This window comes from Muscardinus avellanarius (assembly GCF_963383645.1).
Source record: "Muscardinus avellanarius genome assembly, chromosome: 14".
Taxonomy (NCBI): Eukaryota; Metazoa; Chordata; class Mammalia; order Rodentia; family Gliridae; genus Muscardinus; species Muscardinus avellanarius.
In genome coordinates this window covers 28014495-28302852 of record NC_137800.1, presented here as the reverse complement: position 1 = coordinate 28302852, position 288358 = coordinate 28014495, and the positions used below count along the sequence as shown (strand labels likewise).

Sequence of the window (288358 nt, the reverse complement as noted above, 5' to 3'; positions counted from 1 at the left end):
TCTTACTCCCCGCTTTTCTCGGTCGCCATCTTCCCGGAAGTCTTACTCTGAGTTAAATAGAAACACTAAATATTGTTAAGTTTGAGGATGAACCAAGAATATAATATGTTTATTTTTTATTTTTTATTGGTGCATTATATTCAAACATCATATTGGGGTAAAAAATTTGTGTGTACAATATGTATACATCGCTGATTTAACCCCACCCAATTCCCACCCCATTTCCTCCCTGTCCCTCCTTCCCTTGTTTGTCTTAGTGATTGACTTCGATATGTTTAAGTACATTGTGTGTTTTAGAGATTTTCCTCTTCCCCCCTCCTTTCTCCTCCTTTATGTTGTCTTGTTTGCTCCTCTATAGGATTTCTCCCTTCAAGAGTTCCTCCTGTGACCCATTTCTCCCTAACTCTCACATATTAGGGAAAGCATCTGATTTCTTATTTTTTGTGACTGACTAATCTCACTTAGCATAATGTCCTCCAGTTCCATCCATTTCCCTGAAAATGATGTAATTGAGTTTTTTTTTTTTTTTTTGATGGCTGAGTAAAATTCCATTGTGTACATATACCACAGTTTTGTAATCCATTCATCTGTTGATGGACATCTTGGCTGGTTCCATAGTTTGGCTATGGTGAATTGGGCAGCTATGAACATAGATACACATGCATTAGTTTGGTAGTTTGGTTTCATATCTTTTGGGTAGATACCCAGAAGTGGTATTGCTGGATCAAACGGTAGATTTGTTCCCATTCTTCTGAGGATTCTCCATACTGTTTTCCAAAGTGGTTGCACTAATTTGCAATCCCACCAACAATGTCTTAGAGTTCTTAAAATAAAACTCTGTGCTACTTTTACTGCCACTAGGATTTTTTTTAACATATATTAAATTTTTCAAGATTGTGGCTTTGCACTTCTTATATCTATTTATGTTTAAGTTTTTCTCTTTCTTTTCTTCTCAGACTATACCTTGTCTCCTTTCCATCAGATCCATTGTAGAAATGTGTTTTCCTTACAGTTTTGTCTTGCCTAATCCTCTTATGTGCCTTTGAAACTTATTTTCTGTGGGCCAGGAAGTCAACTAAAGGAGTCCATTAGAATTGGATATAAAGTAACATCCATTTGGCCTCTGTCAAGTATGCTTTTATCCAGGCCATTGTCCAATAGGTTTTCTGAGAGGAGGAATACAAAGACAAATGAGTATCTCATCTGCAGAAAGAATTTTGTTCTTTCTTTTTTACCCTCTTTTTTTTTTTTTTTTCTAACATCTGTTTTTGGCATTGTTCTAGATATGCCACTTGGCTCACTAAAAGGATCTAGGTGTTATCATTTCTATTTTCAATATTTGACTCAAAATTAAGTGCACATTAATTATTTCTACAGCTGCTACAAAATGGCAAAAGAAATCATAGCAACAAAATATCTGAAATAGAGTATATTGAATCAAGAGTGAAAATAGTTCATCTGCGAAATCATTTATCTCTGATTTCAAATCAGTAAAGGACATTCAGAATAAAGACCTACAAAGCTCGTCATTACTTTTAATTTCAAAACACTAGTCAGGAGGCTGGTCTCTTTTTCACATATTTATATTTTATAATTAAAATGATATTTATATTACAAAATTAACGTTACATTACATAACACTGAGGTCCTCTTAAAAAGTCTAATTTGTTTTCTCATCTTGATATTTGTAGTCAAAGTTAAGATACAATTTAGTGTATTGACTATTTTTGTACTTTAAATACTTTGGGTTTCTTTGAAATCTTTTTTGTTTTTTTGTCCAAATATCTATGACTCATAAAAGTCAATGAAACATTAAAATTTTTATAAATTTATGAGGTTTTGAGTTTAAAAACCTTAGAGTCAATAAGAAATGGACAAAGAGATGTTATTATTTTTTCTTTTGTTGGTGTTGCTGAAGATTGAACTCAAAGATTTGTGCATTACAGTTAAATATTCTACCATTGAGCTACACCTCAGCCAATGAAATATTAAATTTTAATTGAAGTTATCTTAATCAACTTTTTAAAATTTGAGAGAACTCTCAAAAATTAACTCAGATTTATTGCTTGAAAAAAAGTTGGGTGTTAATGTGGTTAATTGAACAAAACAGAATAAAATAAAAAATAATTGACATACAGTAGATTCCCACAGACAGTATTTATTTATTTATTTTTATAATTTAATTGGTGCGTAATAGTCTCGCATCATGATGCAGCTCACAGGGATAATGACATACTTGCAAATCGCACTTGTTGAACATTTTCAGTTTCCCTCCCCATTCTCCCTCTTACCCATACGGAATATTGAGATTGGCATTGGTCTTCACACTTATGTATATAATGTCAATGGAAGTGAGTTCTTCACTGATCCTCCTTCTTCTTCCTACCCCCAACCTACCTCATTTTCTGCTAGAATTTCTCCTCTGTTATCTCAAATCCTTCTGGTATCCTGGTTACTCCTATCTTTCACATATGACAGAAAACATATAACTCTTCACTTTCTGTGATTAACTAATCCCACTTAACATAAAGTTCTCCAGGTTCATTCATTTTCTTGAAAATTACATAATTTTCCAGGCATGGTGGTGCACACTTGTAATCCCCGCGCTTGGGAGGTGGAGACAGGAGGATCGCGCAGGTTCGAAGCCAGCCGCGCTGGCTTAAGAGACCCTGTTTCCAAATAAAAAATATAAAAATAGGCCAGGGAGTGTAGCCAAGAGGTAGAAGGGCTTCCAGGAACCCCAGTACCACCAAAAAAAAGAAAGAAAGAAAGAAAGAAAGAAAGAAAGAAAGAAAGAAAGAAAGAAAGAAAGAAAGAGAAAGAGAGAGAGAGGGAGGGAGGGAGGGAGGGAGGGAGGAGAGAGAGAGAGAGAGAGAGAGAGAGAGAGAGAGAGAAAGAAAGAAAGAAAGAAAGAAAGAAAGAAAGAAAGAAAGAAAGAAGAAAGAAAATGACATAATTTTCATTGGGGAGTATAATTCCATTTTGTACTCCTTTCATCTGTTGATGGGCACCTAGGATGATTCCATTCTTTGGCTATTGTGAATTGCGCTACTATAAATGTGAATATGCATACATTTCTGTAGTATTCTGATTTTAGTTCCTTTGGAAAGATACCCAGGAATGGTATAGCTGGATCATATGGTGGATTCATTTCCAATTATCTGAGGAACCTCCACACTGAACTCCATAGCAGCTATACTAATTTGCAATCCCACCAGCAGTGTAGACTTGTTTCTATTTCCCCACATCCTCTCCAGCATTTATTGTTGTTTGACTTCTTGATGATTACCATTTTGATTGGGATTAGATGGAATCTCAGTGTAGTTTGATTTATATTTTTCTAATGGATAATGATGTTGAACATTTGTTCATATATCTATTGGCCACTTTTATTTCTTCTTTTGTTAAGTGTCTATTTAATACAATTGCCCATTTTTTGATTGGATTATTTGTCCTTAATGTTAAGTCTTTTAAGTTCTTTGTATATTCTAGACATTAGTCCTCTATCAGAGGAATAGCTGGCAAAGATCTTCTACCATCTGTAGTCTCTCTCTTTAAGCTCTTGATAGTTTCCTAGAGTGAACAGAAACTTTTTAGTTTAATGCCCTCTCTTTATTGTTTCTTGTTTTAATTTTCAGAGTTTTGGGAAAATTGAGCTTATTGAGAAAGTTTCTACCTGTGCCGTTATGTTGGAGTGTGGGACCTATGCCCTTCTCTAGTAACTTCTAAAAATCTCTGGTCTTTGATTCATCTCAAGTTGATTCTTGTGTAGGGTAAAAGGTAGGTATTTAATTTTTTTTAAAATATGTAACCAGTTTTCTCAAAAATGTTTGTTGTAAAGGCTTTCTTTTCTTCAAAGTAGTTATTTGACAACTTTGTTGAAAATCAATTGGCTATAAGTGTGTGCATTTGTTTCTCTAGATTTTGTTTTGTTCCATTGTTCTATGTCTGTTTTTGAGCCAATATCATACTGTTTTTTATGACTAAAGCTCTGTAGTTTAATTTGAAGTCTGGAAATGTGATGCCTCCTGCATGGTTCTTATTGCTGAGAATTGCTTTAGCTATTCTGGGTCTTTTGTTTTTTCATATGAAATTTAGAATTGACTTTTCTTGGTCTGTGAAGAATGATGTTGGTATTACATGGACTATGTAAATCACTTTGGGTGGAATGGCCATTTTAATAACATTTAAACATTTCTGCTTATCCAAAAGCACAAACTATCTTTCCATCTTTTATGATCTTCAATTTCTCTCTTTAGCATGTTATAGTTTTTACTATTGAAGTGTTTTTTTCCTCCTTGTTATATTCATTACTAGGTTAGTGAGGCAGTTTGGATATTGTTTTGAAATCTGTTTAACAGCAAGCTCAGGAGCTACTCCATGTTGCTTTGACTAACATTAGTTTCAGTACTGTAGTCACTGAATTAGAAGGAATATTTGTGAAAGTGGGATATAAATTGACATATCTTTCAAAAGAACAGCATGATGTTAAGTAAGAACTTAACTTTGAAAACTATTTGAAATATTACTGTTAATTCTAAAACCATTGAAAACAAGCTGTAAATATATCTGCCAATAGAATACTCCCTTGAGTGCAAAACACAAAACAAACTCTTAATGCAGGCTGAACTAAATGTGCAGTGACTCAGGCATTACATTTTTGTTTTTGATTTGTTGTTAGTATTCATTTTTTGATCATTTTTGAAAGACAAACTCCCTTTTCTCGTCCAAGCTTTCACTCCAGTGTATACATCCTCACAGGCAACATTTCTCAGACTTTGAAATATTCTGTAAAGCTTACAACATTTTAAAAATAGATTCTCATATTCTACCATATTTTCTGGGGATGTTCCCAGAGAAACTGAATATCATTTCAAAGAAAAAAAATTGAACTGGAGTGCTAACACACAGAATACTGAAAGTTGACAGTGTGCCTAGCTCCTTAAGAAATTCAACTACTTACTTTAGCACCAAGTCTAAGCCTGCTTCTTTCATATGTACCTATTGAAATTCAGTAACAAACTTATTTCATATTCCTTTTTCTCCTCTATCATCATTGTCTTATGAAATAAGTAATATACATTTGACTTTTTAAAGTTACCAAGAGGCCTGTATTTGGGAGATACATGGAATTTATTTTAAAGCTGTTTGTTTGAAGTGGCTTATGCTGTTTAAGGGCTTATGGTTTTTTTTTTTTGAAGAATGTGAAGAAAGCAATGTAGCCATTCTGTCCTGAAAAAAAAAAAGAAGCTCTACCTGTAAACTATTGCATTCAACTTCAATGGATTTATTGACACAACACTTAGAGATATATTCCCAGTGCTAATATATTTCATATCAAATATCTCATGATTAGTGTTTTTCTCAACAACATATGCCAACATATGTTGCTAATAGTTTATAATTTTTGCCTGTTGTGGAATATATGAGTTAAAAACTTGGCTATAAATTACTCAATGGGAACCTATTTTCTTCACACTATTTTTTCCCAATATGAAAGGTTTAGAGTTTTTATCTTTGGCTTATTTAAATGATTTAATCAACTGTGTGTTTATTTTTAATTTTATCAATAATATTTAAAGGTATTTAAAAATTATGTCAATCAGAAATTGATAATAAATAAATCACTAAACACAGTTAAGGTGACTCATTTTGATTATTAATCATATAATTAAAGAAATAGGCAAATCAAACCAGACCCAAACATTTACCACCCAGAGAAGTAGCAAATAAGAGATAGTAATAAATTAAGAGAGATATGAAAATAATTGTCTATACAGGTTACCCTTATCTTTCTAACATTTAAATACTGGAATGCCCCATAATTTATTTCTTAGAGCTCTTTTCAGTATTTAGATCCTAATTAATTTTAACTCAGATTTAGATATTAAGAACTTTTAATTGAGGCTTGATTTTATTTATTTTAAAATTTTATTGGTGCTTATTAATTATACCAAATGGCAGATTACATTGTAGTGTATTTGTATATGCACATAACATTATATTTAATCATTTGTACTTGTCAATAGCTCCCCTTCACCCTCCCCATGTTTCCTTCCTTTTACTCTATTGGTTGCTCTTCACTTTTTCCATCACATTTTATCCCATTTTTCATCCCATTTTCCCACTGAATCCATTGTGTGTGTATGTGTAAAATTACATTCTCTTTATCAATTCATCTGTTGCTAGACACCTAGATTGAATGCATAACTTGTGAATTATGCTGTAATAAACATGGATATGCATATATCCTTAAGCATATACTCCCAAAGTCAGTGATGCAACGCCAAGGAGGAGAGCAGTGCTGGAATGACCTAGGGAAGTGTTAGTGGCAGTGGCTGGGAGTACAAATTGAGGACATTAAGTAAAGAATAAGAGGAATTTGGGGGCATTAAGTAAAGTTAAGGGCTTTAAGTAAAGAATATTTAAGAACAGTTTAAGTGAATAAGTGCAATTTGAGGGCATGAAGTAAAGAACAAGGGGACAGTGGAAGTGGCTGGCAGAGGACTAAGATTTTTTTTTCTGAAAAGGAGGTGGTGAGCCAATAAGTTTGGGAATCTATGAATTTTAATTATTTTAAATAAACACCAAGGAATAGTAGTGCTTGATTCTATAGTAGTTCTATTTTTAGTTCTTGAGGAACTTCCATACTGATTTTCATAGTAACCAACCATATATATGAGTTCCCTTATGCATTAAATATTCAGAGTAGCTATTATTAAGTCATGAGGACTGTAATCTTATCAGTAGATAAATCCTTTTGTAATGGATTTATTGAGTGGTAACCTAGGCTAATGAGGTGTTGCTATAGAAGATGTTTCCCTGGGGGTCTGGCTTTAGAGACTGTGCTTTTGTTATTGAATCCCCTTGCTTGCTTGCTTCTAGCCTTCATGATGTAAGAATAGCCTGCTCTCTCTCTCTCTCTCTCTCTCTCTCTCTCTCTCTCTCTCTCTCTCTCTCTCTCTCTCTCTTCTCTCCTTCCTAGAACCCAGCTTCACATGGACTGAAGCACAGAATTAAAAAAAAAAATTGTGAGCATATAAACCTTTCATTCTCTAAGTTGTTGTATGGTCAGTTGTTTTGGATTATAATAGTGAGAATGTTGACTGAGCCATACACCTAGGCTGATTCTATAATTTTAATTGTACTATTATAACCATGTGTATGCATATATCTTTAAACATAAATTCCCAAAGTCAGTAATGCCACCACTGAGGGGAGGAGGATTCAGGGGAGTGGTAATGGCCTTGAGTGCAATGGGAGATATTAAATAAAAATAAAAGGGTAGTGAAAGTGTCTAGGGTAAGAGAGGGGTGTGAATGCTGAGAATTATTATTTTTCTAAAAAGAAGATAATGAATACATAAATTTGGGGATCTATGCAGTTTAATTATTCTGGGTAAACACCAAGAAATAGTCTTATTGGCTTCTATCATAGTCCTATTTTTAGTTTTTTGAGGAAACTCAATACTTGTTTCCATAGTAATTTTACTAATATACACTTCTACCAACAGTGTATAGGAGTTCCCATTTCTCTGCATCTTTATTTGTATTCTTGATTTATTTTATGACTGGTGTGAGATGGAATCTTCATATAGTTTTTATTTGCATTTTTCTCATGGCTAAAGATGTTAAAAATGTTTCATATAATTCTTGGCAGTTTGTTTTCTTCTTTTAACAAGTGTAAGTTCAGTTTATCTGCCAATTTATAGAATGTATTATAGTTCTTTTGGTGTTGAATTTTTGAGTTCTTAAATATTCCAGCTATTAATTCACTGTAGAGAAGTAGCTGGCAAAGGTTTTCTCCTATTCTGTAGAATATCTCTCCACTGTGGTTTTCTTTGCTCTGCAGAAGCTTTATAAATTAGATGCTATCACATTTATTGATTTTTGCTTATATTTCCTTTTCGATAGGAGTTCTGTCTGAAGTCATTGTCTGTGCATTCATGTTGAAGTGGTTTTTTTTTCTTATTTTTTCTCCTAATAGTCAAAATTTCTTGTCTTAATTTTAGGTCATTGATTTATTTTGAGTTGATTTTTACACAGGGTAAAAGTTAGGGGCCTAGTTTCACTCTTCTGCATATGAATATTCAGTTTTCCAGGAATCATTGGTTTAAAGAAGCTATCTTTTCTTTGAGATATGTGTTGGCACAGTTGTCAAGAATCAGATGATTTGCATTTATTTCTGTTTAATTCTGTTGGTCTATGTGTCTGTTTTTTCTGTCAGAATTGTTCTGTTTTTGTTGCTATTGCTCTGTGTTTTATTTTTAATTGAGTATTGTTATTTCTCCAGCATTGCTAATTTTGCTCAGGATTGCTTTGGCTATTCTGGGTCTCTTTTTTTCTTCCCTGTGAATCACTTTTAGGATTTTTTTTAGTTCTGTGAAAAATATCATTGATATTTTGATATAGATTGCTTTTAATAATATGGCTATTTTAACAATATTAGTTCTGTCATTGAACATGGGGGGTCTTTTTTTATTCTAGTGTCTTCTTCCATTTCTCGCTTCAGTGTTTTATAATATTCATTGCAAAAGTCTTTCAATTCCTTGGTTAGGTTTACTCCTGGGTTTTGTTTCTTGCTTTTTGTTTTGTTTTGCTTTGTTTCTAGGTTACTGTGAAAGAAATTGTCTTTCTGATTTTTTCATCAGATTAATTGTTGCTGTATAGAAAAGCAATTGATTTTTTATATATTGATTTTGCATCCTGCTACTTTGTTAAATTTGTTTATATGTTCTAGAATTCTTCTCATAGAACCTTTAGGATCTTGTAAGTACAGAATCATACCATATGCAATTAGGGAGAATTTGCCTTCTTCCTTTACTATTTTGATATCTTTTATTTCTTTCTCTTGTATAATTATTCTGGCTACAATTTTAAGTACTATACTGATTAGGAGTAATAAGAGTGGACAACCTTAACTTGTTGCTGAATTTAGAGGAAATGCTTTCAGATTTCTTCATTTGGTATGATATTGGCTTTAAGTTTGTCATGCATATCCCATATTATTTTGAAATACATTCCTTCTGTTCCTGTTTTCTTCTGTGTTTTTATCATGGAGTGATATTAAATTTTGTCAAAAATTTTACCTTCATATTATAAGATGATGATGTGATTTTTTTGGCCTTGTTTCTATTTATGTGATATATTTATGTGGTGTATTAAATGTATTGATTAGTAAATGCTAAACTCTTTGCATTCCTGATGTCAAACAAGCTTGCTTAGTATATATAATCTTTTAAAGGTAATGCTGAGTTTGATTTGCATTTATTTTATTAAGGGTTCTTTTATTTCTTTTTTAAATTTTTTTTTATTTTTTTATTGGTGCACTGTATTCATACATCATAATGGGATAAAAAAAAAAAAACTTTTGTAGACATACATGCACACATCGCCCAGTTAGCCGCTACCCGATCCCCACTCCATTCCCTCCCCATCCCTCCTTCCCATGCTTGGCTTAATGGTTGACATCTAGTAATATAGCAATTTATCGAAAATTAACAATGATAATCTCACTTAACAGTTTAATTTGTCTGCTACCAAGCTTTTGATGACTTAAAGATAATATTTCCATATTTCTTTTTGCTTTCTTTCTTACCAGAGAATATCTTTTTCTTTTTTTTTTAGGTGAAACTATCATACATTTATTTATTTTTCAGAAAAAAATCTATCCTAATATGGAATATGAACACTAGATACCCAAAATGATCTTGAAAAAGAACAAAGCTAGAGGATGTATATTTTCTGATTTCAAACCATATAAAGCTACAATAATTGAAACAGTGTAGTACTGTTATAAAGGCAGATATATAAACCATTGGAGTTAAATAAAAGCCTAGAGCTAAATTCTTCCATATATTGTCAAGTTATTTTTGACAAGATTTCCACGAACATTTGGTGAAGTAAATAATAATCTCTTAACTAAATGTTGTTGAAAAATAATAATTACATGAAAAAGAATAAAACTGGACTCTTACTTAACACCATATACAAATATTAACTCAAATAAAAGACATAAATATAATATTGAATTTGGCAGTGATTTCTTGGATATGATTTCAATGGCACAGGCAACAAAAGGGTAAACAAACTCCCTAAAAAATAAAAAAATATATTGTATATCCAAAGACAATGTAAACAGAGTTAAGTTACTGATAGAATGGGATAAAATATTTCCAAATGCTATATCCGAAGGTATATTAATATTCCAACTAGAAATCCTAAAAATTAGCATCAATAAAAGCAAATAATACAATTTAGAAATAGGTAAAAGACTAACATAAATAATGAATCTCCACAGATAACTAATCTTAATTGTCTGTTGGATGGAAAATCTTGTTTCTCTGGTTCTGGTGTGTGTTACCTATTTCTTCTTTGTAGTTAATCTCTTTGAGTATTTTCTCTAGCGCTGGTTTTGAAGACATAAATTCCTTCAGTTTCTGTTTGTCATGGAAGCTTCTTATTTCTCCATCTAATTTGATAGAAAGTTTTGCTGGGTAGGAAATTTTTGGCTGGAAGTTGTTTTCTTTCAGAGTTTGGAATATGTTACTCCAAGTCCTTCTGGCTCTCATGACTTGGTTTGGGAAGTCTGGAGTGATTCTGATTGGTTTGCCTCTAAATGTCACTTGGCCCTTTGTTTTTGTTGCCTTTAAGATTCTCTGCTTGGCTTCCACATTGGTCATTTTGACAATTATGTGGCATAGGGATCCTCTTCTCCGATCCTGTCTAAAGGGAGTTCTATAAATTTCCTGGACCTGTGTATTGACCTCTTGCTCTATGTTTGGAAAACTTTCTGCTATTACTTCCTTGAAGAGATTGTTGATCCCTTTGGTTTCACCTTCTTTTCCCTCCTCTATTCCAATTATTCTTAGGTTAGCTCTCTTAAAATGGGCCCATATTTCTTCAATGTCAGATTCCTGCTGTCGGATATTTTTTTCTAAATTAGAAACTATGCGTTCAGTTTTGGAGTGATCATCTTCTAGGAGCAAGATTCTATTCTCCATATGGTCTAATTGGTTGTTTATACTTTGAATTGAAGCCTTTATTTCATTAATTACATCCTTTATCTCTTTTTGGCTCTCTCTGAATTCTTTTTGTAACACCTCTATTATGTCTACACTTATTTTCCTGATTTGATCTTCTAGAAATCTCTGAATTTCTGTTTTATCAGGTCTGAAGTTGTGGGATTGTAGTCATTAATTGCTCCATTGTTATTCCTCTTTCCCATGATTTCGGAGGTTTGTGCCTTCTCTGGGTTCTTCTCTGGGTCACTACGACTTCACTTAAGGTGCTCTGGATCTTGAGTCTGTGGTATTTCAGTCATCAGTACTCCTTTACTGGGTTGTATCGCAAAGTCTCAGACCCAGGGAGTCAATTGAGGCTGCTTTAGACCATGGGAGGTGCCAGGTTGGGTGTTCTCCAGCAGGGAGTTGTGACTATGGTATGATATCTCTGCCACCGCCACTGCCCCACTGGGTCAAGTCCCTGGGAGTGCAGTACTGTGATTTCTCCTCTAGGGGCCGCAATTTGACTCACGGTTGTTGAGTGTGCTGATGGAGCTGTAGTGGACTCGGTGAATTCGCTGCTGTTGCCGCCGGTGGCAATATGGCACCACTGTCACGCCCTCAGCCATGAGGCTGGTGTATTTCTTCTCTGGTTTTGAGCTCCGCTCTGAGTCCCTGCAGGGTGTGCTGAGCCCAGCCCCTGGGAGCTTTAGATGCTCCCTGCGCCGAAAAATCTGCCGAATTACCCCGGCTTATCCGCAGCCTCTCACCTCGGCTCGCTGTTCACCGCTCCTCTCTGGAGCTTGGTGGGCTGTTGAGTGCGTTGGTCTGGTGCCCTCCGGTGAACTCACTGCTGCCGCCGGCAGTAAGGTGCTGCTGCCGCGTCCTCGGGTGTGAGGCTGACATATCTCCTCTGTGGCTCTGAGCTCCGTTCTGAGTCCCCCTCCTCTCTGGGGCCTGGTGCTACAAGGAAAGATGGTGCCTGTGCCGCTCTGCGCCGCAGCTTCGGCCACAGCACTGTGGTCTGGTTTCTTTCTGGTGTCTTGTTTTTCCAGGCCTCTCTTTTTCTGTCCCTTGTATTTAATTTTTTTGTTTCTCTGCAGATGTTGTTTTCTGGCTATGAAGGCACTGATTTTATGGTAATAGAGATTGGTTGTTAGCAGGGCTCATAAGCACCGCTTTTCTCCATTGCCATCTTCCCGGAAGTCCCCAAGGTTTTTTTTTTTTTATATGATTTCATCAAGGACATTGATGTATAGTTTTTCTTTGACATGTCCTTATCTGTGCTTAGAATTAAGATGGTATTGCCTTTATAGAATGAGTTTGGAAGCTTTATTTCTTTTTTTATTCCATGGAATAATTTAAGAAGCATTGAAGTTCTTTAAAAGTCTGGTTAAATTTAACTGTGAATTTATTTTGTCCTAGAATTTTTTTTTTTTTGAAGGGAGAATAAGACTCTTTTGTTTCTTTAATCACAATGCTTATTCTTCATAGGTTTAAGTTTTCTATGTTTCATTGGTTAAGATTTGGTTGGTCCAATGTGCCTAAAAATTTACCATTTTTCCAGATTTTACAACTTATTGGAATAGAGATTTTCAAATAGTCTCTATTGATTCTTTGAATTTCAGTGATTATATATTTTATTATACTCTAATTCATCTCTGATTTTTATCAACGAGTGTTTTTTTAGTTTTGGTTAGTTCAGCTAGTGGTTTATCCATCTTGTTTATCTTGTCAAAGAGCCAACTCTTTGTTTCGTTGATCCTTTGTATTGATCCTTTGTGTTTTTTTATCCTGTGTTTCATTATTGTCAGTTCTGATCTTTAATTTTTTATTGTTTCAGGGATTGATTTATTATTGCTTTTCTATGTCTTTAAGATACATCAATCAGGCTTACTTTAGATATTTCTGATTTTTTTTTAATTTAGGCATTCATTGCTATAAATATTTATAATTGTTAGTTTTTTTTTTTTTGTGGTACTGGGGTTCCTGGAAACCCTTCTACCTCCGGGCTACACTGCCAGACATATTTTATATTTTTATTTGGAAACAGGGTCCCTTAAGCCAGCGAGACTGGCTTCGACCCGCGTGATCCTCCTGTCTCTGCCTCCCGAGAGTGGGGATTACAAGCATGTGCCACCATGCCCGGCTAACTGTTAGATTTTCTGATTGGATTGTTCACTTTATTCATTGCAGCCTTTGGAGTTTCTGAAGAGAAATCTGCTGTTATTTTGATGGTTTTGCTCATACAAGTGACTTGATACTTGTCTCTTACAGCTTTTAAGAGTCTTTGTTCTGGATTTGGGGTATTTTAAATATAATATGTCATGAAAACATTATTTTCTGGTTGTATTTGGAGTTCTAAATGATTCCAGTACTTACATGTCCATCTCATTCCCAAGATTAGAAAATTTTTTGCTATTATTTTGTTTAATGTTCTGTTTATACCATTAGTATGTATCTTTTTCTCTGAAAACTAATGAGTCATAGTTTGGCCTTTTAATATTTTAGGGCTTGATATATTTTATAGCCCTTTCCACCTGTATTTTTGTTTTAAACCAGCCACCCTGTCTTAGAGTTCTGATATTCTTTCTTCTGCTTGGCCTGGTCTGTTGGTGAGACTTACTGGATTTTTATTTGATTTATTGAATTTTTCATTTCCAAGATTTGGTTCTTTTTCAGAATCTCTTTATTAAAATGCTATTCCATATATTTTAGGTTTTTTTCTTAGTTTTTTTCAATAGTTCTTTTAATTCATTGACCATTTTAATGGTCACCTTTTTAAATTTCATTGTCTAGCATTTCATCTACTTCTTTATCTGTAGATTAGGTAGTTGGGAGTTATGAACTTTTGGAAGCATCTTCCTGGCATGTTTTCTCATGTTTCCTATGACTCTGTGTTGTTGATTATACATCTGTTGTGATAGTTTTTCCTTTCTCTATTCTATGAGAGTCTTTTTAGTGAACACTTATTTCTTTACAATATGCCCTGGGCTGGGGGTGTATCTCAGTGTTAAAGCACTCGAACCTATCATGATGAATGCACCGCACCACTTGGAGAAAAGGGAATAACCACTAGTGATAGCAGTAACTTAAGAGAAACCCGTATATCAACATAAACCTAAAACTTCAACAATTGAGAAAAGTGGGTTTTAAATAACAAAATGGGATGGAAAATAAGTATAAAAATACACTCAATTCTAAATTGTATAAGAAGAAATAAGCAGATTGTGGAGGAAGGAAGAAAGACAGAAAGAAAGTGAGAATAAGAGAGAAAAAAGGAAGGGAATAGAGATAGAAGTATTGAGAAAAATCTGATTAATTGTAAACATACATAAAATTAAAAGTATAAACATAACAATGGAAGACAAAACAAATAACTTACAAAAAGCAATGCAGTTGTAAATGTATAGATTAAAATTTCTCTTTGTTGAGGTTAAAGTGGGTGAGGAAAGAGAGACAGATGGAGAAATGAAGATAAAAAGACAAGAGAGGGGAATAAAATAAAATGAGGAAAAAGTAACAAGAAAATCTCAATTACTTTAAATTACTTAAAATCATAGCTATAAAAACAGAATGAGGACAACACAACAGAACAACTTTTTTAAAAAGCAACTGCACATTAAAATAATTGTGATTGTTGTTGTTAAGTGTTTAAGATGTAGTGTAGCCATTTCTTTCCTGGGTTTCAATTTCAGAACCCAACAGCTCTGGAGAAGTGTGTGGGACACAATTGCTGTGTAGTTTGTTTTCAGCTCTGACTCAAGCAGGTCAAACATGTTGGGGGAATTTGTATTGTTGAGCTCTGTCTCTCCCTGCCCAGAAGCAAGCATAGAAGAAACATTGTCCACAACGGGACAAATTTTATCTTTAATAGTCCTGGTTTTTGTATCTGTGTTTGGGTGTAGCTATAGGAGAAACCCAAGGCCAACCTTTTCATCCACATTGCCCCCGTAAACCGATCTGGATTGCCCCATGCCCCACACCCTGCGAGCTTCAGTTCCTGTGCTGATGTGTGTGTGTGTGTGTGTGTGTGTGTGTGTGTGTGCCTGTGCATATCTGTTGGGGATATGGGAGATAAATGTCCAAATGGAAGCAGGAAGTCTTCTACTGTCTGAGTGAGAAGGATAAGGTCAGATTGCAGGGTTTTTGCTGAGATCAGGTGCTACTGATAACAAGCTTTTGCCAAACCCGCCACATCTCTCCCATATTGGATCCTGTCCCATACCCACAGACAGCGTCCTTTGATATGTGTCACAAAGCTTAGATCACCAGTTACAAAGGGGAAAACACACTCTCCCTTTCTCCTCTCAGAGCTCTCAATAGCTCTGTGAGGCCAGCCTGAGACTCAGGGCAGTGGCCCACTAACCCAGTGAGAGGAAAGGAAAACTAGCCCGGTGTATATTAGTGTCACCAATTTAAAAACAAAAAACCAAAGAGGAGTTTCTCATCTTCTGCAGAAAACATCTGGATAGTAAAGCCTCTTTAAGATATCTCCCCTTCCCAGTTCTCACTGATAACCCTGAGAGAGGCAGCTAATCTCTTTTCACCCTGTAAGAAAGGAAAGTAATCTGTTCTATGGAAGTTACAAGATCGCTTAAACTAGCAGGCTTCCATTTCCTAACTGTAGTTTAGGTGTCCATTTTGTAACTTTTGTATGTGTCTCTGTATGTTCCACTCACTCAGTTTCATGTTTCTACTTTTGTAAAATCTACTCGGTGAACACTCAGCAAGGGGATTAGATTGTGAATGCCATATTCCAGCCAGTGGGGAATAGCCTTTGAGTCAGAAAATAAATGGCGGACAGTTGCCAGTGTGCTGGCACCCTTGTGGGCAATAAGTAAAGTGTCTTGCTGAGTTCTTTTGATTTCATGAGTTTTTATTTGTAGCTCCCCTAGAATCTAATTCTAATGCCCACCAGCTTTCAGTGTAGGACACCAATCTCTTTTCTGCTCACGCTGCATGTGTCTGCTTGACAGTGAAGTTTGCATTTCTTGAAATGACCCAGTTTTACTCCCTCAATTCACCAGAGGGGAGCTTCCTTTCTGGATCTCACCTGGTTGCAGACTGCCTGCTGCATTTCCCAGGTTTCCCCATGGCTCCCCCACCTCAATAAACAGCCACCCACTGTGGACCTGTGTCAGTCTCAGGGAGCAGTCAATATCCCCTCCGACAGACCATTCTTCTACCTTCAGTTTTTATTTTAAAGTCACTGATACATAAAATTTTAAACAGTCACCCCCTTTAACAGCACTAGCAGCCTGCCATAACCTCTCACAGTGATTATGATGTTGAAAACTACTCAGCTGGCCTGCCTTGTCCTCTGTCTTACAGAATGGCGGGGATAATGCCTTTAAATCTTAAAAAGTTTGTTTTACAGCTCAAAACTCTCTGTTGGTTTAATGTAAAATCAAAATGTAGTACAATGGCTTGCAAGGGCCTATATTAATGTGATCTACCTACCAGTAATTCACTGACTCCATCCTCTACTACTTCAACTACTGTGCAGCCCTGTTCATCCCGTGCCAGCCACAGAAGCTTCGTCCATGTCCCCTGGACACGCCAAGCTAATCTGCCCTGAGGCCAAGGCTCTTAATGCAGATTCTACCTGCAGGAGTCTTTCCCCATATAGATAAGTTATTCTTCCTTCTCTCAGGATGTGCACAAAATATAATCTTATCGGTAAATCCATGTTTACATCTCTATATAAAATAAGTTTCCTCCTTATACTACACATTTTATTTTTCTAGCTTAGATTATGTTTTAGTCACGGTATGAAATACTATGGATCTACATATATCTGCATAGATAGATATTTGCTGTTTGAGTCTCCTCTCCCCCCAAAAAAAATTATAAATGGAAACAGAGATAGGGGGTTGAGTTTCTCTTTTAAGCTGCTTTCTTTCCAGTGCTTATGGAAATGCCGAACATCTGGTGAAATTTTTTTTTTTTTTTTTTTTTGTGGTGGTACTAGGGTTCCTGGAAACCCTTCTACCTCTGGGCTACACTCCAAGACCTATTTTTATACTTTTTTATTTGGAAACAGGGTCTCTTAAGCTAGTGCGACTGGCTTCAAACCTGCGCGATCCTCCTGTCTCTGCCTCCCAAGCGCGGGGATTACAAGCGTGGGCAACCATGCCCAGCAATCTGGTGGATTTTCAATAAACAGTTGGGTGGTGATGGAGTGACTTTGTCTTTCGTGTGGAGGATGTAGTTTAGGTTATAAAGCTGTTGTGGTAATATAAGTGATAGATAATGATAGCTCAGATCACCACGGCAGCAAGGAAGATGCATGGCTGGCCATGTTTACCATCAGTCCAAAGTACAGCCATTAGCATTTGCTGGTAGATTGAATTTAGAAGAATGAAGAAGAAAAAACAATATCAGATAATTTACAGATTTATGAAGAGAGTATTTAGATAATGATGCTATAAATCAACATGGGTAATGATAGAGGAAGAAGAGATTGTCAGGAGTTGGGTAAGTCAAATTTTTCATTCTGAGTAGTTTATATGTCTATGAAATATCAAACAGAAATACCAAATAGGCACTTTGATATCTACATTTGGGATAAATGAAGTGGTAAAGGCTTAAGATATCATTGAGTATAATCCACATAGGTGGACTTTATTTTATTTTATTATTTATTTATTTTTACTTTGAAACGGGGTCTCATTAGGTTAATGAGAGTCTCACTACTTTTTGAGGCTGTCCTCTAACCTGCAATTCTCTTGTCTCAGACTTCCAAGTACTGGGATTACAAGTGTGCATCACCACACTCGGCACAACATATGTGGATTTTAAAGCCATGGGACTAAATAAAAATTTCCAAGAAATGAGGGTATCCAGATAAAGATAACATGGAATGGACTGTAAGAAAGCAACCTATTTGTAAATAAGGTAGTAGAGAGAGACACAGGAAAAAAGACAATGAAAAAATGTCCAGTAAGGTAAGAAGTGATTTCACAAAGATAAAAGGAAAAATAAGTTGTGTTTCAAGAACATAAAATATGTCCAAATGATAGAATTAGTTTCTCTGTCTTCTCAGAGTTGAATGTACATGCAGGAAAGTTGGTCAGTGGATATGTCTTAATAATTCATTTTACCTTTCTGAGCCTCATTTTCCATATCTCTAAAAGATAAGGATTTAAGACTGATCAAATACAGTAGAAGCAAAGTTTTCATGCATGCAGTCAACATTTGTCAAAGACCATCTAAATAAATCATTTTCATTAATTAAAAATCAGTGTTTCTATATAGGAGACAAACTACAAATTTGCTTAATTTTTGGAAATCTGGAAAGTAATTTCAACAAATGCAATTCAACAGTCGAAAGTCTTTTAAAGTAAGAATAGCAAGAAAAGAAATATGACTATTGCAATACATTTTTAAGCATCTCCTATATGCTAAGCTCTCTGTAAATAAAAAGTTGTAAGAAATGGAATTACTACAGGCAAATATTTCTACCTAAAAATAGAGTGTGATAACTGTAACTTTGCTTAAAAGTTTTTGTTATAGAAAACATAAGCATTCTACTCATCTGTAATATACAACACCCAACATTTTTATATAAAAATGAAAAAGTCTATCAAAAACTTTTTTTTTGTGGTACTGGGGATGGAACCTTTCTACCTCTGTGCTACACTCCCAGACCTATTTTATATTTTTATTTGGAAACAGGGTCTCTTAAGCCAGCACGTCTGGCTTCGAACCTGTGCTATCCTCCTGTCTCTGCCTCCCAAGCGCGGAGATTACAAGCGTGTACCACCACACCTGGCCAAAAATTATTTTGTCTTCATGAAATGAACAAATTCATCAGAGTGATTTAATAAGATTGGCCAGTTGGTTGGAAACGTGAAAACAGAGCCTTGTCTAGACCTTAAAATAATTTGCCAAGTCAATCAACACAGTACAAACAAAGTGAAAATAAACTATTAAAAATTTCCAAATGCATAGGTAGAATTCCCCATTCTTCCATCTGTTGTTTTGGAACCACAGTTACAGGTAAACTTTATTCTTTTCATTAAGAAATGCTTTAAACAGGAAGATAAGTTTTATAGTTTTATAAAAATTTTGAATGCACTAAACAGAGATAAAACATTACAAAAGACATAAAGATTGTACAAACATTATAAAAAGAAAAGGGGACTGATGGAAACAACCTACTTTTTCTATAATGTTTGTCTAGGTGAGATCCCTTGGGAACAAAAGAAGGAAACCAAGAGAATAAAAGTATATTGAATATAAAAGAAATTCTAGATAGGAGATTCTGTAGCTAACTGTTCAGGATTGATAGTGATCACAGCAGTGTCTCAGGGTAGTGAAGTAGTCAGATGTTTTAATGACAATTCAGTCTACTAGAGAGCAGTGGATAAAATAAGCCTAATTTGTACTTGAAAGTTGTTTTATTGTCTCTTACTTTATTACCTAGAAAGTGTTACTTCTATGGTTACAGTTGTTGCTGATTCTTTTTTACACCTTTATTAAAAACCTTACAAGAAAAAATAGAAGTTTGGTTAAAATGGATTTGTTGTAGTTTAAGATCCAATTATTTAAATGGAAAATTAAAGGTAGAGACAGTGAAAGCACATAAGCAAAACAGAACCTGAACTGATAATCAGTAGTTCTAGGAAAAAAAAAAAAATCCTCCCAACTGGAGACTAAACAGTAGAGATTAAAAGAAATTAGATCTCCCTGTGAAAAAGTCTTTCTTTCTTAGCTAATAAAAACAGTCTTTAAAATGACCTTATTTAAAACTTGAGCTTCCAGGGTAGAGTGGTTAGCCTTTGCATCATCTAACGTTCATTAACTTTATGAAATCTGGGGGAAGGCAAGCCAAAGAAACAATGAGTTTACGCCTCACTACACGGAAAGTGGCTGAGCTGCCGAAAGCTTTGTCACTGAAAGCTGAGTCTGGACTCAAGTTGTTTGCAATTGTTTGGTTATCCCTAATCAACTTTTATTTTTTAATAGAAAAACCATAAAAAGTAGAACTTATTATCTTAAAACTGCAGGCTTGACATGTCTATTGAAGAAACTGAATTTGCCTCCCTATTAAAAGTAACAGTAAGAAATGATTTCCCTGCCTCAGGGAATTAGGATCTTCCTGGCACCCACCTAATGGAGCTACCCAGGAGGATTAATATGCAAGCCAATTTCACTCTACTTTTTGCCTCAGACAGGTTGCCACCAATTCTTCTCTAACTGCAAAGCTCTGATTTTAAACTAGAAATCTGTTATTGACAAATGTTGAGATTTATCAAAAAGGACCTGGCATGGCATCTTCATGTGGCACCCCCCCTTTGGAACTGCACCTGTGAAAACAAGTGTGTGTGATTCCTTAATCAAGAGGTTCCCTGGATTTAAAACAAAGTAAGAGCCTGGGCTGCTACAGCCAGTAGTTGTTAACTGGCAAGTTAAAAGTGACCTATTCTCTGCTGAATGGTCCAGGCTCGTTTTTTGCCCCCCCACCCTCTCTTTTATTTTTCTGAGTTTATCTTAGCTACTCACTAAATTCATCAACAATTCCACCTTACCTCTCTTCCAGAAGTCTTGTGTTGTACCCCAAATCTGCTTCAGTTGTCCCTCCTTTTGATTCTCATATGGACTCTAAATTTACGAGTTCTAAGTCAGGGTTTCAGAGTTGTAGAACTTTTTAAACAGCATGAATTACAAAATATGTTCATGTTACATTGAAGATAATATTCAAGATTATTTGACATCAAAGAAAGTCATGATTAGAAAAATAGGACTTCATTCTAAATCTGTAACTTTGTAATGATTTCAAAAACAAATGGTGAAACTTTTTCTATGCATACATCTATCATTTTAAAATAATTACTTCAGTAGCAATTTTGAGTTACTATAATGGTAAAACTCATTGCCACATTAAATATCGTGCACAGCATAAAAGATCCAGCATTAAAATTAAAGCATTGAAAGAAAAAGAGGGAAAAGGAAATACATGTACAAAACTAAAGGTAATATATTTAGGTTCCACCGCTAACTCCAGACTCCCCAATCCTGTCCCCCAGTAAATATCACTGAAAGCAAGATTATATATCAGAGGGCCTGATTCTTTAGCTCTGGCATTTTATGTCTTTGAGTGAGGGAAGGGAGGAGGTTAAGAAATGAGAGATAAGGTGACATTTATCAAGAAGAGCAACTTCAGTCACTTTCAAAATGAGAAATTTCTAACTGAGCTCGAGTGGGATAAAATGATACAAGATCATTTAAGTCCGGAGGTTTGAAGCCTTGAAGACAACGCTGTAATGTATTCAGCTGCATTCTATTATCTCCTGCTAGAGGCTCAGAACTATGGACTTCTCTATTACACTCTTCATTAAAATCTATTGCTAAGACCTTGAAAAGGAGTACCTCACCATGCTTCTAAGTGAATACATTACACATGCTCAATGACCCAAGGAAAGTGTTCAAGAATGTCTGGAATAGAATGAAGTGAATTTTTCACTTATATAGCACTAACAATTCTTCAAAGTATTAGTACCTTTCAGTAGTTGCTGATCCATCGTGTGTGGCTTCATAATACTAAATAAGCCAAGAACACATTGATGTATGTACGCTCAGCACTGTTTGGCACAGTGAGATCTTCAGTGGAAACCCACAGGATAGTTTCTGCCGAGAGGGCAGGATAAGGCCCCCGCATGACACCCCTGGAGAATGAGCTCAGGCCACTTATATTTAAGTGCTAAATGCCTGAAGCATACATACAGCTTTCCTTCAAGTCCAGAAAAGGATGAAGCTGCTTTAATTAAATTCAGAATCAGAACATTTTAGGACTTTGAGGTAATCGAGTTTGACTTCATTATTTTACAGAAAAGTAAAATGAGGCCTAGAGAGGCATGAGGAAAAGGAAGAAAAGAAATAGTATTTTTCTACAGCCATAGTCTCTGTATATTTTATTTACTTAATTCTGGTAACACTTTGATGAGTTTGATGTGATTATCCCATTTTTATAGGACATTCATGAGGCTGAGAGATTAAGTTTTTAGTGTGTAAGATCTCAGAATATAGGAATTTTCTCCCAGGGTTAGTAGATTCTAAATCCTCTTTTTTGTAATGTAAAAAAATTGTATTGGCATATATTATGTATATGGTACATTATTGTCTTTTATCCTAATTAGTTTTAAGAGAAAAGAATATCTGTCACCTGTAATTTAGAACTTCTACTACCCCTCTGCTCTGACTTCTGGGTGGAATTATGCAAATTACAGTTAAAACATACTAATTAGCCACATGTAATTATACCAGCAAATAATTTATTAGTATCAAATTCTAGTTGGTTTATGCATAATCTTTTATTTAACGTACCACAATAATGCTACAAAATAAGTATTATAATATGCCACTAAAGGTGTCGGGCTCTGTTGTGAGAGACTATTTAGCTCTGTGAGTTTACAGCAGTCCCCCGTGGTCCACAGGGGATATGTTTCCCGATGCCCAGTGGATGCCTCAAGCTGCGGGTACTGCTGAAATCTGTATGCACTATGTTTATTCCTATATATACATACCAGTAATAAAGTTCAGTTTACAAATAAAGTACAGTAAGGAATTAATAAATAAATACATAATTAATTAATTAATAGCACTAAAGGGTTACAATAATACACTGTAATAAAACTTATGTAAATGTGTTCTCTCTCTTTCTCAAAACATATTATTGTATCATACTCACCCTTGTTATTGGGACAATGTGAGATGATCCAGTGCCAGAGATGAGATGAAACAAAATAAATGACACAGGCATTAGGATATAACCTATTTGTAACCATTTTTTAAATGATTTGTAGCCTATTTTTACCATTATGTAACCCTACTTTGTAAGGGTTAGAAGAATGGAAATCCTGGGATACCTCTACAGTCCATCTGCTAACTAGGTTACAAAGTGGCCAGTAGGCAGATGGCACAGCACAGTGTGGATTCTCTGAAGTCAGATGTGCCACTCATGTTCCACAGTCTCCCAGTGTGGACATTCCGAATAAAGAGATGACTCACATCTCAGGCTGGGCAGAGCAGGAAGGCAGGAGATTTCATCACACTACTTAGAATGTGCACTATTAAAATCTTATAAGTTATTTATTTGTGAATTTTGCTACTTAGTATTTTCAGATCATGTTTGGTTATGGGTAACTTAAGCCACAGAAAGTAAAATTATGGATAGGGAGGATATCTTAGTCCATTTTGTATTGCTATAACATAATACCTAAGGCAAGGTGAATTTTAACCAAAAAAAGTGTTATTTAGCTCACAATTTGGGAGGAGGGAAGTCCAAGATTGGGCAGCCCCATCTACTTGACCTCTGGTGATGTCTTTTTGGCTACCTTACATGAGAGATGGCCTCATAGCATGAGAACATGTGAGAGGGAGAGAGGTCAGTCATTAAGTGTCAGAATACAAGAGTAGGGAGGGTCTGTCTCACTCATTGGCTAGCAACCTATTTTTTAATTGGTGCATTGTAATCATACATTAGAATGTATTTCAGGGTGATATAGACATCTGTGCACACGGGACTTGGCGAGCTTCCCCTCAGCTCCCATCCCACTCCTTCCCTTCACCAGTGCACATTATTGAGGCTGTGTGCAAAGTGCGGATTGAGTAGTTCCCTTCCTGAGCTCTCCCTCCTCCCACACACCTCCCTCCCTGAGTATTCCTCCATCACTCCACTGGGATTTCTCCTCTTTTGCCTGGAGTCTCTTTGGTATCCCAATTTCTCCTTGGATCAGTCGGTAATTAAAATGAAGGGTAACAATCTATTCTTGAAAGAACTAATCTTCTACCAGATCTGGCACATTTCTGAGAGAAAGAACTAATTCATTCAGAAGTGTGGGGCACCCATGGATTAATTACCTTCACGAGGCCTCAGCTTTTAAAGGTCTCACCTCCTCAATTCCACTACACTGGAGACCAAGCTCCTACACCTTGGGGTATTAACCACATCCAAACCATAGCGTACACTATATTTAATTCTTATCCTAACACTATGAGACAAGTTGCATTACCATCCCTGTTGTGCAGAAACTGAGGCATGGGATAGTTAAAAAATTGTGCTCAAGACCACATAGAATTTACCTTGGGTAAATCTATCTCTTGTGCTCACATACAGAACCACGGCAAACTGCTGCCATAGAATAAAGAGAAATCTCTGGTCTCACTCTTGGGGACACAAGCTGTACTCTGTATGGATGATTCTGTCTCTTATGGGGGCAGCTTTGCTTAGCCTATTAGGCTATTTTGGTCTTTGACATTTATGAAGAGAGCAACCATAAGCACTCTTGCCCACCCACAATTGACACCTATCAGACACTCTGTGTAGTCAGAATGCTTCCGGTGATGTGCACTGAATGGAGAACCAAACACAGTCAAGGCCACCCATGGGATATTTTTTTCCATTGCTAATATGTATGTGAACATGCATGTGCTGGCCTCACTCAGGCTAAAGGAGGGATGCATGTTCTGAGGAATCCTATAAAAGAACATTACCTGCAATTCTAACTTTCTCTTCCAGATATTTTGACATTCAATGCTACAACCATTGAAGCAATATTCTGCCTTTCTAGGAACTTAGAAAAAGGAAAAATATTCTTCTACTGCATTTGGGTTTCTTGTCTAACTTGATGTGGTAAGAAAGGCAGCCAAGAGAAACTTATCAACATGTTGGTAAGAAGTCTCCAAACCAAGTACAGTGGCACACACCTGTAATCCCAGTACTTAAAAGGCAAAAACAAGAGAATTACAGTTTTGAAGCTGGCATAAGTAATTTAGTGAAATCCTGTTTCAAAAAATAAATTAAAGGGTTAGGAATGTAGTTCAGAGATAGAATGCCCTTGGATTCAGTACAGAGAGGGAAACCATGTCTCCTCCATAAAGAATAAAGGTTGTCCCCCAAGCTTCCTACGACCCCACGACAAAAGTAAATTAATTTTCATATGTTAAAATATATTTGTCATATTGCTATCCATTTCTCCATGATGGTTGGTAACAGGGAATCTTATGTTGTAGATTCCCAAAGAAGCATAAAAGTTTTTCCAGGGGAGATGTGTACCAAGGAGGAAATGTTCAGCCTCTATTACTGCCTTCAATGAAATAGGAAAGTTTTACTATTAAGTACAGGAATTGTGTGTGTGTGTGTGTGTGTGTGTGTGTGTGTTGTGCACGCATGTGCAGGGGTCACTCGGGGATTTGTAAACTATTCTACAGAAAGAGTTTTACCTTCATGTGCTAAAGAAGAAAAGGGATAAGCATAGAGATTTGTAAAAAATTGAAGGGTAGAGAGTCATTGGAATTTTGACTGAGTGGATTTTGAGAACAATAACAAATGGTACTTAATAATGTTGTGATCTTTGAAACAAGGAATTGAAAGTATGTTTGGCCCAACAGAGAGTTATTATTTCAAAACATCTACATGCTGGCCTAAGGTTTTAAAATAAGAAACTGAATAATGTGGAGCAGGCCTACATCTCTGTGCTGATGGGCTAAGTGCAAAGGGAGCATCACTTACTGAAACAATGTCATCTGTCTCTGTTCACCTTACTCTTTTCATAGTGGAGTTGCAGAAAGTAAGCCAGTAACTTTCCAAAAGCCATGAATCTGCAAGTCCGGAGTAAATTTCTTGGAAGTATTTTTATAAAAATGCTGTTTCCCTTCTTTTCTACAAGAATACTAAGGTAGACTTATTTCTGTTCTAATTCTGGAAGTTTTAGATTGTTGAGTTGATCATAATCATGCAATTTCTTTGTAGTAATACCAAAACTCAAGCCTTCTGCCTTGTTGGAGGAAATGCTCTTTAAGTATTTTCAGAAGCAAACTTAAAAATATTGCCTCACTTAAGATTGTTCTTTATCTTACTATCTTCTAGAATTTACTATCTTGTATAGTCACTTGAGAAGAAATTGATAATAAATCTTGGATATAGCAATGTTCCAAAGGGGTGATTAAATAAGATTTCATGATAACAAAAACTGAATTTCTATCTACATTTCTTTTCAGTATATACTTCCAATTAACTGGAAGTGCTTTTGCTATTTGTCTACTCAAAAGCTCTCAATAACTTACTTTGTGCATAAAATGAACAGCTTTCATAATTAACACTAATGATTGTAGATTTTGCTTTTACAATATTTATATATATATTTCACTGAACTGATAAAATTCCAATGTATGAAACAGATTCCAAGTCACATGTACCTAAATTTGAAAGGGATACTTATGCAACCAACCCTAGGTGTCCATTAACAGATGAACAAAATTATGGGAAATATATGCAATGGAATTCTAATCAGCAATAAAGAAAAATAAAATTACATCATTTGCAAGAAAATGGATGGACCTGGAGAACATTATGTTAAGTGAGATTAGCCAGTCACAGAGAGTAAAGGGCCATATGTTTTCTTTAATATGTGCAGGATAGTGAGTAATTGGGATACAAGAGAGACTCCAAATGATGAGGAGAAAGCTCAGGGGAGCCAGGGAGGAGATATAAGGGTAGGGGAGGAGGAAGACTATGTGTACATATGTAAATACATGCCAGTGTCAATCTGGGTGCTCTGTATTGGGAGGGAGGGAAATGGGGAGGGGGCCCCAAGAGTGTGTGTATGTCATTGTCAACCTGATTTACATTATGATGTGAAACTATAATGGACCACTAAAACACAAACAATAAAAAAAATTAAGATATACAAATAAAATTAAATACTAAAATTTAAGAAATAAAAATAAATTTGAAAGGGAGTAGTCAGATACTAAAAATAAATCTGCATGGGATACCTTGTTCTTGTCTCTGAGATTCAGTTTGAAGAAAACCAATGGATCTAACAGTTGTTCATCATATAAAATAAGTTCAGATAGGTTGAAAAAATCAAAAAGCAAATAGGCACTTGGCTTATGAGTTCAGAAAACTCAGACAAAACTAAAGATAAATAGAAAGTTGTCACTAAGATAAATCTTGGTATTAGTCAAATTATTGTAATTGCATTCTGTCTTTAAATGGCAGAGTTCAAGAATCAATTTAGAACAGAGGAAAATATAAAACTGAGGGGTTGAAGCAAAAGGCTTTGCTTTTTTTTATAAAGCACTTTTGTAGTCAGTATTGAAATAAACTAAGCTGGACAAAGCTAAGTATAATTTTGAAGTATGTACATGCCCATTAGACCATTATCAAAACCAAGAAAAAATGTCGCTCCCAACAGCTTCTTTGTGCCTCTTATTAATTCCTACCTCCTGTCCCACCCTATCATATCTTCTCCTTCCTGTCTCCAGACTTACTGTTCTGTTTTTAATTCTTATATTTTACCTTGTATTTCCTAGAATTTTATATTAGTAGAATTATGTACTTTTTAGATGCCTGGGTCTTTGACTCAGGAAAATTATTATTATTATTATTATTATTATTATTATTATTATTAATTTTTGTAGTACTGGGAATTGAACCCAGAGGCATTCTACCTCTGAGCTATATCCCCAGCCCAATTTTATTTTTATTTTTTATTATTTATATCTTTATTTATTGCGGTACTGAGGATGGAACCCAGGGGCATTCTACCTCCAAGCTCCATCCCCAGCCCTATTTTTTAGTCTTTATTTTAAAACAGGGTCTCACTGAGTTGTAAAGAGCCTCTCCAAGTAGCTAAGGCTGTCCTTGAACCACAGTCTTCCTGTCTAAGCCTCTCAAATGCTGGGATTACAAGTGCCATCATGCCTGGTTTATTCTTTTATTTTGAAACAGGGTCTCACTAAGTTGAGGAGGGCCTCACTAAATTGCTGAGGCTGGCCACAAACTGACAATTCTCCTTTCTCAGCCTCCCAAGTACTGGGATTACAAGCAGGTGCCACCATGCCTGGTTGATTTTTATAAATAAATCTTGGTTTTATAAATAAATTTTTGGTTTTAGGGGTTGAACCCAGAAGCATTCTACCTCTGACCTACACTCCCAGCCCTTTTAATTTTTTATTTTGAAGCAGGGTCTCATTAAGTTGTTGAGGTTCCTGCTAAATTGCTGACGCTGGTCTTGAATCTGCAATCCTTCTGTCTCAGCCTCCCAAATACTAGGATTACAGGTGGCCACTGAAACATTGAAAATGGAGCTAGGAGTTCACAAAGGAGGTAAAACACCACCCAGGTTATAAAAAGCTGCTGCTCTATTCAGACCCGGCACCCTTGGGGAGTCAGCAGGCTGTGAAGAAAGGGACCAATGAGCCACGCATTTGGAGAGTCACGTGTAGTCCCAATCAGCAGGCAGAGTCATGTGACAGAGTGGAAGCACCCATGTCTTATAGGCATGCCAATTCTCTCCAGACATCTGTAGTCTCGCGACCTCTGGAGTCTGTCTCATGATGTTTGGAGTCTCATGACATCTGGAGTCTCGCGATATCTCTGCTTCTAGCTTCCGAGGTCTGCCTCCTGTCCCTGCTGAGGGGTCACATGTGGGGAGGGAAGGGGCAACCCGACCTATCAGTCACCATCACACCCAGAAATAACTACTTTGAGATTACTTTATATTTTAGTGTGTACTGATAGTTAATTCCTTTTTATGCTTAATAATTCTTCTATCATATGGAGATAGAGTTAAGTTTTAGACATTCACATAGTGATGGACATTTGAATTATATGCAGTTTTGGATTATTACAATTTATGCAGAGTTCATTATAGGAACATATGATTTTCTTTCTTGAAGAAAGAGAAGTAAAATGGTTGATAGCTGCAGTTATCATTATCAAGCTGTTTTACAAATGTGTTGTGCTATTTTACATTCTCATTGCAGCATGTAAGAGGTTACCAGATGGTGTTTGAAAAATTTAGTTCTTTGCAGCTGGAGGTCTGAGGTCATGTTTTCTTGCTGGTTTTCAGAGAAACATCTTAGATCCTAGAGAATGCCACTAGTTCCTCACCACATGACCTTCTCTGAAGGACCCTCAGGCCAGACCTTCAAGGTCATCAGCAAAGTCCTCACACTTTGAATCCCTGATTTATCACTAGGCATAGTGCCTTTCAAGAGCTCATTTGATTAGGTTGAACCCAAACACGGTAATCTCCCTTATAATTAATTAATATCACCCAATTTCATATAGTAACAACATCAATAAAACAAAATTCCTGGCCATATAGTGAATTGTCCCCAGAAAATAGGAAATTTTTAGAACTAAAAGTTGGTCCTTAGAGAAGATTAATGAAATTGATAAAATACGCTTATTAGACTAATAAGTGGGAAAAGGGGCAAATATACAAAATTACAATATTAAAGATGAAGGAAAGATGTCATCGTAGTAAACATATAATTTTGTTTAAGTTTAGTAAGGTGGTATTAAGAATAATAGATCTAAGTTTTTAATCCAATCTGGTAAACTGTGACTTTGATGGTATTTATACCCACAATATTTATTGTGGTTACTAAGATTAGGCTTAAACATATCATCTTCATACTTGTTTATTATTTTCTGTCTGGTCTTTATTTCTTTAAACCACTTATCCTATATTTTGGGGTTAGGTAAATACATTTTATGATGACATATTATCTTTTTTTTTTTTTTTTTGCAGTACTTGGGGATAGGATCCAGGGTCATTCTACCTCTGAGCTACACTCCCAGCCCTAATTTTTATTATTCTTTATTTTGAAACAAGGTCTCACTAAGTTGCAATGGACCTCACTAAATAGTAGCTGAGGCTGTCCATGAACCGCAATCCTCTTGTCTCAGCCACCTGAATGCTGGGATTACAAGCATGCGTCACTATGCCCTGCTCCATATTATCTTTTTGGCCAAATTTATAGGCTTGACTACATTTTACCTTAAATGCTAAACTTTAGAGTTATTTCATATGCCTAGACATTAATCTCTAAATGTCATTAATTTCTAAATTTCTTCCACTTCTATGAATTTGTTCTCTAAGTTAAATTTCATGAAAGGTTAATCTTAGGGCCCTACTAAAATATTCAGTGGGCTAAATTTAGGAAACTTTTGTTATTAGGGAACTCCAATCAGATGTTATACCCATTTAAACTTAACTTACTATTGATTAATTTATTCTGATATATTAAGATTTAAACTCTATCTTTACTTAAAGAGTGAAATGATGTGTTCCTTATTTAAAGAGTCTCAAACACTTTGATTTAATAATGGAAATAAAGGCTGCAGGCTAGAACATGAACATAGCATTTAAGCAACATTGTCAAAAACCCAGGGGTGCAGCACTTATGCTATGATTTCAAACGTTAGTAAGTCCTCTGAAACTAGTGATATTTGTGTAACATCTTAGGGGGATAGGAGAATATAATATATCTTACATGTCCCAAGAAATTATCATTTATGAAAGAGTACTTCCTTTATATAAATAATGTTCCTACCCATATATTTAGATGATTTATATATTATATAAATAAGTTCCTGCCTATATATTTAGATGGTTGCCAAATTTATTAGATTACTAGAATATGATTTTTATTTGTATGTATAGAAAATTACAGTCATAATAATTTTGTTTGGAAATCTTCAACTATCACTTTAGACACTAAAGTATATGCTAGAGAATCAGTTTTTTCTTTAATTTCTCTGATCTTTAGACATATTGCAACTTACAGTTTTCTTTTCTGCTCACATGAAAGAAACTTAATTATTTTCAATATCCCTCAAGAGAATTGAATTGTGTACACTATTTGTTGTTTTAAACACCTCTATTTGTCTATAATAACTAAATTATTCTCTTTCTGTTATGTTAATTCTGGTATCTTTGCAATGTTTCTGGTATAATCCAGTAACCCAGTTCTTCTTTAATTTTCTTGGATTTTAAACAAAATAAACCTTACCCCTGAATTTCAGATTTTTTTGATCTATAGGTAACAGAGTATTTGCTTCTGGAAACTCTATCGTTTCTTTTGAACGCTGAATCTTTTCAGGACTATTTTTAACCTATTTGTTTAATTGTCTCATCAATGAAATTGTGATGTAATTTCTTCATGAAAGCTTATGAAATGTTTCCCTGACGCAAGCTAAGTGGAAGAAGATTCCTGAGACCTTGAACATAGCTGGTTTTTCTCTCCACCCAGAAATGCTACTAACTCAAGGCATACTTTCTCCAGATTATTTTTCTACCTATTGATACTTCACCTAAGTAAAAGTCTTCTCTTTTTACTCAATGCTACTTAAACAAATCAAAACAAAAAATTCTGATATTTGTATTTAGCATCAACAATTCAACCATTTTAAAAGACAAACAACACTAGTTCCTATTCAATGAAACAAAAGTAGAAGACTTTAATATCAGCTTTATGATTTTATCATTAGAATATGATTTTATCATTAGGATGATAATGGTGATTTTATCATTAGGAATCTTGCATTATCTAAATTTTAATAAAAACACACTCAAAAGGAATAGTAAAAAAATCATTAAAATATTTTGGATTATGTTTTTGTATTGTGATTTAAGCAGCACATTAGCTGTAAGATTACAAGCATGATTTGAACTGGTGAATTGGGTTTTCCTGAGAAACTTCATTCCAATTTAACACACCCACAATTGTAGCATTGTAATGCCAGTGGGTCCTGTAAAACTTCTGTTGTTTATGGAGGCTCCAAGATAAGTAATTTTCTGGGAAAAGCTATGATTATGTGGAGGCCGGAGGCCTAGATAGTACTCAACTTAGAAAAAAATAAATGTTTTCTTTCTTTTTGTTTAAAGGACAGATAAAAGAGATATAAAACACATATAAAAGGACATATAAATGTGACAGCTTTAGTGAATTTTAATAATCATATATCTATTGTAGCTATAATACTATGATTTATTTGACCTTAGTGTTTTTTCTTTTGAAAAGGACCATCTTTGATGTATCCTCTATTAATTTTCTAACATTAAGTAAGATTATTTTTGGCTTAAGATTTGGAATACTCTCCTCAAAAAGAACTTACCTAATATTGGCTAGGGTAAATAGGATATGAGGAATAGGTGAGTGGAAATACCTCATTCTAATTAGGATTAAATTTACAAAAAATAAATGAATGCTATGAATCTATGCAAGGGGAAAAATTAGCAGGGAATGTTGCAATTTCATAAATCTTTGGGATCTTGCATGTCTAAAATTAAATAAATTACTGATTAGTATTATTTTATCCATACTAAGCAAAATTTTCACTATTGGGATTTGTTTTAGAAAGAAAGGGGACACTGCTATTACTTAAGGACTATCAATGTCTATTATATCAGCTGTTAGAAATTTTTTTATTTTTCATTTTAGTGGCCTTTTCTTTAATAAAATGCTTTTACTGGTACAATGCAGTCTCACAGCATAATATAGTTCATTGTGATAGTGACATACAAGTACACACACTTGGTGAGTTTCACCCATGCTCAGATACATCCCTACTCTCCCTCTTCCTCATAGTAGGTATCAATATTGGTTGGTGTTTTCACATATGGGCATGTCAATGGAAATTTTTTTTTTCATTAATCCTCCCTCCGCTAGACAACTTCCATTGCTCCTTGCTCCACTGGAGTTTCTCTTCCATTACCTGAATTTCCTCTGGTATCCCAATTACTCCCTACTTTTCACATATTAGAGAAAAAACAAATGACTTCCCACTTTAAGTGACTGGTTAATCTCTTTTAACATAATGCTCTTCATGTCTACCCATTTTTCTACAAATGACATAATTGATTGTTGAGTAGAATTCTGTTGTGTGTATATCCCATAATTTTGTAATCCATTCAGCTGTTGATGAACACCTAGGTTGGTTTCATAATTGAGCTATTGTGAATTGTGCTACTATAAACATGGATATGCATTACTATGATATTCTAATCTCAGTCCCTTTGGAAAGATATTCAGGACTAGTATCATAATGTATTTGGTGCAGATTCATGTACACACAGTTTTTAACCCTTGTGTATTAAAACATCTTTGAACACATCATAGATGATCATGCACCAGTTGCACTGAATGTGTTCTCATGAGAATACACATGGGATGATTTTCAGCCCATGTAGATTTTATTTAAAATTTTAATGATATAAGGTTTTTTATAGTGAAATACAAGGCAAGGATACACTTTAACTTCTGAGTTTTAATGTGATTAATTAAAAAGGAATGCTTTCTATCTTGAAATGCATTTTAGCTGCATTGCATCAAGAATACAATAACAAACTAATAAAACAAAACATGGGTCAGGAAAAAAATCCAATCAAGATAACTTCAAGCTCAGAGGCCAAAGCCTGTTACAGGGATCAAAAGTAGAACAGATTACAAATCTGTAGCACAGCAAATTCACATGCAGAAAAATTAAATTCAAGTAATAGTATGCCAAAAGGTGAAAAGACAAGAGAACCATGATACTTTTGTGTTTGACTCAGACACAGGATAGACTTGTTGGGCTCCTGTGACTAGTAGGAGCCTTGCTTCTAATAGTCTTATAAACAGATACTGTAGAACTAGCAAGATATAACAATTAGAATCAGAAAACTAGAGTGAAAGCTATTGTTACCAGGTGCCTATTACATATGATCTCCTTTCTCACAGCCATGCCTTGAGGTAGGTGTCATTATCTGCATTTTCTGGAGAAGGTAACTGAACCCGAAAGTGGCTACTTAATTCACTCTGGTTTACCAGATGATTAGAGTTCAGCCTCAGGTCTGTTTAGTTTCAAAACTTCCTTTTCTGTTTTTATACAAAGTGATGCCAAGAAAGGATGCTTGCATGCTGTTTCAAGATTTGTTTTACATTCTAAAGAACTGTAAAATATGATGATTTTGAAAACCAATGGACTCTGTTTTTAAAACTGTAAGCCAGTTTAGCAGTGTTTATATTGTCTATATTGTTTGGTTCCTGAACCACTGCAATGCTATATACTTGCATTGAGTGTTTTATTTCTTGTTGATGTTTGATATTACATACTGGTAGTAAGAAACTTGATTTTCCAATTTTTTCATATTTAAAAACAAAATATTGAGTGTGATTGAAGAAATTTTCTGACATTTCTAAGGAAAAGTTTTAATTGATTAAGTCTTTGATACTCTTTTTCAGTGATAAATCTAAATGACCAACATACATACTTTTAAAAATATCGATCCCTGTCTTAGCACAAATATAAAATATTTATCTATAATTATAAAAAGACTGAAAATGGTTTTATTACCAGATATTTGAAAACTTCTGGGATTTGTATTTATTTTTCATACAAATAAACTATAATGAAGTGATTCATAGTGATTTTACCAGTCAGAGTTATCCTGAAAAACAGAATAGGGAATTCAATCATAAGATTGTGGAACTGGATTAATATTTTGTACAGCAGATGCAATAGTAGAAAGATCAAATATACATGTTAGTCTCTGCTCCTAGTCCCTGGCACAGAGCTCTTAAAACCTTAGCAATTCCCAAGTGAAAGGAGCCCTAAAAGATTCTTTTGTTCTAATATTTGGTCTTTGACCCCTGTTCCTTCCACAGAGTTTCTAAATCCCTTGGAATTTCCTGGGTGATAGGAGTGCTTTAGTTTTAATGAGGTGACTCTTGGTGGACTCCTGGATAGGCGTGGTTACTAGAAATACCAAGCCTGCCTTGATTATGGGCCTGGAGATTTCAGCCCCATCCCCTTCTCTCCAGAGAGGATAAAAGGGTGAGGAATGGAGTTAATAATTGATCATGTCTATGACATGATGCCTCCATAAAAGAGATTAATTATGGTGTTTGGAGAGCCTCTCGATTGCGAACACATCAACGTTCTGGGAGGGTGGCACACCCCAACTCTGGTGGAACAGAGGTTCTTGTGTTCAAGACCTTCCACACCTCTTCCTATGCGTCTTTCATGCAGTTCCTCTGTGTCCTTTAACACAACTCCAGTATTTTTCTGTCTTCTGTGAGACACTCCATTAAATTAACCTATTCCAAGGAGGAGTTAGTAAAAGCCCCTATTTATAGCCATCCAGCCCGAAACATCAGTATCCTACTACATAAATGTGGGGGGAGGAGTCTTGTGGGATGGAATGCTAAACCTGTGAGACATGATGCTATCTCCAGATGGTTAGTGCCAGGACTGAACTGAATCACAGGACACAGGATACACAGCTCTTGTTCCTTGGAGAATTGCCTGGTGTGTGAGGAAACATTCCCATATATCTGGGGCTAAAAGTATATGGAGTCATTCATGAATAAATGGGGGAAATCGTTTTCTTTTTCCTTTTAGAGCAGGATAGCGGGCAAGAAACTCGCTTAAGACTTGATCTTATGGTTTGAGACAGAATTTATTCCCTGGGAAATCTAAGTTTTGACTCTTAAGGCTTCAACCAATGAAACTAGACCCACCCAAATTATCTAAAATAATCTCCTTTAATTAAAATCAGTTGTAGATGTCATCCACACTGACAAAATACAGTCATTCCTTAGTATCTGAGGGAAATTGTTTCCATTATCACTCTTGGATACCAAAATTCACAGATGTGTGAGTCTCTCATATAAAATGATGTAGTATTTGCCTTTAACCTATTCAAATCCTCCTGTACAGTTTACTTTTAAGTCATCTCTAGATTACTTATAAAACATAATCCAACATAAAACACTACCTAAATTGTTGTTATAGTGTACTGTTTAGAGAATAAAGACAAGAAAAAAATTTGTTCATGTTCAGTATAGTCATAATTTCTTTTCTTATTTTTTACAACTTATTTTCAAATATTTTCCATCTGTGGCTAGTTGAAACCACCAGTACAGAAGTACAGAGGGCCCACTGCCCCTTCACAGCAACATCTAGGTTCCTGTTCAGTTAAATCACTGGGTAATTGAGCCTGGCAAAAAGTGACCCATAAAAGTAACCATGACACTGATATAGCACTTTTTTTTTTTTTTTTTGGCAGTACCAGGGATTGAATCCAGGGGCTTTCTACCTCTGAGCTATACCCCTAGCCCTATTTCTTATTCTTTATTTTGAAACAGGGTCTCATTGAGGAAAGCCTCACTAAGTAGCTGAGGCTGGATATGAATCTGTGATCCTCCTGTCTCAGCTTCCTAAGTGCTGGGATTACAAGCATCTGTCAACATACCCGGCTGATATAGCACATTTCTAAATGTTTATGTAAGATAGTCCTACCAGTACCTAAGGAAACTTTTAAGGGGTTTATGAGTCACCAGATCAAATAACTGACGCTGCCTTTCAAAAACAACTGGGTTTTAGGTAAAATCTTGTTGTGGTTTGGATGTGAAATGTCCTCCAAAGCTCATGTGTTCCTGTGCAACCAAATTCAGAGTCAGGGCTTTTAGGCAATGATGGGATCATGGAGGTTTTGATTGTGAATATTTGTTTCATAATCAAATGGAGGACTGAGAAGTGCAACCCAGTTGGAGGAAGAGGCTCACTGGGGGCATGTCCTGGAAAAGTTTATCTTCTCCCTGATGCAATGCATTCTCTGCTCTCTCTCTCTCTCTCTCTCTCTCTCTCTCTCTCTCTCTCTCTCTCTTTCTCTCTCTCTCTCTTCCCTTCCTGGCTGGCAGGAGCTGAGCAGCTTTCCATTGCCATTCCTTCCTGCGGTGATGTCTGTTCTTTGGAGCTTGCTGACCATGGACTAGACCCCTGAAACCTCGAACCTTTCCTCCTTTAAATTGTTCTTGTCTGGGATTTTGAATAAAAATTGCCTGACAAACTGGGCACAGTAACAAACATTGCAAAATACTACTACTACTACTACTACTATTATTATTATTATTATTATTTATTATTATTATTATTATTATTATTATTATTATTAGTTATTGCTTTTTTTGGTGGTACTGGGGCTCCTGCAAACCCTTCTACCTCTGGGCTACACTCCCAGACATATTTTATATTTGGAAACAGGGTCTCTTAAGCCAGCAAGGCTGGCTTCAAGCCAGTACGATCCTCCTGTCTCCGCCTCCCAAGCACGGGGATTACAAGCATGCGCCACCACGCCCAGCTACTATTTTTATTTTATTATGTGTCTTTAGACAACTGGTTTGGATTGTGTGAGCAGTGTTTGCAACCTCCTAAGTATATGGTGATAGCCTAAATACACTTAGAAAATTGTGTGTCTTGAAAGCAAAATGATGAATTGGTCCTGTCATTATTTTGAATTAGGAGACAAGAATAGCATGTTTTAAGGTTATTCACTAGAGCATTATGTTATATAGTTCTATAAGATACTTGATTTAGATATTTTCTGAAAACATATCCTTAAGTCCTCTTAATTTTTTAAGTCCGTTTCTGTAGTTAAACACACAGCTGAAATGGCTTTACTCCTGAATCATTTTCTCTATATTATAGCTGTCTACTACTGATTTTGGAGATTTTCTGCAGTTATTCCTAGTATTTCAGGAACCAACAGGTCTTCCAGTATATGTTGTTCATAATATACTACAAATCTTTTGAATACCTTGTGGGGGAAGGCAATTAGAAATTTTTCCTGGAGTAGAAAAATAATAAAATAATAATAATAATAGGCAATAATAAAATAATCATCATTATAATACAATAATAACACAGCTTACAATCTTGAGGAAGAATAATTCTAAAATTGGTGATGGCAGTTTGTTTATTATATCATATGGCACAAACTGGAATTTTTAAAATAATGTCATCATGCTAATTTGAGGATTATATAAAGAAGAAAGCAAATCAGGTAATATGAATATAATTTTATAGAGAATATTTCCATGTGAAGGAAAAGGAACAAATATATTTTTTGAAAACCTGTGTTGTGCTAAGCATCATTAACAAATATTTATTATTTTCAAGCTGTGCATATCAACCCTTAGTGTTGAATTACAGGCCCATAATCCCTTATATGACATCCTTGAAATTAAATATTTAGCAGAATTTAGAAATCTTCAGGTTTTAGGATCTGAAATTTCTCCCTCTGATCAACATTAATACTTTCTCAATGAAACATATGGATTTTTACATAGCAGTAAATAAGCAAAGTCTCAAAATAGGTTCATTTGAGTCAGTTTTACAGACAGTGTGATCAGGTCATATCAGCTTTTCTTGTGGACTAAGAAAAAAAGCTGTTAGCACCTGTATTTACCAAGCTTTAGAAGGAGGAACTTGGCATGGAGAGTGATTAAGACAAACTGAAGACACAACATTTAAACCCAGACCTGTCTTCATTCAGAGATTATGTTGTCGTTGCTGAAAACTGGGATTTGTGGGGATGTATTCATTAAGAATAATTACAAAATTGGGTTCTCCAAGGGGCACTAAAAATAAAAGCTTTCCAAGGTTATCCATCATTGAATAATTTTTTTCATACTATTGAACAGTTTTCCAATATTATCACCAATCACAGAATCATGGTAAAAGTTATTTTTCTGCTTTAGAAGTGAATTTATATTTAATAAAAGGAAAGCTTGTGTGCTGAAGTCAAGTGGCTGTCAGGAGATTGCCTTGACACTGAAAGTTTGGTGCTGTACCTCACAAACACCTCACCCTTTCCAGCCTACAGGAGTGTGTAGGTTATTCACAGGTACTAACTGGACACCCCTGGCATGGTGACAATGCAGTTTTCCTGGGCAAAAAACAAAAGAAAAGCTGGCAAATGTACTGCAAATACTCTGAGATGCTATTCTGCCAGAACTTTGACTTGGGTTTTTAGAAAAACATGATGTTATCCTGAATACCAGATGCTGCGTGCTAAAACTTTGGACCAAGTAATCCTTTATTGGAAAGCCAAATATAGTCCTCATGTGTTGCAATAAGCCAGAGTTTTCTACACTTACCACTCTACCCTTAGGTGAACTTCCCATGACTATACCACAAGAAAACAGAGAGAAATTATAGTGGAATGCTTTAAACTGGAAATAAGTGATGTCTAATGAAAACTTAGGTGCAAGTCATGCCTTAAGTTTAAAAAAATGAGCTCCTAAGAATCACTAAAGTTTTTACACACTTTTGTTGTTCTCCATAGTTAGTGAGAAACTGTATTAAAAGCTTGCCCATTATAACAACCTTTGACAATTTAGTCAAAGATTTGGAAAATAAATTTCTTTTCCATTCATAAATTTGATAGAATAACTGTGTAGAGTAATAATTATAAAAGCAATTTTTTAATTTAGTTGATCATATATAGGTCTTAGCTAACAAATTTTGTTTGCTCAAGAAACAAATTTTTACAAGTGGCCAATATTGTGAAAAAATATCAACTGTATCATGTGTATTTTTCTTTTTATAGAAAGTTACATTTTAGAACTATGCAAACTATAGTTGAATTTACTTGAAAGAACTGCCAAAATAAAAAAATCAGTCAATAATTTAAATTATACTTTTATCTCTTTTAGAGTCATTTAACGAGTTTACATTTTGGCTTAAAATATAAACACAATAATGTATTATCATAAAAAATCCCACAAAAGGATCAAAATTAAAATAAGCAATTCTCTACTATATTGATGGCTCACATTTTTAAAATGATTATTATCCCTGGGATGCAGTGGAATATTTTTCTTTAATGTGATGGCAAAAAAACACTTTGGTCACATCTCATTGAATACATTTGCTCATAAACAATGTAATGTTATCTATACTACATTTAGCATATTTGAACTCTTTTTCTAATAACCAGAAAAACTTAAATCTCTAGGGTCTCCAAATATTCAATAATATGTTGTGCAATATGCCTAACATGATATTTTCATGACCATACTGAGATACTTATTAATAGTGTTTTAGAAACTTTTCTCACTAAGGAGTTAGTAACTCCATTTATGATATCACAAAATTTATATTCATAAGGAAACTTTTTTAGTGACTTTAGATATGTATGTCCTTTATGCTTCTCATATTTAGAGCTGGATAGAAAATACATAAATATGCAACCCATTATAATATTCAAGAATAGAAAATAAGGCCGGGCGTGGTGGTGCACGCTTGTAATCCCCGCGCTTGGGAGGCAGAGACAGAAGGATCACACAAGTTCGATGTGAGCCGTGCTGGCTTAAGAGACCCTGTTTCCAAATAAAAGATATAAAAAAGGTCTGTGAGCCGGGCGTGGTGGCGCACGCTTGTAATCCCAGCACTTGGGAGGCTGAGACAGGAGGATCGCTCAGGTTCAAAGCCAGCCTCAGCTACTTAGTGAGGCTCTCAGCAACTTAGTGAGACCCTGTTTCCAAATAAAAATTATATAAAAAAGGTCTGGGAGTATAGCCCATAGGTAGAAAGCCTCTGGGTTCCACCCCCAGTACCACCCACAAAATAAATAATAAATAAATAAATAAATTAATTAATTAAATAAATAAAATAAAATAGGTCCGGGAGTGTAGCACAGACGTAGAAAGGCTTCCAGGAATCCCAGTACCACCAAAAAAAAAAAAAAAAAAAAAAAGAATAGAAAATAAATCGTAAGTTGCCCATGAGCATTTATGGGGTGGGGTTTAATTCCATGACCCTGTTGATATCTAAATTGGAAGATGTTCAGTCCCTTATCTGAAATGGAATAGCACTTATACACATCTTTCTGTGTACCTCAAATCATCTCTATATTATTTAAACCTAGTACAATGTAAAATTACGTAAATAGTCATTTTACTATATTATTTTGGGAATAATGACAATGATAAAATCAGTACATGTGCAGTACAGATATACTTTAAAACATTTTTCATCTGTAGTTGGCTGAATCTGCAGATACACAACTCACAAATATGGAATGTCAACTGTAAAATGAGAAAAGACATACAAATACACAAAAAGGAAGTGGAAAATAAAAACTTATTGTTTTTCTGGCTGAAGATAAAAAGAGGACAAATCAGATTAACACAGATCAACAATACTAACATTTTATTTCCTTACAATTTAGTCATGGCATATAACTGGAGAGCCAAGGAAGGGCACAAAGATGGACATTTATTTTCAAAGTAGGTTGGATAAAAATTTGGGGGTGTTTCTTATTCAACTGTATCCTAACTACAGTAACGCATTAACGTGCTAAGGAAATTTATAGGGGATTGTGTGTGAGAGAGAAGGAAGGGTCTTCCAGGTGTTCCCCCAGTGACCTAACTTCCTCCCACTGAGCACCACCTCTTGAAAGTTTCACTCCTCCCAGTAGTTCCTTCAACACATAGGCCTTTGGGGGACAGATATCCAAACCATAGAGAGGTCATGTGAAACTTAGAATTGAGGAGCATCTAGCTCCTCATTAATATGAAACCATTAACTTTTTATATAAATTCCTACTTTCCCCTCTATTTTTCTGATTTAGGATTTATTTGAAAAGAAATGTCTAAAACTCAAATGTCAAAACAATAAATGCAAACTGTAGAGCAGATAAGCACCAAGTACAACATTAGTAAAAATAAATGTAGTTGGAAATTTTTCTGCTTGGAAGACTCATTGTTTATTATAAGAGAAGATGACTGAAGGGATTCCAGCATCAACTTCGAGGGTATTTTTGTCTAAATAGCTAACAAGGAGCCAGTATCTAATCCTTGGATTTGAAGATTGTGAACTTGAATATTGGAGTTACTTTGGTGATTAGGCACTAGAAAACTCATCTCAACTATTAAAATAGTCACACTTAATAGATATAGAAGACAAAGGAAATTGATTAATTTTCCAAAGGAGAGTTGCAAAAATTAGGAAAAGCTCTAGTTGGTCAATTGCATATAAGAATATACTATTTTCTCCCAAATCACTGATTTTCTGTAGTTATCAATTAAATTATTCAATTTCTCTATCATCAACCTAAGGTAAAACCAGTACATTTCTACTTCTTTATCAATGTTTGAGACTCCTTGAAATGAATTATTTTGTTCAAAAGATTCACTGAACCCAAATTACTTGTTTAAGCTTGATTGACTTCATTGCCTGGGGTATATGCTTATTGAGTAAGATGTCTGACACAATAGTCTCTGTTTAATTTAAATGATATCTACCTTGGGCTTTCCATGGCAATTTAATTCAAATAAATTAAATATATGTTTGCTGCAACTCTGCTATGCAGAACAAATGAATATAATATGCTATGTCATTTTTAAATGTGATAGAGTGGAAAGAGCAATGAGCTTTGAATCTGAAATACTACATTTCTAGGTTGTTTCTGCTTTTGGGTGTCTGTTAGATACTGGGCAATTTACTGACCTTCTAAGTATATTTTTTCAGCTCTGAATCGGAAGGTGCTATACAATACTTCTTACAGATTTGTTTTAAGGATCAAATTATATAATTGTATAAAATGTCTCTTAAAATATAATTTCTGTGATGATAAAAGATGTTATAATAAAAACATACAGAGAAAGCTTTATCTGAACACCTACTTAAGGACCTGGTGACCATCTCCCAGAGACAACTTTTTCTGAATATCCTTAGCCACCTCCTAAAATCAGTAACAAAAGTTTGAGATCTGCTAATCAGACAATATTAGCACAGCTGCATTCCTTGATGGGCACATACCTCATTACATTGAGACCAAGAAATTGGAAGTTCCTCCCTAATAAAAATATAGAAAAAATAAAACTACTAAGAAATAATTTCAGTTCCTTAGGAGATAAATTCTGAGGACTGCATTATCTTGTTAGATCTGCAATAATAAACTCCAGACGATCCCTGACTTATGATGGATCCGTTTATGATCTTTTGACTTTACATTTGTGTGAAAGTGATATGCATGCAGTAAAAACCATATTTAATTAAATATTTTCCCAGCCTATCAGTTAATGATATGATACTATCCCAAGATGCTTGGCAGTGGGCTACAGCTCCCAGTCACATGATCACGAGAGTAGACAACCAGCCCTCCACAGTATACTGTGTTCTGATAGGCTAACTGTATTAAAATCATTTTCAACTTAGAATATTTTTAATTTATAGTAGATTTATCTGGAAATATGCTTATCGTAAGTTGAGGAGTGTCTGTACCACAGACTTAGTGGCTTAAAGAACAGAAATTTATTTTCTCATAGTTTTGGGTATTGAGAGTCCAATATCAAGGTGTCAGCATATTGGTTTCTCCTCAAGTCTCTCTCCTATGCTTGTGGATAGTCACCTTCTCACTGTGACCTCTCATGGCCTTTTCTCTATATGTGTGTGCATCCCTGGGGTTTCTTGTTCTAATAAATGCACGTGTTCTACTGAACTCGGGCCCCACCCTTATGATTTACTATTCTATGTTTATTTCTGTGGTATAGGGACATCACAGTAAATTGTTACGTGTAAATCCCAAAAGATCCCAATCACATTGGGGATTACATCTTCGATACAACAATTTTGGAAAGACACAGTTCAGTCCATAATTAAGACTTAGAAAAATACAGTGTTAATAATGAGAAAAAGGAGAAATGAAATTTGATATTTTTGAGACAGAACCAACTGAATGTGGGAAAAGTTAACAGCCTGAGAAAGGAGTTAAAAAGCCTTTCTTGGATATTTAATGTACACCAGACAGTTGCTATGTACTGGAGAGGCAAACGTGAACATATGGGGCACAGCCCCTACACACAGAGAACAAATGCTACTTTGAAATAGAAATTCATATAGTATAGAATGATCTAAGGTATGTGACTTCATACTTGAACCTCAAAAACATACAAATTTGATGACTTTATTTTGAAAGAATATAATGTAGGCATTGGGATTTGTCAGGCTTGATTTTGAATCATGAATTCATCAACCTAGTCATAGGGGAACAGTTAGTTTCTTCATCTACAACCTACAATGTACTGTCTACCTTACATGGCTGATTAAAGAATTGGTGCATGTAAGGTGGACAGCATATTTCCATGTCTGTAATACACATTCAATAAATATTGTTAATCAAGATTCATGTAGCTTCAAGTAGATAAAAATCATGGTTACTTTTGTTGTTGTTTATTTTTTTTCTGACAGGAGAGGGAAGATAGAAAGATTAGGAGTGGGAGAATGAGAGTTGAGACTAAATGTTGTAAAGTGATGAGTGACAATACAAAAAAAGTTTTATTATTATAACAGTTCACTTTAATCATAGGTATGACCTGTCTCTTCCTTCTCCTCAGCTTTATTTCTGGCCTGAATCCCCATCATGATTTAATACAGTGGTTCCCAACGTTTTTCTGGTACCAAGATTCCTTTTAAAATTAAAAACTCTCTAAGCACATAGTACTAATTGTTCTTTAGTAATACGTGCCATATATACATATGTATATTCATATACACATATATGAATAAATTAATTTTAAATCCATTAACATTTAAAAATAAATGTATAATTTATCATTGAAAAACTCACAAAAGTATCATTGTGGTACTGATTTAGTTTATGTGTGTGCATGTGTGAGTACATGTATGTGTATGTGTGTGTGTGTACACACACGTGTATGAGCATCTTTGAAGTAAGTCTAATGGAACTCAGAAGGTCAGTGCCCATAAATCTGGACCCGCTGGTCATTTGCAGATCATAAATGTAAAAATTAGTAGACTTCTGCTACTAAAGTAGTGAACTTTATCAAATAATTTATTTAAGCTCCAGGGTCTATATTGAAATATCTTTGATAATGTCTGCTGCACCTTTACACACACATAAAGTACAAATGGAATAAAGATCAGAATGTTATCACAAAAGAGATTTTATCCTTTTTGGACATCATATGGGAGCAATAGAAGCTATAGAAAGAAAGTTATAGAAAGAAGAAACATTCTGAAAAGAAGACTTTGTGGTGGTAGTAGTAATATTCCTCCCAGGAAATGACCAAGTTACATTCTATACCTCAGTTCCTTTTAAATATTATAATCCTACTCATAATATGAGATACCTCCAAAATTTATATATTCTTTAACTATCAAATGGAAAAAGAATCCTAAACTGGTAAAGATTTTCTATCATACCAATGACGTTTTTTTTTAACTATATGAAATAACAAAGAATGAATGAAGTTCAAAATAAACTTTCCTACCTTTTCATGAAAAAATAAAACCCACAAATGTTTCTAGAAGGAGGGTTATATGATAATAAGGAGCACCGATAGTACTGATCTACTGTTAGTATCAGGAAAACAACTAAAGATTTCATGGTGAGTAATGATGGACAAGAATGGACGATGGAGACAAACTGGGACTAGCTCTAAAATGAGTAAGGTTATATACTCGACTTGAGAGTCTTACTTTTATTTACAAAAAAGTTCGGGCCCAAATAAGTAATCCATGTCCTTTGAAAAACATAGAGAAGACAGATTTAGAATTTGATAAGCCTTAGAAAAGCAAATAAGCCTTGGCATTTGCTTACTATTAGGCATCCTTTATACTTTAATTGAACACATTAAATAATTTAAATTTGGGGTAAAAGTATTCTCCAAGGACCAAAATCAATGCTCAGGAACACATGGCCTTAGAAAACTTTTCAATAATGAAGAGTATGCTTCAAAAGTGAGTGGCTTTTAAATTAAGGGATCTAAATAAAATTAAGGGATTTCAAATAGCTGCAGAAGCTATTTGAAACTGTCTACAGGAAGAGCCCTAAGATTAAAAGGCTATAAACTATTAGACACCTTATAACTGAAGAAAAAAAGAAGAGACATCCTGGCTGATCCCAAAGAGAGATAACAAGACCAGCAAAGTGTTCACAGCAGGAGAGCAAAATTAGGGCTGGGAGTGGGAAGAGGCAATAATACAATTGCCTGGAAGGGGGAAAGGGAAGAAAGCTAAAAACACTGTGAAAATCCCAACGTTTTACTTGCTATTTATGAAGCCTAAGTTGATATAGCCAAGAAAGTTTTATATCTAGTTTGCCGTCTTTTGAGCTTGATATTCTAGTTTTGCTTACAACGTGTGTTACCAAATGCTATCTTTCCAATCAATCTGGAGAGCTTTATTTTCTAAAAAATTTGCTCAGCATTTTCCTCTGAGACACATTTCCAGACAGCCTGTTTCTCGTTAGCTGGAGTAAACAGGAGTGTTTACAGCATAGCGCCAGACTTAAAAGAATATCCTTTCCTAGGGAAGCCGGTCAGGGAATTAACAGTGTTGAAGCTTAAAGGAGTGAAATTCAGTGCCAGCTGTGACATAAGACAGAGTCTTGGTTCATTAATATAGACCCTAAAAGGCACAATGTATAACTCTTTGTGACACAAAGATAGAGATTTGTTTGAACACAGTTTCAAGCAGTTCTAACATATGAAAGTCTATATTAAACAGATGTATTACATAATAATTATAAAGTGTATAACTTCCGTTTAGCAAATATTGACGACCTTACTGTGGACATTACAAAGAATAAAATAAATGTGTAAAATGTTCTTAAATAGCTTTCAGTCTAGTGACTATTCCAAGTTATTGCAAAAATAAAGGCCAAAGAGATCATTCTTTAATATTATAGGAGTGCTTAGAAAATAATATCAGTTAATTCAATCACAAATGTATAGGGATTTATCAGTGGAGGTCAATAACATGGTCAAAGAAAGTAATTGGGAATAGTTAGAAACTTTGATATAAAATAATATTCATATTTTAAATAGTTGTATTGAAAAAACATGTCTCAAATATTTTGTCTAGCAACATTGATGAGCAAATCCAAAAGAAAATTCACTTACATTTATGCAAATGTATTATCTGACTTACATTACCTTCAAAAGGTTTATTTCACTCTAAGGATAAACCCAATCTACCAAAGGCCATAAAATACCATAAGAATGAGAAATTCAGAAAAAAAGACAATGTGATGATTTAAGGGTAAATAATTGGAAGTGTTGTATTTAATAAAGGACTGATGGAATATTATTTGCTATAGTATGTATAGCTCTTGCTCTCTCTGAGCTTAAATTATTTGCTATAGTAGTCCCAAAATCACAGAATTAAGTATAAAATATTAGAACTAAGGATGCAATGAAGTTTAAGTATGCACTGACATATTTAATATTAAGCAACATTCTGGCCCCTAGACATTTTTAGCAGTATTTTAGGATTCCTCTGCTTCAAGTACTAAAAAATGGTATTGAGCCGGGCGTGGTGGCACACGCTTGTCATCCCAGCATTTGGTTGGCTGAGACTAGAGGATCGCAGTTAGCGGACATCCTCAGATACTTAGGCCCTCTGCAACTTAGTGAGACCCTGTTTCAAAATAAAGAATAAAAAAATAGGGCAGGGTGATGTGTGCATTTTTCTCTCCACAAGTTTTTTTTTTTTTATCCTATTGAGATGTATGACTACAATGCACCAATAAAAATTTATTGAAAAAAATAGGGCAGGGAGTGTAGCTCAGAGGTCAAATGCCCCTGGGTTCCATCCCCAGATACACACACACACACACACACACACACACACACACACACACACAAAATAAAATAAATCAAAATAAAATAAAGGATGGCATTAATTAGCCAGGCTTTGTGGTATATTCCTCTAATTCTAGTACTTGGGTGGTGGAGAAAAGAGGATCATAGGTTCTCTAAGTTCGAGGTACATCCCAACTTTACATGGGGAAGTGCTTAAGTGAGTGATATGTGCATATATGCTACTATCACCTTGTACTCAGTTAAGATGTATGACTATAATGCACCAACAAAAAAGAAAATAAATCAATTAAGTACAATAATAAAATAAAATTGAGGTGGTAGTGTAGCTAAGAAGCAGTGCCTGAGAACACCTCTGATATCTATCTCTATTATCTAAAAAAAGCAGAAGAGGAGGAGGAAGAAGAGAAAGAGGAGAAGGAGGAGGAGGAGAAGGAGAAATTAGTATTGAGCTAGTTCTAAGAGTATTCAGCCTTAAAAATTATCAGTTTTCAAAAGAGTCCATTAATCACTCAAGAGTATGTGTTAACCAGGTGTGATTGCATGCAGGCCTGCAACTCCAGTACTTTGGAGACTGAGACAGTAGGACAGAAGGTTTGGCAATAGCCTCAGTAATTTAGAGAGACTCTTAGCAACCTAGCAAGACCATATTTCAAAATTAAACATGAAGCCAGTCATGGTGGCACGCACTTGTAATCCAAGAATTTGGGATGATGAGACAGGGTGATCGTGGTTCATGGAGAGCCTCAGGTACTCAGTGAGGGCCTTTGCAACTCAGTGAGATTCTGCTTTGAAATAAAGAATAAAAAATAGGGTTGGGGATATAGCTCAGAGATAGAATGCTCCTGGGTTCCATCCCCAGTTCCACAAAAAAAGAAGAAAAGAGAAAAAGAAAAAGGGTTTTATGTGTACCTTAGAGGTATAATGCTTCTGGCTTCAATCCCCAGTACCACAAAAATAAATAAATATATAAAAATTAAAAGCATGAGTATGCTATTTCTGCATGCTCATATGATGATATTTATATTGCTATAAGTTAATTTTAAATCAAAGTAGGCTATTTACATCTTTATAAAAGAACTTTAAAAAATATATAAATTTATACTTTTTTCTTGGTTGGAATCAGCAACAAAAGTTAGTCGAAGTTCAGAATTTTGTCAAATATAAGCTGTTTCTTGATGTCTCAATCTATTTCTTTATGGAATCCAAACTACACATGCTTTTTGAAAAGGCTGCATGTGGGATAAAATAACTAGTGTGGCTATTAGTTATAAAAAGAAAAGGCTTTAATATTATATGTAGGATGGCTGAACTGCTTTACACTAATCATTATTATTTTTTCTAAGTATTGAGAAAAATATAATAATATAACTCCACTTCATGTTAACAGTTGTGGCTCAAGGAAAAAAAATATTCCACAAAATATTTTGGCTTATGAAAGGGTACACAGAGAATAAAGAAATAAAAGAGAAAAAAGAAAGACCAACAACAGATTAACTCATTTTATGAGAACAGAGCTGTGATGGTCATCTCACGAACCTCAGATGTGGCCATCTGGAAGTGGTCCAGCACACACTGCTCACAGCATCGCATGGATGCTGCAGGGCAGGGTCTACTGGCTGCAGCTCAAGTGGCCATCTATTTGGAATGCAGCTTTTGAGGACAACCACTAGAGGATGACAAGATCTCACTGACATTCCAGAGAGGAAGGTGTTTTGGAGAAGGCACAGGCGCGCTCATACTTTGACTGTTAAGTGGTGTGGAGTGCTTTGATCCGAAAATGGGGGGAAAAAATCTTTCACCAGAAGAAAGAAACCTTAAGAAATTTACAGTATGTAAATAGCTAGTCTGGCAACCTTCACAAAGAACAGCTTAAAAGCACTCAAATGTAATAGTTCATTATTTTTCCTCACACTTAACTGTTAACAACGAAGTCATTCTTTTATACTAAATTACTCGGAATTATTCATATTTAGTTAGTCTTTATATATATCTTCAGTTTATTCAAAGCAAAACACATTTTCATAATTTTTAACAGAGCGTGGTAAAAAAAAATTCATTTAACTTCTCCAAAGTTATTACTAGAAAAATGTGAAATGTTGGCTTGGGATGGTGGCACACACCTGTTATACTAGTGCCTGGGAGGCTGAGACAGGAGGATCAAGGCCAGCGAAGACCTGCAGCAACTTAGCAAGACCCTTATAAAATTAAAAAAAAAATGTAAAATGTTAAATAGAAAAGATGGTGGAGGTCTTGAATTGAGGAGGCAGATGGACTATCTGAAGCAAAGGTCTTCTTCTAAACAGAATTTTGTTTTTAATTGAGATAAAAATCACATAAACTAGAAATTCACCATTTTAACCATTAACATACATAATTTTGGTGGTTAATAATATATACAAAATGTACCACTGTCTAATTCCATATGACTTCTATCACTGTGAAAACAAACCGCATATCCATCAAGTTATCATTCTCCATTTCCCTTTCCTCTCAGGTCATAACTACTTTAGAGTTGTCTGTACTTTGCATTTACATATCCCTGGATTTGTCTCTTTGGGATATATCCTATAAACAGTATCATACATTATGTGACCTTTGGTGTCTGTTTTCTTTCACTTAGCATAAGCAAAATTTTCATTCTTCATCCATATGATATCATGTATAAGTACTTCATTCTTTTTTATACCTAAGTTACTTCCCACTGCATAGATATACGACACATTTTAAAATCCATTCATCACTTGATGAATATTTGTATTGTTCAACTTTCAGATATTGTAAATAGTGCTGCTTTGACCATTTATATATGTTGTTTCAATGCCCATTTCCAATTCTCTTGGATATATACTTCAGAGTAAAATTGCTCGGTTATATGGTAACTCTATGCCTAATCTTTTAAAGAACTGTCAAATGGCCTGAGCCATTTTACATTACATTCCCACCAGCAATGTATGAGCGTTTCAACTTTCCACACCTTCAACAACATGTATAGTTTTTTGTTATTTGATTATAGCCAACCAATTGAGTGTGAAGTAGTAGCTCATTATAGTTTTGATTTGCATTTCTCTAATTACTAATGATATTGCATGTGATTATTGGCAATTTGTAGGACTTCTTCGGGGAAATATTTGTTCAAGTCCTTTTCTTATTTTTTAAATTGCATTGTATTATATAGAAGTAGAGGTAGTTTAACTTCTTTTCTGCCGATTTGGAAGCCTTTTATTTCTTTTGCTTACAAGTATTATCCCAGCTAAAAGTTTTAGTAGAATTTTGAATAAAAATGACAAGTATGAACTTTCTTGTTATATGCCTAATTGTAAAAATAGGTATTATGTCTCAATATTAAGTATATTGTTCATTGTGGACTTTTCATAGCTGTTCTTTATTTGGTTAAAGAATATTTCTCTATTACAAGTTTGTCAAATGTTTTCAGTATAAAAGGTTATTGAATTTTATGAATTCTTGTATGTCTATTGAGATGATTATATTTTTTGTTTTATTAATATGGTGTAGTACATTGATTGATCTTCTTATGCTGAAATATTATGCTTGAAAACACTTATTTTTAAGAAATAAATTTCTTTTGGTAATCATGCAAATGATTCTTTTAATGGTAGATTCAGTTTGCTAGCATTTTGTTGAAAACTTTTCGCAACTATATTTATATGGGATATTGGTTTTGGGATATTGGTTTTTCATTTTCTGTGATGTCTTTTTTGACTTTGGTATCTTTTCTGGCTTTAGTAACTTGCTTCTTTATTTTCTTCATGAATATAGCTAAAAGTGTATCTGTTCTGTTGATCTTCCAAAGAATTAACTTTTGGGTTTCTTAGTTTTTCTCTATTATTTTTCTATTCTCTGTTTCACTTATCTTCACTGTTACCTTTTTTGTTTCCTTCCTTCTGTTTACTTTGGCTTTAGTTTGCTCTTTTTCTAGTTTTTTTTTAAATGAAGACTAAATTATTGATTTAATTTTTTAATTCTATTTAAATGTAAGAGCATATAGCTATATATTTTCTTTTGAACCTAGTATTATGGTGTGAATATGATTCCTGCCCATCCAAACTCATGTTGAGGCTGAGTACCAAAGAAAGAAAGTCCAGAGATGGTGGAGCCTTTAGAAGGGGATTTGGGGATCATAAAATCTACCCTCATAAAGGGATTAATGTAGTTCTTCCTTGACTAAGTTATCACGAATGTTGGTTGTCAGAAAGTGAGTCATACTGATCTGTGTAGTGAAGTGCAATGAGTAGTAAGAACAACAGAGAAAGAATTTCTTGTGTACATCATGAAATTGCTCACTATCCCAGTCTTGGACTGTCTAACTGCAACTTTTCTATATGAAAAAATAAGCCCTATGTATTAAACAACTAGTTGTTGTTGTTGTTAGTTGTTATTGCCATTAGCTTTGTTTTTGCTTTTTGATATAAACAGACAAATCTGATCCTAACTGGCCCAGGGATAGTAACAATACCTATCTCAAAGGGCCTCCGTGATGATTTCACTGGTAGACATGAGTAAAGTATATAGAATTATACCATTATGTAGTGTTTATGTGTCTGCCATTCTCTTTGTATGGTTCTGGTTTATTTTTTTTTAATAAAAGTATGATCGTAAACACAGTACTATCCTACGTTTTGGTGAGTCATTCAAGCAAATCATACTGAAGGGATAGTGGGAACTCCCAAAGTTGTAGCCAGCTGGTCAGAGGAGGTGAACACTGAACTGCAGCTCTTGGTTCCAGTGGGGGCTCTCTTGCAGAGGAGGGTGTCCTTAACCTGTGAAGTCTGGTCCAGTTCCAGGGGGCTGGTGTCAGATGTCACTGCAAAGACAAAAGGAATGTAGCTGTTTCTCTCTTCATTCCTTCCATGACATCAGCTGTGGGAGACAGGGATTTTGTTCTGGGCTTGGATTCTTCCTGTATCTAACCCAAATGGCCTGGTCATGCCCACAACATGATCATCTCTCCATCTATCTGGCACCATGGAGTGAAACTGAAAAGAACTTGGGATTTTATAACTAAGGAGGAAATGGAGCAGCAGCTAATTTGATTGTGGGATTATGTTAAGTAGTTCTATAGTAGATGAAAACAACAAACTATTTTAAAGAACAAAAATGTAAAATATCAGTGTGCATAATCTGACGAAAGGTCTTAATTTCAGAATATAAATGGTGACAGTTTTAAAATAGTTTTATATTTTGGTCAATGTAATTTTTTTTCTTATTTGGTACTAGGGATTGAACCCAAGGGTGTTCTCTCTCTCCACTATACTCTTAGCTCTTTTAGTTTTTTATTTTTGAGATAGGGTCTGGCTAAGTTTTTGAGCCTGGCCTCAAACTTGTGATTCTCCTGTCTCAGCCTCCCACATACTGGAATTAAAGGTGTGTGCCACTCTGCCCAGCTTGGCCAACATAATTTACTTATTTTTTATTTTTATTTTTTTGGTGGTACTGGGGTTCCTGGAAGCCCTTCTACCTCTGGGCTACACTCCCAGACTTATTTTTATACTTTTTTATTTGGAAACAGGGTCTCTTAAGCCAGCGCGGCTGACTTTGAACCTGCGCGATCCTCCTGTCTCCGTCTCCCAAGCGCAGGGATTACAAGTGTGCGCCACCACACCTGGCTGGCCAACATAATTTAAAACAGTGAATTTAAAATAAAATGCTGGTAGCCAGGTATGGTGATATAAGCCTATAATCCCAAAAATAGGGAGGCTGAGACCTGAGATTCTCAGGTTCATGGCCAGCCTCAGCAACTTAGTGAGGCCCTCCATCACTTAGTGAGGCCCTATTTCAAAATAAAAGAAAAAAATTTTGCTAGGGATATAGCTCTGAAGTAGAATGCATGGATTCTATCTTCAGAATAAATAAATAAATAAATAAATAAATAAATGTTATTTTATGCTGAATTCTAATTTATAACTATATTACTAGAGAATAAAATTTTTATAAAGAAGTAAGGCTGGTATTTGTGGAGTAAATACAGCTCTGACTTGCTAAACCAGCTCAATTATTTTTGTGAGCAATTTTCTAATTAATTATATTTTATCATTTTTCCTATTGCAAATTCCCCTGAGTACTTTCTGTGACCCTTAGAAAATCCATGTTTTATATAGTAACTAAGCAAATATTTATGAAACATATTGCCAAAATTATTTGCCAGTGAGTTTTCCAGCATATAAGCATAGTCATGGTCTCTTCCAGGTATTGCTCCCCAAAGCACTCCTATTATATTTCCAAGTATTTTCAAACATAATTAGTATAAAATTCATTGTTCTGACAAAATTCTGGCAAAACAATATGATTATTTATTGACACAATCCCTGAAGTGGAGTTTTCATTAGTGTTGGGGAACAGGCAAGGGCCTAGTTTCTAATTCAAGGAACCTGGGGATTCTCCTCACATTTTATCCTGTACCATGGGTCCTTGCCAGGAACACTTGATAGTGAGAGTGATGTCTGATTCGTAGGCCAGGGGGTCCTTTAAATCTAAGTAGGTGATGCAGGGAGTGAAGAGCTAGGTTGTAATGTCTAAGCTGCCTGACTAAGGCCAAGGCAGTTTCAAGAATCCAATCATAGCAAGAACTACAGGAGTACAAAGGCATTCTGCCTGTTTCCAGGCACAAAGATCAGGTCAGTGGAAGCCATGCTCTTACAGTCCCCAAGCCTACCTCATGAACCTCTTACATGCTGCCTATACTTAGATTTAAATGCTGTTGCTTGGTGTTTTATCTTTGTTCTAAATTTCTCACTGATCAGCTCATAAATCCTACATTGCTGACCCATCACTTAGAGCTGTGGGTTGACCCACTCCAAACACGATTCTGATGATGACCACATCACTTTAGTCAGTTAGAACTAAACCGGAATCAGTAAGATTCAAGTAGCTGGGTGATTTTCTAGACCTCTTAAAGAATTCTTAAATTTTTTATATAACACAGAACTGTGTGTTAGGCAGTGTTAAAATTGTCTGTAATACCAATTCATAACAGATGACTGTTTAGTTTATGACAATTATTTCTAATTTATTGATGAGACACCAACTGATTCCCACAGAGGTTAAGTAACATGTCCATTGTCTATCAACTGGCAGACAGCAGAGCTGGAATTCAAATACTAGTAACCAAAGCCCAGATTTTTTAATTGCTTTGCTTTGCTTTGTGATCATCCTGGACTTTGATAGATTCACCTTTTCAAAGGCATTGTGCTCTATTACTTACATTAGTAGAAATAATTCAGCTTTTCTATCACTTAATAATTTTCAGAATGCTGGTAAAAGCATCATTATGCCAAGTAAAGCAATGTTTCATTTGACATAACATTCATTATTTCTATGTTAGTAATATCTATGAAAGAACATTACCATCACACTTAACAGATTTTGGAGTCTGGGCTTATCTTTAAAGGAATATATCTTTTCTTATGGAATTCATTTTGTAGGCACTCATGCAACCAATCTTAAGTTAGTTCTTAAAACTATATCTTTCTTATATTTCATATGTTCCTATGTATATAGTCAAGAGGAATATAACCTATGTAAAATGCATCACTATTTTTTCAACTTGTCTTACATTTTTTGGTATCTAAATTTCACATTCAATTGTCACTTCAAGGATACAAACACGCTTAAAACTTAGTTCAAATCTGGCCTCATGAATTTTTTTTTACTACTTCTAATTATGTCTTTCAGTAACATTATGTTCTGCTCATTTATTTTAATTTCAAAGCATTTTGAAACTCTGATTTAAATTGACATTTAAATTTGTACATATGTGTTCTTATTGTTGATTCACTCACTATATAATTGGTCTCAAATGTGTTAAGGTTTGATTCATATTTTTTTAAGTTTATGATAGTTCAAAAGTGATATAGTCAGTACAAATCTTACTTCAGATTTTGAATTTTCATCTTTCCCCTGGCTAGCAAGCAGGATAAATAGCATGATCTATATATGGTCTGAAGTGGTGGAAAAGAGGATGAGAAAATGTGTATGATCACCAATGGGGAGAGAGGTAGTGAGGAGTTTAGAAGACATGGGACTAAGATCCCAGGGGGTCATAGGGAACAGGAAAGTGGTAAGACCTCTTTCTCAGTATTTGTAAGTATGGTAGAAACTCATTTGTATTTTAAGTAAGTCAACGACAAACTCGTTTTCAATTAAAAAAAATACTAAGTTTTAAAAGGCTAAGTCTGAAGAAATTTTATAGGTGGTCATTTAGACTGGAATCAAAGTTGGACTGACCCCCACGTTCTAAAGAGAAGAAACAAATAACACCCCTAGTTGCCTTAAATCAGTCAGAGGCAGATCTGTTTCATGTTCAGCTATGTTTAATTCAAAGCCTCTGATCTTTGATAAAAGAGGCCTTAATACTTAAATTAATTGCTTATCCTATTGATATCATTCAATTTTAAGGTGAAGATGACATTATGTTTTATAATAACATTGACAATTCACTTTACCCATATTGTGTAGAAAGAGGCACAATTCAGAGGGAAAAAAACTGCTCTATTATCTGCTCAATGAAGTAAAAATTTCAGATTGGTTTGCTGACCTTTGACCACATCTCTGCAGCACAGGACCAAGGCCATTAATTTAGTATCTAAAATCCTACCAGTTGGTAACCAAATGTCTATCCAGTGATAGACACACTACTACTGTTAAGAAATATTAAGAAAACACAATGTTTTCTATTTTTATTCAGAATACATTTTTTCACATTTGCATTTATTATTATTGTCTAATAATATTTCCTGTAGCTATATAGTAATGGATTTGCCAAGAGAACAGGGTAGCTTCTAGGTGTTAATGCCTTGTGGTCAAAAGACATTCAGCTTTGTGGTACTCAAGTTTTCTTAACTTCTGAATATAATTTTACTGTGACAAAATGGTAAAAAGAGAAAGAAAGTTACCAGTCTAGAAAATCAGATTATCCCTCTACACTTGAGCTTTAGTAAATGGAATTGAGCTGAGATGTTTCAGGGATGACAGTTTCTTGGCCTTTATATACTCTAGGAGCAAATGTGACAGGAATTTCAGCCCTTTCCTTGGGTTATCATCCCATTGTATTGCTACCCTGTGGGAAGTGACCTAACATAAATGTAGCTGGTGGATACAGTACCCCTAATATAACTTTATCATGTCTCAGCAGAAAATGCCCTAGATTCCTTTCTAGAGCCATTATATAAGTTATATTCTTATGATTAACGGAAGGTAACTTTTTCCACATATAGAAATGTGAAAAGTAAAATATGATAGTTATTTAAAAGGCAGACACATCACATTCACATATTTTGCTATCAGGATTATGACACAGCATGAGTACTTATAGCAGGTACATGGTGTTTCCAGTTACAAGGACTTTTAGGGGTCAATATTAAAACTTTCTGCTCTAGCAATCTCTAGTGGATGCTCTTAGTGACAAAATATAGTCAATGCTGTGGTTTAAATTTTATTTGCCTTAAGATAAGACCATATATCTTATTTTAGAATATTTTTAATAAATAAACAAAAATCAATGTAAAATACAAGACTTAATCTTTTTGAATTGAAAAGCCATGTCTGTTTATGGACTATATAATATATCCTGCCAGTAGAAACCAATTTTCAAGCACAGAATGAAAAAGTTTTAATCAATTGTATATAAAAAACAGTGATAGGTAAATTAATTTTCAGAATTCTTTATGTCACTTTCTTGTCATAAATAAATTTATTCTTAACTGAATATAGATTTTATTATTAATTATATTTCCCAACTCAAGTTTTCAGATAGATTTACTTTATTCAGATAATTAAGAAAGTACATTTGGTGTATTTCTTTAGCATGTTCTATTGAGTCAAGCATGTTTTCACTTCTTGTGTAAATCTATAATAAAGAGCATAGTCACACATGATAAAAAAAAAATCTTATGCAACAATGTATAAAGCTCTTATGTCTTGCTTCACCAGTTTGGGAGACCAAAAAGATGACATATCTTTTACTAGTGAAATTAATATAGCCCTACATGTCCTGGGATAATCTAATTTACTTGGTATTGTTAGTCATAGAATTCAGATATTGTTGCTCCTGAATTAAAATCATCAGAATTCTGGAACTCCATTTTGATGCCTGAGGACACTACTTGTCATGAGATGCTGGTTGATTTATTTAAAACAGGTTTTATGGAGTTGGAGACTCCAAGGATGGTCAAGAGAAGTCAAAAAGGAAGAAAAAAGAGCAAAGACAACTCTGCACGGCATCTTCCTAAGGGTTAGGAACCCTCTCATTATAGGTCATTTTAATTCTGCATGAGTTTAGTTCTGTAGACCATCCTCAGGCCCATTTCTGTGAACTTGTGCTCTCCGTGCTTAGTAAATAAATGTGATTTGAAAGAAGAAGGAGTCTTAAGGGACAACACAGAGGATTAGAGGGGCTATTCCTTCAGAGTTCAAAGAGCAGAGACCAGAGTTTGATCAAGTTGAAAGCATGGGAGGCTGTGGTCTGAGAGAACCACATAGTACAAGATTTGAGATTACAGTGAGTTCATTTGAATGAAAAGTCTCTGGTGTGGTCCTCAGAGAGAATAACTGAAGACAATAAAAGATGAAATTCCATTGATTGCAGGAGATTAAGGGACTGAAAAGCAGGATGTGAGTTGTTTATATACATAAGCATTGAAATCACAAAGCTATTTCAGAATAAAAGTGAAAGACTAAACAGTGAACTGGGTATGCAAGACTACAAATTAATGTGAAACTCATTAAAAACAAGAAAAATGGTTACTGGTATGGGATGCACTACTGGGGCAGAAGAATAAGGTCTAGAACTGTATTTTCCATTATAACAATAGCTTCACATGAATATTGCATACTTGAAGCATAGAAAGCCTGAGTTGAAATATGCTGTAACTATAAAATATATACCAGATGTTGAAGAGTTAGCACAACCAAAATGACTATAAAATTGGTATCTAATTAATAGTATTATATTTATTTCAGGTTGAATTAAAATATATTTGGATATGTTGAATTTAAAATATATTTTGAATATGTTGGATAAAATAAAATATACCTCTAAAATTAATGGAACCTGCTTCATTTTACTTTTATTTATAATGGCTAGGAGAAAATTTAAAATTACTTTTGCAGGCTGATTTGTGCCTTATATTTCTGTGGGCAGGACTGTTAAAATGTTTAAATAATTTCTGATAGTCACTCTTTGCCCTTTCTGCCTACTGAGTATTGGTACATGAAAAGGTCAGAGTTATATATTGTTTTGGTTTTGATATGCAGCCTTACATATTTAGTAAGAAAAATAAAGTTGTTTAAACTAGATGAGTGCTGGATGGGACAAAATATTAAGAATAAGCTTCAGCCTCACTTATTTCCAAATTGGAAATTTGTATTTATGTAAAATTTTAAGATTTGGTAGTGAAACAATAACTGGCACTATTCTACTAACCCCACTTCCTGCCTTTACCTCCTCAAATAAGTTCCAGTTCAGATTCCTTCTCACCTGGAAATAGGGTGCCAGGCTGAATCATAAATCATGCTACAGCAATGTTGCATATTAATATGAGATAAAAATTAAAAAGACAAACATTTAAACTTAATACTGTATGTCCCTAAATATATAGTCATACTCTGATGAAATAGACTGATGTGCTAGTGATTTAGAACATGAGCTAGTTTTAAGCTCGTATATCTAATCTTTTCCAACCACTCTCAGAATAATTAGCTCTGGCTCCCATCCACAAGGGTTAAAACAGTACTCTCTTTTTAATCTCATAACCTTGCTATTTTTTTCACATCCTTTCTTACATAAAAAACAAGACTGTCATTTCTAAAAATAATGCAATAGGATATTTTCTTTCAAGCAGTCACATTTTTTCCTGTGATGAAATAATCAATATTTACAGATAAACACTGGGAAAATAAAGCATGCTGAAAACCTACAATAAAAGACAGTATAGGTTTAAGAGCAGAACAGCAGACAAAAAGCCAAAGAGAAAAGATAGTAGTAAAGCAGTGTAAAGCTGAGGAAAACCCTGGTTAATGATACATAATTTCTTTCACTGCTGCTAGAGCCAGGCCAAATATTTGGCAAGGAGCTTCATAGCAGTCAGAGAAAAGAGGGAAACACATTTTGATGAAATATTCTCAGTGGCCATAAGATAAGAAGAAACCAGTTACTTTGGCAAACTATGAATTTTCTAATAATGAGCCTAAAGAAAAATTCCTATTGTGGTTCTTTAAAAAAACATAGTATGTGATATTGTTTCTTTAGTTCAAGGGGGAATTTATTTTTTTGAAAAATCTTTAATGGAATATCTACTGAAATAAAAACAAATATGGTAACCAATGGAACAGAATAGAGAGCCCAGAAATAAACCTGGCCATATGTGTGGTCAGCTAATCTTTGAATATGCAATGTGGGAAGGGAAATCTCTTCAATAAATATTATTAGTAAAACTGGACATCCACATGCAAAAGAATAAAATTGGACCTTTGTCTTATACTTTATAGAAAAACTAATATGAACTGGATTAGAACTTAAATGTAAAACCCAGAGACATAAAACTCTTAGATAAATAAGAGAAAAACTCCTTGACTTATCAGCAATGATATTTTGAATATGATGCAATAATCACAGACAACAAAGCAAAAATAGGCAAATATGAATGTATTACACTAAAAGTTTATCCACAACAAAGAAGTGATCATCAAAGTAAAAAACAACTTGCAGAATGGAAGAAAATATCTGATAAGGGATCAATATCCAAAATGTACAAGAAACACAACAGAATATCATCAAAACAAACAACTCAGTATAAAAATGGACAACAGACATATGGAATGCATATACATATATATGAACATACATTCAACATCATTAATAATCAGAAAAATGCAAATCAAAATCACAATAAGTTATTAACTCACACCCCTTAGAATGTTTACTATCAAAATGATGTAAATGTTCTTGAAGGTATGAAAAAAATTAATGCTTGTACACTATAGAAAAATCAATTGATTTAATTAGTTTAAAATTGTGGGGTTTCTTCAAAAATATAAAAAATAAAACTATATAATTTGATAATGCTACTTTAGGGCATATATAGAGAGAGACAGAGAGAGACAGAGAAATTTAGCTAAGATATGGGAAAATCCTAACTGTTGATCAAAGGGGAAGTAAATGAAGAAAATCTCACACACACACACACACACACACACACACGCGCGCGTGCGCGCGCGCGCACACACACCACTATTAGTGAGCCAAAAGAAGAAGAAAATTCTGCCACTTGTGTCTACATGTTGAATGGATGAACCTGGAAGAAGTTATGTTGAGTTTAATAAGTCAGACACAGGAAGGAAAATACTGATATTTCTTATATGTGGGATCTAAAATCATCAAATAGAAATAGAACTGTGGTTGCAAGAGGGGAAAAATTGAGAGATATTGATCAAGAGAAGACGAAGCATTCTGAAGGCATAGTGGACAGCATGGATGTTGATGGATGTGTTAATTACTCTGGTTTCAATAGTCATTACACAATGAATAGATATGATACATATAATTTAATAGAAAATATACCCATAAGATACAGTTTTTTCAGTCCTGGAGAGAATATTTATATATGTATTTATTTATTTGTTTGTTTATTTATTTTTTATTTATGGTACTGGAAATGAAACCCTAGGGCATTCTACCTCTGAGCTACACACACCCAGCCCTACTTTTTAGACCTTATTTTGAAACAAGATTTCACTAAGTTGCAGAGGGCCTCACTAAGTAGCTGAGGCTGGCTGGAACTCCTGATCCTATTGTTTCAGCCTCCCAAGTATTTGAATTACAAGCATGTACTGTTTTTTTCTTTAAACTGTAATGGAATATCTGTATCAACCTGTGTATGTATATGTGTGTGTGTGTGTGTGTGTGTGTGTGTGCATATATATATATATATATATGTTGACACACAAATACACATAGTCAGTCCTTTTAATCAGCTTCTACCATTACAATGTATAATAAATATTTATTTCATCTTCCAAATTTTCTTATTTCATATTAAATTGTGTCAGTCTTATGAAGTATTTTTCTATTAAAAGTTAGGTTTCAAATTCTAATGTTTTTAGCATCCTGAGCATTCAAAGTAATAAATCTTAAAATGTTATTTCTTGGAAGTAATAAGTAAAAATAATATCAATTCATTTACATTTTTAAATCCATTAAAAGAGAGCATCTTTATTGTGCAAGGCCTGAACTATGCTTATATCAAATCTAAAGGTAAAGGAAAATACAGATCAGTATCTCTTATAATCATTCATAAAAAATCTTCAACCAGCCGGGCATGGTGGTGCACACTTGGAATCCCTGTGTTTGGAATCCCTGTGTGGAGACAGGAGGATCACACAGGTTTGAAGCCAGCTGCGCTGGCTTAAGAGACCCTGTTTCTAAATAAAAAATATAAAATAGGTCTGGGAGTGTAGCCCAGGGCTAGAAGGGCTTCCTGGAACCCCAGTACCACCAAAAAGAAAAATCTTCAAACAAATACTAACAAATCCAATTCAGCACTGTATTAAAATGATGACATAATATGACCAACTATAATTTATTCTTGGAATTCAATCAATGTAATGGAATAACATGATATAGAAAAACACTAAGATTTCACAGAAATCTGTAGAACCAATAAGTGAATCCAGCAAGATTGCAGGATACAAAGCTAACACTCAAATAAAAACCAATGTAATATACCACATTAATAGAATAGAGGGGGAAAATCACAATCCCTACTGATAAAGAAAAATAATTTGACAAAATTCAGCACCCTTTCATGTTATTAAAAAAAGAACCCAAAAAGTAGGACTGGGTAGAAACTACCACAATGTCATTAAAGCTAGATATGGAAAGTCTACACTGAAAATCTTTTCACAAATGATCTGATATAGAAAACCACTAAGATTTCACAAATATCTGTAGAACCAAAAAGTGAATCCAGCAAGATTGCAGGATATAAAGCTAACACTCAAAAAATCAGTTGCTTCTCTATATACTAGCAATGAACAATCTTAAAAGGAAATATAAAATCAGTTTCATTTATAATATGAAAATGAAATACTTAGAAATTATTAAGTGAGGAATGAAAAACTTGTACACTGAAAAGTACAGAACACTGCTAAAATAATAAGACATAAGTAAAAAAGACATTCCATTTTCATGGATTGGATAACAATATTAATACTACTGAAATCGATCTACAGACTCAATGAATTCTTAATCAAAACTCAAGAACATGGTTTGCAGAAATAGAAAAATTTATCATAAATATGTATGAACTTTCAAGGGATTCCAAATAACCAAAAATTGAGCCGGGCGTGGTGGCGCACACTTGTAATCCCCACGCTTGGGAGGCAGAGACAGGAGGATGGCGCAGGTTCGAAGCCAGCCATGTGCGCTGGCTTAGGAGACCCTGTTTCCAAATAAAAATGCAAAAATAGGTCTGGGAGTATAGCCCGGAGGTAGAAGGGCTTCCAGGAACCTCAGTACCACACACACACAAAAAAATAACCAAATATTATTGAAAAAGAAGAAAGTTGAAGGACTCAACTTCCTGACTTTAAAACTAACTACAAAACTAGAGAAATCAAAGCAATGGGATATACTGGCATAATATACCACATAGACTAATGGAATGAAATGAAGATCCCAGAAATAAACTTGCATATGTAATCAGATAATTTTTGAGGAGGTTGATAAAACCATCCAATGGAAAAAGGACAGTCTTTTCTGTAACGGGTGCTAGACAAACTGGATAATAACACATATGTGTACACACAGAGAGACACACACACAAAGAAGCTGAAGTCTTACATAATCCCATATAAAAAAATAACAAAAAATGGATCAAAGACCTACATGAAAAATCTAAAAATATTAACCTCTTGAAAAAAACATAGCACGACTCTGGGCCCCAGGCCGGACCGCACATAGCACGCCAGACCTCTGGAGAAACCAGCCCAGTAAGACCCTGGGTCCCGGGCAGGAGTTACGCGGGGCATGCCAGCCAGGGCCCAGGGTCACGCGACCTGGGCCCCAGGCCAGACCGCGCGTAGCATGCCAGACCCCTGGAGAAACCGGGCCCAGTAAGACCCTGGGTCCTGGGCAGGGGTTGGGCAGGGCACGCTGGACCCTGGAACAACCGGGACCCGGGTTGCAGGACACTGGGCCCCAGGCGAAGTAGTACAGATGCACGCTGGACCCATGGGGAAACCGGGCCAGGTCACAGTGCTACTGAGTGCCTGATCCCACTACCTCCTCAAACCACATATACTGTCTTTTCTTATTAACAAACAAAAAAAGCCGGGCGTGGTGGCACGCACTTGTAATCCCCTCGCTAGGGAGGCAGAGACAGGAGGATCGCGCTGGTTTGGAGCCAACCTCACTAGCTTAAGAGACCCTGTTTCCAAAAAAAAAAAATATAAAAAATAGATCTGGGAATGTAGCCCAGCAGTAGAAAGGCTTCCAGGAACCCCGGTACCACCAAAAAAAAAAAAAAAAAAAAAAAAAAAAAAGGAAAAGAAAAAAGAAAAATATCGGAGAGGGGTTAAGAAGGTCGTGGCGGATGCAGACAAAACTTATCCAAATGCACTGGAACTTATGGAAAAATTTCCCGTGAAGGAGGACTGCTGTTTCTCTATATTGTTAAGAATCTTGGACATCACCTATAAGGAGAGAGTTTAGCGGAGACCAAGGAGAAAGGCGGTTTTGAAAGCAGTCTCCGCGATGGCGGTGGAGATTTGTATTCAGGAGAAGCAGAAATCAGATCCTACCAACCTTATTTTTTGGAGAAATTACACCAAATGTCGAATGCTACCATCACGCATGCTTAGGAACACTGGAAAACATTCAGAGTAGAAAAAGAGCTTGGAAAAGATTTGAAATGGTGGAGGCAGTGGCATTGGCAGTGGCCAGTACTCAGGGGAGGCAGAGATCTGATGCATTACACCTGGAACCTTTGAAATAATAATCCCAGAGGCAGAATGCTACCACCACGCACCCTCGAGAACATGGGGCAATTGGTTGGGTGAAGAGGGTGCTCAGATTGGAGCCTGGCAAGGGGTGAGGCTGGCGACGGACACAGCAAAGCTGGGTTTGGAGCCTGCCTTGAGGCAAGGCCAGTGCTGGAGCTTCCAAGGCTGGGATAGGAGCCTGCTGAGGGGTTAGGCCGGTGCTGGGACCAATGAGGCCGGGATTGGAGCCTGCCATGAGGCAAGGCCGGTGCAGGGGCCTTTGAGGCCAGGATCAGAGCCTACCAAGGGGTTAGGCCAGTGCCGGGGCCAGCAAGGCCGGGATCAGAGACTGCTGTGAGGCAAGCCCGGTGCTGGGGCCTTCGAGGCAGGGACTGGAGCCTGCCGAGGGGTTAGGCCGGTGCCAGGGCCAATGGTTGAAATCAGAGCCTGCCCTGAGGCAAGGCCACTATTGGGGCTTCCGAGGCCAAGATCAGAGCCTGCCGAGGGGTTAGGTCGATGCTGGGGCCAGTGAGCCCAGGATCGGAGCCTGCCATAAGGCAAGGCCAATCCTGGGGCCTTCAAGGCCAGGATCAGAGCCTGCCGAGGGGTTAGGCCGGTACCAGGGCCTGCAAGGCCAGGATTGGAGCCTACTGAGGGGTTAGGCCGGTGCTGTGGCCAGCGCCTGGCATCGGAGCCTTCCGTGAGGCAAGGCGGCTACTGAGGCCTCCGATGCCGGAATCGGAGCCCGCCGAGGGGTTAGGCCGGTGCTGGGGCCAGCGAGGCTGGCATTAGAGCCTGCCGTGAGGCAAGGCTGGTGCTGGGGCCTCCGAGGATGGGATCGGAGCCTGCTGAGGGGTTAAGCCAGTGCTGGGGCCAGTGGCCGGCATCAGAGCCTGCCGTGAGGCAAGGCTCGTGCTGGGGCCTCCGAGGCCGGGATAAGAGCCTGCCAAGGGGTTAGGCTGGTGCCGAGGCCAATGGCTTGCATCGGAGCCTGCCATGAGGCAAGGCCGGTACTGGGGCCTCTGAGGCCGGGATGGGAGCCTGCCGAGGGATTAGGCTGGTGCCGGGGCCAGCGGCCGGCATTGGAGCCTTCTGTGAGGCAAGCCCCTGCTGAGGCCTCTGAGGCCATAATCAGAGTCTACCCAGAGGCAAGGCCGGTGCTGGGGCCTCCAAGGACGGGAGTGGAGCCTTCTGAGGGGTTTGGCTGGTGCCGGGCAAGCGGGCCGGCATGGGAGCCTTCCGTGAGGCAGGGCTGCTACTGAGGCCTCTGAGGCCAGGATTGGAGCCTGCCGAGGGGTTAGGCCAGTGCTGGGGCCAGCGGCCAGCTTCGGGGCCTTCCTTGAAGCAAGGCCGCTACTGAGGCCTCTAAGGCCGGGTTCGGAGCCTGCTGTGAGGCAAGGCCACTACTGGGGCCTCCAAGGCTGGGATCGGAGCCTGACAAGAGTTTAGGCCGATGCAGGGGCCAGCGGCTAGCATCGGAGCCTGCTGTGAGGCAAGGCCGGTGCTGGGGTCTCCGAGGCCGGGATAAGAGCCTGCCGAGGAGTTAGGCCAATGTCGGGGCCAGCGGCTGGCATCGGAGCCTTCTGTGAGGCAAGGCCACTACTGAGGCCTCCGAGGCCGGGATCAGAGCCTGTCAAGGGTGTAGGCTGGTGCTGGGGCCAGTGAGGCTGGCATCGGAGCCTGCAGTGAGGCAAGGCTGATGCTGGGGCCTCTGAGGCCAGGAGTGGAGCCTGCTGAGGGGTTAGGCCAGTGCTGGGGGCAGCGGGCCGGCATGGGAGCCTTCTGTGAGGCAGGGCCGCTACTGAGGCCTTCGAGGCCAGGATCGGAGCCTGCCGAGGGGTTAGACCGATGCTGAGGCCAGCAAGGCCGACATTGGAGCCTGCCGTGAGGCAAGGCCGGTGCTGGGGCCTCCAAGGCCAGGATCAGAGCCTGCTGAGGGGTTAGGCCGATGCCGGGGCCAACAGCTGGAATCGGAGCCTGATAGGAGGCAAGGCCACTACTGGGAACTCCGAGGCTGGGATTAGAAACTGCCGAGGGGTTAGGCCGGTGCCAGGGCCAGCGAGGCCGCGATCAGAGTCTACCATGAGGCTAGGCCGGTGCTCGGACCTCCGAGGCCGGGATCGGAGCCAGCTGAGGGGTTAGGCCGGTGTCGAGGCCAGCAAGACCAGAATCAGGGCCTCCCATGAGGCAAGGCCGCTGCTTGAGCCAGCGAGGTCTGGATCAGTCCACCGGGTAGCCAGGCCACTATTGGGGCCGTCAAGAGTGGGATCGGTACTTGCAATGCAGCATGCACAGAGAAATATCGCAGAAAATAAAAATAAGATGCTTCCCCTAATCAGCAAAAACTAGGAGGAAAGGGGCAACAGGAAGAGTTTGAGCTATGGAAGGGGCCCTATAGTGAAGGAACTAAGGTGACCAATCAGAGGGTATGGAATAGGGGAGGATGGAGCCTCTTTAAAATGCAGGAGGTACATAAACATATATATCAAAGTTAATCACCAAACAAGCATGAGATTGAGGGAGTAGGAGGTAATGGGATGGGGGCTGGATGAGGGCTAATTGGATGATGTGTGCTTGTATATCCTCTCAAATCTTGTATTCCAATGTGATATATGATTATAATGCACCAATAAAAAGAGTGTAAAAAACATAGCACAAAATATTCATGATATTGAATTTGGCAATGACTTTCGGGATATGATACCAAAGGCATAGACAATAAAAGAAAAATGTAAGCAATCTGGACTCATAAAATGTTTAAAAGTGTGTGTGTGTGTGCATTGTAGTCATACATCACAATGGAATACAAGACTTATGAGGATATACAAGCACACTTCATCCAGTTAGCCTTTATCCAATCCCCATCTCATTCCCTCCCCCTCTCTCAATCCCATGCTTGATTGGTGATTAACTTTGATACATTTGTTTATATACATCATGAGTTTTAAAGAGATTCCATCCTCCCCCATCCCATCTCCTCTTATTGGTCACCTTAATTGCTCCTCTATAGGGCCCTTTCTTCGTCTATATCTCCTCCTATATCCCATTTCTTCCTAGTTTTTGCATATTAGGGAAAGTATCAGTTTTTTTTTTTATTTTCTGTGAAATTTATCTATGTAGGCTACTTTGCAAGTTCCGATCCCACTCTTGACGGCCCCGGCACTGGCCTGGCCACCCGGCAGACTCTGATGCTGCCCTGGCTGGCTCCAGAACCGGCCTTGACTCATGGCAGGTTCCGATCCCAGCCTCACTGGCCCTGGCACTGGCCTAACCCATTGGCAGGCTCCAATCCCAGCCTTGGAGGCCCCAGCATCAGCCTTGCCTCACGGCAGGTTCTGATCCCAGCCTCGCTGGCCACAGCAGAGGCCTAACCCCTTGGGAGGCTCCGATCCCGGCCTTCATATAAAATTTTTAAAATTGTGCCTCAGAAGACAGTATCGACTCCGGGCATGGGGGCGCACACTTGTAATCCCCACGCTTGGGAGGCGGAGACAGGAGGATCGCGCAGGTTCGAAGCCAGCTGTACTGGCTTAAGAGACCCTGTTTCCAAAAATAAAATAGATCTGGGAGTGTAGCCCAGAGGTAGAAGGGCTTTCAGAAACCCCAGTACCACCAAAAAAAAAAAAAAAAAAAAAAAAAAAAAATATATATATATATATATATATATATATATATATTATTGTCTGCCAGGTATTGTGGCACATGCCTGAAATCCCAATACTTTGGAGGCCTGAGACAGGAGGATCATAGGTTTGCAACCAGCCTCAGCAACTTAATGATGTTCTCAGAGACTTACTGAGACCATTTCAAAATAAAAAATAAAATGGAGCTGGGGATGTACCTTAGAGGTATACTGCCCATGGTTTCAATCCACTATAACATAGGGAGAAACAGAAAATATCAATAGGTTGCGAAGGTAACTCACAAAATAGAAGAACGTATTTTTAATTATATACCTGATAATGAACTCCTAAAACTCAGCAATAAAAAAATTATTGAAAACTAAGCAAAGGACTTGAGTAAAGTTTTTTGAAGAAGACATAACTAATAGCCAGTAAGTACTTGAAAAGATACTCTACACGATCAATTATTAGTGAAATGTAGATCAAAGTTGTAATGTGATTTTACTTTACCTTCATTAAAATGACTGCTATCAAAGCAAGAAAATAACAAGTGCTAGTGAGCATGTAGAAATATTGGAAGCCTTTTGCATATTGGTAGGAATGTAAAGTGGCCAGTTGCTATGGAAAACACTATGATGATTCCTCAAAAAGTTAAAAATAGAATTAATGCATAATCCAGCAATTCCACACACACACACACACACACACACACACACACACACACACATATATATATATATATAATACAAATATATATTTATTTATTTTAGGATATATATATCCTAAAGTTGAAAGCTGAATCTCAAAGAAATATTTTTGTATTCATTTTCAAACCTGCATTATCCACAATAGCTAAAATGTGGAAACAACACAAATGTCCATGTGAATGAATAAATAAAATTAATGGATTAGCACAATGGAACATTGTTCAGCTTTAAAAATGAAGGGAATTCTGATTTATGCTACTATATATGTCCTTGAGGACAAACTAAAGTGGAAGAATGCAGTCTCAAAAAGAAGTGTACCATATGATTCCACTTAAACAAAGTGTTTAGAGTAGTCAAAATCTTAGAGAAAGAAAACGGGTGGTATTTGTCAGGGAGTCGGGTGAGAAGGGAGGAAGAAAGTATCATTGTTTAATGAGTATAGAGTTGCAGATTTACAAGATGAAAAGAGTTAATTGAGATGAATGTGTGTACAGCATTATGAGTTAGGATGGCAAAATTTATCTTATGTGTATTTGGCATAATGTGAACACTGGAAAAGAAGAAAGAAAAGGAGGAGGAGGAGGATTTAAGGAGAGTGAAGAGCAAATAGTTCATAAAGAAAATAGCAACGCAAATGTGTTTAAATTTTACCCAGCGGGCAGTAAAGAGCTATTTAGTGGATTTAAACAAAAAAGGAAAATGAGATTATATAAATTTTAAAACATCATATGATGTGAAGGAAGAAATTTATAGGGTAAAATCTGTTGGTAAGATCAGAAGCAATATTTGTACTATTCACATAGGTTTAGGAAAGAAGAGAGGAAATGAGACAGGAGGTAGAATGGGGGGGATCCATTTGGATGAGAATAAATAATGATGATTAGAAAATTGAAAAATGAAGCCTAATAGGATTGCTTAGGAGGCAGGATATTGACGTATCTTACTTCTGGAATGACTTTTCCAGCATTTGTACATGTGACCTCTGTATTTTCCTTTTATATTTTTGCCCACTATTTGCTCTTTTGTTAAATGTAAATGAATTAAGAAGCTCAGATCATATGGGGGAAAGGAGTGAGATGGCCTATAACTAACATAATTAATTCAAAATTACAAAACTTCACAGCATATTTTAAAGTCAATCAAAATTTTTACCAGCTTGACTTTTATTCAAACTAGTTCATAGACATTCAGAAATCATTTAGTGCCATCTGAGGAATGAGCCTCATTTTTAAATATGGTCATGTTGTTTGAATTTCTCTAAAAATAAATGTTATTCTTACCAAATAATAGATTACTACATAAAATATAAGATAAACTATAATTATTCATGTATGCTGTCAACTCTAAGTGACCTATTCAACACAAATAGCTAGTGATGTTATCTGTGGTGTTTTATGGTGTTCTTTCAGAAAAGAGGCATTTCCTGTTATTTCTTTTGCAGCTTATCTGCATCCTAAAACATAATAACTATGGATGAAATCATTCTAATTTTAAAACAACTACATAGTTAGTATGTGGCATTTTGTTATAATGAAATTCCTATGAAAACCTCTTTTTTGTGACTCAAAACTAACTTAAGAAACATGATTACATATATTCTGTCAAGAAAATATAGTTGTATTTAAACACATTTTAATCTTCTGATCAACTATAAATACTGATCTGTGATAAATTTATTCCAGTATATTTGACGTTTATTTCATATACTTCTACCCTTCTTCCTTTTTCACTTTTCATCTTATTTTCCTAAGCTTTTATTCTTAATATGAATTGATTATAATTTATGCACTACTTATATATAGTAAACTACCATAAATTCTCTTAGGAAAAAAATGAGAAAAAATAGATAATAGTCGAGTAGACAAATGTCAGTCCAGATGATGAATTATATACGCAACAGTTAAAACAAGATGAGTTATTTAAGAAGGAAAGATGAAAGACAGGTGAATGGGGGACAAGAAAAAAGAAAAGTAGGATATAAGTAAATGAATGAATAAAGAGGAAAATAAGTAATTTCTATCAATATTTTTGGATAATGAAATTTTTGAATTGTGTTCTGGAAAAAACAAAAACCAAACCAAAACAAAATAATAAAAGTCTGGGACAAGAATCAAAAGTAGTGTACCCCATTATGTATTCTGCTGCTATTCCAAGTTCAAGATCCAAATTTTAACTTATTTTTCCTACTTCCCTATTTTTCCTATTTTTTCTGGCCCTTTTTTCTTCACCATCTCATATATATATATATATATATATATATATATATATATATATATATATATATAGTGGTACTGGGGAACCCAGGGGCATTCTACCTCCAAGCACCACCCCCCTGCCCTATTTTGTATTTTTTATTTTGAAACAGGGGCTCACTGAGTTGCAATGGGCCTTCCTAAGTAGCTAAGGCTGTCCGTGAACTATGATCCTCTTGTCTCAGCCTCCAAAATGCTGGGATTACAAGTGAGCACCACTACGCCTGGCTTATACCATCTTCTATGTTTTTATGTGAGGAGGAGAAAGATAACATTTTATTTATTTTTATTTTTTTTATACTTGTAAGATGCTTTATTGAATATTCTTTATTTTTTTTTAATTTTATTTTATTGGTGCACTGTATTCATACATCATAGTGGGATACAAACTTTTGTAGACATACATGCACACATCGCCCAGTCAGCCCCCACCCGATCCCCACCCCATTCTCTCCCCATCCCTCCCTCCCATGCTTGGCTTAGTGGTTGACATCTAGTATTATAGCAATTTATCCAAAATTAAAAATGATAATCTCACATAACAGTTTCATTTGTCTGATACCAAGCTTTTGATGTCTTAAAGATAACATTTCAATATTTCTTTTTGCTTTCTTTCTTACCAGAGAATATTTTTTTCTTTTTTTTAGGTGAAACTATCATATATTTATTTTTCAGAAAAAAATCTATCCTGATATGGAATATGGACTCTAGATACCCAAAACAATCTCGAAGCAAAAACAAAGCTAGAAGATGTATATTTTCTGATTTCAAACCATATAAAGCTACAATAATTGAAACAGTGTAGTACTGTTCTAAAGGCAGATATATAGACCATTGGAGTTAAATACAAGCCTAGAGCTAACTTCTTCCCTATATTGTCAAGTTATTTTTGACAAGGTTTCCACGAAGATTTGGTGGTGGAAATAATAATCTTTTAACTAAATATTGTTGAAAAATAATAATTACATGGAAAAGAATAAAATTGGACCCTTACCTAATCCCACATACAAGTATTAACTCAAACTAGATAAAAGACCTAAATATAAATCTTAAGACTATAAACTTTTAGGAGAAAATCTGGGTCATAAAACCTCACAACATTGAAATTGGCAGTGATTTCTTGGATATGATTTCAATGGCACAGGCAACAGAAGAATATACAAACTCCCTAAAAAATAAAAGAAAATATTGTATATCCAAAGACAATGTAAACAGAGTTAAAAGTTACTAATAGAATTGGATAAAATATTTCCAAATGCTCTATCTGAAGGTATATTAATATTCCAACTAGAAATCCTAAAAATTAACAACAATAAAGGCAAACAATACAATTTAGAGATAGGTAAAAGACTAACATAAATAATGAATCTCCACAGATAACCAATCTTAGTTGTCTGTTGGACGGAAACTCTTGTTTCTCTGGTTCTGGTGAGTGTTACCTATTTCTTCTTTGTAGTTAATCTCTTTGAGTATTTTCTCTAGCGCTGGTTTTGAAGACATAAATTCCTTCAGTTGCTGTTTGTCATGGAAGCTTCTTATTTCTCCATCTAATTTGATAGAAAGTTTTGCTGGATAGGAAATTTTTGGCTGGAAGTTGTTTTCTTTCAGAGTTTGGAATATGTTGCTCCAAGCCCTTCTGGCTCTCATGACTTGGTTTGGGAAGTCTGGAGTGATTCTAATTGGTTTGCCTCTGAATGTCACTTGGCCTTTTGTTTTTGTTGCCTTTAAGATTCTCTGCTTGGCTTCCACATTGGTCATTTTGACAATTATATGGCGTGGGGATCCTCTTCTCGGATCCTGTCTAAAGGGAGTTCTATAAGTTTCCTGGATCTGTGTATCAACCTCTTGCTCTATATTTGGAAAATTTTCTGCTATTACTTCCTTGAAGAGATTGTTGATCCCTTTGGTATCACTTTCTTTTCCCTCCTCTATTCCAATTATTCTTAGGTTAGCTCTCTTAAAATGGGCCCATATTTCTTCAATGTCAGATTCCTGCTGTTGAATATCTTTTTCTAGATTAGAAACTATGCATTCATTTTTGGATTGCTCATCTTCTAAGAGCCAGATTCTGTTCTCCATGTGGTCTAATCGGTTGTTTGTGCTTTGAATTGAGGCCTTTACTTCATTAATTGCATCCTTTATCTCTTTTTGGCTCTCTCTGAGTTCTTTTCGAAGCACCTCTATTATTTCTACAGTTATTTTCCTGATTTGATCTTCTAAAAATCTCTGATTTTCTGTTTTATCAGGTTCTGATGTTGTGGGGTTGTGCACATTCATTACTTCAGTGTTATTCCTCTTTCCCATGATTTCGGAGGTTTGTGCCTTCTCTGGGTTCTTCCCTTGGGTCACTATGGCTTCACTTAAGGTGCTCTGGATCTCGAGTCTGTATTATCTCAGACCCTACTACTCCTTTACTGGGTTGTATCACAGAGTCTCCGACCCAGGGAGTCGATAGAGGCTGCTTTAAACTATGGGGGGTGCCAGGTTGCACGCTCTCCTATGGTGTGATATCTCTGCCACCACCATTCCCTCACTGGGTCAAGTCCCAGGAGGCACACTACTGGGATTTCTCCTCTGTGGCCCGCAATTTGACTCACTGTTCTTGAGTACGTAGATGTAGCTGTATTGGACTCGGTGAATTCACTGCTGCTGCCGCCGCCGGTGGCAATATGGCGCCTCTGCCACGCCCTCGGCCATGAGGCTGGCGTATTTTTTTCTTCTCTGGTTTTGATTTCCACTCTGAATCCCTGCAGTGTGTGCTGAGCTCAGCCACTGGGAGCTTTAAATGCTCTCTGCGCCGAAAGATCCCGCCTGGCTGTTCCGCATCGGCTCACCTCGGCTTGCTGTAGCCGTCCTCTGAGTTCGCCGCTGCCGCCGGCAGTATGGCGCTGCTGCCGCGTCCTCGGGCGCGTGTGTCTCCTCTGTGGCCCTGAGCTCTGTTCTCAGTCCGCTTTCTCTCTGGAGCCTGGTGGTTTTTTTGTTTTTCTGGTGATGGTGTTTTCTGGCTATGAAAGGCGCTCTTTTTGTGGTAATGGAGATTGGTTGTTAGCGGGACTCTTAAGCCCCACTTTTCTCAGTCGCCATCTTCCCGGAAGTCCCGAAAGATAACATTTTAGACACGCACATACACACACACACACATGCACACACATGAATTTTAAAGAACAGTGTTAGGTTGAATAAATTAATATTCCACTTTGCTTACTCATCCATAGAAAAGGGGGTAGTAACTCTTCCCACCCAACTACCCCCCATCACACTGCTAAGATAGACTAAGATGACACGTGTGAAAATTCTATTTTATATAATATATCTCTCCTTCAAACAGTACATATTCAATAAACGAAAAAGTTTTAGCCAGACATGGTAGCACATGCTTATAATCCCAGTAATTGGGAGGCTGAAACAGGAGGATTGTGGGTTCAAGGACAGCCTCAGCAAGTAGCAGACTCTCATTTACCTAGTGAGACCCTGCCTCAGAAAAATAAAAAATAAAATAGGACTGGAGGCATAGTTCAGAGGTATAATGCTCCTGCATTCAATCCCAGTATTCCCCCCGACACACAAATAAAAGTACCTTCACTTGCTATTATAATCAATAGCATATTTATTATTATTACTATTATTATTATTATTATTATTATTATTATTATTATTTGCTGTACTGGGGATGGAACATGGAACCAGGAGCATTCTACCACCCCCAGACCTATTTTTTATTTTTTATTTTGAAACAGAGTCTCACTGAGTTGCAAAGGGCCTCACTAAGTAGCTGAGGATGTCCTTGAACCATGATCCTCCTGTCTCAGCCCTCCAAATGCTGGGATTACAAGCGTGCGCCACCATGCCTGGCACTAGCAATATCTGCTTCTTAAGTTGCAGGGACATTTTATTAACCTGTTTCTCTTTCTTAAATTATGTTTTCTTTATATCCTATTTTTCTATTCCAGACCACATTATGGTAAAACACTTATTTTCCAAGAACATTCCTTATCATGTTTCTTTGCTGTGGAAAACACACCAATGTGTGCTCAATACAGGGTAATAACCAGATGTACACTCATTCCCAGGTGTCTTTTCAGTTTGGGCTACCTTTAACTTGGCTTTCTGAACCCCTAAATTCTGCAGTTCCATCTGGTTCTCTATAATGGTATGGATTTGGGGTGCTCCCCAGCCCTCACAGAAATGGGTGGCAATGCTGGACATAGAGCTTGGTTGGAATCTCAGCAATGAACAAATTCATTATAATGGATTTATCTGGGTGGTGGCGTAGGCTGGTAGAGTAAGGCTGGGGAAGGTGAGTCCCAGGGGCTGGGTCTTGAGGATTATGTAGGGTTCCTCCTCTCATTCTCTCTTGCTTCCTACCTCAATGATTGAAAGCAAAATCTTTTATTCTTCCTCTCTCAGCTGCCCTGACATCCATGGTCTCCGGCTTCATATGTACTGAACCCCAATATCTCCAAGCAAAATTTACCAAATAAATCTCCCATCCTCTAGGTTACATGATCAGTCCTTTAAATACAGCTGTGGAAATGCTGTCCAATACACACTCTTTCCATGTGACTATGTTTCTGGCCAAATCCACCATATTTAATTCTGTCCTTGTTCCTTTTCCTACTGCCCCATCCAAATACCTTCCCACAGAAAATGTAGAATATTCTTTCCTCCACACCTGGGTTTTCTAATTCCTTTCAAACCCTAGCTTTTGAGTCCTTCATCATTATTTCTTTCTCAATTTCTTTCAATCTTGATTGTTTCTTAAAGTTACTCTATTTTAATATGCCACTGTTCATTCAGTAATTTATAAAAAGTTTTATATTTAATTGTTCTGAGTGTTAAAAATTTTACATATATTTATTGTCAGAAAAAAGATTTTATAAATATGAAAGCAATATGTACTCCTTGCAAAAAATTGTGAAATACACAAATAGCAATACAAAAAGTATATTTTTCCCACTCTACCTTCCAGAAAGAAAGAAACTGCTAAATATATGTGTGTGTGTGTGTGTGTGTGTGTGTGTGTGTGTGTGTGTAGTACTGGGGGTTCCTGGAAGCTCTTCTAACTCTGGGATACACTCCCAGACCTATTTTTATATTTTTATTTGGAAACAGGGTCTCTTAAGCCAGCAAGGCTGGCTTCAAACCTGAGCAATCCTCCTGTCTCTGCCTCCCAGTGCGGGGATTACAAGCGTGCGCCACCACACCCGGCATAATATTTTATATTTTGTCACTTTTTTTGCTATTACAATTAGCAATTAGAATAATATTTATATGTGCATATTTGAGTGTGCTATTTTATTTTTCATTTTGTCCTCCATATCTGTTGATGAAATCACATCATTTGAAAACAATTTAATACATACATAGTATTTAATTAAGAATGACTTTATCAACATTTGACCTCAGTTCCCAAGTCAGCTACCTCTTAACTCTTTTACTTCCTATAGAGTCATATTTTCCAAAATCATTGTACATGTTTGTTTTCTCTATTTTCCCTTCTGTTCTATACCTACTGAAATCCAAAGTTTATCTCCACTTTACAAGCAAACATTTTAATCAGGTCATTAACGAAATCCAGTGAGTGTTCATCAGAAGTCACCTGTCCATTCTATATGGTTTCATTGTATAATATTCTAGAATAAAGACTTACCCATAGGTAAAAATACAGGCCAATAGTTATCTGGAGACAGTGGCAAGGGAGTACCAGGAGCGAGTGACACTAGAGACTTTCTGAAGTTGATGACTGTGTTCACCATATTGATTGCCATGATTATTTCTTGGGTAGGTACAAGTGTCAAATTTATCAGGTTGCATGATTTACATATGTACAGTTTATTGTATGTCAATTATACCTTAATAAAGCTGATAAAATAATCAACAGACTTTGGTTTCTAATGCCTTGCTCACATTTTATTAACTTCAACAAGCTACTATGCTCAATACTAGAAGAAAAAATGTAATGAGTGAGACTCAATTTCCTGATCACAGACTTCCAGAGTCCTGAACCAAGCAAACTTCTTTTCATTAAAACCAACTGAGCTTGTAGTATTGTATTACAGGCAACATAAAATAAATGAATAAGTATTTATAATGTGCAAGTACTAGGTTCAAATTGGGAAAATATCCTTAAGAAGAATTACCACGAGATGAACATAGAGATCATGGAGACAAAAATATAGTAGTTTGGTGGCATATAGGATCAAATAATTCATTCTGATGTATTAGAAAAGAGCAATGTATATATAATGCAATATATATATACATATACATATACATATATATATATATTTGTTTCAATGAACATCAAGGCTGGAAAAAACTGTTTTACCTGTGGAAATGGCATGAAATTATTCCAGAAATGAAACAGTTTATCTGGTGTGATTGGAAATAAAAATTTATCTTGCATTGTTGTTAAATGCTATACATATTAGAAAAGTAATAAACACTAAGCTAGTAAGGTGACTTGCTATCATATTATGAATGAAATAGGATGATTTCGTGAACAGTCGAGAACTCTGTAAGTAGTATCACGATCACCAGTGTTCTAATCAGTTATGATACCGCTTAAAAATAACTTGTTAATTATAACAATTGTGCTACTTATGTTTGTAAATAATATATTTTTTTAAAGTTGATTAAGCTGGGCATGGTGGTGGTGGCCTGTAATCCCAGTACATGGGAAGCTGAGGCAAGAGGACTTCAGGTTCAAGGTTAGCCTTGGCAATTTAGGAATAATGTCAGCAACTTAATGAGACCCTGTTTCAAAATGAGAAATAAAGAAAGAGTTGAGGTTATAGCTCAGAGAGTTAATGCTCCTTGGTTTAGTGGTACTAGGGGTAGAACCCAGAGGCTTTCTACCTCTGGGCTATACTCTCAGACCTTTTTTTTATATTTTATTTGGAAACAGGGTCTCACTAAGTTGCTGAAAGCCTCACTAAGTAGCTGAGGCTGGCTTTGAACCTGTGCGATCCTCCTGTCTCAGTCTCCAAAGCGCAGGGATTACAAGCGTGCGCCACCACACCCTGCTTAATGCTCCTTGGTTTAGTCCCTAGTATCAATCAATCAATCAATCAATCAAACAGTAAAATGTTGATTAAAATGTTTCTATAAGCCGAGTTCATAATCCCCGTGCTTGGGAGGCGGAGACAGGAGGATGAGGCAGGTTCGAAGCCAGCCTCGCTGCTTTAAGAGACCCTGTTTCCAAATAAAAATATAAAATAGGTCTGGGAGTGTAGCCCGGAAGTAGAAGGGCTTCCAGGAACCCCAGTACCACCAAAAAAAAAAAAAACAAAGAAAAAATGTTTCTATAATAATACACTTAGTAATTGACTTTTCCAATATTTTTTATCGAGTGTGAGGATCAGGTGTTAAATCACTAGAGTGAGTTGGAAAATTTCAATAATCCTTGGAATAATTGTAAGAATATGTCCAAAAGTGAATTATTTAATATATATACTATGACAGGAAAATTATATATGTGCATATAGAGAGAGAGCAAAAGAGAGAGTAAGTAGTGGGTAAGTTAAGTTAAAATCAGGTAAAATATTCTGAAATGTATTAGGTAGGAACAGATGGAAGGAATAAAGGAAATGTTAATATATAAAAATGAAGATAAAATGTCAATCATATACCAGAATTGTTTGAATTGTGTATGTACAAGAATTATCTATGTAGTTATATACATATATAACATAGATATGAGCTATCTACATACAAAATGTTCTAAAGTATATTATAAAAATTGTATAAATTATTTGAAGACATCTGATCAATAATTCTACAAAATCATTGTACACATACACATGTATGTGCACACACACACACACACACACCACATACACACACAACATGAATTCCAATTAAAAGAGCTCAAAGTGTGCCAGAGGTTAAAAAAAATCACAACAGATATATAAAAGCAAAATCTAATAATATAAAAAACACAGGAATTATTCTAAAATTTTCCTCAAATAAATTATGGATGAAGTAACAATAACAAAACCATTATATTAACATTTTAAGTAGTATAAATCAGTGCTTAATCTCCTAAATCCAGTCTGTGTCAAAAACTAGTTCTATGGTTTTAATCATGATAATTAACTTCTCCATAGTTTAGTTTCCTCATAAACTATAGGAGCTATAGTTTCTACATTATATAATTTTTAGGAATATTAAATTCAGGAAAATATATAAACCCAATAAAAGTATAGCCAGATACATAGGCAATCTATGGCTATAAACTATTATTATAATCAGATTTTTTTGGTATCATTATTTGAACGACAAATGCAATGGAGTAACATTTTTAAAGTGCTTGAGAAAAAGAAAGTTGATGTTAATATTTTACAGCCATTTGAGCAATCATTAAATGCAAGAGTAAAAATAATAGAAAATAAAAAATGAAGATCAATACATGAGAGATTATATTAGAACACAATTATATATTATTAATAAGTATTCATATTCTACCCCAAAGTAACTGAGAATCTATCAAATGCCCAGGGTTACTGTTGGTTCTTTACCCATATGTACTAATTTAAGATTCAAATAAACCCCATGTGGCACAAGAGGGTGCACCAAGGTCACATAAGGGAGATCTTGATAGGCAATCAAACAGTTACCCATATAGTCAGCCTTCTTTGTAAGATTTGTGAATGTGAGGCAGGTCTTAAATACAAACCATCTGTTCCTCCCTCCCTTTCTGAGTCTTTCCTTCATGAAAGTTTGTTTACAGATGTTATCTCGGAGAAAGGGTCCTTGAGCATGGTTTCAGTTGGAGGCAGAAACTTTTCCTTTTAGAAAGTTTTGACTTGTTTATTTATTCTGTTTGTGTCCTCTTCCACATAAGAAGTCAATTAATGACTGATTCCAATTATAAATGAAATCAAATTATTTTATAATAAATGATTAGCAGCATTTCTGGTTGACACTGGTAAGAAAATGTTTGCAAATCACAGAGCCTAATTGTTTGTGCTGGCCAAATCACACATGTTTCTCTCAGCATTTGAGTCATACCAAGGAATGAGTAAAGATACAGAAAGCAATGCTTGGGACCTTGAGTTTTGACTGGTTAAGAAATAACAATTATTTGCTAACTATCCAGAACCTTTAGTTTACAATGATGAAAAGAAGTAGCTTCAGGAAATACGTAAAAAAAAAAAAATCAAAAAAGAAAGCATATCCAATGAAGTGTGGTCACTGCAATCCCTTTATTTAGACCCAGTTCTGTATGTGTTGAGTGGAAGCTATCTACGTATGCAGACGCCATCTGGAAAAAAGCTTTGTAATGGAAGCTGTCTCCATGCAATCTCCATCTCCATCCATCTGCTCAAGAATCCTCATTTCAAATCTCTTCAGAGTATGGCAATTCTGTTGTCAGTAGGTAAACTGTGGCTTTTTAGCTGGGAAACATGAGTTTAGTTGTGCATCTGCTCAATCTGCAAGAGTTAAAAAATATCAAACAAAAACAACAATAACAAAGAAACCTTTTATTTCTTCCCAGTGTTGTTCCTAGGATTTTCTGATTTTCTATGCTGTCTTTTCCAGATGACAAAGTCATTGTTTTTTAGGCCAAGGCTGCTTGGGAAGATATGAGAGAAATGCAACTCATACTCATTGGTGGTAAGACTGAGTATGTTGTGTGAGTCTCTTGGGGCACTCTGTCATATCAACCCAAAGTTAAGGAAGAGCCTTCTATGGTTTGCATGTGTTTCCCAAAAGTGCATGAGCTGGAAGCTTAGTCCTCCCCAACATACGTTGCAGGTGAGGCCTTGGAGAAGCTATTGGAATTATAGATGAAAGTGGAGTATCCATAATGAGATTAGTGGCTTGATTAGAAAAACAAGAGACCTGGATTTGTATACTGGCTCTTTCTGGCCATGTGATGCCCTGACCATGTTAGGATGCACAAAGAAGGAAGACCCTTCCCAGATGCCAGTGAAGTCTTATTCTTGTACTTCTCAGCTTCTTGATTCAAAACTCTCTTTCCTTTATAAGTTAGCCAGCCTGTGGTATATGTTGATAACAACAGAAAATAGACTAAAATCCCTAGTTGGGGAAAAGTATTCTACTTCAAATGGAGACCTGTGGCACGTTCTTATGGTGATTCAATCTGTGCCAATTTAAGTTTTAAGGCGCCACTGGCTTTATCTCGTTTTCTGGAGGATTGAGGGTGATAGAATCAATAAAAATTTTTGAATAAACAATAAGGCTTTGCTAAGGTCTTTAGTAAATATGGCAGTTCAGAGAGATAGGTGTGAATTTCTCTGGTTGAAAACACCAAATCAAGTAACATTTTTCAGAACCTTACCATTCCAGCAAACAAAAATTTCGTTTGGCCTTGGAAATTAGCAAACAAACATCAACATTCAGAACCCATAGCAAGGTGTTATATGAGACCCATGTTCATGCCCCACTTTTAGAGTTTTGCAAGAAATATGCTGGTGCGGATAACACATGCCACCAAAAACATCCTCAGAAAACTTAGTAAAATTTCCTCACCAGAACTGAATGTACAAAGATCAACTTGTCTTCCTATGGGTGGGTAAATTCCTAAAAAAATGTTTGAGAAGTTTGAACTGAGAGCCTCTGGTGACAGCAAACAGCCATTCTGAAAGTGATACAGATTATCTTCCATCCATATATTCTTCAGAGCCAGGCGTGGTGGCACACACTTGTAATCCCTGCATTTGAGAAGCTGAGTCAGGAGGATTGCAGTTCAAGACTAGCTTCAGCTACTTAGTGAAGTCCTTTGGATCTCAGTGAGACCCTGTTTCAAAAATAAATTAAAAATAGGGCTGGGGGTGTATTTCAGAGGTAGAATGCCCCTGGGCTCCATCTCTAGTACCACACAAAAAAATTAATGCTTTACATATACTCTTCAGTAAATAATTGTTTTAATACTGAAAAACAGTCACAGGGTCACCAAAAATATGCCCCAGTAACAGAAGATGGCAGGTCTTAGATGAAATAGGAGAGGATCTAGATTATTAGAGGTAGCTGATATGTGAGATTATCTCTGAGAAAGAAGAGTGACACTGACAGGGCTTTTGGTTGATTTTATAATGCTGGTATCAAACAGAAACATACAAGGTTACCTTCTAATATTTAGACATTCTCCTTGGGAATTCAAGGGTAAATGGGAAACCAAGTGCTTGGCACCTACTAGGGCAGCTTCATTGATTTTCCACTTTCTCTTCCACTTCAGTTTTGTTCAGTGAGGGTTTGGAGGCCTGACAGCAGGGCTGTTTAACCTTCCAGTTTTTATTGTATATTAAGTTTCCTATTTGTCTTATTTAAGGCCATTCAGAGAAAGCGAGACAAGAGCTGTGTTTTCATTTGCTCTGTGAGCTACCCCTGAGTTTTCTACAGTTGTGAAGAGCCTCTCCCTAAAGGCATACCTTTGTTTATTTTGGTGTAAGACATCCAAAATTTTTGCCTAACATTTTGTAGATTTTCTAAATTGCTCTGGTTTTAGTATAGAATTTAGGATTTCCTCTGTCATACTTCAGGTATTTATACTGCCTTTTATTCCATTTTATTACATGTTAAGACCTGAATCACGTAGAAATCCCTTGTTTTAGGTAAAAGAATTCTGAATTCTTACCACCAGTGGAAATTCGTCTGTGAATTTATGCCGATCCTGGATAGGCTTCATCCACCATAAAGGGCATATTCTGACTTGGCAAATTTTAAGAGTCATTTGCACATTCAGAGTTTCTGATTGGCCACACAGAAAGGGAGGCTAGTCAGAATGAGTATGGGGATAGTGGAGGGTCATAGGATAAAAGAAGAGAATGATACGGTAAAAGATTTTAGGTTCAAGTTGTGACTTAGGCAGTCTTTTATACTTTTGTCTCTTCCATGGGAAAGACATTGAGAGCAATTGTGGAATCTGTATTTCTGTTGTAAGCTTTCTCAGACCAATCATAAAATACAGGTCATTAAGTGTGTGGAATTTCACTCCCTTTCTAAGTCTAAAGCACCTCTCAAATAAATTTTGTTCTTATGAAAGGATCAAAATGGCCACTAAAATTGTAATTACTGTTGGTAAAATTGTGCCACATGTGGTATCTATAGAGTAAACATATATAGGAGGAAAGATTCTGGCTTGGAGAAGACATGAATTTTGTATCAGTTTGAGACAGACATATCAAAGTCTTGCACTGGTTGGTCAAAGGAGATGTTTGTAACCCCTAACATGCTGGGCTCTCCATCCAAATGGCTATTTGATCTCCAAGGGCAAACCTGGTAAATCAGCAGTTGGAAAGTGGAAAGTTTGGACAAGAGATCACTTTCAAAATCAGCATCTCATAGACAAAATAAGACAGAAAGTTTTATAAGGTTTTAGGAATGATTATGACAAAGTCCATCCAGTGGCTGTCAGTTTGAGAGGAGACATCTTCTTAACATCTAGCTAGAGGGGTTTATGCTTAGCTTCTTATAGACTTCCTACTGTCCACTCCAAAAGAAAAAAATAATGAAGAAAACAATGACAAAAAGCAAGGTTAATAATGTGGAATTGTGATAATTAAATAAGTGTTTTCAGATCTAATAAAAATATTCTTGAAAGGAAATCTTAACAGATAAAATACCCTGGCCATTTAGTAGCTTAATTTTAAAAAATTAGTGAGATGTACCCTATCATTTTGGTCAGAAAGTCTCCCTTCCCCAACTCAAACAAGGACACTCAAGGGGTATTGGTGGTTTGCATTATTTCTGAAATGAAAGTCTTGACTTGAATGGTAGGGTAGGTATCAGTAAGATCTTACTTATACTTCTAGGCTATTAAGCTACTCAAAATAATTAGCAGAAAACCTTTCAATAAAAAGTTGTATTTAGTAGAACTTAGGGCAATAATGAAGAATACCAGTTTAAGAGTCTTAGTGGTGTCTCAGGGTAGATTAGAAAAAGAATAATTGAAGAAATTGGTAATCTGGAATCATGTTGTTTCAAAGTAGATCTTTCACAGTAGGGAATTCACTAGGATTGAGTAAAGTAATGATATAATAGTAGTTTAAAATTGGTTGACATGAATTAGTAAGGATATTGATAAACTGTTATTGATAAGCAGGCTCTTTGTCAGAGTGAGAATATTAATTTTTCTAACACATTGATTAGATGGCATTTCCTGAAGCAAACAGTGCATTGCAATTATTTTATTTTTTGGTATAGTATAATTTATTCATATTAATGAGATTCAAAGAGATACATTCATATATACATACAACATTTCCTGGTATGGCTCCTTCTTAATCCCACCTTGCTACTGGTTTTCTCCCTCCCTATACACACTAGTAAGGATAGTGATACCTTCATATATGGACACAATATTATTTGGTCCATTTTCCTTCTCAAGTCTCCTTTATTTCCCCTGATTTCTTATGATAAGTCTTATTTCTCATTTTCTTTGTTCTTATTTCTCATTTTCTCTTTTCTTTCCTACTTTCTATCTTCCACATATAAGAAAAATCATGACCCTTGAACTTTCTGAGACTAATGATTTCTCTTGGCAAAATGCTCTCTAGTTCTATCCATTTTCCATATTTTAAATGTAAAAATAAAGAACTAAAAAATAGGGCTGGGGGTGTAGCTTGGAGGTAGAATGCCTCTGGGTTCCATCACCAGTACCTCAAAAAAAAAAAAATGGGATGGCATCAAATTTAAAAAGCTTCTTTATAACAAAGGAAATGATCAAGCATATGAAGAGAGAGCCTATAGAATGATAGAAAATGACATAATTTTGTTCTTCCTATGGCTGAGTAAAGTACATTGTGTATACATACTACATTTTCTTTATTCATTTACCTGTTGATAAACATTACATTCGTTTCATAATTTGACTATTGTAAGTGGTGCTGCCATAAATGTGGGTATGCATGTATCACTACAGTATTTTAACTGTATTTTTTGAAAGATACTGAGGAATAATGTACCTAGGTCATACGGTGGTTCTAGTCCTAGGTTTTTTGAGAACTCTTCATACTGATTTCCATAGTGGTTGCACTAATTTATAATCACATCAAGAGTGTATATGAGTTCATTTTTTCCTACATCCTTGCCAGTACTTATTAATATTTTTATTCTTGATGTTTGCCATTCGAACTGGGGTCAGATGGAGTTTCAATATATCATGGTATTAGCATAAAATAGACTCCTAAACCAATGAAATAGAATAGAAGATGCAGAGACACATTTATACACTTATGACCAGCTGATTTTTGACAAAGGTGTCAAAAATATCTGCTGGTGAAAACTTTTCAACAAATGGTGTTGGGAAAACTGGATATCCATACATAGAAGATGAAACTAAATCTCTATCATTCCCCTTGAACAAAAGTCAACTCAAAATGGATTAAAGACCTGGAGATTAGACAGAAACTTTATAGATAGCAAAAGAAAATATAGAACCAATCCTCCAATAATACAGGCACAGGCAGAGACTTCATTAATAATACTTTTAAATCTCAGTCATAAAACCAGGTGGGGATGAAGGCATGGTGGCTCATGCTTGTAATTTCAGCATTCAGATAGGAGGATCATGGTTTGTGGCCAGCCTCAGCTCCTTTGCAACTCAGTGAGACTCTGTTTCAAAAAAATAAAGAATTAAAAAATAGGGCTGGGGTGTAGCTTAGAGGTAGAATGCCTCTGGGTTCTATCAACAGCACCTCAAAAAAAATTGGATGGCATCAAATTTAAAAAGCTTCTTATAGCAAAGGAAATGATCAAGCATATGAAGAGAGAGCCTATAGAATGATAGAAAATATTTGCCAACTACTCCTCTAAATATCAAGAATATATGAAGAACTCAAATAGCAACATAAAAATAAAAAATGGGCAATTGAACTGAATAGTCACTTCTCAAAGGAGGAAATACAAATAGCCATCAAATATATGAAAAGTGTTCCGCATCATTATCAATCAGGTGAATGCAAATCAAAACAGCAAGTTCAATTACCTGTTTGCAATCATATCTTTCCCAGGCTAAAGTTTCCTAGAAGAAAAAACTAAGTTCTGTTGACATGAATACTATTTATTTATTTATTTATTTATTTATTTGTGGTACTGGGGATGAATCCAGGGACATTCTACCTCTAAGCTACACCCCTAGTCCTATTTTTTATTCTTTTTTTGTTTTTTTTTTTTTTTTTGGTGGTACTGGGGTTCCTGGAAGCCCTTCTACCTCCGGGCTACACTCCCAGACCTATTTTTTATACTTTTTTATTTGGAAACAGGGTCTCATAAGCCAGCGCGCGCGGCTGGCTTCGAACCTGCGTGATCCTCCTGTCTCTGCCTCCCAAGCGCGGGGATTACAAGCGTGCGCCACCACGCCCGGCTTATTCTTTTTTTGAAACAGGGTCTCAATGAGTTGCAAAGGGCCTCACTAAATAGTAGCTGAGGCTGTCCTTGAACTGTGATCCTCTCATCTCAGTCTCTGATCCTCTCATCTCAGTCTCTGGGATTCCAAGTGTTTATACTTTATAGTTTTATTTAAGTCATGTTGACAGTCATATATATATATATATATATATATATATATATATATATATATTTTTTTTTTTTTTTTTTTTTTTTTTTTTTTTGGTGGTGGTAATGGAGTGGAACCCAGAGGCTTTCTAACTCTGGGCTGTACTCTCAGACCTATTTTATATTTTATTTGGAAAAATGGTCTCACTAAGTTGCTGAGATCCTTACTAAGTAGCTGAGGCTGCCTTCGAACCTGTGCAATCCTCCTGTCTCAGCCTCCCAAGCACAGAGATTACAAGTGTGCACCACCACGCCTGGCAACAGTCATAATTTTCAAAGCCTAAGAATTTAAAATGACTGGAAATTATACACTTGTAAAAGAAAAAATATTTCAAAATTATATAAAACCAAATTATGATAAAAATTAGAAAAGAAAACACTATAGTCAGAAACAATAAAAATAAAAAATTATAATTAGGGAATTTTAAGGTCATTACCACAAAGGATTTAAATAGTATAAAAGAATAAGCTCAAAATTAATATCCAATAAAAAAACATAAAAAGAATTAGTTGAAATTTTTAACTATGTACATGTCCACAAATAAAGCTTTGATGCATTTTTAAAATCGACACTATTTATATAGTGAAACTTAAATATAATAAAATTACAATAACAAAAATTCCATGTCTGCAAACCATTAAACCACATATAGGTCCAAATTGAGAAACATAGGTAAAACAAAATTTAACCCAAAACTTACATTATAAATATGTTTATCAGAAACTAGAAATATAAAAGGCAATGAGCTGATCAGAAAACAAAAGTTTGAATTAAAGCAATACTAAGGAAGCAGAGAAGAAGCCAGGCATGGTGGCACAGGTTTGTCATCCAAGGTCTTAGGAGGCTGAGACAGGAGGATCGAACAGGTTCAAAACCAGCCTCAGGTATCTAGTGAGGCTCTCAGCAAGTTAGTAAGACCCTGCTTCCAAATAAAGTATAAAATAGGTCTGAAATAATAGCCTTGAGGTAGAAAAGCCCCTGGGTTCCACCCCCAGTACCACAAAAAAGATAGAAAGAAAGAAAGAAAGAAAGAATGGAAGAAAGGGAGAGAGAAGACAGAAAATAACTAAAATCAGAAGTTAATAAAGATGGCCAGAATGCTTATCAGAGAATGCACATGAACATATTATAATTATTATTTGTCATCAAACATTATTTTTAAAGAAAATAAAATCCTATTAAGTAAAACAGACAAAAGGTGTTATTTTGGTTGGGGCCCTGCTACCTAAGTCTCTGTTCTCAGTTTCCATTGACTGAGGAATACTTTTGGGGTGGGGGAGGCACTGTTTTCAAAGCACTGTTGTAAAATAGGTCTTGCATGACGCCAATGTTGGACTCTCCAACTGGTACAAAGGGCCTGTTTAAGTTTTAAAATCTGCTGCTGGGAAAAGAATTTTCTAGGGGGTAAGAAAAAAAAGAAAGACCTTAGCAATTGTTCCTTCTTACTTTTAAAACAGTCTTTAAAAACAAATGCAGTATTGCTTTCAAAGATTTCTGTTTATTTTACTCAAGTATAAGCTTACTCTTAAGTGAAGAAAATAACAGTATTTTCTTTACTTAAGAGTATTTAGATGATAACATTTTTTGAGAAGGGAAACTGTGTGCTACTGTTCTAATCAAATAATACAGTAGTTAATAATTTATGATAAATTTTGATTTTGTTGATTTTGCTATTTACACAATACTAGGCCCTATAGATATTAAAAATACTTAAGATTGCCAATTATGGTTGCCTATATAGAATCTTAAGGGTTCAATCCTTACTCCAGATGGGTTAAACTAGAATTTTGATGGTGCACTCAGGCATCTTTGTTTTTTAAATCATCTTCTTTGATTTCAGGCGCAAAGTCGAGAATTTCTGTACTCAGGCAAGGTTACAAGGAAACTCCAATTTCTACTTAAATCTTTTTTTTTTTTTTGGTGGTGGTACCGGGGTTCCTGGTGTAGCCCTTCTACCTCCGGGCTACAATCCCAGACCTATTTTATTTTTGGAAACAGGGTCTCTTAAGCCAGTGTGGCTGGCTTCGAACCTGCAAGACACTCCTGTCTCTGCCTCCCAAGCGCTGGGATTACAAGCGTGCTCTACTTAAATCTTATCCCAGTTGGTCCTTAGCTCTTCTCTTTCTGTAGCTTCATCAGTGTCTGAAGACAAATATGGCAAATTGGCCCAGTATGTATATAGCAAGAAGACAGAAAGAAGAATAGTACATTGACATTGTTGAGATCCCAGTATATCTCAGCAAGCTGTGATGGATTGACTCTGACAGCAGAGAATTTCATAACAATGATGATGCTCAAACTTGGGCATAGTAAACTAACCCCACAAATTCACGGTCATGAAGCTGTGACTACATGTCACAGCAGTATGCATGAACAATTCTCAAGGTGACTTTAAGAAAAGTTTTATTATTGGATTTCTGTGCCAGAGTCCCGACTCTCAGGCTCTCTATAAACCAGATTCAACCACCCAACTTGAGAGCCCATCAGAGAGCTAAGTGGTGATGAAGCAGAAAGGGGGTTTATTCAGTGAGGCCATACTAAGAAGATGTAGGGGACTAACTTCTGAAGTCTGTTCTTTAGGGGCACTAACAATAGCTCTAGGGTTATAGAAGGGAAGAACTGGGACTGGGGACAAGCAGTGTGCATTGCCAAGCAGTCTTGGTCAAACCAAGGTTCAACTTGATCTTGTCTCAGGTCTGATACTGTGGAGTCTTGCTGGCCTGGGGAAAATGGTTGTTGTTGAAGTTGGGGGGACAATTTTTTCCCCTCACAAGATGACTGACCCTATTTGAGGAAGCCTCAGTTTCCATCATGGAATGATGTGCCTGTGAGACTCACTGTTCCTGGAATTTGAGATAAGCTGGAGGAGGGGGTGACTGAATGAAAGAGGGGTAACATGGAATTAGAACAAAGACTGGGGCCTCCAAAATACTGATTGTATAGAAGTTCCTGTTACAGTTTGAGTCCACACTCTGATCTAGTTGCCAGAAAATAAACTTGATCTAAGGCTATGTCAACCAGTGTGTGCTGTCTGGGCAAGGAAGACCTTTTTCAGTTTTTTTTTTTTTTTTTTTAAATGCTTTAAGTGCTGAGCCATGTTCTAAGTAGTATAGTTTATGAACATAAACTTACAGTATGATTGAAGAGGGAAACGAGCTCTAATATGGGGTTTAGTTGGGAGGAGAGCTAACATAAGGAGAACTTGGCAGATATTTTCAAAACACATGAGGAACTCACATGTGGTGGCTAGATTAATCATGTAAAACTCCAAAAGTAACATAGATGGAAGGAAACTGCTTTCCAGCAATGTTGACCTTCAGTGAAGGGAATGGGTCACAGGGCTGGTGGCTTCCCTGTTTGGGGTAGTATTTAACCCTTCAAAAATATGATGGGATTGGAGAGCTCACAGCATATTTAAAATAGCCTGGGTGCAAAGTGAGTTTTTTCCCCTCCATATTCTGCATATTGTTGAAACTCCTTAGCCCAGTGCTCTACAGTTTGCCTCCCCTGCCCCAAGAAGGGGTACAGCCAAAGTCACCAGTGCCATGACATAGCCCCTTGTAATTTCCAATGAGGAGATGCTGCCAGTTTTCTGCAGAGTCCCCGTGCTTTCTAGACTATGTAATGTTCTAACTAATGAATCTGGCTAACAACTGAGGAAGACTGAGCTAGAAGATGAGCTAGAACAATGAATCAAAGATTGTGTCTTCCTTCATAACTTATTGGAGATAAGTGGGATGAGGCCCTGTGGCCGAACAGAAAGTGAACTGAACAGAAACATTGTGAGCTTTGTCCCTCTCTATCACATTTGCTTTCATAAACCCAACTTCTGGCAGAAATTGACCCTGTGTCTCTTGATTCTTCATAAAGGATCTGGCCCTTCTCCTCATCTGCCAGCAGTTTGGAATTCCAAAAGGGTGATTAGCATCCATCCCTACAGCCTGCTGGCATTCTGAGGAGTCTTGAAGTTTTGCTTCACCAGGGACGAGAGAGAGAGAGAGAGAGAGAGAGAGAGAGAGAGAGAGAGAGAGAGAGAGAGACAGAGACAGGCAGAGGTAGAGGCAGACAGAGACAGAGACAGACAGACAGACAGACAGACAGACAGACAGACAGACAGACAGACAGACAGACATGGTTGTTCAGGGGGCCGCTGCAAAGTCCCTGTGGTGGTGGTGGTGGGGTCTCCGCCATAGTGATGACTTTCTCTATTACTTTGAGAACTCCAGGGCTGTCCCCAAACTTCGTGCCCTTCCCCAGGACAAAGGGTCGACTCCATCCCGCCCACTGTAACTACTCTCTTCCCTGATCTAAACTGGCCCAGCGTGGTTTTCTGGTTTCTCTAGCTGGTCCAGCGGACCACAGGCCCCAGACTGAACGCGCCCCCCCGGCCGCCCCCTCCCAGGCGGGGAGGCGAGGAGGAGGAGGAGGGGCGGCGGCGGGGGCGCAGGGGCGAGCTTCCGAGGGAAAGTGCGAGGGGAGGGCAGCCGGGCTCGGCACGCTCCCTCCCTCGGCCTTTCTCTCACATAAGCGCAGGCAGAGGGCGCATCAGTCATGCCCTGCCCCTGCGCCCGCGCCGCGCAGCCCGCGCGCACTGGAGGCTCCCGCCGCGCTCCCGGCCTGGCCGCCCGAGCCCGCAGCCCCGCCGCCCTCCGCGGACCGGGAGCCCGGCTTCAGGTGGCGCCGGGGGCGCTGAGCCTCGCGGGGCAGTGGGGCTCGCCCCCTCCTCGTCCCCAACAGCCCGAACTCGGCCGCGATCGGAGCAGCCGCGTCCGCCCTCGCCCTCGCGGCACCTCGCCGGCTCCGGATGAGGGCGGCGCGGAGCTCGGGGCGGCTGTGAGCGGGTCCCGGTCGCCGTCCACCCCGGCTCCGGCCGGGGAGCGCAGCCCCGGCCCGGCTCGCCCAGGGGCGTCCCGGAGCAGATCGGACGGGAGGCGCGCGGAGGGCACTCAGCCTCGCCAGGGGCGCCCGCCCCACCGCGGCCCGCCAGCGGACCGGTGCGTCCACCATGCACTTGCTGGGCTTCTTCTCTTTGGCGTGTTCCCTGCTGGCCGCTGCTCTGCTGCCGGGTCCGCGCAAGGCGCCCGCGGCCGCCGCCGCCTCCGAGTCGGAATTCGGCTTCTCGGACGCGGAGCCCGACGCGGACGAGGTCAAGGTAAGGGCGCCCCTCGCCCGGGAGGAGCCCCCGGGGGCCAGCGTGCGGCTCAGGACCCTGATCACGACTTTTAACTACTCGAGAGTTTGGGTCCAAAGTTACTGAGCTCACTGCACGCTTCCTTTGGTGGTGGTGATGGTGGGGAGTTTTTTTTCTTTTCTTTTTTTCTTTTTTTTTTTTTTTAATAGAAAGTTGTTAGTAGGTAGGGGAGTTATTCAAGTGAAGGGCCCAGAGAGGTGTCCAGCGATAGAGATCACAGTCTATCCCAGGGTGGTTTCCCCTGGTGTAACAGGGGGGGTCTCGAACCCTCCCCAGTTAGTAAGGCTTAGTTTAGGGCAGCGTTTTATTCTGGTTGGGAAACGCTGTTATTTTTCCCTCTGTGGTTCCTGAGACTCAAGGCAGCTTCTGGGACAAGGAACCATCACCGGAGGAGGCTTATAGGTTTGAGGGTTTAAGACTTAAAAGTTCCCTTCAAGTTATTTAGCCCTGAGATGTAATTGGAGGTTAGAGTCATAGATCTAGCAAGAGTCATAGAATCAAGCAAGGCTCTCTTTTTTTTTTTCAACTTTATAGTGCATCTCCAAAATCTGATCATGAGATATTAAAATTTAAGTTGGCCTTTTCTCGACCCTTACTTTGTTTTTAAATGGTATTTATTCATTTGCCTGAAAATGTGGCGATGATGCTTTGAAGGCATTCTGAGCTTCAAAAAGCAGGGATGGTACTTGTGTGTGCCTCTGACTGGTCTCTTCTGAACCGGGTGTATTTACCTAAAAAAGTTCATATTTGACAGAACAATAGCGAATGTTTAGCCGAGTTTTTGAACTTCTGTAGAAGTTTAATTCACATACTGTGTGATTATCTCGGTTCAAATTCTTGCAGTGGCCCTGGCTGAGACTGGGCTGTAGCGATGTATTTCAGCTATTGGCAAGTGGAGAAGTGTGTGCAACTCTCAACTTTAAATTGACTTTATTGATGAACATATGCGGAATGTGTAGAAATTAAATTGCTGTCCCGATTTTGAGATACACTAGAAGACTAAGAAGACTAATGAAAAAAATAAAGAAACTACATTTGCATTTAAATTTTGGGCAAAAGTTTATAGGAATTTGTAGTTCAATAATAAAAGAAAAAAGCCTTTTGAGTGAAAACTACATTAAGTTACAGAAGAGAGGGCATTGCGAATTGTAAAACAATTTTCAACACCAAATACATTGCTATGACTATAGTCATAAGAGTATCCTTCTGTCTGTCCTCAAATACCACAAGAATGTAGCATTGGATCCAATATTACTTCCTGTAATTTGAGTACTTGACTTTTGCCATATCTATTTAGTTTCTGCAAAGTCAAATTAGTTTAAGTATGACTTAGTCAAGCATCACTTCTCCATTGTCTATGATAACTTTCTTGGATATACAGTAAGAAAGTTTAATACATTAAGTAAAGGGAGACAAATTTCCAAATAAGCCATCATCATCCTATATGAGAGTCTCTCACTGCTGGGTAATTCTTGAATGAATGTGGTGTGTGTGTGTGTGTGTGTGTGTGTGTGTGTGTGTGTGTGTTATTGGAGATAAGAAAAAAAAGATGATTTATTTTTAATTTTCAAAATTGACTGTTGGCCATGAAGTCAAACTTTCCCTTTTCTCTAAAAATCCACACGTTTTTGTTTGCCAATATCTTTTTTTATATTTAACCATCTTTTATTTTCTTTATGATTAGTATGGGTTGATATTTGTATGTGACATGGGTTCTTTTTCTACATGATAAAACATTATTTTAGATCTGTGTAGTCCTGTAGTTCTGTAGACTACAAGGCAGTGTGTTCCCACTGCTGAACTGTTCCCCATGGTGACTAGAGTCTTGACAGGATGTGTGTCATTAAAGCCTTCAGTGCAACTGCTCTGTCCTTGCTGTGAAACTTGCTGTGAAACTTGCATTCAGCTGATCCAAAGACTGATCCAGAGACTCCACATCTCTCCCTAGTGGCCTTTATAAGCACCCCATTTAGATGTAAGTGCTGGAGAACTAGGTAGGACCCAATTGTTTATTATCTATAACTACATACAACTCAAGATAATTCAGAAGGTAAATAGGAGATATGGATACACCAACCCCAATGGATGCAGATATTTGATAACTAACACTTAGGTCAGTTTTTAAAATATTTAACAAATATAAAACAAAGTTAGCCATACCAAAAAAAAAAAAATTGGAGGTGAATTTATAAATGGAATCAGAATCATCTTGCTCCCTGACTTATATGTGCATTTAATAGGGTCTCTTTTTCTAATTATTGTTGGTTGCATGATTTAATGAAAAGTTCTAATATTTTTCTCTGAGACCTTGCAAACAAGTCAATTTCAGAAAAGTAAGGCGGTTGAAAATAAAATTAACTGGATATAATGGGGAGAAAAGGAAATATTTTAAATTGTCATCTAACTGAAGATAACAGCAAAACCTAGATAAAGTGCTAGATTGTTAAACCCAATAATTTGCAATAAGAGTTTAGGTAGAGATCACTCTGATTAATTTGAGTTGAGTTTTATTTTAAAGGAGAAGTTGGTTTATGACTAAAAACCAAATGAAACCAAAACAACAACAGCAAACAATAGACAAAATATAAAGAATTACTTTATATGAAATTATATATATATATATATATATATATATATATTATTCATTCAAAAAGTGTGTTATGCTGGGAAAATACATACCTAGATCTTTATATATTTTAGCTTACAATAGGCCAGATTTTCCTTCTCTATCATTTATATTTCTGTACATTTCTTCACTTTTATTTTTTATATACTCTTCCAACTTAATCAGTGGCAGTGTTTCACAGAATACCATCTGTGTGCCAATTATATCAGAATTCCCAGGAGGTCTTTGATTTTTAATCTCCACAAATCTCTGGGCTGTGAATTTACATTTAAGCAAATATCCTTAGTCATTCTCCTGTACAATAAATATTAGTTGCACTGAAGTATGTGGATCAGTGACTAATTTGTTTTATCATCTCTGTTATATAATTGTTGAGTTTACAAAGTCATTGATTAGTCATGGGACATTTAAAAAGACATGATTATTTCTTTTCTTTTTTTCAAAGAGTTTACAATACAAGGCAAGCACGGTGGAACATGCTTTTAATCCCAGCATTTGGGAGGCGGAGACTGGAGGATCACTGTTCATGGACAGCCTCAGCTATTTAGCTAGGCCATTCGCAACTCACTGAGACCCTGTTTCAACAATAAAAAGACTAAAAAATAGGACTGAGGTTGTAGCTTGAAGGTACAATACCTCTGGGTTCCATACCCAGTACCGCAAAAAAAAAAAAAAAAAAAAAAAAGAGTTTTCAACACAAATGAAAAGATAGTCTTATGAAAGAAAATACAGTTACCCTGTTGTTAGAGAATTGGTTACCAAAGCATCGTCGATGTTCTAAAGTTTGAGTAAGAGATTCATCACTGTGACCTATTTTATCTGCAGATCTTGACCTGAGAGCAGGGCTTGAGTTGTGACTTGGGATTTGAATTTCCAGGAGATGAATTCATCAAAACCAGAAGTCCATTTAGTTTCTTGGATGGGATGAGAAACTGAGACTGAAAGTAGCACAATTTGGATCTGAAGGGTTATGTGGGGTAACAGTAAAGACTCTTAAGTAAAAATAAGTTTAGAGAAGCAGTTAGAAGCAGACTGATGAGGCCTGAGCGAGTTCGAAGAGCTTAAACTTCATCGATGGGCACCAGTGGTTATTCAGGACCCGAGCAGCTGGGTGACATAGGTGTTAAGAGGACTGTGAAGTCATTTGGGGTATAGGTTGAGGGCAGAGGACTCTTACCGGGGGAGGGTCTGTTTAAGGAGCAAGAGGAACAGGCTAGATGGGAAGTGACAAATTGTCTGAGTGGCGTGCTGGCAATGGGAACAGATGTAGAAGCTGTCGCTGAGAAAGAACCCGTGGATCTGGTGATGATTGATGTGAGAGTTCAGGGACTGGGAGACGTTAACTCTGGCCTCAGCATTTTAATCATAGGAGAACGCTGGTTCTACGTGTAGGATGTGTACATTTCAGAGAGAGACTGGCACTTCATGGACAGAGAGTGGATGATGACAGCATTCTTCCATAAATCACTTAAGTTGTTTTTTTTTAACTAGACAATTGGACATCTTTGAAGAAGCAAAACAAGCTTTACAAATTCACATCCCATTCAAGGGAAATAATTGTCTAGAGTCAATAGGATATGAACTGTGTGATATGCTTCAAATATGTGAGCCTTTGACAAGTGTTACTGTGGTTCCTATGGAAACATTAAACTATGCATATCCTAATACTCTGCATTAAAAAGTGAAAAGTTAAATTTTGTTCAGGTAGAATTCCTTAAACATTACTAATTTTTAGTCATTTACTTGTAATTTTTATATTCCTCTGTCTTGTGTTACAATACTCCTCTTTCTTTCCTTCCTTCCTTCCCTCCTTCATTCATTCATTCTTTCTTATTTTTTGTGGTTTTGTGGTACTGGGGATGGAACCCAGGGGCATTCTACTTCAGAGCAAAACCCCCAGCCCTATCTTTTATTCTTTATTTTGAAGCAGGGTCTCACTGAGTTGAAAAGGGCCTCCCTAAGTAGCTGAGGCTGTCCGCAAACTGGGATCCTCTTGTTTCAGCCTCCCAAATGCTGGGATTACAAGCATGTGCCACCACACCTAGCTTATAATACCCGTTTCTAAAAGAAAAAAAAAAAAAAAAAGAGTTTACGACACGTGAGCCCTGCCCAGTCAATATTTAGAGAGGAGTTTCAACATAAAGGAAATATGAACTGTTTGTAGAAGAGGAAACAATTCATCTTTCTTTGCTTCACTCTGCATCAGTGTTGGACTTCCTAATTCCTTTTTTCTTCTTTTTTTTTGGTGCTACTGGGGTTCCTGGAAGCCCTTCTACCTCCGGGATACACTTCCATGGGCTACACTCCCAGACCTATTTTTTAACTTTTATATTTGGAAACAGGGTGTCTTAAGCCAGCGAGGCTGGCTTCGAACCAGCGCGATCCTCCTATCTCTGCCTCCCAAGCGCAGGGATTACAAGCGGTGCGCCGCCACGCCTGGCTAATAACTCCTTTTTTAAGAGAGCAAAACATTGTATAACAGAAGGATTAGATCCTGGTCTTTTTTTTTGTAGTGTCTGATTCTTGAATGGCAAGCTTATAACTGTTACTATTACAGTTTTCCTCAGGATATATGATCAAGTGTTCTGGTCAGATTCCTCCCGTGGATTTCTGACCTTACTCTAGCCATGTATGGATTTGGGTAGAAGAAGCTCAATTCACCTTTCATTTTGGTTTTGACTTATTTGTGTTCCTTCTTCTGAACTATGAATTTTTCATAGGTACACATTTGTTCATGGGATAGCTTCAAATTGCTTTAGGGAGCAGTTAAATATTAATCTCAGCCATATAGCGTTAAGACCAGTGGGTTTTCCTAGTTTGTTTCTTTGTTTGTTTTGCAGTATTGGGGATGGAATCCAGGGGCATTCTACCTTTGAGTTGCACGCCTAGCCCTATTTTTTATTTTTTACTTTGAAACAAGGTCTCACTGAGTTGCAAAGGGCCTAACAAGTAGCTGAGGTTGTCCTTGAACTGCAATCCTCCTGTCTCAGTCTCCCAAATGCTGGGATTACAAGCTTGTGACACCATGCCCAGCCTATTCCTGTCATTTTAAGTTGATTTGAGAAAGGGTGGAGGGTGGTAGATATGGAAGAGTTACTTCTGGACTTTCAGTTCTGGGCTCTTGAAAAGTAGATCTTGTCCCCTTGTTTTTACCTTAAGTCCAACCTGGAAGCTTCTCTCAGCTCTTAACTGGGATTTTCAGGGGGCACAGGAGCTGGTGTGAGAAGGCAGAGGGCTTCTTGTATCCCCAGCATAGCTTTTGCCTTTGACAGCTCAAGAAGTCTTCCAAGCTCAGATTATCTTCCAAGTACTACCCAGTCCTCTGTGTGTTGAGAATCAGAGTTTAAATTACAATGATTTGTGACACATGCTTTTTGCTAGACCCTACACTTTAATTTTACTTTTCACCACAGTCTATTAGATGAATGTTCTATTTCATTAAGTTCTCTTTCACTTCTAAGACTCAAAATAATTAACCAGGAACATGACTAGGATTTTTCTTCTCAAAGAACTTTTGCAATATATACGTTAGAGAATGTGGTCATTGCTTTGAGCCCTTTAGGCTTGTAAGAGATCTATGCTTTAGCACCCCTGCTATTCTCCTCTTGCACAGTGCAGCAGTACTCAAGAAGGCAGAGAGAAGTATATTCCTCCGCAGTTAAGACAACTCACTACTTCTGTTTAGGTGCCGATTCCCCTCCAGGCTTTACCAGAAGGTGCCCCTTTGACTAAAGACAGAGAGGTCATAGATGACCTAGTTTATAGAAATGCTGAAAGCATAGCTGCTTATCTAGGGGCCTAAGTGGAATTCCTGAAGTTAGTAAGCAGTTTTTCTAAGTTGTGTTAATATAACTTCCATGAAAGATTATGATTTTTACCTGTGCCAGGTGACCGTTCACAAATAAATGGATTTGGAAGGAACCACCTTGTGTTGATCAGAGGCATCAAGCCTCCTCCAACTTGTGCACATATATTGTTTCATATGTTACCAGTTACATTATTACTGACAGATATGCATACCGTGGATGCCATATGGGCCGACCATTTGTATTTCTAAGTTCACATTTGTGTCAGTTGTGAATTAAGGTGTCATCAACTTCTCAAATTAGGAAAAAGACACACATATGTAGCAGTGAATTTTAAAGGACGAGAGATGCTGGTGAGTTTGATTTATAATGTAGTTCTTAAATTTATTGTAAATATTTTAGGTTTGTCTCTGTGCTTGTTTCTTCTAAAATTTATGTGTACAAATTGTTTGGGTGGTTCTTTTGCTCAATTTATTTATTTATTTTGGGGCTGATAGTTTAGGAGACCAGAGCTTGTGTTGACTTAGTTTGCTTTATTGGGCATCCATGTTAGAATGAAATAGGGAAAATTTAAAATCCCTTTTGTTGATGGATGACCACTGCTTCTTTGTATTCGACAATATCCTAGTGACTTTCAAGCATGGGAGGGGGCTCTCTGGCTCTTTTTTGCTTTGTGATTCTAAAACCCAAAAGCTCATTTCATAAATAATTTGGTGTTCCGACCCTAACACAGGCTAACATACAGTTTTTCATCCTCATGATTTATTCTGTAAGTTTTAACTATTTTTAAACTTTATCAAAGAAATGCCAACATATTTATTTACGAGATGTTTGCCATACATCTGCTTGTTGGGGGGGTGTGAATATTAAAAAGTATACACACTGGATTTCCAGAAAATTTCTGGCATCTGAAATTCATGGATTCCCAAGGGCTTAAGGTACGGGATTGAATTGTAGGGCTGTGCTTTTCCAAAGACCTTCCCCTTTCTTTAGGGACTCCCTGGAAGAGCGAGGGAAAGGCAGTAAAGGACCCTAAGCAGAGGCTGCCTAGAGGCTCCTGACTCTTACACTTCTCCCTTATTAACAGGCTTTTGTATTTTGTAATTACATATCTATGTAATTATGTATGCAAATTATGCATTAGGTAGTTACGTGTTTCCTAATCCAAATTCTTACATTCAGGTCTTCTTCAACTCAGGGGCCTTTTAAGCAATTCTTCCCTAGCGGCAGCTTCAGTTCTAAGCAGGAAGTTACAAAGCAAAGAATGTGGAGTGAGAGATTCTCATCTATAGCAACTTATAATTGTTTTTGAGAAACACGAAATTTAACCATTAAAAATAACAGAAATGAGGTAAAGCATAAGTGCAGGCAATGTGGGAGTTTTTTTGTGTGTGAGAGTCTCATGAGTTACCACTGGTTGTGGAGTAGGCTTTGGGCTTGGCCTGGGCAGGCCCTGGAGAGGTGAGGTGCTGCGGATTGAGATGTGAAGAGGAAGAAAAGATGCTAATTACAGGAGGGGAAAGTGTGTTTTGGGTGGGGAAGGGAGAAGGAGTGCTTTGGGTGCTGAGAGCAACAGCAGAGTACCCAGAGTGCAATGGTCCAGGGGTGTTTGCAGAAGGGGGCTTTAACTGGGGAGTCAGGAGCTTTAAAGAAACAGAAGGGAGGTACATTTGAGAAGCCAAAGAGTAACTCTTGTTTGTCAAAAGCAACAGGAGGCACCAAAAATGTTTGAATGATATGCTGAAAGTGTGCTTTTAACATGTTTAAGTTGCACAGCAGTGTCTAATGAAACCAGCTAGGAGCTGGTCAGAGTTCTCAAAAGTTATTTTCAGCCGGGCCTGGTGGCGCAGGCTTGTAATCCCAGCATTCGGGAGGCTGAGAACGGAGGATCCCGGTTCGCGGACAGCCTCAGATACTTAGTGAGGCCCTCTACAACTCAGTGAGACTCGATTTCAAAATAAAGAACAAGAACAACAACAACAACAAAAAAAATAGGGCAGAGGGTGTAGCTCAGAGGTCGAATGCCCCTGGATTCCATCCCCAGACACGCAAGAAAAAAAAAAATTATTTTCAGCTTTGTGGTATTCAAACTCCTCTCTATGTCATTGATGTCTGATGATGACAGTGGTGTTAACATTTTACTTTAGTGATCACCTGTTATATGCCATCTGGATACATTTATAAAATATTTTAATAACAGACAACTTAGCTATTATGTTTTGCATTCCTAGTGGAACAAGTAGTGTAAACAGGAATTATGTTTAGACATACACACACACACACACACACACACACACACACACACACACACACCTCTTTAATAGGCAACCATGACTTATTTTTCTCTCTTGCCTGGTTAAGTATTCTTAACAGTCCACTGAAAGAGGACATGAAAGAGAAATCAGAGGTGCACGAGATTGGAGTCTCCATACTTACATAACTGTTGCTTGCTCCAGTGACATAACTGTTCAGATAGCAAGGTAGTGACTAAGAGCCCGCGCCCAGGAATCCTTTCTATATTCACACGCTGGCTGTGTAAACTAATCATCCTGCCAGTGCCCGTCACCACATTCGTGGCTGTGCACAAATTATTTAACTTATTGTGCTTCTTTACATGTAAAATGAAGACAATAATTGGTACTTACCTCATAAAGTTGTATTGACATATGGACATATTCATTATTTACATACTGAAGATTAAAGCATATATACATAAAACCCTTAGAACCAGCCAGTCCAGTAGCACATGCCTGTAATTCCAATACTTGGGAGTCTGAAACAAGAGGATGAAGCTTCAAGGTCACTTATCAATTTAGCAAGAGACTTGTTTCAAAAAAGGAGTGAGGGCATCCTGGGGGGAGTGACTCTGGGGTAGAATTACCCTGGGCTCCATCTCCAGCACAAAACAAAACAAAAAACACACAAACAAAAACCTTTAGAAAAGTGAGTGGAATATAATTAGCTTTCTATAAGTTTTTGTTGAATGGCTAGGATTCATTATTAGAAAAAATCAGAACATGTTTTCGTCCTAGGCATATGAAGTGACTGATTCTCTAACACCATGCAAAAGTAAGTTATTACCTGCTTTTATCTTAAGCTTACTGAAAATTTTCCTAATTTCTGAAATACAGTAAGAGGATGTAATATCAATGTTGGATCTGCAGACAGTTGAAAGAGACACAGTGTGTTTATCATCCAGTGTTACAGGATCTGCATACCCAGCTTGCATTGCAGCTGTTTCCATCGCAACTGCATGCCTCAGTTTGTTCCCCGCTTAGAAGATAACTCTGGCTATAGAACCCCAAACCAAGTAAACTAGGATGACGAGCATCACCTAAAGTGTGTCCTACATGGGTCATCTGAGTAAAAGGATTTTGCTGCACATGGGATATTTATAATGCCAGCTAATTTCATGTGTTAATCATGACTGCATTCAAAAGCTAAAACACTTTTTTTTTTTTGGTGGTACTGGGGGTGGAACCCAACGGCTTTCTACCTCCAAGCTATACTCCTAGACTTATTTTATATTTTATTTGTGAACAGGGTCTCACTAAGTTGCCGAGAGCCTCACTAAGTAGCTGAGGCTGGCTTGGAACCCGTGTGATCCTCCTGTCTCAGCCTCCCAAGCGTGGGGATTACAAGCATGCGCCACCACACTCAGCCTAAAGCACTCTTGAGTTTAAAATACCTATTAATGGCTGGGTGTGGTGGTGCAGGCTTGTAATCCCAGTACTTTGAAGGCTGAGACAGGAGGATGGCAAGTTCGCAGGCTGACTCAGCTACTTAGTGAGACCCTCTGCAACTTAGTGAGACCTGTTTCAAAATAAAGAATAAAGAATAGGGCTGGGGATGTAGTTCAGAGGTAGAATGCCCCTGGGTTCCATCCCCAGTACCGCAATAAAATACAATGAAATAACTGTTAATATAAACATGATAATGTGACTGTTCCACTCCCTTGGGACCCTCTTTCTAAGTGGAAACTCATGAAGTATGTGCCCTCTGTGTTGTCATTGAGATGGGTCATGGGTAGATGCTTTCCTCTTCTGAGGGTCTATCTGGTGTACTTGGGTACTGTCATATACTCAAATGACTGCAATTGACTTCACTGGTTCTAGAGCGTCACCATTTGTCCATTAGTGCTATGGACTGCTTGGCCTCTGTATGCTGAACACTTTACGGTGGTGGGCATTGGAGGCATGTGAGCAGACAGGACAAAGGAGTTTTAAAAAGTAGTGTACAACCGGGCGTGGTGGCACATGCTTGTAATCCTCGCGCTTGGATAGGCTGAGACAGGAGGATCACCCAGGTTCGCAGCCAGCCTCAGCTGGCTTGAGAGACCCTGTTTCCAAATAAAATATAAAATTGGTCTGGGAGTGTAGCCCGGAGGTAGAAGACCCCTGGGTTCCAGCCTCCGTACCACCACCACCAAAAAAATAAATAAATAAAATAAATTTTAAAAAGTAGTGTACACAGTTCCCAGCTCTTGAAAAGCTAGCAGCATATTTTTTTATTCAGTAACATCTTGAAAGTGTTCACTTCCTTAGAATTCCAGTACAGATGTTGGCTGGAGTATTTTAGGAACTCTTGACCATATTTCTAAACAGGGGATTTTTTTCTCCTCTCACTGAATCTGGAACAAATGACGGAACACCAAATAGACACTTAGGCTCTATGTGAATGAATAAACATTTATATAATACTATAGTATCCTTACACATGTACAGGCAGATCTTGGTATCATCTTTTTTTTAAAAGTGATTTTCACATTTTTATTTCAAGATTAGAATTGTATATAATTATATAGAATGGGCCTTACATTGAGGTGCTATTGTATTTCCCCAGTTATATAGCACTCATATTTAAAATTTTATGTAATTTTCTTCACAGTAACTTTCCATTCTTATGCTTTCTCTTCTAATAAAAGTGCTGTGCTTTTTTTAAAAATCAGAAACTGGATGAAAATAACATTATTCATTTAATAATCTTTCAAGTATGAAGGAAATGTTCATGAAATTGATTATACTTTTTGTTCCAATTGCTGAGATACTAGAAAAGAATGAGAAGATTTCCAAAAACAGCAACAACAAAAAAATCATGTATGAATACATGAGTCAGAGCCAAGCAGCCCTTTTCCCTCCGAGGAATTGGCGGGGCATATGGGAAGCTGATTACTTATCTGCCTCCCTACACAAGTAGTGCTCAGATGTCTAATGCCTTTTCTGAAATGGCAAACATAATTATGTTTCTTAAGAAGATATGTTTGTAATGGCCTTATAACCTTTGGCCAAGAACATAGTTTGCTTTCTCTTTGTTTATGCTTAAATTGGCTCTGTTTCCTCTATCCCAAGTTCTTCTCCTCTGATCCAATGAATGGATACATTTGGCAAATTGGTTAGGGTGAAATCTCAAAGAAAATGGTGTTGATTTATTTAACCAGAGTGACCACACAGCTGCCACGAATCCTGCAATTGAGTTCCTATAATCTGTAAAAGGCACTACTATTTCCTCTTCAAGTTCCTTGGAAGTGGCCAGTTAATATCAAATACCAGATGTGGGGCTGTCTTGAACCACTAAGGTTTACTTTGATACAGTATCATTGCCTACATGGAATATTTTTAATTCTTTCTCTTTGTTTGTGTTTGTTGTGTGTATTTAGTTACTTTATCCTTTTTAAAGTCCTCTTTCAAGTTGATGTTTTGAAAATTAGAACACTTATTTAGATTCATGTTTGCTTATGGGTCATGACATTTATGACTTCCCTAAAAGACAAACTAATCCTTTTGTCATCAGAGCCAAATGTTAGTTTTGAGATGATAGTGATTCATTGTTTGTTCTCTTTGGGTCTTCCCTCTTTCAATTTTGGTGTCCATCCACGTCAAATTAGAACTTTATCAAGGTCAAAATTATTCATGAATCATGACCATCATACTTAAAATGGGGTAATTTGAAGCTGCTTGAGACATACAGATTAAACAAATAATGACGTCATAGATTTTAGTGCAAGATTTTGTTTTTCCTTGTTGGCGGCAGTGAGGTCTCCTCTTTTGAAAATCATTTCTGTTTTGCTTTAGGAAAATGCAGATTTGTGATGTCACATGATGTCACCATATTGCTGTAATATAACATATGGCAACACAACTTAGTAAATTAAAAATAAAATTATTTACTCAGGAGGCTGAGGAAGTAGGATCATAAGTTTGAGGCTTGCCTGGGCACCTTAGTGAAACCCTGTCTCATAAGGCACTTGCCTTCTATATATGAGGGCTGGAGGTCAATTCTTGCTACCACCAAATTTTTTTAAAAAATTAAATTGATATTATGTTTTGGTTCCATGCTTTGACAGTTCAGGTTCTTCTATAGTCTTAAGCTTGGGACAATGTTTGTATGACTGCTTCAAGTCACACTAAGAGGGCTGTTTAGGTTTGAATCTTACATGTCTCCCACGGGCAAATATGCTAAAAGCTGGCTCCCTAGCCTGTGTTGCTGTGGGAGGCTGTGGAATCTTTAGGATCTGGGAGGTAGTTGAAGGAAGTGATGTCATTGAGATATGACCTTGAAAAAGCGACTTGTTCCTCAGCCCTCCTTCTCTGTGTTTTTGCTTCCTGGCCACCATGAGGTAAGCATCTTTGCTTCACCGGGAGCTTCTCACTATCAAGTTTGGCACTCCCCGTTATAATGCTCTACCTTGTCACAAGCCCCAAAGCAGCAGAGCCAAGTGACTATGCTGAAACCTCTGAAACCTGGAGTCAAATGAGGCTTTCCTCTTCATAATGTCATGCATTTTTTGACAGTGTTAGAAAGCTAACACAAGAGCACACTTCTAAGACTCAAACTTACTCTAGCAGAAAACATAAGAAATTCAATTTTGACTCTTGATATTGCTTTGTACTGTATTATGCTGCTGTAAAATGTCTACAACATGGTGGAAAGGAAGAAGATCTATATTTCTGATTTACTTCAGTTAATAGCACTTTGCTTTATAGGGTTGGACACAGATTTCCTCCTCTTAGGAATATCTTGGGCTAAATAATAAATTTAACATAAATCTATAAATATAAATTTCCATTAAAATGTTGACATGCTACCTTATAAGTTATTTATGTGCTAATATAAGTCTGTGATATTGAGATGAACTTTTCATTGTACCATGAACGTTGTGTATTGCACAGAAGTATTAAATACTTAATAAATGGGATAGATGTGAGATTTAGTAGATACCTCTGTAAAATGCCAAGCTGGCAGCTGCCATTAATCTGAACTTTGATGAGTTACAGTTAAAAATGTATGTTTAAAACCTTTCATTATTTAATAAAATATCACCAAAATTTTTTAAACATGGGTTTCAATATGTGTGACTGGGTCTTCTTCCAAATCTGTGACACATATATCTCTGAAGCTGCATGATTTTGCCAGTAGAAAATTGAAATATTGTTTTTGTCCATATTTAAGTTCATTCTTTTCCAGAACAGTTTCTGGCTTTCTAAGCCTAAACTATTTATTATTTTAGTTAATTAAATACATACAGTTTCTTCCCCTGAGTGTTTTTGCTTTTGCACTGCCATTAGTTGGTCTCTTCTTGTATGCTGTAGAAGTTACAATAATTCTAGAACCATGATCTCCTTTGAAGGTCTCAAGGCTCTTAATTTAGAGCATATTATTTTATCAATAAGCACAGTATTCAACTTTGTGACACTGGGTGCTTATGGATATGGTGACCTTTAAAAAAAAAAACAAAATATCACACACATAGTATGTAATCTTTTATTTCTTTTTATATCATCTTTTACTCTAGCATACTATTTTTCAGTTACATGCTTTTAAATAGACTTCAAGCTACTTTTCATATACAGAACAACTATGTTCATTACTGTCAGGAATCATTCATTTTTTATACCACTGTATATAATATATATGTATCATCTTTGTAAAATTTATATTGACATAGAGTTTCTTAAATTTATACTTTCATTTGTTTTTGGAAAATCAAGCTCCACAGACTCTTGTCTTTTCATCTCAAAATTATATATCTTCTCACTATTTTGATGCAAAGATGAGACTTTTCTATTAGGATTTTAATGCAATACTTACTAGTTTTATGGCTTGAAAATGTAGCGCTTATACTACCTGTATAAATATAGACGTGTACCGCACACACACACACATACACTTATGTACACACACATATACAATGTGCATGTAGTATAAAGAAACAGCAATTTTATCAATTAAGTGATGTGTAATTTTTTAGAGGTAGTTCATTTTTGAGGACATGTATAGATTTATTAAAATTTTCTCAACTGATTCATTTCATTGCCAAAATTTAAAATAATTAATTTTTTTGGGGGGGGCTATATATCTAGAATGTATGAGGGTAGAGAGACATTCTCATGAAATTGAGAGGGTTTTTTGTTGCTATGCATATAATCAGAGGGTGTTTTAGGCCAGAGCAAATGTTTTGCATCAGGGGGTTGAATCATGTTCTAAGACATCTGGGTAATGTTTAGTTATCAAAACTTGACTTGTATTCAATTAAACTGGTAATTAAGGGATGAATATAATTTGCCATAGTCCTGATAAGTGTTTAATTGTTCAACAAAATAACTTGCACTCAGAGTTACTTAGCCAAGTTTTTTAATTAGGTAATTTCTACTTTATTGAACATTTGATTATAATATATGTAGTAGTTCTCAATCATTTGGAATTTCTGGCTCTAATTGTTGGTGAAAAAATTTTGTTTCTTTTATTTTGGGGATTGTTAAGGAAAAATGTTCTCTCCAATAGCATTCTTTTCTAAAAGAGCATCATCCTATTTACTTTTTCCCTTTTTTCCCTAAATGTGTTTTTTCTTTATTCATTGTTGTTCTTGCTTTTAATTATAATTGTGAGGAAATAGCAATAGAGACTTCTTTGTAATTTCTAGCATAGTATAGTAATCAAAGCTTACCAGCAAGTATGTCTACCATGAGGAAACTGTGCTTGCCACAACTAGACTGTTATCATGAGGAGTCACATGGTTTTCCAGGTTTCTTTCTTTTTTGCCACTTTTGCCTTATTCTGATTAAAGTTTAATATTTGCTGCCTATAATTGTAGACAAAAAGCCATTGCATTTTGAACTATACCCAAAAAAGATGTAATGTTTTTAGACTTCAAGAATTATTTTAGAATTTTTTTATGACCTTATTTAAAATATGCTGGTAAACCTGATTTTCTGCTAGGTGATGAACATAAAATAAATACCTTATGTATACCAAGAATAGCTTTTATATTTCTTTCCATCACTTTATAACATTTGGTAATTTTCTTGGCAAGTAATCATTCTCTCTGTATGCCAGTGTTTATGTATTAAATAAAATATGCAAAAAGCAATTCTATAATATCTAAGATGTAGTTTTATATATTTAAAAGTGTCACACACATACACACACACATACACACATGACAAGAATTTAAATTTAAACAAAAAAATAACTCCCAGTTCCATAGTGAATTACAAAGCCTATGCAATGGTTTTTAAAATTCAGTGAAGTTAAAACACTTTCTGTCCAGTTATGCTGAATAACAAGTATCAAAGTATAAGACATTATAGTAAAATTAAGCCGGTTATCCATAACGTAAAGTATTAATTAAAAGCTTGGTGTGGTTGTGCACGCTTGTAATCTCAGCATCTGGGAGGCTGAGACAGGAGGATTGTGATTTGCGGACAGCCTCAGCTACTACTTAGTGAGGGCCTTTGCAACTCAGTGAGGCCCTGTTTCAAAATAAAGAATAAAATATATGGCTGGGCATGTAGCTTGGAGGTAGAATGCCCCTGGGTTCCATCCTCAGTATTGCAAAAAAAAAGTATTAATTAAAGTTTAACAAAGATAAATACCTTAATAAGTATAAATATTAATTCTATGATGAAACTTTACACTTAATACACCCAAAGCCTTTACTTTGATTTAAAAAAAAAGTAGGAAATAAATCTACAGTGTATAGGAATAGTAATAATTTTCTTTTTCTTATCACAATTCTTGAGTCATAGCATCATATTTTACTCAGTAGACAGTAGCTCTTAAGCTAGGAGTTACTCTGCTGGGGCCAGGATCAGGAAGAGATGATTCTTCTCTGCCCTTCCAAGTTCCTCCCTCTCTTTCATGTCTGCCCTCTTTTAAGCTGAGTCTGTAGGAGGCTTTGGAAGCACCTATGAAATACCATGGGCACAGAGTTGATGTTTTTTTTTTCTCCTCACAGACTTGATTCTATGTTGCGTATTATACGTTGGCATCGCTGGCACCAATTTATTTTCTTAGTGTAATTCAAAGGACAGTTGGGAATTTTAATTGTACTTAGAACCAAACTGTGTTGGAGGTCATGGTGCTCTGTTTAAAACAACTAAATTCCCTGCTTCCTTTGCAGCTAGTATCATTATAAGCTAGCTCTGGTCAAGAAAATACAAGAGAAAATCTAGTAGGGATTTATGCAAAACCTTTTTGCTTTTCTGCTAAGGTAATATCTTTTCTTTCTGTTTCCTTATTTTCTTCCCTGGAAAGAGCAAATGTTTTATAATTTTAAAAGTTTACTGTTTACATATCCAAAGAACACTTTTGCACTTACATGTGAGCTGTTGACTGTGGCGTGATTTTCTAAATGTCTAAACCTTAATGTGTTGACGTAAAATCATTTGTATATTCATAATCTAACATTATTTTCTTAGCCAATGGGTTCTCTTAAAATGCTACTTATGTTTTATTCATATTTGAAGAATACTTTCTTGGCCACTTTTCTAATAAACCAAGGTTCTACCTATTGATAAGACCAAACACTGTCCTTTTAGTTGTTAAAATGTTAACCTGGGTATGACCCTTTTCATTTCTAGTTGTTCGGAAAATGGTAAATATGGAGGAGGATAGAAGAGGCCAATTCACACAGAATTTAGAGAGAGCAAATACTAGATGAGAAGTCTCAGAACTTACAGGGAATAATGTGTAAAGAAAATATTTTCATGTTTCATTCAGGTTAATGAATAATTAAATACCTGGGGTGTTCAGAAACAATCCTTGATTTTAGGCTTTTGCAAGTCTGAATTTGTTGTCATAGTCATCAACAGGGGAAATTAGGAAAGCATGTTAATTTAAATTTAAAACATCTGGAAAAACAATTGACGGCATATAAGCTTATCATCTGTCAACAACTGCTTGCAGATGTCACATGAGCTGTTTTCAACTGCAATTATAAGATTCAATGGAATGTTTAGAGGTGATTAAAAAATGTGATTGGCTGATGTGCAGAGTACTCATTCGTGAGCAGTTCTGTCCAACATACTGATAAATATATACAAGCTTTTCTATACTGAATAAAGGCTTCAAGTTAACAGTTTTGGGAAAGTAGTAACATCAAACTATTAATGAGATATTTATATGAGTTTCAGTTATTTTTTTCTGATCACAGCTGATTTATAAACTCAACACATTTCTTGAATTTAGATATTTTTCTTAGTCATAGAACTTTGGAGCTGGAGTCCACAGGCCAAGCTGTAGCATATCTGTAGTGATTTGGATTCTACACTTGGCAAGCCTATTCCCTGCATCTTATTTGCTCCTCTTCTAGCTGTGAATTTATTATCTTTACTCCAAGATAAATGCCCCCAAATTGCTGCTGCCATAGTGCTTCCCATCTAATGGTTTGTTAGAATTTCTGAGTCAGCAATATTTGTGCAGTGTACTCCTTATGTTCAAGATGCCTTGGCCATACCAGCTATTCCAACCTGATCAGCTGACCACCTGATTCTAGAATATTCTTTTTTTTTTTTTTCTTTGCGGTACTGGGGATGGAACCCAGGGGCATTTTACCTCCAAGCTACACCCCCCAGCCCTATTCTTTCTTTATTCTTTATTTTTTGAAACAGAGTTTCACTGAGTTACAAAGGACCTCACTAAGTAACTGAGGCTGGCCAGGAACTGGATCCTCCTGTCTCAGCCTTCTGGATGTTGGGATTACAAGTGTGCACCACCAGGCCTGGCTGATTTCTAGAATATCCTTACCTGGCAGTTTAGAGGATACAAATAGAGATGAATTAAGTGTGTTAAGCAACATTAAACATTTGTTTCTTTGTATTCCTCCAAGACATAATCTGAACTATGAACTCTAGTTTTATTTATTCAAGTTTCCTCAGCTACCTGGTGAGGCTCTCAGCAACTTGGTGTTTCCAAATAAAATATAAAAAAATAGGTCTAGGAGTATAGCCCAGAGGAAAACTCTGGCTTCCACCCCCCCAGTACCAACAAAAAATAAAGAAGAAGGAAAGAAAGAAAGAGAGAGAGAGAGAGAGAGAGAGAGAGAGAGAGAAAGGAAGGAAGGAAGGAAGGAAGGAAGGACGGACGATAGGGCTGGGGGTATAGCTTGGAGGTAGACTCCCCCTGGGTTCCATCCCCAGTACTGCCAAAAAAAAAAAAAAAAAAGAATTTTAATTTGATATATAGGTTCATTCTCTTAAAATCATACACTGAAATATATATTAAGTGGCAATCCTATAACATATTATTTAAAAATAGCAGATAATGACATGACATAAATCAGTTATATAATATATATTGATTATGTTTTATTTAGTTTTTTTTTAGCAATTTGCTGGGGATAAGTTAATTTCACAAGAAGAATAAACTATCTTGTAGTTTATTCAATATTATAAAGAAATGAAGTTGTCTTCATAAGTGAATGTTCTGGACTCCTAAAAATTAGCATGTTAAGGAAATAACTCAAAATTTTTATTGTGTTCATTAAAGTATATTAAGCATAACCTCATCCTGATGACTTGGCTAAAATTGAAACAAGAATTATTGCTACTTCTCACTGATCTTAGGAACCATTATTTACCACTTTTATTATTTGCCTTTATATCTTTTAAATGTATCCTTTTACGTGTCTCATTTTGGTCTTATTTTCTTAAGTTTTCTGCTAGAACAATTTTTTTTTTGAATAGCTATAACGAAACCATAAAAGAATTTTATTTCAGTCTCTGGTGATTTTATCAACTATTTTGAGAGTATCTTTTAAAATAGGATTTGGCTGTATGTATCAAAAATCTGACTACAGTTGTTTAAGAAAATTGGAGTTTATTTTTCTACAGCAACCAAAAGACCTCAGTGGGCAGTTAAGGGCTGGAGTGAAGTGAAGCTGCATTAGGCCATCAGTGACCAAGACTTTAGCATGTGCAGTGTGTGCGTGTGCGTGTGCGTGTGTGTGTGTGTGTGTTTCCTTCCATCATTTTTAGTGTTTCTTTTTTTCTTGTGCTGTTCCCTTGTGGTTAGAGCAAGGCTGATTCCTTCACAGCATTGAGTCTGATTTCAAGTAAGAGAAGAATAAGAAAAAAGAAGGTTGTTGCTGGTGCCCTAACAAGAAAGTAGTGTTCTCAGATGTCCCTTACTGAACAGAACTGTCTGTCTTTGGGTCATTTCTAGCTGCAAGAGAAGCTGAGAAACAAAGTACATGCATTTTTAAACAGTGCTCAGATTTTTTTTTGTTTTGTTTGTTTGTTAAGAAGAAGAGGGGAAAAGACTTCAGTTAGGTACCTGATAGTGTTTTAACACCATGTCACAGTGAATTCTAGTTGTTTTTTCTATATAGTTGCTTGCAACTTTGTTGCATTTTTTGTGATTAAACTTAATGTTTAATCACATATTAAACTGAAATTTTTTTTTTTGGTTGTTGTTGTTTTTTTGTGTGGTACTGGGGTTCCTGGAAACCCTTCTACCTCCGGGCTACACTCCCAGACCTATTTTTATATATTTTTTTGGAAACAGGGTCTCTTAAGGCAGCGCGGCTGGCTTCGAACCTGCGTGATCCTCCTGTCTTTACCTCCCAAGCGCGGGGATTACAAGTGTGCACCACCACGCCCGGCATTTTTTTTTTTTAAGTATAATGACTATTAGTACATACAGTCTTTTGACTCTTAAAGATTTATCCCAGCAGGGCGTGGTGGCGCACGCTTGTAATCCTGGCATTCGGTAGGCTGAGACCTGGAGGATCTTGGTTTGCGGACAGCCTCAGCTACTTAGTGAGGCCCTCTGTAATTCAGTGAGACCCAGTTTCAAAATAAAGAATAAAAAGTAGGGCAGGGGGTGTAGCTCGGAGGTCGAATACCCCAGGGTTCTATCCTCAAACCCGCAAAAAATAAATAAATAAATAAATAAATAAATAAATAAATAAATAAAATAAAAAGATTTAGCCCTGTTTTGAGAGAGGTTCTTACATTAAAAAATGCATAGAGCATTATAATTCAAACTTGATAATTTTGTTGTGCAAAGTAACTGTAATAGAGTAAAAACTTTCTACATAAGGCTTTTGAAAAGTATTCAAGTAATATTTCAATCAAGACAAATAATACCAAATTAAATAAATATAACATTTTTTTGACTTATTGGTGTTGCTTTTCTTTCTACTCTATATTTTTGTAATATTAAAAACAGAACATTTTCAAATTGTACTTGTTTCTTCCTGACAGTTTTCTCTCCATTGTTTAATGCATAAACTGTAACAGGATTTTCTTTAGCTAACATGCTCATATTTCCCACATTTATTTCTAGGAATATTGGGGAATGGCTGTTGTTAGATCACAGACCACTCAGGTAATGGAGAATTCTCTGATCCTGACTTTATTGTAATCAAAATCCATATGGTTGTGACAAAAAACTAAGCATAGATAGCGGATGGAGATTCACATTTTTACATCTGTGGGTACACATGCAGTTTATCACCTTCACAGAGAAAAGCATGGTTTCTTTTTCTAGGTGGAGTTTCCACAGTCTTGGCACCAGATATGAAACTCTTCCCACATGCTACAATGTGTGTTCTACTCCTTTTCTTAACATCTTATACATTTACTAATTAAGAAAAATGTGGGAAATATAAGCTAACAAAGTATATTTGGTATATTTCTGATGTTAATGGAGACCTTGAGCACATATTTTTCTGTTTTTTTATTACCCTTGATGTTATACTCTACTGATGTTATTACTCAAATTTGTAATCACATATATACATAAAGCAAACTTTTTTGTAGGACGTATACCACTTATCAAAACTTATTTGGCATTTGATGTGGAAAGACTCATAAAAAACAATAGAAAACAGCTATATTAAGGGCGTTTGAACTTTGACCATTTTCCTATATTTAATTCCACAGATCATCCAATACCCTAGGGTTTGGCCAGTTTATATTATTTAAAATTTTCCCTTCAGCTGAATGAATTTTTCTTAATGTTGAATTATTCTTCTTAATCTGCCTAATGGAGAATTATCACAAATGTTGATGTTTCAAGAGTCCACACTGGAATTCCTTAAATCTTAAGCATGATTGCCATTTTTATTAAATTTTAAGAAAAGGTTCTGAAGGAAGTAATTTTTGCATGTTTATCAGATATTGGCACCTTCATTTACCTGCAAAAGTAGAGTCGGTTATATTTTTCTCATGATCACCTCAGAGGGCAAGTCGGGATGGCTACTCTGGGTGGTGGGGTCAGTGAAGGAGCTCATTCTAAGAAAAAACAAGAAGTGTACAATAAGCCCCGTATGCACCAGCTGCTGTGGGGTTCTCTTGCTTTTACTGAACCAAGTCCTCATCTCTTTAAACCTCCTCAAGAAAGTGTTGGTTGCTAAAACAGGAGCTCGAGTTATTTTTCTCAGGCAGTGGTCCAGAGGACATTATAATAGAAATAGATAACTGCAAAGTTGAAAATATATTAGGTACTATTTTTATTCTGTCTGGAAAGTTTGCATTGAAGCTTTATTCTGTTTTGCTTTCTTGGGGGAATACCTCATTGAGGTCACTGGAAATACTATGTCAGATGGTTTAAAAAAAAAAAAGAAACTTCATCTGTAGCCAAGTAAACCTGCTAAATATATTTAGAAAATCATCCTAGTGACTAATATCTGAAACTGTTTCCATAATAATGATTTTGTTAATGTTAGAAGTTACCACTTTTCATTGGAAATCACTTGCCAAATTTGTAAAGAGGCATTAGAGTAGCCAAATATACTTTCTAAGTGTGTTTTGGAAAGAATTTTATAAAGACTTCTTAAGACACAGGCTATTAGTTTTTAGGCAATAATATTGACTGAAGTCATTTTGTAGCTGCAGAGAGAAGTTAACCTGGTTTTTGCTGGTGTAAATTTTCTAGATATTTTGAGTTTAATGGTAAAAGGAGAATAACACCCTGCTATAATTTGGAAGTTTGAATGTTTAATCTACTTGCATTTTATTTTCTAAGAGTACTGTTTTTAATATTATATATAACTATCAAATATTTTGTTAAATTGCCCATGGCCCTCCTTATAATGAATAGAAAAATTTCTAAGCCTTGTAAGTATATGTTTTCTTGATGTTTCTTTAAGTTTCTTTACGTTTGTATACTAGGAATACTATTTTTAGGAAGTAAGAAGGCTCAGATTGGACTTTCAGACAATTAGGGTGTACCTTCTTCAATCATTTTTTTCTTATTGTTACTAAAGAACACAAGATGACACTTCATGAATTCTGGAGTCAGAACTAGAGTTGAATTTACTGTTTTAGGAGGTATATGCCTTAATGCCCTGAGTCACATTTCCTTGACTGTAACCTGGGACATAGTGTATATACCTTACAAATATGGGAGAGAATTCCTCGGATGCACTGTTTTATGTTAGCTACCAATAAACACGAGTTCTCTCTTCAGGGTAGGCCCAAATTGTTAACACCATTAATGTAAGTCATATTCTTGCTTTAAGAGTCCTTAAATGAGGTTTTGTGACCAAATACCTACAGATGGAATAATGTGCATCCAAACATCCATTTATGAATGTAATTCTTGCTTGCTAAGTATGTGTTTCTTAAATGTAAGTGACAACTTGCTCTTTGCAATATGCCAGTGATCTCCATGTTGTTAAAGCAAGTATATAGGTCTTCCAGCTCTCTGATGTCTGTTCTAATGTGATGGTCAATCAGATGAGGCCAGCAGAGGAGACACCGGAAAACCACAAGAGAACAATGTTTATAATATTCACGGGTCCTGGAGAAGGGTATCACATGTCACACAGGGTCACATGGTATCTTAGTCTATTCAGGCCACTATAGCAGAATGCCTTATATTGTGGTTTATAAACAAGAGAAATTTATTGTTCACACTTATGGAGATTGGCAAGTCCAAGGTTAAGATGCCTGTTTCTCACAGGTAGCTCCTTTTTTCTTTCATAGAGGAAGAAGAAAAGGACAAGAAGTCTTCCTCAGTTCTATTTGATAAGAGCACTAATTCCTTCATGAGATCCCTACTCTTTTGACCTAGTCACCTGCCAAAGGCTTTATTCAAATCTAATTTCCATTAGATTTTAATGTATAAATTTCAGAGGACACAATGGGGATTATATTTCTACATATGCATTTTCAAATGACATATTCATCTCTCTGTAGCATGGCTACAGTGTCAGGTTTGGGTCAGGTGGCAGAGGCAAAAGTGAAGAGGGAGGTTCCTTTAGGCCATAGCCTTTGGTAAGGGCATGGTGAATCGTTTAGGGCTGGCTACCTTGGATCATTTTAGCAGGCCTCATGCTATGTGATTGATCCATGGTTTCTTATTGACCCTGAGGAAGTGAAGCAGAAGAATATTGTCTTCTGGGCTGCAGAGGCCAGAGAAGGGATCTGTGGCTCTAAGAACTGGCTGGTCTCCAGGGGCCTCCTCTTCCCAGAAAGAAAGTTATTTTAAGGTGTCAAAATAATCATAATAATAGAGAAAAAATGAAAGAATATATAATACATGTTTCTTATGTAGCAACAGCTGATCTTACTTTTCAGCTCTGTCTTTATTGCAATTATTTTACCTCACTGCTTACTTTTTCTCATTCTTCATTGAAGGCTACTTTGATTCTTAAACTTCTTAAGATGTCCTGCTGTCGAAACCTTCAGGGCCCTCTGCTCACTCTCTTTATGTAGTTATTTATTTCATTTCTACTCACTCTTAATGATTTACCATGTTTCTAAATGTCTCCAAGTCTGTATATTTATTAAAAAGTCTCTCTTCTTAACATTAGAACATAAACACATTCCCTCTCAAGTCTCTATTTGACATTTCCACTTCTGCACTCTAAGTTGAACACATTCAAAGTGGGGAATTTATGATCTCTACCATACCTGAGCAGATTTGCTCTACTTAGAGACTTCCCTAACTCAATCTATGGCAATGTCGGGAATCCTGCCCAACAGCTGACGGGGCTTGACGAGATGATGAGTACCGACGACTCGAACACAAACCCATGAGCCGGGAGTCAAGTCAAGCGAGATCTCATTTATCTCCCTCCAAGCCATCCTTTATATAGTACCAAGCCACGAGGGGAATTTCCATGAGAAAGAGCCTAGCCTATCCAGGATAAAGATCACTAGCACGTAGTTTACAGCCAATCCCAGGCCAGTACATGAGCCATTCATGTGTGCGGAAAGCTCCTTTAAAGGTAGAAAGGGAAAAACCGCTCAGTCTCCCCACCCATAATGAATGGGGAAACCACGCCTTCCTAGCTTCCTCCAGGCGCCATCTTTGCCCATTTTTTGCTGAATCACTTTACTTAAAGTTTTGCCTTAGGCCGTAGGCCGCTCAGGCCAATCTCCTTAGGCGCTGTATAGACACACCCCATCATGGCAACACATTAAATTGTTCAGACCAAGGTGCTTTGATTTCTTTCTTAACTACCTCACATCCAAGTGATCAGGAAATACAACTTTTTTGGCCTAGTCTTCAAAACACATCGAGATTCTAAATAAACACTTTTCTCCCCATCGATGGCCCCTCTTTGACCCAGGCCACCATTGTCTATTACCTGGATCATAGTCAGGCTCTGTTCTCTGGTCTTACTGGTTCTATAAGAAACCTGTCCCCAAAAAGCATACAGAAGAGTCTTTTCAGAATGTCACAGTATATCCATGTTCTCTTATATATGTAAGGCCTTGGAGTAGCTTCCTATTTCACAAAAAGTAAAAGCCAAAATTTGTACAATAGCAGTCAGAGTCCTGGCAGTGTTTTGAATGAAAGGAGTTTAACAAGTGGTCCAAAGGAGTTTAACAAGTGGTCCATTTTCTAGATGTCTGGGGAGGATTAAAGAAATAGGAATCAATAGAAGGACATGAAGCATCCAAGAAGAAAGAACAGTGGGAAGTCTTAACCACCCTACTCCTCAGAGGCAAGGCCAGGGAGGGATGCCTCTGCCCTTCAAATTGCTGGGCTGCCAACAGTAAGCAGGAGTGCCCACCTCCCTCACGATGATGAGGATGGAGGAACTGAGCCCAAAACCTATTTCCTTCACTTCCTCTCCAGACATTTGGTATTATTAGTCTTTGCGTCTTACCCATTCTAGTAGTTTTGTAATGTCATTTCATTGTGGTTTTATTTTTCTTTCCATGGAGAATACCACAGTTGGATACTTTTTAAATGTTTACTATCCATTTGGATATCTGCTTATAAAAATGTTTATTTAGGTACTTTGCTTATTTTTCTTTTCTGTTGTGTATGTTTTTAAATGATTTTTAAATTGATCTTTATTATTCAGATACTGAACTTCTTTGAGATATATGGATTATAAATATCTTTGATTTCTTACTTGTCTTCTCTCTCTCTCTTTTATAATGGCTAGAGTTTCTTAATTTTAATGTTGAATGTTTTTTTCTTATATAGATTCATGGTTTTCATATTTTATTTAAGAAATCTTGATCTATCCTCTGTCAGAAACTTCCAGAAGCCATATGGTTTTAACTTTCCCCTTTATGTTTATAGTTAACTCTGAAATGCTACTTGTTACTTGTTACAGATGAGAGAGTAGGGGATGGAGATAAAGATTTTTTCATTTGGATATCTGGCAAATTCAGCATCTTCTCTTCTCACCACCCAGAAAGGTGACCCTTGTCATTACTGATGTTTCCATACAGTCTCCTTCTGGCCTGTCTCATTACTGTTCTCTATTTATCTTAAAACAGCTTATTATCTTAAATTCTGTACTTTCACATTAAGTGTTTTCATTTGACACAAATTCTACTGGTTTGTTCTCCTTCAACTTTGCCTTGACTATGTATGTTGGGATTGTGTTCAATCTAAAAATTGATTTGGGGAAAACTGACATATATTAGAAACAATGGATTTTATATTTAGATCTTTCAAAACTATCATTATTTAAATTATCTAGAGTTTTTATTTGGAGGAGAACCTTGCACATCTTTCTTATTGTTATCTAGGTGTTTTTTTTAGTTAACATTTATTGTTTTTTAACATTTTACTGTTTCTTATTAATTCATTGAAGTAAAACATTATAGTGAGATTTGAGGTCATACATTCATACATGCACACATTTCTTGGTGTATTTTCTTCTGTACCTGAACTACTTTGCCCACTCTTCCATCCTGTACATCCTGGTGTTGTTTGTAGTGATGCATTCAGAAACAAACAATATTATTTGTACTGTTTCCTTCCTCAAGCACCCTTTTTCCCACTTCCTCCTCCCACACCCCTCTCCATCCTCTCCCACAGTTTTGCTGGTCCCTCTCTTCCTTTCACTCAAGTCCCACTTGTTTCCTGTTTTCTCTCTAGCTTCCATTTATGAATGAAAACATGTGGCCCTTCATTGATTGAGTCTGGCTGATGTTACCTAGAATAATGTTCTCTAGTTTCATCCATTTTCCCACAAATGGCAGAATTTTGTTCTTCTTGATGGCTGAAATACATTGTGTATACATTGTGTGTACATTTTCTTTATTCATTCATTGTTGACAGACACCTAGGTTGCTTCCATAATTTGGAATTATGCTTCAATAAACATGGCCATGCATGTATCACTATCCTAACTTGGAAAGACACAGAGGAGTGGATTGTCTGGGTAATTTGGTGGTTCCATTCCTAGTCTTTTGAAGACCCTTCATACTAATCTCCACAGTAGTTATACAAATTTACAGTCCTACCAACGGTGTATAACTGTGATTTTTTTTCTACATGCTTACCAGCATTTATTATTTCTTGTATCCTTGCTGCACTTTAGAAATGATTGCAAATGATATTTGTTTTTGCATTTCATTATCTGATATTTTTCTTGGTGTAGCTTTCTAGTGTGACATTTATTTTTTTCCATAAGTTTTTTTAATCCCCCTTAGCTTCCAACTTTTGTTCTTTTACCTGTCAATCTTCTTACTGCTCCTTTGAACATACAGTTATTTTCATCACTGACTTTTAAGATTTTCTTCTGTGTTTGGACTTCATTAGCTCTATAATTATGTTGTGGAGTTTTCAGGTGCAACTTTATTTTGTGTATAATCTGCTTGAACTTTGTAGCAATTCTTCAATCTATAGCAGTGCCTTTTTATTACTTTGGAAAGTTACAGACCATTCTTCAAATATTCCTTCTGCCCTATAGTCTGTGTTCTCCCACCAAATATATATTAAACCTTTTACTATCATCTCTTTATCTCCTTATCCATATTACCTGTATTTACTATCCTTTTATTTTTCATTTTTTCTGAATGTTTTCTACTCACCTGCCTTTCAGTTCATTAATCTTCTTTTTAACTATACTGTCATTAATTCAATCTATTTTCAGTTATTACAACTTAAGGTTCTTTCATTTCTAATTTTAATGTATTCCATCTTTGTTCAAATTCTTCATCTAGTCTCCTTTTTTTAGTGCATTATAGTCATATAACTTAATGAGGCACAGAAAGTTAGAGGCATACGTGCACACATCACTCATTTATTCCTTACCAAATTCCCACCCAATTTCCCTTCTCCTCATGTTTAGCTTAGTGATTGACTTTTATATGCTTGTGAATGTACATCATGAACATTAAGATATTTCCTTCTTCTCCCTTCTATCCCCCTCATTTAGGTCGCCTTATTTGTTCAACTGTGGTTTCTCCTTAGTCTAGAGTTCCTCCTATGACCCTTTTTCTCCCTAGTTACCACGTATTTGTGAGAGCATTCAGTTTTTTACTTCTTGTGACTGACTAATCTCACTTAGCATAAGGTTATCCCGTTTCATCCATTTTCCTGTAAATGACATAATTGTGTTCTTCTTTATGCCTCAGTTAAATTCCATTGTGTACATATCCTATAGTTTTGTAATCCATTCATCTGTTGATGGACGTCTTGGTTGGTTCCATAGTTTGGAAATTGTGAATTGAGTGGCTATGAGTAAGGATACGCATGCATTAGTTTCAGAGTCTGGTTTCCATTTTTGGGGGATAGATACCCAGAAGTGGTATTGCTGATTCATATGATTGGTTCTTTCCCATTCTTCTGAGGATCTTCCATATTGTTTGTAGTTGCACTAATTTGCAATCCCACCAACAATGTATTAGAGTTCCCACCTTTTCACATCCTCGCAAGCATTTGTTGTTGTGTTTTGAGTGATTGTCATTCCAATTGGAGTTAGATGAAATCTCAGAGTAGTTTTTGATTTGCATCTCTGACTGCTAATGATGTTGAGCATTTTTCATACATTTATTGGCCATTTTAAAATCTTTTTTGTGAAGTGTCTAATTTGCCTATTTTTATTTGGTTATATCTTAGTCCTGATTCTTTTCTTTTTTTTTTTTTTTTTTCCTTGGGTCGTACTGGGGATGGAACCCAGGGGCCTTCTACCTCCAAATTACACTCCTAGATGTATTTTATATTTTATTTGGAAACAGGGTCTCTTAAACCAGCTGGGGCTGGCTTCAAACCTGCGGGATCCTCCTGTCTCCATCTCCCAAGCACGGGGATTACAAGCATGAGCCACCATGACCAGCTAGTCCTGATTCTTGAGTGTTCTGTAAATTCTAGTTATTAGTCTTCTATGGAAGGAATAGTTGACAAAAATCTCCCATTCTGTTGGCTCTCTGATGAGGTTCTTGATAGTTTCCTTTCCTTTTGCTCTTCAGTTTCATGCAATCTTATATACTGATCAACCTTTTAATTTCTTGTGCCTTTGGGGTCTTGTTGAGAAAGTTTTTACCTGTGCCTATATATTGAAGTGTTGGACTGATGCCCTCTTCAAGGAGCTGCAAGGTCTCTGGTCTGATTTCCAAGTCTTTCATCCATCTTGAATTGACTCTTGTGCAAGGCAAGAAAGTGGGGTTTATTTCCTTTTTTTTTTTTTTTTTTTTTTGCATATGGTTAACTACTTTTGCCAACACCATTTGTAGAACAGGCTATCTTTTATCCAGTGTATGTTTTTGGCTCCTTTGTCAAAAATCAATCTACTGTAAGTGTGTGGATTTTTTTTCTGAGTCTTCTATTCTACTTCATTTGTCTATGTGTCTGTTTTTATGTCAATGCCATGCTGTTTTTATTATTTTATGGCTTTGTAGTATGGTTTGAAGTCAGGTATTGTGATACTTCCTTCATGGTTCTTGTTGCTGAGAACTACTTTAGCTATTATGGGATTTTTGTTATTGTTCCAAATTAATTTAAGGACTGATATTTCTATGTCTGTGAGGAATGATGTTCATAATTTAATTATTGGGTATTGCATTGAATCTGTAGATCACTTTTGGAAGAATGGTCATTTTGATGATATTTATTCTGCCTATACAAGAACATGGAAGATCTTTCCATCTCCTAAGGTTTTCTTTGATTTCTTTTTTCACTATTTTATTATTTTTATAGGGATCTTTTACCTCATTAGTTGGGTTTATTCCTAAGTGTTTTATTTTCTTGTAGGATATTCTGAGTGGTAGTGTTTTCTAGATTTTTTTTCTAATGGGTTTATGGTTGGTATTCAGACACTTTGCTGAATTTGTTAATCAGTTCTATAAACTATACTCCAACAACCAGATGTGGTGGTGCACGCTTGTAATCCCAGCATTTGGGAAGCTGAGACAAGAGGATCCATGTTCACAAACAGCCTCAGCTACTTAGTGAGGCCCTTTGCAACTCAGTGAGACCCTGTTTCAAAATAAAAAAATAAAAAGTAGGGCTGGGGGTGTAGATCGGAGGTAGTATGCCTCCGTGTTCTATCCCCAGTACTGCAAACAAAACAAAACCACCATCACCAACAACAACAAAACAAAAATGAAAAAGCTGGAGGAATGTGAAACATTTCTAGATAAATACAACCTTTCTAAACTGAGTCAAAAACATAGAAAATTTAAACTGACCAATAGCAATAAAAGAGATTGAAGCATTAATAAAGAGCCTACCATCAAACATAAGCCCAGGACCAGAAGGTTTTTCAAGTGAATTTTACAATACCTTTGTAGAAGAGCTAATCCCATTACTTCTCAATCTATTTCATGAAATAGAAGGAAATGGGACTCTCCCAAATACCTTTTACGAAGCCAACATCAAATTAATACCCAAATCAAATAAAGTTAGCTCAAGAAAAGAAAGCTATAGGTCTATATTGTTGATGAACTTAGCCACAAAACTGATAAAAGTACTAGCAACAAACATTCAAAACCACATCGATAAAATCATACACCATCCCAGAGATGTAAGGCTGGTTCAACATATGAAAAACAATCCATGTAATTCATCACATAAACAGAACCAAAGACAAAAATCACATGATCATTTCAATCGATGTTGTAAAAGCATTCAACAAAATTGAACATCTATTTATGCTTAAAGCACTACAGATAAATTGGAATAGGAAAAACATACCTCAACATCATAAAGGCAACATACAATAGGCCTACAGCCTATTAAAAGGGGAAAAACTGCAAGAATCCTCCCTTAAGACAGGAACAAGACAAGGATGTCCTTTATCACCACCTCTTTTCATTGTAGTACTTGAGACTCTAGCCAGAGCAATAAGGCAAGAAAATCAAAGGAGTACAAATAGGGAAAGAACTTACAATATCCATTTCAATATTTGGCTCATCTGCAGTTTTACTTTTGTTGTCTGTTTTCTCTAGGTCCTATTGTTGTTAGTTTGATTTGTATGACTGAAAATTTTGACTAAATGCCTGACAGCATATATTAAAAATTATAAGTGTCTGAATTATGTTTTTCCTCCAAGACAGTGTTCATTATTTCCTCTGGTAGTAAGCAAAATGGGGTCAGATCACTCCAGCTCTGTCTGAGTGGCTAAATGATGTCTGCATCCTTGTGTAGGTCAGTGTAGTCTGTTTTACGAACAGGGCATGGAATTGTGTTGTGTTAAACCCTCTTAAGAGCCAGTGGGTTTAAAGCCTGAGGGTTTGTGAGTCCCCTTCTCCTTGGTGGGTTCCAGACTTCACTTTTAGTATGCTCAGCATTTAGGGACTGTTGGAAACATTTGTGCATGCTTAAGAAGATTTTTGCTTAGTTTCATTGCTCTTTCCTCTGGAGAGTTTACAAATTTAGGCCAATTCCTCAAGAAGAAAACCTTCAGTATAAGGCAAGCTCATTTCTTTTGTCTTAACTACGCTTCACTATCTGAGACTCTGATATCTAACTGACTTTGAGGTCCCAAGCTCCAGCCCTATGAAAATGCTGTAAGTTTCACTCCCCCCGCCCTTCTTCATTAGTCTCTGAACATATTTTCAGTCTCTTAACCATCCATTGGCTGTATTTTCCAAAGAAAAAATTAGCTTCACATGTTAACTCACTCATCTAGGTATGTTTTGTGGTTTTTTTGGGTTTTTTGTTTGTTTGTTTGTTTGTTTCTGTCCATAATCTTGTTGCCTGTAACCTAGGCTACAGTTATTTCTTCAAAGAGGGGTTTGCTCTTTAATTTCGGGAAGTCACTATATAAACCACTGGAATAATGGTTGTGTAGCTAGTATGGGATAGAGACTAAAGGAACAGCATTTTAAAATAGAGCCTTGACTTAAATTCCTCTTAATGTGTTTGAGATAGTTTTTCATTGATATTTCTGCTTTATCATTTATAATCAGAATACAATATCTTTTTTAAAAATATGATACTGTTTAAAGGATTAATTTAAGAGTATATAAAGAATCTATTACAGTAACCGTCAGTAAATTTAATAAATGTGCCTCAAATGATTCAGAAACCTTATGAAACTTTAAGCTTAAACCATGCATTTCTGAAAGTAGAAATATTTTACTGTATTCTCAGTAAATATTTACTGAATTAATATTGACTAACTCATTTGATGTTATTTCTATTAATGTTGATTACATGTGAAAGAATATAACATATATTTGAGATTTACTACATTGAAATAATTGCCGGTGTACCACAGTTCAGGTTAAAAATAGAATGTTACCAGATCATTTGACTTTTAGATATATGTGTTCCTGGTAAATATTCTGTTTGCTTCTTAATTTCATATCATTGGAATAATGTTATATGTATTCATAGACGTGTTTTGTACACAGCATTTAATGTCAAGTCATTGAGAGTCATCCGTGGTGATATTTGTAGTTGTAGTTTCTTGATGTTCTTTCATTCCCATTGTAATGAGATTATGTTGTGAAGATGTCCATCAAATATGCATTTAGTATGAAATGGAAATGGTGTGATTTCTGATCTTTCCACCTTTTCCTTGTATATTTGGGAATGCGTTGAAGTTGAATTTCTCTAGAGTTCATTTGTGTTTGCCTGTGATCGGCACCTGTGGCTGTTATAAATAGAGACCACGTTGAAAGGTATTTTTGGCTTAAGGCTGCTTGACCCACATAGGTAGTATTATTTCAGAACACAGACCAGGAGATTCTTGGATTTCCTTCCTCCCGTTACCCGTAACAAATGTTGAGACAGGTAGTTTTCCTTGCTGTCTACTTCTATAAGCATGAGTTTTTTAAATTTAAAAATTTTTTATTGTTGTTTTTGCTGTTTGTTTTTTATTTTTTCTTAGTTTGAATCTGGAGTGGCCCCCAAAGGCCCATGTGTAAAAGGCTTGTTCCCCCACTGAGTGCTTTTGAGAATATGAAGGAGTCTTTAAGAAAGGAGACCTAATGAGAAGCTTTAGGTAATTGGCGCATGTCCCCAAGAAAGGTTTGGGAACCATGTCTCTTCCTTTTTCTCTGTTTGCATCCTGGCCATGAGGTGAATAGCTTAATTTTATTACATGCTTCTCACTAGGATGTGCTGCCTCACCCCAGGCCCAAAGCCACCGGGCCAATGTGTCCTGGACTGAAACTGCCAAAACTGAGCCATTTCTGAGACTGTCAGCTTCAGGCCCAAGTTCCTCGGTTGAAGCACCTGCTTTAGGATCAGTATGACTGGATGTATAGATAACTGCACTTATTAGGTAGAGTGTCTTCTATAACCCTTTTTTTATTTTTTTGGCGGTACTGAGGATAGAACCCAGGGACATTCTACTTCTGAGCTACACTACCAGCCCTATTTTTTATTCTTTAGTTTGAAACAGGGTCTCACCGAATTGCTAAGGGCCTCAGTAAGTAGCTGAGGCTGTCAGAGAACCCAGATCCTCCTGTCTCAGCCTCCCAAATGCTGTTCTATAACTTTTAGACATAGTAACAGAAATGTCTTTGATTTTTGTTCTTGTAACAGAATACTTAAGCCTGGGTAATTTATAGCAAGCAGACATTTATTTCTTATAGATTAGGAGGCAGAGAAGTCTAAAATGAAAGGGGCAGCAAGTTCTGTGTTTGGTAAGGGTCTAATCTCCACTTCAGCTTTTGTTTCATCACTGTCTCTGGTCAGCTTCCCTCCCCAGGCTGTGATGGCTTCTTCTAGCCCTGGCTGGGTTTCAGTACTCTCTGATGTTTCATTTTATATTCCATATCTTCATCTCACCTCTAATTCCCTCCATCTGTCTGGAATCACTTCTCTTTCTATTATTTTTGTGTGACATAAAATACAATTAACGTAAGTGATAAGGATGTTTTATTTTTCTTGAGTAACATAGGCATGTCTATACTATATGGAGACTAGCTAACAGAGACAGACAGAAAATACATGTACACACACACACACACACACACACACACATTAACTTATGGTCCCTGATACAATAATCAATATTATATATTCTTATTATCTAAATAAAACTTTGGCATAACTTTACTTTTTTTAGAAAGCAACTATGAAAGTTATACCTTTGTTTTTCAGAAATTTTATATGTGCATATAGCTACTAAATAGTTTATATATCAGCTGTTTTTATATTTTCTGATCATAGGCTAAAAATGTTTACATTAGAATGGTCTCTGAGGACTACTTAAGTTCTCTGTGATAACATTATAATATTTTCTCAATATACTTGAGAGTAAAAGATGTAACAAAAAACAGTAAATATATTTATCAATTTTATTTAATTTTCTTGTAATTTTGAACAATTCCATATAGTATCAGCAATCATACAACTATTTATTTTCTTAAACAAAATTTCCACTTCCTTTTGTTAGATCATTAGCAATAAAATATAGAGTATTTTCACATCAAGGAACTAATTACTCCAGATTCGTGCATCTCTGACCCTTACTCATGGGCCCAGACTTGCAGTATGCTAAACTTTTTTGTATTCACTCTGCATCTTTTATTACGTTCAGAACAACTGTTTTTGGTACCATGAGTGAGGAATTAGTTTAGAATTCATCCTAGGGTTGATGCTATTTAAAGCTGCCTCAATATGGTGTTTTTTCAGTTCTTAAAAAAAAAATCTGTTTTTTTTAAATCAGCCGATCATTAATGAGTTCAGTTTTCAGGGGAATAAATAGGACTTGCAGAACCATATGTTTAGGAAAATGTTGGCCAGAGAAAAGACTAATTTTCCCATTTCTTGTTTCACAGAGAAGTTTTAGATTGTATGCAAAAAGTTCTAAATAGATTTTCCAAGGGGAGTGTTGGATAAGGAAAGAAACAGTCATAGCTTGTTATGGAGTAGAATCTTTGTTACGTTTTTTTTCTTACCTGCTACCCTGAAGAGCCCTCAGTTAGTTGGCTGATGAATATATGTTAAAAATATAGGTGGGTCCATTGGCACATACCTGTAATCCTAGTACTATGGAGTATGGGGTCAGGAGCATCATGCAGGTTTGATGCAGGCCAAAGAAACTTAGTAAGACTATGTTTCAAAATAAAAAGGAAAAAAAAAGGGCTGCGGGCATAACTCAGAGATAGAATGTCCCCCAGTCCATACAGGAATATCTGAAGACATTTTGGCTAGGCTTGAGTTAGATAAATTGTTCAACCATTAAAAGATAGCTTTGCCTGAAGAAATTTGAAGTAGCACCTATTAGGGAAAAACTGCTTTTTAGTTGAAACACTTAAAATATACCTTATTTTAAATTGATTTTCTAATTATATAAAATTTAAGATGTTCATAACTTTTAAAAATATAATGTATATTAAAATACATATCTGCATCAATATATGGAGCTTACAATTCTTTGCTCTATATTTCCCCAAGTTATATTAAGAGAAAATAAACTAATGTTGGAAATATTATTTTATAGCCTGAATTTTAAATATGATATACCCTATTTTCATATCTAGAACTATTTCTAAGGACTATCACTTTAATGACTACATTCTAATGACCCCATTTCTAAATATTTTATTGGGTTTTATCCATTTACCAATTGAACTATCCTTTTGTATTGTTTTTGCTATTGTTTGCATTTCTTATTTGTTTTGGACATTAACCCCTATCAGATATATGGTTTGCAAGTATTTTCTTTCAGTTTATAGATTGTCTCTTTATTTTTTAAATTTTTTCTTTCTTTCTTTTTTATTTTTATTTATTTATTTATTTTTGTTTTTTATTTTATTGTGTGTGTGTGTGTGTGTGTGTGTGTGTGTGTGTGTGTGTTACCAGAGATTGGACCCAGGTGCATTCTCCTACCAAGCTACACCACTAGCCCTTTTTTATTCTTTATTTTGAAACAGGGTCTCACTAAGTTGCAAAGGGCCTCACAAAGTAGCTGAGGCTGGCCATGAACCTAGATTCTCCTGTCTCAGCTTCCCAAGTACTGGGATTACAAGCCTACACTACCACACCAGGCTGTTAATTATTTCTTTTGCTCAGCAGAAGCTTTGTAATTTGATACAATATCATTTGTTTATATCATTTTTTTTACCTATGCTTTGGAGTCATATCCAAAAAGTATTTGCCAAGAATAATGTGGAAAAATTATGCTTGGTATTTTCTTCTAGTAGTTTTATAGTATCCAATTTTATATTTGAGATTTAGTTATTTTAATTACATATTTACATTTTAAATCTTTATGAAGTTGAATAAGCTTTCATGATCACATTGTGCACATATTTTATATGTGCGTGTATCTAATATTTGCATTACATGTAATGCATATGTAATTTTTATGTCACAACATTTTTCAGCCAAGTACACTATATATGTATTTATAACTACATTGACATGTACTTAAACTTAATTCTTTGTATGATATCTGAGCTCACTCTCAATTATTTTATGTCTTTTTTAAAATTTACTTTTGGGACAGCAAAATAATGTCTTTGAAACAAATGTTTTAAAGCTTAAGAATGTATGGATTGGCACATGCTTGTAATCCCCGTGCTTGGGAGGCGGAGACAGGAGGATCGCGCAGCTTTGAGCCAGCCTTGCTGGCTTAAGAGACCCTGTTTCCAAATAAAAATATAAAAATAGGTCTGGGAGTGTAGCCTGGAGGTAGAAGGGCTTCCAGGAACCCCAGTACCACACAACAAAAAGAATGTATAGATTTATTTATGAATCTTTATCCATGTGAGGATATTCTTTACCCTCCCCCCAACAACAATAACAAACCCAATAAATATTGGCTGAAGATACAATTTTATCTGTATAATAATCCTATCTTGGGATATTTTTGAATATTTTTTGCTTACTTTTGTCTGTTTAAAGGCTGTAGAAATTTTATTCTTGAATTTTAAATATTTCACCAGCATGTGCCTCCATAGTTTTCAGCTTTTATGAAATTTGACTAGTATTTAGACTGAAACTAAGTAAGTATTCTATCCTCAATGCATTATCGACCTTTGAAGTATTGTTTATATTACTATTATCACTATTATTATCAGTTCTTTAAATGATGTTTCTCTGTAGGTACTTTTAATTTGTATGGACTTCCTATCATATATCTTGAACCCCCTAGAATTTTTTTTACTATTTCTATTTTTTATATTATATTTATAATTTTATCCTTGTCTCTGAGTTCTTAAAGAATATGCTACACTCATTTTTTTTACTACACTGATATTTTATGGCAACATACTAAAGAGTATCCTTTTAGTAATTTTTTATTTATTAGTCTGCTACTTTTCTTGATTTCGCCTTTTCTTGTATATGAGTTTTTCGTTTATGTTTTTATCCTCTTTTGAAGGTACAGTATGGAGTTTTGAAGTATTCTGTGTTCTATAGTAATTTTGCTAAAAGACTTTTTTTCTCAAAATAAGTTTTTAAATACTTGAGTTTTCCACAACTGATTTTTCTCTGCTCTCCATTTCTTACATATGAATAAAAATTATCCCATACTACACTGAAGTTGGTTTATTTAGACTTGATGTATCTGTTCATGTTATAATCCTTAATGCTAAAAATCCAGTCAAAACAGTTTTGAGTTCTTTCATCTTTATCTTTATTTTTTAATGGAATCACAACTCCTCCCCCCTATATTTAACTCAAAGAGAATCATGGAACAACGGCTATATGTATGCACTCAGGCTATCATTTATGTTTGTGTGTAAGATTGTGAAGCCAAATAAAAAAACATGGTAAAAATGATCTCAGATATTGATGTATATGAAGTATTTAAGTATGCTTTACTCATGTTTATATAACATTCAAAATACTCTTGTCCATTTTTTTTCCACCAGTACCTTTGCACCCCCACTCTTTAAATTGCATTGACTAGCCTAGCCCCCTCCCACAACTCCACCAAATGCCAGGACTACGGAGTCTTTCCAAAGGAAAGTCCATTGAGTTTAATCTAAATATACATTGAATGAAATTTAGCCTGGCAATTCTGACTTTCAACACACAATATAGTTTTGAGATTTTGCTTTATCAGATATTATCTTAGCTTCATGTGTATGTATATATTTTTACACTTCAATTTTTACTGGATTCCCTAATGAGGGAAAATAGATAATTTTTTTCAACAGTATTCATTTCTAGGGGGTAATTAATATATAATTTATCAACCATGGACTTTCATCTGAGTGATCTTGGATTTGTTATCTTTGGGCTTGGATGGGAGTGGCATAAGCTCCCCCATTCTAGGACCAGAGTTAAGCAAATTTGGGTTGAAGCTAAATGAATGGAAGAAACCATAGTTCTAAATAGCTCAGTGATGTGTAAGTGCAGAAAAAGATTAGATCTGGGCATCTAAGGTTGAACTCCATGGATATAAAAAAAGTCTGATACTTGAACACAGCATGAAACAAGAGCAGACATCATGGGAACGTTTCAGACTTTGCCTATAAAATATAAAAATTATAGTCACTAACTATAACTAGGTTTGGAAAAAGTGCCTGCTTTATGAGCCCAAGTTCCCCAGACCCAAAACAGTAGCAAGTCCATAATGGTGTTGACTCGATAAACTGCTTATATACTTCTTGGCATGGATCAAGATTGATAACCACATTTAATTCAGTTTTAGTCAGTTAGAAGGAGGTTTTCTAGCACCAGCTGCCAAGACTAAAAGGATGTGCATGCCCTATCTCTAAGAAGTGTCTAGCGTGATTGATGCTTTGTACCTGTTCATGTAAATATGAATTTACTTCTGGGAAATAAATTTATTTTGGATGTTCACTTTTGGTAGATCAGCAAAGGAACTAAAATGTGCCAAGCCTCAGAATGATTAGAAATAAGCCTTATTAAGAAAAACGGAGACAATTGACCTTATTGGTCCTCCAAATCTTAACCTTCATATACCTACCCCAAATTATAATTAACCTATGATTTGTAATGCTGATAACATTCAGGAAAATTTATATTTAGAAAGCTTGTAGGTTTAATGCATTTTAGTAAAGCATATTATATTTACTATATTGCCTTTCCTTTGATTTCCATAAAGATGAATATACAATTACTCCAGACTTTTCCTGCATTTCATAAATCTGAAATTATGTATTCTACTTACTGTTATTTTCTTTGACAAGTAATTCATTTGCTCAGTAATATACATTTGCTTTTTAAATCTGATTATGTCCAAAAAATCCTCTGTAAAAATTCTTTGAAAGGAAGAAAAATAAAAGATTTAAATGTGGTCCTATTAGAGATAGAAGTAAAGATATTCACAAAAAACTTATTAGAAGAAATAAGGAGATTGGTTACCAGCAGAAAATAATATGCCATTTTCTCTACCTATCAGTATATTCTACTCATTTTTTCCCTCAATTTTCCAGTCTATGTTTAAATTCTCTTGCCCTTTCATATCTGACTACCATTTTCTGATTTTTGTCAGCATTGAGCACAGCCCTTTGAGTGTAAATCATAGGTGTCTATAAAATATCCTTGATTTTTCACTTTATCTCATTGCCTAGACCTTCCATCAATCTACCAGCAAATCCAAACTTCTCTTTTCTCTAAAATATGTTCCAAATCCATCTATCTCACTGCATTTCAAATATTGCTCCTCTTGGACTAAGCTCTTACCATCCCCTGTTCTCATGATAGTACTAGAACTTAATTGTTTTAGGAAAACTTACCAGTTTTCTTTCTTTACATCTTTCAGATCTAATCTACTCACACAAGCCAGGATGTATTTCTCACTGTGAAATAACATTATTCCTAGATCTTAGCCTATCAATAGCTTCTTCCTAACACATTTGGACTAAAGGCTAGATACTCTCCCAGGGAGGGTGAGGCTTATCCTGGTCTAGTCCTTAATTATCTCTTTGACTTCCTTCCTATGATACTGTGCCACACATCTATTTTCCAAGTACTTTAACCCTTTTTATTGTCTTCCTTGTAATCATATTCTTTTCATAGAACCCATAATGTTTTTCCCTAAATAAACATGGATAGCTCTTTTATCACTGAGGTCTCAGCTTCAATACCAGTTTCTTAGGGACCTTGTTTCCCTTATCTTTTCTAATGTTGCCACCCAATTTCTATCAGGTTCCTCAGTTTATGGTCATCATTACTATATTCACTTACTTACTTGTTGGTTGTTGATTCTGTTTCTCTACTAGAAAATCTAGGAGCTTTGGTGTGTTTTGTTCATAGCTGAGTGATCAGAACTTGGAAGGACTGAGTTTGTTCCCATTAGATCAGGTTGGTACAAAAGAATAAGCCTGGCTCCTCCCTACTTCCTCTCTCTCTCCCAGTGAACTCTCTAATAGCTCCACACAGTGTAGTGCCATATGCCATTTGTGGCAGAGCCAAAAAACCAGCAGAGAGGCTTACTGGTGCCGCTTGGTCAAGGACTTTTAGCTTTCAAAATAATGACTTATAAATCCCAAATATATATATATATATATATATATATATATATATATATATATATATATATATTCGGGTATTTTGTTGTAGTATCACAAAATGGACTAAAACATATGAATGTAAATATGTATCAAAGGAATCATGCATGTATTATTTTGTGTGTATGTAGCATGTCAGTGTCAATAGGTGATGAGGATTAGCTACAGAGATTTCTGACTGCCTTAATTTGGGTTTCCCTAGAAGTGGACTTTGAGACAGAGATTTGAGGCAAAGAGTTTATTTTGGATGAGACGCCATGGTACTGGCAAGGAAATGGTAAAATAAAACAGGGTAAGAGGGGCCCCGAAGTAGAACATCATCAATCAGGATGCCACTATGGGTATCTGAAGTTTAATTCTCCAGGGATTCTGGGACATTGTACAGAGCATGCACCTCAGAGGGATCCCAACTAAGGGGCAAGGGAACTGAAGTATTTATATTTATCCACAAACTCTTCTTAATCTTTGGCTGGAAGTTGTTTTGGAGAGTGTAATTTTTAGCAAGTCCTGCTACCCATCAGTGGGTAGTATGAGTTCTAGCAGTAAGAGCAAAACCCAAGCAACAAAAAAAATGCAGATGTTGACAGATGGAAGTTACAGTCCCAAATTTTCTGAAGTTGGGAGGGTGTAGACATATAGGTAGGGTATTAAATGGGTCTTACAGACTACCCACAAATATATGGTAATTTTTTTGGATTTGTGAATGAATACATTTCTATGAATTAGAAACAACAGATGAAAAGTTTCTAAATGAAAACTTTGAGATGTAGATGTTACTTACATATAGTAGTAGACTATAAAGACAATACAATACTCCAAGTAAATTGGTTTCTATGCATGTTTGTATAGATAATGTGATAGCTTGTAATTTAGGAATTGTAGCTATATTAGAGAAAGTCATATTTTTATATAATGTATAACAGTCCTCTTCAGGACTTAAAGTAGATAACCTAAAAAAATTTCTGTATTTCCATGTTTGTTTACTCTCACCCCACACTGAGATAAAATGTATTTTCATTTGCTTCATTTTTTTTTTTTTTGGTAGTTTGTTTGATACTGGGGGTTGGACCCAGTGCATTCTACTTTCAAGCTCTATTTCCAGCTCCTTTTATTTTGAAACTGGGTCTACTAAATTGTCGAGTGTCTTGCTAAGTTGCTGAGGCTGGCCTTGAACCTATGATGCTCCTTTCTCAGCCTCTTAAGTACTGGGATTATAGGCATGTACCGCCATTGCCTAGGCTAGCCTTGAACTCAGCCTCAGTCTCTCCAGTAGCTGGGATTATAGGCATGCCCTACCACACATACTTAAAAATAGATTTTTAAAAAGTAATTCAACCATATAGAATAATGGCCCTTAAGGATGATCATACCTATTTCCTCTAGACTGTGGATGTTTTATCTTCCATGATAGAAGGGGCTTTGCAGATGTAGCTAAGTTAAGAATATTGAGATGGAAAGAATATGACTCTTAGTTATCTTGGTGGACCCAACATAATCATAGGGTTGTTATGAGAGAGAAGCTGGGGAGTCGGATTCAGAGTGATGTGATGTCATTGCCACCTCTGAAGATAGAAGGAGGCCATGAGCCACGAATATGGGAAGCATTAGATGTTGGAAAAGCCAGGCAAGAGGACCCTTCTCTAGAGTCTCTGTAAAGGCCCTCTCAATACCCTGATTTTAGCCCCATATAAACCATTTTCAATTTCTTTCCTCTGTTGTCTTAAGCACCTAAGTTTGTGGTAATTTAATTCCAGCTGCAATAGGAAATAAATATGCTACCTAATCAAACAAACAAAAGTCATCTCAAATAAAGTATCATCTTACATAAAAAAATCATTGTAATATGTTTGCATATCAATTTAATAAAAAATTCTTTTTTGACCATAGGAAAGAGTTTGAATAAGTAAAACAGGATTGGAAATATGCCTAATTACTCTTGAGTTGATCTAAGATAACTTTGAACTTGTATTAGTTTTAAGTTCATCATCAAGAATATGATGGCAATAATGATCTTCTTGCTTTTCTCATGCATTTGTTTTAAGTATCAACTTGGATAATTCACATGAGAATGAATTCTCCACTACAAATTTAAATGGAGTCTTATTTGACTTTGTTAGTAAATGGTAATGTAAGAGGTACTCTCCAAAACCAAATATTTAAGAATATAAATTAAGACACATGATTCTAATTAGTTTATATATCTTTGAGTATTTCTAAATCACACTAATATATATTATATAAACAATGATCAAATCATAACTCTATGTTAAAAGATTGAATGGTTATTGAATGTAAATGTTATTTTTCTACCAGGCTTTTTTTTTTTTGTCCTGGACCTTGAACCTAGGGACTTCTACTTCTAAGTTATACCCCTCAGCCCTTTTTATTTTTTTATCTTGGGACAGGATCTCACTAAATTGCTGATTGATATAGGCCTTTGACCTGCAATCCTCCTGTCTCAGTATCCCAAGTACAGGGATTTCAGGTGTATGCCACCTCACCCAGCTTCTACCCTGCATTTTAAATTTTAAATGAGGAGTTTTTAAAAATTGCTTATAGCTGAGTGTGGTGGCACATGCCTGTAATCTCAGTATTCGGGAGACTGAGCCAGGAGGATTGCAGGTTTGAGGACAGCCTCAGCACGTTGTAAGACACTCATCAACCTAGTGAGACCATTTTTCAAAATCAAAATAAAATAGGGCTGGCGGGTGTAGCTAAAGGTAAAATGCCCCAGGTTCAATCCTCAGTACCATACACACAAAATAAATTAGCTTATATATGTGGGAACTGAAGCACTTAAGTGGACTCTCAGATACTGAACTTCTGTTTCATCCACTCTGGATGAATTATACTGAGTTCTATATCTAACTTTCCTTAGAACTTCGGTAAAATAGTATTGTGTTTTCTTCTTCTTTTCACATCCGTCAGTATTAGCCAAGACTTTTGGGGCACAGAAGAGAACAAAGAGTCTCTGATGAAAGGGTCACCCTAGCTGCCAGTGACCAGAAGAGCTGCCTGCTGAGCAGCTCTGCAGAGATACTCCAAGCTGCCAGGGACTCATGGGCGAGGAATCTGCTCAGCTAATGATTTCCATAAGGTGGCTGCTGTCTTCCTAAGCCCTAGGCAAGAGGCGCTGGTGCTCAAGCTTTTTACCCTGTAGACTCTGCATCATTCTTTGACACCCTCTGCCATTTCCTGCCCTTCTCCCCCCTAATAAGCCCCAAACAAAACAATAATAAACAGTTTGCTGTTTGAATTTTAGACAGCACTGCCTTCAAAGAGCCCCTAAGAATGCCACAGCTGCAGCCTGTGGCTTAGAATTTCATCTGGATCAGGCTGGAGGTAGGAGAGGGAGAGTCAGGGAATGACAGGATGGATCAGAACTTCATATGGATTTTAGTTAATTGCTGTCAATGTCAACAAGCTATTTTGGACCTTTCTCCCTGGATTTACTTCCTGCCTTCTATCAACTACGGTGGGGTCCTTAAAATAACATCTGGACATAAATATTGTTATTTTGCAAATGAAAAAACTGAGAAGTGTGTGTGTGTGTGTGTGTGTGTGTGTGTGTGTGTGTGTGTGTGTGTGTTACTGGGGATTGAACCCAGGGTCAGTTGTGTTTCCTTGGGTTGATTAGAGTCTCCCACTTGCTGAGACTGTCCTCCAACCTGCGATCCTCTTCTTTCAGCCTCCAAGTCCTGGGGTTACAGGGTGTGTGCCACCGCAGCCTTAAAATTATGTTATTATATTTTAGTAATAATTTATATTGAACTTTGCAGTATGCAAGTTGAATAGGGCATATCCTGCTAGTCCCATTTCATAGCAAAAGATATCACATGAAATGTGAAGTTTAGCCATCATTTAAAAAATTTTTTTCTTTTGTGATATACTCTGAACTGACAAAAGAAGAGACCTAAAAACTTCATGCAGCCATGATCAAAGTCCTTGCCTTTTGCCTTATGATTTTCTTCTTCCTTTTTCTTCCCTTCCCTTCTCTCTCTCTCTCTCTCTCTCTCTCTCTCTCTCTCTCTCTCTCTCTCTCTCTCTCTCTCTCTCTCTTCCCCTCCCTCCCTACCTCCCTCCCTTTCTTTTGTTGGAGGTACTAAAGATTGAACCCAAGGGCATTCTGCCTCTGAGGTATACCTGAACCCTATTTTTTTATTTTTTATTTTGAAACAGAATCTCATTAAGTTGCAGAGGGCCTCATTAAGCAGCGAAGGCTGGCTATGAACCTGTGATTCTTCTGTCTCAGCCTCCCATGTACTGGGACTACAAATGTGCCCCACCACACCTGGCTCCAGAATTTTCTTTTTAACAAAAAAGTTATAGATAAAGGTGAAGACCCCTGTATGAATCTGCATAAATCTCATTTTCCTTTATTTTTTAAATTAACCAATATTCTAGATCTGATACATGTATTTCTATACATGTACATGTATTTAACCCTTTTCTACAATATTTTTTGTAAATTATGCCATATAGAATGTACATTATTCAACATATTATTTATTTTTTCAGTTAATATTTTATTTTAAAAATTGAGTGCAGTTATCCGGGCATGGTGGTGCACACTTGTAATCCCAGTACTTTGAAGGGTGAGACAAGAGGATCTTGGGTTTGCGGCCAGCCTCAGCTACTTAGTCAGGGAGGCTCTCAGGAGAGAGCTCTTTCATTATTGATTATTCTCATTAGAAGACTATACACTTTGTAATATATTTACCGAACATTTTTTCGTGTTTTGAAACCCATTTCTGTGTTTACATTTTATTATTTTATGTTGTAGTTTGATTATATCCTTCCTCTTCCTTTGAGTACATTCTCAATGTTTTTCTACCTTCTTGGATTGAACTAGACTTGAATTTATAGCTGTCTTCTTAATTAATGGCTCTTTTGCTTTTCTGGCTTCACTTCTTTCCACAAGTTTGAGAAAGTGGAAGTTTCATTGTAAGGTTGTGGTTTTTATTTTTGCCCGTCTTTATTGAGATTTCCTATTTAACTTGTGGGTTAATTTTCCAAAGAAATAGAGGTTTTTGCACACTGTCTTTTAGTTAGCAACTTCTACTTTAGTTTCATTGTTATCAAAATATTTATTTGGTAAAATATTAATTCTTTGAAATTGCTGGAGATCTTTTATGACCTTATAGTAGTCTATTTTTATAAATAGTTCATGTATCTAAACAGAATGTCATTTTTATTTGCAGGCAGGATATATATCTATGAGAAGAAACATGTGAAATCTGTGTTGAATCTTTTCTGTCATTACTGAATTCTTGCTTCCAATTAAGATTCTTAACTTGTAATTTGTAATTCTTTTGGAATTAAGACAGTGATCGTAGGTTTATAACAGAAATGACTTATTTTTTTTTTTTTTTTTTTTTTTTTTTAGTATTGGAGATTGAACCCAAGGGAATGTTAACTGAGCTACACCCTCAGAGCTTTTTAGTTTTTATTTTGAAACAGGATTTTGCTAAGTTGCTGAGCTGGCCTTCAGTCCGTGATTCTCTTTCATCTTCCCAAGTACTAAGGTTATTATTGGTGAGCGCCACCGTGCTCGGCTTCAATGACTTCTTAGACTGTCTGCTAATTATTATTTTATTATCACTTTAATCCACTAAGTTCTAATTCTTTCCTACTGGCATTAATATTGCTGCATCAACTTCTTTATAGTTATTATGTATGTGGTTCATGTTTGTCCATCTTTTTATTTCAAATTTTGAAAATTAAAATGATTTTGATTTAGATTTAATTCTTGTAATCACCACCTAGTTTTTTAAAATCACATCTATTCATCTTTATCTTGAATACATAAGATTGGTAAATCCATGTTATTGTAATTATTTATAAGTGAACATCATAAAAGTTGTGGCCCTCATTTATTTAAGCAACTTCGTTTTAATTAATTTCAGGGGTCAAACTAGCATATGAACTCAGTATTATCATAATTACTTTCTTTGAGGAATAATTTTAAAATGCTTAAATTTATTTTACTTTTTATTTTTCTCAAATCTCTAATTTAAATTCATAAAACCAAAAAGTTTCTAGTTATTTTAAATTTACCACTATATATTTTTACTTATATCTTTTCTTTTTAGGTGGCATTTTGCCTAAGCTTTCATAAATATCTACACTCTACTTTTTAATAATTTAATGTGAAGCTAAAAGTATTGTAGGGGTGAACGTTTAAATTTGCTTTTTAAAGAAAATTGATACATGTTATTACAGAATATTTGGTGGCACAGTTAAGTAATGGTTCTGAAGTTTATTTTTGCTTTTGTTACCACTTAAAACTACTTACAGTTATACTGTGCTACTACAGAAAACACTTATCCAATCGAGGCAAATTTATTTTTAAAAATCTTTTAACAGTTGAGTTATTATTCTCTTTATCTTTCATATTTTTCAAGCTTTTACCTGGGAGAGGAGCATGGCATTTTCAAGGTTTCAACTACCATCTTTTCTCCTACATTCCTCTTTATTGTCTGACCAGTGGTACTAAACATCTTGAGTTTTCCTTATTTGGGGGCTAGTCTACAGTTAGTGGGTCATTTCTCCTCTTTGATCTACTCTCAGTCTTTAATATTATCTACAGGCTTAAATTAGGGATTTTTTGTTATAAACTTTCTATTTATTTATTTATTTTTTTGGTGGTACTGGGGTTCCTGGAAACCCTTTTCCGGGCTACACTCCCAGATCTATTTTATATTTTTTTATTTGGAAACAGGATCTCTCAAGCCAGCGAGGCTGGCTTCGATCCTTCGTGATCCTCCTGTCTCCGCCTTCCAAGCGTAGGGGTTACAAGCATGTGCTACCATGCCCAGCTAAACTTTCTACATTTTTAAGAATAATACGTCCTTTTATTTTGTTTCATGATAGGCTTACTCAAGCATTAAAATCAATTGCTATTTTTGCAGTTTTATTGATTATTAGAGCCTATTTTTCAACATAATCTTTCCTGTCTTTAGTTTCAAACAATTTTTAACTTTTATTTATTTGCCTTAAATCTTCAAAAATTGTTTTAAAAATTTTCAAATTTATAAACACAGGAAGTGTAGAATATGTTGAGAAAATATGTAATCGTGCTCAGAAATTTATATTTAATGTTCATATTAAGTGTGCTAATGCTTTTTTTAGCAGAGGAGTGTAATTACTACATGTCAACAGAGCTCATAAAGTATTTAATCTTTGAGATTTGTGGCTTTATTCTAGACAATTATTTTCCTGGAAGATTTAACTTTAAATGCGTAGTTTTATGCCTCTTACATCTTCATGTGTGTATGAGTGCCAAATCAGTCAACCAATCTTCCTTCCTTCCCTCCCTCAGTCCCTCTCTTTCTTATTTTTTCCTTCCTTCCTCCTTCCATAGTTACGCCGTTTTATCTAGCCTAAAATATCTGCACACTAATTACTTTTATTGCTTACTTTATAGACCTCACAATTATATGAATATGATTTTCATTTCATGATTGAAGAAATTGAATTTAATGAGGTTAGATAATAGCTCCAAGTGCAGTAAATTTTTATAGTATGTAACCCTGTGGGGCTCGTATTTGTATTCAGATCTTCATTCCAAGCCATGTTCTATGTCATTCTATGTTGGTTTACTTTGCTATTTATTATAGTAATTATTCTTTACCTCAACAGCTATCTAGGAGCTGTTTCTGAAACACACAAACATTTTCTCTTATTTTAAAACAAGTTTTATGTATGCCATCACATAGTAATGGGGGTCTAGATGGGGCTCGCACAAAACTAGTTTAGTGCTGTCTTGGTATAATCTAAAATTTCCATTTCTGATATGCACATTAAATGCTTCAGTGCATACTTAAAAGTTGCTTTTTTTTTACCAACCCCAGAGGAATTGTTTTAATATTTAAAATTTAAATTTTTATTTATTTTAATGTAAAAATTTTAAATAATTTTTAAAGATAGTAATCTAAACGAGTTTAATCTAAGCAAAGAAATGATTGCTTGCTCCAAGCTTTTTCCTTCCTCTTGACTCTTGCTTTGTTTCCCTCCTTACAAGCGGCTTGATGAAGCAGAACCTGATTGCTCAGTACATGATGTACTTAAGGAGTTCAGTCTCTGCTTCTGACCCAGGGTTTGCAGTCACATTCTTTATATTATTGAAATGAAGACTGATTGTGGTATTTTTTTAAAATAATGGACCTAACTAATTTCTGCATTTATCGGTACTGTTATTAATTATTCAGAATCACATTGACATGTCATGTATGCATAAATAATTCAAATCAGTGTGTTTCAATGCACAGCACTCCCAAAGAAGAACATTTTCACTTTGCAGCATCAGACAGATTGCATCAATCTCGGTCAGCCTTGGAGTGAGTTTCGTTTCCCTGAGCTTCCGTTTTCAACGCTCATCTAAGCACACTGTCAGATCTTATGCATGATGTAACAGGATACAGTCCCTTGACAGATTTTCATGATGTCAAAGCTTTGAATTATATAAGTAGAAATAGGAAACAGAAGCACACCACTTACTCAGTGCAGATTGTCATGCAGCATGGTGCATGCCCAAGTGGTGCTATTTTTCCTCCCTATCTGCATATTCTTCAAGTGCATATCTCTTTGGCATCTGAGCACTCAAGCAGAAAGTAAATTTCGACATCTGGTTAATAAATCCAGCAAATGAGAGCTTATCAACATTTGGCATCTGCCTTACTTTAGTGGCTTTCTATGAATAACCGATGCATGTGACCTTTGATAATTTTTGTGATTGCTTGGAATTTCAATAGTGGTTTAATGTTGTTTGTGTGCTATTGTGAATTTTAATATCGTAATCAACTTCTTCATGGATGCTCTGTTTATACTGGAAATCACAGAATCAGCCAACCATAGCCTATTTACTTTTCAGTTTTATCTCATATACCCTAACTTGTACAACTCTCTAAAATATAATTGCCAAGGGAGAAAATAAATCCATGTAAAAATTGTGAGAGGGGCTTTAAAACCAAATTATAAAGTTATTTATTTATTTATTTATTTATTTATTTATTTATTTTGATGGTACTGGGGTTCCTGGAAGCCCTTCTACCTGCGGGCTACACTCCCAGACCTATTTTATATTTTTATTTGGAAACAGGGTCTCCTAAGCCAGTGCATGTGGCTGGCTTCGAACCTGCGCAATCTTCCTGTCTCTGCCTCCCAAGCGCGGGGATTACAAGCGTGCGCCACCATGCCTGGTATAAAGTAATTTTTAAAAAGACTTTGTTATAGTGCAGAGAGCTAAGTAACACTATATAGCTACGGCTTTGGAACATTCCTGGCTGTTCCAGGACCTCAGCAGTAAACTTTACATCTCCCCTTCTGTCTCTGACATATTGGTTATTAAGGTCATTTAGTTTCAAAGACTCCACCTCTGTGATTTTCTTTATAGATTTGGAATTGCACTCCTGGACCCATTACATATAGACAGAGGTCAGAAAGGTTGCAAATATTTAGTTGGGGTGGGAGTAAGGTACTTTTGTAAGCAAAGGGGAAACCTTACTTGTTGTGTTTATAAGGGTGGATAAAACAACTAGTAACTAATAAACAGAAATCCCTTATGGTATTACCTTCTGGTAGTAATATTTCTATACCATATCAGCCCTATACCTTCCTTACTGTTACTTGGCTTCTGTTTGATTTGACTTCACTCCTTAACATTCCATTATTCAGAAGCCTAGAAAATAATTTGTGTGTGTGTGTGTGTGTGTGTGTGTGTGTGTGTGTGTGTGTGGTACTAGGGATTGAACCCAGAAATATTCTACCTTCAAGCTATACCTCCAGCCCAGTTTCATTTCTTATTTGGAAACAAGGTCTCACTAGGTTGATGAAAATCTTACAACTTGTAGAGGCTGTCCTCAAACCTGCAGTCCTCTCTCAGCCTTCCAAGTACAGGGATTACAGGCACCTCAGGGTTAGAAAACTATTTCTTACACTGAACCAACATTTTGCCTTTTCACACTAGTTCTTACTCAGGCCCAAAGTAATTGAAAACATGTCTTCTCTGTTTGCAGAAAGATGCATCTTCTTTAGGCTTGTATTTTCCATGCTACATCTTTGTCTCTACATCAGTGACTTCATTATCATTATATGAGCATTACCAAAACACTGGGCTAGAGATGCTGAAATTCTGCTGCTAATCACCATGTTAGACCCTAAGGCTGTGAAGGAAGAGACATTCTTTGTCTTATAGAACACTGCCTTTGGGTCTGTTCCACTGCCTCATACTTGGACCCAGATTTGTAAAAGGAATGGAGAGTTATTTCTCATTCATAAAATAACCTTGATATTTCATAAGGAAATGTTAGCCCTGGGCACTTCAGAGTTTCTAAGAATATAGGATCATTATTTGTTCTTAAATTTTGTACTTGCTGCCTTGGATTTTCTAGATGTTATTAGCATTCTATATATTCTGACTCAAAGCTTTTTTTATTACAAGTCGTGTTAACAGTAAATTAAATATGCTTATGAGAAATATAACCTAGTATTGCATAATTTAATTAACATAATTTTATAACCAATGAGCTCATGGCCAGACACAGTCAATAGATTGATTCATAGGCATGAGAGTTCGGGATTAATTTCTGCCAAACATTTTCAACAAAAAATGGCATTTAATTCTTAGAATGGGAATTTTACCACATCCAAATATTATCAATGCTATAAGCAGGAAAAGTTTTGTTTCAGATAATGAATTTGAAAATAGATAACTAATTTCTTAAAATGCAATTAATAGTGTGGGAGGGTAGAGCAGTGATAAAGTGTGTACTTAACATGTTTAAGACCCTGAGATGGATACTTTGCAAGATACACACACACACACACACACACACACACACACACCCCAAAGTGTGGCTATTTTTCCTTTTTTGCATAGTGACCAGAATTTTTTGGAAATCAAAATTTTTGTAAGTTTTTATTACTGAAGTGTAGGTGAAATTAAGTATAAGGTGAAGATTTGGAGTCATAGGGTCATAGGTTAAAAATACTATCTGTTCCCTATATACACTGCTGGGGTATTATGAAGCATTTAGAAAGGTAATATAATTATTTAGCTTGCAGAATAGGTTTTAAAATCACTTGATAGCATATATTATTAAATGCCCATATACATTCATCCATTTGAATAAAAACAAAATTGGAAAATATCATTTGGGAGATATATAATGCAATAATTTTCAACCTGAAGAATCAGGCATGCATATAGACAACAAATAATAATATTATATATAATATAATTTATATGTTATATATCATTATCATATATGTTTTAGAGTATATTATAGTTTATAATAGTGTATACATGTTAGAAATTACTTATATAAAATGACTACATAGTTATTCTCAAATCCTATCTCTAATCTGTTGAAATCACAGGTTTATAATTGTTTACCCTTACTTGATAATTATATTGTATGATTTTTTTGGACATCATGCTAATTTTTATTAATAAGCAGGACATATCAAATATGCACAGAAACCTTTTTTCTTGGTGTTAGAGATTGAGCCCAGGGGCATCCTACCTCCAACCTACACCCCCAGATGTCTTTATTATTTTGTTTTAATACAGAGTCTCACTAGGTTGCTGAGTCTTGCTAAGTTTCTGAGGCTGGTCTTGAACTTGCAATCCTCCTGTCTCAGTCTCCCAAGTTCTGGGATTGTAGTCATGTATACCCATGCCTCATTTACACATACTTTATTAAGTAATCTCTTATCCTAAGTATTTTCGCCATTTTTAGTTTATTAGCATGAAAATTGATATTTTGAAAATAAGCTCCTATTACCTTTTCTGTCTTCAGTCTTCGAATACAAATGGCCTCTCAGAGACACCAGGAGGTTGGTAGAGACTTGGCAGCAGTGATCAAAATGTGGTTGTCCTTGTCTACTCTCGACTTTCCCTCCTGATCTTTGCTTACTTTCCTTGTTGGCTGGGTTGTGAGTCTTTTGCTGAGTGTATCTGACTCTGTCTGTTTCTTCCTGTCGTCCTGGTCCAGCACTCATATGTTCTCCCTATTGTGGTTATTTGGTCTCAGTTGCTTGCCATTGTAGTATTTTCATAATACCAGCATCCACTTGCAACTTCAGCACATGGCCTAGTTCTTGCCAAATAATTATTTGCCAGAACAAACTTAATATTTGACTTTTCACATCATTATAAGTAAGACCTATACTGACAATCGTGGAGGGATTTAAGCAGAATTGATTAGCAATAGACTTGATATTTAGAATTTTAATGCTCAAAAATTAATACAACTAAATGCATGAAGATGGTATGCAATGCGTATTATGAAACACAGCGAACATTTTAATATTTACAGTAGCTCTAAAGTTTCAATTATGAAACACATTTGATCATAAAAAAGCTGAGACTCATAATGAGTATTAAAAATGATTTGAAGCTAAGTAAAAAAAAAAAACATTAGAATGAGGATTTGAATCAAATTTTATGTAATCTCAAACTCATGATCTTCCTCTAAATCATTTAAGTCCAGTAAATAAAAGAGAAAGAAAAGAAGAAAAAAGTATATAAAATAATTCATTTAGTACTCAATCGTTTATAGCTTTTCTTTCTAAACGGGGTAAGTGCCAGGACACCATAGAATATAGATGTTTCTCAATCACTTTTTATTTCTTTTATGTAGATCTTGGTCACCATCCAAATTTTTTTTAACTACTGGAAAACATAATCAGTAACAGTTGCAGCAAACATTTTAATTTACACAATATACTAAATGATTTTCCAAGAAAAGGTTACACTTTATCTTTTTTAATTTATCCATAGCACAATATATTTTAGATTGCAGAGGCTACTATATATTCTGTTTAAAATTAAGATATAAAGGTCTAAAGCATTCACATACACAGCATAATTCAGTAGGTATTTGGCAGTTTCCCAATTGCTGTGATACAAAAGTAAATCATACCAAATAAATCAAGCCCCGAAGTGGACTCTCTGGCCTAGATTTCTTAAACTTAATGGGCCTGTGGAGGAAAGCCGTACAATCTTCTTCAGTGTTGATTGTCCAGCTGGCGCTGCCCTGGGCACAAAAGTGATTTACATAAAATAAGTAATTAGTCCAACAATTAAATCAGCTGAAATTAGCACAAGCATTTTTTTCTTTCTTGCTACAATGTTAAGATTTAAGAAAAACCAGCACAATTTCCCAAGTGTTGTATAACTTTCCAATTTATTAGAAGATGATTTTATTGAAAGAAAAGTCATCAAAATGGAGCTCTTGGTTTAAAAAATAAGTACTTGGACTCTTCCAGAGTGGAAAAAAAAAGATAAAATACATAAGTGATATCAGCCAATGACATTGATAAGTTTAATGCACCTAAATATTCTTTATCTTGGCTTGCTGCTTCTCTCTTGCTCGCTCACTTGCTAGTTCTTAAATTGGGAGAATGATTATTAGTTCATAAATTAATAATTTTTTGATCAAAGTGCCTATATGTCTATAAAATAATGATATAACTTTTTCTTTCGTGTTCTAAAACAATTTCAAACATAAGATTTGGGAGTATCCCCAGACCTTCTTCAACAGCCTCTGGGAACAAAACTCCCAGTTAGCTAAGCAGAGAAACCCTAGGGCTTACTTGCATTTTACCATTCTAAATGAAGTAGGCTTGAAGCTGATTTTTTTCAGGACCAGTTTTATCACCATCAAGCTATAAACAAATGACTAAGTGCCATAAGCCAGTGTGGAAACTGCCAAGTCACTGCTAAATTTAAATGTCGCATGATTTGTTTTATAAGGTGATCCACAGAGTAACTTTAAACTCTTGAAATTTGATATTAGCTACCTGTTCGAGGCCTTTTGGCCCAGAGCAGACTTTGTGCAAAATTTTTCATGGGGTACTTTCCACTGTAGGTTGGTTCCTCATATTACAAAACATAACTTCATAACAGCTTGGCATTAAAACCATCAACCTATGACTTGTTTTATTTCTTAAATGATTTCAAACCATTCCTCTGGTGATCTCAAGCTGTAGTTTATTTCTACCTTTTATCTAGGTTAGGATCTTTTTCTTTGAGGTGGACATCAGGTAAAATTTGCTCAACTTACTATCATTATCATCATCATCATCATCATCATCATCATCATCATCATAACCAATGAACTGGTATTTGGATAGCAAAGAATATGGCATGATACCTCTCTAACTTTGAGTTAGGCAGATGCGGTTTGGGTATGAGCATGGTGGAGCGCGCCTGCTGCTGTGGTTTGGATATGGACTGTCCCTTAGGAAAGCTCATGCTTGTTGGTAATGCAGAAATGCTAAAAGGTGAAATAATTGAATCAGGGCTCTGACCTCATCAGTGGATAAATCCATTGATGGATTAAGAATTTGAATGCGTTTACCGAAGACAGGTGGGGTGTGGTTGGAGAAGGGAAGTCACTGGGGATGTGGTTTTGGGAACCAGATTTTGTTTCTGGTCCGTTCTCTCTCCTCGGAGCTTCTCTCAGCACCTTCCCTCCACCATGGTTCACCACTCATTTATACCTTGAAGCTAGTTGGTCATGGACTGAACCTTTGAAATGATCAACTCAAACATTTCCTCCTCTAAGTTGTTCTTATCAGATATTTTGGTCATAACAATGAAAAACTAACTAATACGCCTGTAATCTCAGCTACCTTGGAGGCTGAGTAAAGGAGGATCTCAAGTTCTAGGTCAGCTTGGGACCCTGCCTGAAAATAGAATAAAAAAGGCTTGGATGTAGTTCAGTAGTAGAGTACTTCCCTAGCATGTGTGAGGCTCTTGAGTTTGGTCCCCAGTACTGAAAAAAAAAAGGTCTATATAACAATATGAATTCATGGTTATTCTGTTCAAATCATGAACATTTATTATTATTTAGAACCTTTTTTTCAATTCAGTACCGTATTTTTTTGGTTGTATTTATTTATTTTTTTTTGGTGGTACTGGGGTTCCTAGAAACGCTTCTACTTCTGGGCTACACCCCCAAACCTATTTTTATATATTTTTTAAATTTGGAAACAGGGTCTCTTAAGCCAGCGAGGTGGCTCTTAACCTGCGCGATCCTCCTGTCTCCGCCTCCCAAGCGTGGGGATTACAAGCATAAGCCACCATGCCTGCCGTATTTTTTCTTTAAATTGTATAAGACTTTTATTACTTATTAGCAGTGTGTTTCTTCTACACTTTATAGAACAAAATACTTTTTGAAAGATAAACTATACTTTCTATATTATATACATCCCCTTCTTGGTATGTCTGAGTACATACATGTGTACTAATAATTTTAAGATATACACATATAAATACATATGATTTATATATACACATAAGTATGTAAAGTTTACAGTAGCCAACTTTACAATCATTTTCATAGCTGTACACAAACTAGTGTTCAAATAAATTTTGATAATGAACATTACACAAACTGCATGCACACTAAAACATGTAAATTATAGAATATTTTAAAAATATTTTTAATTTTTTATAATTTATTCTGCTTGAATTAATTTTCCTTGTAGTTTACATTTTTCCAGTGTTGGTTTACATTTGACTCTAGAATGTTTATTAGTTAATGTGGCAAAGTGGGTGGTCTTTTAATTAGTATTTCCACTCAGGTTTATAAATAGTGTAGTTTTTGTATAACTATTTAAAACTCATGCACTGATACAGTAGATATTTTGTTTAAGAATACTTAAAAATTATCATCATTTGTTGAATTACAAAGATCATTATTTTAAAATACATTCTGAAAAATAAAATGAGTTATGCTTCTCTGTGTAGCTCATTGATAAATATTTAGTCTATAGTTTTTGTCTATCTATGTGTTTAATTAAGTATAATTTTTAATTTGGTGAACAGTATGTTTATGAATATGAAAGCATTGTAACAATTATGAAATACTTAACAATTTTACAAAAAAGAAACACTTTAAAAAGCATTACAAGAAATACTCTCATTGAGATGAATGTTTGTTTCCAACAGTTTTTCATTCCTTGTACATGAAGAAATTCAACCTTTAAAGTACATAATTCTTTTGGCACCTCAGGGAAAATAGCTTAATAGTTACAGAGTGTTTCTTATGTGTACTAAGAATTATACACAATTCTAGAAATGCATCATCACAAGAAATCATGAGGCAGGCACATGTTTTATATTCTCTTTATAGTAGAACTGAGAGAAGCACCAAGAGACTAAATAATGTACTCAAGTTTTACAGTTGATGAGTGGTCCAGGTAAATAAAAATTTCAGGCCAGATCTAAAAACTAGTCTCTTAAATACTACATTTGGATGCATAGACTGATACATATTTAATGTTATAAATCAAGATAAAACACTGCAGATGCCGGGCGTGGTGGCGCACGCTTGTAATCCCCGCGCTTGGCAGGCTGAGACAGGAGGATAGGCACAGGTTCGAAGCCAGCCTCAGCTATTTAGTGAGACCCAGTTTCCAAATAAAAATATAAAAAAGGTCTGGGAGTATAGCTCTGAGGTAGAAGGCCTCTGGGTTCCACCCCCAGTACCACCAAAAAAAAAAAAACCAAAAAACAAACAAAAAAAAACCATTGCAGATTTCAACTTAGGATATTTATACAAAATATGGTTACTTAACTATGGATGAATATTAACAAATGGTGAAATTCAAATGTCATTGTCTAAAAAGCATGCAGCCTTTTATTTTTATCAATGATTGCAAGTTATCTTTACATTAATGATTGCCAATTGCTCTCCTTCAAAAACACCTTTCAGAACTGATGCCCTTATAAAACCCTCTGCTTACAGAAATTAAGGCCTGTGTCTCCATGGGGGAGATGATACTCCAGGGTGGATACAGTGCCTTTTCTCTAGTAGGTAACAATGGGTGTAAATCTATCTTATAATGAACTGGCACATCTATCTCAATTATAAATCAATATCCAAAGTCTTTAATATATTAGGTATTGCAGAAGCCTATGTATGAACCAATTTACAGGAGAAACACTTCATAATGCTATGAGAAAGAACTTTTGATACCTCACTGAAACAAATTAATAATCCTTTCAAATGATGATTTTGAAAATGACTCAAATGGCAAGTATCTCTTTGAGGCAGTGGGCATGAGGCTATTTGTCAAGTATCTCCCACACCTGCAGGTCAAAGGTAAGCCCTCTTGAGTCCCAGTACAGACCTTTATAGCGCTCTGTTTGAAATGCCCCTGTTCAGAACGCTGCATTAATAAACTATTACATTTGGATTCTCACTGTTTCTCGTTGCATTGAACTATTCCTATGCATACAAATTGGCAAAAACAGACATTTAATTTCTAGAAAGATTTTCCTGAAGAGTCTCTGTCCAAAACATTCAGTGCTGAAAGAAGAAAAGGCAGTAGTAGCATAATTGACTGAGATCATATTTCTCCTTTTCTTTCCTGTTTTATATGTGAAAAGAATACAACTGCTTGAAAGACATGTGTGTCTGAATGCTCGCTCTATTTTACATAAAAAACAGTGGGACATACTTTCACTCTTCCATACTTGATCTTAGTCAAAAGGCCGAGAAGTAATATATTTTCACTCTTATAAATAACAGATTAATACTTTCAATTTTTTATTGTACCTTGTATGTTATCTACATGAAACAATTTTGTTATTTTTAATTTTTGCTGGTGATAGGAATTGAATCCAGGACTTTGTGTATGCTCGGCAAACACTCTACAACTGAGCTACATTCCCAAAAACAAAACAATTTAAAGATTTTAAAATAAAAATACACAATCATTATCTTCACCTTGGTGAAATGACAAGAAAAACAGTCTTACACATCATTCTGTATCGATAAAAGTGCTAGACAAAAGACCTGGATAAAAGAGAATATAGATATTTAAAAATATCTGAAGTCATATAATTAAATGAAGATAATTTTTCTTTATACCTTTTTATTTTGTAAATTTTTGTTGGTGCATTGTAATTGGACATCGTAATGAGATTCAAAGTGATAATATTCATATATGCACATATCCTTTATTAGTGCATTTTTCTCCACACCCCCCATTTCTCTTCCCTTTCTCTGCTCCCCAGGACATACTCGTGAGACTGCAGTTACAAACATGGGACATTCATATACAAACATGACATTATTTGGTCTGTTTCCTTCCTCCAGCCTCATTTTCTTCCTCCATTCTTATTTCCCAATCTCTTTCCACTATTCTATTCCTCTCTCCCCTTATTTTCATGAAATTCGTTTTTTATTTTCCCTCTTGTTTTCATAAAGGAGAGAAAATATGTGGCTCTTGATTTTCTGAGTCTGGCTGATCTCATTTGGCATGATGTTCTCTGGTTCCATTTTTTTCCCTGTGAATGACTTAGTTTTATTCTTTGTGGCAGAATAAAACTCCATTGTGAATATACACACCACATTTTCTTTATCCAGTCATCTATTGATAGACATATAAGTTGGTTCCAATAACTTGACTATTGTGAATTATGCTCCTAAAACCATAAATATGCATGTTTCACTATCATATTCTAACTTTAATTCCTTTGGAAAGATACTGAAAAGTGATATGGTTGGGTCATATAGTGGTTTTATTCCTAGTGTTTTGAGGAACCTTCATACTGACCTCCACAGTGCTTGCACTTATTTAAAATCCCACCAGCAGTGTTTAAGAATTCTTTTCCCCTCACATTCTTGGCAACATTTATTGTTTGTGTTCTTGATGGTGGCCATTTTTAACAGAGTTAGATGAAATCTTAGTGTAGTTCTGATTTCCATTTTCCTAGCTGCTAAGGAGTTACAATAAAACCTGAGCCATTTAAAAGTTTCATTTGAATTATTTTATAGTTAGTAAGTGACATAGAAGAAGAGTTTAAAGTGGAGGAAGATCAGTAGAAAAGAGAAAAGGTTCCAAATAGATTGGGAACAGTCCCATTCAATGACATGAGAACAGTCAAAATAGTTATTTTCTAACAAAAAAAGGAGGAGAGAAAGGTTAATGGGAGCAGGAAGAGGATAAAGGACAAAGGACAAGTGAGCATGCTAAATAAAAGAGAACCAATATAAAAGGACAAAATACAGGTTTATGAGATTAACCAAGTAAATAAAAGAAAGCTGAAAAAAGGAAATAACTTAAAGAACAAAAATATTGATACTAAAACAAGAACTGGCCCCTTCAACAGCTGTGTATGACATCTTTAGCAAAATCATAAATATTTGCTGTGCTAATCTGTTGAAAGAACATATCTGAATATTTTAAAATCATTCATTGAATTTCTACTTTCTGTTGGGCAAAGAAAAACAGTCTGATAGCAGGGGAACGGGCTTTATTTAGGGATAAAACCTGAAAGAAGGTAGAGAACCCAAGAGAGTCAGAAGGCCCACCTCCTTACAGGCTAGGCTTTTTATCAGGTGAGGAAGGGGAGGGTACAGGAATAGTAGTCTTGTAAGCCATTGGTTATTGTGCTAAAGGCCAGATCATTTGGAGGCAGGACAATGGTGAGAGGGCGTTTCTTTGTTCCTTTGTTTTTGATTCTCCTATGGCATGACTTCACAGTCAGATCTCACAGTGCCCACACTTTATATACAATCATGAACTTTTTATTGGTATTCTGATTTTTTCTTAAAATTATTATATAAGCCAGGTGTACTGATGCATGCCTGTAATCCCAGTATTTGGGAAGCTGAGACAAAAGCAGCATGGGCTAGAGTCTAGCATACAGTAACCTAGCATACCCTGTTTTAAAAAATAAAAAAGTAAAAATGGTTGGAGGTATAGCTCAGAGGTAGATGCCCCTCAGTTTAGTGCCCAAAAGTATAAAAAATTATTATTATAAAGCAACATGTCTAAAATTTGGGTGAAAATTTCTTCATAGCCATTTCATAAATGAAATTGTAAATTTTGGATATTATTACATAGTTATAATTAATATATACATACACATAAATATATTTAATAGAGAAAGAGAGGAACACATTAATTCTAAACATTTTATTTTCAAGTGATTTTATACTCCTTTTGTTTTTCTCAATTTTTGCTATTTTTAGTGTTTCCTTAAAGTCTAAAAATTTACTTATTGTAAAGGCAATTACTCAGTCCTGAGTTTACATTTGACTTGGATAATCCATAAAAGTGGTTTTTATGGGGTATAAATGTATGCATTGATTATTTTAGAAATTCTTGCTTATTTTTCTTATCTGATTACAGTTGAGTTTTCTAAGATAAAAATGAGACCGTCTCTTTATTTGCTGATTCCCTCTAGTAGGCCAGACTCAGTGCCGAATACTCAGTTTTTTTACTTTCTCCAGTCCTGATTTTTTTTCCCCTTTGGTGGTACTAGAGATAGAACACAGGGGAATCTACTTTCAAGCTGCTACTCAGCTCTTTTTATTTTTAATTTTGTGTGTTTTGAAACAGGGTCTCACTAAGTTGCTGAGGACCTCACTATGTTGCTCAGGCTCTCCTGGAACCTATAATCCTCCGATCTCAGCTTCACAAGTATTGGAATCACAAGCATGCACCATTACAGTTGGCTAATGATTTCTTTTAAGAAGCAAAATTGAAGCCAGGCGTGGTGGCACACACTTGTAATCCCCCTGCTTGGGAGGCTGAGACAGGAGGATCGCACAGATTCAAAGCCAGCCTCAGCTACTTAGTGAGGCTCTCAGCAACCTAGTGAGGCCCTGTTTCCAAATAAAATATAAAAAGTAGGTCTGGAAATATAGGCCAGAAGTAGAAAGCCTCTGGGTTCCACCCCCAGTACCACCAAAAAAAAAAAAAAAAAAAAAAAAAAAAAAAAAGCAAAATAGAAACCTCGATGAAACTCAACTAATTTTTTATTTTCCAAATTGTGCTTTTGACCTCATGTCTAAGAGTTTTTCACCTAGCCCATGGTCACAAAGATGAAATGACATTTTGTTCCAACAGTTTTATAGTTTTACCTCTTTTATTTAAGTGTATGATCTATTCTGTTTTCATTTATGAGTATGGTGAGAAGTAAAGGTGTAATTTTGTTGTAGTCTTGGTTGTTTTCTTTGTTTTTGCAAATGATCAAACAGTTGTCCTATTGCCCTCTGTGGAGCATCCTTGCCCTCACTGACTTGTCTTGCTATCTCTGTCAAAAATCTTCTAGGCATAAATATAGAGGTTGGGGAATGGAGAGTGTTGGTCTAGATTCTCTAGACTAATATATCTGCCAATCATTAACAAATTTCCCACTGTCTAAATTACTATAGTCTTAGAAAAAGTTTGAGATTATAAGTTTTACAAAAGTTCGACATATGCATAAGTCCTTCAATGCTATTGTTTTTTTTTCAAAATTAATTCAATTATTTTAAAGTTAGCTCGAACTTTCTCTCAAAATACCTGCTGATATTTTATATAGAATTTAATTTCTAGATCAATTGGGGAAATTGTCAGTCTATTGATGTTAAGTATTCCAATCCATGAACATAGTAGGTCTATCCATTTATTTAGATCTTTTATCTCTTTTAGCAGAGTTTTATAGTTTACACTGTGTAGGTCTTGTACCTCTTTAGCTAAATTAATTTGCCATTCATTTGCTATTTTTGACACTACTATGAGTGAAGTTATTTTCTCAATTTCATTTTGTGATTGTTAGTTGCCACTAGACAGAAATACAATATATTGCTCTTATACTTGTGGCTTTGCTAAACTCATTTATCAGTTCTAATAAAATTCTTGTAAATTCCTAAAATTTCTTTATACAAGATTATGTAGTCCATGAGTAAAAGTATTGTGCTGTTTTCTTTCCCTTGATATGACTAATTAAGTAATTAATTTACATAATTGTACTAGCTAGAGACTTTATGTTGAATTCAAACAATGCAGGCAGATTTCTTTTTCTTGCTTCGTATCATAGGGAGAAGTATTTAGTCTTTCCTCGAGTATGATATTAACTGTGGGTATTTTATGGAGGATCTTTATTAAGACTGGGTAAATTACATTTAATTTCAAGTTCTCCAAGCATTTTATAAATATATAATGTTTGATTTTGTTGAATTTTTTTGTGCTTTTACTAAGATGCTCGTGTGATGTTTTAAATTCTGTTAATGGTTTACTGTATAGACTTACTTTCAGATGTTAAAACAACCTGTCCTTCTGAGCTAAATCCCAGTTTTTAATAGTTTATAATCTTTTTCACATGTTCTACATTAATTTTGCTCTTTTGCTAGCCAATATTTGGCCTCTATGTGTCTAAAAAACATATTTCATTTTCCCCCCTATATTTTCAACCTTGGTGTCACACTAATAAAGATTTCAGTTGGATCTTTATCAATACAACTCTTATTTTTTTAAAGGATGTGTATGTTATTTATATTATAAATAATAATAAAGTTAATGAGGAATAATTGTCTTACCCATATACTTATTTTCACTCCCTATTAATATATGATGCCCATTTTTCCCTCAGTTTTTCAGTCTGTATTTAAATTATCTCACCTCCATTCCTGGTATTATTTATTTCTTAAATATTTTCATATTTTCTATAACTCACCAGTCACATCTATCTGAGTCTGGGCTTTTATTTTTAGGAAGCTTTTTCTCACCCTTTCAGCTCATTTATTTTATAAATACGTGAGTAGATAAAGCCTCTCCCCCACTACACAGTGAAAAAAACATCTCTATAAGCACCGATACAACTTACCCTGTGGCCACAAAGACTTTACAGAGATACAGTGTTCTTTTGCTTTTCTGTTTGTGTAGGGGTTGATGGGGAGTGGGTGTTGGTGATTCAGGGAGTAAATGTTTGACTCCCAGCTGTCATGGAACCTAGTAAGGATAGAGCCTTGGGCATGCTTTATTCTCCTTTCTGATAATTTTTCTCTCTGGAGTGTGTGTGTGTGTGTGTGTGTGTGTGTGTGTGTGTGTGTGTGTTGGGGGGGTCTTATTCCAGATTATTGTGCTACCTAAGGACTCTGAATTTAAAGCCTCTATGCTTTGGATTCTCTGAAGTATTACTTGTGTTCAATCTGCCAAGCCAAACTAGAAATTTGAAGATTAATTTTTTAAATTTACAATTGAACTGTTCCCCCCCCCCTGTGGCCAGAAAATATTATTAATGAACTGATAAGTTTTTAGAAGAAATATTATTTGTTTGGCAAAAAAGTATAACTAGCTAAAAAGACTTCACATTAGCTCATCATGTATTTGGCACAACCCTTGGCTGCCACCGTTCATTGGTTGATATGCATCAAAGCATATCAAAGAATTATATCACTAACAATGATTTACAAAATTAAAGAATGAAGGCTAAAAATTACATTGCTCGTGCTGAATTCATGGTTCCTACTCCCAGATAGACTTTGTGATTGTTGGCTTTGCTTTTTCATATGGTATGTGTATACGTGTGTGTGTGTGTGTGTGTGTGTGTGTGTGTATGTGTGTGTGGTATTGATGTTTCTGGAAACCCTTCTATCTCCGGGCTACACTCCTAGACCTATTTTTTTATATTTTTATTTGGAAAGAGGGTCTCTTAAAGCAGCAAGGCTGGCTTCAAACCTGCACGATCCTCCTATCTCCACCTCCCAAGCGTGGGGATTACAAGCATGCATCACCACACTCGGCATATGGTATATTTTTGCATTAGGTCTTTTGCAATAACTTCTACTCTTATATATTTTTTACTCTTATTTTCTAGAATAGTAGGACTTTCAGTTTTCATTCAGATAAAATGGAGATAGTCATAAACTACTAGGTTTTTGTTGTTATTGTGTGGTGTTTTGTTTGTGTGTGTGTGTGTTTGCTAATATACTATAATATTAATTACAGATAAGTGACCATCCAGTAAGGATCAGTGTATGGAGAAGCAGAGGTAGAGCAAATAAGGTGATTCTTCAGCATCCTGGACTTTAGATTCCTGTTTGAATTGAGAATAAGTCAGAACTAGAAATATTGCCACTTCTCAGAAATCCCAAAGGGCTTTCTTATTCTTCCTCTGTGGCACTTACTTATAGCCTCTTGTAGTTTTTGCACGTCTCATCTCTTTAGGAAGTATTTATTTCACAGTACCTGGAGAGGTTGCTTCTATCTAAATGACCAATAAATAAAATATTATTGTTTTAATGACTAAAACAATTGGCATGCTTTTCCACAGGTCACCTAACTCATTCTTTCATTTTTTTTATCATTCTCTCTCTCTCTCTCTCTCTCTCTCTCTCTCTCTCTCTCTCTCTCTCTCTCTCTCTCCTCTCTCACTCACACACACACACACACACACCACCACCACCACCGCCACCACCACCACCACCACCACCACCACCACCACCACCACCAGCTAGATCCCTTGGTCTTTGGAGAATATGTATTTTGGGGGAAGAAGAGAAATACGTATTAAAAATAGTTCCATTTACAATAAAAATGAAGTCCAGTTTGGTAAATACACTTGCTATATAGAATTGTACCTGGAAAATATTAGTATATAGGTAACATTGAATGTTATTGCCTGTATTGAACTAACTGAGCTACTTAACGTTTCAGTCATATTTTAGGGTCAGGGAGCTAAATGAAGTCAGAAGCAGAAGAGAGTCAAATGTTTGAAGTTTGTATCAGTTAAATGAATAGTTTCCTCTAGTGAAACTTTAAACATGAATTCTATGGATTTATACAGAGCATTTTAGAATGTAAATATTTAACTCTGAATCTGACCTACAGAGGTCAGATTTTATTCTTAGAATACAGTGTGTCCTAAAATTATACTTTCCATAAACTGAAATCAAAGCTTTAGGTTATGAAGACTGAATTTTTCATTAATGTGATATTATGTTTTCTTCTCTCATTCAGCTGGACTTTGTTCATCCAGATACTCAGAACAAGTAGGTGAGATAGGTCTGACTTAAAAGGGGACCTAAGTCTTCAACACAGCCCTCATCCATCTAAATTATAACTTGTTAGAACAGATATTTGCAGCAAATACTTGTTACCAGAGGCCATCAGTATGTTTTAAAAATATTTATGTTCTTTTAATATTTCTTTTGTAATATTCCCTGACCAGTAATATTATTTTCAATGGTATACCTGCTAAAAATACCATTGGATAGAAGAAATCACTATGTTTTTTTTGAGGAGGTCATTTTTAACATAGGTATCTAAATAGCATGAAATGGAGAACTGCATTGTGGAATGATATTTCCAAAATGCAGCCTACCACAGGACAGTAGTTTGAGTGAAGCAGCTCCTAAGGCAAGGAGTTAGGGATTAAGGAGGTTCTGGTTTCTCAAGGCAAGTGCCTTTCCTGAAGCTGCTGAACAAAGTGATAATGGCTTCAGAAAAACTTTCCAAATCCTTAATGATGAATTAGGTACAATTGGAATCATTAGGCATTTTTTCAGCTTGCTTATTTACTAAATAACTTCAGCATACTCACACCATCCACCACACACACACACACACACACACACACACACACACACACACACACAACTTCTAGACCCAGATTATAACTGTGGCTTAAAATCAGACTCATAGAATATAAGTAAATGAGTAGATGAAATTTATAAATAAAATCATCTATAGAATCTAAGTTTTTGATACTTTGATAAAAGTTCCTTAAATGGATTTTAATTTATACTGAGAAATTTAACAGCTTAGTAAAAATGCAAAGTAGAATTTTCATGACTCCAGACACAGTACTATTGGTTAAATAATTAAACTTTGTTTTACTCAACATTGTTTCATAGCAACAGATTCCCCTCCCTGCCACATTAGTAACTAATCTGGAATCTTTTAGACACAGAAGCACATAAGCAACACAAAGTTAATCTGGAATTAATTACAATATACAAAAAAGGTTTGTCTGAAAATTTGCAAATTCCTTACAAGGAACAAATCGAAGGAGCTGATAATTAATGTTTTTAACTCTCAGAATAAAAATAAAAAGGTTTGTCTGATGATTTGCAAATTCCTTACATGGAACAAATCAAAGGAGCTGATAATTAATGTTTTTAACTCAGAATAAAAATATATAGTTTCTGGCTTATAAATTTCATAAAAGAAGAGATTCAAATAACATTCAGATTGTGAATAGTATTATAATATTAGTAGTTGACATACATACTTTCACTAAAAGACCTGTAGAGCCCACACTGTTCAATTGTAGTAGTTCATACAATGAAAAACTAGAGAACAGTGAAACCAACTCTTTCACATAAAAATCAGTTTCATCAACACAAGGTTGGGGACTGGAACCCAATACTAGCGATAACACTCTATAGGTTTCTATCTGTAAATTAAAAATGAGTAATATTATTCTGTGCCCATTTATGAAGGTATCACTACCAGTCTAGCTGTTATGCGAGGGACAAGGTGGATAGTGAGGTGGGACCTGAAGGGAGTTCTACTGAGCTCTGTGTGCATGCCCGTCTGCCTTAGAAAAGTGCACAAAGCATGAGTACCCAGCTTGATGAGTGTTTAAAAACTGAACTCTTATCATCATACCCAGGTTAAGATATAGAAAATGGACTACAGCCTAGAAACTTCCTGCATTCCTCTGTGCTATAGCTTTCCACAAAATGCAATCGAACATTGTTCTCGTTTCTTCTAACATAAGTAGTTTTTATTTTTCTTGCTTTTTTTTTTTAGATTTTAGCTCTTCAGACTTTCATTGACATATTGTAATTATACATCCTACTGAGGCTTTTCTCTTACACATATACATATTATGGTTATGTCCTATTTCCGAATTTTAAAGCACAAAGTAATTTGGTTTAGAACTTCAAGAAATATTTAATTGCCAATTCACATTAAAAAAAAAAGAAAATTCTTCAACATCATCTTGTTTTCTTCAAATTCTGTGCGTCTCCCACTGGATTATGGAAAAATGCTGTGTTGTAGCTTCTCTCTGTAAATATTCAGACCTATTCTGGAAATTGGTGTGACCGTATCAGGTCACAACCTAATTTAAACTGAGGCTGAGTTGTAGCATAAAGAGAGCTCTAGGGACCCTCCAATCACACGCCCCTGTTACCTATTGTGTTCTGTGTTCTGGGGCTATTGAATGCAAGCAGAGATTAAAAAAAAAAAAACACCCATGACATTATATTGCAGGTTGCTGTGACACACACACACACACACACACACACACACACACAAACACACACCACACACACATACACATGTGTGTGTATATACATATATGTATACATATACATATACATATGCATATATATGAGAGGCGGGGATATTTTTCTTGTGTAGTGTTCTTTATTCAGCTTTATTGAGAGATGATTAACAAAAATAATTCTATGTATTTAAACTGAACAACATGAAATTTTATATCTATTGTGAACTATTCACCACAAGATAATTAACATACCCATTACCTCATAGTGTGTGAATTTTATCATCATTTTAACTTTTATAACCATTTTCTTCAGTAGCAAGCCTTTTAGTTTCTGAAAGGTTGTTTTTTGTTGTTGTTGGGTTTTTTTTTGTTTTATTTTATTTATTTATTTTTTTGCGGGCCTCAGGCTGGAACCCAGGGGCATTCCACATCCAAGCTACAACGCTTTCCTAGTTTTTATTCTTTATTTTTTGTAACAGGGTCTTACTAAGTTCCAGAGAGCCTCAGTAAGTCGCTGAGGCTGTCTTTGAACCACGATCTTCTGGTCTCAGCCTCCCGAATGCAGGGATTACAAGCATGCGCCACCGCGCCCAGCTTAAAAGACTAGATGTTTTAGTTTTGTCTCATATGTGAGACTTTCCTCATGCAATTATTCTATAAAACTTCAATTGGGAAACTTATAAGATGTTCTGTGATTTTACTGAAACTAAAATCTTCCATCCGTCTATTCAGTAGGATTCTATTTTGTAGTGCATATCATATGTGGAGAATCATTCTACAGATTCTAGAAAGTAATAGATTGCTATCATTATTTTCATAACATAGATCAACAAGCTTGATGTACCCGAATCATACAATAAATTGTAAGAATATGAAAACCCAAAATTTATAGCCAACCTCATTGTCTAATAGAAAGAAATACCTTCTTTTTTTTTTTTTTTTTTTTGGTGGTACTGGGGTTTCTGGAAGCCCTTCTACCTCCGGGCTACACTCCCAGACCTATTTTATTTTTGGAAACAGAGTCTCTTAAGCCAGCATGTCTGGCTTCGAACCTGCGCGCTCCTCCTGTCTCCACCTCCCAAGTGCGGGGATTACAAGCGTGCGCCACCACGCCCGGTGAAAGAAATACATTTAATAATTTATTGCCTCATTTTAAGTAGGCTCTGTAATAATGTAATAAAATTATATTAGACTGTATTTTCAAAATATAAAAAACATCTCTATCATAATAATTTGAATGATTAAAAATAGTGGTGATGCCGGTCGTGGTGGTGCACGCTTGCTATCCCTGTGCTTGGGAGGCAGAGACAGGATTGCACAGGTTTGAAGCGAGCAGCGCTGGTTTAAGAGACCCTGTTTCCAAATTTTAAAAAAAGTATAAAACTAGGTCTGGGAGTATAGCCTGGAAGTAGAAGGGCTTCCAGGAACCCCAGTACCACCTAAATAAATAAATAAATAAATAAATAAATAAATAAAATAAGGTAGTGGTGAGAGCCGGGCGTGGTGGTGCACACTTGTAATTCCAGCATTTGGGAGGCTTGATATGGAAGGATCGCGGTTCGCCGACAGGCTCAGCTTCTTAGTGAGGCCCTCTTAGCGAGGCACTGTTTCAAAATAAAGAATTAAAAAAAAAAAAAAAACAGGGCAGAGGGTCTAGCCCGGAGGTCAAATGCCCCTGGGTTTCATCCCCCAGACCCGCAAAATAAATAAATAAATAAATAAATAAATAAATAAATAAATAAATAGTGGTGAGAGAAACTTCAACTAACCAGTATTTCAGTTTTAAAGGAAAATATATTAATTTTGTGCTTCACAGATTAAAAAGGGAAAACTACAACTTGTTAGAATAAATGTAGAGTTTTGATCTGCGCCCAAGAATTCGTGGCGATACAGGAACAGTTACCTGAAATGGTAGTAGTTCTATTGATTCCTATGCATACTAATATTCAATGTTTATGTTTAGATTTAAAAGCCATAGTAATCATAATAATACAAAATAATCAGTTGATGCTAAATTGTACTTTAAATAGATAAAGCAAAAATGACTCAGTTTTCCTAATTATAAAATATAAGGTAGAAAAAATGTTTTATTTTTCTTAGATATGGTAACTACTTGAATATAACTTTGAATGTTCTACTTAATTGAATTGAAATCACTTAAATAAGCAACCATTTATAAGCAGATTTAGTGAATTATCTTGTATATTTTACATAGTTACATAAATCATTTTTATCATTTTAAAAAATATTGGGGGGTTCTGCCAAAATACAAATTTTACTACCGAGACACTACTGTTGAAATCTCATTTTTCATCTGGCTATGTATTCTAAAACAGCTTCCATAAAAGTAAGGTCCCTATCTTCTAGCATCCTACTTAATAAAATAGGAAAAATCTCATTTTTGTGTAGTTATGAGTTCTAAAACAGTTTCTATAAAGTAAGATTCCTAATTTCTAGCATCCTACTTTGTTATACTTTATAAATGTTGATACCTAGAGATGAATCAAAGCATTATAGTGACTTTCGGTATAATTTTATTTATATAGGGGGGGTAATAAAATCTTGAATAAGTTTAAGCTCACAAATTTACCAGTTATGTAAAAGAACTATAACTAAAACAACTAAGTCACTTAGAAAATCATTTTTATTTAAATTACATCTCAGAGTGGGGCGTGGCACCTCTAATCCTAGTACTTGGGAAGCTGACCTGAGGATCTAAGGTTCAAGGACAGCTTCAGCAAATAATGAGACACTCATCAAATTAGCAAGACCCTGTTTCAAAATAAAATATAAAAAGGACTGGAAGTATACCTCAGAGGTAGAATGCCCCTGAGTTCCATTACCAGTACCATACACAAAAATAAACCATATTTCAAATTTTTGTCCTAAAAATAGATACCTTTAATTAAACTTCAGACAAATTTAAATATGAAGGTGCTTTTGCCAAAAAATGTGATGTTAGAGTCATTAAAATACTTTTATTAGCCAGGTTTGGTGGCACACACTTGTAATCCCAGAATTTGGGAGGTTGAGACAGGGGGATCACAGTTCGCGGCCAGCCTCAGCTACTTAGTGAGGTCCTTTGCAACTCGGTGAGACCGGGTTTCAAAATAAAGAATAAAATATAGGGCTGGGGGGTGTAATTCAGAGATAGAATGCCCGTGGGTTCCATCCCCAGTACCACCAAAAAAAAATTATTAGCAAATATTGCATATAGAACATCAAGATGAAAGGCTTTCTACTTTGTTTCCAAATCCTCAATCTGGTAAGTGAATGATCTCTCAATTTTCTTGACAGGCTTATGCAAGCAAAGATCTGGAGGAGCAGCTGCGGTCCGTGTCCAGTGTAGATGAGCTCATGACTGTCCTCTACCCTGAATACTGGAAAATGTACAAGTGTCAGTTAAGGAAAGGAGGCTGGCAGCACAATAGAGAACAGCCCAACCTCAACACGAGGACAGAAGAGACACTAAAATTTGCTGCGGCACATTATAATGCAGAGATCCTAAAAAGTAAGTACAGGAAAGAAAATGAACTGCAAGCCTGTAAAGCAAACTGGTACAGAGTTGCCAATGGGATCCTTTAATTTCAGTACTTGTGCTACTGAACATATCTTATGGCCTGAATGTAATGAAAATAGGAAAATATGGCTTTCTTCAAAACAGTACTTTTGTGATTCTCTTTGGCTGTAAAGATAATTTCTTGAAATCCAAAGATAGTTACATGCATGTCCACTGAATTTTATTTTTTAAATTAAGGTATACTATCCCATTATGAAAATTTAAGAATATAGATAGATATAGTTTACCCACTTGGTTAGTTTAACCTTTCAAACATTCTGTGTCTTACAGAGAACCTGTACATAAATTTTCACTGTAATTTGGATTTAGAAATGCTCAATTTCTCTCAAGACAAACCCAAAGCACCTTTTGAAATGCTGCTGGCTGCTGTATTGATGACTGGCTCAGAGGGGCGCTTTTATAAATCTACTGAGATATCGAGTATATAGCCTCACAAATCATTATGGTGTTACAAAAAATGACATAAATTGGTAGGCTAATTGTAAAAGGTCGTTCCTTTTACTTCTATATTACTATAAAGGTTTGATATAGCAAATTATTTTGAGAGCAGACACAAACAAAAATAGATTTGCGGCTGAATAATCAATAGTTTCTAAGTCCTTTTTTCCCAAAAATTTATTTTAGGGGAAATAAGGGAGAAATAAGCTCGAATATGTAGTAAGTACACCATCTGTAATGCACTAAAGAGTCAACAGTGTTCTAGGCAAGCCACTGAGTCATTAAAACAGAATTCCAAGAGAAAGCATGAACAGGATAAGAAATTTAATCTTCCTAAAAAAAATAGTTTAGGATACAGATACTTATGGGCGGAAATTATCCCTGTATTTCACATAGCTATTGTCATGGCATTACCCAAAGTTGCCAAAAAGACTGCCTGAAGATTATTTTTTAATATAATCCAAAACCATAATCAACTTCTCATTTACATCTCAGTTTTAAAAGAAAATGAAATCACGTTGTTTACATTTGCCTTAAGACCAAAAAATAGTCCATCATGTAGCAAATGAGCATGAGTCTATTTCTGCACATCTTGTAAACATCCATATAAATTTCCATTTTCTTAAGTAAGGAAAACCAAACATGAGCACTATGGGATAGTGACATAATTTAAAAATGGCTGTAGAAATGATTATTTTTTTTAATAGAAATGTCCTTAACTGTTCTTTTAAACGTATGATAATACCAAGCACAGGACAATTTAGGATCCTGTCAACTCTCTTTCTGAATTTATATATCATGCTTAAACCATAAAATCTGAAATCCAATGTGAGTGCCTTCCAACTGCTCTGGGCTTTCCCCATTAGTGGCTTCTGTGTAACTTACCGACTTCCCTATGACCCGACAGGTATTGATAATGAGTGGAGAAAGACTCAGTGCATGCCGCGTGAGGTGTGTATAGATGTGGGGAAGGAGTTTGGAGCAGCAACAAACACCTTCTTTAAACCTCCATGTGTGTCCGTCTACAGATGTGGGGGCTGCTGCAACAGTGAGGGGCTTCAGTGCATGAACAGCAGCACCGGCTACCTCAGCAAGACGGTAGGTGTCCATGTCTCCCTTCTGTCTGTGATCCCTCAAGGAGACCCTTTGTCCCTGGGAATTAAGGGCTTTCACTTCTGGTCCCATTAAAGTAACTCAGTTCGAGTCAGAGTATCTTGTATTCTTTGCAGAATGAAGTAAATGTTTTAATATTTTGTGTTTTCAATGATACAATTATCATAAAGTAGTTGATGATTTATGAAATCTTGTCCATGTAGTAGAGTCAAAACCTCATGAAGAAAATAATAAATATGCATATGTGTATTTAATGATCTTCAAGAATGATCCTTTTCATTTGGCATTGAAGTTCACTTATGTGAGCAAATCTTCTGGTGATACAAGATATATTACAAATTACCTATTCAAAATATATAATCACATACACCTGTGCTGTGAAATTGTTGAAATAAGCCATCACATAAAACAAATTTATTGTGTTCCTTTCAAAAGCAAAGAAGATAATTCCAACACTGTCTCAAGTATTTTGAAAAACCTTTGAAGTCCGTCAAATTAGATGTTAATAAATAACAAAGAGACTTCTCTTAAATTTGGGTGTAGATCAGAGTTTTTTAAAATCAGAAGCACAGCCTTGCACTGAAAGTTCTTATGTGGAGGAGGAGGACACTTTTTCTAAGAGGTCAGATTAATGTGGTGATATCAGGGAAGTGTCATTTGAAGTCCTGTGTACCACTTGCTTCTTGCAGAAATGTGGGGAGAGGCCTAGTGCTGTGGGCTGGCCTGATGCAAACTCCCCAAAATACAAAACCGCAGTTGCTTTAAAGGCTAAGCTATTTTGAGAGTTGGACCAGCATAAGTAATCTGTCTACACTGAGTATCCTTTTGACCAATAAAAAAATGAAATTATTGAAAACTGATGGTTTGATTTGTCTGATGTGGAATGATAGCAAATTAACATTTTAAGTTCATTCACACCTTAACCAAACTTCATGATCAGTTAACCCTATTCTTATTTTCATATAATATAAATGGAAATGAAAGCTGACTGCCTATTGTTTTTTCTTTTTCTTTTTCTTTTTTTTTTTTTTTGCAGTAGTGGGGATGGAGCCCAGGGGCATTGTACCTTCAAGCTACACCTCCAGCCTTATTTTTTAGTCTTTTTAGCTTGAAACAGGATCTCACTGAGTTTCGAGGAGCCTCACTAAGTAGCTAAGGCTGCCCTTGAACCATGATCCTCCTGTCTCAGCCTCCCAAATGGTGGGATTACAAGCATGCACCACCACGCCTGGCTCCTTATTTTCTTCAACTGCATATTCCTATCTAGTTGAAAATTAGTCTTCAAGACTCATTTTACTCTTCAAGACTTTGTGTAAAGCTGCTGAGGGCAAAGGGAACACAGAAGTATTGAAAGAAGCCTGAAGTACTAGAAACACAAAGTCAGGCCAAGGGATAGTTCCATTAGAGAATGCTGGAGCAGGAGGTATAATGGCTGTGGCGAATGTTTTGATCTTATTCTAAAAGTAATGAGAAATTATCAAAAGGCTTTTATGCTAGAGACTAACAACAGATTTGTGGTTTATTTTTATAATACCATGCTGGGCGAAACATAAGGAATTAGATTTGGAAGAGAGTAAGTAAGGAGAACAGAGAGGATGTTATTGTACCAGATGGGCAGATTGTCAGAGGCACCTTGTAGATACAGTGATGGTGGTGGATGGGAAGACTGAAGATGATTGGGTGGAAGGAGTGGGGGGATTAACATTTGCCCCAAGACATCTCTCTTTCAACTCTGCACAGCTCTCTTCTATTTCCTCATTTCCTCTTTTTGCTCTTCATAATGAAGATGCCCAAATGTTTATCTCCAGTTTGGGTTTATCCTGATTTCCAAACTACTCACTCAAATTTGGGATTCGGCTTTTCTTCAGATAGTTCGAAGTCAGCCTGTCTCATACTGGAATTATGGAAAATCTCCTCTTCTCCAAATAAACAAGCAAGTAAAAGAATCCCCTCCCCCCTCCCCAACATTCTCTTAAAATGACACTGTCAGTCATCTGTTTGGTCAAACCAGGTTCTTTTTCTTCTACCTAAAATTCTTCCAGATATCTCTAAAACACATTCAGTGTCTTTTGTCTGCGATTCCGCTCTGATGGAGGCCAGATTTCTCTCACCTGGACCATTATACCTGTACCAGCCTAATAACTGTTATATCTTCATTCTTATTTTTATTCTATACATTTGCTTCATTTCAGTAGTGAGATTTTTTTTAAGTTTTTTTTTTTTTTTAAATAGCATTTCATTCTTGGAACTGAGCAGCATTCTGCCAGTGTATTGATAACCTGGTATTTGCCAATTGGCTCACTTAGGAAAGCTTCTGTTCTGATTACACTAAGTGGGTAAGTATTTTGAATGGTACCCTTCTTTAGGACAAAATCCATTCACATGATTTACTGGGCCCTCTATGATCTGGCTGCTGCCTAAATCTCCAGCCCTATTTGTCACTGCTCTTAAAAACTACTTCCATCAGTACTCAAATTCTTTTAACTCTTATATCAAGTCAATATCTCTCACCTCCAAGTCATTACACTGCTTTACTCTGTTTTTGAAATATCTCCTTATAGGTGATTCCCAGATCTCTATTTATCTAGTTAATTTCTAGTCATCCTTAGGCCTAGTCATAAATGTCACTCCTGTGGCTTCTTGTTGTGTGCTTCCAGCGCATCCTTTATTGCCCATATTTCAACATCATTATATCATCTGTCTGACAGTTTTATTCCCTAGGATCTAAATTCCATGCTAGCCAAGATTGTATTTGGTTATTTATTTGGGACCTAGTGCAATCGTTGGTACATAGTTAACACTTGAAACGAAATAGAACGAGTATTTGAGTAAGAATAAAGTAATTCAAGATCAAAGGTAGAGTTTTGAACATAATTGATTTTGAAAGTCTGAATGCTACTTAGATGTAGATAACGGAAGAATTTTGGACATTAAAATTCTAGAATTGCAGCAAAGTGAATGGGTCTTTCAATACAAATCGAAGGAAGCATTATGTTGACAAATATTACTTGAAGCCTTCATGTGCTACTTAATAGAGAATTCATTTATTGGAAAAGAAGACCAAAAGCTAGTGTCGCTAGTGTCAAGGGAAAGCCAACATTCGTCATTTATTGTCCCCTCCATTGTTAGAAATCCTCTGATTTTTTAGAACATTGTGCTTTTATTCTCAAATAATCCCTTCAGATGTTTTTGTTTATGGTAAAAGAATGAATGTAATTTGAATTCTTTTGAGTAAGTGGAGTTTCATTTTGTATTTTACAAGAGGTAAATAGAGACACATATATCCTGCCCCTGTAGAGTTTACAGGTTAACCAAGAAAATCATTATTTATCAAGTAATTAAAAGTAGTGTAAGTCTTGTGAAAGAAAAGTATAGAACTTAAGGAACTGCAGTTAAAGAGATTTATAAAGCAAAGGAGCCCAAGACATGAAATTCCCAAAGGCAGTAGGGGACTATTCATTCCTGTTTTCACTTTTAGTATCAAAACTCATAAAAGCTTGTGCTTAAGCAACACCTTCTCTGAAGTTTATTCATATTATGTTATCAATGTAGCATAAATAGGAGTATGTGAAAGTATCTTTCAAATATAAAAGGAATTTTCTTATTGCTGAATTTTCTGAAGGTAAAAAAAAATTTTTCATTAGAATTTCCAGATATATTTTTTTAGTTACCAGTTAACAACTGGAATCATATGAGTCGTAAGGACAACATACTTGAGAATGTTAAACTCAAGTTACTGTTGTTATTATAGAAACTTCATAGAAATGTTTTTTATGGGGCTCAATGAAGGGCAGGTTATCAGAATGTGTACGGAGGACATCTGTTAGTTGCAAAGTAAAACCATATGCACTAAACATTCCAAAGTGAAGTAATCAATAACAACTGCTTCAAAGTCTTCCACAACTAATATGTAAGTGACTTTGAAAACTTAATAGATTGGATTTCTTCTTGACCTCTTTCATAAACATATATTTGAAGTGTATTTTCTCACGAGAAGTTGTATATGTAGGAGATAGAACAAAAAATAGAAAGTCAATGCTGCAGAAAGTAAATTATTTGGTGTTGAAAGTAGAAGCAAGAAGAAGTTGTCTGCTTTTAAGCCACATGTTTGGGTTAAAAGTTATTTAATGTTACTATTTACCTTACATATTTTCTTGAAGATAGAAATAGATCAAGAAAAACTACTAGGTCCATGTTGTCTCATTGGAAATCTAGGGTTAGTGCTCAAGAAACTAGAGCTTTTTAGTATGCTCATTAGTGCAGGACTAAGGAAACTGGCATAGCGTCCCTGAGCAAATTCTGATATACAGAAAAACATCATTTAAAATTTTAGCTGGCTGGGTAGCACTCACCTATAATCCCAGTACTGGGAGGCTGAGCCAGGAGGATCACAGGTGCAGGTATGACAACCTCAGCAAGTAGTGAAACTCTCATCAATCTAGTGAGACCCTGTTTAAAAATGAAAAGTAAATAAACAAAACTAAACAAAATTCAGCCGGGCATGGTGGCGCATGCTTGTAATCCCCACGCTTGGGATGCAGAGACAGGAGGATCGCACAGGTTCGAAGCCAGCCTTGCTGGCTTAAGAGACCCTGCTTCCAAAAAAAAAATAAAAAATAATAATATATATATATATATATATATATATATATGGTCTGGGAGTATAGCCTGAAGATAGAAGGGTTCCATCCCCAGTACCATCAAAAAAAATAAAAAATTTACCTGTGCATAATTTAGAGATGGAATGCCTGTGGGTTCCAATCCCCAGTACCACAAAATAATAAAATTTTTAAAAATCTTGTATTTTAATCACAAAAAGAAGCAAGTATTTCTTTTTTCAGTATATATATATATATATATATATATATATATATATATATCAAGGCATATCAGATTATATTTGTTTTTAATTGAATGTTTCATAAAATTTTACAGCAAAATAGATTTAAGCCTTACTAAAATGCATATCTATATAATAAAACTAAGAGATATTACTTTGCATGGTAGGAAGAGATAGATCTTTCATTAATTAAACAGAATGTTGTGGCATTATAAAAGTATAATAACTTATGCTCAGCAAGTAAAACATGATTCAGATTGTATCCTTAGCAAGCGAATATTTGGCAAGCATAGTAGTCAGAAATTAGTTTTTTTCCCAATGTTTCAAGGAACTAGACACTAGTAATAGTCATTGGAAGTTACTTTAAGAATAACATTAATATTAATTAGGTGTCTGAAAAATACTATCTCTGTCCCAAAAAAGCCACTAATGATGTTTAAAAACTCTATTAAGTATTTTTAAAACACTTAGAGGATTTTTTTTTTTTTTTTTGGTGGTACTGGGGTTCCTGGAAGCCCTTCTACCTCCGGGCTACACTCCCAGACCTATTTTATACTTTTTTATTTGGAAACAGGGTCTCTTAAGCCAGAGCGGCTGGCTTCGAACCTGAGATCCTCCTATCTCCGCCTCTCAAGTGCGGGGATTACAAGTATGTGCCACCACGCCCGGCTAAATACTTAGAGTTTTAACTTTAATTGTAGCACTGTGTATTTTTGCAAAACAAAATGTTAAAATAATTTGGTGTCAGATATAAACGTTAGACTATCTGTCTGGTATCCTTTTCAGGCACAATTTAAGTTCAACAGTCCCTTGATTGCTGTCCATGTGGTTGGAAAACTCACTTAAAATTCTATGTGAACCCTCAATTTTCAACTTTTCTTCTCTTTAGGATAATTCTTTTAAATGTTTGTTTTTAAATATGTTATTTTATTTCTTAACCATAGCTTCCAGGGACTATGTATTGTTTTGTACTCAGTAAACTCAAACTTGGAATTTTTAAATTTAAATTTAATATAGTAGTAGAGACACTGGTTGTATTTTAGGTATGGATGGATATATAGAAAAAATATATATTTTTTATAATTATATATATATATATATATATATATATATATATATATATATTTTTTTTTTTTTTTTTTTTTTTTTTTGGTGGTGGTACTGGGGTTCCTGGAAGCCCTTCTGCCTCCGGGCTACACTCCTATGGGCTACACTCCCAGACCTATTTTATACTTTTTTTATGTGGAAACAGGGTCTCTTAAGCCAGCGCAGCTGGCTTCAAACCTGCGCGATCCTCCTGTCTCCGCCTCCCAAGATCCTCCTGTCTCCGCCTCCCAAGCACGGGGATTACAAGCGTGCGCCACCACGCCCGGCCTAGAGATATCTTAAAAGAAGGAATTTGGGACTCATATTTGTATCTACACAAACAGTCCTTTTGAATTTATTAGCAAACTGTTGTCCAAAATATTATCAAAAAGCTCTATGCTTTTATTAATTGCCTGAAAGATAAATAGAAATGGGATTGTTTTTACAATTGTCACTGCTAAATAACCCATTAATTCAAAATGTGGTTTTATTTGAAGTCCATTCTTGTTGGTGAGAATTGACAGCAAAATATGCTTTATTAGAATACCAGTAGATAACAACTGGAAACCTATGTTTGGGAATACTTCCCATTTCTTTTTACTGCAGTTTTATAGAATACATGAGCTGAACTTTTTATACTATCCAGCCTTATTTAAATGCCTTCTTTAATTGTTTTTTTTTTTTTTTTAATCTGCTCCAAACCAAAAACTTTTTTTTGGGGGGGTCTGGAGATGGAACCCAGGGGCATTCGACCTCCAAGTTACACCCCCTGCCCTATTTTTTATTCTCTATTTTGAAACAGGATCTCACTAAGTTGCAGAGGGCCTCACTAAATAGCTGAGGCTGTTCACAAACTGCAATCCTTCGGTTTCAGCTTCCCAAGTGCTGGGATTACAGGCATGCGCCACCACACCTGGCTTCAAAAGCTTTTAATAGACAATGCTATTAATAAATAATAAATATATAATATAATTATAAATTATATTAATTTATAATTATAATAAATATATTTATATTTAATAAATATATTTATTATAATAAATATAATATATATAATACAATTGTAAATTATATTAATAAATAAAAGTATATGACATTATTTTCCATAATATATTTTATTATCACTCAAATGCGCGGTAATATAGTGAGACTTTCAAAATAAAATAAGCTGAGCTGTGGCTATATCTCTGTGGTAGAATGAGCTTGGTTTCAATCCCCAATTCCACAAAGAAACAAAAAAGTATTATTACTGAAATTCTAATTTAGATACAAGTTAATAACTATTAGTCAAAAGTAATTCACTTTATAGTATAAAAACATTTATAAATTTATTTTTACAATACCAAATTATGCTGGACGTGGTGGCACACACTTGGAATTCCCACGCTTAGGAGGTGGAGACAGGAGGACCGTGCAGGTTCAAAACCAGCCGCGCTGGCTTAAGAGACCCTGTTTCCAAATAAAAATATAAAATAGGTCTGGGAGTGTAGCCCAGAGGTAGAAGGGTTCCATCCCCAGTACCACCAAAAAGAAGAAAAAAAAATACAATGGGTTATATTATCATGTAGATTATATCAATCAATAATACTGAAAACATAATATATATAAAATTATTGGTTAATGCTGAACATAATACATAACTTTGTGAATTAAGCATAGTATAGACACTACTAAAATTTAATACACATTAGGCACAAAATAGTCTGGCAATAGTTTAATGATTCTTGTTTTTTAAATATATAAGAATCGACTTAATGTTTCAAATACCAGTGTGCTTGGATAAATTGTAATTTTGGGGGCAGAAAATTTGTAATTATTGTGTTGCTTCAGATTTTCATATTATGGCAAAGTTGGATTTCAACTGCAAGTTTAAACTGCATAAACTACTTGTTATTTTATTTTATTTATTATTTGTTTATTTTGTAATACTAGGGATAGAACCCAAGGGCATTCTACCTCCAAGCTACACCCCCCTGCCCTGTTTTTTATTCTTTATTTTGAAACTGGGTCTCACTGAGTTGCAAAGGGCCTCACTAAGTAGTAGCTGAGGCTGTCCATGAACCATGATCCTCCTGTCTCAGCTTCCCAAATGTTGGGATTACAAGCGTGCGCCATCACGCCGGGCTACTACTTGGTATTTAAAAGATTCTAACATTGTGTCTTGTATCTATCCCCTTATTTGCGCACGTGCGCGCGCACAGTGTGTGTGTGTGTGTGTGTGTGTGTGTGTGTGTGTGTGTGTGTGTGATCATTCTACCTCATTCTGTTAGTCTTGTTAGCACTGAGGGCTGCATCAGAGCAAGAGCCCTTGCAACTATTCTGAGAGTCTAACAAGAGGCTTAGTACTTACAGGTACTCCATAAATAATTATTGAAAAACTAAACGAGGAAAGATTTTAAACAGAAATTGAAAACTCAGAATTCCTTTAGTAATGTTTTATTCAATCTTGGCTGATGATGATGTGGTAAAAAAAAATGAGGAAGAAAAGCAAGAGAAAGCGGAGGAGGAGGAAGAGGAGGAGAACAAGGAGGAGGAGTCAGAGTCACCCTAATGCCATCACTTCGAAATCATCATCATTATTGTCCCTTTTTACAAACAATAAAATGGAGGCTTAGGGAAGTTAGATAATTTTTCAAGTCACCAAAGTAGTATATTGCAGGATTCTAACAAGTGTCCATGTGTTTCTTAAGACAATGTTCTTGGTTTTTCTTACATAGTAAAGAATAATCAAGTAGGGAAGTTGTCAGCTATTAAAAAGCCTATGTAGCCGGGCGTGGTGGCACACGCTTGTAATCCCCACGCTTGTAATCCCCACGCTTGGGAGGCTGAAACAGGAGGATCGCACAGGTTCGAAGCCAGCCTCGGCTACTTAGCTACTTAGTGAGGCTCTCAGCCACTTAGTGAGACCCTGTTTCCAAATAAAATATAAAATGGGTCTGGGAGTATAGCCCGGAAGTAGAAAGCCTCTGGGTTTCACCCCAGTACCACAAAAAAAGAAAAAGAAAAAGAAAAAGAAAAGCATATATATTTATTTTTGAAAAGGGGATAAAATGAGTTTGAAATATATTTCTAATTATTAATTATTTTATATGTAAGTTTATTTTTAAAGCACATGCTATTTGATTAGTAAAAAAATCCAGCATTCTTAGTATCACAGTGTTTAATATTCTTATGCAAAGTTCACAAATTGATCTGTAAGCAAAGAAAAGAAAGACAGTATAAAGTATTTACAACAACTGTAAATGGAGGAGATAAGTCCATCAATTATAGAAATAAGACCAGTGCAGAAAGAAATTGGGAAATTAAAAAGATTCCTCAGTGAGGATCCTTTACCATGTGACAAGAACTAGCCTAGGTGAGCCTATGTCTACTGCAGACCCATAAGTCACACTCTATGCTGCTGTTCTAAATGTTTTGAAGTAGATAGATGATTAAGTGTAATTATCTTTCTGCATTTCATATTCCTCAAAGGCATCTTTCCCTGGACATTCAAAATTATTCTATAATGATACAGTTAAATAGAGAATTGAAGAAACTGAAAAACTTAGGTTAAAACTTGAGGCGTTTTTCAAAGGAAACTTTAATTTTGCAGTCTTTTAATTCCTTTGGATCAAATGAACTGAATTCATCTAGCCAATTGTCTCAGGCATAAATAAGAGATCAGTGACTGATTTCATTTTCTTTCATTTTAGTTAACCTATAAATAAACTTTTCTCTCAAGCTGTACTCTAATTGTAACGCCTATAAAAGCCTTTCACCTTACAAAACAAAAAAGAGCAAAACAAAAACAAAGATACCAAAACAACAAACTATCCTTCAAACAATGATTTTAATGCCTCTTTACTGGTCTCTCTGTTCTTTGAGTCAGTGTATTACCAACACAAGTCTCTTCCAACTTATGAAAGCAAAAACCAGGCCTATTTTTTCCAGGAAGGTGCTTTCTTAATATGCAGTTAACTGTTCTCCATCTCATCAGACCATTTTTCAAAGCCCTTCTTTCTTCTGTTTTTCGTGTGTGTGTGTGTGTGTGTGTGTGTGTGTGTGTGTGTAGTACTGGGGATTGAACCCAGAAGTATTCTACTCTGTGCTACATTTCCAGCCCTAATTTTAATTTTAATTTTGAAACAGAGTCTCATTAGTTTGAAGAGAATCTCTCTCACTACTGGCTGAGGCTGTCCTTGAACTTGCAGTTCTCTTGTCTCAGCCTCCCAAGTACTGGGATTGCAGGCATGTGCCCACAGGCCCAGCGCAAAGCCCTTCTAAGGGCACTCTTGGCACTTTTGATCAGATCTTGATTGTGGACATTATCCAACCAAAAAGTAATGATTTTTAACATGGTCACTGATAGGGTAAACAGACCTGTGTGGAACCTGGAATGGCAGCCATCAATGGGAGCAGGAACAATGCTGCCAAGGGTTAGGGGTGGGAAAACATCAACTATTTTGCAGTGACTGTTACCTCAAACAATGTCTCATTCCGTATCATCAGGCTCTGGGCTGTCTTCTATCACATGAGACAGTACCAAATCTTGCAGTGATTGCAAGCATCTTATAAGCAAAAATGTTCCTTGTGGCCTGAGCCAACCAAGCCCCTTCCCTCCATTCATATGGGGCCCTTCTTCTTGCCCTTCCGTTCCCACTCTGCATCTCTCCTGCGACCCCTGCCCAGCCTTAGCCCTAGAGCTGCTGCTGGTACCGTCTCCACTCAATTCCAACCCTGTTGGATTGTCCAGAGACAGCTGACCCTGTCCGCTCCTATCTTTTTGAAGCACTCCTCTTTCTTTGGCTTGCTTCTCCAGTCTTAACACATTCTCTGGTCCTCTGCCTCCATGTTATACTGCTCCCCAGACATACTTCTTAGCTTATTTGCCTCTTCTAACCCCTTAAATGTTCCTGTTTCCCAGTTTTCTATTATTAGACACTTTCTCCTTTCATTACCGATGCTCTCACTAAGCAGACTAATCTCCAAGATTTCAGTGAAAGCTTAAATGTTCACGACTTTTACATGCTGCTCCAGGGCTGAAGACACATATATCGAACTTATTCTTAGACATACATTCTTTGGCTTTTGTTTGCTGATCTGTATGCGTTCCTACCACTTATAATACTTCAGAGAGTACAGAACTCAGATTATAAATTATATAAATATAGTAATTAACAGTTGGGGATGTAGCTCAGTGATAGAATGCTTGCTGAGAATGTTAAGGTCCTGAGTTGGATCCTTAGCACCGCAAAAAATTAAGTAATTCATAAAGATAAAATTTTTTTATAAATCACTATGTATAATAAAATATATAGTATATATTATCATGCTATTCATTAATGTAGGGCCCATAGATGTCCAAAGAAGGAAAAAAATCGTAGCTTTTATAGACCCAGCAAAACTCCCCTCTCATAAAATGATTATTTATAGTGCAAAAAATTTCTGCCATTGCATCATTTCACCTAATAAAAGGCTTCATCCAAGTTGTATAAACAGATGTTCTCTTAGAGAAGAACTGGCCAAAATCATAATTCTGGTGTATGTTGAGATTATGCAATGAGGTTATCTATGTAAAATAGATAGTATTCTGGAAAATACCTAGAATCTTGAGAATTTTTATACTTAAGACAAGAGAATGTCAGGTTTGAAGCCAGCCCATGCTACCTTACTGAGACCCTGTTTCAAAACAATAAAATAGGACTGAGGATTCAGTGCAGAGGTAGATCACCCTTGGGTTTAATCCCCAGAATAATACACACACACACATCAAGATTTGAATCACTTTCAAATTTATACATTTTATACCTGGAAACTACCCTCTCTGAGTATATACTCTTGAGTCCATTTCTTCTAAAACTTGTTTTCCTCATGAGAAGAAAATAGCTGAATGTATTTCAGATGAAGAAAATGTGGCTCATCTTATAATTTAGATATTTATTTTTATTAATTAAAGGTATGTTTAACTGAGATGTAAAAACACTAAAAATACATATTAATGTTGTGCCATGTAATGTTTTAGTAGGAGTATACTTTGTGTAATCAGGTTAAACATACCTATCTGCCTAAACATTTATCTCATCTTTATGGCAAAAACATTCAAAATCTTTTCTTCTAGCTTTTTGCACTATCTATAATTTTTTTTGCACTATCTATAATAGCCTTATAGTATGATGGTGCACCAGAACTTCTCTACTCCTGTGTAACCGCAGGTTAATACCCATGATGAACTGTTTCCTTTTTCTACCTCCCCACTGTCTTCTTTAGCCTTTGAGGTCAGCTATTTAATATTCCACATACATGGGACTGGTGGTTCTGTGCCTGGCTCATTTCAATCAACATGATAGCATCCATGTTATCATAAATGACAGTATTTTCCTGTTTAAAATTCATTTACAATATCTCATTATTTGGGGGGACAAAATTGGTTATTGATTCTATCCCTTTAGTATTTTCAATGATCTTCAACTGATGACGTAAAATTATAGCAAGGAGCCAAGGCCCAAAGCTCTGAAGTTTATCACCCACTTTAGCATTGGTCGTATTGCCATCAAGGTACCAGCCAGACTCTATGTGATGCAACTCTGTTTGCATTACTGGAAATTGATTTTATCAGCAATTAATGGTCAAGACTTCACTTTTACCATTTATACTGGTAATAGAATTTCAACACTTTGGGAATATAAATTCACTTAATTTTACTTAATAATTTGTGTGTGCAAATTAAAGCATTGCTCCTTGGAGGACAACTGAAGTTCTCTATTAGTAAGGGATTTAGGATGAGACTTTAGATAAGCTAAGTGTTAAGACTCTGACTCAGAATCCTGTGAATGCCTTGCTTATTTTTAAGCTCATTTTCACAAGACCTATGTCAAGATTACAAAGTTATCTCTTTAGAATTGAATGTGCTTGTTTTTGTTTAAATACAGTAAAGTTAATAAGAGATCTGAGACATGTAAAAAAACTACTTTGAGGGAGAAATTTATTTGGAATGAACACTAATTTTGCATCTATATGTTGTGTGTCTACATCTTTGTACCCAATTTACCTAAAATAGGACTTAACCAAGCATTTCTAGGTTGTGTGACTAAAGAGGATCTGTGCCATTTTTAAAATCTCTTGAGTACTTTAAACTTTGATATCAAATAATCTAAGACTCAAACTATTATTTCTTGAATACATTCATTGGTCTATCACAACTCTTCTCTGTAATTATTAATCGTCATAATTCTAATATGCTTCATAATAAGTGACCTGAAATAAACATATGTACTACTTATTATTCTGATAAAGGGATACTGTTTAGGAGCAAAAAAGCTTTTATTTTGTTATCATAAATTACAATACTGTCCTGCATATGTGATAGAGAACCACCTAATCATAAAAGCTATTCCTTTCTTGGACTTCATCATTTACCATGAAAGTACTTTATAGCAACCATATAATTTTTTTCTTCTTTTTGTCCCTTCTTTGTAGTTGTTTGAAATTACAGTGCCTCTCTCTCAAGGCCCCAAACCAGTAACAATCAGTTTTGCCAATCACACTTCTTGCCGATGCATGTCTAAACTGGACGTTTACAGACAAGTTCATTCAATTATTAGACGATCCCTGCCAGCAACATTGCCACAGTGAGTATGAATTAAATCTATTTTTCTGCATCTTGTACTAATACAAAATTATTTTCAAGTAAGCAGAGTTTATTAAAAGATGTTTTGTGAAATTTTCGATACTCTGTTTCAAATACAAAACAAACAAAATATGCAGGTTCTTATATACTATACCCCGACTATAGTATATTTTGAAAATAAACTGAAACAGGGAAACCCATTTTATAGGCAAGGTAATTTTCAGTGTAAACTAAATAGTCCTGTGGAGTCATATGCATCTACTACTGTTCATATTATATAGTAAGGTAGTCTAATTTTAGATTTAACAATCATGAAATCTGGTATGCTAATTCAAAAATGATTACAAAGTATTTAAGTGTTGATAACATTTAAGTCAAAAATAAGTAAATAATTTTATATCTATGAGCATTGTTACCATATATATGTAATTATAATAAAGTTGAAAGAACATATATATATTACTATTTCTTATTTCAGCAAAGATTGACTATTGAAATAGTACTTAAACTGAAAATAATTTTCCTATTACTTAAGGTTAACATATATAGACTATCATTTGATATTGAAGTTACCTTATTTTTTAATTTGGCAAATAGCTAAATTTTCTCATAGAGAAGGAGCTGGATAGAGTATATTTCCTGACCCTGTGAAGAGTTCATATTAAAACAAAATACATCGCCAGTGGAGACTAAGAACTTTCCACCCCCAAATAGGGATGTGACTTTGTTCTTGAAATTTTCCAGTGCATTTGAAATATGCATATGAACAAAGCTTACATAATTCCAGAATTTGTAACAAAGGTGTCAGATTGATAGACTAACATATGTATTACAAATACCTTAAGTAAACCTTGTACTTTAGGGGACTCGATAATAGAATATGTTAATATTCAGTGAGGTTTTCCTCTCTCTCTCTCTCTCTCTCTCTCTCTCTCTCTCTCTCTCTCTCTCTCTCTCTCTCCTACACTGAGGGTGGAACCCAGGGCCTCTTCTACCTCCAGGCTATGCCCTCAGATCTTTTTTATACTTTTATTTGGAAACAGGATCTCGCTAAGTTGCTGAGAGCCTCACTAAGTAGCTGAGGCTGGCTTTAAACCTGTGCGATCCTCCTGTCTCAGCCTCCCAAGTGTGGGGATTACAAGCGTGCACCACCATGCCTGGCACTGAATCTCTTTTTACTGCTCTACTTAGTGTAGTAGAAAATAGGCCACTTTAAAACCCAGTGATAATCTAATTTGACTGATGTCCTTCTTGGAATGAAGGAGCAAGGATCTTACAGAAAATTGTGAATAAATTCATACCAATACAGACAAGGCCAACAATTGCGTGAACTAGAGGACGTTCTATATGACTTCACTAATGCAGTCCTACTACTTCTGCACATTTTTTTGGGCCCTGTTTCCTTACATCATCTCATCCATTCAGAAAGCCTTGGCCTTTATCTTTGTGTTCATGCTTTCCAGAATTACATTTGATAGCCTGAATATATATATATATATATATATATATATATATATATATATATATATATAGTGGTACTGGGGATGGAACCCAGGGGCATTCTACCTCTGAGCTACAACCCCAGCCCTATTTTTTTGTTCTTTATTTTGAAACAGGGTCTCACTGAGTTGCAAAGGGCCTAACTAAGTAGCTGAGACTGTCAGTGAACCCTGATCTTCCTGTCTCAGCCTCCCGAATGCTGGGATTACAAGCGTGTGCCACCATGCCCAGCTCCAACCATATTATTGACATCTACTATTCAATATCTAAACTTGTATTGCTATGTAATTACATATAAGTACAAAATGAAATATTTATTCATTCTTTTTTATTCTCCATTATTCATAGCAGTGTTCTCTCATATCCTTTGAGATCTTTAAACATATAGTTGTCATTAATTCCTTCTGCTTTTATCCCACCAAAACATGACTGATGATTTGGGTGGAGGGGAGAGACCTTTTCCAACCTAAATTTATATATCATTTTTTTCACTTCTATTCTTTATCTGGTATGTATCTTCATTAAATACAGCAGTGCTAATGTCAGGTTTCTAGTATCAAAACTTTTTCCCCACTCTTGTATAATGTCATAATTAAGCTTTAAAAAGCATCGTTTCATTCATCTGACCAGATACAGTGACTGTCACCTGCCCAAAGAATTTATTATGGCTTTCTTACCAGCCTTTTCTGCTAACAGCCTTCTTTCTTGTTTTCTCTCCCATTATTCACCGAGTCTGTTTCACAAAGTCTGAGTCCCTGAACACCGAGCTCATTTCCTGCTCTGTATCTTGTTTCTATTCTGGCCCAGGCTTGAAATAAGTTCCATTCCTTTTCTACCATTACAGAGCCCTATCCATTTCTCAGAGTTCAGGTGAAGGTCTTTCTCCTTCATTTCTCTTGTCAAAATACCACAGCCGCCTTTGCTTCTTGAATGCCCCCAGCAATTATTGGATTTACTTTGTCCTCACGTGGCTTTATCAGGGTCTGTGGCTGTTGCATGGAGACTGGATTGGGAGAGCATGTCAGGAAGGTTAAATCCTCCCTAATATCCGGCTAATCACACTCAAGAATAACGGACCACTTCACTGCGCTCGGTCCTTTACACACATGATTTTGTTTAACCCTCACAAAAATTATTTCTGAAGTCAGCAGCAGCTTCTTGTTTTACGGAAGAAGCAGAAAGCACCAAAGCCTTGAGCATAACAATGTCCTACACCAATCAGTGCCTGCTTGCTAACAGAAACAACCAGTTAACTGCAGACATGGCAAGTATTTGGCATGTTCACTCACATTTTCACCATTATTTACTCATATAACTACTATACTAGGTACTGCTTGAGGTCAGGGAGACAGAAAGTCAGAGCAAAGAGAGCTCAGGTCTTAGCATAATACAGAGAGGAATCTGAATTCAGGTCAGGAATGAATTGGCATTTTATGATCAGGTAGGTATTTCATACACACACACACTCATACACACCTATAAATATATAGGAAGGATTGAAGGAAACACTGAAGTCTTATTCAGTGCTTAGTATCCTGTCTGGCATCCAAAAGGTAGTCATTTAAGAACAGATTTATTATTGCCACTAAGATCCATGTCTGATTTATCTCCTGTACCTGAGTTTTTTAGTGTGGCTTTTTACCACTATCTATAATAAGAAATGCATGCCAAATTACATATCAGTATATGTGATATATATATGTATTTATATAAATAATACACTATATGTATATTTATAACATATATATATAGTTTGGTTCTCGACATTGAACCCAGGGGCATTTTACATCCAAGCTATACCACTAGCCTTTTTTTATTTTTGGACAGGGTCTCACTATTACTGAAGGCCTCACTAAGTTACCGAGGCTGGCTTTGAACCTGTGATTTTTCTATCTCAACTTCCCAAGTACTAAATTTCAGGCATGCACCACCATGCATATATATACACATATATATGTATATATAAATTAATTATAAATTATAATTTTATATGTAGTTGTTCATATGTAAGTATAAAACTAAAGCATTATAGAAAAAATATCTTCCTTATTATAGTCTTTAACTTTTTCATTATTACCCCCTCTAGGGATCATATTTTTAGTATTAGGCATTGGACCTAGGAGAGTTCTATCTCTGAGCTATACCCCCAATCCTCCCAGCCCTCCTCAGCCCTTTTTATTTTATTTTGTGATAGAAACTTGCTGAATTGCTCAGGATGAGTGTAAACTTTCCTGCCTCAACCTCCTGAGTACTTGTGATTTCGGTTATGTGCTGCTGTACCAGGCCCCAAGGATTCCTTCATGAAGATTTGTTCCTAGTCACCCCTACAGCACATACACTACATATTTCTTTATGTATTGGATGTATATTTATGTTTTATACATAAAAAGAAGTATTAAATTGGTTTTTAAATTCAAAATAGAGCTAAAATGTCTCAGTAAAAATTTAAAGAATTAATTTAACAAATTAGGAATTGAGTTAACTAAGTTAAATAAATTTAATAGTTTATATAACTTTATAACTATTTTTGCTTTTAAGGGCATGTCAAATCACATGTGCAAAGTAGCAAATTGTATGAACATATAATATTAGAATAAAATCTTTTTACACATTCAAAATCATGTTTCCAGAAAAATCAAAATGATTTTAAAACTACATATTTTAAAAAACATTTTAGAGAACTGACAACTTTGCTTGATATGAGAAAACAAATTTTAACTTTAGCCTGTCGATAGTAGTTTAGATATTGTCGACGTTTTCTTTTCAGCACTTGAAATAATGACTATGAATAACTTTTGTAGATTAATAATAAAATATAAACTATTTAAATATAATTTTTAAAATTTAAGTTATGCTTAAAACCACCAAGAATCCAGAATCAGTCATATCCACAAGGCAGCCTGTGGCAGCCAGTAACAGCAGTGGGCACATGTCAGAACCTCTCACATATGACTTTAACAACAACCTGAATGGATCTCAAAAACATTAAGCTAGTGAAATAAGGCAGACAAAGAGTACGTGCTGAGTGAGTTAATGCCCATGAAACCCTAGAAAAGGCAAATATATTACTTTGAGAGGAAGCAGCTCAATAGATACTTAAGGATGGGGACAGTGTTGATAGACTAGAAGGTGAAGGGAACATTTGGAGATGACGGGGTGGTGGTTATAAGGGTACATCAGTTTATAAGACAACAATGAATTTTAAATTCAAATTATTGTCTAATAAATTTGATTTTTAAAAAGGCCAGGAGGAAAAGGCAAATACCCCAGGGGTGTTCTACCTCTGAGATATATCCCAGCCCTTTTAATATTTTGTTTTTAAACAGTCTTCCTAGGTTGCTAAGAGTCTCACTATTTTTTTTTATTTTTTATTTATTTATTTTTTTTTTTTGCGGTACTAGGGTTCCTGGAAACCCTTCTATCTCCGGGCTACACTCCCAGACCTATTTTATATTTTTTATTTGGAAACAGGGTCTCTTAAACTAGCGAGGCTGGCTCCGAACCAGCGCGATCCTCCTGTCTCCGCCTCCCAAGCGGGGATTTCAAGCCTGCGCCACCACGCCCGGCAAGTCTCACTAATTTTATGAGGCTGGCCTTAAACCTGTGATCCTCCTGTCTCAGTCTCCCAAATACTGAGATTACAAGTGTGCACCACAAAACCCCACTTACATAAACTATGATTTTGAAGTTATTTATAGATTTTGTAAAAATCATTATGTCAAAAAAGATTTAAGGCCTTAAGTCAAATCTTTAAGGATCTGGTGATTTCTAGTGAGGGGGACAGGTTCCCCAGAACTCCTTTATATGGTATTTGAAGTTTCATTCAGATGTGGCCAAATCCTAAATCTGCTCCATCCTACACTCTTGACAGTCATTGTGAAGAGGAAGACACAAACATTGCTTTTCAAAGTTAGGACTACTTATTTACATCTTTATGAAATACAGCCAGGTAATTGTCTAACTGGAATCAGAGTGGTAGAGGAAGTGTTCTGAGTCTAGTAGAGTAAGCTGGTGAGTACGTACATGAGTCTGAAGAGGTATCAGGCTCTCATATGCCACACCAAGGATGCACCTTCTTTTAGATTCTTTTGAGAGCCATCAAAATATACATGTTGCAGTGTGGCAAGTACAGTTTTGTATTTTAGAAATAACAGCATGGTGGCAACATAATATATGGATTAGAGAGAACAAAACGGAAAGTTGAAATATTGGAGAAGCAGCTCTTGAAATAATCCAGAGGAGAAGTAATAAAGACATGGGCCAAGGCAGTAGAATTGGGAATGGAAAGAAAAGCAATGGAAAAGACATTGGAAATATAATAAAGCATGTGGGAGATAATGAAAAGGCAGAAGGTGCAGATAAAATACTATGGATGATATTCAACAAGACAGGGAATATTACTCACAGGAAGAACCAGTTTGAAAGGGAGAATTGAGTTTTTACATATATAGTACTCTGTGCAGGAGAAAACGAACAGTTAGTATAAAGACTGGGGAAAAAAGATATTATAACAGACAGCTGAGACAGGAAGTTGGAAGTTCAAGGAAGAAGGAACTGGTAAGATGGGTTAAAAATTAGAAGAGTTTAAGAATGATCAAAACTATCTCTATTAGCCGAAAGGCATGGAATGAAGATCGTCTGTTTCTTCATTAATAGCTTGCCGTGTACTAGGTGCAGCATGGGAGAATGTAATTTGGGAAAGAGGGAGAGAAACCAACAGGTTGGTAGAGAGAAGATCCCTATTTACATGTGAAGAATTAAATCAGAGGGACTAAATAAATGTCCCCAACATCACACAATGAAAACAAATTGCAAAGCAAGAATTGAAACTGTTTAGATATATTCCACTCTTTTGAGTGTGATCATAATTGCATTTTAACTTATTTAGGTTGAAAAATCAAACATATAGGAAAGAGGAGAAAAGCACCTCTTTACCCCAATTTGAAATTTAACAAACATTTTGTCATATTTATTTAACATATGTCCCAAAGCCCTAGTTTTTCTTTTTCTTTGCAGTCCCTTTTCAGAAGTAACCACTGTCTGAACTTATACTCATTCTTGCTTACATATGTTGATGGCACATGATATACTACTTACCACAGGGTGCCAAATAGCATGAATTTGAATGTTTAAAAGTACACGTTAAATTCTGACATCCTTTTTTTTTTCCTCTTGGCATTATGTTTCACAGCTGAAATCATTTTGCTACTTGTAGGCCTACTTTTTTCCTTAATAGCTATTAATATTGCATTAAATAAAGAAACAAGTTTTAATTTTTTGCCATGATAGTATATGCTAAGAAAGTCAATATACCAGAGTTTAGCAAAGAAAGTATGATTAAAGAAGAGAGAGAAGAGAGAAGAAAGGAGAAGAGAGAGATTCTTAATCATGTAGGGAATCTTGCCTTGAAATTAATAGTGGTAAATTTATAGGTTAGTTAATTGGTTAACATGGACAATGTCCCTAAAGATATAAAAAAAACACATTTGAAGGACAATTAATAGAACAGAATAGTCTGATTGGGTTTTTAATCTGTGATACCAATAAGGTGTTAAGTAAGAAAAGACTCAGGCTATGCTTCTGGGGCTGAGAACTCAGGCCTAAAGACTTCTAGCTTGTTCCTATGCTGGGGAACATAGGAAGATTTGTGGACAAAGGAATGATCAGGCACAGTTCAGTGTAGCTGAGGCTTGAATTGTTTTTCATGTATGACAAAAATAGAAAATGTGCCTTATTTCAACTTGATAAAGAGGCTATGTCAGTTTTAGGGGGGACAGTGATATTGGTTATAAAGGAAAAAAACAAAGATTGAAGAAAGATGAGAAGAATGGGTAAATCTAGCCCAAAGGCTAATATTTGTGTTTATGTTTGCTGTTTTCCATTTTTAATGAAAATGTTGACACTATTTATTAAAATATTAAGTAAAGCATAGTTATTTATAAGAAGTGACACTTACTGAGGTTTAAGGAAAATTTCATTCCTGTGAGAGTTCATCTCTTTCCCAAGGAGGAGAGTGGATTTATAGCCCAGGCAACCTTTGATTTGAACTTGATTATTCAACGTCTTTGGATTGTTAATATGGAACAGATTCTCTGTCCACATGCTTAGAAGCTTCAATTTTAAAGTTTTTTTTTCTAATTTTAATTTTTCATTTTCTCCCTTTTGTTTTTATTAAAATAGAAATAAACAGAATAGTATAATAAAATTAATTTACTGAACCATATCAGAACACAAATGTAGAAATATCATAACTGCCAATTAAATCAGAATGCAGGCTTATACCAGTTAATCAGATACTGTTTTTCTTCTGGCATTTTAAACTTGATTTTTATTCTGTTCTGAAAATATCCTCATTGCAAGTTTAAAACCCATATGTCTGTATGTAGTTATTTTTAAATCTTAATCCATGTACCTGTTCATCCTCTTTCCTGCAAAGCTTATTATGTAAATAGTGTCATAAATTTTCAAATGGGCACTTATTGGTAGGAGTAAATATACCAATGGAACTCAGGCAAGGTATTTAAGGCTCTAAAATATTATTTTATGTTATGTGGTATGCCTATATTTGGACTCTCCTGTTTCTACTTTCTAAAAGATAATCATTAAAACTACAATATTCCTGTGCCTTTCTGATTGACTGGGAGAAACAACAGCAAAATACATAGAGTTGAGAATACTACATTAGTACATCCTCTACATTAAGACTATGTCTGTGATATTTCCCAGAGGAAGGATTTTTTAGATCAAAGGTCCTTGTAAAGCTTAATGTTAGCAGCTGGTTGTGGTGGCACATGCTGCAATCTCAGTACTTGGGAGGCTAAAACAGGAGTATCGAAGGCTCAAAGTCAGCCTCAGCAACTTAGCAGGGCTCTGTTCCCAAAAAATAAGTCAAATGACAGAGGGTGTAGCTCAGAGGTAGGATGCCTCTGGATTTAATCCCAAGCACCACACACAGAGAATAACAGTTACTTAAGTTATTTTAATAAATATGATTAGATATAATATCAATAATTTTCTAAATATTTTAGTAGACGTTTATGGCAGTTTTAGTTCTTCATAAAAATTGGGAAAATTGTATAGAAAGAACAGAGAATTCCCATGTTTATCCTCTTGGACTCCCCAGCTCGGAGTTTCCCTGATTTTTCAGTACTGGGGATGAAACCCAGGGGCATCCAGCCTTATATTTTTATTCTTTATTTTAAAAGAGGGTCTCGCTGAGTTGCAAAGGGCCTCACTAAATAGCTGAGGCTCCCCATAACCCGCAGTCTTCCTGTCTCAGCCTTCCAAATGCTGGTATTACAAGCATGCCTAGCTTCCTTTTTTATAATAGTCATTTAGGCCAGGCGTGGTGGCATATGCTATGCTTGGGAGGTGGAGACAGGAGGATGGCGCAAGTTCGAAGCCAGCCTTCTGCTTCCAAATAAAAAAAATTAAAAATAAAATAGGTCTGGGAGGGTAGCCTGGAGGTAGAAGGGTTTCCAGGAACCCCAGTACCACCAAAATTAAATAAATAAGTCATTTAGAAATATACAGGCCAGACGTGTTGGCTCACACTTGTAATCCCAGAATTTGAAAGGCTGAGACAGGAGGATCATGGTTCTTGGACAGCCTCAGCTACTTAGTGAGGCTCTTTGTAACTCAGTGAAACCCAGTTTCAAAATAAAGAATAAAAAATAGGGCTGGGAGTGTAGCTCAGAGATAGAATGCCCCTGGGTTCCATCCCCAGTATGAAAAAAAAAATATATATATATACACACACACACACACACACACACACACACACACACACACACACACAAAGGAAATAATTAACTATGTCAATCCACTTTTTTAAACTAATGTAAATATATACAATATATGCATATTTATATATATATTAATACTTATATATTATATATAATGTAACCTATACATTAATGTTTTTAATACTAACTGTAGTAAAAATTCTAAAGCCATAGAAATTTTAGTTCTACCTTTATACGTCCTAATAATTCCAACTAGTTTGCCATTCCTTCTGTCAGTAAACTAATGGGACACAGACTGTCAGCAGCATAAACAGATATAAGCACGAGCTCACATGAAATCAATAAAATTTAGTGCAAAATAAGATACATGCATGTATTTTATTTAGATATGTTTCTGTTACACATGCGCCTTTTTAATCTTAAACAATTTATTCAGAACCTTAAGATGAATTGTATTTCTGATTTCTATGCATAGCACTGAAAAAGTAACTTAATGACATTGAAGATAAAGGCCAGGTTCATTTTTGTCTTTTTAGTTTTTGTTTTGTTTTGTTTCATTTTGTTGGGTGCTGAAAATTGATAGAGCACACACTTTACCACTGACCTACCTAAATTAAACTCCCCAAGCTAAAGGCTACTTTTACTTAACCATTTTCCATGCACTGTTAGCCACCATTGTAAAAATAAAAGCAAAATTAACATTGGTGTAGACAAAAAAAATGTGTCAAAGAGTCATGTATAACACACTCAGAATGAGCAAAGCATTTCAGGATGTTTGATTAAAACGGTTGAATCATTTTAACCAGAGCTCTGTATCTTTGACAGTTATGAAAATAGGTGCCCTCCCAGCTTCTATTCAGACAGCAATCTTGAGCAAGAAGGTTCTGGATCTATATTCTTGCATAAAATAATTATAGGTTTGAAGTTGAGATAACATCAATAGTTGGCATTTAAGAAATCAAAATTTTATTTTGATGTTTATCAAAATTATTAATGTAGTCAGGGTACCCTAAGTTTTTTCTTGCTAGACTACAAAACAGCTTATCAGATATATCCCATTAAGTCGATATGAAGATGCCCGGAAGGAGCACATGAATGCTCATAGTACCTGACTTCTGACATGGGTTTTTACTAATGTTTATGAATCACATCCATATTTTACAAGACTTAGGCTAGGATAGCTACTCAAGGAACATAAGTGTGGAATATAGGCATGAGACATAATATTCCAAAGATCTTTCCATTAAAGGCAACATAGATGAATGCAGAGGAGTCTATGCTACATGAAATAAATGAGACACAGAAAGACCAGTATTGCTTGATTTATTTTATATGGGAAATTTGAAAAAGTGGAACTGATTGTTTTTCTTCAGAGGAAAGAGAATAAAATAGTGGTTACCAGGGGCTTGGAAATGGGGGGAATGGGGAGATAGTGGTCAGAGTAGAAGCATGCATTAGCTAAAGAGGAGTAGTAAGTTCTGGAGACTCGTCACTTCAGATGGTAACTCTAGGTAATAATAACATATTGATGTATGTTATTGATATAACATATTGATAATAACAAACTAAAATTTGCAGTATGCCACTTATTGTTCTCATCCCCCTAAAAAATTTAGAAGGGTAAATAGGCAAGGTGATTGGTATATTAATTATCTTGGTCATGGTGGTAATTTCACACTGTGCATGCACACAAAAACATCGCTTTGTTTATGCAGTCTTATTAGTTATACTTCAATAAAAGAGTATATTTATGTGATTAATTTACAAAGAAAATCTATTATAAATATTATACTTCTTTAGCTGGATGTTGTGGTATATGTGTAACTCCAGTACTTTGGAGCCAGAGGCAAGATTGATAATTCAAGGCCAGCGTGCTGTAACTTAGTGAGAGCCTGTTTCAAAATTAAAAATGAAAGGGGTTTCGGGATGTAGCTCAGAGGAGGTAAAATATCAGTGGATTCCATCTCCATCACCCCAAAGAAGTTTGGAGTTTTTTATATAAAAGAGTAACATTTCAGCTCAGTTTTAACTAATGCCAAAAATTGGTAGTAATGTGTTTTGGTTCTTTAAATATGAATTAGGGGAGTCAAGGAATCTCCAAGTATATAAAAAACCCAATGAGAAAAAGAGAAGATAGAAGGATCATAAAAATAGCGTGCACAAAATAGCCTGCTACAATTTTCAAAGTGTAAGAGTTAATTATTACTCAACATTTATAATCTAACAATATTTGAAGCAAGTTTAACTTTTTACACTTTTCAAAGGAGAACTATAGGGCAGAATAAGAGTGATTCTATCATTGAATGCATTGCTATATATTGAGAAAGGCATATGCCTTTAAATTCTTGTCTTCTGATTTGAATTAGCAAAACCAATAGCTAACAGACCAAATTCAAATAGAGTTTTAAAATAATTCTTATAAATGTAACATAAAAATAACAAGGTTGTGGTTTTATTTGGGGCAGGGAGTAAAAAAGTTTATATCCTTTCTTGATTTTCACCATAGATTTACCATACAAATAACTATGCAGCCCTCTGCTCTGTGAATAAAATGTGTCTTTGAATCAGTGTGCTTTATAAATATGTAGACAAAGCAACTTATTTATAAAATTGTTTAATAAGTATGCACACAGGAATAATTTCTCTTGAATAGAAATTTAAATAGCATGAAAATGCTTTGGAATTTAAAGTGTGCAGGCGATAAGCACATTGTGCTAAACTTGCTGCCCACCATAACAACATTTCCTTTCATTTTAAAATAACACTATTTTAGAAATTTTGGCTTCCTTTTTTTAGTATGAGAAGCTTTATAAGGTTAAGAACTTGCTACTTGCTTGGGAGGCAGAGAACTTCATTTGGAAATTATGAAAATGCTTTCTATTCAAATATATGCTCTTTTAATTCAGTAGTATCTAGTAGGATTTTATATTTCAACATTAAAATATGTGCTGATAATGATAAGTAATATTTTCTTATTTTTGGCAAACCCACTAAAGTCATATTTTTCTTAAGATTTAAATTAAGTTTAGAAATAGGTTCCTACATTTACTTTTACATATAATATTTATACTTTTTAATTTTTATTTTCAAAGATGTTGAAATTTTAAAGATAAAACTATTTTTTCTGACTATATGAGGCAAATATTGTTTTGTTTTCATATTTATGCCAACTTAATGAAACCCTGTTTCAAAAAATAAAGAACAAGCTGGGCATAGTGGTGCACGCTTGTAATCCCCGCGCTTGGGAGGCAGAAACAGGAGGATCACACAGGATCAAAGCCAGCCTTGCTGGCTTAAAAGACCCTGTTTCCAAATAAAAATATAAAAAATGGGTCTGGGAGTGTAGCCTGGAGGTAGAAGGGTTTCCAGGAACCCCAGTGCCACCAAAAAAAAAAAAAAAAAAAAAAAAAAAAACACCAAAAAAGAAAGAAAAAAAGAGTAATATAAAATAAAGAATCAAAAGTAGGGCTGGGTTTGTAGCCCCATGCTCCTGGGTTCAATCCCCAGTACCAAAAAATAAAAATAATAATAAATAGCTTAGATCTACCTTTTGTCAATTTTTTACACTAGCACTACATATATGTGTCTATAAATATATGTATATATGTATATACACATATGTAGCAATCAATAAGCATACACACACCCACATACCACATATGTAGCAGACTCTGAGGTTATATGAGGGTTTGCATATGCACATTTATGTTTGTGTGTAATTGAAACAGAATTGCAGAGAATAACTTTACCACATACACTCTAGTAATTTCCATTTTATTATACAGTACCCTATTACATTAGAAAATGTATTTCTTGACTCCTATAATTGATTTCACAATGCACTAATAGTTTGCAACCAGAAGCTGGAAAAACACTGGCTACAGCAGGGGTAGTAAAAATTACATATTGGCAACATAAAACATGTCTTGCTGCTAACCACCACCACAATACTGTGTTCACATAAAGCCAGTGTGGCAGTGTGTTACTTAAACCAGACACAGGCCAACAGGGAGACAACATGACCAAAATAGATTTCCCACCATTAATAGGAAAAACAATATGAGTTCCATGCAGCCAGGATTAATTGAATTACTACTATACAACCAAACATAAGTTGCATCATATTTTATGGAAGGATGCTAAAGTGTGATAGGATACACACTTTAAACTAATGATATTGTTTTTGAAAGTTGACAAATGCTCTGTAATTTTATCTGGATCAATGTATGTTGGCGATTGACCCAGACAATAATGACAATATCATGTAATGAGTGAGGACTTGACCTTGGAATTACCTGAAATTATAAGAAAGGTGTAACATTATCTACATAGTATTAAGTAAAGAACAAAGTTTAAAAGAGTATATATAAATATTATCTTGGGAAAAGAGTGAAAAATGTATACAGATAGCCATACTTTTTTTCTTTTAGGAAAAGAAATACTTAAGACATATATAAAAAAAACTAAGACTAGGAACAGCATGCTCAGGATAGAAACCAAAATGAGGTTTTCTGAGTACATATTTTCTTGTAGTCTTAACTCTGATAATCATTCAAATATTTTACATTTTCATAATTAAAATTAAGAAAAAGGCAAAAATATATGTATAATACACATAAATGTATATTTGAAGATTGTTAGAAGCAAAGATTTCAATAAAATTTTTAGTGTGAAATCAAAGCAGTACAGTCATGATAAATTAGGGTTGGAAATAACAAACTGAACTTTTATCCCAAAAAATGTGTACAGGACTTTCTTGCTTTAAATCAATAATATATTTCTAAAATTACATTGTGAGCACATTTATTTTTATTGTATATGGGAAAAGTTATAATGAATCATAGGTAATCTCCAAACATAGTAGATTTCCTACAAAATAACCTAAGTAATAATATCTATGGAAAAGTAAACTGGTCACCTAGCAGTCCCTACTGTTTTTAAAACACAGTCCCTACTGTTTTTAAAACACAATTGCTTTTATATGTACTTATGTAGAATGTGTGCATGTTGTTGAGAATCTATTAGTTTATTATGCTGTATAGCAAATAACACACAGCAATAAAACAAATTCAAGACAATGCCCTATAATGGACTTTTTTTTATCAAAGCAAAGGAGACATGACCCTTGAAGAAAGTCAAGGAGGGAAGTGGGGATAAGGGGTAAAGCAGGCATTGCCATTTTGCTGGAGCTGATGGTGTGGATGAAGGGATGCAGGCCTAGGGAACAGTTACAGACACACCGTCACACTGAGAGGAGTGGAAAGTGATTCTCTGGGTCTCGGAACTGCTGGACAGGAGATCCTTGTTAAGTTCTAAGAAGTGGAGTTTAAACAGAAAGAAGACACGGTTGCAAAATGCAGATTTGCTTATTCTGTCAACGAATCCCTTTCTCTGGTGCTATAAGGTATATCAGGCTATTTTTTTAAGTAAGGGGTATTATCACATTGAATATGACTGCAGAACTTTAATTAGCAGTCAAAGCACATGGTCTGTATGTTTACACTCCTTGGTGCACTTTTTAAGATGCCCACATGTGATCCTTGTTTCAGTGTAACTTAGCATGCTTCCACCACATAATGTTGTTTATGATACTGTGTTGAAAGAGATGAAAGACATAAACACATATTTCTATTTGATGTCTATACCAAAATCTATGACAGGTGAAGCAGCAAGAGGTTTATATATGCTTTATAAGCTATGATATAAAAGCCAAGACTCTACTGAACATACACTAGGGAAACATTCTGAGGAATAGACCTGCATTTCCTAGATCTGCCTTCTGAAAAGTACTAGAGCTGGTGTAGTTTAATGGCAAGAACACACCTGATCTCCATTGATAGCCTCTAAATGCCATTTTCAAAAAATAGTAAGTTCTCCTTAAATGAATGGTTGATTCTGGGTGTGGAGGAGAAAATGAGGTTGTAATAGTTGTTGATCCTGGAGAACAGAGAAGCTGTCTAGCTAAAGGGCTCATATCATATAGGCACCAATCCAAAGGGGCTACAGTTGGCCAATAGTGGGATACATAGAGCATCAAGGGAGTGACTGGTGGACTTGATTGAAGCCCATTTGTTCGTAATTTTTAGTAAGCAAAAAGAAAAATAAGAAAGATAAGAGAGAAGAGAGGAAGGAGGAATGGAGAGGGAAGGAATGAGATGAATGAGAGGGAGGGAGGGAGGGAGGAAGGAAGGAAGGAAGGAAGGAAGGAAGGAAGGAAGGAAGGAAGGAAGGAAGTTAGTTTTTGGTGGAATGGAGACTGGAAATTTGGCACAAAGAGAGACTTTACATCTGTAGGAATCTATGCTTCAGTAATAAGTCAGTATAGATGTTACCATACCTGAAGCATTATTTGAGTCAACCAAAAATTTGAAATGACTTAGTTAGCATAAGAGATTAATAAAATAAATAATTGGACATCCTATTCATAAGATATTATGCAGCCACAAAAATTAATGGAACAGACCTTATGAAATGACAATGAAATATACCCATAATATATTGTTCATTGGAAGAAGTAAAATTCAAGATAAAAGTTCTCACATTTTTTCACAAGTTAAAAAACTATGAATTTATGCAAATAAGTGTATCTACCTTAAAAAGATAAAAGTCTAGGGTCATTTAAGACCATACAACTAACAGTTTTAGAATTTGACAGCAGGTGGGAATTAGGGATAGTTTTGAGAGTAACAGTCATATTTCCTTTCAAAGATCTTTTTGAATTTCAAAGCATGTAGGGGCCTGTAAAACTTACCTGAGAAAGTGAGGGTCTTTCTATGTCCTCGCCACACCATCTTTTAACCTATTCTTTCTCTTCCAAAGGTGTCAGGAAGCCAACATGACTTGCCCCACAAATTATGTTTGGAATAATCACATCTGCAGATGTCTGGCTCAGCAAGATTTTATTTTTACCTCGAATGCTGAGGACGGTAAGTAGAATATAATTAGTCTATATAAGGCCTATATTTTGATTAACATTCTTTAATTAGCTTAAGCCTTCTGAATGATATTCAGATCATCATTCTTTGAAATGAGAGACTGTAAAGCAGGACATTTTCTACTCCATATTGGTATTATTATTTTTAGCTTCTTTGTAAAATAACATGCCCATGTTTATACACATCCGTTTAATGAAAAACATAGAAAGAAGGATGCTTTTAAACACATGTCACTGTCTCACACCACACCTAGAACCGAGTTAGGTACAGTGAAGATGTCCTGCCTGTGTTTGTCTAGACTCAACGGATGGCCTCCATGACATCTGTGGTCCCAACAAGGAGCTGGATGAAGAGACCTGTCAGTGTATCTGCAGAGGGGGCCTTCGTCCTTCCAGCTGCGGACCCCACAAAGAACTAGACAGAAACTCATGCCAGTGTGTCTGTAAAAACAAACTCTTCCCCCACTCATGTGGGGCCAACAGAGAATTTGATGAGGACACATGCCAGTGTGTATGTAAAAGAACCTGCCCACGAAACCAACCCCTAAATCCTGGAAAATGTGCCTGTGAATGTACAGAAAATCCGCAAAAATGCTTCTTAAAAGGAAAGAAGTTCCAACATCAGACATGCAGGTAAGAGGTCCTGATAAATAGCATTCACTTCCCTCGATATAAATACAGTGTTCTCAACCATATCCAGATTTTCTTAACCAAATGAGCAGTTGCTTATTAGAATGAAACCAATAATTGCTGGAAGACAAATTTTTACTTTTAACCAATGCTAAACTGTCATGAGACTGAGTTTAGTCCCTCAAAAGCAAGACAGGATCACTGGGAACAAAACTATATTCAAACTCAGCGTACATGCTAAATCCTTACTCAGAGGCTAAGATAGTGGTGTTCAATATGAGTTAGGGGGCTTGTGTATTATTTTCAAAATATATCTAGTCTACATCTGTACTCACTGAAATTTGTTACTTTCACATCTAATTTATGACAAACCATTCTAAGTGCAGTCGGTTTTAATGCAAAACTTACAAATAAAGAATATAGTAGTACCACTTAATATAGATTTTTTTCTAGAAATGAAAATATTTACACTAGGTATTTATTGGAATTCAAGAAATAAATCAATATTGTTACTAGAGGTTACTCGATACTCCTTTCTCAAGCTTTAGTGTTGTTCTCTTGATCAAAAGAAAGGAGAGTATTGGACTCAAGGACTCTCAGTGTTATCTCTAAATTTATTCCATTTTAACCTCATAAAATATGAATTACTATTTAAGCCATGTTCATGGATTTCGACATTTTATTCCACATTTCTTCAGCATTGCCCCATTGGTTTATGCCTTCTGCTTCCATAATTTTAATATCTTCAACTCTTTTTTCCCTCAGTTTATCAAACATCCCCAATTTCTTCTATTTTATTAGCACCTTGCTGTGATACTGAACATACTTTAGAAACCAAGCTCTGTCCTCTTTTTCTTAAATTTTTTTTATTGGTGCACTGTATCCATACATCATAATGGGATAAAACATCTTGTGTGCATTTATGCACACATCACCCAGTTAGCCCCAACCCAATCCCTACTCCACTCCCTGCCCATCCCTCCCTCTCATGCTTGGTTTAGGGGTTGACTACCATATGAATAAGTACATTATGTGCTTTATAGAGTTACTTTCTTCCCCCCTCCCATCCCCTCAGTTAGTTTGCCTTATTGCCTCCTCTATAGGATCTCCTTTTTCTCCTGTTACCCATTTCTACTTAGCTTTCGCATATTAGGGAAATCACCCGACTTCTTATTTTTTGTGACTGACTAATCTCACTTAGCATAATGTCCTCCATTTCCATCCATTTCCCTGTAAATGATGCAATTGTGTTTTGTTTTTTATGGCTGAGTGTCCTCTTTAATCATCTCAGAAACAGAGCATGTAGCATTGGCCTTTGCTTCTTTTATCTTCCATTTATTCAACCAACCCAAGTGTGGCACGTGTTCTCTGTTTCAGATTCGGCTAACCTCCCGGTAGCCTCTGAGTTGCTTTAGTAGTCCTGCCCATTCTGTCTCCTTTTTCTTTAAGCGCACCTCTTTGTCTAACGTAAGATTATATTTTTTTGACATTCTACTAACGTTTGGGACCATTTTTAAAATATACTATTTTCACTGGATTCTCTTCTTCCATTTGCTCTTTAAGTATCAGTAGATAATGGCCTTTTCAACAGATAAAACTTTATGTTAAATTTATTTACAATTTGGTAGCCTCATTGATGTCCATCCTTATTTTTTCTTACCACATAGAGTCTATCTTTTTGATTCTCAAGGGTTTTGTGCTCTGATTTTAACTTATATTTCAGAAGATCTATCTAAATTAGCATTTTGGCTACTGCATTAAGAAGTTTTAATGAATTCAGGTATATCATTGATTATATTTTCTCTTCCCTTATTATTATAGAATAACTTATAGGAATTTTTATATTTTTTCATTTCAAATATTTTGAGCAATAATTATATTCCAAAATTACTTCCATGTTCCTACTCTAATTACCAAAGGGTATTTCAAAAATATAATACTATATCCAGGACATAGATCTATATCTTATTTAACCATACTAAATGATTTTTATATTGAGTCTTTGAGTGTGTCTAGTACATATTAAAAACCTGATATTTTATATCTACATACAGACTGACCAACCTTCATATTTTTTTACATTTTTTATATTAACTTAGTAAAAAAGATTTTCATCATTGTATTTCTTTTAACAAACAGACTTTCTATGTACTGCAACTCTTCATAAGATCATTCATCTAAGTGTGTATCATTTCAGGTTTTTAGATCCAATGAATAAAAAGAGAAAATTTAATATTTTCATAATATGGGTTCTTTTATTTTCTCTTAATATTTATTCCAGAAGTATAAAGAGCAGAAAATATATTATCTTGTCCAGTGTCTTAATCAGCCACTTTCACTGATGATTAAGAATTGTATCCCATTTTGGTAAAGGAATACCAGTGGTCTTATCATTATAAATTTGTATTTAACATTTTAAAAGCTATATATATACACACATATGTATAGGCTTTCACCGGGCATGGTGGTGCACGCTTGTAATCCCCGTGCTTGGGAGGCAGAGACAGGAGGATCGTGCAGGTTTGAAGCCAGCCTTGCTGGCTTAATAGACCCTGTTCCAAAATAAAAATATAAAAAATAGGTCTGGGAGTGTAGCCCAGAGGTAGAAGGGTTTCCAGGAACCCCAGTATCACCAATATATATGTTATATGTACATTGTATATATATGTGTGTGTGTGTGTGTCTATGTGTGTGTGTGTGTGTGTGTCTATGTGTGTGTGTGTGTTATTTTCTCAAGCAAACAAGATGGAATTAAAAAAAAAAAAACACGTATGGGGTTTTTCTAGTGAACTTTTGATTCCACCTCAAGTCATCTTGCACCTTTCCTTGTATACTCATTCCACATGGTAGGCAGACCCACACTCTAAAATTACATGGTGTCAATCCTTTGGAGCAACAGGGTGGCCTATAGATTCATGGATTGGTGGTTTGTCCTCCCACTACTACTAGTCATAGAAAGTCTAGTGTGGAAGCAGAGAGGTCCCCAATGATGAGTATTGCCCCCTCCTTCCTTTGCTCCAGACAGATCTCTTTCACATGGAACCCAGGTGGAGAAGAGAGAGTTAGCCACCATCATGCAGCCAGCTGCCAAGAAGACACACAAGAGTGAGGGTGGGGCTGCTTCTAAAACTTTGGTCCTGCCAAGATTGCTGGGTTTAATTGCTCAGAAGTCTGGGTACCATACAAATCTCAGATCCTTGTGGATTCTACCATGCTTACAGGATCACAGTAAATCAGCAGACCTTAAACATTCACTTCCAAAATTTCTGTTTTATGTTACTTTCATCCACTTCAAAAGAACTAATGCTTACAATATCCTATCCTTCCATTTGTTACATCAACAAGCAAGACATGTTTTCTAAAGGTTCTTCTGTTTCTCTGAAATTTATTTTGTAATTCTAAGTACAAACTTGCATACTTATAAACCTACAAATGCTTTTATGATGAAATTAGTAACATTTTGCTTAAAATTAGAAAAAATATCTAAGTACATTTGTAGCGTAATGAACTCATTTCCATGGTCTTCAACCAATGTATTCCTCTTTGTTTTCTTAGTTGTTACAGACGACCCTGTAACCGACTGAAGCATTGTGAGCCCGGACTTTCATTCAGTGAAGAAGTATGTCGCTGTGTTCCTTCATATTGGAAAAGACCACATATGAACTAAAATTGTACACATTCCCAATTCATCGTTTTTCTATCATGAAAAACTGTTGTCTCATTACAACTGTCTATGAACAGAGAGACCCTCTGGGGTCATGGTAACAAAGACAAAAGTCTGTGTTCCTGAAACATGTGGATAACTTTACTGGTGGACTGGGACTCATCTGTAAAATGCCTCTCTTAAGGACTGGTTTTCTGCCAATGACCAAACAGCTGAGGTTTTTCTCTTGTGATTTTAAAAAAGAAAAAAAAAAAATAATGACTATATAATTTATTTCCACTAAAAATATTTTCTGCATTCATTTTTATAGCAATAACAATTGGTAAAGCTCACTGTGATCAATATTTTTATAACATGCAAAGTATGTTTAAAATAAAATGGAAATTGTATTATAAGCTGGTAAGTTCAGTCTACTATTATCTTACAATATAAGCAACCCTGATATCATGAAAACATTTTTCTCCCCCTACCCTTTTTCTCTTACCAGATATCAAATTTTGATTGCTATGAAAAAATTCGAAAGAAAACTTCCAGAGGGATAGCAGTGTGCTATTGCCTTTTGTTTAAATTCATCTCAATATATTTAATAATTATAAACCTTTTAGCACACGGTTCTTTTGCATTTATATACAAATGAATCCATACAGAACATCTGATGAGATAGTTTGCTTAGCGTGTCCATGTGATTGAAAATTATTTAGTGCTCTGGGAGTATTCAAACTCTTGGTACAAAAATCCTTCAGAGCCAGGCATGGTGGTACATACTTGTAATCCCAGCATTTGGAAGGCTGAGACAGGAGGATAAAAAATAGTGCTGGGAGTATAGCTCAGAGGTAGAATTAGAATGGCCCTGGGTTCCATCTCTAGAAGCTCAAAAAAATCCTTCAGTATATATTGAAATATTTTATCAAGAATCTTTCCAAATGTGTATATATCATATATATATATATATATATATATATATATACATGTATATATATTTTTTTCTTTTTGCAGTATTGGGGTAGAACCCAGGGGCATTCTACCTCCTAGTGACTTCCCCAGCTCTATTTTTTTATTCTTTATCTTGAAACATGGTCTCGCTGAGTTGCAAAGGGCCTCACTAAGTAGCTGAGGCTTTTGCCGAACCGTGATCCTCCTGTCTCTGCCTCCCAAATGCTGGGATTAAAAGCATGCACCACCACGCCCGGATCCAAATATTTAACTTCTTTTGATTAACTAGAGTACATTTTATCAACTAAAATGTTCCCACTCAAAACATTTAAAATAAACTGGAAATTATATTTCGATGTGCACAGTTGTTAAAAGGAAACATTTCAGCCATACAATTAAAGTGTATGTTCCAGTTTTCAAAAGGGCATCACACTAAAATATTTTATTGGAACAAATACATTACCCACATAACCAAATAAGAGGTTTGCTTGTTGACAGATTAATTACTGATATAACATAACTATTGTATATGAATATTTAGTCCTTCAAGGAGAAAATGTTTTGCTTATGTTATGAAAAGAAAACTTTCTAGAAAGCACCAAATTTAGTATAACAAGAACATTTTAATTGGAATATATAAATAATCATTACAATGTAAATTATTAGTGTCTGTATGCTTCTTTTTTATAAATCAACTTACTTTTTCAAAATATATAATTAATAGGTCAATGCCCCAAAATATCTTGATCATTTTCAGTACTGACTTTAAAACTGGCTTCATGAGCAGCATTTAGCGGAACCCCCTATGGGCTTTGTATGTTAGCCTCCAGTCCATGAAGTCAGACTTTTTCATGTATTAGAACATACAAATAAATCAGTCTTCTAAGACTCTCATTACACATTTTTGGGCTATCTTCCAATTTTTTAGTAAAAATTACTCTGAAATCTCCAAGCAATCAAGATATTGTCTGAGCAGTTTTCAAACCTAAGAAAAGAAAGGGAGAACGAGGGGAGAGTAAATCTGACAACAGTATATTTCTTAGAAGTTCTTTAAAAGAACAAATTTGGGGATAATTACAGCAGCAAAATTGCAATCAAATAAACTTTTTCCATCTGATGGGGAGACAAATTCTTAGTGCATAAATGATCACCTTTGAAATTCAGCTAAGATTCAGTGCAATTATTTTTTATCTCATTTGAGCCAAAATGAAAGCAAACACTTTATGTAATTTGCTACTCACTGTCTGGTTAATAGATGCAATACATTTGAAATATATTAATTGAAATGTATTAATTATTTTAGCTAATTTAGAAAAATAACCTAAGTTTCAATAAGTTTCCCAAAGCCATGTAAATAATATTACAACCTAACACAATACTTGTATGCTAGATTATAAATCAACTAAACTTTGTTTCTCAAAATATATGGGAGTAAAAACATTGGGTATCGAGGTACATACCTATAATCCCTGTACTTGGTAAGCTGAGACAGGAAGATTATAAGTTTGAGGTTATCCTCGACAATTTAGAGAAACTCTCCACAACTTAGTGAGGCCCTGTTTCAAAAATTCAAAACCTAAAAAGAGCTGAGAGTATACTTAGAGGTAGCATGCCATATGCATACATATACACACATGCACACACACACTCACACACACACACACACACACACACACACACACACAACCCTCCCCCTCAAGTCACTAGACCAAAATTAAAGCCAAAAGCAAGCCAAAAAAAAAAAAAACATTTAAATTTGTCCCTGGAGATGTAATAATTTTGATTCAAAAGCAAGAGTAGTATGGATAAAGATAATATATTCCCAGAGATAGTTGCAAACAATTTTATTTGAACCATAAAAATCCCACTTCAGCACACTATAATGAATGAGACTTTGCGTAGCCAGTTAAGATGGAATAGAGATAAAATTAAACAGTTGTTTAGAATATCTGAAAATATGATTCAGCAAAAGCTAAAAAATACAGTAAGAATATGCATAAACTCTGCAAAAGAGTCCCGAGATACCAATGCAGTCGATCCAGAGGATAAAGTTGAGAAAACACTGGAAGCTCATGGCAACAGTTAATATATCCAAAACTTGGAAAGTTTATAAACAGAATTTTATGTTCAGAAACCTAATACTGTATATTCAGAGGGAAAAATGTTTTGGTAAGCAGTTGTATAAGATTTAGCTTCCAGATTTTTTTGGGGGGTTGACATTTACTAACTGCTTGAATCAAATAGACTCCATTATTAGAACTTCTAAAAATAACCTTCATCCTCCATATCCACACAGCTCAGAACAGAAGTTTAAGTGGTGTAAATGTAAGATTGAATTATCCCAGAGTATGATTTAAGGGATGGAAAAGGGGGACACAAGCTTACACACAAGCATCCGGAGGCTCCCTCCAGGGATACCCTGCTCCTGAAGGGATTACATTCAAAGGAAATGAGAGGAGATATACCAGGTGAGAGAGTTCATATCTCCATGATTGTTTTGAATTATTGCCAGAGTTTGTGAAACTCCCTAGGAGTCTATGTTCCCATGCTCATCCACCTAGGAAGTGCTGGGTAAGCTGAACAAAGGTCTCTTGGTTGACCCCTCTCTACCTTACTATACTTTCCCCTTGGGCTGAATTTTCATTAGCAGCTTTGTTGAAGAATACATTTTTAACATACTTTTTTGGTGCATTGTGGCTATGCATCATTTTGCAGTTGAGTAAGGTAAAAACATTTATGCACCCAGCACCCGATTCATTTCCTTCTGGATCCCGCCCCACTCCCTCCCTCCTTCATAATAATTGGTATTGATAGCTTCAGGAGTTCGACTGATTTCCTCATCTAGTTTCCTCCCTCCCCACCTCATCTACCTCCCCTTCCAATATTCTATTTTGGTCTCTCTTCATTATTTGAATTCTCTTTCATTTTAAAGGATACTTTTTGAGCCAATTTTAATAGAGTACATGAATCCTAGAGAGCTCCAAACAATTCCATTATTTTGTCCTATGAATGCATATTGTATGCCCAAAGAACTCATTGATACATAAAATTATAAAGTTATTACTAGTTTATTTGCTTACATGTTTGGACTTTTGCTATCTTGGGTGTTTTTGAAGTGGGGAGTAACTGTTAAATTATAGAAGTATAAACCATGATTTCATATGCCTTTTTTCATCCCATAGCCAACAATTCATTACTTCAAGAAGCATACTATAGTAGAAAGATCTAATCCAGCAGAGGGCTGGACTGGAATCTATAAGACACATTTTTAATCCTGACTTTTGCTGTGTCTCAGAGGAAATCACCAAACCCTCTGAGGTTCTGCATGTTCATCTGCGAAGTGCAGGAGCTGGGTTAAAATTGTGTATAAAGCCCTGTCCCTGAAGTTAAGGAGTTGGCACTAAACTACATACAGCGGGAAATCAAAACCAGAGAGAACATTTTCAAGAACTTCAGGGAAGCATGATCATTGAGATTGGTGACCCCAATAAGAGGAAGTATTTATCTTTTAAAAATGTTTCATGTAAGAAATTATAAATGCACAATCTGCCTCCCTCCTGTGTTTCATTGTGATTCTACTTCTTAAATCCTAACAAATGTAGATAGCTCAAAGCATGGCTCTGCCTGATTTCTTTATATCAATGTGGTCACATATAGAGACTGAAATTTTTTGTAACATCTTGAAAAAACAATTTTCACAATATAGAAAACATCTGGGTTTCTTGTGCACTCCTTTCAAACCTTAGTCAGAGGCACATATATTGTGTGTAATCTGGGGAAAGAGAAAAGGCTTTGAAGCAGAAATTGAGTTCTAGCAGTGTTCACTATGTAATAGTTGAGTGATAAGATTTGATTAGATGTTGAGATGGCATCATCAGGATGTGGCATCTCCACATTTGTTAAGTACAGATGTGAAAATGCTTCTCCGCTGCCATGGGCTCACCACGGATCAGGTCCATTAAGTAGTAGGTTTGAGACATGGTCAGCCACACAGACGGTGGCCCTTGTTTTGATTTCATACAAACAAATGTGAGATCAGCATTAAAAACTTTTTTAAAAATCCTACTGAATAATGAGTGGCTGCAAAGGAAAGAATTCTAAATTGTCTTAAACAGGATTATAATTTACTAATACCTTTAAAGGGAAAACAACTTTTCAGTTTCCAGCGCACACTAACTTTCTAACCATATGGTTAGTGTGTTGTTGTAGTCATATGGAATTGCTCTCATCATTTCAAGGCAAGTATGTGTCTCAAGTCTTTTTGAAAATAAATCTTCCTTAAATGCAAATCATATATGCAAGTTCATTAGAATTTATTTAGTGACTATTATTACACCTGCAAAAATGCAGTGATGTTCATTCCATTTGTAATGCATATCTTTTTTTTTGCAACCTGCATCATATTTGTAAGCACTTGCCACTGATACTTCTCAGAGCCCTTAATCACATGTAGCAAATGATTAATACACTTTCATCTTCACACTGCATATTTTCTTTCTATTACATTTTCACCCCAAGGCACTAGTTTTTTCTCTACGTATAGCCTACTCATCTTAAGCAATAACCTGCTCATTTCTTCCCTTGCTCTCATGCTCAGAGGCTTTTTGAGCATATAAACCCCACCATATATTTTCCAGCTGCTCCTAGATGATACACTATCACAGGAAGGACAAGAGACACTAAAAATAACTTGGGATTTTGGTATCTAAAACCAAACATTCCCAGCTTTCTCTGATTCTATCTTAGGCACTGGACTCACCAACTGATCCATTGTAGGATACCATTTCTTAATTTCAATGTTGCTTTTGAAGTCCATGCTTCTCATAGAGTACCAAATAAATAACGGATCATACACTAGCACTTGAATTTATCTATAAGAGGGAGGGGAAAAAGGAAGGTAGAAAAGAAAGAAAAGGAGAAGGCAGAAAATGGATAGGAAAAAAATGAGAAAAAAAATAAGAACAAATGGGAATGCCAGACTTTCAAGAAAAAGTGATGCTGTCTCATGACCTGTTTGGACCAGGGATTTGGGAAGGTACAGAAACTCCTTAAAATGCATAGGAACAGTCCTGCAATTTGCAAACAAGAAAAACAGGAAAAATTATATTCTTTTTTTTTAGCAGTTTTTGAATCAAATTATGGTACTTATGAAGTGAATCATATAAATACCACAATGGCTAGGTGAAGATTTTAATGGTAAAAGTCTGAAGTCAAGCACAGTAAAAACGTTTGGCCTGAGATAACTTTAGTCTTAGTTAGTTACTTGCACATGGACACTCTGAATGCCAATTCATTCATGATCATTCATCTGACAGTGAATTTCTTTTGAGAAGGTCACGGGGAAACAAAAAAAGTCTAGATTTAAAACAGATGTTTTTACATGAAATTTCAGATCATGTGAGATTTCCCTTGTGATCCTTTTCTAACAAGTTTACAACTTGTTTTGCTCTCGGTGTGAGAAGATGACAAGCTTTCTTGATCCTGTCACCTCTGGGTGAGCAATCATGATTCACAGCTCGCTCTACAAGACATGCAGGAAAGGGAAGTTTTAATTTCTCCATGTCCCATGGTCTCCTTCATCTCCCATGCCCGGCCCCATGAATGTCAAGCTTCAATAAGCTGAAAAGATATTGGAGGTTGCAAAGTTCATCTGAATAATCCAGTCTCTTTTCTGCATATGAGGTAATTCCAGAAATTTAGATTAGATATGAAAGGGGTTTTCAATACTGATAGAGGTCAATCACTCATTTTTGCAAATACAGTATCTATAGCTCCGAATTGTTAAGGTTTATGCTAGAGCCACGCGGGTAACAAGTGCAGAGAGCCTGGGAGAAAACAAGGGGCAAGGGATTGATCCTCAGTCACATTCCTTTCACTCTTACAATGGCCTTTGGTGTGTGTTGCAAAAGTCCTAGGCTGAGAACCAGATTTCCAGTCCTCATTCAGCCAGACCAGTCCTACTTTGATCTATTTTATGTCAAGATATTGGGGGAAAAGATTTTAATTTTTTTAAAATAGTCCTTTGCTTGCTTGCTTTTTTCTTTCATTTTTTTCTTTCTTCCTTCTTTTCTTTCTCTCTTACTTTCTTCATATTGCTGCTGCAGAAAATGACATTTGCCTTTTTGAATGACTTCGACAGCCTCTTGTTTTCAGCCAAAGCCCTCATCTCTCACATGCGCAGTTATGTCTGCATGTGTGTCAATTTCTTTAGCGTCAAAGCCCCTCCAGGGGCTCCAAAGGCTGCTGACACCAAGTAAGGCCTATGAGATGCAAGGAGCTCCTATCCCCCATGTACAATGCCACTTAGAATAGAGTCCTACCTTTATTTATTTATTTGCATACTGGGGATGGAACATCGGGGCAATCTACCTCCGAGCTACACCTCCAACCCCATTTTTTAGTCTTTTTGCTTTTGAAAGTATCTCACTGAGTTGCAAAGGGCCTCACTAAATAGCTGAGGCTGTCCGCAATGATGATCCTCCGGACTCAGCCTCCCGAATGCTGGGATTACAAGCATGCACCACCACGCCCAGCTAGAGTCATACTTCTTAGAATAGAGAATGTGTGGTGAAATCTCCTTCATCGTTAAGTTGGGTTTTAAAAATTCTATTTTACCGTTGTTGACCAAAGCAACAATTCAATATGAGCTGGGCTGGAATATCCTTCCTCTGGGTGACTGGATTTACAATCATCCCTCCCCTTCAGCCAGCAGGCATTATTCTTCTGCTTTAATTCTCTATTCCCTTGTAAAGAGTTATTTTACCCAGGGTTTTGAATCTGCATACAAATAGACGTCCTCTCATCTAGCTATGCCTAGATTTGTCCAAGGGCTGGCATTAAACTAACTCAGTTTCAAACGCACTTCCCTTTTTTGGTAGTGTGGTTGATTTGAGCCATAACAAAATACCTGGACTCAGATAGTTGTCATGCAGTTCTGGAAGCTAGTCTTCCAAAATCAAGGTTTCAGCCACAATGGATTCTGATGTAACCTCTTTTCCTGGCTCACACATGACCACCTACACTTTACATCCTCCTGTGGCTTTTTTTTTGTGTGTGTGTGTGGGGGGGAATCTTAGGTGTCTCTTATAAGAACACCAGTTCTATTGGATTCAGGCCTCATCCTAATGACCCTATTTAACCATAATTGCCTCCTTCCTGGAAAGTCATTGTGGTTGCAGCTTCAACAGTACACCTGAGAGGATGCAAAGAGGTCCACAGAAGCTCCTCTTTACCTGAGAAATTTAATTGGCAAGAGAGCAAAATATCAACCAAACATTTTGAAACAAAAGAAAATGTGCCAAAACAGATAAAGTACTTGATATGTATTGGGTCCAACAACAAGAGAAAACTAAACATGAATTCTATCATCTGAGGGTCTGTCAAAAGAATAATTCAAGAACATCTATGTTATACTGGAAACTCCACCTGAGAGAGTTTGTTGAAAAACAGCCTTACTGAACCGTAAGTTCAAATGATAAAATACTTGGGAGGATAAGGTGGATTTTACATTCAATTTGGAAGTAAAATCCTCTGTCGGTATAGTTTGTTCATGAAGATGCATTGCATTATAATGGGCTTACATTTAACTCCGAATGATTTACCTGATGATTTTGCACATTGGAGATAGAATCATTAGGTTAGAGGAAGGAATTCTGGAGATGACTGTGGGTGTATAAATGATTTTCCTAGCAAAAGCTTTACACTAATGCTTCCATCCAGCATAGGGATTTTAATTATTTATTTATTTATTCTGGATCTGGGGGTGAAACCCAGGGGCATTCAACCTCTGAGCTACACCCCCTGCCCTATTTTTATTTATTTATTTATTTATTTATTTATTTATTTATTTTGGTGGTACTTGGGATAGAACCCAGGCGCCTCCTACTTCTGGGCTATATATTCTCCCATACCTATTTTATATTTTATTTGGAAACAGGGTCTCTTAAGCCAGCTGAGGCTGGCTTCGAGCCTGCGTGATCCTCCTGTCTCAGCCTCCCAAACTCGGGGATTACAAGCATGCGCCACCACGCCCGGCTTTATTTTTTTTTTTTATTTTGAAACAGGGTCTCACTAAGTTGCAGAGGGCCTCACTAAGTAGCTAAGGCTGTCCGAGAACCACGATCGATCCTCTGGTCTCAGCCTCTCGAATGTTGGGATTACAAGTGTGCAACACCATGCCTGGTTCAGCATTAGGATTTTACTAGTGATCAAAATTTAAAGCCACAGTTATGTATTTAAAAAATTAACCCTTTGATTTCTTGGTTGCTGGTTGCAAAATTGACAAATATGTTAACGTTTCAAATAGTGCCCAATGGATGAAAAGCCCTTGCTAAGTAATTTCTATCATCTTTGACAGTTTCAAATGTCAAATCCTCGCTCTAAACAGAATTAAAGCATCCAGAAATTTACCCTTGCTTACAATTGGCAACAACAACAACAAAATCTGGGAGGGAAACACTTGATAAAAATGGGAGAATTTGGCCAATAATCTCATTTTATAATTTGAATTTCTGAATTTATCACCACGGTGATCCTGTAAAACAGTGTAATGCATTTTGAATTTCATCATGCTTTTTGAAAAATTAGGCATGAAACGTTGTACTGTAAGTATACTAATCCAAATGATTTTCGCTTTTATTTGTAAGAAGACACAGAAATTGATGACTAGGTATGAGAGATCAAAATAAATGAGGATTAATTTTGACTTAATAAAATGTTCTTTAAAAACAAATGTGAAAACTTAAAACACCTGAATATTAATGGTAGTAAGTTGAAAATAAGCTTTACTCTCTACTTAAGAATTTCTCATATCATTTTGGTAGGAAATTTTATTTTTCATGAAATGTATTTTGTTCATCAACCTTAAGAATCATCTTAAGCTAGTGTGTTGGCACATACCTGTAAACTCCCATTACATGGGAGGCTGAGATAGGTTCAAGGACAGCCTCAGCTAATTAGTGAGACCCTCAGAAACCTAGCAAGATCCTGTTTCAAAATAAAGCTTAAAGCTGGAATTGTAACTTGGAGGTAGAATGCCCCCGGGTTCAATACCTAATATAAAAAATAAGAAGAAGAAATTCCATTTAAATCAGTACATTTCAAACATTAACTATGAGAGAATTCTTCTTTGAAAGGTAACATTATCTGGAAAATGTCACTGAGCACTGAGCATTACATAGTGTTCTTGTGCTTCCAACAGAACAAAGAGGGGGACACTATGTCCTTAATATATAACTTGCTTATAAAGTTAGATGTTGTACCACTGTTGGAATAAAAAAAAAATACCATTTCTCAGAACTAGGGATGCCGGGATTTCTCATTCACTTCTAGAATATTTCAACTTACATTTTTGTTCTTTCACACCTTGAAGGAAAATAAATTTATAGGAATCTGAAATCCAGTGTAACTTTTCTAAAAGATGAACAGCAGAAGCCTCAAACAACATGGTTCAAAGCATAGTTTGTCGTGCAAGGTTAAAGGTTAAAGTGCAGAATTGTGAGAGCTTGGAGGAGGGAACGTAATGATTTAAAAATAAAGCCATAAAAATCTCAAGACCAAAGAGTGTGCACATATATAAATGAGTCCCCTAAACAAAGTCATGGGGGAGAAGAGTTAAAAGGAGGTAAGAGTGCTGCTACCTGAAGGAAAGTGTTAACAGAATCCCAACTGGGGCTCTGTGTCAAACAACACATGCCCCTTGGCACGATTTTTGGCAAAAGATAACAAAATGTATGAGTTGCTTAATATTCACTTCAAATTGAAGACATTAAAATAAACATATTTAGACAAACTCTGTGTGAGGAAAGACTGAAATATATTGAAATAGAAGTATCTTAGTGTACATAATCAGGACTCTTCTTTATGGCTAATCTAAAATGAAAATTAAATGAGGATCATTAAGCATAAGAGAATCATGCTTTACATATAATTATATTTTACTGACACATGTATACTGATTCTCTAGGTTTCTCTGGCAGGAGCAAGACCTTGTCTTTTAAATTGGATGTTGGCTTTTTTGCCGTTATAATACTTACAATTATATGTCTGTTTATAAGTTTTTATTTCATTAAAGTGGATTGACAAATTAAAGCCACTACAAACAAAACATGAAAAAAATATTCTATTATGTTTGCCCCCAAAATTGATAGGCTAATTGGCCTAATTGAACAATTGTTTATTTTTGTACTTTTATTTTCTACTAAGCCTTTGCAAGGCATTGACATTTTTCTTAGAATTAGTGGCAATTTTTTCATGTAATATGGTTCTTTTCAACAAGGTCACTGAACATGAAGAAAACATTGAGTAATATGCATTCATTTATTTCACATAACAATTTATAATGTAGAATGACCAAGTTTGGCTCATATAATTCCATAAACTTAAAATAATTTATGTTCTTGGTAGCATATTAAAATTTTTGAAAATGTGGATGGACTTTGATGATTCAAGACATTCTTTCATTTTTTAAGAAGATAGTCTCTAAATATATAAAACCAAACAAAGAAATCAAGTCAAATGTTTACCAAGATAGAACATGAGACTAAGTGTATATTCAAAAGTGCTAGTGGTCTTCTTGTATTTTCCAAGTATGTGTCTTTGTTCAGGATATACTCAAGATTAACATAGTTGCCTGCTCTGAAACTTTTTAATTATACTCTTATTAATGTGTTGCAATTTTACATTATTTTGAGTCCAGCCAAGGCCTGCAAGATCATTGCTGGGTTTTAATCCTGATCTTTCCTGCCTGACCATTTTTTTCTATGGGCTATCTGTGGCACTAGTCTCTTTTCAAACTCAAAATAACTTTAAAATGAGCTTCTATGCCACATAACTTTATTTATATTAAGCCAGACAATTTCAGGCTATTTCATAGTCTCTGAAATGTTCTCTTCATTGCCAAGTAAACTCAATAAATTAACTTTCAAGACAATATCTGAAAAAAAAAACTTATCTGCCTCAGACTAAAGAAATGTGTTTCATTTAAATGTTTCCTGGTTTTGATACACTGCCTGATAAAACTGTTATGTATAACACAAAGTCTGACTCAATTAGAAATTAAATGGTCAAAGTTGAACTTCAGCTCACATTACAGAAAAGAATATGAAAAAGTTGAACCCTTAGAAAAAAAGAGTCCATAGTATCCTCATTTGGGAGGTGCCAGATTCACGTTGATTTAAAAGGTCTTTGTCCCTGAGTTGATGTGTTAATGGTACAGTTCAAAAGGCAAACGACTAAAATTTGAAGCAATTTGTTATATTTTTATCATTTAGTATATTACACGAATTGATACTGATCATAAATAATCATATATTTATATTGTGTAAATATTACAGTCTATGCCATTTACCATGGTGGAGACTAACACCTGGATATCAGAATGTTTGGCCTTAGAATTTCCAAACTGGATATAATTTGAACAGAATCGTCCAGCAGCACTGTGTGCTCACGGTCGGCACACAATGTTAACTACTCTACTTTCAACAACTTTATCAATTGTGAAGAATACATTTTTGCCTATTAAAATAATGTGCTTCTGAGTCAAAAGAAAATGCAAATGTTTTATAAATGTCCCCTTAATTTTATTCAGTGTTTTTAATATGAAAGATTTATATTTTTATGTATCTGTATTCGTTCAATTTAGTTTGCAATTGCCTCTTTATGTTCAATCTTGTTTGATACATTTGTTCTAAGATAGCTTCTTAAAAATGACATTCATGTTTTTTCTTCTAATGTAAGAATATAATAATTTGATTGTATTTAGTTTAAATCCCTGACTTTATTTTTTTACCTTATTTTAATATTTACTTTGCACTCTTGTTCCTTTCCTTATTTTTGTTGGTATGATCAACAAAATTTATTTCAAAGCCCACTCTAGGCAGGGCGTGGTGGCGCACGCTTGTAATCCCCGCACTTAGGAGGCGGAGACAGGAGGATCACGCAGGTTCGAAGCCAGCGCGCTGGCTTAAGAGACCCTGTTTCCAAATTTTAAAAAAAAATGTATAAAATAGGTCTGGGGGTGTAGCCCAGAGGTAGAAGGGTTTCCAGGAACCCCAGTACCACCCCCCCAAAAAAGTCTATTCTATTCATGAACACTTTCGCTCTTCACTCTCTACCTTCTCATTATTATAGGCAGTCAAGATAAAAGCCATTTTCTCTAATAAGACTTAGAGTCCTCCTGTCCACTTCAGTTAGAAGAGTTCTCAACAGATTTATTTTTATCATCTCTTATCCTTTTAAAGTTGTCTTTCATTTTACTTGACACACAATTGTACACACAGGGTACAGCAAATGTTTTGATACACCACACTATGAAGTAATCAAATCGGTGTGTCTAGCATATCCATCACCTCAAACACAGGTCATTTATTTGTGCTCAGAATATGCACAATCCTCTCTTACAGTTATTTTGAAATATTGAATACATTGTTAAGCATAATCACCCTACTGTAGAATAGCTCACCAGAACTTATTCTTCAGGCTGACTATAATTTTCCCCCCTTTGGCCCATCTCTCCTCCTTTGCTCTGCCCTCTATCCTCCCAGACCTTTTCTAACCACTCTTCCACTTTGAACTTCAGAAACTCAGCTTTTTTAGCTTCTACACATGAGTGAGACCATGTGGCCCTCCCTTGTCTTCCTGTGCCTGGATTATTTTAAGTAAAATATTCTTCAGGTTCCTCCATATTGCCACCGATGACAAGAATTTATTCCGTTCTTGCATTTCCTCGAAATGGAAGTGAACTTTCTTCATGTAACCTACCCTTTCTTATCCGTTTGCCAAGAGCACTTCACATTACCCAGATGACCTTGGTTCCTACTCAAATGAAATTCTTTATTCTCTGAGTTCCACTTTCTGTCTTGAGTGCTCTGACTTGAGCCACGTGACTGGCCATGGCCAGTGGCGTGTGAGTAGAAGTCCTTGGGTGATTTCTAGGCCAGTGCAATGGTAAAAAGCCTCAGGGCCTTTCTACCACTTCTCCCTTCCTCTTCCAGGAAAACCTCAGAGAAGCTCTTGTCTTAAAGTGGTAGAGTCACAACATTTAAGTGTCTTAGCATTCACAAGGCCTCCTGGAGGTCAGATATTGGAGAAAGTTGCCCAAAATAAAGATGATTGCTATGATCAAGTAAGAAGTAAATTTTTGTTGTAGAAAGCCACAGAAGATTGGAGGCTGTGTGTTACCAAAATATACCCTAGGTAGCCTTCCCTCTTAAGAGACTATTTGACCATTTGTAGTATATAATCTCATGAATATACATTTCATTGCTCTGTCTTTTCCTTATCTTTCTTTATCTTGAGCTCTGTATAACAGATTATTTGGCAATAGTTTAATATCCTTGCTCATTTATTTTTGTCACAAATTAAATGAATGATGTACATTATAAATTATATACTTTAGTTAGGCAGAGGCTATTGACTTGATCTAGAACTTTCAAGTTGCTGTTTAGATTTCATTCACCCACCGATGCTATTTTACCATTTTCTGGCTAATGTTCCTGCGCAAATAAATCTCATGACAGCTTGATGTAATGAGTATATGATTTTTCAAAACATTTTGTTCAAGACTTTTATATAGGATCTCTGTTTTCTTATTGACTCAGCCTGGGATTGAATGTTCCCTCTGAAATGGTTGATTCAGGTGGTTCTTCAACTCTGGAGCTATACTCTCTATAATAGCTGTAGCAGGAAGCCTCTAAGTTGGCTTGCAGAGATCTGATCCCTACCTCCTGGTATCCACACTGCACTCTGGTGGCATCCTCTCAAACACAAAACCAAGTTTGGTCTGTTGTAACAGACTGCACAAGTGATTGTCACTCCTGAGATTAGGTTATGGGACTCTGGCTTTTGTCTGGGGCACTCTTGTGCACACTCTCATTCCTTTTCTCTTAGATCACTTGCTCTGGGGAGAGCCATGCTGTGAGCTATTCCACGGAGGAGCCCCATGTGGTAAGGAATTTGAAGCCTCTTACCAGCAGGCACAGGAGTTAGCTTGTGAATGGATATTTCAGCAACTCAGTTTCAGAGACGACAGCCTGGATGCAATCTCATGAACGACCCTGAGTAAAAAATCAGGATTACAAACCTATAGAAACTGGAGGTAATAAAAGTATAGTGTAATAAAAATATAGTGTATTCTCTTAGTTTGGAGATAACTTGTAACAGGACACAGAAATAGCTTTTTTGGTGGTGCTAGGGATTGAATCCAAGGGTCATTCTATTTTAGAGATTCACCTCCAGTCCTAATTTTTTTTTTTTTGAAATAAAAATCTCACTAAGTTGCTGAGAGCCTCACTGGTGACTGAGGCTGAACTCGATCCTGTGAACCTCCTGTCTCTGTCCCCCAAGTACTGGGATTACAGGCATGCACCACCATACATGGCAGCAATAGCTATTTAATACACTGTTATTTGTATATTTATTATATCTTCATCATGTATTTTATTTTCTTCTAGAATTCCTATTAGTTGCATGTTTGGCTTCTTGAATCTATCCAACCAAATATACTTCCTCTCCCCTCATAATTTTCAACTTTTTAAATAATTTTGCTCTGGGTGTGTAACTACTTTTGCTTTTGACAGTCCAGTCAAACAATTACAGCTTCCAAAGTCATGGACCTCTCTTACAAATGACTGAGTGGTGTAACTGGGAACCATGCTTCTGTTTTAATTCCTTTGGCTCGTTCATTATGGTAGATGAGACATTGTCTGCTTCTATGGAAGCACCTGAAGAAATTCTGCCTTCCCTGGACTCAGGATCACAAAAATACAGCCTGTATATCTACCTTCTCTCTTGGCTTTTGAGAATCTGATCAATAATGTGAGACCAATCCATACCTTCCTCCAAGTTTCCACAGGGCTGAGAAAGCCAAACCATTCTCAAGATACCCTGTTTTTGTTTTTGTTGTTGTTGTTTTTTGTTTTTGTCTTTGTTTCTACCATCCAGTCTCTTGAGTAGCCAACAGGTGAGAAACCTCACTATCTAAATAGAAGAATTCTCAGAAAGCCAAAGCATTCCTTATACTATTTTATGTATAGTCCAGTTCCCCCTGCCCCACATTTTTTGTGGTCCTGGGGATTGAACCCAGGGTCATTCTGTCTCTGAGTTATTTTTTGGCGGTACTAGGGATAGAACACAGGGACATTCTACCTCCAAGCTACACCCCAGCCCTATTTTTTATTCTTTATTTTGAAAGAGGGTCACATGAAGTTGCAGAGGGCCTCACTAAGTAGCTGAGGCTGTCCTCAAACCCGGATCCTCCTGTCTCCACCTTCCAAATGCTGGGATTACAAGCTTGTGCCACCACGCCCAGCTCAGAATGCTTTTATTTTTAAAACAGGGTCTTGCTAGGTTGCTGAGAGTCTCGATACGTTGGACCTGTGATCCTCCTGTCTCAGCCTCCTAAAAAACTAGGATTATAGGTGTGGGCCACCATGCTTGGTTGAGTATAATGATTTTTATAATGCACTTTTATTAGTACATTGCAATTACACATCTTAGTGAGGCTTAATGTGGTACAAATATGTTGCATGCACTCAATGTAATTCTACTCAGTTACAAAGAACAACATTATGCCATCTGCAAGAAAATGATTGGAGGTAGAAATATTATGCTTAGTGCAATGCTTTTTAGCCCAAACAGGCAAAAAGCCTGGAGTTAGAAATGGACAGAAAATAAGTGATTTATCATTTTTACAGCCAAATTCTAGAGAAAATATATTTGTCTACTAAACCTGTATTGGAAATAGAAGAACATAACATATGTAAACCATTATTCGATAGAAGGCAAAGGCCTATTGCTGTCACACAGTCACTACCTAGAGAATATCAGGCCATTTTCTGATGAAAGTAGCTGAGTTATGAATACAGTCTGAACTTTGTTGGCTTTTTGAAGCCTAATACATAAGGGGCTTCATTCAAATGATATAGGGCCATGCTCAACCCAGGGTACTTTTCATCTCAATAGGGTTGTTTCTAGCTAATTTTAAAAATAAAGTACTCTTAGTATTGTAGGCATTGCATTAGGTGCTTATACCAGCTTTCTCTAATTCTGCAAAATCCTAACAATCTTGTTATGATCATTTCTATTTACAAAATTGGAAAACACTATCTATTTTACCTCTCTGCATCTTGCATCTGTTTTTTCAATGGTTAGATAGATGCCAATTGCTCCTACTTCTAGGACTGTGGTAAAAATTCTAAGGGGAGGTCAAGGATATCAAAATGTTACATAAAGTGATAAGAGAGGACATTGGTGAAGGGAACAAAGCTCTATTTAATACTTTTCCCAAATAAGGTAAATTTTGAAGCAGAAAATAGGTATAAATTTATTTTTAGTAGAGCAAGCTGGGGAGAGTGGGGAGAGATTAGGGTTAGGATTAGAGTCTGGGTTTTGTGTCCAGCAGCAAGTCAAATAAATGTTCTTTGGAACATTTTCCTTTAAAAGCTTAGGACAAATGAGAGAGAGTTTCTATCTAATAACTCAAATGGAGTGACCACATTGCTACATTCACACACATATTTCAGCTGCCTTGAGCAAAAGTGCTTTAAAACCAGAATAATGAAGCAGTATTTTACTCAAAAAGGCCCTTTTCTCCCCTTTAATCACTTAAAATCCAGCTCAAGAATCTGCCAAATCCTGAATAATTATGTGAGAGATCTAATCTTCCTCCCATGTCATTATAAATCACAGAAAACAATGTTCAGTTTTAGTCCCATGGAGTTTTGACTACAAAATACACAAAGGACATTTCAAGGGTCACATACCACCAAATAAAATTATGGCCATAATGGTGCTCATGCATATCAGCAAAGAAAAATAAGACCAAGATGTTTGCTGAGAGCTATCATACAATTAAGAAGACACACAGGTGATGGCTTGGGAAATGCCCATTGCAAAGGCCACCACAGATGAAGGGGGGACCAGAGCCCTTGTCACCATGGAACTCCTCTCACCCACCTCCAGATGATGATGGCGATGATGATGATGATGACGATGATGATGATGATGATAAAAGTTGCCTTTGGCCATATATCTCCCCTTGACTTCACTTTGAAAGTAGCAGTCATATCGTTATCAGGATGACCAAGTGACCAATTGGTCTTCATGAAAAAAACTGGAAGACTCCCAAAGAAAAAATATTCACATATGAAGTGGCAGAGGCGATTTGAAGAAGAGAGAATTACACCTCCATGAAAGGACAAGCACAGAAGGAGAAGGTACATATGTTTCCTCTAATATGCCCAAACTAGGAAACGCAGAGGATACCAGTGGGACTCCAGATAATGGAGGGGAAATATCAGCAAAGTTTGAATGGAAAGAGAGGAGGAAGGCTGATCTTGATTAATGAGGGTCTACATCTGAACATGTGTAAAATTATGAATAAGACATGGTTAACCATTGGTGAGAGGGGGGAAGGGAAAACGGGGGCGGGGGGAGAGGGCACCAAATATAGTTTAAATGTATACTATTTATGTTCAATAAAAAATTGTTAAAAAAGAAAAGAAGGGAGGGAGGGAAGAAAGGAGAGAGGGAGAAAGGAAAAGTTTATGCATGAATGAACTTGGAATTTCTATAATTCTCTAAGTAGACTGAAATGACAACTTGAAGCTTTGGTTTGATTTGACATATAGGGATTTTAATTTTTGCAACCTTGGGGAAGATAAGTTACATAAGCAACAAAATATTTTGGTTTATCTTTTATTTGGCTTTTCTGTGAGAATTAAATCTACTTTGCATTTAATCTTTACAAATCCTATTCCTAGAGTTGTATATTTGTACAATATTTCAAGGAAGAGATGTTATTTAAAATTTTATTGCTGAAACTAATGGCTTAATTTCAGTTTTTTCTTAATAAATTGATGCTTTAAAAAAAAGAAAGGACATAGACGATATTAAAATGTCATTTTAGAGGTACTCTAGCCTAAGTATAACAAGGCTGCTACAGGTTGAAAGTCATAAAAAAACCAAAATAATTTATCCCAAGCTTGGCAGTCCAAAACTACACCTAGAATAGTTTGTGGTCTATTTCCTGTGATGGGAGAAATTTACTCTATTTAGTGTCATTCTTTGCATTTGGGAATTCTAGCACCTGTTATTTCCAGTATTACCCATGTTTTTCTTTAATTCTATAAATGTAAGGATAAATTTGTATCATAGATTTTACTGTTCGCTTTCAAACCGGTAACATTTTTTTAAAATGGTTATAGTGCAAGTCCATAAAGAGATAATGCCTTCAAAATTGCCATGAAAATCTGTAAGCCAAGGAAACCACTATCATCTGTTTATGATCAAGTCTCTCTTCTTTCTGCTATAAAATCTCAACATAGTTTACACAGGCACAAAATGAGCCTAAGTATACAATACACTATTCAAACCCTCGTTAAACAGCATCATTCAAAATCACAAAGCTGAGATAATGCTGCTAATTGATGTCGTTAAACAGATAGAAACTGATTCTGAGGAATAAATGATGGAAACTTCTTCCAGTTATCTTGAGGAGTTACTCTTTATATCTTCTGAAGTACCCAACTTTTAGAGAATTATTAAGGCAGAAAAGGATGGTGTGATTCAGATATTATAAAATGTTTCTTCTCTTCCTCAGTGACTTTTAAATTTTATATCAAGAACTGCAATGAAGAACTATCAACCATCAACATTTGTGAAGATTCTCACCTTTTCCTTAGCTACTTATCTCACAAGGCCAGTATTGTAGTCAGCATTCTCACTGTTGTGATGCAGAAAAAAAAAACCTGGTGACAAGAAAAACTCAGAGGAAGAAAGGTTTATTTGTTTACAGTTTTCGAGATTTCAGGGTTCCAGTCATGTTAGGCCAGATGAAGTCTGTGGAGCTCTGGGCATGTTGCGGGGAGCAGAGAGAGAGAGAATGCAAGAACTTTGCTCTCACATTATCAAGATCAGAAGCAGAGAGCTCAAAAATAGAGAGCTTGCTAAAGAAAGGGGGTTCAAGGACACATGCACAGATCCTAATGTCACACCCCTGGTGACTCACTTCTCCCAGCCACACCCAACTTGCTTATGTTACCACTCAATAAATCCATTACAATAGATTTACCATTGATGAGATTAGACCTCACATAATTTAATCATTTCACCTCTGAACATTAATATACCTGAGCTATTTAGGAGACATTCTCTATCCAAACCATAATATGCAGTGATTCAAGATTTCATATATTAGGTGGTAGTGGCAGGGATGGCTGTGTGTATGTGTGTGTGTGTGTGTGTGTGTGTGTGTGTGTGTGTGTCTATCCTTAGCTATTTAGTAGGAAAGGTGAATTGGAAAAATGAAGTTTTATTAACTATTTGTTGACCACTTGCTATTTATTGATAGGGTTTAATGTATTTCACACATAGATATTAACATAATCTCCATTCCACAATGTGAATTTGTCATCTCCATGTATAAAGGAGGAAACTGAGCACAGGAATTGAGCCCAGGACACTAGACTTCAGAGTTTACACTGCTCGCTACATGACTATTGAGTCTAAAACCATGCACACCTTAAATGCTAACCCAGAAGCTGTTCTGTTTGCACATTTTATTGGGTCCTAGATGGACTATCCCAATGAGAGTAAGCACCTGTTCATTGTGATGCTGAATCTGGGTGGCTCCCTGGTCCTTTATCTTAAAGAGAGGAGATATACTATAGGATAAAGGATTAGAAACAAGGGGAGGGGGAAGTAAAATAAAAAAGACCCAGAACTCAGCATTATTATAAACACAATAATGCAAAAGTGTTGGGCAGTTTTTTTTTGTTTTTGTTTTAGATGGCTGACCTAGTCATGCTTGTTTCACATACTGCAGGATGAGTATGTGCTTTGCAGTTACCATATCAAAAGTTCCATCTTCTTTGGATCTGAGGGAGCTGTGCGGGTTCAACTAAGGAAACACAGGGAGAGCCCTCCAAATGCTCTTGGGATGCTCCCTGTTGTAACTCTGCTTCCATACTGTAAAACACCTGGCCAACCCAGAGAAGCTGCATGTGGATGCTCTGGGTGACGTCCCCTGCTAAGCACAGCCTTCCAGTTATCCCAGCCCCGGGTGCCAGACACATGTGGAGGAGATTTTCCCAGGACACCAAATCCCAATCATTCAAGTCCTCCCAATCTTTCATGGAAAGAAGACATTCTGCTATACTCCCCCTGAATTTTTGAATCACCAATTCTAAGGGAAAAATAAAAGTTTTTCTTCTCTTTCTTAAACAAAGTCTGGACAATTAATTTATTCTCTAATGCTAAGTTACCTAGGATTGAATGCGTAGTGAAAATACTGTCAGAAAAAAACCCAAAAGGTGGGATTTGTTTTTAAGATTATGTGTCAGGTAGATGTCCAAAAGACCTTGTTTGTAAGCTGAAAAAAAAAAAAAAGAAAGAAAGAAAGTCTCACAAAAGATGTATACATCCTTATCCCTGGAATTCATGAACTATTTCTTGATTTCAGGTTCTTTACAGGTAAGATTATATTAGGCTTTTTTTTTTTTGATAGAGAGATGGTCCTGAATTATCCAAGCAGAACTTTAATGCCATTACAGTTTCCCTTCCCAGAAAAAAGAAGAGGGACATTTGACACACAGGGAGAGAAGAGAAAAATGTGAAGCAGATAGAGATTGGGCCTGCCACAAGGTATCAGAGGCTATAAATGGATTTCTCCCTCAGAGTTTCAGAGTTTCAGAAGAGCAACACCTTGATTTTGCTCAGTTATGCTGATTTTCGGTATCTTCCAGAATGATGAGAGAATGTATTTTTGCTATTTAAAACTACCCGGCTTCTGGTATTTTGTTATTGCAGGCATAGGAAAGCAATATGGTCAACTGGCAAAGGTTTGGAAGACACTGAGGTGATGGCTGTGGGAAGCTGGAGCAAATGAAACTCGCATGTGCTAAGGGTAGCTCATCTACATTCACCTGATTGAGGTCCTAAGATGCTGCATCTAGGGCTTGAAATAAAGGTCCAAATGGAACGAGAGTTCTTGGGTGGTTTGGAGAGGGTGATTTTATTTGTAATCAGGTGAGATGCCAGGCGTGGGGGCTCATGCTTGTAATCCCAGCATTGGGGAGGCTGAAACTGCAGGATCACGGTTCGCGTACAGCCCTAGCTACTTAGTAAGACACTCGTAACTTAGTGAGACCCTGTTTCAAAATAAAGAATACAAAAAATAGGGCAGGGGGTGTAGTTCAGAGGTCGAATGCTTCTGTGTTCCATCCCCAGACCCGCAAAAAAAAAAAAAAGTAAAATAAAATAAAGATGGTCACTGAAAATATCCTATCAAAATACTTTTTATAAAATGTGCCTTTCTTATCTCCCATCAAGAAAGCAGTCTGTCTCCTTCCCTGAAATCTTAGTGGACTTGTGATTGTTTCAGGCAATCAAGTACAGGAGAAATGCTGCTATGTACTTTTTTATATACTAAATTATAAATATCACACTGCATTTATGGTCATTCAAACACTCACTGGACATTTCCTTCTGGTGTGACTGCTCCCTGGACCCCACCACTGAGCTGTGAGTGTCCTTAGCCACATGGAGAGGTCACGGTTAGATGGTTCAGTAAACAGTCCCAGCTGAATTCAGCGTTTGAATTGAGCCAATTTGGATACAAAAAAAAAAAAAAAATGTGTGCCAAAAGCCTCCATATAATTTCATCCCTCATGCATTTGAATCACCTATAGTGAGACCCCAGACATTATGGGGAAGACATAAGCCCTCTCCGCTGTGCCCCATCCAAATTCCTGGCCCACAGGATCAGGGAGTGTGATATAATTATTGCAATTTTACAGCACTTGGTTTAGGATAGTTTTTGTACGTGCTACTAGTAACCAAAGCAAGAATAAATAGTACAAAAGTGAAGAAAGAAGCGACTAAAAAAATGTTGGGGAAATAAATTGACATGGATACTACAAGGCTTGTTTATAAACCTTGAGCTTTCAGCGATTAGGTTTTTCATGGGACATAAAGCTCCAGGAAGGGGCTAATGAAGCCAGGGAGTGCTACCTGCATCAAAAGCAGCTCTTGAGGATTAAGGGCAAAATCAAATACGTGCATAATAGCAGCACAGAGGAAGCCTGCCCATCAACACGGTTTTGTGTGATTGTTAGATGCTTGAGAAAAATGTAAGGAAGTAGCTTGTTTTTGAGTTCTTCTCATGTGCCAAAATACCAATGATGTTTTAAGCACGGGGGTTGGAGGCAAGAAAGAGAAGGGAGAGTGGAAAGGAATTTTAAATTATCAAAGAAAGGTTCAGCCCAAACCATTTTAATGAAAACAAGACTTTATAGCAAAGTTGCCAGATATTTCCAGAGGACTCAAAGCATTTTTAATTCTTAACTATATACAGGGCACTTTTCCTCTGATCATTCATTTCTTTCCCAAACTCAGACATTTTATAAATAGCATTTTTTTACTACAGGGTATTTGTATCTCTTATTAAAAACATGACTCACTATATGTACCTATTTTCAGACCAAATTCTACCCTCTTCTAAATGAAATTGTGTTTTAAAAATAAAAAAGATGACAGGAACAATTTATTATTCTGATATGACATACATAAATCAGCCTGTTTGAATAAAGGACAGCAAGACTTCCTGGAGAAGGAATTTCTTCCCAATAAATAACAGCAACAAATTGATCCATCTATACAAGGAGAGAAACAATTTCATGATTAAGAATTGTGTCAAGAACTTCACCAGTACGTGTAACTGTGTTCAATGTTCACTTGACCATTAGCTCAATAAATTAGTTCTCTATTGATGCATAACAAATTACAGACATCTAAGCAGCTCAAAAAGACACTCATGGATTAGCTTATATTCCTATAGGTCAGAAGTTCAGAAGGCTAATTCCTCTGCTCAAAGCCTCACAAGGCTGGTGTCAGGATGTTGGCCCAGCTGGACTCTAATCTGCAATTCCTAGAGAAGAATCTGCTCCCTGCTCATTCACGTTGCTGGGAACTATTGTTAAGATCAGCTACCTGTGTCCTTGCTGGCTGTATGCCAGGGACCACTCTGCTTCTGACAAGAGGCCACTCTGAGGTCTTGCCCCATAGATCCTCCAACTGCTAAGTAGTTAACTTTTTATTTTTTATTTCTATTTTTTTTTTTTGGTACCAGGGGGCATTTTACCTCTGAGCTACAGCCCCAGCCCTATTTTTTAGTCTTTTTATTTTTTGAAACAGGGTCTCACTGAGTTGCGAAGGGCCTTGCTAAGTAGCTGAGGCTGTCCGCGAACCACGATCCTCAGGTCTCAGCCTCCTGAATGCTGGGATTACAAGCGTGCGCCACCATGCCCAGCAACTTTTGATTTTTTCATATTTAAAAATACTAAGCCGGCAATTACAGAGTTGAGGATTGAGCCCACAGATTCATGCATGCTAGATAACCACTCTATCCCTGAGCTACATCCCCAGCCCTCATTGTAATTTTGTAATTTTCAATTTTTTATTAATTTATTTTTATGGCACATTTGTACATCTTAATGGGGTGCAGAGTGATAGGAATACACATGCACACAGGACCTGGTGTGTTTTCAACTTGATCTCACTCTACATGCCCCTTCCTTGTACATGTTATTGACATTGGCATTGATAATTCCATATGGGCGCGTAGCATTTTTTCAACTGTTTCATGAAGTGTCCTTTCCCTGATCTTTTCCCTAGACCCCTTCCATTACTCCACTGGAGTTTTTCCTCTTTTATCCAAAGTCCCTTTTGTTTCCTAATTTCTTTTTAGCTTCTACATATGAGAGAAAACATACTACCCTTCACTTTCTGAGACTGGCTAAACTCATCATAATGTTCTCCAGTTCCATCCATCCTCCTGCAAATTATGTAATTTTGTTCTTCTTTATGGATAAGTAAACTTCCGCTGTGTGTGTGAATTGTGCTGCTGTAAATATGGATATGCATGTATCACTATAATATTCTGAATTTAATTTCCTTGGAAAGATATTCAGGAGTGGTATATCTGGGTCATATGATTGTTTTATTTCTACTCTTCTGAGGAACTTTCATGTTGATCTTGATAGCAGGTGCACAATTTTTAAAGGCTCAGGTGATTAGGTTAGGCACATCTAGGAAATCTTCCCATTTCACTAAGAATCCAGGAGTCATCATAATATCTGCAAAGTACTTTTTGTCTTGTTCTATAATGTAATCAAGGGAAAATAACCAGTGGTAGAAGGCCATGGGATCATCTTAGAATTCAGCATATGTACTTATCCATGGTACCACATTGATAAAACTTTAAGCAATGTCTATTAATTGACTTTTATTCATCTTAAGAACTGAAACTGGTCTGTGAACTGGGTCTGAGTTTTTTTTTTTTTTTTTTTTTTGTGGTACTGGGGTTCCTGGAAGCCCTTCTTCCTCCGGGCTACACTCCCAGACCTATTTTATATTTTTGAAACAGGGTCTCTTACACCAGCACGGCTGGCTTCGAACCTGCACGATCCTCCTGTCTCCGTCTCCCAAGCGCGGGGATTACAAGCGTGCGCCACCACGCCCGGCCAAGGGTCTGAGTTTTTTTCAGGATAAGCCAATAGTCATAAAGCTGGTTGTTATATTAATATATATTTTGTGGGAAAATTTGATATGGATAAGAGAAAAAAATAAATATCTAGAAATCTGATATCAAATATAATGCCAATAAGTTCTGAAATGTTCTATTTATTTTATTATGATCTTATTTTTGAGGAGAGTTGACTCTATGATCTATTAATTTATAAATTACTAATATCTATATTTTTCCAGGTTCAAAAAATTTACAATAGGTGGACACATCTACTTACTTTCATTTTGCTGATAAAATTTGAGACCAATTAAGGTAGTTTCTTAAAGGAATGTAAATAAGTTCATGGTAGGACCACACAGATTTTAGAATAACTGTCTCCTTTTGGAAACCAAGCCCCAAGTCTTATAAAAATCAACAGGGCCATAATTCTACCTTCAGTTTTATTCCTACACCTTCCAAATTTTTCTGCCACCAAATGCATGGAGACAGCCTGATAAAAGGAGATATGTGAAAACCAGATTGAATTACCAAGTTCACTCAATCACAGCTTGGTTGCTCACGAGCAAAGAAGTGCTTGCCAAACTTTAGTGCGGGTCTTATAGGTTCAGTAATATCATATTCCCAAGTTCATTATTCCTGATTTCCAGACAGCATTCTAGAAAAAGCACCTACTTTACAATCATTTGTTGGTAATAACTGAAGAATGGGCATGGAAAGTCATAGAAACTTGAGGGAAAACAGATGTTACTGGTTCTTTTCTTCTCTGAGACTAGAAAAAAATAAAACTTAGAAAAACATTCCTTGCTTGAGTGCATTTTCTCCATAAAAAGAAAAGAGAAAAAAACCCTTATTTCTCCTATAAATGGATCAAAAGCATCAAGTATCAAAAGCTACCATCAAAATGATGACAGTAGACAAAACCAGAAAATTGGTATTTATACCATTCATCTGCACCTAAGTCTAGAAGTCTGAAAGCACCGATCCAGTTTCTATCACTCAAGTTTAGAAGAGGAAGAAAAGGCTAAAAATATTCTGGAAGTATGATTCAAAGGAGAATGTTAAACTTTTATTTCCTATTTAAGGAAAAGTTTTCTAAACCCTTGGAAATACTATTTTGCAGGTGAGTTTGAAGATTGGATTTATTGTAAATGGTTGGTGGATAGATTGAAGTCATACTTATTAAATGAAATTGAAAACTACTTTTCAAGATGTAAATGCAAGTTATTTTCCCATTTGGAAGTTTTCTCCAAATTCTCTTTGATTCTTTGCTTATTCTTTGAATTGCCCAGTGTATTTCCAGTAAAAGCACTCAAACTACTTAACACTTCGGTTGGACTGAGAACTGTATTTCCATTGCCATTCAGCCATTCACTGGTAACCCAAAGTGCCAGTTACAAGAATACCTTTTCAAGGAACAAGTTAATATGTAAACTGGGTATAGTGGTACAGACCCATAATCCTGGTACTTGGGAGGTTGAGACAGAAGAATTGCAAGTTTTCTGTCAGCCTTGGCAATATAGGGAGAACCTATCTCAAAATTTAAAAGGAACGTAGAGGAGATCTCAGTAATTTAGCAAGACCCCGTTTCCAAAATAAAAAATAAAATAAAGTTTGAGGTGTAACTCAGAGGTATAATGCTTCTGGGTTCAACCTCCAGTAAAACACACACACACACACACACACACACACACACACACACACACAGTAAAAAGCCAGGCCCTGTGATGCGTACTTGAAATCTCATGTTTGGGAGGGGGAGAAAAGAGGATTTACAGGTTCAAGACCAGCCTCAGTAATTTAGCATGGCCATCAGTGACTTAGGAAGATCCTAAAGACAGAGGGTGAAACATGGAGGTAGAAGGCTCCTGGGGTCAACCTTCAGTTCCACAAAAAAAAGAGAAGTTAATATAAAAGTTTTACTAGTTGTTAAAGCAAGTTCACATGGTGAAGACTATAGGTTATAAAAATAGAGTATGTAGAACTAAGTTCTTTGTAAATACAATTATTCCCATAATGTCTACAGAGAATCACACAGCACAGCCCGACAGCCATATGTACTTGTGAGATTTTCTTGTGTTACCCCCTAACTTTCAAAGCATGCCACAGACATCCCCATAGGATTTTCTACCACTATCTAGTTCTTGTTAAGTTTGGTCTGGATTCTCCATTTTCTCTGAACATTTCTTATTTTTTTCCAACACTATACCTTCTTTCTTTTATATATTTTTATTTTATATACTTTTATTGGTGTGTTGTAATCTCACATCATAATGTAGTTCAGAACGATAGTGACATATATGCACACAGCACTTGGTGAGCTTCCCCCGGCTCCCTCCCCACTCCCTCCCCTTCCCCAAATATGATGTGATTGGCATTGGTATTATCACTTGTCTATATGTATGTATATATATAATGTCACCGGGAAGTGCTCTGTTCACGAATTTCCTCACCACCACCATTTTACTCTAGACCACCTTCCTTACTCCACTGAAATTTTTTCTCCATTATCTAAAGTCCCTCCTGTATCCCAATTACTCCTTTTTTTTCCCTGTGCACAAGAAAAAACATATGGCCCTTCACTTTCTGTGACAGTTTAATCTTACTTAACATAATGTTCTCAAGATTCTTCCATTTTCCTGCAAATGACATATTTTGTTCTTCTTTATGGCTGAGTAGAATTCCATTGTATGTATAGCTCACAATTTTGTATAACACAACAATTTCTTATTGTGATACCCTTTTAAAGTAGCCTATTTCTTTCCAGTGTATTGGTATATTTTATTACGCCATATTTTCTCTAAAACTATCTTCATTTTAAGCAAGATTATAAAGAAAACATAACTTCTTTATAAAACATTTAAGAAATAAATATAGGAATCGAATTGTAAATTCACTTTCACTTTAATTTTATCAAGAGATTATCAGTGTTAACACTGATGTAATATTCTTGCAGACCTTTACAAACCTATTATATGCTATGTGATATCTAATGAACTATATTTTTGTTAGCTACCACATTATAGGTATGACAAAAATGTTTATCTTTAAATATTTTAATACCTCATTTATTTTCTTTTTCTTTTCTTTCTTTCTTTTTTTCTACCTTTTTTCTATTTTGTTATTGTTGTAGTGGAAATTGAACCTAGGGGTGCTCTATCTCTGAGGTACACTCCTAAGTCACACTCCCAACCCTATTTTATTTTTTATTTTGAAACAGGATCCCACTAAGTGGCAGAGGGCCTTGCTAAATTGCTGAGGCTGGCTGCAAACCTGTGATCCTCCTGTCTCAGCCTCCCCAATCCAGGGATTACAGCCATGCCCGGCCACACCTGGCACACCTCATTTCTTGACTGCCTTTCTGAAGCTGTGTATCACTCTCCTACGTGAACCTTGCAGCGCACAACACTGAGGGTAAGATGCGATCACACAGGACTTCTATAATCCATAATACATTGTGGTCTTGAAACTTTTATCTACTTACAACTATCAGAATAAAAACAAACTCACTCATGCTTTTTAGTCATATTTTATATAACATTTTTCTTTCACATGGAAAAAGCAAAGCAAAACTATCATAGAAATAACCAAAGCATGCATTTAATACATACATATATGATATTACATACATATTAAAAATGCTTGTTAAAATAAAATCAAGTCAGAAAATACTTCAGAAAGGAAGATGATTCCAGAGAGAGAAAATCTTCTCAAAAACAAATTTAAATAATTTCCTTAGAGTGGCCCATATGACAAAAGGCAGGGTGTGGGGTGTTCAAGACATCAAAGACACGATTTTGACTGCATGGGAATACATTTTATGATCATACACACATATGTCTTAAACTTGAGTACTGAAGAGACCCATGTCTAAGAGGGCCTGGGAATTTTTTGGACATGACATTGCATCTGCAGATTCATGGTCTCTGACTCACAGTTTAAGAACCCGATTTTGACTTTTAAATAAATATATATGAAGAATGAACCCGTCGGAGACATCTAGAGTGTCTGGTCAAAAGCTTCTTGTGGTGAGCAATTAGGCATATGCATGACTGAGTTACTTTAAGACCTTTTTATATGATCTGTATGATCGCCAGCTCAATGTGGGAATTAAAATAGCTTTTCCATTAAGTGACAAGGTAAGTGGTTGTTTGCAAGAATACTCCAGAATATACCGTCATTGAAACTGGTGACTTTTGTGCACATAGAAAGCAGCTACCTGCACATCGAATAAAGCATATACATTCCCTTTATTTTCCTTATTCTTCTGCTCCTATTTACCAGTTTGTTCAACCAAACTCCTTCCCCAGTCTCTGTGTGAGTTAACTCATACAAGAAACATTGTATTAGAGGGTAGTGATAAAAAATGTAGATTCATTCAAGAAATCATAATTATTGTGACAGTTTTGTGGGTTTCAAAATCACTTTTTTGTTTTTATATTTCCATATTAATATTTTTTCTGTAAAAACGGTTTAAGAAAAATAGCCATATATGTATGAGAAAGAGAGAGAAAGAGAGAGAGAGAGAGAGAGAGAGAGAGAGAGAGAGAGAGAGAGAAATAGAGAAAGAGATTATTCCCAATGTTATGGTATAATAATTGATTCAATCTAAATACTGGTACTAGATGAAATGTTTTCTCAGATACTGTGAAAGTATAAAATGAATCCTCAATTAATTAGGAAAATATCTATTGATGTAATATATTTTGGGTGTTTGTTTTAATAGGTATAGCACAATAAAATTTCTATATATACGTTGGTTTAATTTGGAATCCTCTCAGATGGATTTAGTTCTTTTCTCAATTAAAATTTTTATTCAGAAATTACCTTTGATAAATGAATATAGGCTTTTGCTTTTCTACTTAAGGTATTAGAGAGACTCATAATGTACTGATAATTCACCACCAAAAAACCATCTATTTTCTCTTTTAATGTAATGTTACATTACTTACATTTCATAGGAAATTGTCTCCTTTGAAGATAATGAAAAAGAAGTATATTAGAAATAGCATAAAGTCACTTTTTAAAGAGATATTTAGAAGTGATCAGTCTTCATGAGCAATCCACTTGCATTTATAAAACGTTAAAAGGCTACACGAAACCTCATATTTATACCAGTCATTAAATGAAAAGGATTTTAAGTAACTTCTGATAAGGACACACAGAACAAGAGCATGTCTTACATTCAATGAGAATAAGTATTTCTGAAATCTTTTAAAATTATATAAGCTTACAATTATATATGTAGTTTAATTATTTTATATTGGAATTTAATTGTTTATATTAGATTTAAGAATTAGAATTTTTATTAGAATTTAAGAATGCAGCATGTTTGATTCACAGAACCATTGATACTTGATGACAACATTTTTCCTCATCTTTTTAGCAAACATTCATTGGATACCCACTTCATACCAGGAACTGTTAACAGGACCTCTAAGGGTGAGACACAGCCTCTACTTTTAAGCAGCTCAAATTGACATAAATGACAAGGACAGAGTGAAATAACTAAGAGAGTTATAAAATATGCCTCTCAAACACTAAGCATGCATTTCAATGTCTCTGCCTGTTTTTCACCCATATTTTATGATTTGTACATGTTTTATAATATTTACATATTTACAATATTACCTATATTTTAAGGTAGGAATACCAGGTCAAGTCTACAGCTGCTGTGAGAGAAGGAAATGTCTGAAAATTCATAGTAATAAATTTTGAGTAAGTGGTTAATTTATGTTGGGCAGAATTTGGGGAACAATATTTAAAATATTCATAAGAGGTAATTAGTATTATAACTTTATGAAGTAATGAGTGTTCAAATGAAGAATCAAAAATATTTTGAAGCTGGCCATGGTAGCGAACACTTGTAATCCTAGCATTCTGGAGGCTGAGACAGGAGGATCACAGTTCAAGGACAGCCTCAACTACTTAGTAAGGCCCTTTCCAACTCAGTGAGACCCTGTTTCAAACTAAAGAATAAAAAATAGTCCTGAGCATGTGTGGCTTGGAGGTAGAATGCCCCAGTACCATAAGAAAAATTTTTGAAATAAAGTAAATTTTGTAATATAATTATAAATTTTAATATAAAAGAGTGACCAATAGTTATATATTTTCCTGAAATAAAATTATTGGAAGTTGTGACTATTTTACAATGTTGAAATGGTAGGTATTTAAATGTACTGTTTCCTAATAATAAAAGCTACTTACAAAAGAAAAGAATTGAAATACCATCAGAAGGCATTTTTAAATAACAGATTTACTGTTTTAATAATTTTCAAATATCTTTAAGAAATACAAGGAAGCAAACCTCTTACTTTTAGCTTTCATAGATTGTACTGTTCCACCTACCAGTTGAGGAAATAAGAGAATCATGTGCCTCCGTACTTTCCCCTTTGCTCAGAGATGCTAATAATTCCAGAGAAATAAAAGTAGTAACAGTGTAAATTACCATGGAAATATAACAAATGAATCCAACTCTTAGTAGCATCTTATTCTGCTCAAATTCTGTAGGTCAAGAATTCAGGATGAGTATATTCAGGTGCTATCACACCGCTCCATGATGTCTAGGCCACAAGTGGATGGAAGACTGAAGGTTAGATTCACATGGAGGTCCATGCAGTCTGTATTTTGCCTAAAATAGCCAATTTCTAGCATCAGAGAGAATCCATAGCATCTTTCTCTCTGTTCTCTGTGGCCATAACACATGTTTTTACCAGCATGGTGGATTCAGAAGGCTCAGGAATTCAAGGCTTGGAGAGAGAGAGAAAGAGGCTAAGAGTATACTTTCTCTTCTGAATAAGCCTTGGATTAGCATCTTCCAGCACCACCGCTTCAAATTTTAATTGTTAAAAGTGAGTCACAAGCCGGGCGTGGTGATGCACACTTGTAATCCCAGCGCTTAGTAGGCGGAGACAGGAGGATCCCGCAGGTTCAAAGCTAGCTGTGCTGGCTTAAGAGACCCTGTTTCCAAATGAAAAAGTATAAAAAATAGGTCTGGGAGTGTAGCCCGGAGGTAGAAGGGTTTCCAGGAACCCCAGTACCACCAAAAAAAAAAAAAAAAAAGAGTCACAAAGAAAGCTCTATATTAAAAAAAAAGAAATTATGATGCCAACTTTTGAAAAGGGAGTGTCTAGGAATTTATAGACCTGTTTTAAAACCACCTTTGAAGAGGCAGCAGACTTTACCCAGGTCAACCAGACAATATAATCCAAGTCATTAGGCTTCATTCTTATCATATTAGTTTAATTAGAAAATTCTATTGCTATAATCATTCTTTTTTCTTATATTCTGATTTTTATTAGTGTGCTATACATAATAGTAGCTTCCACTGTTATATGTTTGTGCATATATATATATATATATATATATATATATATATATATATATAACATAATGTGGTCAATTTATATTTTCTTTTTTTTAATAAATATTTTATTGGTGCATTGTAGTCAAACATCACAATGGAATACAAGACTTGTGAGGATATACAAGCACACATCATCCAATTAGCATTTATCCAATCCCCATCCCATTCCCTCCTCCTCCCTTGATCAAATACTTGATTTGGTGATTAACTTTGATATATTTGTTTACATGCATCATGTGTTTTAAAGAGATTTCATCTTCCCCCATCCCATCGCCTTTGATTGGTCACCTTAATTGCTCCTCCATAGGGCTCTTTCTTCAGCTAGATCTCCTCCTATCAACCATTTCTTCCTAGTTTTTGCATATTAGGGAAAGCATCTGATTTTTTATTTTCTGTGATATTTCTCTGTGGATGCCACATTGCAAGTTCTGATCCCACTCTTGAAGGCTCCGGCACCTGCCTGGCCACCCAGGAGACTCTGATCCCAGCCTCGCTGGCTCCAGCAACGGCCTTGTCTCATGGCAGGCTCTGATCCTGGCCTTGCTGGCCTAGGCACCGGCCTCACCCCTTGGTAGGCTCTCATCCCGGCCTCAGATGCCTCAGCACTGGCCTTGCCTCACAGCAGGCTCCAATTCTAGCCATGCTAGCCCCAGCTCCGGCCTCACCCCTTGGCAGGCTCCGATCCTGGCTTCAGAGGCCCCAGCACTGGCCTTGCCTCACAGCTGGCCCCAATCCTAGCCAGGCTGGCCCCGGTACCAGCTTTACCCCTCAGCAGGCTCCGATCCCAGTTTCGGAGGCCCCAACACCAGCCTTACCTTTTTGGCCCTGGCACTGGCTTAGCCGCCCTGCAGGCTCCTATCCTGGCCTCAGAGTCCCCGGCACTGGCCTTGCTGTGCATTGGGCTCTGGTCTCTGTCACTATGAGCAGGTTGTCTACAGATGTTCCCTTTTTTCTTTTTTCTTCTTTTTTTTTTGTGGCACTGGGGTTTCTACCTCTGGGCTACACTCCTGGAGACTTATCTTTTTTACATATATATCTTTTTTACATATATATATTTTTACATATATATATATATTTACATATATATGTATATATATATATATATATATATTTTTTTTTTTTTTTTGAAACAGGGTCTCAAGCTAGCGAGGCTGGCCTCAAATCAGCGAGATCCTCCTGTCTCTGCCTCCCAAGTGCAGGGATTACAGGGTGCGCCACCACGCCCAGCATTCTTCCATTTTGTTTTTGTTTTTTAATATGAGAAAGCATAACATGTCTTTTGCAAAAGCTAGGATCCCCAAACACCTAGTGGCAATAAATTTTGTCTTCTGTCCAAAGGCAGAGGCCCACAGCTTCACTTTGGAAAGCAGGCTCTGCTGTTCCTCGTGTACCCTGGCCTCCCACTTTGCACAGAGGAGTGCGGTGGCCATGAGGGCTGATGACTCCCAGAACACGCAATGTGTAGGCCCATCCCGGCTATGCGGGGCTCCCTCTGATACACTCCAAACCCTTTTGCCATTTAACATGTTGTCCAGAATTCTTGAGCATGTGTGGTGGGACCAGTCAGTCTACTTTTGGGGAGATTTCCTCCAAGACTCAAGATGGACTGTACTGGATCTGTCTGCCCCTCCAAATTCTGGTCACCACCACCACCACTGCCCCCATTGCCATCTCGGTTCTCTCCTGAACACCTTTCCCACATAGTTTGTTTTCCAGAATTCCCGAACATGTGCGGCAATAGAAGTATACCTTGAAAGACATTTCTTTAAAATTATGAGGTGGATTGGATTGAATGTCTGCCTCTAACAAATACTGATCACCGCTGCCGTTGCCACAGCCATCTCGGTTCTCTTCCAAGGACCTTGTTCACACAGCATGTTACCCCAAATTCCCGAGCATGTGCGGTGGTAGCCTTCTACCTTTGGGGAAATTTCTTCAAATGGTCAAGATGGATTGAATCAGATATCTGCCACTACTGAATACTGGCCTCCACATTGCCGCTGCCTCCACTGTCTCAATTCTCTCCCAAACACTTTTCCCACACTGCATGTTTTCCAGAATTCCTGAGCATGCATGGTGGTAGCATTCTACCTTTGGGGCAATTTCTTCAGAAGGTGGGTTGAATCAGATCTCTGCCTCTCCAAAATAATAGCCTCCACCTCTACCGCCGGCACCAGTGCCTGCGCAGCCACACCACTGTGCCAACGCTGTCTTCCTCCTGGTTCTCTGCTGAGCTCCTTCCTCACATGATATGATGTCCTGAATTTTTAAGCATGTGCGGCAGGGGCAGTCCCCCTTCGTGGGGATATTTTTCCCCAAAAGTTCCAGGTGAATTGGATAGAATTTGTAAGCATCTCCTGAGTCCTGCCTGCCACCACCGCCATCTTGGCCCCTCTCCAATATATATATTGTATATATATAATAATACAATATATATTATATATATTATATTATTATATATTATATATAATATATACTATGTATTATATATTATATATTTTATATATATATTATATATAATAGAAGACAGTATATGTGTTTTGAAGAGGTTGTGGGATGAAGCACTAAGCAGCAATGAATCTTATCTCCCTTCCAAGAGTAGAGGCCACAGCCTCACGACGTAGAGCAGGATCTGCTGTTCTGAGCACACTGTGGCTTCCAGCACAGCACAGAGGAGCTCAGCGGCCAGGCATGACAAGTTCCCTGGAATGTGCGGCTTGGCTCCCCACCCGGCATTGCTCGGCTCCCTCTACCATGCCCGGCTCATTATTCTTACAAGGTGTGTTGTTAAGAGTCCCCAGCATGCACAGCTGAAGTGGTCTTTTCTCTAATCCCTTTTGGGATGTTCTTCCAAAAATCGTTTTTCTTGCGTGGCAGGCACCTCCTTGTCATCTTGCTTCTAATTCCTCCGTTATCCACTTTCTCTCCTGTATTCTAGATAGGAAGTCATGGCTGGAAGTGTCTCTTTAAGTACCCCGATCCAATATTAAACCACAATCTGTGTCCAGGGCTTCCCCGAGGAATGCTTGTCCTTTTCGGCGGCCGCCTTCTTTTTCTCCCCTAAAACCCAGTGTGTATTTTCTAAGGTGCCCATTTTTCTTGTATAATGTTAATTGCAAGTTATGAAGACTTCAGGAGTTGTCCCACATCTAGTCTCCTTCTCCCACTGGGCACATGAGAAGGTAATGCTTCTCTGCCCAGGGGCCAGTTGATGTGTTCACTTGACTTGCCAATGGTTTGTGAGCAGAAGCAACTTGAGATACTTTCCGACCAAAGTGCTAAGGGACACTGTGTGTTTCTCCCCTATCCTATTTTTCTTTGTTGTAAGTTGGATTGCATGCCCTAAAAAGATACATGGAAACCCTTTACTTCCAGTACCTGAGAATGTGACCTCATTTGAAAATAGGGTTGTTGCTGATGAAATTCATTAAGATAGGATGAGGTCAGGGTGGAGGAGGGTGAGGGCTTAATGCAGTGTGACTGGTGTCCTTATAAAAAGACATGAAGACATGCTAAGAAAAGTGCTGCTCTGTGAATTGGAGGTAGGAAGGGGAGTTAGGCAGGTTTAAGTCAAGGACTTCAGTGACCCTGAGAGCTAAGAGAAAGGCATTTTGGAGCTGGTTCTTCTCCATAGCCCAGAGACAGCAGAGTTCTGCTGAGTTTGCTGACATCTTGAGTTTGGATTTCTAGACTCCAGAACTAAGATATACTTCCAGGTCTTTTATTTTTTGTTTGGAATCAGGGTCTCTGTAGGTTGTGAGGCTGTCGTTGAACTTGTGATTTTTCTGTCCTATGTACTGGGATTACAGGTGTGCAACACTACACCCAGCTGGTGGCCCTTTTTTACAGCAATGTTAGCTAATTAATATGCTCTTCAACATTAGTTATTGAAGAGGCCTCACATTGAGATGGAGGAGCCAAAAAGGATAAAGAAGTGTGGTTGCTAACCTGACCCACAATGCACTTAAAAATAAAGATTTGTGCCGGTTGTGGTGGTGCACACTTGTAATCCCAGCATTCAGGAGGCTGAGACCTGGAGGATCGCGGTTCGTGGACAGCCTCAGCTACTTAGTGAGGCCTTCTGCAACTCAGTGAGACCCTGTTTCAAAATAAAGAATAAAAAATAGGGCAGGGGGTATAGCTCGGAGGTCAAATGCCCCTGGGTTCCATCCCCAGACCCTCAAAAAAATAAATAAATAAAATAAATAAATAAATACATATGTGCTTATGAATATCAAGAAGAAATAAAATGATATGACATAGGCATCAATATTAGTTATATGTCATTACTAAAAGCTTACAGATAATGGATTTTATATATTTCTAACCTGTTACATAGGTGTAACATAGTTTTAATAAAAGAAATACCCTTCCCTTGTATGTCCTAAAATTAAATGTAAAGCAATTTTTTACTGTGGTAAAATACATTTTACATCAAATTCATCATCTTAATCATTTTTAAGTGTATAGTTTAGTAGTGTTGAGCATGCTCATATTGTGCAGCCAACTTTCAGAAGTCCCTCATCTTGCAAAACTGAAACATTATACACCCGTGAAATAACATCTCCCAGTGTCCTCCTCTCAATCCCTGGCAATTGCCATTCTGACTACTCTGGATATATCATATAAGTAGAATCATAAATTGTCTTTTTTTTAAATGACTGGCTTATTTCATTTACCAGTGTCCTTAAGATTCATTCATATTGTAGCATGTGTCAGACTTTCTTTCCTTTTGCAGGCGAAATAAAATTACATTTTATGTATATTTCATGTCTTGTTTATTCATCATTGATGGATAGGTGTAGCTCAAAAATAGAACTATCCTAGGTTCAATCCCCAGTACAAAAACAATTAAAAAAAAAAAAAACTTTTCCTCAATGACATGGACTCCACCACAATGTTCAAAAGTCTATTTTAAAACAACAGATTCCTTATATTACTTCTAGAAAAACTCTACCCAGATTATAGTTAGTATAGAACATCATGCTCTGCTGCTCCCTGAGTTTGAGGAGTGGAAAAAGTAGATAGAAATACTAGAATAAAAAAAAAAAACTACTTTGCCTATGTAATTTTATTCTGGCGTGCATGTAAAGTTCTCAGAACAATGCCAAGTATATAATAAGCACTGACTTATTTCATACCTGTGGGAGATTAGCAAAGCATATATTATAATGCTTTGACAAGATGGGCAAATTGAACCACAAAGGTTTACTTAAGGGCTCAATCTTTTGCGAGTGGGAGAGGCACAATGAAAATAGGTCCCTGATACTTTTCTGTTTTCTTTTCTGGGTATTATGTGGCCTCAGGCAGTGGCTTCGAAGTAACAGATACTAATTTGTTCTTTGTGTGTGCCAAGGCAGCAGTTTGTATTTCTTTGTTTTCTGTAAAAATTCAACATATCTAATAAAGTTATTTCTTTTGAGATCTTCTCTATGCTATAAATTCTTTAATTCTGCATCTACTTTAAAAAATTGATTCCTCTGCTATATAACATGAACAGTCCAAGAATGTACACGAGCATGAAAGCCTTAATTATTTAATACATGTATTGAGGAAAAAAATTTTGGAAATATTTTATATGTATTTAGTGCATATTTCTATATATAAGAAAAATGTGATTTAAAAGGAAACTAGCTTTGGCAAATGTGCAAAGCGAGTATGTATTAATGAATGAGCACATAAAAATTTCCAGAATGAGGAAAAAAGCAATAAAAATTAGTGTAATACTGAGTCTTTAATATGCAAAGTTTTTTGTGGTACTGGGGTTCCTGGAAACCCTTCTACCTCCAGGCTACACTCCCAGACCCATTTTTGTATTTTTTATTTGGAAACAGGATCTCTTAAGCCAGTGAGGCCAGCTTCGAACCTGCGCGATCCTCCTGTCTCCACCTCCCAAGCGCGGGGATTATAAGCGTGCGCCACCACAACTGGCTTAAAATACTTTTAATGTATAAATGGTTTATTCTTTTTAATTGTTGAGTGGAAGTCCACAATTTGTTAATATTCATCCAGTGCTGAGCAACTGGGTTATTTCCAGTTCGGGACAACCATGAATGAAAGAACACTAAACTAAATGTCAGGGTCTTGGTGAGAAACATTTATTTTTATTCCTCTGGGATAAACACTCTGGAGCCCAACTGATGGGTTGCACTTTAATAGTGTTATCTATCTATCTATTGATTGATCTAATCATTTATTCATTTATTTAGTGGTGCTCAGAATTGAATCTGGGGACATTCTACCTCCAAGCGACACCCCTAGATCGATTTTATTCTTTAATTTAGAAATAGTCTAAGTTGCTGATAGCCTCACTGTTGCTGAGGCTGGCTTCAAACCTGTGATCCTTCTGTCTTAGCCTCTTGAGTACTAGAGTTACAGGTGTGTACCGCCATGGCCAGCTTGATTTATTGTTAAAAGAAGATGTCAAATTGTTTTCCAGAAGGGCTGTACCATTTCCCATTTTCACCAGCAATATATGAAAGATTCAGTTCCTATGCACCCCTCCGGCACTTATGTTGCTTCTAATTGATTTTTAAATATAATTCATTTAAATCAGCATTTAGTGATGCCTCATTCTTGTTTTAATTGCATTTTACTAATAACAGATGCTGTAAAATATTTTTAGGTGCTTATTTGCCATTTGTATCTCGTCATCGGTCTCTGTCTTTCCTTTATTTTCTAATGAGACTATTTGTTTGTTTGTTTTACCACTGAATGTTGAGAGTCCCTTATACTATATATTCTAGGTATTATAGTACTTTATTGGATATGTAGTTGGCAAATATTTTTTTTTATCTGCAGTTTGTATTTCAGTCCTCTTCACATGACCTGTCCTAGTATAATTTCAGTGCAGGATAGTCTATCAAATTTTCTTTATATAGAAAATACTTTTGGTGCAAATATAGAAACTTTTTGCCTAGCCCTGGCCCTCAAAGATTTATTTCTCTTTTTTACTTAACTTTTATAGTTTTGTTTTGATACTGAGAACTGAACCCAGGGGCCTTCTACATCTGGGCTACATTCCAATCCTTTTTTTAAATTTTTTACTTTGAAATAGGGTCTTGCTAAATTGCTGAGGGTCTTGCTATATTGTTGAAGCTAGCCTTGAATCTTGGATACCTTTGTCTGTTTCCCAAGTAGTGTGATTACAGGCGTGTGCCAACATGCCTGGATACATTTACAGTTTTAAATTTTACTTTTAAATCTTTGTTTGGTCCTTGCTGGTTTAATTTTTATATGGAGCTTGAGGTTTAGACAGAAATTTTATTTTCAATGACTGTCCAAATTTTTTGGCACTATTTGCTTAAAAAAACTATCTTTCCTCCAATGAATGGAGTTTATACCTTGTCAGAAACTAGCTGGACATATTTGTTTGGGTATTCTAAATCTGTTTCACTGATCCATCTGTGTATTCCTCTAACAATAGCACAAGGTCTTGGTTGCCATAACAATATGTTATTGAACTGGGTGGAATCATTTCATCCAATTTATTTTTTGTGTATTTTGATCTATTTTAAATGTTTTCAGTTATAATTTCTTCAAGCACTTTTCTAGTCTCCTGGTTTTCTCCTGTCCTTCCAGGACTTCAATGACACAAAGGTTAGATCTTTTGTTACAATCTCTTAGATCTCTTCAGCTCTGTTCATTATTTCCCAGTCTCTTTTCTCTGTTTTTTTTTTTTTTTTGGGGGGGGTGGGTGGGTACTGAACATTTTTTATTTTGCTTTTTGAATTAAGTTCATGCATTCTCACCATCTCTTTGCAGTCACAAATCTAATGGTGAGAAAAAGTCTACTCTTCTAACATTTTCATGCTAATTGATTTGTGTCTCTTTTCTGCTTGGTTCTTCTTCATAACTTCTATTATTTACTGATACTATTTTTATGAGGTTTTCTTGTTTTTCCCCACTTATTTCAAGTGTATTCATAATTATTTGAAACATTTTTATGGCATCTGCCTTAAAATCATTGTCTGGTCATTCTCACATCTCAGTGCTGGTGGTTATAGTTCTCCTTTTTAGTTCATATTGTAGTTCTGCAGGTTTTAATTGAAAATAATTTTCTGTAGGGAAAATTATTTTCAATTAAAACCTGAATATTTGGGGTATTATATAATCAGACTCTGGGTCTTATTTAAGCCTTCTCTTTTAGCCAGTGACTTCTGATACTTCATCAACAAGGGAAATGGGGAGAGCTACCTTACCAAGTTATAGAAATTCAGGTCCCCATCTTGAAGTCTGATTCAAGGAGGAAGAGAGTGCTCCTTGATCCTTCTGGGTAGAGGTGAGGCTTGATCTTCCTTCCAATGTTCCTCTGATTCTGGCCCGGGAAGGGTAGGCATTTCTTCCTTATTGGCCTCCACTTGTCTTCCACTGACACCGTGGGATGTTGCCTCAGCGTTTCTGTGCTGCAATAAAACCCTCCATGAGGCATCCACTCCAGCAGGGGAGAGGAGAGGCGCCTCTGGCCTGACATACACCATCAGTGGCCCTGGATCTTCATGACTTCTCCACTGACACTACCAGAAGGAGAAGTGAGCGCTTCATGCCCACTCAGCAAGAATGAAAGACCCAGATCCTGACTCGGTCCCCTCTGTGTCACCCTGGTGGGCTGACTGGGGCACCATACCACTGCCAGGGGACCACAGTGTTCTAGGCTCATCATTCAGCCTACTTGGCACTGGGGGGACCACTGATTTCTTTCTATTATGTTTTCTTGGAATAGAATTATGTTTCTGTCCCTAGCTATTCTTCTCATCTCTATTTTTCAGAGTTCATGTTACAAACAGTGTCTGTAGTTTTAAATTGTTATTAGAGGAATAAACAGGGAAAAAGTTAACTACTTCTTTCCTAAATTCAAGTTCTATGATGTAATTTTAAGTGGTTTTATATTAAAGGTATAAGTAGAGAAACAATTTTTTTGAGGTGCTAGGAATTAAAACCAGGAGAATTCTACCTCTGAGCCACACCCCAGCCCTATTTTTATTCTTTATTTTGAAACAGGGTCTCACTACATTGCAGAGGTCTTCACTAAGTAGCTGAAGCTGGCTGCAAACCTGTGATCCTCCTGTCTCAGTCTCCCAAGTACTGGGATTACAACCTGTGCTACCATGCCCAGTGAGAAATAAACTTTACTAGTACTAGTACAACACAGTATTACCCCCAGACTGAAATCACTGTTGGAGAACCTTTATATGAAATTATTTTTGGAAAAACTTTGTGTAGAAAACAATGTTAAGAGTATTCTTCTGATTAAAGGCACGTTAACATACCTAATTCCATATGTTAGTGTATTTTTTATTTCCTAAAATTTATTTACAGAACAGAACACTGTTGGCAGACTACATTAAAATGATCATTCTCACTGTCTTTTTTATGGGAAAAGAGAAATCCATGTGATATGAAGAATGATCTGCTTGAACTATGTGACTTTTCCCACAGTCTATTCAGTGCGTGATTATCTTTATGATCTGATGACGTCAATCCCGTTATCAAGGTGAAATTCATCCAGAGAATTGTCCTAAGGGAAGACGGATGCTGAGTAGTGCATCTCACCCCCTACCACTGCTTCTAGTAAAACAATATGCATTCCAGATGAGAGAATACTTTAAATCCATGCTATGCTCTCTCAAGAGGTCATTATGTCATTAAGAAAATAGATGTTTATAAAATAAAGAATTATAGATCCCAAGTATAAAAAGGTTGTAAGGATTCCATTGGAAAGGTTTTAGTGCTCAGTGTAAGAGGGCTGAAAAGACATAATTTATTTAAAAGTCTTATTTTGTGCTACATTTACCTGAGGCCAAGTTTCTGAATGAAAAATTTCTGTCAGTCACGTGATTGCGTCTAATTATCTCAGTTTTTACTTCATGTAATCCATGTCTTGAGTTTAACATCAATTTTGGTGTGCAACTGACTATACATAAAAGTGTACTGATACATTAAAAAAGGAAACTAAAAATGGAAATGGAAAGAGTAGCATGAAAAGAGTTCGAATATTTTCTAAAAATAGGACAGAATCAGACTTTGGGTAAAGCTTGCATATTCTTTGGGAGTTATAGCTTCAACAATGAGCAGAGTTATTCTCATGCATTTTCACCATCTGTTTGCAGTCACAAATCTAATGGTGAGAAAAATTCCACTCTTATGACATTTTCATGCTAATTGATTTGTGTCTTTTTTTCTTCAGTAGTTTGACATTTGAGGGTCAATTAAAGGGGCAATTTAAGCAAAATGTAAGACTTTTTATTTTAGATACAAAGAGGTAGCAATGATTTTTTTAAAAAATAAGGTACACAAGCCAGGTGTACACCTACAATCCCAGCATTTGGAAGGCTGAGACAGGAGGATCACAGGTTTGAGGCTATCCTTGGTAATTTAGGAAGACCCTGTTTCTATATGAAAAATAAAATAGGGTTAGGAGTAGAGTTCAAAGGTAGAATGCCCCTGGGTTCAATCCAGCTCCACAAAAAAATATAAATAAAACAACAAATCAAATGAGCAAATTGAACCAACTCAAAAGTCCTCAATTTACATATCTTTGAGAAAACTAAACTAATGACTCAATTGGCTTAATAAGCAGCAATACCAAGTTTCTTTTAAAATTTTGCTTACTGAGAATTCTTTTTCTAAATGTTTTGTCTACAAAATCTCTTAATAACATCAAACCTTCCTTCCTATGTGGAATCCTTCCTAATGTCAAATAAATGTACTACTTATCCTATTTCTTGTATCCCTACGATTCTTACATATGCAGACTGTCCTTAACTTTTGATTTTTCAACTTTATTTTGGTTCAAAAATCAAAAATACATTATGTCAAATCCATACTTCAAATATTGTATTTTCAATATTTTTGGTGCTAGAGATATACCCTAACATACCCTTGCATGATTCTGGGTATCATGTTGCAGTAACCCCTCGGCCACACAATCACAAGGGTTAACTTCTGGTAGCCTACAATGTACAGTATCACTAGTATTTTTTGATACTGTGTTTTGTATTTTTGCATCCCCCCTCCATTAAATCTACCAAATGCCCAAATCTGTCTCCCATACCCTACAAATATTCTGTGTGTTCATCAGTACGGACTTCACTAAATGATTGTCAGTACTTTATTATAAAATGGGTTTTGTCTTAAATGTTTTTGTCCAGCATTATGTCAGTTTTAGTGTTCTGAGAACATTTAAGGTAGACTACAGTTAGATATGATGTTTTCTAGGTCAGAAGTATCAAAGGCATTTTTAGCTTAATGATATTTTCAACTTTACAATGACTTCAGATGTGACCTCATTGTAAGTCAAGGAGCTTCTGCATTTAGATAAATGGTTCAAAACTGGAGATGAATTTGTGTTCCAAGAAATATTAGCCTATGTCTAGAGACATTATTGTTTGTCACATTGGAGGAAGTGCTAGTAGAGACAAGTGGAAAGAGGCCAGAGATGGGGTTTAGTCATTTACAACTCACAGAAGAGCCTCAGAACAGTTATTTAGCAAATGACTTGGGAATCCAGCATTTTTGGGGCTTATTAATGCAGGTACAAAAAGGTTAGCTTCCTGGTTTCAATTCTGGACAACTCTCCACCATCATCCAACTCTAAAGCTCAACAGGAGACTATTTGAAACATTTTTCAAGGCTAATTACTTTATTTTAATTTCTCCATGTGGCCGGTTATGTTTTCTTTACTCCCTCCCCCAAAGTTCAAAAACTTCCAACAGAAAAATCTCCATTTTAGAATCTGTTTCCCAGAAATCCAACCAGAAGAGGTGATACAGAAGTGGATCCAAAGGGAAACCAGTGGGGGTGGGGATGGTGAATGTTTAAAAACTCGTCCTCTAGAAAAACAATAATCTCTAATTTGTATCATTCAGCAGTTTCCAAGATGTAAATATCTCACTGGGAGAGCTGTTTGTGTGCATATGAGTTGTAGGTAAAAACGTGGACTTAACTAGGATTGGGGGTTTTGTCAAGAAGGCATAATCAGAGGAGAAAATAGGGATTGTAATTAAGAACTATGAAATTTATACTACATCAGAGGGACATGATGTCATAAGGAGGTGGATGATCAATGGATAATAATTATCAAACAAATTTAAAAATAGTTGTAATCAAAGGGCATGATCTGTAGAGTCTCCCAGAACACCACGAGATTTAATCAGCTGAGAATATAGGGGAATTGCAAGATATTGATAATGACAAGGCCTACAAGAGGGCATAGGAGTGAGAGGATAAGATAGGGCAGAGAATGGAACACTTCTTTCATTTATTGTAGAAAATAAGATTAAAGAACTTAAAGGACAGAGTATCACATAAAGTATATGAATTTGGAGAGTAAAAATACAGGATTGTAAAGAGTATGACCCATCCAAGAAATGTCATCTTTATGAGCTCAGGTGACTATCCTGTGAGGGAGGTGTGAGGAGTATCTGGTAATACTCAGTCTGAAGTTTGAGAACTTTATGGAAGTTGAAGTGAAAAATATCTGGAGAGGAAGCTTCCTCTTGGCCTGGATGTGCTGGGACGATAGAAAAGCATCAACTCCTGAGAAGGCTAAGGAACCATGCACTTAAGAGAAAGAGTAAAAATTTGGAGGCATAAGAGACTTTTCTGATTGCTAACTTTAAATTCTAAAGGGGACAGTGGAAAAAGTTTCAGGTTTTGTAGAAGAATGGAAAGGAATCAGAAACGGCAATGTAGATGAGAGTCTGGGGGTTTACAGTCAACTACAGCATCTTTGAAGTCCGGTGGACAGCAAAGATCAGGAGCATTAATAAGATGGCTCCTTTTGATTTTAGGTCATCGAGTGGAGCAGAGCTTGGATTTTTAGTGAAAGAAGAGAGGAGTTCTGTGAGCAGGTTGTGGACTTCTGCAGTGTTTCTTTCCCTCTTGACAGTGGTGGTGTGAAAGCCAGAGAATGAAAACACCTTGGCAGATCCAGAGGAACAGAACTCCTGAGGTTCCTCCTGATATGATTTGAGGACAACAAAAAACTGGCTGTCATCGTTGACAAGGGGATTTGACTTAAAGCCCTGGCCTCCTTAAGTGGGAAATCAACAGCCACATGTGGTCTTTTCCTCATCTTAAGATTCTTTAAAGAACTTTCTGAGTTATATATTTCTATATCAATACTTATTTTAATATGGACATTGCTAAAATACATGATTTTCAAAGGGGTTGTATTAATTCATGGTTCTGCCAGCTAAGCATACCCTTTCCTTTCACTTTCACTTCTGCTAATTATTAATATTTTCTATAATAGTTGCGATTAGTATTTGCAAATATGAGAGGTGAAAATGGACTGGCACTCTTTATTGCTAATGGTATTGAGCATGTCGCATATACCAATGATTGCTGTATTTCTAAATTTGCAAATTGTCAGTTCCTTTCTCCTTGGTTCATGCTGCATATTTTTTCTTATTGATTTGAAAGGACACTTAAAAATGTAATAAGATTCATTATTTATTTATTTATTTATTTATTTATTTATTTATTTATTTATTTATTGGTGGTACTGGGGATGGAACCCTTCTACCTCTGGGCTATGCTCCCAGACCTATTTTTTATATTTTATTTGGAAACAGGGTCTCTTAAGCCAGCACAGCTGGCTTCGAACCTGTGTGATCCTCCTGTCTCCACCTCCCAAGCACGGGGATTACAAGTGTGCGCCACTACATCTGGCTTTTATTTTGAAACGGTCTCACTTAAGTAGCTGAGGCTCGCCTTGAACCTGAAATCCTCCTATCTCTGCCTCCCAAGCACTGGGATTACAAGCGTGTGCTACCATGTCCAGCTAAGATTCACTTTTTAAAGTTGTGTACATCAAGACTATTTCCTCCCTTGCTTTATTTACTATAATTACTATTTGCTATAGGAAAGTTGTTTTACTGCATAGGTAGTAAAAAACATTCAGTTCTCATTTTGTTGCACTTAAAAAGACACCTACTTCTTTTAAAAAACAAATGTAGTGATAATTATACAGGAGATTTCAAAACATGCCATCAATAATTGATATATGGGCTTTAAGAAATAAAAGCATGCTGAAATACAAAAAATTTGGCTTGAAAGCAAACTATCATACAAAGCAAAATAATACATTGATTTTTAAAATGTATGTAAAATTTCATCCCTTAAAATATCTTATCTTATATTAAAAGCTATGATTTGAGCTGGGCGTGGTGACACACGCTTGTAATCCCAGCATTTGGGAGGCTGAGATCGGAGGATCGCGGTTCGCAAACAGCCTCAGCTACTTAGTGAGGCCCTCTGCAACTCAGTGAGACCCTGTTTCAAAATAAAGAATAATAAAAAAAAAAATTGGGCAGGGAGTGTAGCTTGGAGGTCGAATGCCCCTGGGTTCCATCCCCCAACCCGCAAAAACAAAAAAAAAACAAAAAAAAAAAGAGAGGAATAAAATAGCACTTGATTTGATAGAAGAAAATATAGCATACATCAATGATGTATCTCTAACAACCAAATCAGCTCAGGCTTTGGACAGTGTATAGAACAATATTTTATTTTTTAAAAAAAGGCTCTATTAGAGACAAAGAGGGACTTAACACAACTCCTAAGCACATCTGGGTATGGCTCACCCAACTTCAGCATGATGTGCTGTGCAAACGTAACAGCACACACAGGTGTGACACAGCACACCCAGGGGATCAGGGGCACCTCACATGCACCAGGCACAAGGTGAAGACCTGCTGACCAGAGCACCTTGACAACCACATCTAATTCCTAGCAACCTGAGGACTATGATTGTCAGCACCTGAGCCTGAAAGCTTATGGCTTCTTCTGCCCAGGAGCCTTGCCCCTTTGCCATGCCTGCCACTGATAAGGAGGCTGAATGTTGACCTGGCAAGCTGAGCTGGTAGCCGTTGTGCAAGTCCTCACCTTGGTTCTGGTTGAGCACTAGTTAAGGTCAGGCCTGAAGACTAGGACCAGACCTTCCATTATTGACCTGAACCTGAGAACCCAACACAGCCAGCCAAACTCTGTGTTAAAGGGACTGCCCAACCTGCTCTCTAGGTTGTTGTTGTTGTCGTTATGTCATTGTTGTTGTTGTTGTTGCTGCTGCCGCTGTTCTTCTCCTTCTCCTTCTTCCCCTTTCCCTTCCCCTTTCTCCTCCTCCTCCTCCTCCTCCTCCTCCTCCTCCTCTTCTCCTTTTCCTTCTCCTCCTCCTCCTCCTCCTCCTCCTCCTCCTCCTCCTCCTCCTCCTCCTCCTCCTCCTCCTTCTTTTTCTCTTTCTCTGTGCCCTAAAATAGTATACGTTGTATAAAGTTTGTGTCTAGTATTAATAAATAAAGAACCTGTCTTGGTCACAATTAAAATAAACAACTTGAAATGACTATGAACACATTTTGGTTGTTTTCTATTATCTAAGTCTGTTCAGAACAGACAGAAAACAAAAAATAACTTTTAAATTTTTTATTATTCTTTTTCCTATTCTTTCTTTTGCCATCTCTCTCTCTAGATAAAAGTTTAAGAGCACATTAATTTAGAGCACATAGAAAATAAGTGTTTTATAAATTCTTATGAATAATAACTCCAATAATGTTGGCATTATAATTTATATTTAATTTTTAGGCTTTACCTCGATCACTTCTTAATTAAGATTAAATCCCTGAAATCTAGGTGTTAGGAAGGTTTGCTAAGTCACCATGGCCAATGATTTGTGATTCATATACAAAATGAGCAATGTGTTCTTATTGAAACAAATATCAAGTGAAGTGACTGTCAAATTATTGTTCCTTATTCAGAACAGAAACAATTGAGTTCTGATCATGCCGCACTTGTGAGGAATTTTCTTTTGCATAATTGTTCACTCATTTCCAGTGGGCTGCAATACAGCTTTAACACATTTGTTGCTTCTTTCTCATATGCACTCAAATCTACTTGCGATGCACAGCACTGAAGGAAAGTAATCATCTTTTAGAAACATCCATTATCTTTGCAAGGGTCCAGCTTCTCCCACCATTTTCCATGGTAACTCCATCTGGTAGTTTCAGAAAATTCCATTGTAGACAATCTCAGCCTTCCATGCTAATATTATAAAAAGCCATCGCCTTCACTGGGTTCTCAGTGTGACTGATGTGCACACAGGAATGACACAGTCATCATTTCAATCATTTAGAAAGAGCCTGGGATATCTCTGGGGAGCTGTCAAAACAATCAGCCCCTCCTTCAGGAAATGAGAGGAAGTGCCAACCCGATGGAAATTTATTTATTTCATGTTTGAAGACTGCTGAAATAACAAAACATCTTAGCAGGCAAAGCTGTCTTATACAAAAGAGAAAGAAAAAAAAAACAGAATATTCTTGTGTCGGGGCCATGAATGTCATCCTGGCAAATGCTAAGCAGAGATTTGTTAATGGCATTCCCAAAGAAGGAAGAAGGCAATACAATAATAGATTTAAAAAAATAATAATAAGTTATGCAGCCGTGAGAAAACTTTCCTTGACCAAATTCCTTGCAGGAAATCTGCTCAAAGTAGGCCTTGGCACCAACCAGGTCAACGGTTCTGCGTCAGAACAAATGCTTTCTCACCATTATATTGGCCTGGGGAATCCCACGTTCAAATCATATTCTCATGTTCAAAGAGTTAAAAAAAAAATAAAGATAAGCTGCAGGGGAGCACCTACTGGGTTCTCAGGCCTGCAGGAAATCTAGATTGGGACTCCTAATCATTTTTCCTCCCTTCTCAAGGCAAAGTTCTGTAGTCTACAGATACTTCATGTGCTGGGGCTGCAGCAGGTATAGAATGTCTCTCACCTAAGCTGTGCTCTCAGTTGGGTTTCTGCGTGAGAGATCCCACGTCTTTCTATTATTTTCCAAGTTAACATTATGAGTGTTACCTCTGAATTGCGAATCTCAGTCAATCCCTGAAAAGGAGATTCTTTTATTGATGTGCTTCAGTAACATTTTATTTACAGAAGAAGAAAGTGGGACAGAACAAATTAGTGATTTGCAACCCGTGCCAGAGAACACAGACCTTTTTTCTCGTTTTCTCTGCCTCTACTTTCTGGTTAAAGTCTGTGTTCTTGGTGGGGTTTTTTGTTTGTTTGATTGCTTTTGTTGTTGTTGTTGTTTTGCAATGCTGGGGATGGAACTCAGGGTCTTGTGCATTTAAGACAAGCTTTAAACCACTAAACTATACCCTCACTGCCTTAGTCTTCTTCTACGTGCCCTCCTCCTTTCTAGTATGTTTGAAATAAATTATAGATGGAAATAAATAGAAAGAAGGTATTCTGTTTCAAGATTATAACTTGGAAATCCTGCATAAACCTCCACCCTGCTGGCCTACCCTACAGATTTCACACTTGAGACTCTAATTTCAGCTCTTAACTTCAGTTTTTTGCCTACCATCTTTCTTCTAGATCCCAGATCTATTAGCCACAAAGTCATCCCCCACTCCACATAGTCGACTAGATAGTTTCCAATAAGGATATTTGTCACAAGCCAGAGGTTCTGAAAACCTCTCTACACAGCTCTGCTGCTCTGAGCACCTTCACTTGCCCAATTCTATAAACTTCTAAATTCTGAGCCAGGGTGCCCTCAATTCCAGCTACTGGAATGCCCTGAAGAAGGAACATCCTTGCATTCCAGGTAGTCTCCCCTGTAGCTGGACAACACTACATCCCTACCCCTCCCACTGCTAGGGCCACCAACCCTTTGTGTTGGCAGCAGGAGGAGTCAGTGTGGGCAGGATATAACCAGCATGGGCCTGCAACCCTCCACCATGTTCCCACCAGAAGTAAACCTGAGAATGAGCCCTACTGACTGACACCCAGGGGGCTTTATTGAAATGCCACTGTGGAGTGCAGCTAGCCCTGAATACCCATAACCACTGTAGGACAATTTTCTGTGTTGTCTATTTTAATTCAACTTTTTCTTAGTTTAACTGTTACTATTACAATTACTCCTTGTTGAATTTTGAACACTGTTATGTTTAAGACAATATTTTAAAAGATAAATTAGTTTAATATAATTCTTATGAATATGTTACTTTTACTACATTGGAATTTCTAGAATTAAATAATGTAATGACTTCACTTATCCTTAAAGTTTGACATGGATAGAGATGTTGAAAATAAAAGAAATGTTCTACATGCTAGAGAGAGATTTACATTTTCCTTCCCTGGAGACTTGATGATCCAGAAGATATTTTGTGGTGGAAGGCTACTGGAACCCAGGGGCATTCTACCTCTGAAGTATACCTCTAGTCCTATATTATTTAATTATTATTATTATTATTATTATTTTTTCAGTACTGGGGATGGAACTGAGGGGCATTCTACCTCTGAGCTCCACCCCAGCCCTATTTTTTATTCCTTATTTTATTTACTTATTTATTTGGTGGTACTGGGGTTCCTGGAAACCCTTCTACCTCCAGGCTACATTCCCAGACCTATTTTTTTAAATATCTTTTTTATTTGGAAACAGGGTCTCTTAAGCCAGCGCGGCTGGCTTTGAACCTGCGCAATCCTCCTGTCTCTGCCTCCCAAGCGCAGGGATTACAAGCGTGCGCCACCCCACCCGGCTAGCCCTATATTATTTTGAATCAGGGTCTTACTAAGTTGCTGAAGGTCTCACTAAATTGCTGAAATTGGCCTCAAACCTGCAATCCCCCTGTCTCAACCTCCCAAGCAATGGAATTATATGTGTGCATTACCACGAAGGAGTGTGATACCTCCAGGCCTCCATGGGCTGCAGATGGAATAGGAGAAGGAAAAGGGTCACTGGAAAAGTATGAAACTCAAACTAAATTATCCAATATTTATCTGGTGTGGTCATCTTTTTTTCTTTACCCTTTTGAATTTTCTCCTGCTTGAAAGAGCTGCCATTCAACAATCTTAAGCCCTTTCCCATAGAGGAGAATCTGGTTTTGATAGAAGAGAGTAATTCTTTCCAATTCTTGGTCCTTGTCTTTGGCCACCTTCCTGCAGAGGTTGTGCTTCTGAGATGTGTGGTTCTTGTTCCCAAGCACTGTGGGAAGCTGCTTCTCTTGCTAAGCAGCACTTTGCCTCCTCCACTGATGTTCCTGGAGATGCATTCCATGGTGCTGATGTTTCTTAGGCCGGATTTGAAGTTTCAACCGAAGTGTCTGAATCTCTTGTTCAACCTGGGAATTTTTAGGTTGCAAACACACTTACTCAGTTTGGAGACTTTTATTGATCCTGTTAGTTATTAATTTATTTGATTTTGATTAGTTTTTAAAATATTTTTCATTCTCCTTCAAGCCCTGTCAAGGAAACATCTATATTAACAGTAGCAAAAGATTTCTTCAAACCAGCTCCTGACCTTACAGTAAATCAATCCTTCCTTCCTTCCTTCCTTCCTTCCTTCCTTCCTTCCTTCCTTCCTTCCTTCCCAAACCCAGAGCCTTGCACATGCTAGGCAAGTGCTCTTTTACTGAGCTATACCCTCCATCTCTAATCTCTAGTTTTCTTCTCTCCTTACTCCCTTCCCTCCATCCCTTACAAATATCCTAGACTTCCTCACTTTTCATCACCACACTTCATTGAATTTTGCTTTAAGTAAAAGAAAAATATTATAAAAATTCTCTGTCGAGGGAACTATGAAACCTAATACACCAAACGCTATGTACATGGACTATTGTATCATTTGGAATCTCATATGTTGTGTAATCACAGTGTTTCTATAAAAGTATTAAAAATAGTAACAAAAGGCAGGACATTTTTATTCACAAAGCAAGTTAACCACTTAGTAATAGTTTTTAATCTGTCCATTATATACCAAAATATTAATTATCTATTGACCAGGAGATCCTGAACTGAATTCAGAATCTAAATCTAGAGAGAAATAGCAATACATGTAATTTTTGTTTCCCCTGGCTCCATCCTCTCAGTCTTCCTCCACACAATCTAAGGTAATCATCATCCTGAACCCTGTTCTTTCATTTTTCATGTAACTTTATGATAGATCCATCTTCCTAAAATGGGCATATAAAATTTCATCTAGTTTTAACTTTTTACTTTAAAGGTATATTGCTAAGATTCATCCCTTCTGTCATATTCCACAGCAGCGCCTGTGTGTGTGTGTAGGGGTGGGTGTGCACACATGTGTGTGTGCACACGCACTGTATAATTCTCCTTTATGTGACATTTATCCACATTTTTGTTGAAATACATTGGGTTATTTCCAAGTTTGGCCTTTTGTGTACATTTCTCTTGTCTCCTCTATAGGATATTACTAATAGCCTAGAATTCCTGTTTTTCTCAGAAGGAGGAGATTACATAAATTCTCTACACATTTTCTTCCCAGGCAGTTCTTTAAAACACTTATTTCAATCCCAAATCATCTTCCTACTTACTGTTGATCCCTAACTCACAAACTGTTTCTGTTTACATAATATGAAAGCAACAAGGCATTCTGCTTAACTCTAGCTACTGGTTAACCCCTTGGAAAATAAATCACTCATGGAAGCTATTTGGATTAACCAGTCAAATGAGTGCAAACAGTGTGTACAGAAGCCCCATCAATTCTCCGTAATGGTTGGTAAGCCTGATTGATATATAGATGAGAAGCTGATAACTAAGTTTCTCCTAACTCTGAAGACTCTCTGCTCTTCACTCAATCAGAGGCTAATAGTGAGTCAGTCAAAATATTCAATCGAGGATGGTACAAAAAGGTAAAATGTTGGTACAGAAAAGAAACATGGCACTCGTGTTTGGAAGATAGGAGCTGGCTATTACCACTGCTTTGCTCTGACAATTTCCTCCATTCAACAGTTCTCCCCAGGCTGTTAAGCAGTGACCTCTTTGTAGCTTCCCTGGCTGGCCACAGGCATGCCAGATGAAAATGGACAGTGCTGGTCAGTGCTATTCCAACAGGGGATTACGCAGAAAGGGAAATAAAGTCTTAAGTGCTTTCAACAAGCTGCCACCTTCTGATCTTCCTGACTTGACTAACATTCCACAGGCTGTAGGATCAAAGGCTGTCTCCCTTGTGAAGCCATCTAGATCTTGGCTTGTTCATTACACCAGGGGATTGGAAGGAGAGGTGCATGTTTCAGGGATAGGTATGGACTCTATTGATTCCAGATGACCTTATCGATTCCAGATGACCTTATTGACCTTAAGATTCTTGAATTTCTGTCTCAACAAACTTTGAGTAGCAAATTCAAAGGGCTTCTTAATCTCTAATCTTTTTATTTTCTGTAATCTCTCTGGAAATGGGGACATTTTCTTTCTTCTCCAGCGGATTACATAGCCCTCATTTTGTTCTCTCTTCCAACAAATAGATATTGAGTTAAAATTAGGTGCCAGGTATTGTGTTAGATCTCAAAGATATAACACTGAACAAAGTAGACGAAGTCCTTGTCATTAAGGATTTTAACTAACCACACTGTGATAAGCGTGAGGAGATTTTAACAAAGGAGAATGTGGTGGCTTCTGATTTATCCTGGGCAGCGTATGACAAAAATTCTTAAGGAAATGAAGTTACATTACAGTGGGATGAAATTGAGGAAGAGCAGCTATCCAGCGAAACTGCATTTCTGTTCCTCCTCTTCTTTCCATCTCTCATGCCACCACTTTTATCCAGGGCACAAAATCACCCTCTGAACACTGCACCGACCAGACCTGAATCTGGTCTTCTCAACTTCATACTAAGGAATCAAATCAATCTTTTTCTCAGTTGCCTGAATGTTTAAGAATAAATAAGCCTGGCATGGTGGTGTAGGCTTGTAATCCCAGCCTTTGGGAAGCTGAGACAGGAGGATCACAGTTTGTGGACAGCCTCAGCTACTACTTAGTCTTACTAAGTGCAACTCAATGAGACCCTGTTTAAAAATAAAGAACAAAAAATAGGGCTGAGAGGATATACAAAGAGCTCAAAAGACTCTGCACTAGCAAAACAACCCAATCAAAAAATGGGCAACTGAACTGAATAGACACTTCAGAAAAGAAGAGATACAAAGGGCCAATAGATACATGAAAAGATGTTCTTCATCACTGGCCATCAGGGAGATGCAAATCAAAACTACCCTGAGATTCCATCTAACCACAACCAGAATGGCAAGCATAAAGAAATCAAACAACAACAAATGCTGGCGAGGATGCGGGGAAAGAGGAACTCTTTTACACTGTTGGTGGGAATGCAAAGTAGTTCAGCCACTATGGAGATCAGTGTGGAGATTCCTTAGAAAACTGAGAAAGGACCCACCATATGATCTAGCTATACCACTCTTGGGTATCTTTCCAAAGGGGTTGAAATCAGAGAACTACATTTACATATGCACACCCATGTTTATAGCAGCACAGTTTGTAATAGGCAAAATATGGAACCAACCTAGGTCTCCATCAACAGATGAATGGATTGCAAAATTATGGGAAATACACACAATGGAATTCTATTCAGCTATAAAGAAAAATAAAATAATAGCATTTGCAAGAAGATGGAAGAACTGGAGAACATTATATTAAGTGAGATTAGTCAAGCACAGAAAGAGAAGGTACATATGTTTTCTCTAATATGCCCAAGCTAGGGAGTAGTGGTAATATTAGAGGGACACCGGGCGTGGTGGCGCACGCTTTTAATCCCTGCGCTTGGGAGGCAGAGGCAGGAGGATTGCGCAGGTTCGAAGCCAGCCATGCTGACTTAAGAGACCCTGTTTCCAAATAAAGACATATAAAAAATAAGGTCTGGGAGTGTAGCTTGGAGGTAGAAGCGTTTCCCGGAACCCCAGTACCACCAAAAAAAAAAAAAAAAAAAAAAGAAAAAAAAAAGAAAAATACCAGAGGGACTCCAGATGATGGAGGGAAAATCTCAGCAAAGCTAGAATTGGGAAGATAGGAGAGGAAGAAAGCTGAGGTTGTTCAATGGAGGAGCTACATATGAATATGTGTAATAGTATAAATATAACATGGTTAACCTGGACACTCTTTATTGGGAGGGGGGAAGGGAAATGGAGGGAGGGCACAAAACACAATCTAAATATATACCATTTTCAATAGGTTCCACTTACAAATAAAATATGGAAAATAAATACTATATAAATATATAAAAAAGAATAAAATTTTAAAAATTTAAAATAAATAAATAAATAAGGACTCTTAAAAAAATAGGGCTGGGGATTGTAGCTCAGCCCTAGAATACCCCTGGGTTTCATCCCCAGTACCATAGAAAAAGAAAGAACAAATAAATGAAATTGACATCAGTAACCTTATTCTATTGTGTGAATCCTTCCCTGGATTCACATTTACCTCTAATAAAATTAATTCTGCCTTCAGTGGAAACCACAACCCTGCAAATCTTCTCCCTGCTGATTTTTCAGATTTCTGCTCCTCTCTTGACTTTAGGAAGGCCCAAACAGAGTCTTCTTTTCAATTTCCACAGCACATCCACAATACCTGCTCTGGGTTTTCATGCAGGCTGGCTTGCTTGGAATTCTCTTCCTCTTGTTTACGAACACGTGCTATGTCTTTAATCCTAATATCAGCTTCACATGCTGAAATGTACAATGTGAGAAAACCAGATAATAAAGAGTAATTTATAGTGAGTAAACTGAGGCCCAGTGATCACATGGAATACCAAAGAATACAGAGCAGGTTAGTAGAAGAAACACTTTTTCAAGCCAAATTTGTTTGATTTCTAACGTAGGTCTCTTTCCAGTATTCCTCAGTGACCTCCTATGTGTATATTGAATCCAGGTTGATAAATCCATCTCCAAAGCAAAGCTTCCAACCACAGATGAAAGAATCTCATATTTATAGTATACTCATGATTGCAAAGTTTTAGTCAGGTACATATTTTCTCTGCAAACTATATATATGGAAAAGAACTGGATTAGTGACTTTTATGCAGAGGTAGTTTATATTTCTGTCTTCCATCTGCTTCCATTATTTTTGATGATAAAAATTTGTCAGTTGAAATGTCTAATACTAACCACTTATTTATAATTCATGGCCTATATCTGGTTATTTGATGAATATAAAATATGTCTAGCCTAATGACTTAGTATACTAAACTAGTATAAAGCATACTAGACTATTAAGAATACAATCTAGCTACAAATGACTGCGAAGCCAAGCCTTAACTAGATAAAGTCTGAGGAATTTTACCAGGAGCAGTTTAACAAATCTTTTCATTAGCTCAAACCTATTCCACTGTTCTCTATATTTATAGAATTTTCCTTTTGTGAATGAAGAGGGAGTCGTTTTATGAGTCTGGTTAAGCAATCACAAATTATGAGTCCACTCATAAATGTCTTTAAGGACACTTGACAGGGAAGACATACCCTGTGGTGCATGTTATCTCAAGGACTGCGAGGTCACGGGCCTGAGCCAGCTCTGAGCCAACTCACCTCTCATCAGCAAAATGCAGCAGATGTCTAGATCTGCTACAGCAAGCCCTGTGCTCGGGCAGGACACCTGCAAACACTGTCCCTTCTCGCCTCGTGCCTACCATTTTTACTGTGAACAATTCTTCCCAGAATTAACTCATATCCTGCAGGTTGCTTTAATATTAACTGTAAATATTTCCACTGCTCAAATGTTTATAGATATACATTAACTTGGTTGCTTTGAAACAGTTCCTAGGGATGAATGTTTACTTTAAAACATATTTCTCTCTAACAATTATATATAATTAGGATGGCAGGCAGTGTTTGGGCACAGCCTGTACAATATAATATCCAGTGCATTAGAAGAGACATTACAAATAATCCACATTAGCTCAACAGGCAGCTGCAAAGTATATTTTTCAGCAGTTATTTTTTTTCAGCAGTTATTTTTTTAACAGACAAAAATACCATTTGCCTAGAAGCTGCCTAGAAGCAATGCAAGAATGAGTGTTTCTTTCAAAAATCATATTACCCAGTTTAAGAAAAAGTAAACAATGTGCAAAGTCAAAATTGGTATTATCCTAGCGTTTTCTGCTTTCTTAAGCAAAGTCCTAGGAAGCTATGACAACAAAACACACTGCCTTTTTTTTTTTTTTTTTTTTTTTTTTTAGGTACTGGGGATGGAACCCAGAGGCATCCTACCTCGGGGCTAAACCCCAGACCTATTTTTTTTTTTTATTCTTTATTTTGTAAAGAGGTCTCATTGAGTTGCAAAGGGCCTCACTAAGTAGTATCTGAGGCAATCCTCCTTTCTCAGCCTCCCAAATGCTAGGTTTACAAGCGTGTACCACCATGCCCGGCTGCCAATTTCTGACACATGAGTTTTCACGTAGAAACCTCAGATCAGTAGAGGTTCTTTTGACAAATGATTCAGGCATTTTCTCTGAAGAAGCTTTGATTCTCTTCTTTAAGATGACACAGATACTTAAACTTTATATAATGAATCCAGAAACAGTGAGTCCACATCCTAGCATGGATCAGACTGTGACAGGGCCACAGTGCTGGATACTTGAGGCTCAGGTATCTGGGCTGGCTGAGCCTTGATTCTGTTACCTGTGCAAAGAGAAGATTGAATAGTAGTATTTACAGTACACAGTACCCTGCTGTATTTATCTGCGGCAAATCTCCCCACTCCTCTATTTTATCACTGTATTAACTGACCACATAAAAGCCTTTCTACTAAGATTTGCACTTAATTTTCCATCCCATCATATTTTTAGTGACTCTATAAAAGGTAGAAGTACAATGTCCCAAGGAATATAATTCAGCGTTATAGGTAGAAAATTTGCTCTAGTTTCCCATTGGTATATTCTGCAAGCCTCCCCCTGTCTTAAAGAGCTGAAGGAGCTGTACCTGACAGGAGCAGCAAGCTGCTATGCTTGGCATGGCCCCAAGTTGTGCTACGGAGACCTTGAATCCGACTGTGTTATCTTAGTCTGAAATATTTCAACTCTACCATAAAATCGGATAAACTCTCCAAAGGAGTTGGAAGAGGAGTGTACATATGTTTTAGAAGAGGAAAACAGTTTTATCGTCCGTGATGTGCACCAGCTAAGATTTTTAACATAAATATATGAAGTTCAAGTTCACAGCAGGCATTGCTTTTAAAATTATGACCTATTAAGGTATAGGAAATTCAAATGGCTTATAGAAATAATACTCTCTTTTTTCTATTACATGGATCTTGTAGTTAGAAACCTCATGTTTCGCCGGGCGTGGTGGCTCACGCTTGTAATCCCCGCTTGGGAGGCAGAGACAGGAGGATCGCACAGGTTCAAAGCCAAATGCGCTGGCTTAAGAGACCCTGTTTCCAAAATTAAAAAAGTATAAAATAGGTCTGGGAGTGTAGCCCGGAGGTAGAAGAGCTGCCAGGAACCCCAGTACCACCAAAAAAAAAAAAAAAAAAGAAAGAAACCTCATGTTTCCAAACTTTATATAATCACACGTAATGTTAAGTCATTTCTCTACCCATCGAAAGAAATATGTTACAGATATCAGTCAATTCCTTTGCTACATGACAAACATAATTTTTCAATGTTTTTCCTCAACTTAATTGCTTGCAAGAGTGTTTTTCTTTAAATAAAAAACACCATGCTTATCTTGAGTGACTTTTGAAGGAGTTGCCTTCCAGTTCCGCAGCACAATGGGCGCTTGCTTCCTGAGAGCACTTGGAGGTCTTTCCAAGCAGCAGTGTTCTTGACCACATCTCAACACCCAGCACAGTGTAACCAACAGAATGGTAGTTCTTAGCCAAGAACATTGTGGGGCTCAGGTACAGGAAGCGGAAAGTTAACCAAGTGATCAGCCCTGGAAATTCTGTGAACCAATTCAAATTTCTTCGACTAACAAGACCCAGCAAATGTTTAAAAATGACAAATTGAAGCATTGAAATAGGGACTTCAGAGAAATTCTGAAGGATGAGTTAAAATCAAGGAGGTTTAATTAATGGCTAGGATTAGCTCCTTGAAAACTATTTGAAACATGAATCATTTTGCTTTTAAATTTATCTAAAAACTTGGTTTTACAAGTGGCAAGTAAATTTGAATGCTTGTTTGGCAGAAGATTGAAATTTGATAGTAATTAGAGTTATATTTGAGAGATTTTCAGTCATCTTGATTTGCTCAACTGAAATAGATTTGGATTTCACATGGCACCTATATTTTACATAAGTTTTTCAGTCAGTAACATGATTCTCCTAAATATTCTATAGCATGCCTGAATTATATATGAAAGCATTACAATGCATTGGTGTTGTATGTGTATGCATATACATTTTCCTTTAAAAATATACATTCAAATCATTGGGCATGGTGGTGCATGTCTGTAATCCTACCTCTGCATTACACCTTCAGTGATATTTATTTATTTATTTATTTATTCTTTTATTTATTTTTGAAACAAGGTCTTGCTAAGTTGCTGAGGGTCTCATTAATTTGCTGTGGTTGTAATCCTAGTACATGAGAGGCTGAGACAGGACATTTATTTATTTATTTTTTAAACAAGATCTTCCTAAGTTGCTGAGGGTCTTAGTTTGCTTTGGTGGTACCCTTAGTTTTTTTCTTGCTAGAATTACAAAGCAGCTCTAGATGCAGAGGTAGAAAGTGCTTGGGTTCTATCTCCAGGATAATATATATATATATATATAATATATATAAAATATATAATATATACATATATTATATATTATATATATATACATATATGCATACATACATTCAAATCAATTTCTGTTATGATGTTACTTTAAGCATTGTGGTCTTAGGAAATTAATGTACATCTTTTAAAAGAGTCTCATTCACAAGCTTGATTCGCCAAGCAAGTGGCGATCAGTGAGGCCAATGGGGAATGGATTAACAGATGCATCACTGGATGTAGCAGAGATGCCTTAATTCCAAATCACTGCTTCAAACTTCTAATATTTAGAAGTTTGAACAGGTCTCTCTCTACACCTGTTCCTCTTTATGGGAATTTTCTATAGGCACAAAATTATTTGAGTTGCCAAAATGAGATGTGATCAATGTGATAAACTTGTTTTCAAGTCTTTGGGACAGTGAGTATTGAGCTGATGTCTGTTTACTCTTACTGTTTATTCAACACAACCCAGTGAGACAGATCCTTATTTACCATATTTGTACAATAACAACATAGAAAATAATAAAATAAAAATTAAGGAGCCAACCCAAAGACACATAGCCATTAATTCTCGAGATAGTTTCACCCCAAACCTCAGTTATTTTTCCACTGTGGAATATCCAGATAGAATGCTCAGATGAGCTTAATTTTATGTGCATTTCTGTTTGTCTTCAGAGGTGGTAAATTGGCAGCTCCCAGCTCTACCTAGACCAAAGAAAGACTGTGTGAATTATATAGTATTTTCAAATATAGGAATTAGCTGAAAGTAATTAAAATGAGTGAGAAAATCACATAAAAACATCAATTTCTGGCTTCACTTGAAAAAACACAGATACCCATTCAAAGAGTATAAATTCAGGCCCTATTAGAAGCCCACACAGTCAATGCTAAATTTCATCTAATATTATTCAGAAAAATCTAGTGACCTAGAAGGAAACAATATACAAACTAAACAAATGCTCACAACATTCCCTGCCTGTTGCTGCTTCTATACCCAATTTTTTAAATCATGCTATAAACTGAGAGGGAGAATGGATCTGATCGTTAAATGGAAGCTGGGCTCTGAAGGGGCCTAGGATGCACTTAATCTTCAACTGACAGGTGCAATCCAAAGTTTTGGCCATCGCTAAGCAGTCATTGCTGATGTATGGTCCTCAGGGTCTCTCCATAATAGTGCTCATTACTTTTTCTGCCCTGGCAGAAAAATCTACCTGAGAGTCCCCAAGGCCTCTTCTATCCAAAATCTGTGATCCAAGATTGTTGCTTCTCACTGAGACACAATGTCATGCAAGCATTTCTGCACTGGGCAGAGGCTGTAACATATAATCCCCTGGTTTTGTAAATGTCCAAGTGCCAGAATTCTCTGATGATGAAGAAGCTTACATCTGTGTCAAAGCAAGTCTCATTTCCCATCAGTAAACCCTTGATTAGCATGAGGGTATCACTTTTCATCTCGTACTTAAACACACAATACAAAATAGATGTTGTAGACATTTCTATTGAATTATAAATAAAGAGGTTACCTTTAATCCAACAAAAGTTATAAATATCGACTCCTGCCTTTGACCCCACCCTCCTTTTTTCCCTGTTGTTTATTTCTGTCTTCTGTGTTTCATGTCCTGAACCTCTGTCGTTCCTCGAAGTTGCTATTTGATTTCATGTTCCTTCAATAACATACTACACTCTGGGTTCCTTTAATCTTATTTTTCCTCTTGCATTTGATTATCAGAGTGGCTTAATGTGGTGTTTAACGGCACTGGGTCTGAGGCCAGCAGTGTGAGGGTCATTTACATTGAGCTGGTTGAATATAGATAGAGACTTTTCAAAATACCTAAAATTTGCCAGGTGTAGTGGTGCATGCTTGTAATCCCCATGATTGGGAGGCAGAGACAGGAGGATCGCACAGGTCTGAAGCCAGCCTTGCTGGCTCAAGAGACCCTGCTTTCAAATAAAAATATAAAAGAGGTCTGGGAGTGTAGCCCGGAGGTAGAAGGGTTTCCAGGAACCCCAGTACCACCACCACCAAAAAAAAAAAAAAAAACCTAAAAGTCTTGAATCTGTAAAACAAAAATAACACTTGCCTCAGGTATTTTCTATAAAATCCAAATAAGATAACATGTTTAAAATACCACCATGGTGTTTGTCAACTGAAGCTCAATAAATATTTTTAGAACAATAAAATAACAATAAAATGAATATTGATTTCTCTAATTCAAGTTTATATAAAGAGTTAAACTTATAAAATTAAAAGTTATATGCGTTATTTTCTTAGAAAATGTTCTGATAGTCTACCTCTTTAATCTGTACACAACAATGTGAAAACACAAACCAAGAAAAAATAAAAATTTTGAGATATTTATTTAGTTAGTTATTGGGTGGTGCTAGAGATTGCATTCTACATCTGAGCTTCACTCCCTGTCCTATTTTATTTTTATTTTGAAACAGGGTCTCACTAAGTTACTAAGGCTAGCCTTGAACATGCAATCCTTCTGTCTTAGCCTACCAAGTACTGGGATTACAAATGTGCACCGCCATGGCCTGATTAATGTGCTATTTTTTTATATTTGTATAAAATTTTTTTCCTCCAAACCTTTAAAATATTTGTAAAGTAAGATTGAAACTGAGCGTTTCGTAAAGACTGTTTAAGATTCTAAGTTAAATAATATATATTGTGGGTTAATGTATTTCATCTGGTGAATTTTCTCTAAAACTTGTCAACAGTGCTTTCAATGAAAGGATCTGCACCTAAGACAGTAGCATCCCCTTTCTCCCCCAAAAAGAAAAAAGATGAATATTTTGTACGTGCTCTAGTGAATAATTCAACCAAATGAGAAATAAATTACTCACAAACAACCCTTTGAAGTATCATACTTTATAGACACAGAAAGTTCGGATGAAAAGGTGAAGTGACTTGCCCAAGGCGCTTCAACTAGTAGGCTGTCAAAATAAGCAATTGAGGCAGGTTTAGAAGCCAACAGTCTCTGACCCTAAAGTCTGCATTCTCTCTACTCTATGACATTGTTTTGGTAACTTCCTATTGGGTTTAAAGGTCCTCTTTCTCACTGTCACAAAGGTGAAATTCGAGCAAACAAAATATACACTTATTCTTAATTCATAACCATACAAATATTTTCATAAATGTTTATTTTGAAACACTAATACTCTAGGGCCATGGTTTTCTCAAACCAAAACAATCTTTTCTTTCTTTCTTTCTTTCTTTCTTTCTTTCTTTCTTTCTTTCTTTCTTTCTTTCTTTCTTTCTTTCTTTCTTCTTTCCTTCTTTCTTTGAGATTGAATCCAGGGCATCTTAGCTCTGAGATACATCTCCAGCCAGTCCAATTTTATTTTTATTTTGAAACAGAGTCTTGCTAGGTTGATGAAGTTTCACCAATTGCTGAGACTGTCCTTGAACTTTTGATCCTCCTTTTTCAGCCTCCCAAGTACTGGAGTTACAGGCCTGTGTCACCACACCCAGATTATACTGATATTTTTAAAGACACTGAAGAGATAGTTAAGAATTATGGGTCCAAAATTTATTTTTTAAGTTTTTATTGATGCATTGCAGTGATACATCCTAATGGGATAAAAAGACTTGTGGAGACATACATGCACCCATCACCCAATTAGCCCTTACCTGATCCCCGCCCCATTCCCTACCCATCCCTCCTTCTCATGCTTGGCTTAGTGATTGACTTTGATATGTTTAAGTACATCATGTGTTTTAGAGTTTCCCTCTTCCCCTCTCTCATCCCCTCAGGTCGCCTTATTTGCTCCTCTATAGGATCTCTTTCTTCATCTAGAGTTCCTCATGTTATCCATTTCTCCTTAGCTTTTGCATATTAAGGAAAGCATCCAATTTCTTATTTTTTGTGACTAACTAATCTCACTTAACATAATGTCCTCCAGTTCCATCCATTTCCCTGTAAATGATGTAATTGTGTTTTTCTTTATGGCTGAGTAAAATTCCATTGTGTTCATATCCCACAGTTTTGTAATCCATTCATCTATTGATAGACATCTTGTCTGTTTCCATAGTTTGTCAATGGTGAATTGTGCAGCTATTAACATAGATACACATGCATTAGTTTGGTAGTTTGGTTTTCTTTCTTTTGGGTAGATACGCAGAAATGGTATTGCTGGATCAAATGGTAGATTTGTTCCCATTCTTCTGAGGATTCTCCATACTGTTTTCCAAAGTGGTTGCACTAATTTGCAATCCCACCAACAATGTCTTAGAGTTCCCACTTCTCCACATCCTTGCCAGCATCTGTTGTTGTTTGTGTTTTGAAAGATTGCCATTCTAGTTGGAGTTAGGTGAAATCTCAGGGTATTTTTGATTTGCATCTCTCTGATTGCCAATGATGTTGAGCATTTTTTCATACACTTATTGGCAATTTGAATTTCTTCTTTCTTGAAGTGTCTATTTAATTCATTTGCCCATTTTTTTTTTATTGGGTTGCTTGTTTTCTAAGTGCTGAATTTCTTGAGTTCTCTGTATATTGTAGATTTTAGTCCTCTATCGGAGGAGTAAGTGGCAAAAATCTTTTCCCATTTTGTTGGCTCTCGATTGAGGTTCTCTATAGTTTCCTTTTCTGTATGGAAGCTCTTCAGTTTTATGCAATCCCATATATTGATTCGCCTATTAGTTTCTTGTGCCTCTCAGGTCTTGTTGAGAAAGTTTTTACTTGTGCCTATGTGTTGCAGTGTTGGACTTATGCCCTCTTCAAGGAGCCTCAAGGTCTCTGGTCTAATTTCCAAGTCTTTGATCCATCTTGAATTGATTCTGTGCAAGGTGAGAAAGTGGGATTTATTTCCATTTTTCTGCATATAGTCAACCTGTTTTACCAACACCATTTGTTGAAAAGGCTATCTTTTTTTTCAGTGTTTGTTTTTGGCCCCTTTGTCAAAAATCAATTGGCTGTCAGTGTGTGGATTTGTTTCTGAGTCTTCTATTCTGCTCCATTGGTCTATGTATCTGTTTTTGTGCCAATGCCATGCTGATTTTATTACAATGGCTTTGTAGTGTAGTTTAAAGTCAGGTATTGCAATTCTTCTTGCATGTTTTTTGTTGCTGAGAACTACTTTGGGCATTCTGGGTTTTTTTGTTGTTCCAAATGAACTTAAATGAAGACAATATACAGATACAACAAAACTATTTTTGCCTTGAGAACATTTACTCATCACAAGGAACAGCTACCAAGTTAAGATGTAGATGTTGTGGCCTTTTAGGAAAAATAGATCAAACCTCAGATACCACCTAATGTGGAAACCAGTTAATATTCTTAAGTTGAGAACCACATCTATACACAGAGTTGCGGAACTGGAAGTTAATTATCTCTTGTAGTGGACAATCCAGGATATTCCACTTATTTATTTATTTATTTATTTATTTATTTATTTATTTATTTTGCGGTACTAGGGATGGAACCCAGGGGCATTCTACCTCAGAGCTAAACCCCCAGCCCTATATTTTTTTTATTCTTTATTTTGAAACAGGGTCTCACTGAGTTGCAAAAGGCCTCACTAAGTAGATGAAGCTGTCTGTGAACCACAATCATCCTGTCTCAGCCTCCCAAGTGCTGGGATTGTAAGCATGAGCCACCATGCCTGGCTCACATTTAAATTTTTATTAAGATGGTACTAGACTGTTAGTGCACAAGATACTTGGAAAAAGCCAATGAGAATTTGCTCTTCAAAATGAAACAACCACATTAAGTCTCATAGGTTCTTGGAAGTCATTTTTGCACTATAATGACCACCAAGCCTTCAAAAATATTCTGACTCTTAAGTAAACAAATTTCCCATGACAAGATACTCTAGAAAAAACCAGCAAATGGATACATAGTCACAGAAACTCGCATAGTACTCTAGCCGGATACAAGCTCTAAACCTCAGATCACTGTAGATGAAGAGCGCTCCAACACTTTGCCATGTCTTGTGATGTCCTGCTGTCACACACGGGGAAAATGATTTTCTCATCTCATGGTGTGAAGCACGACTGTGCACCTTCTCTCTCATACCTCTCAATAGTACACGTTTGGCTGTAGCTGCAGTCAGAAATGTGGCTCAGCCAGGCCTAATCCCAGGACTTGTAATCCCAGTACTTAGGAGGCTAAGGCAGAAAGATGGCCTCAGCTACTTAGGCCCTCCACAACTTAGTGAGACTCTTTTATTTTCTTCAAAATAAAGAAGCAAAATAGGGCTGGGAATGTAGCTCAGAGGTATAATGCCCCTGGGTTTCATCCTACTTCATTCTAAACATCACTGTGGTGATCACATACAAGTATACTTTCACATTACAAAGCAACACTGTCAACTAAATCATAATGACTTATGATTTAAGTTCATAAAACATAATGACTTATTGGATAGTAGCAGTTCTTGCTCTCAAATTGCCAAAATCTTTAATCCAAGGAGGCCATTCTCAGCCTCTAGCCAGTCTGTCTTGAGGAGCTCAGATCACCTGCCTTGTTCTCTCCCCACACATACCTACATATGCCTGAATTATTAGTAACTAGTGTCCAGGCACTAATTGACTGTACTACTTTAATACATATAATTAAGTCTTTTTTTTTTTTTTGGTGATACTGGGGTAAACCCAGAGGCTTTTTACCTCTGGGCTATACTCCCAGACCTATTTTTCTAAATATATTTTATTTGGAAACAGGGTCTCACTAAGTTGTTAAGAACCTCACTAAATAGCTGAGGCTGGCTTCAAACCTGTGTGATCTTCCTGTGTCAGCCTCCGGAGCACAGGGATTCCAAGCGTGTGTCACTATGCCAAGCACCATATGTTTATTTATTATATCTTTAAACAGTTTGTAATTCCTTGATGGCTGAAACAGATCCCAACCCAGGCTATTTATCTTTCAATTCTTGGCATTGTCTACACAGAACATGGAAGGCAATTTACATTGGGGTTGGGGATGGAGAATGAATGTATGAATCCCAAAGAAGTTATCACATAAGTTTCTCAATAATGATGATGATGATAATAATAATAATAATAATAATAATAATAATAAATAATAATAATAATAATGGATTTTAGGTCAGTATTTTAAGTTTCCTCTTTTTGTGATCAAAACCAAAAGTATAGTTCCAAGGCCTCAAATATTTATGTCTATAGAGACTAAGTAAAGAAGACCTCTTATTCAGACCTGAGCAATTGTGGACCTTTGGTATTTAATAGAATGTCTTTGCCCTTAAGAACATGATCTAGATCCTAATGTTCTCTAAATACTGGCTAACATCTTTATAGAAAAAAGTATTCTTTAAATAGAACAGAAAACAGTTAATTTTGTATAGTCAGAGTTGTGAAGGGATGTACAATTACTCCATGTAGTGTGAAAATATAGAATAATTTAGGGCAAGAGAAGAAATGTTGTTTCTTGGACTATTGTAACCAACAGGGTCTACCTGAAAAATATTAGTTTATTAATGAATCTCTCCTTTCTAAGTGTAAATGATTTCATTAAAAGATTTGTGTATCTGATATGGTTAATGTGAACTCTTTTGTGTAATGGTGATTTAATGTGACAAATATAATATGATGCATAATTCATCTTGAATAAGAGAGGATCACTGATTGAGTAAATAGTGCTGCACAGAAAACATTAGATCACCTTATATTGTGTATAATTAATGTCTAGAAACACAGGTATTGCTAAATATATGAAACATGACTCAATTTTGTCCTTTCTCAGATAGAGAAATACCTCATCATTTGTAGAAGGTAGAGCTTTCCTTCACGACATACACTGAAGTCAAGCATCAATACACAACTAATTCTAGGGAAGAACTGCTGCATGCTGGGAATGGCCAAATGTGCTTCCTATTTCTAAGCTTGTGGTACAGCCATGGTGGAAGGGTGTGGTCACCTTTCCTACTCTTTTGTAGCCTGTTTTCCAAGAGAAATAGCTAGAACAATGTAAAAAGCTGTAGCAACAACTGTGTATGGTGGTGCTTGCCTACGATCTCAGCACTTAAAAGGCTGAGAGAGGAGGATCACAGGTTTGAGTCCAGGCTTAACAACTTCGCGAGAGCCTCAGCAATTTAGGAAGGCTTTATTTTAAAAATTTTTTAAAAAGAGAGAGAACAGAGGGTATAGCTCAGAGGTAGAATATTCCTGGGTTCAATCCCTAGTTCCAAAATAAGTCAAATTTGAACAACGCACAATAAAGTTTTGGAAAGGCCATTTCCTTTTAACTTAAATTTACCTATAACATACTTGTATTAGTTTCCTTAGGCTGTTGTAACAAAAGATTATAAATTCAGTGGCTTAAAAGAACTAGAAATTTATTGTCCCACAGTCTAGTAGGCTAGAAATCTAAAATCAAGGTATTGGTGGACCCATATTCTCTTCAGAGTCTCCCAGAAAGAATGGATCTTTCCTTGTGTCTTCCAGCTTCTCTCTGGCCCCAGGTGTTTCTTTCTTATGGAAACATATCTCTGACCTAGTCCTGTGAGTACACAATGAGCATTCTCTGTGTTTATGTACAAATTTCCCTCATTTTATAATAAGGGCTTGTTCTACTCCAGTCTAATCTCATCTAATTAGATCTGAACAAAATCCATTCCAAATAAGGTCACATTCAGAGATGCCATGAGTGAGAATTTCAGGCTGTCTTTCAGGGAGACAACTCCCTAAAGATGACAGTAAGAGCTCCCCACAGGCAGCCAGGCGAGTCAGGCTGAATCACCTTTGCTCTTTGAATTTTCTGAACATTAAGGAATTCCTTTTGTGATTTCCTCATAGAACTCGCTCGTATCTGGCTACATTTGGAGAAGGGGCTGCATTTCTGCAGGACAAGGATGCAGAAAGTAAAACGCAGCACGGCCCATTTGCAACCTGAGGGGAAAACATTCTTTGTAGAAGGCAATTACCCCCCAAAGAAAAACAGGAACACACACATTTCCAGAGATGGTGATGGCTCTCATCTTGAGAGAGTGAACCTCACACGCAGGCTGAGTTCTAACATGCAAGTACAAATAATCGCTGTCTCAGCCCTGGTTTTTCCACTCATGCACAAACTCACACATCCACACGACTTTCTTGATTTCTGTCTTGCCACTTGACATCATCTCGTGTTTCTTCTGGTTTTCATGGCTAGAAGTTCCTCAGCAGGCTCACCAGTAATAGAATTGCCTAAGCATAATCATTTAATGAAGTTATAAAGAGGAGATAAAAATAGTCAAGTAAATATGAAAGAAGTTATAAGGGAAAAATACCTTTCACTAAGGTATAGTTCACAGGTTACCTCATTTAATCCTCACAAGAAAGAAGTTTTAGGATCGTGCCATCTGTGTGGTAGAGTCTTCACACTGCAAACATTATCAGCAATTACTATCCTGCTATATGTGGCAATTCAGGTCTCTATTAAAGAATGGAGTAAGGCGTGTGGGATGGACTAGATGATTCATTCAGTAAACATGTCTAGTTAAAGAACACATAGAATACTGTGGTTTGGAGGTTTCCCAAGGCTGATGTGAAAACCCTTTGCTACTAGGGCCAGTTACTATGCAAGATGTACAATTTACTTCTTGCATTCAGTGTTCTGCCAACAATTTATACTCTTCTATGACTTTTTTTTTCCAAGTGATTGCCTTTTTTTTTTTTTTTTTTTTTTTTTTTACTTTTACTGGTGCATTTTTTGGTGTGTATGGCAGTTGGGATTGAGCCCACGGGCATTCCACCACCAAGCTACACCCCCAGCCTGACTTTCCACTCTTCATTTTGAAACAGGGTCTCACCAAGTCACAGAGGGCCTCACCAAGTAGCTGAGGCTGGCCACAAATTCGGGTCCTCCTGACTCAGCCTCCCAAGTACTGGGATCACAAGCATGCACCACCACGCCTGGCTGGTACATCATTTTATTGTTCATAACCTCTTCTATGGTTATTCTTAAATTTATTTGCATACCTTGCTTTACTAAAAATTTTATTGCTTTTTCTTTCCTGGAGAATCATTTTTTAATCCACCCTCCTTCCATGCACACACTCCTCCACTTGAGTTTTGGACAAGTTACATGGAAACTTCCTCTTCAGAAAGATGTACAATGTGTGTTTGTACTATTCAAGTTCTGAAGAGGAAATGTATCTATGTCTTTCTCCAGAACAAAAAAGAATAACTCAGAAAAAAATGAGCAGGTGCTGTATCATGTACTTTAACTTATCATGAAAGAGAAATGTTGCAAATACTTTTTAAGTTAAAGAGTACAGAATGAATTTGTTACTTGCCAGGTCATATTTAAATGGTTCATTCATACCTTGAGGATTATCCAAGCTATCCCCGACCTTGGCAATGAGACAAGGGTAACATTTTTAGAAGGATAAAATGTTCTTGAAAAATATTCTGCAGAAAAGAGATGGAGTCTTTCTGCTTTCATCACTATCTATATTTCTCTGCCTATTTCTCTTCCTCCACCAAGAAATTGGGAGCCTTTTAAAATAAATATAAGAGGAATGTCATTTCTAATTCTAATCTCATGTTTTGAATTACCACTGATACTTGATAGAGTCGTCATGAAAATAATTTTCTGGGGACATGGATACATTTTATTTCTTATAAAGTCAAATGATAGCAAAGAACAAAGATAACACCAATATAGAAATTATGACCTGAATCCAGAGATCAAATACTCGGAGCAATTTTATTATTTTTGTTCCCTGATTGGAACATGATTGGAATCATATGTCAGTGATTCCACAGGCACATTCTTCTTCACACTTGCACATGCAACAAATGTTTCATTCAATGCAATGAAAGGAAGAATAATTCTATTAACAAAGAAATATATAATGAATAAAAATATATTTAGTGGCACACTCCATTGTAGATGATCCCCTACATCTTAGAGTTTGAACAGCAATATATATATATACAAAATTCAGAAAAGCTCAGGGTACTCATCAGTGAAGTGACTGCTTTGGAACTTTGTTGAAGTAGCCACTGCCATTAAAAAATATATAAAAATATTTTTCTCGTGTTCTGTTAAAATAAGACATCTCATAGCTAGTCACAAAACAGATTGGTGACTTCAAAGAGAACTTCTCACTTATTCAGACTGAAAAATTACAAAAAGACATTTATTTGATTAAAAGAAACTACCAGGTGGCTCTGAGAGGTAAAGGCAGAAGCAATCTATTTGAAATATGTGATTTCAATTATCTGGATTCTTGTGATTACCGTAGGTTCTAAATAAAGTAAGAAAATTATTTAATTTTTATATTTACTTCTTTTACATTTACTTGTACATTTTCAATGTAGAAGGATAAATATGTAGAGACAATGGAGCATGCTTGTAATCCCAGTACTTGGGAGGCTGAGACAGGGGGATCACAGGTTCCTGGCCAGCCCCAGGTACTTAGTGAGGCCCTCTGCAACTTGGTGAGACCTTGTTTCAATATAAAGAATAAAAAATAGGGCTGGTGTGTAGCTCAGAGGTAGAATGTCCCTGGGTTTCATTTCCAGTACAGCAAAAAAAATAAAAGAAAAAAGTAGGGATAAGTTTATGAAAATAAACTTTGGGTTTTTTTTTTTAATTTAGTGAAAACAACAACTTTCTTTTCCTCCTTCTCCTTCTCCTTCTCCTTCTCCTTCTCCTTCTCCTCTTTCTCCTCCTCCTTCTACTTCTTCTTCTACTTCTCTTCCTATTCCTCCTCCTCTTCTTCCTCCTCTGCTTCCTCCTCCTCTTCCTCCTCCTCCTAGATTCAACCCAGGGGCATTCTAACTTCGAGCTACACTCCCAGCTCTATATTTGAGTTTTGATTTTGAAATAGGGTCTCACCAAGTTGTGAGAGTTTCACTAAGTAGGTAAGACTAGCTGCAAACCTGAGATCCACCTGTCTCATCCTCCCAAGTACTGGGATTATAAGCATGCACAAACATTCTGGTTAAATTCTTCATTTATTCATCTTTCACGTGTCCCACAGAATAAATTCATTCCAAAACTGTATCTCACTAGTATTTATTGAGTTCCTATTATGGGCAGAAATGGGGGCCCAAGGAGCTGCAAATCAGAAGTAAATTAAAACAGCCCCTGAATTTACACAGCTTATGTTTCAGTGAGTATGAAAAGCCTAACATTCCTTCTGAAATTTTAGCACAAGTAGAATTAATCAGAGATTCTAAAAGATGTGGAGAAAGGGTTATTTACAGGAGACTGGTAATCTCATTGGCTACCAAGTTCTTATCAACAATCCAGAGCACCTGGACATATTGGAGAAAATACTGAGAGAAAATTATTTTGATTCAAGAATTCTATGACTAGTTAAAATAGCAAATAATGATTCCTACATTTGGGGACACAAATGAAAAAAATATTATTTCCTGCTGCCTTTCTCATACAATCTTAGGGGTTTTCTGTGCAGGCCCTAAGAATATTTCAGAAAAAATTTCCATAGGGTTTGATTTTCTTTCATGTATTAAAGAACAGCCTCAATTTTTAGGTTAAAACTTTAATTCTCATAGTGTTACATGAAGCCTAGAAATGTCTCTTTTCCATCCTTCTCTTATCACCACTTCAACACACACACACACACACACACACACACACACACACACACACTCCATCTCTCCCTCTCACATCCATCAAGTTTGGAGCTAGACAATAGAAAGCAGGAAAGGGAACAATGTTCTCTCTCCCCACCCCCCTATTCTACCTCCTCACCCAAACACTCCTTTTACTTCTGAAAAGTCCAATAGGCAAAGGTAGCCTGAGTGGAGGGATATGGTGGTAACAACAGGTGTTGCTGGGCAAATCCTTGTACTCTTTTTCTGTGTTATGATAACAGCATCATGAGGGAACCAGAGAACTAATTTCTTTTGATGTAATTTGGTTTTCTTCATGACATATCAAAGCAACAATTTTGGATATTGAGTATTATAGTTTAAAAGGCCCTTTATCTGATTTCCCATCTGAACCACACCTGCCTGTGAAATGGGCAGGCCAGGGGTTATGGTTACATTAAAAAAAAATTGTTCCCTGAAGAGCACAGGCATTAATGTTCAGAACGGATTTGATTAAGTCATATGAGGGCTGTGACCTCATCAGTGGATAAATTCATTGTAATGAACATACTGAGTAGTAGCCTAGGCCAGTGGGGTGTGGCTAGAGGAGGTGACTCTCAGGCGGTGTGGCCTTAGGGACCATGTGGCATCTTTGAGTCCTCTTGCTTGCTTGTGCTCACTTGCTTCCAGCCTCCATGACGTGAGAACAGAGCCTCGGTCTATTCTTTTCTCTGCCCCGACCCATGATCATGCCCGATCTCCACTGATAAAACTAGACCTACATAGACTGAATCCTGAAATCCAGAACTGTGAACGAATAAATCTTTCTTTCTATAAGTTGAGTCCTCAGAATTTTTGGATAATTGCAATGATTTTTAGATAATTGCTGATGGGAACACCAGATATTTTTATTCCTATTCGATACAATAACCAACCAAGTTTTGGCGACCACTGTGACCAGCCCATGACCAGAGGTCAATAGCAGAGTAGATGTTCTTATTCTACACTTTGGACTGCAAAGTATTTTTGGCATTTTATAAAGTCTCTTTTTTCACTTCACAGACTCAATATCACATCAGTATTTTCTTTCACTGCTGTGCCTCTGGAAATCTCTTACTGCAGGCTTATTGGCTATATTCAAATCCAAGAACACAGAAAGTGCTGAACTCTGCCATTTTCCTTCTTTCCAGGTTCTAAGAACTGCCTGAAACACACATGTCCTATTCATCTAAGTATACAATGTGCTTTTCATGTCATGATAAAAATTTCTAGTATGTGATAGTTCTCTCACTGAGGAAACTTTTTTTTGCTTTCTTATTTAATGCATATTTGAATAGCAACATTTATCATGTGTATTAAGCATGACTTTACTTCATAGGAGGAACTCATTGAATTTTTCTGAGGCAAAGGTTTTTGAAGCTCTCTTAACACTCATCTTTCAGATAGGGGAACAGAGTTATTAAAAGCTAAGTAACTTTCCCATGGTCAACCTACCAATACATGACTCAGCTGGGCCACACATCCACACTGGCTGGCACAGCCTAGTTGTAACTAGTTTCATTAATCTAGAATCAACTCATGATTGCTAAGACTATGTCTATACATTAAATTAGATGGTTATAAAATCACCTCACTAATTCATCTGACTCACTAGTGGACTATTAAGGGATTTAGGGAAACCATAAAATTAAGGCTAGTCTTCTGAATTGGCTCCCATCGCTACCACTGGTTTCTTTTTTGCAACTAATGCCAGAAAGTCACAAAAACTGAGTTGTCTATCAACTTTTCTATAACATCTGGCTGCTAATTTCAGAATCTGAACTGATAGAAATGTCTCATTGTAGAAGTAGGTAATTCTACACTTAGACTGTGACATTATTGATAAAAACATCCTTATAAAATGTCCCAATTTTCTTCACTGTGATTTCTATTTCTCTTCTTTATTATGACCTTTAAAAACACAAATGTATGTGCCGGGCGTGGCGCGCACACTTGTAATCCTCGTGCTTGGGAGGCGGAGACAGGAGGATCGCGCAGGTTCAAAGCCAGCCATGCTGGCTTAAGAGACCTTGTTTCCAAATAAAAAATATAAAATAGGTCTGGGAGTGTAGCCTGGAGGTAGAAGGGCTTCCAGGAACCCCAGTACCACCAAACAAAAACAAAAAACAAAAAAAACTCACAAAAGTAAGTCAATTTTTTTCTTTCAACGTAACAAATAACACAAGCTTAACAGACTTCTAGGCCTGTTCTTTTTCCTTTGGAAGCACTCAGTATGATTTGCAATGTCTAAAATATTCAGTCACCATGGTTCTCCAGATGTGATGAGATCTGTCTTATGCAAAGTAATGTCAGACTCTTTCTAACTAATTTCAAGAATTTTTCCTCAATTAAGACAATTAAGTTATTTGTTTGGGTGGACACAATCCTACACTGACTAATGTTAATCTCAGAAGAGGGGTTTGAGAATATGATTTGATGACTTCTCAGAAATTACCAAAGTTTGGTATATGCACACAATACAATTTTTTTCTCAGGCATAAAAATGAAAAAAATATGTCATTTATAGGAAAATGGAATACTATGCTAGGTGAATCAGCCAGTCTCAGAAAGTGAAGGATGGTACGATTTCTCTCATATGTGAAGCTAGAGAGAAATGGTGAGACAAAAGAGACTTCAGATAATAAAGAGAGATTCATGTAGAATAGTGCAAAAGCATTTGGAAAGCAAGGTGGAGAGGGGAAAAAGGCGACGTGATAGAGGAAACAATTCAAACAATGCTCTGTTCATATAAGAAAGTACCAATATCAATCTCTATAATATGAAGAGGTAAAAAGAGAGAATGAGATGAGATCAGGAGGCAAACACCAAGTGCTGTGTGCATATGTTTCTATCACTCTAAATCTTGACATGGCATATAATTATAATGCTCCAATAAAAACATTTTATTTTTTACTGTGTTCTGCATTTATTTATTTATTTTTATGTGGATCATATTGAAAATGGCATACATTCAGACTCTGTTTGGTGGCCTCTCCTACCACCTCTCACGTCTCCTTTCCCCTTCTCAACAATGAGTGTCCAGGTTGACCAAGCTACATTCATTCTTTTACACATATTTGAATGCAACTCCTCCATTAATCAACCTCATCCTTCTTCCTCTCCTATGTTTCCATTCTAGCTTTGCTGAGGTTTCCCCTCCATTATCTGGAGTCCCTCTGGCATTCCTAATACTCCCTAATTTGGGCATATTAGAGACTCTACACTAGCAAACCAAATAACCCAATGAAGAAATGGGCAACTGAATTCAATAGACATGTCACAAGAAAATAGACACAAAAAAGAGAGATACAAATGGCCAATAGATACATGAAAAGATGTTCAGCATCATTAGTCATTAGGGAGATGCAAATCAAAACTATACTGAGATTCTATCTAACCACAATTAGAGTGGAAAGTATAAAAAGTCAAATAACAACAAATGCTGGCAAAGATGTGGGTAAAGAGGAATACTTTTACACTTTTGGTGGGAGTGCAAACTAGTTCAGCTGCTAGGAAATCAGTGTGGAGATTCCTTAGAAAACTGGGAATGGATCTACCCTATAATCCAGCTATACCACTCCTGGGTATTTTTCCAAAGGCCTTGGAATCACAGAACTGCAGTAATATATGCATACCTATGTTCATAGTGGCACAATTCATAATAGCCAAAATATGGAACCAACCTAGGTCTTCATCAACAGATTAATGGGTGCAAAGTTATGGGAAATACACACAATAGACTTCTACTCAGCTATAAAGAAGAAAATCATGCCATTCTCAAGAAGATGGAAAGACCTAGAGAACATTATGTTAAGTGCGAAAAACATTTTAAGAAGATATAGTCACAAAAATGAAAATAATTTGCATACATTTTTAAAAAGTAAAAGCTCAGTGCCTAATAAATAATACATACTGAATTATTAATGATGAATTTTGCGATTACCTAAATTTTATCCTTGCAATGTAGACTCATTACTTCATGCTGATCCTTTAGTATCCTAAATCATCCTTAAGTTTCATCCAGGTTTGTAAGTATACTTTATGTGACTTTATCTCATCTGAAAATGAAAACATTGACTATATCAGAGCCAGTAACAAAGCTCTGAGATCTGTTCTCTGAGATAGTTCTCAAGGCGCCACAATATATCTTTTTTTAATATCATGGGTCATATGTCCTTCCTTATGTGGTTTTGCATGTCCAGCGTTTGCATGTCCTCAAAGACACATGGGTTTCATTTGATAATTCATCCCTGCCTCTCTCATTGGAGCTACTTATGTAAAACTTTTATTGTATAAAGATTCTCATAGTTCCCTGTGACATACTGAGTTAGCTATTTGATCCTGTGACCAAAAGAGATGACAAGAACATCTTAGAAAAGGAAATATTTATTTTGTCTCCTGGTTTCAGAAGACTTAGTCCATGGTTGGCTGGATCCAAGACAGAAACATTGTAGTGGAACAGGATGGTGTAGGCTCAGGGCAGCCAAGAAATGGGGAGAGCAAGAGGAGGGGACTGGGATAAGATCAAACCCTTCTAGGCTGCCCCTCCCCCAGTGACCTACTTCCTGAAACAGTGTCCCACCTCCCAGCAGTTTATTCAGCAACTAATGGATTAAACCATGGCCTTTTCTCTGGGTTTATTCTTTTGCCTAAGTATACTTGTCACTATATTTAAAGATAATCTAGAATGGTTTCACCTCAAGATTCTTAACTTAATTACATCTGCAAACAGCCTTTGTTTCTCCTCAAACATGTCATTCTCAGGTTCAAGAGCTAAGATGTGCCCCCTTCTTCGAAGGATAGACCTTCATCCTGTAACATTCTATCAGTTGTTCCACCTGTTTCTTCCCACACAAAATTATCTAAGCTCTTTCAAGAAGATCCATAATGAAATCATCCTTGGTAGCCTCTAATCTATTTTATTTTGGAACAATAAAAAGGAGAAACCTGTAACATTTTTGATAAGTTATTCCAAGGCAATCTTTATTCTATTGTTCCTTTTTATGACTTAAGTGATTCAAATTTTTATTAGAGCCTTTTCCAATTAAAAACTGTTCAATGACTTGTGGAAGAACTAAAGGTCTTTCGTCTTTGTGTGAGTGGATGTCTAAGAAACGGACCATCATTTATTGCCTTATAATCCCCTAAAAAAGGAAAGATGAATTCAGTTCCTTCAGAACTTCATTTGTTTTCCTTTTCTTACCTAAAGTTGTGATGTTAAATGTTATGGCCTCCTTACAGGATCTCCTTAAATCTCTGCATTACAATATAATGTAGCCTCTGGAGTAGGATTCCTAGGTTTAAATTCTGCCAATTCTGCTTGGTCTGGATGACTCAGCTTTGATCTGGAACATCACCCAAAGGCCAGGTGTACAAGGCTTAGACTTCAAGTTGGCCCCACGAAGAGGCTGTGGAGGCTTTAAGAGGTGAGGCTTAGTGGAAGGTTCTAAGTCACTGAAGGTGAACTCTGAAAGGGTACTGTGGGACCTAATCTCTTCCTGTTTTATTTTTATTTTTTTTACTTTCTGACCATGAGGTAAATGACTTTGCTCAGCCACACACCTCTGCCATGAGGTGTTTCCTAACCACAGACCTGAAGCAACAGGTCAACCATGTCAACCATGAACCCAAAACCTCCAAAAGTGTGAGCCAAGATAAAGCTTTCCTCCTTATTAAGTTGACTCTCTTAATTAAGAAAAACTGACAAACATAATGACCTTGGGAACATTATATAATCTTACAAACTCAGTGTTCTTGTCTGTAAAGTAAGAATAACTATAATTCTTACCACATAAAACTTTGTAAACGTTAAACAAGAGGATTATACAATATCCTCAGCATTGTATCTGACACATTATAAATGGTTAAATAATGTTAGCTCTTGTTTTTGTTACATTAGACCCTGAAATCACTATACTCCCACTTGTACATTATAGTTTAGTACTAGAGTCTAACTTGGTGATTAGCTAAAGGTAATTACATTTTGCACCACTAGGAATGTACCAGTAATGGGAATGGCCTAGGAAGATTTGAGAAAGCTATGATTATTAATATATTCCAAAAATTGGATGAGGGGTGAATCTGTGAAAGGACTTGGTTTCCAGTGTAAATTAATCTAGCTAAAGGTAATTAGCAAGTCTATAGGAGAGAGAAACTTGGACTTCCTCATCCTCATTCTAAAGACGGATCTACATAATAATCTAGCCAGGATAGGAGAAGGGGGTTGACCTTTGACCTTCATGAAAGGAGACACTGCCACATCTTGTTGGGGGAGGAACCTTACAGGTACTTTTACTAAACAAGATGGAGGTCATGTGTATAAAAAGTCCAGGCCATGTGTTGTATCTTTGGTGGGGCATTCATTTGAACCACCCCCCATCATGCCAATCTGGCATGGGCTGTAACTATCTTCTGTATTTCTATATTTTTAATAAACTGCTTTAAATCTTCAGCAAGAGTCCAGGCTAATGTGTATTTACCTGTAGCTCAGGACAAGAACCCACACTTTTTCTCTTTTTCTGTTTTTGAGATTTTTTGTGGTTTGAGGGAGATTGTGTCCAGGACCCTAACAGGGGTCCTCGGGGAGAGTTTCCCCAAAACCATAACATTCCCAAACCATAACAAGTAATATCTCCTGAACATAAGCTTAGCCCTCCCTCCTGCTTTTTCTTCCTTTACTTCCTGCCTAACTGTTGAGTCCCATCATTGAGTCATAACTTGCTTATTATCCCACTATCATATTTTGATTATAATTGCCTTATTCTTCCACTGGGGATAACTGGTCTATTTCTAATTTCCCCTGACAGAAAATTTGGGTTAGGCATCTAGTACTTCAGAAAATTAATTGTCCTCTCTAGGCCTAATATAGTTTCTTTATTCTCTTGAATAGCAACCCCATGTATAGTTAACACTATTGTATAATAAGATGGAAATATGTTGGTCAAAGCAGAAAAGGCCGTGCACCAACAGATTTGTCTGGGCATAAGAACTTAATTTTTAAACATCTTCCTGAGAATAGGTTGGTTTTAATAATATTCTCTAGAAGTAGCTGGAGCTGAGAGGAGTTCAACATGTTATTCTGGTGAGGAATTGTCAATCGTTTTTATTTATCAAAAAATAAAATGCTTTATAAAACCAGGGATGTTTCCAATTTTGAAGAGGTTTGGGAATTAAAATGAACCCTGCCTCCAACCCTAGAGCCCAATGTGAGAGAGAAGTTCACACAACACCTACACCAAATCAGAGATAAGGGAGAACCTCTGGGAGATAGAAAGTAGTGGGCATGTCCTCAGAAGGGCAGACAGACATCCCCTGAGAGCAAAGGACCAGGACCAGAAGCTGCAAACACAGGGTTCAGCTAGAGGAGGCCGTTCCAGGGGTACTTCATTCTGTTGCACACTGCTGTGATCCCAGCATGATAACAATGACTGGCTAGGCAGCAGCAGAGCCCACAGGGACAGGTAGGGGGCTGGGGGTTCTATTCTAGCTCCAGAAGCAGCGGGGCCAAGGAATGATGTGTAGTTTGCAGGTGGTTCAGTCAGCCCCTCAGTATTTTCTAACCAACTCCACCTTCTGGGACAGACAATTGCAGCTAAGAATAGCATCTCTTGGAAAAGAATGATGGTTGGAGCAGAGGAAACCACAGGTTTCCTGTAGAGTATAACATTACCTGCAATGGGGTGAAATGGAAAAAGTTGAAGTCTGCATTTCAAGGCCAGCGTGTGCCCTGAGACATAATCCAACCTCTGCTCCTAAACTCATGAGATGGTAACACACTGGGGTTTAGGTATCGATCCCTACTCCAGGACTGCAGACATGAAATAAGGACAACAAGTGGAACCACTATTTCTCAAAGGAGAATATTCATAGTCCTGAAAAATAAGACATTTCAAAAAAGAATAATAAATATTCTTAAACATGTAATAGTAAAATATTAGAACTACTTGGAAAGGATTTTTTGTGTGTGTTTGTGTGGGCTCTCAATTGAACCCAGAGGACATTCTACCTCTTAGCTATAGCCCCAGCTCCTTTTAAGTTTTTATTTTTGAAACAGGACCTCACTAAGTTTCTGAGGGTCTTGCTAAGTTGAGTCTGGCCTTGAACCTGTGATCTTCCTGGCTCAACCTCCCAATGGCCAAAGATTTAAAAAATATATTATTGGAAGATATTAGGTAATACAATGCAATTGCTAAAAGAGAATTAAATGTTGGAAATCAGATTGCATGTATTTTATAAACAATTCAGTGGGCTAAAATATTTGAGTGAAGATTTCTCCCAACAGGCAAAGATACAAGAGATGTTAAAAATGAGTTGGAAAGATGATGTTACCATTCTTCTAAAGAAGTCCAAGAAGAATAGAAAAAGTGAATTGAATTTTAAAAACAGTACCCAACTACATCAAGAATTTCTCATAATGAAAAGAAAATAAAGATGCAGGACTTCAGAATAAAATCACTCATTGAATGCTTCTAAATAGATATAGAGACCTAGTAAAACTCTTTGGAAAGTTGCTGATCATATATGATAGTTTCACCTAAAAAATAGAAAAAATAGATTCTCTGGTAAGAAAGAAAGCAAAAAGAAATATTGAAATGTTATCTTTAAGTCATCAAAGGCTTGGTATCAGACAAATGAAACTGTTATGTGAGATTATCATTTTTAATTTTGGATAAATTGCTATAATAATAGATATCAACCACTAAGCCAAGCATGGGAGGGAGGGATGGGGAGGGAATGGGGTGGGGATCGGGTGGGGGCTGACTGGGTGATGTGTGCATGTATGTCTACAAAAGTTTGTATCTCACTATGATGTATGAATACAATGCACCAATTAAAAATAAAAAAATAAAAAATAAAAAAAATAAAAAAAATCAAAAATAAAAAAAATAAGGATAATTTTGATATCAGATTTCACAAGAACTTCATAAAAGAAGGCAATTTGGTAGTTTTCAATATATTGAAAGAAAATATTTTTGATATAGCATTTTATATCCAGTAAAAACTGACACTTAAGTATCAAGGTGATATAAAATATTTTCACTCACGAGTGACTACAACATTTTAGTACAAGAAAATGATCTTTACTATTAATATTCAAGGATAATATACCAGTAATAAAAGAAATGGATCTATGAGAGAGCAAAGAGAAGTACAGATGACTCATTAGCTAAGTAAATTTTTATCATCCTTTAAAAGATGGCAATGATTTTTTATAGTAAATACATGAACATCTAAGATGTACCAGGAAAAGGAGAAGGTGGTGAAGAGAACAGAGATGGGATAGAGACCACATGTTACTCTCTCAGCTCAGAGAAAGACCACAGAATGACAAGAATTAAAACACCTGAGTCTTAATAAGGATATCATCAGATGAATAAAGGTAAAAGTCATAATGTTCAAAGCAGCAATGACAAAGTTAAAAATTAAAAATTGTTCTTCTTCCAAGACTTTTAAGGAAGTAGGAAAATATTATATATATATATATATATATATATATATATATATATATATATGACTTGTAAGTATTTAAAATGAGAGATGATAGTTAAAAAAATAAAGATATGCCAGGCAAATACAAGCAATGCCAATTTTAAAATTATAAAGAAATTTTAATATTTAAAATGGACAGTACATTCTTTACCCATGTCTGCTGCCATATATATATATATATATATATATATATATATATATATATATATATAACTTGTAAGTATTTAAAATGAGAGATGATAGTTAAAAAAATAAAGATATGCCAGGCAAATACAAGCAATGCCAATTTTAAAATTATAAAGAAAGTTTAATATTTAAAATGGACAGTACATTCTTTACCCATGTCTGCTGCCATTCTGACACAACTATTTTGAAATATACCAATTATTTTCTTTTGAAATATGTTAATAATCAGAGCTTTCCCAAATCTTCCTAGGCCATTCCCCATACTGACACATTCCCCCCTTTGTCTAGTAACTTCCTGACATCTGTCAGGCCAAAGGTAGGTACAGAAAATACATTTTGACATTTACAATTTTACAAACATTTAACATGAGCTAATTTTACATCAATGTCATCCCATTATTATTATATACATACATGTACCCCTAGCAAAGGAATCAGGGCGACGACTCATCGAGCTGCTTCAAAGCTGAACAAGGGTGATGTAAGAGGGTCCCGGCTTAGGGTAGATATGTATGTAATTGGCATGGGGAGATTAGATGGGTCCATGTTGTGTGTGTCTATGATGATTCTTGGTTTTGGCCTAAAAACAGGCTATTCCAATGTAAATCAACCTAGCTCAAAGTAATTAACAAGTCAATAGAGGAGAGCTAGGGCTTCCTCTTTCTAAAGACAGATCTACATGATGATCTAGAGAGGAGGGGGCAGGGTTTGACCTTGCCCTCCATGAAAGGAGACACCTTGCCACACCTGGTTGGGGGAGGTACCTTACAGGGACATTCACTATGTCAGAGTCATGCAAACAAGATGGAGGTCATGGGTATAAAAAGTCCAGTCCACGTGTAAGCCCTTTGGTGTACTCATTCGAGTCATCCCCTCATGCCATCTTGGCATGGGGCTGTATTTCTATCTTTCTAATAAAATTCTTTAAATCTTCAAAAAAAATAATGGGCAGTACAAATTAAAATATGTTAAAATAATTATAGAAAAATTATATGATGATAAAACTCTACATAAAGTAGATATAACTAAGTTAGCAACATATAAGTATATACAGCTCTGTGTGTGTATATATGTATGTGTGTGTGCATGTGTGTGTGTGTGTGTGTGTGTGTGTGTGTTTTACTGGAAATTGAAAGCAGGGGCATTCTACCTCTGAACTACATGAACAGTATCATTTTATTTTATTATTATTATTTTTTATCTTGAAACAGTTTCTCTCTAAATTGCTGAGAGTGTCATAAATTCCGGAGGCTGGCTTTGAATCTGCTATCCTTCAGTCTCAGCCTCACAAGTACTGGGATTACAATGTGTGCCACCACACCCAGCAATACATATATCATGTTTAGATAAAAATATATTTTTATATTGCAAAGTTTATAGAGAAAAATTTAAACATCCTTATTAGAGATTTTTTATATTCTTAAATGTATAGATTAAATGTACAAATAGGCAAAGTTGTGTAAAATCTAAATAGTATAATTTAAAACTTTATATATATACCTTTATACTCAACAAAGACACAATATCCATTCTTTTGAGTCATAAAAAGCCAATTTATACTAGTTCACAAGCTTTGATAAATTCCAAAGAATCAACATCATGCAAACTATGAGGCTAACCATAACGCTACAAAATTAGAAATCAATAACAGAAGAGAGCTAAAATAGTCCCATATGTCTGCGAAGTAGAAAACAGACTACTAAATTACCCTTGGGTTAAAAAGGCAAATGAAATGTAAATGATAAGCAAGGTACAGCTGAATTGCAATGAGATCACCACATATTGAGATGCATGTGAAAAACCTAGAGCAGTTTGCAAAGGAGAAAAAAATTTGAATGTGTGTGTCCACGTGTGTGTGTGTGTGTGTGTGTGTGTGTGTGTGTGTATCAGAAAGAAAAAAAATTGACTACAAGTAAGCTAAAGTTTAGGCAGGGTTGGTGGTACATGCCTGTAATCTCAATATTTGGGAGACTGAGGCTGAAGGATCACAGGTTCAAGGTCAGCCTCAACAACTTAATAAGGCTCTCAGCAACTTAGTGAGGCCCTATTTCCAAATAAAAAATAAATAAATAAAGATAGAGCTGAAGGTGTAGCTTGGTGTTAGAAAGCCTCTGGGTTCCATCCCCAGTACCACATACACACACACAATAGGTAAGGTTTAACTCAAGAAGTTAAGACAATAAGCAGCAGAATAAACAACAAAAAGGAAATAAAGAAGGGACAGCATTCGGGAGGCTGAGACAGGAGCATCGCGGTTTGCAGACAGCTTCAGCTACTTCGTGAGGCCCCTTGCAACTCAGTAAGACCCTGTTTCAAAATGAAGAATAAAAAATAGGACTGGGGGTGTAGCTCAAAGATAGAATGCCCCTGGGTTTGATTCCCAGTATCACACACACACACACAAATGACCATTGCAGAATCAGAATTGGTAATCACTTCATGTATGAAAACCACAAACATAGATTATTTAATATATGATTTCCAATAAACTTCAAAGAAATCCAGAATGCCTACTTTAATCAAGATTTATTCCAGAAAGATTTCTTTTTAGATGACTGAAACTGTGAAAGTGTTTCTCTCTCTCTTTCTCTACCTCCCTCTTCCTCATTAAATACCAGATAATATTCCTAAGATGTAAGAACTTATAACTCCAAATTAAACTATTATTTCATGTTATATTTTATATAAAATTCTATGAATCTCTTAAAAATTAAATATTATCTATTTTAATTAACTATGAATTAAAACTATAATACATTATGATCAAGTAGGATTTAGCTTAGAATTATAAAGTAATTTAACAGAAGAAAATATATCAAGGTAAATCACCACAGGCTTAAAAGAAAGTGGTCATTTTAGTATATACAAAAACTACTGAAATAAAATCACTTCTAAAACTAGAAAATGTATCCAAAAATTATTTACTAAAGCATTCACCACCATTACTCAGTAATCATTAGATGATTTTTTTTTGTTCTAGGCAAAGTAATAAGCATCCTAACACTGCTATGTTCAACAAGTACTAGAAATATCTAATAAAAGATCAAAATATAAAATGCATGTATTAAGTAAAAGACCAAATAATAATTATTTGCAAATAATCATTTCATGAGAATTAGCAGAATAATTACAAAATTATGAAGGGAGTTCAGAAATTTGCAAAATATATGATCAAAATGAATGCCAGTTGTTCCTTTTGTGCTTCTTTTCATTATTCTTTGTTTCCTCCCAGACTTGGAGTACCTTAAGGCTTAATTATAATTTCTTTCTTCTGTGTACAATCTGGAAATTTCATATAGTCTTGTGGTTTAAAATAGTGCCATATACTTCCAAATTTATGTTTCTATCCCATACCCATCTACCCCCCAAAAAAAACTAGATTTTTATTTCCTAGTACCAAATCTACATTTCCATTTAATGCTTACTAGACATCTCAAACATAAAATGTCCAAAACTTAATTTTTGCTGTTTCTCCCTAAACCTACCTTATTAACAATTCCTGTCATGGGTTAATAGGAATAAATTATTATTAACTTTGAAGTTGTTCAAATAAGAGTCCTTGTATCTTCTTTTTCTCTTACATTGTACATCTAATCCATGTATATATCCTGTTACATCAGTCTTTAAAAAGTTACAATGCACCAATTAAAAAACATTCATAATTGATCACTTTGAATCACCTCCACCATTAAAGCTCTGACCCAGGCAGTACTATCTGTCTCTGGGACTGATGAAAAAGCTTCCAAGCAGCTTCTGCTTTTATCTCTTTACATCTATTCCTGGCCCTGTAGCAGAGTTATTCTTACAAATTATAAGTCAATCCTGTCATTAGTCCGCTCAAAACCCTGCAACATTTTCACTGTTACACAAGAGAGAATCTGAAGTCCTTAACAGGATCTACAGACTATACATAGTCTGCTCTTGCAACCCTCTACTCTCTCTAACTTTTCTCCTATAGCTCTCTCAGCCCTTTCCATCTCAAGAACACTGACCTTGATGTTTTTTGGACATACTCTAGCACTGGGATTTGTTTTCCTTAAATTCTTCCCTCTGCCGAGAATGTTCCTTTTCTTCTAGACAACTGTTTAACTAACCCTTCCTTTCAAGATTTTGTTCAAATCTGACTACTTCACTGAGGTTTATCATAACCATCTGTTTAATTCTGCAAACTACCCCTCACATCATTCTTGATTTTCTTTACTATATTTAAAATTTTCTCTTATCCATATAAATTGCAAGTATATATAAAATTAAATTTCTCTGAAAAAATTCAGCAGAATTTGGAAGAAATTTAACAAACTAATTCATATATATGCATATGATATATATGATATATACATGCATATGGTGAAGAATAAAACTATAAAAAGATCCCCACATTTTTCAAAACATAGCACAAAGAAAGCAAATAAAATCCTTAATATTACATATGTTTAACTATAAATGATGATAAGTTACTAGTTTGATAAGTTACTGTTATTATAGTGAAAACTCAATACCCAATAATATGTGATGTCAAACCTAGGGAAAATACAGTGTTGGTAAGATCAGTAAACTGGTGCAGCCATTCTAGAAGTGATTTGACAGTTCCAGCTAATATGTTTAGCTCCTTTTATTCCCTTCCTAGGTTTCTTTTTTAAATCTCATCCAGGTATATAAAGACACAAGGTAAAGAACATATGTCAAAGCATTCTTTATGATACAGAGTGAAGTTAATCTAAGTGGAAAAAAACTGTGGGAATATGTGGCAGACTTATTGTTCTTCACCAATATATAATTTTCCTATCTACTATAGAAATAAGAATTCACAGCAAATCTGGACTGCCAAGCTAAGCAACACAGAAAGAAAAAATAGAGTCTCTGTGCTTGATTCCAGACTGGGTGATATCACGAGCTCAGTATTGTTAAGAAGCTCCCTTTGGCCCCACACACTGGACATTTGACCTCCCTCCCCATGTTCTTCTGTTTGTGCTGCTCCTGCTACCAGGCTTTCAAGGCCACCTAACAGTACCTTCAGTGCTTTCCCAAATCCCTAGGTCACTTTTTCACTCCTTCAGAAATGAAGGACAGTGGGCTTCACATTCTCCTTGACTTCTAAAAGAGCGGGTGAGTGAAGCTGTATCCCTTCTTCCCGTGCTCGCTGCAAAGTGAAAGTGTTTTTCATCAAGTCTCATAACCTGGAAGGAGGAGGTTCTCAAACCAAAAAGAAAGTACAGGTGTAGGGCACACTGAAAATGACAAGTGTTTACCTTTTGTTTGCAAACATATAATTTACCCCATATTCAAAAAGTGTCTCAGCCTGTGAGTAACTATGCCTTGCACTAAGATTCAAACCATGTGTACATCCTCTTCCAGAGAAACAAGTCCAAAATTATCAGGGTTGAGCTCCTGCAATTGGCTCAGACCTGAACAACCCAGTAATGTAAATTCCTCCTCCAATTCTGTTGATTTCTTGTTTTGAAAGTCTGCCTTCTCACACTAAATTGTATCCCTCATATAACACTGAGGGAATTCAAAAGAATAACAAAGAAAATAACTGAAATCTTTAGATTAACATATATCACAGAAAGAAAAGTAAGACCATAGCTCTCATTTGTACAGTGATCATGAACCTGTTTTATATAACAAATCAAATTTCTTCTTGCCTGTGTCCAAAGCCTCAACTTGTTTGTGATTCTTTAAACTAGCCGGTTACCTATAAAGTTTATCCTGATTGATCTAAAGTCTTGTTGTTGGCCTCAACTTTATACTGTTCCTTTGGGCTTCTATTAACTTTATTACTATGAGGAATTTCAGGAGATTCCTGGGCTCCTTCTTTAAGCTTCCTTTTCAAAATATGTTGCATCAGTCTTATTTGCTCTTGGTGGTCAAGTGTAATCATCTCAGCAAACTTTGTCAGTAACTGCTGAGTAAAAAGGACTGAGTCTCAGCAATGCTTGCACAATATCCTGACAAGCTTGAGAGCCCTCTCTTGCTTTTGGCCCAACCAAGCCTGCATACCTTTTAGTTCACCCAGAGTGTCCCAGTCAAAGGGTAGCCTATATTCTCTCTGTCATGCAGAAAGGCCCTTAAAAAATATGAAAATGAAACATAAAGAATATTTCCTTTTAGTTTGGAGGAAGTATGATTGTATGTTAAGTGTGGCTGAAAGCCTATTGTAATTGAATATTTGTGTCTCCCACTTTGTGGTATCTGTGGTTCTAACCAAGGCATCCACAGTTATCTATTATTTCTTGCTCCTTAGAGGCCGTCATCATGATGCCAGAAATGTAGTGGAGCAGCATGCTAGCCCTTGAGATATGAGATAAACAAGGTCCTTGAAAACAAAACAAAACACAGAGCTTCACCGATAGAGCCCTGAGTTAAGATGGTGAAATTCTATAGTTGTCCTTGCTATGCAAACTATTTGTGGCATTCTTGGCTTGGTGAAGTACAAGAAAACTCCTGAGTTTGAAGAACTTATGCTATTTTTTTTTTGTTTTGTATTTAAACCTGTGATAGCACCTACAGGTACCTTCAGATCCATGTAAGTATTTTAATCCCTTCCAATATGTGGTCATTGGCCTATAATTACTCCTTTAGTGGGAGGGAGCAATTTATTCCAAAGGTTATAACGTATGTATATATAGATATGAAAATACAGGGATTAAGACTTTATATATAAATGCATAACACACTATGTATTTACAGATAAGAACATCCTGCTGAAAATTTACTCAGCTTTGGTAGAATAAGCATGGAATTGGTGCTATTTTCTTTGTTCTGGTGGACCTGCAGTGCAACTTGGACCCAAATGCACCTATCATTTTATCTTTATAAGCTCTCCTCTGAGCAGTGAACTGTAAAGTCATTTTAGGTCTCCATAAGTCATTTAAGTTCAAAGTCACCATCCACTAAAGTACTTCAGTAGGTTTAATTTTCTAGTGCACAGTTTGATGGGTAACTAGGTAGTTGTTCCTTTGAAAATGTCTAAGAAGAACATTCTTTATATGATTCTATAATTATAATATAGTTTCACTTCCACATGTCAGAATTTCACCCTAACTTTAGATCATTGCACACATACAAAATACTATTCCTATTGTATATCTGAGCAAATGAACATATCAGCAGAGTTGGATGTGTTTGACTGAAAGCTTGTGTGTTGTGTATGCCCTATTCATTTCTTTAAGGCTGAGTGGAACAGTACCTCAGCAATCTGTCACTCTTACAAGACACACAAGTTTACGATCTTCACCAATTAACAAATTCTGTTTTAGAATACCTAATCTCCATTCAGCTCTGAGTCTATGAACCATCTTGAATATGGAAAATTAGGCATACACGTCAAATTCATGGTAGTGGTGGTGTGTGTTACTGAGGATTGAATCAAGGGGCATTCATTTATACCTCTGAGCTATACCCAAAGCTCTATTTTTATT

At 36.2% G+C, this 288358-nt stretch overlaps 1 protein-coding gene across 1 annotated transcript; it reads left to right on the top strand.

The window, feature by feature from the left end:
- Window positions 1–91305: 91305 nt before the first annotated feature.
- VEGFC (vascular endothelial growth factor C) lies at window positions 91306–198406 on the top strand (the record flags this gene model as incomplete). Its single annotated transcript, XM_080709806.1, has 7 exons — window positions 91306–91452; window positions 162565–162778; window positions 164193–164383; window positions 177780–177931; window positions 193995–194101; window positions 194409–194742; window positions 198295–198406. The coding sequence occupies 7 exons, from the start codon at window positions 91306–91308 to the stop codon at window positions 198404–198406; spliced, it is 1257 nt and encodes a 418-aa protein (XP_080565932.1).
- Window positions 198407–288358: the final 89952 nt, after the last annotated feature.